Genomic DNA, 288358 nt, shown 5'->3' with positions numbered 1-288358 from the left:
GTGGATAGAGCATCGGCCTGTAGACTCAAGAGTCCCAGGTTCGGTACCGGTCAAGGGTTTGGTTGCATTCACATCCCCAGTAGGTGTGCAGGAGGCAGCTGATTGATGTTTCTCTTTCATCAATGTTTCTAACTCTCTCTCCATCTCCCTTTCTCTATGTGAAAAATCAATAAAATATATATTTTTAAAGAATTTTTTTTAAAAAAAATAATCTGGAAGAGAGGAAAAATAACAAAATTTATCAGTTTTTCAATAAAAATAAATTTCTAGAGAATAAAATGTCATGACCATGGGATCAAGTAAAGAACGGCCAATGGAAATCACCAGGAGTGACAGTACCAACATCATTGGCAAGCAGCATGTGGACTTACATCTGAGAACCAGATGTTTCATTGCCAAACCGGTGCCCAATGTGAATGTATCTTCTGCCTTAGTGATTAGGTAACAATTGAAACACATGATTTTTGCTTTTCAATATAAAATTGTCTTAAAAGTTAGGAGATAAAATATATATGCTACAGAAGCACACTGCCATGTTAAGAAGCAACCTTTGGGCTTTTTCTACAATTTATTTTTTGAATGGACTGCTAAGGACACTATCTTAGTTGGGCAGTATTCCTCATAATCAACCCTAGCATGTTAGAACTTGGCAAACCAAGCACCCTACAGGTGACTAATCTTACATTTGCTGATGTAATAGTTACCAGAAAGTAAAACCTTTGGAAATAGGACCAAACAACTTGGTCAGAGTTTGTGGAACAGAAATTAATATCATGAATAACCAAAATATTTCTCTTCTGCATACAATAGAACATTTCTAGGCTCTTGTCCAATTACCTGAGGATAGCAGGAAACTGATTTTCTAAACAAGAATACAATTTATTCTGCCAACATTATATTATATTTCATCGCCAAAGTGGTGCCCAATTGGGAACATATCTTCTGTATTAACATTTCATAAAATTGATTTGCTCAAGTGTGTTTTGCATTTCCACGTTGGTTGACCTCTCAATTCAAATATTGTGAGGCTGCTAGAGACAGCACTGTGTCTTACCCAGCTTTGAACCATTGTACATTCATAGATATTCAATGAATGTTTTCTGAATAAAGTAATGAATGTTTATAGTGTGCACTGTGAAATGCAGTTAGTATCAATAATGGTTATAAAGATGCAGAAAGATGAAGGTGAATTCAATATAGACAAGTGTTAAGATAAATGCATTAGAAAAAAAAATAAGTCAGATCACGCTAATGAAATATTGGGTTCTGAGCTACAGAAGTACAAGGAAAAAATAATCTAAAATATAAATAACTTATTTTTAAAATTACCTATTCTATATTCTCTTTAAAATAGTACTTTAATGCAAATAATTATAAACGAAGACTATATTTGCCGTAATTTTAGAAATGTAGTATTCATATGTCAAAGACAAGTGGGTATTGAACAGAAAAAGACAAAGAATTTCTTATGTTAAAAAAAAATCAATTAGCAGTGAATAATGGAAAGATAAACATTTACAATTAGGTTTATAAAAAAAATGAAATAAATTTATCTTCAATACATCTATCTCTTTGAAGTTACTCTATCAAAGATAATAGCCAAAACCGGTTTAGCTCAGTGGTAGAGCGTCGGTATGCGGACTGAAAGGTCCCGGGTTCGATTCTGGTCAGGGGCATGTACCTTGGTTGTGGGTACATCCCTGGTAGGGGGTGTGCAAGAGGCAGTTGGTAGGGGGTGTGCAAGAGGCAGCTGGTCGGTAGGGGGTGTGCAAAAGGCAGCTGGTCGATGTTTCTCTCTCATCGACGTTTCTATCTCTCTATCTCTCTCCCTTCCTCTCTGTAAAAAATCAATAAAATGTGTTTGTTTGTTTTAAAAAAAAAAAAAAGATAACAATTACTTTAAACAGTCATTCAAATTCTTGATACTGAGGGAGGAGGAATATTCCATAAACTATAAATTAAAACAAAATTGTTGCAAATCTCTGATGAATGTCTCACTTATTAGCATTTGTCTCCATAGTTTGTTTTCCTTAGAGTGGTTAAATTGTAACTTGAGCAGTATCTACTCAGTGATCCACAACAGGGCATTCTACTTTTTATTGTGCAATCATTTATAAGCCTTGGATTCTGTCCACTTTACACAGCAACACCACTGATGACTCTTAGGAAACCGATGCTATTTGGCTCTTTCCAGCAGTGCTGAGGTTTACAGTCCAACATGTTGGGGTTTGTTTGTTTTTTAAGTCTTTAAAGACAAAGATTGAGTTGCAAAAGGATTAATTCACCACCTGCTCATCAGCCTCAGCTTCAGAAACTGTCGTACATGTCTTTTTTAGAGGGAAATTTGAAGATTGGAGAGCAGATCTGGGAGGAAAATTTGGTTTTTACTGGATAACCTCCTACTGTTTTATTTCCTTTATGTATTTTACCACATGCATGTATTATCTTACGGTAACTACAAGCCAAAATTTAAAAAATAAAATTAGATACATTAAAAACAGCTATAGCCCCAGCTGGTTTGCTCAGTGGATAGAGTGTCAAACTGTGGACCAAAGGGTCCAGTGTTTGATTACAGTCATGGGCACGTACCTCCTTGGTCGGGGTGCTACCAATCAACATTTCTCTATTTCTTTCCCTCTCTATTCCACTTTCTTTTTTAAAAAAAATCAATGGAAAAATACCCTTGGGTGAGGACTTTAAGAAAGAAATAAAATAAAAATCAGGAAAAAAAAATTGTAAAAACCCATGTAAGAAGTTTTTTTTTTTTTATCTTCCTTAAAAATATTAAGTGCTTTCCCCAAAGTTTCTTGAAACTTACTAAGATTCTTACTATAAAATTCTCTTTTATATTATGTAAAAACAAAACTGAATCTCTGAATAGGCAGGAGGAACAAGTTAATTCTCTATTTCTAGAGTCATAGTACCAAAAATAAACTGGACTCTTTAAAATTCAAATCTCTTTTTTAATCAAATGTGTTTGTCCCACCCCACCAACTTTTTGTTAAACCTGCTCAGAAGAAACAAAATTTCTTTTTTTTATTTAAAAAAAAGTTAAATTATTTTTTTATTTCTTAACCTCCAAGCTCCAACAAATGTGTCATGTTGCTCGCTTTTATGTGAATTTAGTTTTCCTGAACTTTAAAAAGGAAGCTAGGAACAGAGAGTGTTTATAACTTCGTTTGTTAAAAATATAACAGCTTATGGTGACAGGAAAAAATTTGACTTTGGGTGGTGATGCAATATACAGATCTTGTAACATAGAAACCAACTCCTGAAACCTATATATTCATATTGACCAAAAAAATAAATAAACATGGCAGCTTGCTTTCAGAGCTTTTCTGACTGTTGACCCTCTACTACCTTAGTCCAGACCCTCTCCTTCCTTCTTCACTGCCCCTGTCCTGAATTTTGATCATGCTCCCAACCATTTATCCTCAGCATGAGAACCCAGCCTCAAAGTAAAACTGATAGGTTAGATTTGAGATTTGAGGGATTAAACTACTCTGGTCCCTGTAGGTCTTCCTTTAAGATCCTCATTTTCCTAGCCATGTAAGCTGTGTGACCTTAGACAAGTTGCTTCACCTCTCTGTGCCTTGTTTCCCCATTCATAACATAGAAAATGTTATACAATGAGTTTTCATTCAAGGTGGTTAAAAGATTATTTGACACTCAGTGATCACTTTTTGAATGTCTATTTCATAAGAAAAATATCCATCTGCACCTTCTTTTTGAACTCCTTTAAACTGTAGAAACTCTCAGATCAACTGATCACAACTACCCAAAATCTTTAGCGCCTCATGAAGCCTATTCAAGTGCTAACCAGAGTTAAAGGTTTAATTTATCCAATCAACGTACTTCACACTATTTTGGTTATGAATAACAGATCCAAGAGAAAGGAAAGCTGTTCACTTTCATCCTACAAAGATCACAAATGCCCTTGTCCCGGGGGTTGAGTCAATTCTCGTTACATCTGTTTCATTTTTCCCCCTCCCTAGGATCTCTAACAACTTGATTTGTATACAATCAAATAGGACTTTCAACACCTAGTACCATTAGTAAAAGCAGCAAGCAATCTTTTTAGAAAGGCACTGGAAAAATTTTTCTTAATATTCCAGGGCACTTTCAAAGGTTTCTGAAATTTTCCTTTTTTATAGCTTATGATTTAACTGCTGCAAATGTATATTAACTATAATAACAGTGTGCCCCTTCCTTAACTTGTTGAATCTCTTTTTTTCCCTTTTTAAGCAACTTTGCTTTAAAACATATGAATCCAAAAAAAAAAAAAAAAAAAAAAACCTAAACAACAAGATATTTGGAAGTTGGGTTGCCAAAAAGTATCTTTTTACATCAACCTAGAATTTATCTAGAAAAAGTATATATTACCAGAAAAATGTATGTGTCAACTAAATGTAATGTGTGGTTCTTGTTTGAATCCTACAACAGAAATTTTTTCTTCTTCTTTTTCTATAAAGGAAATTATTGGGAAAATTGATGAAATTTAAACAATGTCTGTAAGATAATTTTTGTATTAATTTTCCTGATAACGGATGAACTTAAGATATTTAGGGTGAAGAGGCATCAACTTACTTTCAGAGTTCAGAGAAAGATATGTGATAGCAAATGTGGTAAAATGTTAACATTTGGGGACTCTGGGAGAGAGGTATATGGGAATTCTTTCTACTATTTTTTTTTACAACTTTAGTGAAAGTCTATTTGTTTCAAAATAAAAATGGTTTTTAAAAGTTGGGTGTTAAGAGCAGAAAGACAATAAGATTAATGTCTCTGAAGGTCTTTTTGAGCACTTACAGCATTGCAAAAACCTGATTTTAAAAGAAAAATTGGGGTCTACAGTGCCTCAAATATTTGGTTAGGAAGGCACTCCCTAGAAAGTACCTGATAGGTGCACTCACTTTTTATTCACTATACTACCATTCCATATTAGCAGAATCTATAATATCCTAGTGAGCTAATAACTCAGGCTCAGGCCATTTAAAAATAGCAGGCACTCTCAGATTGGCAAAGATGAAGCCGGATTATTATGCGCAATTGGCATGCGGGGCAACCAGGGGATTTGTCATCTGTTGGTGGGATTTTGGTTGGTATAACTTTTTGTGCACGGAGAGGGGAGGGGAGGGATAGTCCCCTCAGCCCAGCCTGCACCATCTCCAATCTGGAACCCCTTGGGGGACGTCTGACTGCTGGTTTAGGGGATTGGCCCTAAACCGGCAGTCAAGACATCCCTCTCATAATTCCGGACCACTGGCTCCTAACTGCTCACCTGCCTGCCTGCCCACCCCTAACTGCCATCCCTCCATGGCCTGATCACCCCCAACTGTCCCTCCCTGCTGGCCTGTTCTCCCCAACCTGCGTTCCCCCCGCCCCCACCGACCTGGTCGCCCCTTACTGTACCCCCTGCCAGCCTGATCGCCCCACGTAGCCTGCTGCTTAGTCGTTTGGTTGGCCCTCACTAACCCCCCTACCATCCTGGTCACCCCATGCAGCCTGTTCGGTCGTCCATTCGGTTGTTTTGGTTGCAACAGTCACTTAGGCTTTTATATATATATATATATATATATATATATATATATATATATATATATATATATATATATATATATCGTAATATTTTTATATGAAGAACTGTAAACCTACTTTTGCCATACCTTGTACATTACAGTGCAAGGTAAATGTTAGGATATAAACCACACTCAATGGTAGTATATGGGTGAGTGGTTGGAAAAATACATGTTGTCAACCTCCCTCCTCCCATACACACACACACCCCTACCTCTTTATTATTTGGGGAATTATAATAAGTGAAATATTTTGTGATAAATGCAATCCAAAGCATGTTTAAGCTATTCCTAAAAGGAGCTAGCATGATGATAATGCTGAGATTGGAGATTTTCCGGTGTACCCTTTGGATCACTTTGCATGCCATGAGAGTGCCTCCAAGAGGACTGACAGAGATTCAATGAGGAGACAGATGTACAGCTCTCAAAAGAGATTTCTGTGGCAAATTTTAATTACTTTTAAAGAAGTTTTACAATAGTGTCTATCAAGACAAATAACTGATGGGTAATTTTTCCCTCTTTTATGTGGTAAGTAGAAGTATAAGAAAAATTAAAAATACAGAAATTTCCTATCTCTAAACATTAAATAGCTCTTCCAGGCCACCTAGGTATCAACAATATTTTTCTACTGCTCTAAATGGTTTATGATACCCTTGAATATCCAAATAGTAATAGTCATACATTGGCTTGATCTGGCTACAAGTTGAATGTTTTCTCTGATGGTTCTATTTATAAGTAGAATTAAAAACCTGGGAAGTCTAATTTGGGATCAGCATGGTAGCTTATGTTCTGCCATGTAGAAGATCAGGGTTTGATTAGGCAGATCTTAGGGCTGTAGCCAAAAGGCAAGAGAACATGACATTCTAATATCTAATAGACTCTAAATAAGATGGTCTAACACTTACTAGGCACTGATTCTTCTACATAGTAATGAGGACAACAACTTTTAACAGGGCCTAATGAGTGGTGGGATATGCACATAGGTGAGAGGACAAGGGTTTCCAAGATCCAACAGAGTGGGGCAGGGCTGAGAGAAACATTAAAAGATTTGTTGTGAAAAAATTTTTTGAAGTCCATCTTAAGATGATCAGTGGTGACAAAGTCTACATGACACAACAGGAATTATAGATCTTTGAGTACATAGGCATCTGGAGAATTTGTTGAAACTATTTGAGAAGTTCTCCAAGAGACTTCAGGGTTTTGTATAACATAGTGTAAGAAATATAAATAGAAACTGATAAATCCTGTGAGGTATACTGTGTATTTCAAGACATTCTGTGCCTTAAATGTGTCCAATATTGTACTGTTTTTAATTCATTTTCCAGGATTATATGAGTCCACATGGTACCATATGTTACATATACTCAATGCTCAGTAATGGGGAAAAACAATTAATAAATATATCAGAGTCCTCCTTGTATGTGAATATCCAAGGCAGACATCTGTCTTAGACCATCAGTTCTGTCTTCATTAACATTATTAAAATCACTCATATTTGTGAGATTTAACTTTCAGCAATCTGACTAGCACTACTATTCTCAAATTTCAAAAAGAACCCAAAATCCAGATATAAAGATATTACTGAAGGTAGGAATCTATTATTTCCACACAAAAAAACAACAGAGCTCTATTGTATTTGCCTTTTGTTACCTCCATAGATACTTAATTGCTCCTACTTTTAACATTATAATGACTTTCTCTTTAAAAAGATATTATATGCACACGTGTTTGACATAACTTTCTAAATTATATCCTCTGAAGAATGAATGGGCTAAGATTCAAGAAATACTGAGTTCCCTGTAATGAATGTGTTGTACTTAATGAGAATGTAGAAGTGATAATTCAAACATTCAACAGATAGTTGAGCTAGATAATATCTGTGCTCTTCTCCAATTCCGAGACATCAGAAAATTGAAACAATTCTTAGAAGTCTAGAACAGGGCAGAAGAGAATGGAGAGGTGGCAAATGAGACACTGTGAAGCTATCCTATTACCTCAATACAATTTGCCATTGACTGAACATGGAACATAGAAGAAAAGGATGAAGAATCCAAAAAATAGCAAACCTAAGGTTCTCAGCTCAAGAAACTGATTAGCACAACTAATAGAAATTAGAAAGAATGAAGAATGTACAGGTTTTCTCCCATTGCTTTTATTGTGAAGTAATTCCCCTGAACAGGGTGACTAAACCAGAGAAGTTAACTCTGCATTTCTGTTTTGTTTGTTGGTATCAGAGATGGTTCCAGGAGATCAGTCCAGATGTGACAAGTGACCCCACTCCTGGGCCTGTGAAGGCATGGTCCTGAGGAGGTAGGGGGGGAACCAGAATGCCTGGCAAATGGGCTGGAATTCAGGAGCTGATCTAGAACCATTAACTGAGACAGGTTCTGTCTCTTTGGGCATTGATTCAAGAACTGGGACAGGCCTGAACTCTCAATGAGATAGAGAAGGCCGTGGCAGAGGATATGAGATTTAAGCAAACAATGAAGAACTCAGAATAGACTTCACAGACTCAATGGAGTCAGTCTTTTAGAAGAATATCATTTAGAAAATGCTATTTGAAAAAGACGAGAAAAAAACTAGAGGCAGAAAGGGCCCTGGAAAATATAGCAAAAATCTATTCAGAAAGTAAAATGGAATTGGATATTACTGGCCTGTAAATTCTGTCCTTAAAACATTGTTTGGAGCATTTTTTTTTTATTTACTTATTTTTTTAGTAAGCACTATATAACCATTATTTTACATTTGCACTACTCTGAAATTTTGCATGAAATATCATCACCTATTACTGGGATGCCTAATTATGCCTAATTTAACTCTGTCCTTACCTGAGGCTGAAAGCACCTTACATGAGATGTTACACCAGATCTAGTGGTTCTCAAAGTGTGTTCCAGGAACCAGTACCATCAATGAGGACTTGTTAGAAATTCAAATCTTCAGGTGATCTCCCAGAGTCACTAATCAGAAACGGGATGGAGTCTACCAATTTGGGTTGTGGTTGGAAAGGGTCTTGCACACCCTAAAGTTGAGAACTGCTGCCTTGGGCATTTCACAACTGCATCTCTTTAGAGCCTGTTAAGGGAAAAACACTCTTTTTTTCTTTGTACCCACAGCACTACTCTCACTCTGATCACCAAATGTGCAGTAGTTTCTTCCCCCACACCAAACAGTCTGCGACACGTTAGGTGTCTTATAATTTAACTCGGTTTTTATGCTACTGGGAGATAGCTTAAAGCCTCCCCACCTCACTTCACACACCAATCACAAGACCAGGTATACACTGGAGGTTCATATAACCCCTCCTGGGGTTTGATTAATTTGCTAGAGCACCTCCTAGAACTTCCAAAAGGCTTACTGATTGGATTACTGGGTTATTATAAAAAGATCTAACTCAGGAACAGCCAGAGGGAAGAGATGCGTAGGGCAGGATATGGGGGAAGGTACAAAACACTTCCTTTCCATATCCTCCTGGGGTTTACCACCCTCTCAGCACCTCCACACATTCAGCAAGTGGAAGAACTCCTGTTCTTTTTGGCTTTTTTAAAGGAGACTTTATTATGGAGACGTGATTGATTAAAGCACTGGTCATTCAACCTCCAGTCCCTCTCCCTTCCCAGAGGTCAGAGGGAGGTAAGACTGCAAGTTCTAACCTTCTAATCACATAGTTACTTCCCCTGACAACCAGCCCCCTAATCTTAGGGACTTTCCAAAGGTCATTGAATTAATGTAAATTCAGATGTCATTGAAAGGGGTTTGCTATGGATAACAAAGGACACCCCAATATTCATTCTGGAGCTATTTCAGAAGCTGAAAAAGAAAGATACTATAAAAAAACACAATTACATTTTAGTAAGAGTTAGCAACATATAAAATTGCTTTTTGTTCCAGCAAATAATTCTAGAGTTCTGCTCAAGAAATCACATATATTCCCCCGAATAGTGACAGAAACTGTAAGATTCATAATCCAGATAAAGAGGGATTTCACAATTCTCAATTTAATGTATATATCATGAGAGTACTTCAAACTGCTTAAGTGAAATAATTATCAATTATAATTTTTGAAGTTAACATTTAACTTAACTAAAATCCAGTGTAAAGCTTCACAAATTTTGCTCTCACAAATCTCTCCTACAGAACACATAAGTTTCTTTATTCAGAAAAGTAACTCTAAGACAATTTCATGACACATTAAAAGCAATTATCTTCATAACTCTTTGGACTTTTCTTATACCGAAGTAGTAACAACTCAGGATATGAATATCTGTTTGAAAGCAGGTCTCATATACAGGCAAGCCTCCTTGTATCTGTGCTTCACTTTATTTCACTTCACAGGTGTTGCATTTTTTACAAATTAAAGGTAAGATCTTCCACCAGAAAAAAAAAATTCACTTACTTTATTTCGATAATTGCTTTACTACAGTGGTCTGTAACCAAGTCCACAATATTAGTGTATAGGTTTTATAGTGTTTGGTTATAATTATGTTTCATATATACAAATAGTCCGTGTTAAAATGGTATTGATGACTGAATACTACTACTACCTTCTTAGTTCAGCAAACTGAATTTTTGAAATCTCCATACTGTAGTTAGAGCTACCTTATATTGCCAATTAGGTTGCCAATCTAAATTTAGAGCTATTACCAACTCCTGGATGAAATTCTTTACTCCTCTGATAAATTGTATATTTTCTATCTAGAACAACTGGAAGTACAACCACCACACATGTAAACTGGTTGGAAAAAAACATGCTAATTTCAAACGAAAAATTTAGGCCAGCAAGCAGACTACCTAAGCATTATAATTAAGGATAATTGTTCATCTTAGCAAAGTGTATCATGACTACTTTTAAACGTGTGGTAGGAAGGGGGGGGGTTGCAACCCTGGAATGAGCATGATACCAAATTCAGAATTCTTAGAAGGAATCCAGTGTAAATAAGAAGCAGTAACAACTCAATCCACATTTTTAATCAAGAAGTATTAGCCTGATTTTAAACTTACAGAATATACAATCGGAGTAGAGTCAGGTCTTGCATTTGACAGTCATAAGGACATACAATGTACCCTGTACTACCACATACTGGATACACATAGAAAACAAATATGGCCCTTGATTTCAGAGAGCTTATTGCCTGGATGGGAAGATAGGCCTTAGACCAGTGGTTCCCAATGTGAGGCACACGCCCCACAGGAGGCAGTTTGATTTTTAGGGGGGGAGAGGGGGAGCAATTTGAGAATGAGTTATTATCAGTGAATTTTTTTTTTGCATTTCTTATGGTTCTAGGGGCCTCATATACAGTATATAAGTATATACTTTGACATATTTATGCATTTCAGTTCTCTATTATATTTTAAAACTTTATTTTTTCATATCATTCATATTTTTTTAACAATTAGTGATTTCTTCCTCAGTACTTCAACTGTCCTGTTGTCCTTTTAATTTTCTCTTTCATGAATGCCATGTTCTTTGGAAGCTTGTTTGGACCAAGTTAATGGCCTTTTAGGCTTCCTCCAAGTGATAGTGCACTTTTTGAATAATAAGAATTATATGTGGAGGGGATGGTTGGGGCATCAGGATTTTAGAGATGCTTAGGTGGGGCATGGCCACAAAAAGTTGAGAACTACTACCTTAGACATTAAACAAATAATAATAATAAAAAGAACTGAAATTACATGTTGTGGTTATTTCCTGTTTGTGCTGCATCTTTCTCAGTAGGTCACTGTGATCACACCCTTCTTTTTTAAGAGTATTCTGCAAAGAAGCTCAATTGTCATTTAATCATCAGAGACAATCAGTTGTAGCTGGGAGACTTGAAGACATATAATGGTAGACAATTAATTTAATACCTTTTATCATGAGAGCTATCGTGGAATTTATTCCAAAAAGTACAAAATGCTTGTCTATACACCTATATTAGCAAGAGAATTTCTAATTATAAGGTAGGATTTCACTAGTCATTTGTTTTCTTGAATTCTGTGCATGACAAAATCCATGTTGGTGGAACACACATATTCCAGCTTTCCCACTGAATTTTCTTTTTTTTTTTTTTAAATATATTTTATTGATTTTGTACAGAGAGGAAGGGAGAGAGATAGAGAATTAGAAACATTGATGAGAGAGACTCATCGATCAGCTGCCTCTTGCACACCCCCTACTGGGGATAAGCCCACAACCAAGGTACATGCCCTTGACTGGAATCGAACCCAGGACCTTTCAGTCCCCAAGCCGACCGGTTTCGGCCCCACTGAATTTTCTTATCCTTAACACATTTTGAAAACATCAGTGCTCCAGGGTGGAATGTTACTTCAATTAAATGACCCTGGGTTATAAAGATTTATAAGAAACATCATTTAAATTTAATATCAGCACTGAATTTACATTCAAGTTAACCTTCAGTGTGAATTACTTCCAGAGAAAGCTTGTTTGCCTAGGTTGCTCAAAGTATAAAAAATATCCAGGACTTTAAAGGTATTATCCTGATTTTATCTCTGCACGTTGTTCTAAAAATATATATATTAGTAAACTGGGAGAGAAAGGGAGGAGTAGTAAAAGTACACAAAGGACTTTAAATGAGAGTCATCCCTACCTCGCAAAATTTAAACCCTAAGCTTCGGAGGAAGCGCGAGCGCGCACGAACAGACACACACACGCGCGCGCACACACACGCACGCACACACGAGCATGCACAGACGTACACACACATACATATATGTGCACACACATACACACGTGCGCACACACACACACACACACACACACCTTCCTTCTGACCTCAGCTGCTGCTGACTACCTCCCGTTTTCCTGCATATTTGAAGTGTTATGAGTTGGTACTTAAATATATTTTTAACCATTTCTTTCTCCCACTTTTTCTGAGATATCTGAGTACGTTCTTTCGCAGTTTGTCTTATTTCTACCTCTGGCAATAACATTCCTGATAAAGACGCATATCCTGGTAATTGACTTGCTTTCTCAGCAGTTGAAAACACTTCCTTACTGTGCCAGGTGCTACAGTCCCAGCCTTACCGAACTTAGTGCTCAGTGGCCAAGTAGGTACTTTTAACTTTCTAGGGCGGAATGCCTAGCAGGTGATCATCAGTGCTTCCCCAAGTTTCTACCTGTTGCGGGGACTTGGTCAGAGGGGTTGATGAATCCGTGTTGCCTAACGCGTCCTTTCCCACCCACCGCCCCTCCGCTTCCCGCAGCACCTCCGGAACGCGTCCCCGTGGCCCGTCCAGGCCCCGGCCCGGCCCTCGGGAGGCAGGCACCCCTTGCCTGGTAACGGAGCTAGGTAATGGAACCGGGACCGGGACCAGGACTAGAACCAGGATTAAAAAGGGTGCCCCGACCCGGCGCGAAGCCGAGGCGCAGCTTCCACTTCCTGTAAAGCTAGCGGAGTGCGCCAGTCATGCCCTGGAAGCGAGGGAGCAACACCGAGAAAAGAGCGTACTTTCACTGGGCTTCTCGCCTGTACCCCAGATGTCTGGGACGGCCCCTAGAACCGGGACCAACAAGTCCCTCCCTCCCCACCTCCCAGGTCCAATTCTCTGGGCTCCGGAGGCACGTGGCCCATCCCCGCCGGCCCCAGCCAGCGCCGCCACCTTCCCGCAAACCCCTTCCTCACAGCGCCTCTCGCTTCCCCTTTCCCTCCGCGCTTCCGCCCCCGCTCTCCATCGTTTTTCCTGATTGGCCGAGCGCGCCGGGGCCCGACCGGCCAATCGGCGAGCCAGGCTGGCGGCGAAGGGCGTGGCCGCGGCGCCGGGGCCCTCCGATCGAGGCCGCCTCCCCCTCTCAGCCGGCAGCACATTCCGCCGCGGTTGCCGCCGCCGCCGCCCGGCCCCGCAGTTGTCTTTGCTGGAGCTGCCGTCGTGCTGTGGGGTGAGGGCGGGGGGGCGGGACGGGTGGGGAGCGGAGAAGGCCGCGGCGGCCGGAGCAGGTGACAGAGGAGGAAGGAAGCGGCGGCGGCGCGGCGAGCGCAGCGGCGGCGGCCCGGTTCCTGGGAGTGTCGGTGCGGCGTGGTGGTTGGGGCGGATCCCGCGGGGCCCGGGCGGGGGAAGGAGTCACCGGCCCCGGCCATGGCGGACAACGAGAAACTGGACAACCAACGGCTCAAGAATTTCAAGAACAAAGGCCGCGACTTGGAGGTAAACTCGGGGGCGCCGGCGGGAGGGGTGGGGGCCGCGGACCTCGGGCCGGTCTCCGCCGGGACTTGGAGTTTGGGGAGTCGGGGCGGGAGCCGGCGCCGGGGCCGCGGGCGGGGTGGGGTGAAGGGGGGGGGGGGAATGGCGCTGGGGGCCGGCCCGTCCGTGACGCCTTTGCTAACGCGCCGGGAAGTTTGTGTGGGGCCTGGGCCGCCTCCGCGGGGAAGCGGGGTGCCGCCGGCCGGCGCGGCCTAGGCCTGCCCGGCGGAGCCGGTCCGGGGCGGGCGTGAGGGGCCGGGCCGGGCCGCGGGGACGCCGGGCGCAGCGGGTGCGGAGGAGGCGGGTGTGCGCCGCTCCGACCCCGGCGCGGCCCGCATCCCGGCGGCGGCCGCGGAGGTCCCGGCTTTTCGCTCTGGCACCGGCATTGGGGGCCGCGGGGAGCAGTGCGGTTTGCGGGGGCGGGGAGGGGATTAGGGGGGGTCGGCTAGCGTGTGGCGAACAGAGTGGGACTCGGAACTTCCTCAGCGAGGCCCGAGGCCTCTCCACCTAAAGGCATTTTTTTTTTTTTTCTGGTCTTGCCCACTCCCATTTTTCCTCTGCGTCCTCCCAATATCTAAACTACAGGAGTCAACTTCTGTTTAAAAAAAAAAAAAAAAAGAAAGAAAGAAAAAGACGCCCCCGGCGTGAGGGGCCATTCTGGTGATGCTAACACTGCCTTCCTGCGGCCTCGGTTTTACGGTGGGTTCAGCTGATTCAAGATGTGGCTCACGGGGCGGCCTCTTTTCCAAGCAGAGGATACTCCTTCCTTCAAGCTTGTTCACAGACCTCTTTACCCCCTCCCGAGAGACCCCCAGCTGCATTCTGACATATAAGGTCCAAAGGGCTGTTACAAAGCTTTCCTCCTCTAGCCCTCCACCTGCTGGTGATGGTAGTGGGGGATGGGGTGGGCTGTGCAATGGCACCATCGCATTTTGTTTGTTTGTTTTTTAAAGGGAGTGGGGGAAATCCACCAACTTTAATTAACACATATAGTTGTTCCAGAGGTCCTAGGCTACATAAAGTGTGTGGGTTCAACACACACACCACAGATTTTTGATAGATTTCTTCCCTTCAATTTAAGAGTTTAGGTATATAGGGTTTCGTGGGGTTTTCTTGTGTGTGTTTTTTAAATCGTTCTGCATCTGAATCGAAAGTTTTCTCAAGAGAAAGTGGTAGTGTTTTTATGTTGTTCCTCTGTACTTTTTTTTAATGCTGAGAGGCTCAAATTCCCATCACCCATCTCTGAACTTTGCCCATTTGCTTGACTGAAATAGTAACTTTTGGGGGGCTTTCCACAGAGCCATTTGATCTCGTAAGGCAGTTTGTGCTGTCTTGCTGGGTTTTTCATAGTTTGAGAAACTGTTCAATAGCTGGGACTAGGCCATTCTCTGTTTTAAAGTTAAAGTGGGGGGAGGGATCTCTAATGGCAAAACTTAAAAACAAATACAGTTACAAAATCCAGAAAAATAGCAATTAGGTGCTTGACAAATCCTTTTCCCTCCATCTTTAGCTACATTTTAAAGATAAGAGAGAATCATTGATCGGCTGCCTCCTGCACACCCCCCAGTGGGAATCAAGCCTGCGACCCTGGCATGTGCCCTTGACCAGAATCAAACTCAGGACCCTTCAGTGCACATGCTGATGTTCTATCCACTGAGCCAAACCAGCTCAGGCTTGGCTACATTTTTTAATTGATACATAATTCTTACAGTTCACCCATTTATAGTGTTTTTTGTTTTCACATTGTTGTGCAATTAACAGTACAATCACTCTTAGAACATTTTTATCACCCCCAAATCAAACCCAAGCTCATTAGCAGTCACTCTGCATTTCCCATTCGCTCTATCTTTTAAGGTTTGCCTATTCCTAACATATCTATACTAATAATCTAAACTAATAAAAGGGTAATATGCAAATTGGTCAGGACATCTTCACAGTAACAACCGAACAGCAGGCTGTGTGGGACGACCAGGCTGGCAGGTGGATTGGTGAGGGACAACCAAATGATTGACCAGCAGGCTGTGTGGGACAACCAGGCCACACGGGGGGCAGTTGGCAGCAACCAGGCTGGTGGGGGTGGGGCACTAAGGGGCGACCAGGCCAGCAGAGTGGGGGGGCAACTAGGCTGGCAGAGAGGGGGAGGTAGTTGGGGGAGACCAGGCCAGTGGGAGGGCAGAGGCAGTTAAGGGTGATCAGGCTGCCAAGGAGGGCAGTTATGGGGTGATCAGGCAGGCAGGCAGATGAGCAGTTAGGAGCCAGTGGTCCTGGATTGTAAGAGGAATGTCCTACTGCCGGTTTCGGCCCGATCCCTGGCCAAAACTGGCAGTAGGGCATCCCCCAAGGAGTCCTGGATTGGAAAGGGTGCAGGCTGAGCTGAGGGGACCCCTCCCCCGTGCACAAATTTCATGCACCAGGCCTCTAGTATATATATAAAAGGCTAATATGCTAAGTGACCAACCAGTTGCGATGACACACACTGACCACCAGGGGACAGACGTTCAACACAGGAGCTGCCGAGCTGAAGTGACTTGGATACTGCAGTTTTCAGGTGACACACCATGAAACCAGAGGAAGAAGCCTGTTTCCTCGCAGGGCTGCACAGTTCTACCTTTGGTGGTGGGCTATGTAGCTGGGGCACTGTTGGCCCTAAATCTGGTTTACTACACACTTGTGTTTGTGTTCCACACCCTGTATGACAGCAACTTTGCAGACTGCTCTCTTGCACTCTGGGACCCCTCGGGATGTCAAAGAGCTAGTTTTGGCCCGATCCCTGCAGACCAGGCCGAGGGACCCAACCTGCTGGAGGGACTCCGCTCGCTCCACAGAAGCCCTTGGCACTGTGGCACTGCCCCAAGTGCAGCTGGCCAGGGAGGGACCATGAGAGGTTGGCTGCAGAGTGTGTCCAGCCCATCTCACCCAGTCCTGCCCCGCCTGCCACCTTCTAATTAATTTCCTTTCATTGTACACGAATCCTTGAACCAGCTCACTAGTCCTATATAATAAAAGGCTGATATGCAAATTGACTGGATGGCAGAATGATCTATTGCTATTATACGCACCACCAGGAGGCAGATGCTCAGTACGAGAGCTGCCCCCTGGTGGTCAGTGAGCTCCCACAGGGAGAGCACCACTCAGCCAGAAGCTGGACTCACAGCTGGCGAATGCTGCAGCGATGGCGGGAGCCTCTAGTTTAATATAAATAGACAAAATATATGATCTTTTATGGCTGGCTTCTTTCAGGTAGCACCATGTTTTTAAGGTTCACACATGTAACAAGAATGTATCAGTGCTTCATTCTTTTTTATAGCTGAACTAAAGGCCGGGTGCATGAATTCATGCATCATTGGAGTCCCTCGGCTTGGCCTGCAGGATCAGGCTGAAACTGGCTCTCCGACATCCCCTAAGAGGTCCCGGATTGCAAGAGGGTGCAGGCCAGGTCTTGGGACCCCACCAGTGCACAATCAGGGCTGAAGAGGGACATGTGAGGTTGGCCAGCCGGGGAAGGACCAAGGAAGGGCTCCAGGCTATGTCTGGCCCGTCTCACTCAGTCCCAATTAGGCAGAACCCAGCAACAAGCTAACTGACTAGTCAGAGCATCTGCCCCCTGGTAGTGAGTGCACATATAGCAACTGGATGACCAATCAACTGTCTGCCCCCTCCTGGTCAATGCACATCTTAGCGAGGTTGAGAGGCCTTAGCATTTCATTAGCATATTACACTTTGGTTGAATGATGACCAAACACTTAGCATATTAGGCTTTTATTATATAGGATAATACTTTACTGAATGGCTGGCTATACCACATTTTGTTTATCTATTCAGTTGATGGACGTTTGCATTGTTTCCACTTTTTTTCTATAATGCAGCTATGAATATACACATTTTTGTGTAGACCTATGTTTTCATTTCTTTTTGGCTGTATACCTAGGAATAGATTTACAGGGTCACGCAGTAACTTTATGTGTAGCACTTTATGGATTGCCAAACTGTTTTCTTAAGTAATCTTATTTTTTTTTTAATTGATGTTCCCCCTTACTGTGTGTGTATCTCTTATTTAGTAAATAAGATTAAGTGCTGATTCTACATTAGAACAATATTATTATTTGACTTCTAAAAATACACCCATTAGAGAGATTTTTATTTATTTTTTTAGATGTTCATAGTGCCTTTTGGGCATCTTATACTAACTTTGATAGTACCTTAGGGATATTTTCATTTTTCCACCTAGGGAATGACAAATTACTATAATGGAAAATCATACTTTCTCCTCACTTGTGACTTACTCAAAGCCTCATATACCTGTATTGAGATAGAAACATTTCTTATTATCCTTAGAGCACACCAGGGTGGCCTATTTTATGTATTTATTAATTACATATATGTCTGTGTCTTGGAACACTTAATTATTCACTTTTCTAAATATGGTACTATGTTGTACTGCAACAAATTCTAAGACAGTACTGTTTTTTTATTTGGTTGTAATGACATCACCTGTTTCATTGAAAAGTGTCGCAAGAAGAATGAACCAGTGCTGTCCAGTGAATTTTATGTAATCCAGTATTACCATTGTAACATATAATCAATGTAAAAAAAAAAAATGAAATGGTTTTTATTTTTTCATACTAAGTCTTCAAAATCTAGTTCATATTTTACACATAGACCTATCTCAGTTTGGACTAGCTACTTATCAGATGCTAAATACCTGCCTGTAGCTGTCTACCTTATTGGACAGCACAGATATAGAATATAGAATATAGAGTGAAATAATTGTAGCATTTTTCAGTTTATAATCTAACATTCTTTCAAAATTACAAAGAATACAAAGTAGTTTAATCTGATCTCTAACTTTGTGACCTTGGGAAAATCAGACTTAGGGTTCTCTCTTTAAAACTAGAGGTACTGTTTCATGAGTGTTGTGTAGTTTAATACATTGTTGGGAAGATGCCTAGCAATTCTCTGAGCATTTTTATCACTTTCAGCTTTTCTCCTTGAGGGGGAGGAAGAGAGTTTAAAAGGATTCTGTGTAACTTTTTCTTTTACTCCTTTATTTGCAATTGCCTCTTTGTTTTTTTCTCTGGGTTCATATATAATTTAAGTTGAGCTTAAAATTAGTGGGGAAAGTTTTTAAAGTAGAAACATCTTATTGCTTATTGAAGTGTATTTTTGGCACAAGGAATCAGTGACTTCTAAAGTCATAATTTTTAAGTCATTAGAGTCAAAACTTATTCATGGCTTCCAATCTCATATTCATTCTTTCATTCAGCTATATTGGCTCCTCCAAATGGGTCATGCTAACTTCTTGAGGAACAAAAGCAGCAAACAAGGCATATGTCAGAATCCATTTAAAATAATTTACAGGAACTGTCAGATTATATCCAGTTTTGCTTGGCTTCTTTAATGTAGAGGGTTATCATTATTAGTTTGAGAACAGTAACTACAGGAATGATATGCACAATGCAACATAGGAAATGGGTAGTGACCAAACTTCAAATAAAAAATTTGTCAGGATAAAGCAAATTAAACTCATCTAGTTGTGTTTGGGGGGTGGGGGAGAGGGAGGATGACGAGGGGAGAGTGTTGGTTTTGTTTTTTATCCTTACCTGGAGATATGTTTTTAATTGATTCAGAGAGAAAAACACAACTGACCCGGAATCAAATCTTCGGTGTGCAGTGCACAGGACAAGCTCTAACTAACAGCCACACAGGCCAGGGCACATCTAGTTTATGTTGTGAAAGTAGAGGGAATTCTCTAGTATCCTGTTATGAAAGTTTAAATAGAACATAAATTAATGTCCAAAGAATAATTAGGTCTTTTTAAAAATATATATTTCATTGATTTTTTACAGAGAAGAAGGGAGAGGGATAGAGAGTTAAGAAACATCAATGAGAGAGAAACATCGATCAGCTGCCTCCAGCACACCTACTGGGGATGTGCCTACAACCACGTTCGTGCCCTTGACCAGAATTAAACCTGGGACCCTTCAGTCTGCAGGCCGACTATCAAATTAGGGCGATAATAATTAGATCTTATAAACACACAGCTTTAAGAAAAAAAAAAACTCATCCTGAATACAAAAGAATATTAAAGTACTAGAAACTTGATTGTCCACACAACATAAAATATGAAGTCAGCTTGAACTTAAAAAAAATATAGTTTCTTGGTTGCCAGGAGTTTAATAAATTAATCAGCTGTTTTGTTTAAAAATGGCCTTGGTGATTTGTTAAGTTGTACAGAGTGAAAAGCATTGTTAAGCTATTAAGTCTTGTTAACTTTTAGAGACTGACCTTTCTCATCACTACTCTTGGAACATATTTACTATACTTAAAATAACTACTGTCTAATTTTTCATATAATAGTCCAAGCATGTGACACTATGAAATATCTGATAGAAATATAGTTCAAAATTAAATTATTGTTTTTATGCTTCCTGCCAGTTTTCCTAGTTTACAAGGCAGCCAATTTCAGAATTGCTTCATTGAAAATTTCTTATGAGTTAACAAGGTGGCTTCCATAGTCACTAGTATGTCAAATGAATATACAAGATTAGAAGAATTATAGGTGTGATTTAGCTTTAAAGAATGAAACTAGAAAAAATGTGTAAGTAGTTTTTAAACATTGATTCCTAATACCTGATAGTGTTTGTGGATCCTTAAAATATTTTAAATGTTTACTTGAGCAGCATTCATCTACTTTAAGCCAATAATAACAATGAGAGCTTGTGAAATCTAACCTTGAATGTTGATTTTGGTACTTGCTGGCTTATTCTTGAAACAGAGAAATGGGATTGAAGGGAACTGAGTACCTCTTGTATATGCTTTTAATTATATTGTCATTTCTCTCAATCTTATAAGCGTCTTATGCATTATAGCCAAAACAAGGAAACAGCCCAAATGTCCATCATCTGATGAATGTGTAAACAAAATGTGACACATCCATACGAAGGAATATTATTCTGCCATAAGAGGAAATACTGCTTTTTGCAACAACATGGATGAATCTTGAAAACATTTTGCCAATCACAAAAGATCACTTATTCTGTAACTAGAGGCCCAGAGCTGTGCACTGGTAGGGTCCCTCGTGGGTGCCGGCCAGGGCTTTTATGCTTTCTGTCCCGCTCCCTGGTGGTCAGCGCACGTCATAGAAAGTGATTGAACTCCCTGTCAGTCAAACTCCTGAGGGATACTTTGCATATTAGGCATATAGAGAAAGTAGATTAGTGGTTGCCAGTACCTGGGACAGGGAGATAGGGAGTGACTGCTAATAGATATGGGGCTTTTTATGGTGAAGATTGATGTGCAAGTTTTTACACATACTAAAAACCACAGAAATGTACACTTTAAATGGGTGAATTGTATAGTGTGTGAATTAAATCTCAATAAAGTTGTATGTTTAAAAAAAGAAAACACCACAAAACGTAATGAAGTGAAATAAGTAGAGGCTGTGACAACTTTCTATCAGAGGTCACAGGGGAACTTTTGGCAACTCTTTTTCCTAACTTCTTCATCCACTCTTTCCTGTATTGAATTCATTGTTCAGCTTCTGTGTCCGAGGTTCTGTTGTAAGTAGTCAGGATGGAACAAGAAATAACATGGGCTAAATCCTGTTTTCATGGAGTTTACTTTCTGGCAGGTCAAGTTTTCTCAGATTACTGCTCTAAATTGATCCTGTAGGGGATATTCAACCACTGTGAGCAAGAGTTGCCTTACTAACCTGAGTGTACCTCAAATTTGAAAGGAAAGGATGTTCAAAGAACTAGGATTGCATCTCATTTGCTATATGATATTAGAAAAGCTTAATAGTAATGTTTATTTTCAGTATCTAGAAAATTAAAATTCCACCATATTGGGTACTTGCTTTGATGAAGTTTTTGAGGATGCAAGGAACACACTCATACTAGGTCAAATAAAGATGGGGCCTTAGGAAAATTAAGGAACCAATTCTCGCATTATTAACAACTAATAGGCCGAAACCGGTTTGGCTCAGTGGATAGAGCATCAGCTATGGACTGAAAGGTCCCGGGTTCGATTCCAGTCAAGGGCATGTACCTTGGTTGCGGGCACATCTCCCATGGGGGTGTGAAAGACACAGCTGATAACGATTCTCCCTTATCAATGTTTCTAACTCTCTATCCCAGGCGTCCTCAAACTTTTTAAAGTGGGGGCCAGATCACAGTCCCTCAGAGAGCTGGAGGGCCGGACTATATGAACTACTAATTCCTACTGTAACACCTCGACTGCGCTCACTGCCCAAAAAACCTGGCAGGCCGGATCAGACTCCTCTGCGGGCCGCATGTGGCCCGCGGGCCGTAGTTTGAAGACCCCTGCTCTATCCCTTTCTCTTACTCTCTGTAAAAAGTCAATAAAATATATTTTTAAAAAAAACTAGTGGCCCAGTGCATGAAATTCCTGCACATTAAAAGGGAATTAGAGGAAATCTTATCTAATAAGAGTAATGTGCAAATTGACCATACCTCTGTGACACCATAACCCACGCCTACCAGCCAATCAGGAGTGAGTATGCAAATTAACCCCAACCAAGATGGCTGCCGCCACTGAGCAAGCAGGAGGCTTGGATTTCCCCGGCAATCGATGAAGCCAAGCTTTCTGCCCGCCCTGGCCTGCCCTAGCCTCCACTCAAGGTTACAAAAGTTTCAATTGAAGATAAATCCCAGATACCAGGGTATCCTCTTGGGTCATCAGGGGACGTGGCTGGCCTGCAAACCACCACAGGCCCCTCGCGCAGGCCACCCTGCACCCCAAGGGAACCATCACCCTGGTCCGGGACACCCTTCAGGGCAAACCAGCTGACCCCACCATGCACCAGGCCTCTATCCTATCTAATAAAAGAGTAATATACAAATTGATTGTCACCGCAACACACAAGATGGCTGCCCCCATGTGGACACAAGATAGCCATCACAAGATGGCCTGCAGGGGAGGAACCAGGCCTGCAAGGGAGGGCAGTTGGGGGTGATCAAGCTGGCAGAGGAGGGGAGTTGGGGGGTACGGGCCTATAAGGAAGGGCAGTTGGGGGGACCCAGGCCTGCAGGGGAGGGCAGTTAGGGGCAATCAGGCTGGCAGGGGAGCAGTTAAGCATCTATCAGGCTGTCAAGGGAGTAATTACAGGGTGATCAGGCTGGCAGGCAGAAGCAGTTAGGGGCAATCAGAAAGGCAGACAGGCAAGCCGTTGGGAGCCAATAGTCCTGGATTGTGAGAGTGATGTCCAACTGCCTGTGTAGGTCTGATCCTACCTGGACGGGCAGTTAGGCATCCCTCAAGGAGTCCCAGATTGGAGAGGGTGCAGGCTGGGCTGAGGGACATCCCCCCCACCCCTCTGCACAAATTTTGTGCACCGGGCCTTTAGTATTTTAATATTGCTATTTTCCCTTTCTCTATAATAGAAGTGTCAGAGATGAAAGAAAATTAGTAAAATGTATATGAAAATCTTCCTCCTGTCAGAGTCTGGGGCATGCCTCAAGATCCAGAGTCAAGTCCCCACCCCATCCACACAAGCCTCAAAATTACGGGAGACCTGGCCAACCCTACCCCTATTGGGTGAGATCCAGACGCAGCCAGCCACACCCTTGTCAAGCCTCACTCGGCAGGGGGCGCAACCTGGGGTCCCCCGGACCAGGGTGGAGGGCGCACCTTGAGGTCCCCTGTCAAGCCCCGCCAGACTTGGTGTAGCTTCAGGTTCCCCATCAAGCCCCACAGCCTCAGGGCGCCCAGCCCGGCACCATGCAGCCTCAGGTCCTTGCTGACCGCCTGTTAAGGCTCCTTATGGGAACCCTGCCTCTGCTGTGTGTTGCCATGAGGGTCAATTTGCATATTACCTCTTTATTATATAAGATATTTCAGGTAGGTGATAGGAAATCATGTATCTTCTCTATACTGTTCTGCCAGATACTAACTCAGCTACTTTTTTTTCTGTTTTGTTTTGTTTGTTTTTAATATATTTTATTGATTTTTTTTTTTACAGAGAGGAAGGGAGAGGGAGAGTTAGTTAGAAACGTCAGTGAGAGAGAAACATCGACCAGCTGCCTCTTGCACACCCCCTACTGGGGATGTGCCCGCAACCAATGTACATGTCCTTGACCAGAATCGAACCTGAGACCTTTCAGTCCACAGACAGACGCTCTACCACTGAGCCAAACCGGTTTCGACTCAGCTACTGTTTTAATTTTTCCAAATTCTGTCTTGGGCTTTATATTTGTACTAGAAGCCCAATGCACAAAGATTTCAGATAAATTTTAAAAGTTGAACCAATAGGATTTGCTTACAGATCTAATGTGTGGAGGAAAAAGAAGAATCCAGGATGGCTCATAGATTTTTGATCTGTGCAACTGGAAGGATAGAATTGCCATATGCTTAAATTTTCTTTGACGTAATTAATAAATCTGTAATGTTGGATAGATCAAACTTTTAAACAGTAGCATAAGGCTTATAAAAATACAAAGGCTTTTAATTTTTTAAAAAAACTTATTCCATATATAAACTATCTGAGATAAGATAGACTACATATGTTTGTTAAAGGTCAAAAGTTCAGTTTTGGACGTAAGTTTGAGATACTTTTTAGACACCTAAGTATGAATTTGTGACTTACTCTTTCCACTTAATATGTTTTGATATATGCAATCTTTAGAAAGAATAAGGCGAACCCATCTATAGAAAGAGCTTGAACTTGTATTGTTCTTGAATATGTAAATGTTTTATAGTGAACATATATCCATGTGTTAGATGACTTTAAAATGAGAAAAGCATGTTAAAAAATATAAGAATTGTTATAGTACCTGATAGAATAATTATTGTGGTCATTGGGAAGAATGAAATTGATCTGTGTATATCACCATGAAAGATCTCTAAAATCTACAAATGAGGTGAAGAATAATATAGATAAGTGTGTCAGAATCATAATAAATCTGTTTATATTTAGAAAGAGAGACTGGATGGACTTATGTTATAGTTTTAAAAATTTGACATATCCATTATTATAGATCTATTAATAATTTCAAAGAGATTGTTAATTGAGAAAATGGATGTGAACTAAAGATAGAAATTTTTCATATAATATGTATATTACAGGTACATACATGACAAAGAAAAGATGAGATGCACATCAGAATGTTAGTGGTGATTTTCTGTGGATGAAATTTGAAATGAATTTTTTAAAATATTTTTTATTTTATTTTTGTAGACTATGAGAAGACAACGAAATGAAGTTGTAGTTGAATTAAGGAAGGTAAGTCTGATTATTATTTGGTACTTGTAAGCATCGTTGTAATAACATTACAGTAGGTATAGAAGATATCAACTGTATGTAAATCTCTTGAGCTGAACATTTCTTTTTCTTTTGAAAACCGAAAGATTTTGACTAAATTTGGCAAGCTTTTGAAGTTGGCAAAATACAACTTGACCACTATCAAAAAACCAGAAACTACTTATCAGATGGTTTTTTCCTTCTGTAATTTTTAGTGGTTTATATAAGTTATAAGTCATGAGTATACTAGTAGTTATACTAAATAATTTATTTAAAATAGCAGTTACACCCTGAAAGGAACTTGTTATTTATAAATTTCATCAACTTTTCAAGTGTTAAAGTAGTTGAAAATGTATTTTTTTAATTTGTCCCAAACATTTTAAGTGAAATTCAAGTGGCCCTTGATTTTTGTAAGGCAATGTTGATTTTTGTCTGATTTTTGAACTGCCCAACTTTTGCTTTGACTTTTTTTTTTTAGGCGGTAAAGAGAAGCTCCCAGATGATGTATAAAATGGTTTAGTACTTTTAAATAAATATGTATGTTTGGTTCTGGCTTAAACTGTACACACTTTTGTAATCAGTTTTTTTGTTCTTTACTTTGTTTTTACATAGTTCACTATTTATTAAAAACGTAATATTTGGGGTTCGGGTCTCAAATTAGAGTTGCTTAAGTGTTTAATTCACAATTTGGTTTTATTTTCTACATTTGCATTTTACTTATAAAAGGCACTTAATATTTCACTTTGTAGACACAGAATACCCTAATCTTTGTATGAAAGTATTTAGCTTTCTTTAAAGTTACTTTTTTTTTTTTTTTTTTTAAGAATAAAAGAGATGAACATCTCTTAAAGAGGAGGAATGTACCACATGAAGATATCTGTGAAGACTCTGATATAGATGGTGATTATAGAGTGGTAAGTTATTGTTATCCTGGTTACTTAAAACTACCAGTGAAATATTTTATATAAATATGGAATTTTAAGGTGATTTTCTAACTTAGTTTTCACTTTAATTTTTTCCAGCAAAATACCTCTCTAGAAGCTATTGTTCAAGTAAGTTGAGTTGTTATTTCCTCTCTTCATTACATTTCTTGGACTTAGCTAATTACTGTTTATGTACATCAAAACTGTTTGTTTGTTTTTATAGAATGCTTCAAGTGATAACCAAGGAATTCAATTAAGTGCAGTTCAAGCTGCTAGGTAAGTTAAATTTTGAGGATATACACTCATTTAACTTTGATGGCAAATAATATAGAATCAGTCATAAACCAACTATTAATTTTCAAATTAGTCTCTGGTTTAGAATATTAAAGTTGGTAGCAATGTTTTAAACTCACAAATACACTGAACTTTAGTGTACTTAATATGTACAGATGATAGGGAAAAGTTGATTTGATGGGTTATTGCTGTAGACCATTGGAAAACATTACTTAAAAGCTTTACCGTGCCGAAACCGGTTTGGCTCAATGGATAGAGCATCGGCTTGGAGACTGAAGGGACCTGGGTTCGATTCTGGTCAAAGGCATGTACCTTGGTTGCGGGCATATCCCCAGTAGGGGGTGTGCAAGAGGCAGCTGTTCAATGACTCTCATCAATGTTTCTAGCTCTATCTCTCTCCCTTCCTCTCTGTACAAAATCAATTAAAAAAAAAAAAAAAAAAAGCTTTACCTTTTACTGATTATAGGTTTAATTTAATAAAAACTTAGATTGTTCAGATCCTGCCCATGTAGGTAATTCTTCTCATAGTCCTCAGACTGATCAAATAACAAATTAAGTTATAAGCTTAATGCAGCAGTATATAGGCAAGAAGACATTAAGATTTAGAACTACAAAGACTCCTAGTCTCTTTCCAGTAAGAATACTAAAATATTTCTGTTGTAAGACCTGTGCTCTCATAGTTAATAATTTGGGGAAGATGTGGTTATATCATAGTGTTTGCTTTGTATATCTATAGACATAAAAGCCTAAGTGACTGTTAAAACTGGACAACCAGCCTGTGGCTGTGATGTGCACTGACCACCCTGGGATCAGTGTGCTCCCACAGCCAACTTCCCATGGTCCCTCCTCAGCTAGCTAAACTCCTGCAGTCCCTCCTCCTCCCCCAACCCCCACCCCTCAATCCGCCCTGATAGGGATTGGATGAGATGACTCCCATTGGCTGGGAGGAACCTCACCCATGCACGAATTCATTAGTAGTAGGTCAGAGTTAAGCAAGAAATTGATCCTACTTTGAGAATTTTAAAGTGGAAAAAGGTTTCATAGATCCATCCAATATCTTACTTTGTGCATAAAACCCTTTGTAGACTTTTTCTACTTTGTAATACTTTATTTTTAATTTTTACTTATTGATATTAAAGAAAGAGAGGAAAAGAACACACACATTGACTTGTTACACTTATTTATGTATTCATTATATGCTTCTTGTATGTGCCTTGACCAGAGATTGAACCCAAAACCTTGGCATTTAGGAACAACATGCTAACCAACTGACCTATCCAGCCAGGATCTTTTATATTCACTTTAAATTACCTAGAACAGATGGCAAAATTATACAAATACAGTGTGTAGCCCACTACAGGTAACAGAACTTCTTAGAGAGGACTTAGTTTTTTAGGAAGAAAATTAGAGATTTTCACACCTCAAAACATAAAATTAATGTTTAAAGGAAGAATGATTAAGAAATTGATACATTATGCTCACCATTGTCTGAATTGATTATTTTATAGTCTCAATATGAGTTCTATAAGATAATGGCAGGGATTCTCAATCTCCCTAAGAGATCCTGAGACAACTTCAAGGGGTATACAAGATCAAGCCTATTTTCACAATAATTCTAAGACTTTGTTTGCCTCTTTTCACTGTGTTAACATTTACATTGATATTGCAAGGGCAACTGAGTAAAACTGCTGGTACCTTAGCACAGATCAAGACTGGCATAAAATTGATTTTATGACTATTTTTCAGATATTATTTGTACTATTATGCAAAGATAAAAGGCAGTTTCTGCTAAAGAATGTCTTCAATGAGCCCAGGCAGTGAGCATCTACTTATGAACCAGTAGGTCACAGTTCAATTCCCAAACAGGGCATATGCCCAGGTTGCAGGCTCAACCTACAGTAGGGCGGCATACAGAAGGCAGCGGATCAGTGACTCACCATTGGTGTTTCTATTTCTCCCACTTTCCCCTTTTCTCTCTGAATCAATCTATCTATCTTTATATTTATTTATTTATTTTTTTAGAGAATGTCTTCAATGAAGTAGAATTTGAACTAAGAATGACTGGGTTATTTTCTACTTTGTGCTATGTGCCATGTGTTATGGAAAATACTGCATGTGGCATAATTTTTGCCCTATAAGAGGTTGGGAGCCTAATTAGGAAGGCGAAACTAAGTGTATGCTACGTAAATATGCTTTTAGTAATTCAGAGAATTTAGAATTCAGAGAGGATATTATGAAAACATAGAACTTAAAATGGACTTTGTTTACATAGGTTTTAAATAGACAGAAAAGGGCATTCCAAGTGCAGAGAAGAGGAAAAAGGCTTGGAAATGCAATAGAAGTGGTGGGACAGAGAACTGAGCTTAGGAGTTTACATTAAGTAGCCATCATTTGGTATATATACAGGGGGATGATCTCAGTAAGCTTTCTTAAAACACTGCATTTATATAGTAGTGCATAGTATTCAAATGGGTAAAGATTTGGGTTAGGACAAATTGAGCACTTAAATCAGCTAAACCTACAGTCTATCTCATGTGTAAATAAACACCAAGTTTTGTTGTTTTACCCTCTAAGCTTCGTAAGAGCAAGGATGTGTCTGTCTTGTTCACCTTAGTATCTCCAGTATCTCTTTGGGTATTTTTTTTTTTAAATAAATTTTTATTGTTCAGATTATTACAAATGTGATCCTCTTTCCCCCCTCAATTGCTCCCCTTCACCAGGTTCCCACCCCACCCTCTGTCCTTTCCCCATCCCCCATTGTCCTCATCCATAGGTGCACAGTTTTTGTTCAGTCTCTTCCCGCACCCCACTCCCCTTTTCCCTGAGAATTGTCAGTCCACTCCCCTTCCATACCTCTGATTCTATTATATTCACCAGTTAATATTATTCATCAGATTTTTAAATTCCCTTGGTTTTTAGATTCACTTGTTGATAGCTACGTATTTGTTGATCATAATTTTTATCTTTATCTTCTTCCTCTTCTGAAAGAACCCCCTTCAGCAATTCATATAATTCTGGTTTGGTGGTGATGAATTCTTTTAGCTTTTTTTTATTTGTGAAGCTCTTTATCTGTCCTTTGATTCTGAGTGATAGCTTTGCTGGGTAGATTATTTTTGGCTGTAGGTTCTTGTTGTTCATCACCTTGAATATTTCTTGCCATTCCTGTCTGGCCTGCATGGTTTCTGTTGAGAAATCAGCTGACAATCTTATGGGTGCTCCTTTATAGGTCACTACCTGCTTTTCTCTTGCTGCTTTTAATATTCTCTCTTTGTCTTTTGCTCTTGGAATTTTAATTATGATATGTCTTGGTGTGGTCCTCCTTGGATTCCTTTTGTTTGGGATTCTGCGGGCTTCCTGGACTTGTAAGTATTTCTTTCCCCAGGTGGGGGAAGTTTTCTGTCACTATTTCTTCTAGTACTCTTTCGGTATCTTGCTCTCTCTCTTCTGGAATCCCCATAATTCTGATGTTGGTTCGCTTGAAATTGTCCCAGAGGTTTCTTACACTATCTTCAACTTTCTGGATTCTCTTATCTTCTCCCTTCTGCAGAGGAGTGTCCTCTGGCTCTTTGTGTTCTAAAACTTTGTCTTGATTCTTGCTATCTTCCAGTCTGTTTTTAGGACTTTGTATAATATTTTTTATTTCAGACAATGTTTTCTTCATTTCTTGTTGATCCCTTATTATTTCTGGTTGCTCCCTTTTCATATCCTCATAAGTCTCATTTATTTTATCGGCCTTTTTTAGGATATTGTTGAATAACCTTATAACTGTAGTTTTGAACTCAATGTCCAATCTTTTCTTTTCCTCCATCTCCTTCCTTTGTGTCCTCCTTCTTGTCTGCATTTTAGTTGTTTCCCTGATTTGATGGAATAGCTTTGTGTGCTAGGTGTTCTGGTAGAGCCCAGTAGCACAGCCTTCCCAGTTACCTGCAGTGGACAGTCTTGGTGTAGCCCTTTGTGGGCTGTGTGTGCAGTCTTGTTGTTAAGCCTTGCTTATTGTTGGTATCACTGGGAAGCGTTGATCTCCAAGCCAATTGGCTGTGAGAATCAGCAGTGTCTCAGCTAGGAGGGTTTCTGTACTCTGCTTGAATAGGGTGGGGTCTCAGGGTGGCGCAGACAATCTTTGGTTCCCTGTCAGTCTCGCCTTAGAAAAGTCCTGTTCGTGGAGAGTTTTGGAAGATTGGTTGTAGGCGCGCGCGCGCGCGCGCACCTCTTTGGTAAAGGTGCAGACAAGCTTTGGATTCCTGCAAGTCCCTCCTTAGAGAAAGCCAGCCTCTGGGAGAGCTTCTGTGCTCAGCCACAGGTAGGGCGGAGTCTCAGGTTGGTGCAGACAAACTTTGTTTTCCCTTCGGCTCCTCCCCAAGTCCCGCAGTAATGGCCTCTGGCTTCACACACCTCCAAGAGATCTCTGCCCACTGCCTGACAGTCTGGCCTCTCCCTGTCTGGGGCCGTTTATCAGAGCAATAGGATGATTCTGTTTTCCTCTCGGACAAGAAAGCCAGCCACGTTAGCTGTTTGCCCTCTCCAAGCCAGGAGTAAGCCAGTAGCGAACCCAGCCCGGCCCGCCCTCTCTGCGTGCAGGGAGTAAGCCAGCAGCAATCTCCGTCCGGCCCTTCCTCTCAGCACCGGGATTAAGCCAGCGCCTTTTCGCGCACACAGTTCTCCGTACCTTCACAGTTCCTGAGGTTCAGCGTGCCTTCTCTCTCCTTCCCAGATGGCAGAGCCTCCTCTCAGCCAGCCGTCTGGCGCTTCAGGGCAATGCCTCCCCTGTTTTTCAGTTCTAAATTCAAATTTGTTGTGGTAGGCTGCATTCGGGTGTCTACCCTATGCCGCCATCTTGGTTTCTCTCTCTTTGGGTATTTTTCTTGTATTGCTATACTTACTTCACTTTAGTTACTTTGATGAGAAGTTAGATCTTACATGACATTTCATTTGGTGTATGCAGTAAGATGAAATATTAGACACTAATATCAGCTATAAACTTGTACCAGCAATCTACATGTTTTTGTTTTTTATCTTCTATTATGTCATGGTTTGAATATTCTGTGGTATTTTGGTGACTTTCCTTGGCAAGGTCAAGGACATGGTGAAGGAGTCTGCCCACTTTTTTTTCTCTGACCTCAAAATTGCAAAGTTAGCCCTGACTAGTTTGGCTCAGTGGCTAGAGAGTTGGCCTGCAGACTGAAGGGTCCCAGGTTCAATTCCAATCAGGGACATGTGCCTTGGTTGTGGGCACATTTCCAGTGGGGGGTGTGCAGGAAGCAGCTGATTGATTTTTCTCTCTCATTGATGTTTTCAACTCTTTATCCCTTCCCTTACTCTCTTTAAAAAAGAAAAGAAAAAAAAAAAACAATAAAAATATATTCTAAAAATAAAAAAAATTGCCAAGGTAATACTTAAAACATCTAGTTGTCATATTTAGGATTTTATTATGGGAATAATATTACTATACTAATAAAAGGTAAAGTGGTTATGACTACCATTTTTCCTAATAATAATTTATATATTTATGAATTAATATTCTAATACAGAAACGGTTGCATTATAAATTTTTAAAGTAACTTTCAGAGCAAGTATTTGTACCAGATAATCACATTTACTGAAATCAATATCAAATATGAACTTTAATTTTGTGTGATTAAATTTCACGAATATGTACATCTCTTATAGGAAGCTTTTGTCCAGTGATCGAAATCCACCAATTGATGACTTAATAAAATCTGGAATATTGCCTATTTTAGTCCATTGTCTTGAAAGAGATGACAAGTAAGTACATTATTTTAACAAATAATTTAGGATGTATTCTTTACAGAAGATAAGATTTCCTAGTAATTAGGAAATTACTAGTTGATCTTTAAAGAAAAGGGTTATGAGATGGAGTTGAAAAGCCAACGTGAAAAACAATGCAAGGTATTTATACCAAGAGATGAAGGTAGAGGCCAAAGAAGAATTTGAAAATGATGCATACAACTTTTAAGCTTTGAAAATTGGCAAGAAATAGTTTGGCCAGATAGGTCCTTGAGAACACTCTTTGTGTTGTAATGTGTTGGTATCTTAGTAAGAAATTCTTACTAAGAAATAAAATCATGTGAGTAGGTTATATGCTTTTTATACTGAAGGGAAATTTTAAATAGAGATTTAAAAGAAGTTCTAGATGCATAGACACCTTTTAAACAAAATATTCAATGCTTTTATAATGCTCTATAAGGGAGGAATGGTTGATTGATATTTGATACATACAATAATTCTTTTTTAATTATTTGGTTTTTTTGTAGTCCTTCTTTACAGTTTGAAGCTGCATGGGCTTTGACAAATATTGCATCTGGAACCTCTGAACAAACTCAAGCAGTAGTTCAATCCAGTAAGTTGATTTTTAACAGACAAAATAAGTAGTGACTCTATTAATAAGAATAGAGCTATGTTACCTAATAATAGACAAATGTGTAAATTGACCATATCTCTGCTAAGCTCACAGCCAAAGAGTGAGTATGCAAATTAACCCACCAAAAATGGCAGTTCATTTGCATACACAGGCGCCAAGCTACTGGGGGCCGCAGGAATTGTCACCATGGCGGTGACACAGGTGTTCTGCCCCACCCCCCTGTCTCCCAAGGCCTCTGTGCAGCATGGGAAGGCAGGGCTAGAGCCAAAAGAGGTGGCTCAATGGCTGGGCCAGAGTGGAAAGGTGGTGCCAGCAGCCAGGGAAAGGAAGGCCCATTCTAGCACGAAGCTTGGTGCATCAGGCTTCTAGTCCTATATAATAAAAGCCCAGTATGCTAATTGTCCTACCATTTGTTTGACTTGTTGCTATGATGAGCACTGACCACCAGGGTGCAGACACCAACCAGTAGGTTAGCTTGCTGCTGGGGTCCAGTATGGTTGATTAGGACTGGGCAGGATGGGCCAGACATACCCTGAAGCCCTCCCATGGTCCCTCCCCAGCCCTGATCCCCACAAGCCAGGTTGAGGGACCCCACCAGTGAATGAATCTGTGCACCAGGCCTCTAAAATATATTATAAAATAACTAGAGGCCCCGTGCACGAAATTGATACATGGGGGACTGGGGTATGTCCCTCAGCCCAGCCTACGCCCTCTCCAATCTGGTACCCCTCAAGGGATTGCCCATTTAGGCCTGATCCCACTGGACCTAAATCCAGGACTGCTAGCTCCCAATCATTTGCCTGCCTGATTGACCCCAACTGCTTCTGCCTGCCAGTCTGATCACCCCCTAGCCACTCCCCTGCCGGCCTGATGGATGCCTAACTGCTCCCCTGCTGGCCAAGTTGCCCCTAACTGCCCTCCCCTGCAGGCCTGGTCACCCCTAACTGCCCTCCCCTGCAGGCCTTCCCCCCCCCCTCCCAACTGCTCTCCCCTGCAGGCCTGATCACCTACAGCTGCTCTCCTTTGCAGACCTGATCCCTCTCAACTGCCCTCCTCTGCTGGCCTGGTCACCCTTAACTGCCCTCCCCTACTGGCCATCTTGTGTTTACATTGGGGCAGCCATCTTTGACCACATGGGGGTGGCCATTTTGTGTATTGAAGTTGTGGTCTATTTGCATAGTACCTCTTTATTATATAGGATTATTATATAGGATAGCTCTTCAGTAATACTTAAGATATTTGAAGTAGACCAACTTAAGTATGTAACTTTGATGTCTTGTACCAGTAAACAATCATTTGTTCAATGCACTATTCTGTTCAGATACAAACCTTTCTATATGTTTCCCACCCTTGTTATTAAGCAACAGAGTCAGTATCTGAATCAAAGTCTCGTGGCACAGGAATTGCTGGTCTGTCTAAAGTAGGGGTGTCGAACTCAATCAGAGAAGGGGCCAAAATCTAAAATCCAGCCTAAATCGCGGGCCGAATGGTTTACTGAACAGTCATAAACTGTCATTGTGATGGAACCGCAGCGGAGTGCAGTGATGACAGCGCGGTGCAGGCCACATTGCAAGGCCTGGCGGGACGGATTTGGCCCGCGGGCCTTGTGTTTGACACATGTGGTCTAAAGACTCGTGATATAATTCATAAGTTACCCTAACAATTGGACTCTTGTTTTTTTAATTTGAAGATAATGTTAATCTATAAGGAATTAACCTTAAAATTGGAATTAAATCCAAGTTTAATTGTGAATGAAATCTTACCAGCTTAATTTTATATTTGTCTGCATGTTAAAACTGCCCTTTTAATGCTAACTAAGCAATCTGCTGGTCAAAATTTTCCGCTGCTGCTATTATAATGAAAATCATGTAATAAAAGTATATTTTAGATAAGTTTCTTTTGAGGTTTTAGGGGGGGGAAAAAGATTGATTTTTGGTTTAAATTATAGTATCTTCAACCGTTTCCCAATTTTATTGGAAATATAATTGACGTATAACTGTTTAGACTTAACTGCTCTTATGATTTCCTTCTTCAGATGCTGTGCCACTTTTCCTAAGGCTTCTTCATTCACCCCATCAAAATGTCTGTGAGCAAGCAGTGTGGGCATTGGGAAATATCATAGGTTTGTCTTAAATATATTATAATCCAGCCATTGTTATCATATACTATGTAATGAAAATAACATTAGTAATTGAAAAGAAAAAATAGTTGGTCTGGATCAGTATTAATTTTTATGAAATAGTTTACAGAAATTAAAGCTATTTAAGTATAAACTGATAGTAAACAAAATGAATATTTTTGCTGCTTATGAAGACATATTTTGGCATGTTAGTCAATATTTAGTTATTTGAAAATTATGAAATATGTATATAATTTAGATCTTTTTCTGCTCCTTTATTATGTTGTGGTCCATTTTCTTAGCTCTCCCTTCTGTCATAGAAAGTATGTAATAAAAAGGAATAAGCAAAACTTAAAATTTTTTCTTCATGATATCAGTTTTAAGAGTTTTCAATTAAAATTTTTATATCTCTTGTACTAGGTGTACCAGTTAATGTGGATTTTTTTTCAATAGATGGAGTTATACATATGTTGAAATATATGCATTTTGATGTGTATGCTATTTTGTTTTATTGACGACAAGCTTCAAAACTTGATATGTCAAATCTGCTGAAAGTGTTAACATCATATATATTTTTACGCTTAAAAATGGCAAATTTCGTGCCAAAAAGAAAGCATTTGTGGAAAGTTTTAACGCATTATTTTGAAGAAAAAAATTATTGTATATTTTGGGAAGCTTATGGTGAACATGCTCCATCTCAAAATACTTATGAATACTGATTTAAATGCTTTAAAATTGATGTTTTCGATGTGAAAGACAAAAGAATGTCCAGGTCAACCGAAAAAGTTTGAAGACCAACAATTGCAAGCATTATTGGATGAAGATGCATGTCAAACTCAAAAACAACTTGCAGAAAAATTAAATGTTGCACAGCAAACAATTTCTGATCGTTTACAAGCAATAGGAAAGATTTTAAAGGAAGGAAAATGGGTGCTACATCAACTGAACGAAAGACAAATGAAAAACCGAAAAGTCATCGGGAAAATGTTCCTTCAATGGCATAAAAGAAAGTCTTTTTTTGCATGGAATTATGACTGGTGATAAAAAGTAGGTTTATTTTGAGAATCCCAAATGCACGAAATTATGGGTTGATCCAGGTCAACCGTCTACATCTACTGCAAAGCCATATCACTTTGGAAAGAAGACAATGCTCTGCATTTGGTGAGATCAGGAAGGTATGGTGTATTATGAGCTTCTAAAACCAGGTGAAACCGTTAATATTGATCATTACCAATAGCAAATAATCAATTTTAACCACGCTTTGATCGTAAAACAACAAGACTGTGCCAGAAGACACGGCAGAGTAATTTTGCTTCATGATGATGCACCACCACACACTTCAAACTCAGTTAAAGACGCATTAAAAGATCTTGCCTGGGAAGTATTAACCCACTCGCTGTATTCACCAGACCTTGCTCCTTCAGATTACCACTTGTTCCTATTGATGGCACATGCACTTTCTGAGCAGCACTTCAAAACGTATGAAGAAGTGAAAAATTGGGTCTCTGAATGGTTTGCCTCCCAACGTTCTATTGGGAGGCTATCCATAAATTACCTGAAGGATGCGGGAAGTATGTAGCTAATAGTGATGGACATTACTTCGGATAAAGCACTTTTGATGTTTCTCTTGAAATTATTGTTTTCTTTGATTATAAAATCCGCCTTTATTAACTGGTACACCTAGTAGATTTTAGTACATTATAATAATGTTATCTACTCTCATAATGAAATCAGTATATAGGAGATAATCTAGAGCTTATAGACCAAGGGCCATTTGGACATTTATAACATCATTCACAGGCTATACAGAATTATCAACTTAAAAATTAACTTGTTATATTTGGTCAAACATTTAATTAACTCACCCCTAATGCCTAGGCAGGGCCAGACCAAATGATGTCATGGTCCAGTGCCAGACATTCTCCACTCCTGTTATGGACGGTCTCATTAAATGTTGGACATGATTATCATACTTTCAGGTTTATTCTAATAAATAATGTAGGAAAAATAATTAGACAATTCTGATGCTCAAAGATTGTTTTTTAACTTGATCCTACACTTCACTCAAATTCAAAAACCTATCATGGAGTATAATTTATAGTTATTACTCTCACTGCTTTGATATTGGATCATCAGTATAAATTGTACAAATATTTCCTCTCCAGTAGTATTGATGTATATCTTTTTATTACATGAAAGTTTGTAAACTGAGATTGCCATTGAAAGAAAAGATAGAAGCAACCATTCTCTGTTCGAAAAGTATTTTATGGTACCCTTAGGCTTCTAACGTTCAGATAGCATAAAAACGTTTTATAGGTGGAACAGCTTATAACCCTGAATATGTAATATTTTTTTCATAAAAAAATTTAGTATCTTATATTGCTTCTCTTGGCTCAAAGACCTAAATATGAGAGTTTGGTTATTATTATCTAGAACTTTTATATAAAACTAAATAGTACAACTAATTAAAATGCAGCATATTGAACTTAGTGCTTTATTTTTTGAATTGTTTATTGTCAACTTATTTTATTGAATTACTAAATCCTTCTTACAGGTGATGGGCCACAGTGTAGAGATTATGTCATAAGTCTTGGAGTTGTGAAACCTTTACTTTCCTTCATAAGTCCATCTATTCCTATAACATTCTTAAGAAATGTTACTTGGGTTATGGTCAACTTATGTCGGCACAAAGACCCACCACCCCCAATGGAAACCATTCAGGAGGTAAACAAGTGCTTTCTGTTTTAATTTTCAAACTGAGGTAAATATTATGTGTATGTTTTTATCTATCTGTATTTTTAAATTTGTGTATTTTTCTCTTCAGATTCTTCCAGCTCTTTGTGTTTTAATTCATCACACAGATGTAAATGTGAGTAAATGCTTCATATATTTTTATGTGTGTGTATGGATACATGTGAGATAGGGAAGAAAATGTTACATTGGACATCATGTCAGTTTATTCTATCAGATTTTTCCATTCAAGAGTTAAAATACATAATTTGCCATTTTTATACTCTGTGTTTACTTACATCACTAAATTTAATTTTAGTAAAAAAAAAATCAAGACTAATTGTTATTTGGTCTCAGAAATCAAGTATATACATATGTATATTAGTGTTATAAAAGTTACATTGGAAGTTCTTCAATTTGTTCATAAGCTTTTTTTTTTTTAATATATTTTATTGATTTTTACAGAGAGGAAGGGAGAGAGATAGAGAGCTATTATAGAAACGTCGATGAGAGAGAAACATCGATCAGCTGCCTCTTGCACACCCCCTGCTGGGGATGTGCCCGCAACTAACGTACATGCCCCTGACCGGAATCGAACCGGGGACCCTTCAGTCCGCAGACCGACGCTCTACCACTGAGCCAAACCGGTTTCGGCATGTTCATGAGCTTTTTATGGAATCTCATTTTGATAGCTTGACCAATAAGAGAATACATATGCCCAATTTTTAAAAATATTTTTATTGATTTCAGAGAGGAAGGGAGAGGGAGAGAGAGATAGAAACATCAGTGATGAGAAAGAATCATTGATTGGCTGCTTCCTGCACACCCCCTACTGGGGATTGAGCCTACTGGGGATACATGCCCTTATCAGAATCGAACCCGGGACCCTTCAGTCCTTAGGCCAATGCTCTAACCACTGAACCAAACTAGCTAGGGCTGTTTTTGTTTTTTGAAAGATAAAAAGAGCCCTAGCCGGTTTGGCTCAGGGGATAGAGCATTGGCCTGCAGCCTGAAGGGTCCCGGATTCTATTCCAGTCAAGGACATGTATCTCAGTTGCAGGCTCAATCCCTGGACTGCATGTCAATGTTTTGTTTTTTTTTCTCTGTCTCCCCCCCTCTTTTCCACTCTCTCTAAAAATCAAGGGAAAAAATATATTCAGGTGAAAATTAACAACAAAAAACAACAGAAACAAAAACTTGAAAGAGGATCTAAATAAGTCGTTAATAAATCATTAAACAAGTTTTTTAAGTTTAAAAGAAAAATGTTTGTGCCTTTTTGCATGACTTTGTTTTCCTCTATACATATGCCAAATCGTGGACATTCTTTGCTCTTCAATTTTATTTTTACTCTTTCTCCACTTACAGTGATCTTGGAAATGGTTTCACTTGGTATAGAGATAACTTGAAATCCAGACAATAAGGAAAAAAATCAGTGCAGACTAGATTTTAAACATAACAGATATATCTTACTCATTCTTATTAATACAGATGTTAAAGGAAAAAGCAACTCAGGAAGTATGAATGAGGTGGAGAACAGTCCTAACTGCTGATAAAGCCAGTGTAGCTTTCATTGTGTTAGAAAAGCTAGCATTGTATGTAATAGATCAAGGAAATCATGTGGATTAAATGCATAGTAACAGTCAGGAAATTGTGTGGTTCTTTAAAAACACAGGTATGCCCTAACCGGTTTGGCTCAGTGGATTGGGCTCAGTGGCATGACGGGTCCCAAGTTCGATTCCGATCAAGGGCATGTACCTTGGTTGTGAACACATCCCTAGTAGGGGCTGTGCAGGAGGCAGCTGATTGATATTTCTCTCTCATCGATGTTTCTAACTCTCCCTCTCCCTTCCTCTCTGTAAAAAATAAAAATAAAAATAAAAAATATATTTTTTTTAATTTTTAAAAAATTGTTTAAAAAATAAATACACAGGTATGATGTATACTGCATCAAGCAGTAACATAATGTACAAAACTCATTAGATGAATATGATCTTTTTATATGTTTTTTTTTTAGCTCCACATAGTTTAGGATTCTTTTTAAGTATATTTTTATTGATTTGAGAGGGAGAGAAAAATAGAAACATCAATGAAAGAGAAACATCAATCCTTCGGCTGCCTTCTGCACACCTCCCACTGGGGATCAAGCTTGAAACCCAGGCATGTGCCTTTCAGGGAGTCGAACCAATGACCCCTTCGTGTATGGGTTGATACTCAACCATTGAGCTACATTGGTTAGACACTATTGGGCCTTTTACAAAAATCAATCTAAATTTTATATACAGTCATGCACAATTAACTTGAAATATTTGCTTATAAAAAAATTTTGGCCAAAACAGGTTTGGCTCAGTGGATAGAGCGTCAGCCTGCGGACTGAAAGGTCCTGTGTTCTATTCGGGTCAAGGGCATGTACCTTGGTTGCGGGCACATCCTCAGTAGCAGGTGTGCAAGAGGCAGCTGATTGATGTTTCTCTCTCATCGATGTTTCTAACTCTCTATCCCTCTCTCTCTTCCTCTCTATAAAATATCAATAAAATATTTAAAAAGGAAAAATTCGGCCCTAGCTTTCTGTCTTTCTCTTCCTCTCCCTACTATCTCTCTAAAATTTTGGCCATTAATGAGAGCATCAGCCCTAGGGATTGAGAGTTTGATTCCAGTCAAGGGCAGGTACCTCAGTTGAGGCTTGATCTCTGGCACTGATTGGAGCACATTTGGGAGGCAACCAATCAATGTGTCTCTTTCATAGCGTGTTTCTCTGTTTCTCTCTCCCCTCCCACTCTCTCTAAAAACCAACGGGGGTATAGGGGAAGAGATATTCTCAGCTGAGGATTAATAAAACAAAAATAAACAAATTTTAGCATATGTTGGTACTCCAGGAAAAAAAAAGTTACATTTGTAAGTTGAAGTTTCATTGTTTCACATATTTTAATACCACTTTATGTGTATGAATTTTCTCATTTGGTATCTTCTTTTTATATTAAAAATATCCATAGAACTTCTTAAATTCCTGAAAGGAGCAATAGCAAAGTGATGTTTCCTCCTCCTAGGAGCTTCTGGATGTTTTAAACAACATTGCTTTAGAATTTAAAAGGTTTCTAACTTCTCTGGCATGTCTTTTGACAGAGTCCATATTTAGAAAGGCTTTGAAAGCAAAGTTAAGTAGTTTTGGTAGCTTGTGTAAATTATGTTTTTTGGGTGTTTTTTTTGTTTTGTTTTGTTTTTTTACCTAGAATGTATGTTTGTTTTTTTTAAAACATTTACTACGGTGTCCTTGTATTTATCCCTCAGTCTGGGCATTTGGAAAGAGAATTTCTTTTTTTCTCCTATTTCATGTGCTATGTAGTGTGTTTTTATCCTAATGAATTAAGGTTAGATACTAAATTGTGATAGATTCTTAATTAACCTAAACATTATGAATATGGCTTAAAGATGTACATGCTTAATACAAATATTCATAAATGCTAATATTTAGTATAATAAATTCCAATGAGTTGAGATGAGAGAAAAAGACATTTATAGAACAATTGTAAATTAGTCTGAATGGTTAAATTATTAAAATGAGAAGATACTTAAAGGCAATTTAAATTTTCATTTTCATTAGATACTGGTAGATACGGTCTGGGCCCTCTCTTACCTTACTGATGCTGGCAATGAACAGATACAGATGGTAATAGACTCTGGAATAGTCCCTCATTTGGTTCCTCTGCTCAGCCACCAGGAAGTGAAAGTTCAGGTGAGTTTGTTGTTGATAAAAGTATAAGTTTTTCTTACCCACTAATTGCTTAAGCATGACTTCAGAAATGGACAATGAAATCTAATCAGGAGTCCAAAAATAAGCCCATACATATATGATCAATTGATTTTTTGACACAAGGGTGTCAAGAAAATCCAATGAGCAAATAAAATTAATTCAATAAATGATGGTGAAACTACTAGATATTCCATGTGAAAGAATTAAGTTGAACCCCTATTTTATACCATATTTTAAAAATAGCTTAAAATCGATCAAATACCTAAGTGTAAGAGCTAAAAGTATAAACTTTTTATTTATTTATTTATTTTTGAGGTATTAAACTTTTATTTTTTCATTTTTTTATTTTTTTAGTAAGTTTTTATTGTTCATATTATTACAAATGTTCCTTCCCCCACCCCCCCACCATTGCTCTCCTTCACCAGGTTCCCACCCCACCCTCTGCCCTTTCCCCTCTCCCCATTGTCCTCATCCATAGGTGCACAGTTTATGTTCAGTCTCTTCCCACGCCCCCCTCTCCCCTTTTCCCCAAGAATCGTCAGTTCACTCCCCTTCCATACCTCTGATTCTATTATATTCAACGGTTAATATTGTTCATCAGATTTTTTTAATTTCCTTGGTTTTTAGATTCACTTGTTGATAGTTATGTATTTGTTGTTCATAATTTTTATCTTTGTTTACTTTCTCTTCTGAAAGAACCCCCTTCAGCAATTCATATAATTCTGGTTTGGTGGTGATGAACTCCTTTAGCTTTTTTTTATTAGTGAAGCTCTTTATCTGACCTTCGATTCTGAGTGATAGCTTTGCTGGGTAGATTATTTTTGGCTGAAGGTTCTTGCTATTCATCACCTTGAATATTTCTTGCCATTCCCTTCTGGCCTGCATGGTTTCTGTTGAGAAGTCAGCTGACAATCGTATAGGTGCTCCTTTATAGGTTACTACCTTCTTTGCTCTTGCTTCTTTTAATATTCTTTCTTTGTCTTTTGCTCTTGGAATTTTAATAATGATTTGTCTCGGTGTGGTCCTCTTTAGATTCCTTTTGTTTGGAGTTCTGTGTGCTTCCTGGACTTGTAAGTCTAATTCTTTCACCAGGTGGGGGAAGTTTTCTGTCACTATTTCTTTCAGTATGTTTTCGATATCTTGCTCTCTCTCATCTTCTGGGACCCCCATAATTCTGATGTTGGTTCGCTTGAAGTTGTCCCAGAGGTTTCTTACATTATCTTCAATTTTCTGGATTCTCTTGCCTTCTAGCTTCTGTGGAGGAGTGTCTTCTGGCTCTTTATGTTCCAACTCTTTTACTTGATTCTTGAGATCTTCCCTTCTGTTTTTAGGACTCTGTAAAATATTTTTTATTTCAGACAATGTATTCTTTATTTCTTGTTGATCCCTTATCATTTCTTGTTGACTCCTTATTAATTCTAGTTGATCTCTTTTCATATCCTCATAGGCCTTATCCATCTTAAATTCTTGAAAAACCTTATAAGTGTAGATTTGAACTCTATATCCAGACGCTTTTTGTCCTCCATTTCTTTCGTTTGTGATCTATTTTGTTGTCGCATTTCGCAGTTACAGATGGGGCGGGGTTTCAGGGTGGAGCCTGCAGCTTTGGCTTCCGTCAGCCCTGCCCTATGCGGGTCCTTCAGTGCTCGCTGCCAGTGCCTCTGAGAGAAAGGTGCCCTCGATTTTCGCCTGCTGCCAAGCAGTCTATGCTCTCCCCCAATGAGCCCGGTATTGGGGTTCAGTTCAGTTGGAAGTGGAGTTGGAGGTGGCGTTCAGAGCATTCTGGAGCCCCAGTCTCCTTCCCGTCAGGGCAATCCCACGGCACAGCCGACCGTCCCTTCTCTGTGTGCAGTGTGCGCGCCGCCGGGACCTCCTTTCGCCTCTCCCCGGGGTTCCACCTTACAGCCCGGCTCCCTATAGCTGAGCCTGAGTCCCCGGGGTCTGGCCTAGAACTGGGGTTCAGAGCAGTCGGGGGCCCAGCACAGTCGGAGTTTTATCTTCTTTGCGCTAGGGAATGCCCGCTAGGCACTCCGCCTCCCACCTCTCCGGCTTCGTCCTCTCCGCGCCACGTGTCTCTGTACCTTGGACTTTTCCAGCTCCTCCGCATCTCCTTCTGGTTTTCTCCTTGCTTCTCGCTGTAGAATTTCCAGTCAGTCAACCTTCCTGTAGTTCTGGGCGATGTCCATTTTATATTTTAGTTGTATTTTATTGAAATTGTTGTGTGCGGCTGCGGCTAGGTGTTCACTGGGCGCAGCCATCTTGGATCTCCCTAAAAGTATAAACTTTTTAGAAGAAAAAACAGACATAAATCGTTATGACTTTGGATTAGTCAGTAGCTTCTTAGCTATGCCACCATAAGCAACCAAGAGGGGAAAATTAAATTGGACTTCACCAGAATTTAAAACTTGCACTTCTTAGGACACCATCAAGAAAGTGAAAAGACATCCTGCAGAATAGAAGAGAATTTTGCAATAATATATTTGAAAAGGGACTTGTATACAAAATATGTAAACAATTCCTTCAACTAAACAATAAAAAGATAAGTAACCCAATTTAAAAATGGACAGAAGATTTAAATATAGTTTTTCCAAGAAGACATGTAGTTAGTCAATGAGCGTATGACATGTTCAGCATCATTAGTCATTAAGGAAATGCAGATCAAAGCTAGAAGGAAATACCACTTCATACCCACCAGGATGGCTATAAACAAAAAGTAACAGGTGTTGGCAAAGGAGAAAGTGGGATACTCATATACTGCTGGTGGAAATGTAAAATGACACAGCTGCTTTGGACATTAGTTTGACAGTACCTCAAAAAGTTAGACATAGAATTATTACAGTACCCAGCAATTTCACTTTCTGGTATATATGCAAGAGAACAGAAAAAACATTTTCACACAAAAACTTGTATAGATATGCAAATTGACCATGCCTCTAAGATGCCCACAGCCAATCAGGAGTGAGGATGCAAATGTACTCAACAAAGATGGTGGGTTAATTTGCATACACAGGTGCAGAGCAAAGACTGAAGACTAAGGAGGCTTGTCTTCTCCACTGTGGCTGAAGCAAGGCCTGGGTCCCGGGTGCCAGAGGAAAACCAGTTGACAGCCAGGGGAAGGAAGGTCTATTGCACAAATCTTCGTACAATGGGCCTCTAGTTTTTCATAATAGCCAAAATGTGAAAACAACCCAAATGTTTACCAACTAATGAATGATTAAATAAAATGAAGTCTTTCCATGCAGTAGAATATTATTTGGCCACAAAAAAGAATGAAATACTCATACATGCCACAACATGAGTGCACCTTAAAAGCATTATGTTAAGTAAAAGAAACCAAATGTGAAAAGCCATCATCTATTTTATTTTAATGAAATGTCCAGAATAGGGAAATCCATAGGAATAAGCATAATGTGATTGGCAATGGGAATTACTGTTAAAGAGTCCAAATGAAAATGTTCTGAAATTATATATTGGTTATGGTTGCACAACTTTGAATATACTAAGAACAACTAATTATTCACTTTGGAAGGGTGAATTATATCTCAATTTTTAAAAGAAACTGGATTGTTTGTAGACAAAAATTAGCCAAAAAAAAATCTTACCAGAAAATAATCTGATACAACTAAAGAAAATAATGGACAATTCGAATTCATATGAATAGGAAAATCCTATATAATAAAAGCCTAATATGCTAAGTGTCCAGTTGACAAGCTGGCTCTTCAACCAATCAAAGCATAATATGCTAATGATATGCTAAGGCCACTAAACTGCTCGCCATGATGTGCACTGACCACCAGGGGGCAGACACTCCAACCAGTAGGTTAGCTTGCTGCTGGGGTCTGGCAGATCGGGACTGAGCAAGGTGGGCCAGACACATCCTGGAGCCCTCCCACATCTGTCCCCTGACCCAGTTGTGCACTGGTGGGTCCCTCAATCCAGGACCCCTCGAGGGATATCGGAGAGCTGATTTCAGCCCGATCCCCTAGGCCAGACCAAGGGACCCCAGTGGGGCACAAATTTGTGCACCAGGCCTCTAGTCTTATTTTTAAGCAGAGTCCTGCTTTCCTTCAGAAAAGGCACTTTGTTTGTGTTAACCTATTGAAACACTAAACATAAAATCTAAAGTACTACCTTATTTTTTTTTATGGCCCAGATTACTGTCTAAAATTATCATTTTTTTATTGACTGATTTCTAAAATAAGCTTCATAAGAGGGGGGGTTGTATCCTATTCACTCTTATGTTCCTAAATCAATGTCTGACACAGCTTTTCCTAAAAACATAAGTTTGAATGAATGAATGGATCTTTCATAATCTGCCAGACATACCTCTCTGGTAAGAAAAAGTATTTCACATAGAACAACATCTCATTAAATCTTTTTATGTGTCAGACTGCTGCACTTCGAGCTGTGGGCAACATTGTTACTGGAACTGATGAGCAAACACAAGTAGTTTTGAACTGTGATGCTCTGTCACATTTCCCAGCACTCCTGACACATCCCAAAGAGAAAATTAATAAAGTAAGTATTTTTAAACACTATTTAATAAGTAATGTAAAATATCAGCAGTTTTCATTTGTAAACTTAGGGACTCAAAACTGTCTATAATATCAATGTCAACTGTCATTTAGACATCAAGAAAAGATAAAATATTTTATTCTTCCTAGCATGAATTAGTATGTAATTTTCCATAAATAAACCAGTTATAAACCGATTGGCTCTCTTGGAAATGATGAAATAAAGATAATTGGGTGTTGAATGTTGTATGACTGGAAGTTTTTAATATGTAAATTAATCTAAGTTTAATATTTTATAGGTAAATTAAGTTTAATATTTTATAGGTACTTAATAGAAAGTGTGTGTGTGCGTGCGTGTGATTGTGGAGGCTATGGAAAGGGGGCACTGACTGGTGATGCTGATATTGGAGTGCATCTGAGGCTGTTGTAGAAACATATGGGTTGTTGGTTACAACATTGCTGATGATTATGACCCAAAAACAGCTCACCTAAGTAGCCTAACACCCTAAAATCTTTAACAGGTTCATTAAATGTGTTCCTGTGATCTGATCCAAAAGAGCCTAATGCACACTAGCTAATACTAATAGTTTTTAGAATAAAACTTGTTTACTAATTTCTTAGAGAAAATGTTTTCTTTAGTAAATTGATAAATCTGTTAAGTTTGCTAAATTATGGTCATATTCTACATGGGATGTTACGTAGATATTTTGCCTTGTTTCATGCTAACTGTAGTTTCAGTGTTCATGTGTTATCTATAAAACTTGTAAAAACGTGTGAACATTTCAACCAAAGTGGCATCATTGTGGTATAAAGGGTAGCTTAAAAAGATCCTTAAGGTAGACCAATAAAGCAATCAAACATCTGGTTCTGCTTTAGCTCTTAAGAGACTTGGGGCAGAGAATTATTACAAATAAGTACATTAAAGCAACCCACTATTTCATTTTTCATGTCTCAATTATGGATAATTGAGATTTATCTACTTGGGCTAGGACTCTTGATGAGAATAGGATAGAAAATAGAGCACTTTATCTGAAAGGGATGCTGAATCTGTTCACAGTAGTTTTAGCATTTGTATTTGTGTTACAGCCTTTTGACTCTTTAGTGTTTGTTCAGCCAATATTCTTTTGGGTTTTAGTGTTTGGGAAATTGCTTTCAAGAATTCTCTAAAAGGGTTATTTAGTTCATTATGACTTTGATTGGGACCATTAGCATTTTATTGAAAGAAAATAGGAAAACGGGATAGAGAAGTTGAGATTCCTAAAATTTTTATTATGGAACTCATTCTACCTAATAAAATAGTAATACGCAAGTTAACCATCAATCTGCTACACCCACAAGCCATGCCCACCAACCAATCAGAGCGACTATGCAAATAAACCCCAACCAAGATGACTGCCACCACAGAAAGTAGGAGGAAGGCTTGGGTCTCCCTGGCAATGGAAGAAGCCATGCTTTCCATACACCCTGGCTGAACTAGGCCTCCACTCCAGACTACAAAGTTCAATTGTAGAAAATAAATATATCCCAGGTATCAGGGTCTCCGCTTGGGTCGCCGGGGGGCATGGCCGGCCTGCAAACCACCACAGGCCCCTTGCACAGTCTGCCCCACACCCCAAGGGAACCCCCACCCTGATCGGAGACCCCCTTCAGAGCAAACCAGCTGGCCTCCACCCATGCACCAGGCCTCTATCCTATCTAATAAAAGAGTAATATGCAGATTGACCACTCCAACACACAAGATCAAGATAGCTGCCCCCATGTGGTCAAAGATCCTGTCCCCATGTGGACACAAGATGGCCACCACAGATGGCCAGCAGGTGAGGGCAGTTGGGAGGGACCAGGCCTAGAAGGGAGGGCAATTGGGGGCAATCAAGCCTGCAGGGGAGGGCAGTTAGGGGTGATCAGGCCAGCAGAGGAGAGAAGTTGGGGCAAATAGGCTGGCAGGGGAGCAGTTAGACATCAATCAGGCTGGCAGAGTAGTGGTTAGGGGGTGATCAGGCTGGCAGGCAGAAATGGTTAGGGGCAATCAGGAAGGCAGGCAGGTGAGCAGTTGGGAGCCAGCAGTCCTGGATTATGAGATGGATAAATGGGCAATGGGACATCCCTTGTGGGGTTCCAGATTGGAGAGGGTGTAGGCTGGGCTGAGGAGGGAAACCCCCCCCCCCCCATGCACAAATTTCATGCACCGGGCCTCTACTTCAATAATAAAATAATTTGGACATTATAGTGAAGATGTTTTTTCTTAGTTCAGATGCAGATTTTATTTTTTTAATGAGAAATACTGAAGGGGTCTTGTTTTACAGGAAGCAGTGTGGTTCCTCTCTAACATCACGGCAGGAAATCAGCAGCAGGTTCAGGCAGTAATTGACGCCAATCTTGTCCCAATGATAATACACCTTTTGGATAAGGTAAGAAAATCATCTCGTTGTATCTGAGTAAAAGTAAAGGGATTAAATTTAACCTATGTGGCTCGATTGGGGTGTCACTGTGCACGAAGGATCATGGGTTCCACCCTGGTAGAAGCACATACCCAGGATGCATGTTTAATACCCAGTTGGGATGCATGTGGGAGGCAGCTGATTGATGCTTCTTTCTCTCTCCCTCTCTCTCTCTCTCTCTTCCTCCCTCCCTCCCTCCCTCCCTCCCTCCCCACGGTCTCTGTGTCTGTCTCTTTTCCTCCTCTCTAAAATCAGTTTTTAAAAAACTAAAAAAAAAAAATTTTTAACTACTAAATTATGTGAATGTATACTTTTCTGTTTAAGTAGAACCTATACAGTTTGCATGAATACTATCACAAAGTGGTATTAATATTAAAACTTTTAAACCCAGCAGTTTTTATATACAAGAAACATTTCTTTTTAGGAACCCTTGCTCTTTCTGTATCATTCTTTTATTAAAATTACTGTTATCCTTGGATTTGTTAAACATTCACATTATTACTACTGATTATACATGCTTAATGTATTGTGCTAAGCACTTTAAATATATTACCTCATTTAATACCATTGCTATATGAGGTTAAGAATTATCCCATTTGACAGGCGAAGAAACTATGGTTTCTTTGTCTATACTATAGATAAATAAATTGCCCAAGATCTAACTTCAAGTGTCTGATTTAATCATATGTTTGTATCATACTTCATGTTTACATTAACATTTGAGAAAGAGACTGTTTAAAATGTCACAATCAGCCCTAAGCAGTTTTGCTCAGTGGTTAGTGCATCGGCCTACAGACTCAAGGTTTGAGCATGTTGCAGGCACATCCCTGGTAGAGGGTGTGCAGGAGGCGGCTGGTTAATGTTTCTCTCTCATCAGTGTTTCTAACTCTCTGTCCCTCTCCCTTCCTCTCTATAAAAAAGTCAAGAAAATATATATTTTAGCCGGGACCGGTTTGGCTCAGCGGATAGAGCATCAGCCTGTGGACTGAAGGGTCCTGGGTTCGATTCTCCCCAGTAGGGGGTGTGCAAGAGGCAGCAGATGGATGATTCTCATTGAGGTTTCTAACTCTCTATCCCTCTCTCTTCCTCTCTCTGAAAAATCAATAAAATATATATATTTTTTTTTAATTAAAATAAAATAATGTCACAATCACAGTATGAAGATTTTTTTCTGAACACTGGTCTATAAAGAGAATATTTCTATCTTATTTTTCTCCATGTTTTCTACAAACTGGTGGTAGAAGCTATATCTTATAAACTGGTAGCTTAAGCTTAGTTTGTAAAACAAGAATCTTTATGCACTGCTCTACTTTCTAATGATTCACATCAGGAGACACATTATGTCCTGCTTCTTAGCCCATGCCAGCTGATTATTATTAAGTTAGACATCAATCTTTCACATAATGGCATTTATTGATGATCATTGCCTGGGTCCTTATTTTACTAAGAAATGCAAAATGCTTCTAATTTTGTCATTCTTTATGTATTTGCTATTCTTCAGTAAAGAACTTTTCCTTATCAACTGTAGTTTTACAGGATAACATTTTACATAGACAAGGCCAGGTAAATGCTTGATTCTTACTTATTATCACTCAACTTTTAGAATAACTTCGTTTCCTAACAACCTCAAAAGTAGACTAGGGTGGAATTTTTAATATTATTAAGAAATTATGGATATTTTTGTCCATTATAGTTCTTGCTGCCACTCAGGTTCCCTGACCAATAGGAACCTCTTAAATTTGGTGTTTGGTTTTTGTTTTATTTTTTTTACATCACCTTATAGTTTTTGAGAGCTTCTTTTTGAGTATGACATGATTCCCAGCCTTATCCTGTATATTTTCTGACCTAGACCTTGAAAGAACTATTTCTGCAGGGTGTACTGGTTCCTTTTTGTAGAGAATTGTATTTCAGGATCATAGTTCAGATACTAAGGATGATCATTGCTACTGTACAAGGTTGTTTTTGTTTCTAGCCTGAGTGAACAAAAGAGGTGATAATGTATTTTTTAGAAAGTGAAAAATATATTGTAATGTTGTGAACATGAAAATTTATAAAAAACAAATCATGAATGAAAGGAAGCTATTGGATATTGATGTCTATTTAAGATAATAGTGTTTTATTTTCACTTCTTTGTTTTTATATTCTCCTCTTCTTATTCTGGAAATCTTTCTGAAAAGATTGAGGATATATGAGGTAAAATCTATCAAAATAAAACCACACTACCATAACAACATGAATATACCATTTTTAAAATATTGGTTTGGGTTATATAAAGCATTTATGTGGTTTCCAAGTAAAAAATACATACCTTGTTTTAGTTGAAAGGGCTAACTTACATTTCTGTCCATTTCTCCTTATTCTCTCCCTTCCTTTACAGATAATAGTATTTGTTAGTTTTTGGTTTATACCTTCATTGTTTCTTCTTTAAATATAAGCAAATCTCTGTGTACATGCTCATTTTCCTACCTGCCTGAATTCCAGCATCTAGAAGCTTTCAGGAATCTGGAGAAGGCACTATGTAGAAATTAATAAGCTTTCAGGAATCTGGAGAAGGCATTTTGGGGAGCCAGAGAAGACTTTTAGTTAAAGGAACCAAGTTCTGTTGTCTCTCTGAACCCCTTGCCTTTTTTTTTTTTTTTTAATATACTTTATTGATTTTTTTACAGTGAGGAAGGGAGAGGGATAGAGAGTTAGAAACATTGATGAGAGAGAATCATCGATCAGCTGCCTTTTGCACACCCCCTACTGGGCCTACTGGGGATGTGCCCGCAACCAAGGTACATGCCCTTGACTGGAATCAAACCCGGGACCTTTCATTCCGCAGGCCACGCTGTATCCACTGAGCCAAATCGGTTTCGACTGGACCCCTTGCTTTTTATTAACACAAATTGTCCTAAGGCATGGTAGATATACACATCAAAGGCCAAAGTTTAGTATACTGAATCCATTGTCAGATTGGCCAGTGGGAGGCAATAACATATAGATTGAAATACTCTCAGCTGTCTAGCAGCAAGCAATCATTTATGCATCCTTTTCAGGTTTGGGGAAATGCCCTCAACCATTCCAGATAATTCAGCCTGCTGACATGATGGAATTAGCTGCAGGCACCTACCATTCCTTTTTTTCTTCTTGCATTGCTTTTTTAAAAAATACTTCTTTTGAAATATTATCCTGGAGATCACTCCCATTACATGAGCTTTCTTATTCTTTTTTCTTATTTTTGTTGAAGTTACATAGTACTCCAGTGTATATATGGATGTGCTATAATGTATTCAACTTATTTTATTTTTGAGATGTTTTGCTATTAAATAGTATTTTAAAAAGGAATTTGTAATTTTTGTGTGTGGGGAGGGTTTTTTTTTTTTTTCCACTCCTACTAACAAATATTTGGAGTTAAACAATCTAATAAATAAGGGTAGATATCCACTGCAGTTTAAATTTTCAATCCTCTTATTCCTCTTATTGATATGTATTTTTCTTAATACATCATAAACATTCTTCCAGGTTGCTAGCCTTCTTAAAATTTAATAACTGGTTATTATTTCATTAAGTAGATTTACTATAATTATTCCCCTGTTGAAAATTTGAGTTGCTTTTACTTTTTCTTTTTTTTTTAATATATTTTTATTGATTTCCCAGAGCAAGGGAGAAGGATAGAGAGATAGCAACATCAGTGATGAGAGAATCATTGATCGGCTGCCTTCTGCATGCCCCCTACTGGGGATCCAGCCCACAATCCAGGCATCTGCCCTTGACTGTAATCAAACCCAAGACCCTTTAATCCACAGGCCAACACTCTAGCCACTGAACCAAACTGGCTAGAGCTACTTTTACTTTTTTTAACTGTTACGTGCTGCTAAAACAATATAGAGATAGATACATAATATCTATTATAATATCTTGTTTTAAATTATTTTCTTGGTAAATTATTAAAAGTGAGATTACTAACTCACATGACAAATAATTTTTAACTATATTTTTCAATTTATATTTGAAAGGAAATATATGATAGTAATGTTTTCACCACAATCTTATAATGGTGGGCATTATAATTTCTAAAACTTACATGTTTAAAAGGATATTTTCTTTTAATTTGACATTTCTTTAATTAAACTGTACATTTTTCTGAGGTGTTTTTTTTTTTTTTACCATTTTATCCTTCACTTTATTTAATCTGATATTATTGAACAATAATACATACATATCAAGTCATAACAAGTCTTCATATGTTTAGGGTAAATTGGGTTCTAAGGCATATTTTAACAAGTAAAAATGATGTGCCTATAGAAAGGCCAGCAGTAAACCTGGGGAAATATTTAGCAGTTGAAAAATCAGATAAATCTGTTAAATTCGCTGAATTATAGTCATATTTTACATAGTCATATTCTACATTGTGTAAGGGTTGAGCAGAAAAGAGAAGGGTTGTGGAAGGGTTGAGCAAAAAAGAGAAAAACACTCATGAACACGAATAACTGTGGTGATGGTGATGTGTATTAGAGGAAGGTATGGGGGGATAAATGGTGATGGACGGAGACTTGACTTGGAGCAGTGAACACAATACAGTGAACACATGATAGTTGTGGCATTGTGCATTTGAAACCTGTATAATTTAGTTAACTAGTATTACCCCAATAAATCCATTAAAAGATGGGGAAAAGAAAGCTCATTTCAGAAAACATTTTTTCCATTTTACTTTGTATTTCATTTTGTATCCTTTGCTTTGCTTTTGCAGGGGGATTTTGGCACTCAGAAAGAAGCTGCTTGGGCCATAAGTAACTTAACAATTAGTGGAAGGAAAGATCAGGTAAGTTCAGCTTTTATTTATTTCTTAGTGGATAGGCTGTCTGCCTGCAGACGGAAGAGTCCCAGGTTCAGTTCTGGTCAAGGGCATGTGCATGAAGCAACTTTGGTTGCAGGCTCCTTCCAGGCCCAGGTCAGGGTTCGTGCATGAGGCAACCTATCAGTGTGTTTCTCACACCGATGTTTTGTCTCGCCCTCTCCCTTCCACTCTAAAAATCAATAGAAAAATATCCTCGGGTGAGGATTAACAAAAAAATCATAATTTAAAATAGTAGAAAGATAACATTCTGTGATAGGGGTGGGTGGGTTTGTGTGTGTATTGGCTTCCTTTAGTTATAATTCTTAGATGAGAAGTGTTCTCTTTCCAACTCCTGGCCTACAATTCTACTTCCTTCTAATTTACAGTAAGATCAGAGCACTTCTAGTCAGGGTTGGGTTGGTGTTTTTTGTTTGTTGTGGAGTTTTTTTGGCTCTTTAACAATATTAAGCCAGATGACTTCAGGTGAATTGGGCAGAATGAAACTGCCTCACAGATTCTAACAAATGAAAAACAAAAATTTACAGCATCTAAATACTCAACCAAAAAAGGTTGGGAGTACAAACTAGAGTTAGGAATGTGAGGTCCTTAGGGCATAAAATTTAGAAAGGCGTGCACTCTGATTGTGCAGGCATCACAGCTAAACATTGTGCCACGTAACAAAAGAAAATGGGTTTTAAAGGTCCCAGATATGTTTCATAGATCATTAAAAAAAAATTTTTTTTTTTAATATATTTTATTGATATTTCATGGAGAGGAGGAAGGGAGAGAGATAGAGAGCTAGAAACGTCAATGTGAGAGAAACATCGACTAGCTGCCTCTTGCACACCCCCTACTGGGGTTGTGTCCGCAACCAATGTACATGCCCTTGACCGGAATCGAACCTGGGACCTTTCATATCCGCAGACGGATGCTCTACCACTGAGCCAAACCAGCTTTGGCTCATAGATCATTTTAAAGGGTGAATTTGGATCTGATAAGCAATAAACTGATAGTTACCACAAATAAGCTATAGACTGATGGTGAGCAGTGAATCCACTTAAATAGGAATGCATAGCAGAAGATAAAAATTCATATAGTCTAGCTGGTGTGGCTCAGTGGTTGAACTTCGACCTATGAATCAGGAGGTCACTGTTCTGTCCCTGGTCAGGGCACATACCTGGGTTGTGGGCTTGTCCCCAGTAGGTGGTGTGCAAGAGGCTAGTTCTCTCTCCTCCCTTCCTCTCTGAAATTAATATAAAAATTTTTAATTTAAAAATGCATGTAAATAATAGCTAACTATATAGAAATGATAGGAAAGTATTTTGAAAATATTACAGAACCAATAGAATAGTGAATAGAAGGTGGCCACGGATATGAGGATGCCAAATATAACAGTAAAGAGCCAAATGGATGCTCTCACGTTGAACAGTTGAAGTTCTTTAAAAAATATTCAGACTCTTAACTAATATTTTAATTTCTTAATCTCAAAGGGGAAAGTATCTTTGAAAAAAGTGTTTCTTATGCCAAAGAAATGTTTCACTTTATTTTTAAGAAAAATAAACTTATTATATAAAAAAGAAAAGGAAATTTGATTAATGTAGTCTAACAATATGTAAGAGATTAGGTCATACTCAAAATTTTACTTCAATGAGATAGTGTACACAAATAAAGTTCAGTTATGCTTAATATATCATGGTGTCTTTATTCTTCAGGTGGCATGCCTAATTCAACAAAATGTTATTCCACCTTTTTGCAACTTGCTGACTGTAAAAGATGCACAAGTTGTGCAAGTAGTGCTCGATGGACTAAGTAATATATTAAAAATGGCTGAAGATGAGGCAGAAACCATAGCCAATCTTATAGAAGAATGTGGAGGTAAGTTTACTATAAGCTATTATTACGCATTTTAATATTCTTTTTGTAACTGTTTATTTTCTGACTAGTAAAGTACTCCTGTATTTTTCTGTCTTAGATAATTAAGTAACAGAATAAAATAAATAACGTTAAATGTGTTCTATATGTACAGTCCTGCTCAGCTTCTTGCATATTCTTAGGTAACTGAATTGCTGCCATATATTGAACAGGCATTGTACTAAGGTACTTGGAAGATAGTGGTAAACAAGACACAGTTTTTGTCCTCAAGGCATGTAGTCTAGTATGGAGATAAATATAAACTGATTTAATGTGCTAATTACCCTAATAGAAATGTACAGCAAAATGAAATACCTAATTCATCCTGGAAGAAGCAGGAAGTCACACCTGAGCTGGATTTTGAGAGATGAATAAGGATTAATAAAGTAAAAAGGGATGAAAGGTGTTCCAGGCAGAAATAACACCATGAGCAAAGTCTGAGGTGAGAAATAGCATTCAGCAAATTATAAGTAATTCAGTGTTGCTGAATCACAAAGTATGGGGTAGAAACTGCCAAAAGATGAAGCTGAGACCTGGCAAATAAGCAGGTTCCTATAATTTCATAAGCTTTTGTAGCACACTAAATAACTTTATTCTAATTTTGTAGGGCAGTAGTTCCCAAATCCGGCTGTGTATCAGCCATCTGGATTGTAAACAGCCCATCTTAGCTTTCAACTCTTAGAATTAACAAGTACACAGAACATGGAAGTTTCAAATGTGGCTGTGGAACAAAGTGTAAATGTTAACCTGGATAGGCATAAAAGTAAAGGTATTTCTGACAGAAGTTGAGAAGTAAATAAAGAACGGTGATAACAGGAGAACTACTTCAACTTAGTAAAGAAATGCAGAGGCTTGAAAATTAACTAAGATTAATATTTTTAAAGTTACTAAAGTGACAAATAGAATAACAAAGAAAATAATGCATAACTATCAAGTTAGGAACAGAAGATGGGAAATAGTGTTAGGGAACTAATTGGAAAGTAAATACCAGAAAAATTAAAAATGGGCATAGTAGGAAAGTATTAGTAATTAGGCCATAACAAATGATGGCCCACTAAGTGAATATAGAAACAAAGGGGAGTCTGCAAAATTTAAGAAATGGAGGCTTTTAAGATTTGATTGTAGAATATTGAGGAAAAGAGAACTTAGGCTTTCTCTTAGATTTCAAACTGTTATCACCAAGTAATACATTAGAACAGTTTATATGAATAAAGGCAAATAACAAGTTATGTTTTGGACAGTTCAAGTTTTAGGTAACTGTGAAATGTCCTGGTGGAATTATATCATGACGGCATTTAAATTTTATGAATGAGGATTTACAGATCCTCAGCCTATATTAGTAGCCAAATTTTTTAATGGGAGGGCCTCCTAAGGAAAATGTAGAATGGAAAATGAGCCCAAAACAGCTATTACCATTTAAGAAAATAGAGGAAGAACAGTCATGAAAGGGCAATTTCATTATTTTTCAGATACCTTGAAATTACTACTCCTAAAAAGCAAAATAAGGCCTAATTTGCATAGCAACAGGTTAAATTTATGTATTTTTAATGTTTCTACCTATGATTTAGCAAACTCACTAATGTTTACAGGGCAAATTTCATTTTTCCCTGAAATACTATGGTTGATCTTGTTATAATTAACAGGTGTCTTAACATTTATTTATTAATCACCAGTATAGTAAATTTTTTTCATATATACTCACTAGAAAAACTTGGCAGATGCTAGAAAGCAATTTGACGAAACAAAAGCAATTTTACATGTTATTGCTCCATATAAACATTGTGATTATATAATATTCTTCTGAATAGGTAGATGTCCCATTGCTTAATCATTTATATGCATTTATACACTCTGCTTGTTGATTTTTTAAGATAAACATGCAATATCTTTGTGCATAAAATCTTTTTATTTTTTAAGATTCACCCTTATGAGGACAGTGGGGGTGGGAGGGTGGGACGGGGGAGGTAAGGGCAAAGGGTAGGGTGGAGACCAGATAGAGAGGTGCTATGGGGGGGGGGGGGAACAATTGTAATAATCTGAACAATAAAGATTTATTAAGATTTAAAAAAAAAAAAAAAAAAGATTCACCCTTAGAATAGGTTCCCAAAAATTGTAGATTTGTATTTCAATAATTGGATATGTGTTCCAAGATTATTATAACTTTTTTTGTCAGTACTTTTTAGGTATTACTCTATTTTACTTTATAAAATCTTTTGCAGGACTGGAGAAAATTGAACAACTGCAAAATCATGAAAATGAAGACATCTACAAGTTGGCCTATGAGATCATTGATCAGTTCTTCTCTACAGATGATGTATTTAATAACTTTATAGTTTTCTTAATATATGTCTATATGAAATAATATATTAAGCTAGGACATGAATATATATATTTAAGGGGAATGGAATTAAAATAGGTATATGGCAGTAATATCACTTGTTTCAAAAACAATTATTTCAATATTTCAAAGTCCCTCGGGGCATTAAAAAATAGTATTAGCTCTGATAGCAGAAAAGATAGGCATAGTTTCTTGACACTGGACAAGTCAAGCTTTATTTTTCACTTGATGTCTTTATAGTTCTCGTATTTTATATTTTAATAGCATAACATGTTTATAAAACAAAACAGTGATAGTAGATGTCCTGTAATAAATTCTTCATGACAATATTTAGTTAATCCACTTTTGACTATATTCTGTTACTTTTAGTTGATGACCCAAAACAAATATGAAGTTAGGTAGATAAGTTGAAAAAATAAATCATCAAAAAAGATGTTTCCATATATTGTGAAGTATAATATACAAAAGTATCTTATGTGGTAATGGAAATTAAATTATGAAATTAATTTTTAGTACTGCCTCTGGAAAAGTAAGCCTAAATTAAAAGCAGTTGTTCCTTAGAAAATTATAATGGTTAGATACCACCACCAGTGAATTTCTTGAATGATTTTCTCAACATTTTAATGAATTAGTCTTATACACAAACTTTTCCACATTATTAAGAGTAGAATATTATTAAACTTTTTTTTAATTCCTCATCCAAGGATATTTTTTATTGACTTAAGAGAGAAACATCAATCAATCAGTTTTCTCCTGTATGCATCCAGACCAGGGATTGAACCCACAATTGAGTATGTGATCTGATTGGGAATCATACTGCAACCTTTTGGTGATGGTGCTCCAACCAACCTAAACATTTTGTTAAGCATGTATTACTCAAACACAATCTGGCAAAAGACAAAACCAGTCATGCACCACATAACATTTTAGTCAAGAATGGATCATGCAAATAATGGTGTTCCATAATATTAGAATGATGGAGCTGAAAACTTCTTATTGCCTAGTGATGTCATGTACATCACAGTGTCAAACCCCAGTGATTACTCATGTGAACCTGGTGTAGCAAAAACCTGCTGCCAGTCATACAGACGTTTAGCATTACAATGACAGTGATGGACAATATGTACAATCTAATTGTGTAAGTACACTCTAACAGTGCATTTCTAAGAATGTATCCCCTTTATCTCAGTGGATAGAGCGTCGGCCTGTGAACTGAAAGGTCCCAGGTTCAATTCCGGTCAAGGGCATGTACCTTGGTTGCGGGCACATCCCCAGTTGGAGGTGTGCAAGGGGCAGCTGATCGATGATTCTCTCTCATCGATGTTTCTAACTCTCTATCCCTCTCTCTTCCATTCTGTAAAAAATCAATAAAATATATTTAAAAAAAAAAAAAAAAAAAAAAAAAAAAAATGTATCCCCATCGTTAATGCAGCTCATGACTACCAGAAAAAAAAGTTGCCGATTCTACTTAATGGAGATTAAACCATTTAGATATAAAGTCCTTTAGATGATCAAGTCCTATTTAGAATATAATACCAGTTTAAATAAATCAGACATAAAATCCAGAAAAAGCATATTCTTTTAAGGGTAGCTTTTATCACATGTCTTTAAAGTTGGATTCTTGGAAGTCCTAATTTGCAAGTAGATATACACAAGGCCTTATGATTTTTAATACCTCAACATGCAGTTTTTGTTATTCTCTTACATTGTGAAAATAATTCAGGGCGTGTGTACATTTATAGGAACTTTCACTGGCTCATAATTTTATAAAAGATGTGGTATTTTATAAAAGAACCTTTAGATATAAAGCATATAGAACATTATTAGTTAATAGCTATTATAATATTTTACTATTTTAAGCCCAAATGTCATTTCTCTCCCAGCTGGAGTGGCTCAGTTGATTGGAGCTTTATCCTGTGCACCAAAAGGTTGACAGTTTGATTCCTGGTCAGGGCACACACCTGGGTTACAGGTTTGATCCCCAGTCAGAGTGCATACAGAAAGCAACATCAATATTTCTCATCTTTTCCTCTCTCTCTTTCCTCTTCTTCTCTCCCTCTCCCTTCCACTCTCTAAGCATGTCTTCAGGTGATGATTAAAAACAAAAGAAACAAAAATTAATCAAAGACTACACTTATTTTAAAATTGGTGGCATTAATTCTTTAATGTCATCTTTTATCTATTTGCCCAGGTACAAGGGAAATTATAGTGAGTATCCTCTCAGTTTAAAATGTATGACCATCTCCAACTTATTACTTATATTTCATTCTTTTAGAAGATATTTATCTTGCATATTCTCAATTTCTTCTCATTTTGGCATCCTTAAGAAAAAGTCTTTACAAAATGTTTCAGTTTTCTAAAAGGGATGATAGGATAATGTTGACACATTATCTCTCTCATACTTTTTAAAGGGAAATGGGAATATTACTATAATGCTATTTATATATACTTTTAAACTAATCATCCTTTTTTCTTTTTTCTCTTAGATTGATGAAGATGCTAGCCTTGTTCCAGAGGCAATACAAGGTGGAACATTTGGTTTCAATTCATCTGCCAATGTACCAACAGAAGGGTTCCAGTTTTAGAAAGATAATATGGAAGTTAGGTACAATGCAGCACTGAGATATATATATATATATATATATACATATATATAAAAAGGTTTGATCCATCAAGCTTGGCTCATGGGATCTACTGCTGCATTAAATCGGGAAAGAAAATGTGAAGATTTCATTTGGAATCACAGAAAATGCCCAAATGAGGTCAAGATGGCGAGTGGGTGCGAGTGAGAATGAGTGGCAAAGTGTAATGAAAACTTTACATGAATGCTTATTTAGGTTGATGAAAGTGAAAAGGGCTACAGGTCACAGATCTTCAGTGCCTGAGAAGAAACATTCAATGTTGACTTACTCTACATCAATTGAGGGAGAGTGCAGTATTGTCATCTTCAAGCCTTGTAAGCATAAAAGAGAATAGGATGCCCATATAAGTCAAAGGAAAATGAGCCCAGGCCTTGCTATGAAGCAGTGTGTGAATGGACAGTGTTGAGTGAATGTCTGGCTCTGAGAGAGCCAGGTTCATCTTTCAAATCTAGGGCTCTTCACTCATGAAGCAGACTCCTAGTCCTGGAGTGACTGTGTATGAGAGTGTGGTTGTGGTGCTGGATGTGAACGCATGCAAGCTTGATTCGCCTTCAGGGGGCTGATAACAAACCTAGTAAATCATCAAAATGAGATCATAAGTGTTATGTACACTGGACATGAAAACAAAAGACCGGTTTAGCAGCAGACATTGGTTTACTCTGCAGCCTGTGTTTTCTATTTCCCCTTTTCCCCCACCCCCTCCTTTTTTTTTTTTCTTTCTTTTTTTTTTTTTCCTTTTTTTTTCTTTATTCTTACTCTTTTTTTTCTTTTTTTCTTTCTTTTTTTTTAGGTTTTTTTTTTTTTCTTTTATTTTGGGGGATTTTTTTTTTTTTTTTTTTTTTGTGGGTTTTTGTTTTGTTTTTTTAATTTACCTAGTATAGCTTTTTAGTTGCTTCTCAAGTCAGAAAACTTTTCAGGAAGGTTTCCCTGTGCATTTGCACCAGATGAATGTTTGATGCTATGAAAAGCTTTCCATATCATCGGAACTAATTTGTGTAGATTTTTGCATGGAAAAAAATCAAATTTCCCTCAAAATAGACTGTGTTGCAGTACACATGTTGCCATAATAGTATAAACAGTAAAATGCGCTTTAAAAAGCCATCCTTTTCATTTTCAGAAATAACATAAAGATCTTTGCATGAGGTAAATCTACAACATAGTTTATTTTTAGATTTTGTTAAGTCCTGTAAAGAAGAAGAAAAAAGTTTCAGTTGTAGTAGAATACCGTGCTGTGTTTAAATGTTATTTGTTTTCAAACTTTGTTTTCTATGAAAATGATATGGAAACTTCTAAAATCGAATTTGGTGCATATGTACTGCTGAATAAAGACTGATGAAGAGGTTTGAATAGATGTACAAATCAAGTAATGGTTTGAACACCTTTAATAATATGCCTAATCTGTTCAATTGTTTTAGAATCTTTTTATCTTAGATGTAGGCAGCCATGAACAATCTATTTTGAGCCACTTTAGGGAGAAAACTTTGTATTTTTAAAACTTGCATAAGAGTTATGCAAGTGGTTTTTATAAATTGGAATAATACCTCAGTTTTGAGGTTATGCACACTAAATTAAATGTGACATAAATTAATTTGTACAAAAAGAACTCTTTATAAGGTGGCTCATTGTAGGAAATCCTGTGCCTTCCCCTTTGAGCACAAGTGTTGCATGAACAACAGTTTGCTATAAGAAACATACCAGATTAGCCACCATTAGCATCTATATCTACTTTGTGTTTAAGAATCAACTGGTAAATCTGAAACACTGTAGAATGGATAAAAATTATTTTGTGATCATAACTCTTTGTTGAACTAGAGTATTTTTGCAGCATTCCTTGTCATCAGAAACATGGTTAAAGTTTAAAACTAGAAGCAGCAGAAAACTAGCTTGTAAAATTTATCCAAGTAGAGTGCAGGCTAGGCTGTGTTGGGGAAATAAACATTAAACTTAAGCAATGTTTTACATGGGGTGTGTTGTTTGCTGTGTGGATTTTTTTATACACAATGTAAAGTTAGAGTATAACTCAATGTATTATTCTAGCTTGTCTTTCTAAATAAGCTTTTGACCTATAACCAACATAACATATCTCTTCAGTTCTATAATTTCAATATAAACATTAATATTTTAATCCACTGAATTTGTTCAGGTGACACCGTCTGTAATTCTGCTTTCTCCCTATCCAAATCAAAGTTTTGACCTTTCTTTATTCTTCCAGCAAAATCGACTGAGAGACATAAGCTATATTTTAACTATTACTATAACTTCAACATATAGTTTTTTGTTTTTTGTTTTTTAATATATTTTGTTGATTTTTTACAGAGAGGAAGAGAGAGGGACAGAGAGCGAGAAACATCGACTAGCTGCCTCCTGCACACACCCCACCAGGGATGTACCCGCAATCAATGTACATGCCCTTGACCGGAATCGAACCTAGGACCCCTCAGTCCGCAGACCGATGCTCTATCCACTGAGCCAAACCAGTTTCGGCTCAACATACAGTTCTTAATGATAGATTGCGTATAAAGCATTGTTTTTATAGAAGGTTCAAGTTATCACAAGGTGAACATAACAATACATGATTCATGTTTCTTAGCAATAAAAAATTTTGTTCAAAGTAAGCTGATGAGGTTATAGTAGGTCAAATGATTTTATAGAATAGTTATCCTTTATACATACACTAGAGGCCTGATGCATGAAATTCATACAAGAGTAGGCCTTCCTTCCCCCAGCTGCCAGCACTGGCTTCCCTTGTAGCCCTGGCTTTGCCTGGAAGGTTGTCCAAGCTAATTAGCATATAGTATAGCTACTAATTGTAGGTGATATTAATGTCTCTTGAGTATAAGGGCTACCTGATGGTCTAAATATTTCCTTTCTACCCAGTGTCCATGGTCTCATACAGGACCTTGATATTCTAATACAAGGGTGGGGAACCGTTTAGATATTTGTAATATTATTTGGGGGCCATACAAAGTTATCCCCTTAAAAATTAGCCTGCTATATTTGGTCAACCTTTTAATTAACTCATCCCTAATGCCTTGGTAGGGCCAGGCCAAATGATTTCAAGGGCCTTCTATGTCCCTGGGGCTGGTTGTTCCCCACCCCTGTTCTAATAGAATTCTAGGAAGGATTTCACCATGTGAGAAATTTGTTTCAGCACAGTTAACTCACCACAGCCAGTGATGTAGGAAACAACATAGAACATTATTTGTGATGAAGGGGGAAATGAAATAAGCCTTTAGTAAGCTAATTGTTCTTGGCTGCTTGTGTTTAAACTGCCTTTTTGGAGTATTGAACACTTTCAAGTGCTATAAAAATATGAATGACAGTAAGAGTAGCTATGGTCTAAATTTAATTTTCAAGTTTTTTCCCCTTTCTATTGTGTCATGATGGATTTAGTACTTTCCACATTACTCTGAACCAGACCCAGAGTATTCCTATAATTGAAGCTCATGACTATTAAAAATATATCTGGATGATTTTTTAATACTTAGTTTCAGCTTACTTTAGTAACTGAAATTTACAGATTTATTTTTTGTAAAGTGATTGGGTTTATTATACTAGAGGCCTGTTGCAGGAACATTCCTGCAATAGGGCTTCCTGCTGCAGTCTCTGCTGCCCTGCCTGTTTCCCTCCCTTCTCCCCTGCCCCAATTGCTTGCTTCTCTGTAGCTTCACTCCCTTCTGCAGCGCTTGGCTTCTTCCTATGCTGTCTCAGTCTTCGTTTTTTTTGGCCTGAGTATGCAAGTTAACCGCCACATTGGTTTGATTAATTTGCATATCATCCTGATTGGCTGGTGGGTATAGTGATGGTACAGTCAATTTGCATGTTTCTCTTTTATTAGGATAATTTAATTTCTAGAACCCTATTTGGGTTCTCCATGGCCTCAGTTTCCTTAGGAAGAGAGAAATTAAGCTAAGCTTTGGCTTTAAGAAATTATATATTTCCTGTTGCTGTATACCAGATTACCATGAACTTAGAATTTAAGACAACATATTATTTAACAGTTTCTGTGGGTCAAGAGTCCAGGTGCAGCTTAGCTCAGGCTCTCACAGGCTACAGTCAAGGTTTCATCTGAAGCTGGTCCGTTTTCATACTTCTGTTGCAGAATCCATTTCCTTGCAGCTCTAGAATTCATGGCTGTTTGCTTCAAGGCCTGCAGGAGAAATCTGATTTCGGAGAAAGTCCTAAGCCTGCTTTTAAAGGATTCGCATGAATCAGGCCCACCTGTTACGTTAGTTCCCGAATTACACTGCAAAGTCACTTCCCTGTGCTGTAGCTTTATCTCAGGGTGATATACATTACATTCACAGATCCTGCCCACACTTGAGGGAAGGGGATTAAAAAGATCATGTACATCAAGAAATCTTGGGAATCATAAGAGTTCTGCCAACCACAAGGTAATAACAATATTTAGATCTGGAGCAATTTTGAGTGATTAGCTAATTATAAGTTTACCTTCAGATCAAGGTCACCTGTGTGAATCTTAAGAAAATTGGATCAGCTCCTACCCCTTTCACCTCCATGCATATATGTATAGTTTTAGAGAATCTGTTGGGGTCCATGAATTTCAGAGCATGAATGAATGATCTGTACTAACCTCCCCTTCAGATGAGAGGTGATTAATTACTAAGGGTCAGATAAGACCCAGGTCTCAACTCCCATACCATTGGAAGCTGTGCCTCCAGTTATTGGTCTAAAATACACTTAAATTTGTGAACCAAGGCAAACTGTTTACACAGCATTTTCAACACATAAGTCTTTAAATCAAATCAAGGTGCATATTGATATTGTAATCTAAATCCCTAAATTAAATGAAGACGAATGGCATTCCTGTGTGATCAGAAGCAACAGGGGACTGTATTGCCAATTAGCACATCAATAATGTACAGGGAGGGTAAATTAAATATTTTCCCCTAGCAGTTCCGTTAATTTTTAATATGCTTTTAAATTCGGGCCCTTTAGGTGACAAATTTGGGTCAGGATGTCCATTTCAAGCTCTGCTGTTTATAAAATGGATTTGACAGTTGCTGCTTTGTTCCCTATCTCCATGAGTGTCCACTCCCCTCACTCTACAGCTCTTCAAATTGGTTCTTGCATCCTTTCACTTATTTCCATTTTTATTAGTCAAACCATCTTTTCTTGAAACATTGCAAAAATGTGAAAATGGTCTCCCTCAGCCACTCTGCCCCGCTTCCAAACTAACTGCATTGAAAACAGAATGAGGTAACTAAAAATCAAATCTTGAGTGTCCATCATTGTTAACTTGGACACTTCATACTTTCTCACTGCTCTTAGAATAAAAACCAACATTTTTTTTTTTTTTAATCCTCACCCAAGGACATTCTTAGGGAGGGAGGGAGAGAGAGAAACCATTTTGCCTTCTGTACATGCCCCTAATGGGGATCGAACCCACAGCCCAGGTATGTGCCTTGATCAGGAATCGAACTGGCAACCTTTTGATTCATGGGATGTTCAACCAACAGAGCCACGCCAGCCAGGCAAAACCACCCATTTTATTCAAGTCATTGGGAATTTTAAGCATGTGCAAAACTAGAATAAAATAATGAATTCTCATGTATTAATCACCATTTTCAACCATCATCAACATATGGTCAATCTTTTTTTTATTTTTTTTTTTTTATTTCTGACCCACCCACCTTTCCTACTTCTCTGGGATATTTAGAAGCAAATCCTAGATATTATGTACGTCTTAAAAATTGATTTTAGCCGAAGCTGGTTTGGCTCAGTGGTAGAGCGTCGGTCTACGGACTGTAAGGTCCCAGGTTTGATTCCGGTCAAGGGCATGTAGATTGGTTGCGGGCACATCCCCGGTAGGGGGTGTGCAAGAGGCAGCTGGTTGATGTTTCTCTATCATTGACATTTCTAGCTCTCTCCCTTCCTCTCTGTAAAAAAAATCAATAAAATATATTTTTTAAAAATTGATTTTATTTTATTCTTTTAGGTTCTATTATCACCTCTTTAAAAAACTGACACTTCTTTAATAGCATGTTATCTAGTTCATGTTCAAATTCCTTTATTTAAGCCAAAATCATTATGGCCATGACCTATTTTCTGGTCCAAAGTTCTTTCAACTGGTGAATGGAATAAACAGGTATAACCATCAACAAAAGGTTTTAGTGATCAATAAAAAGAAACTAATACACATGACAGCATGAATGAACTTCAAATACACTATGCCTGGTGAAAGCTAGAATCATATAAATCAATCAAAAAAATCACCATCTGATTCGTATTATATGACAATCTGGAATAGTCAAAACCATGGAGTTTCAAGTCAAAGGGTGAGCAGGCCTGCCTTTGCAGCATCAGACCAGTGGCTAGAGTGTACTGGAAATGGTATTACAGTGCTGGGGGTTCTATCAACAGGTTCCTGCAAGATGATAAGGATGATTATGATGATGTGAAAGCAGCCATAAGAAGGCTTCCTGAGAACTTGAACAACAATGATGTTTCGCATTAAGAGAGCACTGGTCCTGTCCACGAGACAGCAGATCTTACCTAAAGAGCAAAGGACAAGCCCGAGCCAGTTTGGCTCAGTGGATAGAGCATCAGCCTGCAGACCAACGGACCCGGGTTTGATTCCAGTCAAGGGCATGTACCTTGATTGCAGGCACCTCCCCAGCCCCGGCCCTGGTCAGGGCTCCTGCAAGAGGCAACCAGTAAGTGTGTTTCTCTTCTTTCCCCCTCTCTCTAAAAATGAATGGGAAAATGTCCTCGGGTGAGGATTAATTTTTTTTTTAATTGTCGACAAAATAGGAGGAGGTGGATAATTGTACCTTGAACCATATTCTGGAAAGTAAAAAATGGGAAGAATGGGCAAAGAACCATGTAATTAAAATCTGTGGAGGCATCTGTCCTCGGTATTTTAATGATGCTGTTTAAACCCCAAATATACAATTTAGAACCATCTGGGCTGCAAACATACAAATCAGATTCTCCATGCAGATGATGCCACGTTTACCAAGAGATCAAGCAAACAATGTTGGGAGCAATTCATTTCTATTGATTTTGCCATAACTGCACTTGTAGGTTAACTCATATACTGACTTCAGGTTTAGGGACCCCCATGCAACATAGAGTTCCACAATCTTCAGCATGCTAGTGGAAGCCTTGGTAAGCCTTACAAAGGTACTGTTGAAGCAAAAGGGAAGAAGCTGCAGCAGTTTTCAGATCTTTGGGTTCACACTATCGATACCTCTGACCCTGATGACAAATGCCGATTTGGGCTTTGCAGGCATATAGAAGTCACCATTTTCTTGCCATCCTAGCCATTTGGTCTCAGTTCTGTACATCAGCCTATATTCCTTTTGATTCTACTTAGCTTTTTCATAAACAAGCTTCCTCCTTGTCATTCAAAGTGTCTTTCGGTCAATCTTCTCAGGCACTTGATCTTCAGCTCTGAGAAATTCCTTCACTTTTTCTTAAGGGTTTTTGGCACAGTAAGGACCCCTTTTTCTTTTGCGCCCTCCATGGTCCCAGCCAGATGGTTAAAAATCAGAAAAGTCTTTAATGTCATTGGTGTAGGAAAACAGTACACTCATGTCTTGCTGTTCGGAGTACAAATACAGTGAAGGGGAATTCAATAAAATCTCTCAAAATTATAAATACAGGTAACCTTCCAAAAATATGAGAAATGGCATATATACAAATTTATTCATTGCAGCATCATTTGAGAAATCAAAAGGCTGAATTTACTATCAATAAAGGACTGGTTAAATCAATCGACATTCGTATGATGGAATATTTTACTCCTACTGATAAGGAAGAATCTTTGTTGATATAGAAAAAATTCTAAAAATAGTAGAAGACTGAAAATCAAAATATAAAAAAATCAATAGTATTCTACGGTATTTGTGTTAATACATATTTGCTTGAATATGCTTAAAATATTTTTGGAAGAATATACACAAGAAACTATTAACATTGGATTCTTTATGGATAGGAACTGGATTTATGAAGAACAGGGAGGGAGAGACACTTTTTAATCACGTGTTTGAAATTTTTTAAACTTTGAACCAGGTGAATTATATAAATAAATATATAATTTCTACATAAATAAAGTTGCCTTTTCTGCCACAAGGTGGCGGTGTTACAGGCTCTATGGAAGAATGCTGATTCGGAAATTGGTCTCATTACAGATATTTTAACTTGGCCTGTAATTGATTGTCCAGTTGAGGGTTGAAAATATGTATTTTCATACAAGATAGCATATTTGAAAGCCATATAAATATTTTCCAAGTTTATAATCAGTTTTTTTTTGTTTTTTGGAGGGTTTTTTTGCTTTAATCAAAGCACTACAGGCCCATGGTAAAACAAAACAAACAACAGATATGCTAAAGCACTGATAATGAAACATCTAGTCTTCTCCATCCCTCTTTCATTCCCCAGAGACAGCTACCTTTTATTATAACTAGGGTTACTTCCAAAACTCTAAATAATATATACATACATCTCTAGTTTTTATTTTACCAACTTTAGATAATATATGCCACCTGAAATATGAAAGATAACACTCAGCTCACTAATATTACCTTCCACTTCTATTTTCTCCCATTTTTGACCTATCATTTTTTTAAATTCTTCTATTGGTTACTTGTTATATTATTTATATATATATATATATATATATATATATATATATAGATAGATAGATAGATAGATAGATAGATATATAGATAGATATATATATATAAATCTTTATTGTTCATATTATTACAAATGTTCCTCATTTTTTCCCCTCCTTCATTGCTCCCCTCCACCAGGTTCCCACCCACCCTCTGCCCTTTCCCCAACCCCCATTGTCCTCATCCATAGATGCATAGTTTATGTTCAGTCTCTTCCCACACGCCCCACTCCCCTTTTCCCAGAGAATCGTCAGTTCACTCCCCTTCCATACCTCTGATTCTATTATATTCATCAATTAATATTGTTCATGAAATTTTTTAATTCCCTTGGTTTTTAGATTCACTTGTTGATAGTTATATATTTGTTGTTCATAATTTTTATCTTTATTTTCTTCCTCTTCCTAAAGAACCCCCTTCAGCAATCTATATAATTCTGGTTTGGCAGTGATGAACTCCTTTTGCTTTTTTTTTTATTATTAAAGCTCTTTATCTGGCCTTGGATTCTGAGTGATAGCTTTGCTGGGTAGAGTATTTTTGGCTGTAGGTTCTTACTATTCATCACCTTGAATATTTCTTGCCATTTCCGTCTGGCCTGCATGGTTTCTGTTGAGAAATCAGCTGACAATCGTATGGGTGCTCCTTTATAGGTAACTACCTGCTTTTCTCTTGCTGCTTTTAATATTCTCTTTTTGTCTTTTGCTCTTGGCATTTTAATTATGATGTGTCTTGGTGTTGTCCTCTTTGGATTCCTTTTGTTTGGGGTACTGTGCTCTTTCTGGACTTATAAGTCTAATTCTTTCACGAGGTGGGGGAAGTTTTCTGTCACTATTTCTTTCAGTATGTTTTCGGTTTCTTGCTCTCTCTCTTCTTCTGGGACCCCCCTAATTCTGATGTTGGTTCGCTTGAAGTTGTCCCAGAGGTTTCTTACATTATCTTCAACTTTCTGGATTCTCTTGTCTTCCTGCTGCTGCCGAAGAGTGTCTTCTGGCTCTTTATGTTCCAAATCTTTGACTTGATTCTTGCGATCTTCCATTCTGTTTTTACGACTCTATAATATTTTTTATTTCAGACAATGTATTCTTTATTTCTTGTTGATCCCTTATTATTTCTTGTTGATCCCTTATTATTTCTTGTTGATCCCTTTTCATATCCTCATGGGTCTCGTTTATTTTATCAGTCTTTTCTAGGAAATTCTTGAACAACCTTATAAGCATGGTTTTGAATTTTATATCCAGTCACTTTTTGTCCTCCATTTCTTTCGTTTGTGATCTGTTTCTTTGTCTCAGCATTTTTGCAGCTTCCCTGAGTTGGTAGTCTTAAAATCTCTGTGTTCAGCTTGGATGGGGAGGAGTTTCAGGGTGGAGCTTACAGCCTTAACTTCCATCAGCCCTGCCCTATGAGGCTCCTGAGTCTCAGTGTTCCTCAGTGTCCTTCAGTATTCACTGCAAGCACCTCTTAGAGAAAGGTGCCCTCGAGTTTTGCCTGCTACCAAACAGTCTAGGCTCTCCCCCAATGAGCCCGGAACTGGGGTTCAGTTCACTTGGAAGTGGGGTTGGCAGTGGGGTTCAGAGAAGTCTGGAGCTTTTGTCTCCTTCCCGCTAGGGTAGGGGTGTCCAACTCAATCAGAGAAGGGGCCAAAATCTAAAATCCAGCCTAAATCGCGGGCCAAATGGTTTACTGAACAGTCATAAACTGTCATTGTGATGGAAACGCAGCGGAGTGTAGTGATGACAGCGCGGTGCCGGCCACATTGCAAGGCCTGGCGGGACGGATTTGGCCCGCGGGCCTTGTGTTTGACACATGTGCGCTAGGGCAATCCAGCAGCACAGTCAACCGTCTGTTCTCTGCGCAATGTGCGCGCCTCTGGGACTTCCTTTCACCACTCCCCTGAGCTTCCGCCTTATAGCCCAGGCTCCCTCCGTATGAGCCTGGGTCCCCAGGGTCTGGCCTAGAACTGGGGTTTAGTGCAGTCAGAACTGGGTGGGGCTCAGCACAGGAACTTTTGTCTCCTTCCTGCTAGGGCAATCTAGCAGCAGAGTCAACAGTCCGTCCTCTGTGCGAAATGTGTGCGCCTCCGGGACTGCCTTTACCCTCTCCCCTGAGGTTCTGCCTTACAGCCCAGGCTCCCTCCTTGTTTCTGGGTCCCCAGGGTCTCGCCCAGAACTGGGGTTCAGTGCTGTTGGAACTGGGGTTCAGCACAGTTCGGAGTGTTTATCTCCTTCCCGCTAGGGAACACCAGCCAGGCATTTAGCCTCCCCCTTCTCTCTGGCTCCATCCTCTCCGCACGCGCGCAATGTGTCTTTGTACCTTAGGCTTTTACAGCTCCTCTGATTTTCCTTCTGGTTTTCTCTTTCTCGTTGTAGAATTTCCAGTCAGTCGACTTTCCTGTAGTTCTGGGTAATGTCCATTTTGTATTTTAGTTGTATTTTATTGAAATTGTTGTGTGAGGCTGCAGTTAGGTGTTTACTTATGCCGCCATCTTTTTTTCTCTCCCTACTTGTTATACTTTAAACTGTTCTCCTAAACCTCCATTTTTTATTTTGCCAGTTTTCAACATTGTCTCAACTTCCTAATAAGTAAGATAAGGGTATTACCACTTCAATTCTTTTTCACCTCTGTACCTCTTTCACCTCCCAACTTTATTTTTTTAAAAAGCATGTACTATTCAATAGATTTTATAGAGTTTTACAGCCATCACCATAATATAAATTTAGAACATTTTTATTACCTGTTATCAGTCACTCCTCATTTCCCCAGCCTTACACACCACTAATCTGCTTTCTGTCTTTAAAGGTTTATCTGTTCTAGATACTTCATATGAATGGAACCATACAATATGTGGTTCCATATAGCTTCTTTCAGTTAGCATGTTTTTGAGGCTCATCCAAGTTTTGGTGTGTATCATTATTTCATTCTTTTTTATTGGCTGAATAATATCCCAGTGTATGGCTGTACCACATTTTGTTTCTGCATCTCAGTAGATACACATTTTGGTTGTTTCCACTTTGTTTTTGCTCTTATGAATAATGTTGCTATAAACTGTTAGATTTATTTTTCCTTTTATTCTGTAACTATAATTGTCTGTCTTGGCTGTGATTTGGTTCTAAAAGTTGAAAAATAACTAATGGGATTACATTAGTTTGTATATATTGCTCATTGCAGAGCAAACTAGTGTGCTAGGGTTATACTTACTTCTCTATAAAATTAACCACACAATCTCCTTCCTCCCCCTGAGGTATCTCCTCCACAGCCTTCCATTCTCTGCTCCAATGTGGACTCATTGCAAGAGGTAATCCATGGGTTGACAATTCCTTTGTAGATACCATGTCTTTTTCTGTCTTATTTATTCCCCTTATTCTGTAGAAATTTATCCACAAGTAATTTTCTTGAATGTAGTAAATTTTTGAGTTTGTCTGAAAATATGTTTTTTCTTCACGTTAATTTAACCAGATACGAAACCTATGTTTGAATTTAGAATTCTCGGAGTCTTAAAGACATTTTTTCATTGTCTTCTGGCACCTATCCTCATTCCCTTATTTGTGGTGTGTTTATTACCCTTTTCTGCTGAATCTTTTAAGGACCTCTTTACAACAACTCTCCTGTTGTTGGTCATTTTGCTTGGTCCTGGTTTTTTTTGTTTCTTAATTTGTTATAGAACATATCTATTATTCCTGGCCCCCAGCTTTTCTTGCCTGCTTGTAATACTGGTCTGAATTGCTGCTCAGAAACGTACTGTTTGATTTAAGCTGTGTGGAGTTCATTGAAAGGAAATTAGAGAAGCCACAAGATCATAACAACTCATATGAAACTTAAGATTTGTAAAGTTGAGTGTACACAAATTCAGGGAAGGGCTTCTCATTTCTTACTCGTTGGAAAGAAGAGCCCATCCACCACCGAGCACTGTGTGAGACCACCTGTACCACTTGCACGGGCTCACTGCTAACATCTCATTCCTCATACGTCCTCCCCTTCCACATTCCTTCTGGCCAGCCTTAGCCCAAAAGTGCACATTTGAATCAATATTACATTCAAATATTGAAATATTACAATTTAACCAAAAAACATTTAAAGAAGAGATGTTCTACCGTCTTCCCCTGACCTTCATGATAGCCCAGGAAGGCTGAGTTCTCATTTGTAATTCTTGTTCTGGGCCAGCATGTGGTGCTGCAGGAAGAGTCTGCCCCTAGTCTTCAGCCTTAGGGCCTTGGCCTGCACTGCTTCCTTTCTACTTTCTACTCAACCCATCACCTACCTGGGGATGTCAGCAGAAGCCCTGTGCAGTCCCTAGAAGTGGTTTCAGGGTGTTTGGCCAAAATTCTGGGGTCCCAGTATGCAGAGCAGGAGTGCAAAGAGGGGGGATGCAGGCTCTGGGTGGGCACTTCCTTGCAGACCCCTCACTCCCGTGGTGGGTGTGGGTGTGGCTGAAGAAGGACCAGAGTGGGGCCTCTAAGAAAGGGCCCAGGGTGGAGCCATATCTGGTCCACCTCAGACTCCACTTTTCCTGAAGCCTCCTTTCTCTCTACGAGTTCACAATCACCTCACTGCTCATGCTCCTGGAGCACTCGCCATTGGTATCAGTCCTTTCAGCAGTTGGCTGTATCTTCCTTGTATTGTCACGTAGCTGTTTCCTAAGGGTTTATAGGTTTCCGAGAAAGAGAGAGAGAGAGAGAGAGAGAGAGAGAGAGAGAGAGAGAGAGAGAAAAGAAGAAGAGGAGAATCCAAGATGGCTGCTCGGGTAGGCAACTAGCCGCAGCCGCACACAACAATTTCAACAAAATACAACTAAAATATAAAATGGACATTACCCAGAACTACAGGAAAGTCGACTGACGGGAAATTCTACAACAAGAAGCAAGGAGAAAACCAGAAGGAAACGTGGAGGAGCTGTAAAAGCCCAAGGTACGGAGACATGCGGCGCGCGCGGAGAGGACAGAGCCGGAGAGGAGGGAGGCCGAGTGCCTGGCTGGCGGTCCCAAGCGGGAAGGAGAGAAAAGCTCCGACTGTGCTGGGCCCAGCTCCAACTGCTCTGAACCCCAATTCTAGGCCAGACCCCGGGGACCCAGGCTCATCCATAGGGAGCCGGGCTGTAAGGCGGGACTCCAGGGAAGCAGCGAAAGGAGGTCCCGGAGGTGCGCACACTGCGCGCAGAGAAGGGCCGGCCGACTGTGCCGCGGGATTGCCCTGACGGGAAGGAGACAGGGGCTCCAGACTGCTCTGAATGCCACCTCCAATCCCACTACCAACTGAACTGAACCCCAATACCGGACTCATTGGGGGAGAGCATAGACAGTTTGGCAGCAGGCGAAAATCGAGGGCACCTTTCTCTCAGAGGAGCTTGCAACAAGTACTGAAGGACCCTGAGTCTCAGGAGTCGCATAGGGCGGGGCTGACGGAAGCCAAGGCTGTAGGCTCCACCCTGAAACCCCGCCCCATCAGGAAAGCTGCCTGCGAAAATGCCTAAACCAAACAGATCACAAATGAAAGAAATGGAGGACAAAAAGCGACTGGATATAGAGTTCAAAACCACACTTATAAGGTTGTTCAAGAATCTCCTAGAAAAGGCCGATAAAATAAACAAGACCTATGAGGATATGAAAAGGGATCAATTAGAAATAATAAGGGATCAACAAGAAATAAAGAATACATTGTCTGAAATAAAAAATATTTTACAGAGTCCTAAAAACAGAATGGAAGATCGCAAGAATCAAGTCAAAGATTTGGAACATAAAGAGCCAGAAGACACTCCTCCGCAGACGCAAGAAGGCCAGAGAATCCAGAAAGTTGAAGATAATGTAAGAAACCTCTGGGACAACTTCAAGCGAATCATCATCAGAATTATGGGGGTCCCAGAAGATGAGAGAGAGCAAGATATCGAAAACATACTGAAAGAAATAGTGACAGAAAACTTCCCCCACCTGGTGAAAGAATTAGACTTACAAGTCCAGGAAGCGCACAGAACTCCAAACAAAAGGAATCCAAAGAGGACCACACCAAGACAAATCATAATTAGATTCCAAGAGCAAAAGACAAAGAGAGAATATTAAAAGCAGCAAGAGCAAAGAAGGTAGTTACCTATAAAGGAGCACCTATACGATTGTCAGCTGATTTCTCAACAGAAACCATGCAGGCCAGAAGGGAATGGCAAGAAATATTCAAGGTGATGAATAGCAAGAACCTACAGCCAAAGATAATCTATCCAGGAAAGCTATCACTCAGATTCGAAGGTCAGATAAAGAGCTTCACTAATAAAAAAAAGCTAAAGGAGTTCATCACCACCAAACCAGAATTATATGAATTGCTGAAGGGGGTTCTTTCAGAAGAGAAAGTAAATAAAGATAAAAATTATGAACAACAAATACGTAACTATCAACAAGTGAATCTAAAAACCAAGGAAACTAAAAAAAAAAAAATCTGAGGAACAATATTAACTGTTGAATATAATAGAATCAGAGGTATGGAAGGGGAGTGAACTGTTTATTCTTGGGGAAAAGGGGAGAGGGGGATGTGGGAAGAGACTGAACATAAACCGTGCACCTATGGATGAAGACAATGGGGGGTGGGGAAAGGGCAGAGGGTGGGGTGAGAAGGGGGGGGAAAGGAACATTTGTAATAATATGAACAATAAAAATTTATTTAATAAAATAAAAAAAGTTAAAAGTTAAAACAAAAACAAAGCATCAGTCTCTATGAAAGAAATAAAAAAAAAAGAAGAAGGAGGAGGAGGAGGAGGGGGAGGGGAGAAGGAGGAGGAGGAGGGGGGGGGAGGGAAGGCAGGAGGAAAAGAGAAGGGAAGGAGAGGGGAGGGAAGGGGAGGGAGGGGAGAGGGGAAGAGAGGGGAGGGAAGGGGAGAGAAGGCCTCTAATGAAGCAGATTGCCCACCAAGCCCTGTGCACTTGCTGACACGGGGGTGGTGGAGAGAACCTGGGCATCTGTGCCAAGCAGGCCTGGGTCTGACTCCTAACTCTGCGTCATTTACTAGATGAGAGCAACTACTCCATCAGCCTCAGCCTCAGTTTGTCAGAAAAGTACACAGGTTCTGTCTCCTGATAGGATATATGCAAAGTGCCGAACATCCTGTCTGGAATATAAAAGAGGCAGAAGAAGAAGGAGAAGTAGAGGAGGGGTCAGGAGGAGGGGAGTGGGAAAGAGAAAGAAGGACAAGGAAAAGGAAAAAGAGCGCAGCAAAGGTGGCTGCTAAGAGTAACCATGGTGCCCTGGCCGGCTAGCGCAGTTGGTTAGAATGTCATCCCCACAGGCCAAGGTTGTGGGTTCCATCCCTGGTCAGGACACATACAGGAATCCACCAATGAATGCCTAAGTGGAACAACAATTGACCCTGCTTTTTCTCTCTCTCTAAAAAATCAATTTTAAAAAATGACCATGGTCAGTCATGACACAAAATCCCTCCTAGCAAATTTTATCTTCTTCTTGTTCGAAATACTATTGCTGAATTTTGCTCCTATAAATGCCTTTTTTATTTTCCTTCTAAAAACCTTCCACCTTCACCTGGCCAGTGTGGCTCAAAGATTGATCCATGTACCAAGAGGTCACTGGTTTGATTCCCAGTCAGGGCACATGCCCAGGTTGTGGTTTTGATCCGCACTAGGGGGTGTACAAGAGGCAGCCAATTGATGTTTCTCATCGATGTTTCTATCTCTCTCCCTTCCTCTCTAAAAATCAACAAAAACATATTTTTTTATTTTAAAAAAATTTATCTTATTTTGGACAGCAATATGTTATAAGGTTTTTAGGAAATTAGGCAGTGGAGAATTGTTGGACTTAAAAATTTTCTGTGCATACAGAGTTGCTGAAAAAGTAAACATTCATAGTTAGTTCCACTTTATCTTTTGCAGCTTAAAACAAGATACATTTACTACCTCACAGTGTCTGAGAGTGAAAAGTTCCGGGTTCTCTGCTTCAGGGACTCACCAGGCTGCGAACAGGGTGTTGTCTGGGCTGCGTTCTCTTTTTGAGGTTTGGCCGGGGGAGGATTCCCTTTGAGGCCCACTTGGGCTGTTGGCAGACTTCAATGCTCTGAAGCTGTAGGCCTCCTTCCAGTGACCTGCAGGTCCTAACCCTGTGGGTCCCTTCACAGCCAGTTCCCCATAGAGATGCTTGTTTCTCCAAAACCAACAGGAGAGCAAGAACAAGACCACTAGCAAAATGAAGTCTTATAAACATACTGTAATTTCAGGGTGACATCCCATCACTGTCCCTGTTCCCTCAGGTTGGTCAGTTTCTCTCTTCCAACCCTCGCAACCCAGAGGACTGATCGCTTCCTGGAAAATACAGCACCAGGCCACTCCTCCTGCAGGAAGCCATCCTGGTGTGGCAGGTCTAGTCCAACAACCCCGTCATCTCTTTCTTGAAAGGCAGGAGAAACGTAATTTTATATCCAGGAGCACATATTGTAAATGATGAGCTGCTGGAGCATGCCTCTCCCTCATCACTCATCACATCTAATCATTGCCATGCTTCTATCTCAATGCCTGTCTACTACTCTATTGGGTATATTAGGAAAAAAATTTTTAAAGCAAATGTGAGTGAAGGTCAAATAAGAAATGTATGCCTGGATGTGAGGGCGATCTGGCTGCGACATCTGTCACCCCATTGATCGCCAGGGTTGATTCGGCTGATCTGGCTGGCTAGACGGGTGTCCCCCTCCTCCCTCACCGATCCATGTGTGTCCCTCCCGAAGCTGCGCGCTCGGTCGAAGAGGACGACTTTCCCCCAAGAGGAGAGAACCGGTCTTCGGTCAAGGGTATACGAGTAGCTGCGCTCCCCTGCTAGAACCTCCAAACAAGCTCTCAAGAAATGTATACCTAAAAATTAAAAAAAAAAAAATCTATAGAAATAAAAATAATCATTAAAATGTGGCTTAGATTACATACCAGAATGGCTAGAGGTGTACAGTATTTGTATGTGTATATTTGTGTATGTGGTTATTATAGCTATTGTTTCTCACAAACTAAAGAAGAAATATATAAATGATCAAGAATACCATAGCAGCCCTGGCCAGTTTGACTCAGTGGATGGAGCGTTGGCCTGAGGACTCAAGGGTCCCAGGTTCAATTCCAGTCGGGGGTATGCACCTTGGTTGCAGGCACATCTTCAGTGCAGCTGATTGGTGTTTCTCTCTCATTGATGTTTCTAACTCTCTATCCCGCTCTCCCTTCCTCTCTATAAAAAGTCAATAAAATATATTCATTAAAAAAAAGAAGAAGACCATAGCATAAGCTTCAGTTTGCCCACAATCAATGCAACAATTCAATGGTTTAGTATTTGATGGCCAGCATTATAAGATTTCCATTATTAGCGAGGCCTTTGAACTGTAAATTTACTACTTGGTAGGAACCCTAATAGAAGCAATGACTTTGGTCTGACCCTTGGTTTCAGTCCTAAACAACCCAACAGAATTTCAGGATGAAACCCTCAACAGAGGCTGAGTTCCTTATGTTCTTTTTCTTGGGAGGAGTGACATTCTCTTTCTTCTTGAGCTGGGCCATTTATTGGCTTTGTTTCAGTTAGAGTCGCTGCCCAATATACCGTGTAGCATTAGTATAGTCCATTTTCTTTATGACTAAAGCTTTTTGTTTGGTGACTGGTCTGGGAAGATCAGAATAACCTCGAATGGACTTACTGAAGAGCCTGCTCTGGACCTTGTGCTACCGACCTCTCTACCACCTTCACTTCAACCTTATTTCATAGTCAGCCTTCAAACAACATGTCTTCTCTTTCCTGGAACCTAGAGAGAAGGGAATGAAGGCAGGAAGAGAGGAGGCACAGGGGCTCTGGGACCTTCACCTTCACCTTCACCGGACACCTGCCTCACCTCCTCACACCCAACAATAGGCGTAGAGGAGTAGCAGGGTGTGTGTGTGTGTGTGTGTGTGTGTGTGTGTGTGTGTGTGCAGGTTTGCTGTCTTCACAAATTGGGGATTTTAAAAAGAATTACTAAAAAGGTACTGTTCATATGTAGTTACTTTCTGATTTCCACTAGTACAGAAATTTGTAGTCCTTGTTACAAATGTAAACCTTCATTTATTTGCAAAGGTAAAGAATTGCATTGCTCTGAAGAACTACTGGGATCCAAAGAGCCGGGGAGCATGGGCCTTTGGAGCTGGAAGGGAATTCAGAGGTCAGGTGCCACGGGTGGATGAGAAGGCTGAGGCCCAGACAGGGGTCTCTAGGGTAGTTTAGCAGGTTAGTGGTCTCTAGGGTGGTTTAGCAGGATAATGGTCTCTAGGGTGGCTTAGCAGGTTAGTGATCTCTAGGGTGGTTTAGCAGGTTAGTGGTCTCTAGGATGGTTTAGCAGATTAGTGGTCTCAAGGGTGGTTTAGCAGGTTAGTGGCACAGCCGGGACTCAAGTTTCTCCTCCCTAGTTTAGTGCTCTATCACAAAAGCTGACTCTTTCACAAATCAATAAAATTTATTTTTTTTAAAAGTCCCTGCAAGTCTCCCTCTGGGGTCACAACACAACTGAGGGAAGGTCTGGCAGCAGAGGTTTTGCTGGTGGTGGGGACTGAAGGACAAACACAGACTGTGTTCTTGTCCGTGTCCACAGCTGACAAGATCGGGAGGTTGTGTGGGAAAGAGCCGTGTTCCCGGAGGGAGTTGCAGGGCACATGGGGCCTCGGGGGAAAGCCAGCTTTCCGAGTGCAGGGAACTTTGGGAAGGTGGAATCTGTGGGGGAGTTTGCTTCCCTGGAAACAGAAGTTCCAGAGGCCACAGTGAAAAGAAAAGGTCAGGAGGAAGTGGGAGGGTAGAAAACTAGGTCAGGGAAAGAAAGATCGGAGAAATAATGAGCTGACTGTGCATAAGAGAGATGGCCAGAGATGGGAGTGACCGAAGATAGCCAGGACTTGAGAGATGGAAGAGACATCTCATATAGAATTGGTGTGCTTCTAAGAGGTCCTCAGCCCAGGGAAGTCTCCTTCCATTCCTTGGAAAGAACATCGGCCTCTAGGAAATGGGGTATTCCCTGCTTCTTGGAGAATTTACTAAGACCTGGTCTGTAAACTTCTGGGGCAGTTGGGGTTGGGATTGGGGTTGTGTCACACCTCTTCCCTTCCTGTATCTCCTCTGCTCCTCTGAGTAACTCAGCCAACGCCTTGGAGTTAATGACCTGTTGGTGTAGCGAGAGTACCCCTCATTTATATTAGCCTTTCAACTTGTCTGAGTTTGGTGTTGCTAGTTAACTCCATGCACACCTTATCCTCACAGGCTCTACACTTAAGTGTCCGGAATACACTGTCTATCACACACCCACAGGCTGGACCCACCCGGGTTACTCTGGAGTGGCTCGGCCACTCAGTCAGTCACTCTCGTGTGGCCTGCCTCTGTGTCTCCTAACAAGGAGGGGAACCTGGTTTTCCTGGAAACAGAGGTTCCAGAGGTAACAGTGGAAAGAAAAGTTTAGGAGGAAGTGGAATTGTAGAAAGAAAAGAAAGAGAGAGAGAGAGAGAGAGAGGGAGGGAGGGGAAGGGAAGGGAAGGGAAGGGAAAGGAAGGAAAAAGAAAAGAAGAGAAAAGAAGAGAAGAGAAAAGAAGAGAAGAGAAAAGAAGACAAGAGAAAAGAAGAGAAGAGAAAAGAAGAGAAGAGAAGAGAGAAAAGAAAAGCAAGAAGCAAATGTATTCTAATGAATATGGGATATAGTTTGATAGGGATCTATATGTCTCTCCGTAGCTGGTGTGAGGATGCCTCTTTTGGTGGGAGTGGGTGTGTGGAGTTGCTCCTTTGTTTACAAAATAACTTTGGAGGCAGACGTGGGGTAGAGCTTACACCCCAGATAGGAAGGCAGACGTTCTTAAACTTGAACAGGCATGGAAAGCCCTAGAGGGCTTGTTGAAACACAGATGGCCAATGCCCTGCCCCAGGAGTTTCTGATTCCGTAGATCTGGGGTTGGGCCTGAGAGTTTGCGTTTCTAACACGTTCCTGGATGCTGCTGGTGCCACTGGTTTGGAGAACAAACTTTAGGAGCCATGGGCTTACCAGAACACAGGAGGCTGCCTGAATTACTGGGCAGAAAGAACTTGGAGCCAGAGGAAGAGGGACTCAGGAGAAAAGGACAGAAGAGGGAGGCCAAGAAGGCAGTGGAATGTTGGGTGCTGAGCCATGCAATTCTGTAAACGCTAGTAAAGACTTTTCAAATATAGCATGCGTGGGGCGAAGAGGTTTCTTGTGGAACCTGGAAATGGGGTTGAGCTATGCATTCTGGGATGACAAAGGAGTGAAAAGGAGCATCACCCATAGGGCCAAGGGAGACTTCAAAGGAAATCTATGGAAGCTTTCAAAAATCTTAGGGGAAGGCTTGAGAATTTCCCCAGATGCTGGATATTGAGTGTGGGAGGTGATTGAAAGGAATTGCACTTTCAAACTCAAGGGATAGTCCTGGTTGGTGTGGCTTAGTTGATTGGGAGTCGTCCCATGCACCAGAAGGTGGCAGGTTCGATTCTGGTTTCCGGTAGGAGAGGTGCAGGAGACTGCCAATCAATGTTACTCTCTCACATTGATATTTTACTCTCTTTCTCCCTTCCTCTCTTTCTCTTAAAAAAAAAAAAATCAATAAAAATATTTTTTAGCCCTAGCTGGTTTGGCTCTGTGGGTAGAGTGTTGACCTGAGGACTGAAGGATCCCGGGTTTGATTCTGGCTAAGGGCATGTACCTTGGTTGTGGGTTGGATCCCCAGTAGTGGCTGTGCAGGAAAGGCTGATGGATGTTTCTCTATCCCTCTCCCTTCCTCTCTGAAAAATATAATTTTTAAAAACCTCAAGGAATAAGTTAATTGATTCAGCTGACTTCCTCACTGCTTGTCTTATAGGTAGAAGCACTTGCTGGGGAGAAAGAAAGGTTCTGGGAGGAGAACATTTGCATTCCTTAGGAAAAGATGGTAAAGCCTCAAGTTCACACTCCATCAGATGTTAGCAAGCAATTGGAAAACCTGGAGAATACAGAAGCTGCCCAACATGTGGACATGAAAGGATTCAAGAGACTTTTAATAAGGCCAGGTTTTCATTAAGTTAGCAACATAAAAACTATTGGTCTAGTTCAAGCATCAGCTAGCATACACAAACCCAGTTCAAGCAGACACTAATGCCGAATTTGCTCTTTTGTTCCGAACTCCTTCAAAAGGAAGTTCTCCAAATTGTCTCATAAGTAACAAAATTGGTTTATTTTGTTTCTCATCCGAAGTCGGGATAGCATCTCATAAACAAAAGAGCCTTCATTCAAATATCAGTTATTCTGTTGCATTTGTGAGCTGGCACCATCCTCTCTTCCCTTCCTTTTCGAAACAGCAGGCAGACATTATGCCCATGCTGGGCACCTCCCTGCACCACGAGGGAGCGGGAGCGGCTATGAGAACACAGAGGAGTGGGGACTGATACCACTGAGCTGCTGAAGGGCACAGGCCACCACTGCATACAGATTCCTTGTTAATATGAGAAACCCTTGTCTGTCTTTTATACTTTTAAATCTATTGGGGGGACATAGGTTAATAGGATCATATAAGTTTTAGGTGTGGACTTCTTTTTTTTTTTTTTAATATATTTTATTGATTTTTTTACTGAGAGGAAAAGAGAGGGATAGAGAGTTAGAAACATCTATTAGAGAGAATCATCGATCAGCTGCCTCTTGCACACCTCCTACTGGGGATGTGTCCGCAACCCAGGTACATGCCCTTGACCGGAATCGAACCCAGGACTTTTCAGTCCACAGGCTGACACTCTATCCACTGAGCCAAACCGGTTTCTACTAGGTGTGGATTTCTATGTTATAAGATCTGTATATTGCGCTATTTGAGATGCTACCACCCATTGTCAAAGCGTCTTCCATCATCCTATATAGGCCCCCTTCATCCCTCAGCCCTCCCCCACCTCCTTCCCTCTGGCAGCCACCACACTGTTGTTTGTGTCCATGAGCTTCAGTTTTATATCCCACATGAGTGAAATATGGTGTCTAATCCTTACTTGCGAGCTGCTTTTCTGTTACTTGCAACCAAAATAATTATGAATTTATTGAGAGTCACCTATGGGGTCATCATGGCAGATAGGCAAGTACAGTGAGATTAGGAATGGGCAGTAAATGCAGGTCCAGGCAGGCAGGGAGTTGGTACCAGGATGTTTAGTAGTAGGGTATCAGTCACACGGTATGAGCACCGACCTCTCTGCAGAAGTGAACACTGCTGAGTTATCAAGGCAGGTTTTAGTCACCATTAAAAAGCTTCTCCCTACACAGAGTAGGAAGAGATATTCGCTCATGTGTTTATCTTGTAGTTGTATAGCTTAATTTTTACTTTATTTCAAATCGTAATCCATTTGGAATTTATTCATATGCAGAGTGAGAAATATGGGTCTGATTTTATCTTTTTCCAAATGTCTAATGAATTGTCCTTGGCACCGTTTCTTTAAACATCTTGCCTTGATAATTTGAGATGCTACCTTTATCACATGCTAATTGTCATATGTTCCTGAATCTATTTCAGGACCCTCTAGTCCACGAGTCAGCAAACTGATTTTTAAAGGGCCATAGAGTAAATACGTAGGCTTGCAGGTAATAAAATCTCTGCTGTTGCAGGGGAAAAGCAGCCATAGGCAAAACTTTTCAAACTTTTTCAAAAAGAAGTTCTCAAAGTTGTCGCATAAGTAACAAAATTGGTTTAATTATTTTGTTTCTCATTAGAAGTCGGGATAGCATCTGACTCATAAACAAAAATTGGTTTAATTATTAAATTTGGCATTAGTCTCTGCCTGAACTGGGTTTGTGTATGCTAGCTGATGCTTGAACAGCACTGTGCAAAAATAGCCATATCTGTGACCCAGCTGTGCTTTATCCCATCGGCCTATCTGTTTATTTTAGCACCACTAACTCATTGTTTTAATTACAGAGATTTTTCAGTATGAATGTCTAGTAGGGCTAGTTTTCCTTCTTGTAATCTGTTCAATTTTAAAAAATCATATATATATTAGAGAGGAAAGGAGAGGGAGAGATAGATAGAAACAGAGATAGGCCCAGCCTATAGCCCGGCCATGTGCTCTGCCCGGGAATCGAACCGTGACCTCCTGGTTCATAGGTTAACTCTCAATCACCAAGCCACACCAGCCAGGCTGTTCAATTTTTTTTTAAAGCAAATATGAAATATACCAATGCAATAATATGATGATTTATTATTTTTTTGTTTGCTTTTGGGCTGGTTCATAGACTAACTCTAAACATAATTTCTAGAAAAGAGTTTCAGAAATGCTTTGAGCAATATTAGCATAAGTATCTAATATAGACTCTCAATATGTTAAACTTAAAGGCTTAACACTAATCTAATTATATCTGTTATGAATTGTTATAAAGTTAAATCACAACTTACCTTACAACTTTTGCATGCATATTTCAAAAACTGAAATGAAAAAAAATTTTTGCTGAGAAAATATTTTAAAATGTTATAAATGTTGAGAAAATTTGAACTATTCTGGGATATTACAATCAGAGTTAGGAACAGTTTTAGTAGGTAATTTTTTTCATGTGGTAATTAATTACAAATTAAATGTAATTCTTTATAATCTAGTGTCCTGGTGCATGAATTCATGCACATTAAAAGGAAATTAATTAGAAGGTGGTCAGAAGGGTGGGACTGGGCGAGATGGACCAGACACACCCTGGAGCCAACCCTCCCTGGCCAGCTGCACCTTGGGTAGCTCTGGGGCTCGAAGGGCATCTGCAGAGTGAGTGGGGTCCCTCCAGCAGGTCGGGTCCCTCTGCCTGGCCTGCGGGGATCAGGTCAAAACCAGCTCTCCGACAACCCCCGAGGGGTCCCAGATTGCGAGAGGATGGTTCTTGGATGACACCCTGGAATCAGGCTCCCTTCTCTCTAGTTCCAGGGTGCATCACCCGAGAACCGCCGCTGCCAAGTCACCACAGCTCTGCAGCTCTTGCATTAAGCATCTGCCCCCTGGTGGTCAGTGCGCATCATACCTACTGGCCGTTCTGACAGTCTGATGGTCGCTTAGCCTTTTATATATATATAGATGATCATTAAAGTTGTAAAAAAAAATCATTCTGCCAGTCATCTTTGACTTATTTAGCAGAACATTCTTCCACTGAATAGTTTCAAATAGTGGAAAGCTTCCCAGTTTTATGAAATCCAGACCCCTGTCCTGTTGAAAATGTCACCAATTTATTGTTGGTAACCCAGCCACTAATCTGCCACTCCCCACTTTTGTCATTCCTATAGTCAGGTTGAGTAGACTTGATGAACAGGAATTCAGGAGTCCTAAGGGAACATGAAGCTTATAACGCTCTAATAACCACTAGGACTCAGAAGCACTGAATGGTAGTCAAGCAAAGTCTCATCATTCATGTAAGTTTCATGGTTTTTGACAGCTTTATAATTTTTACCGAACAGGAAAAATTGTCTTTATAATTGCACAATCTGTTTTAGTTGCTATCAAGGGGGTATAGGATGAAAAACATAGTGTCTCTTCAGTTGATACCAGAATTGCTATTAGAGAAGGAATGTTTTATCCTTTGTTTTAGGAAAAATAACTTGGCCCTGTGAGTATGGAAGTCAGAAGCTTATATAATAAGAAACTAGAGGCCTGATACACAAAAATCCAAGCACAATTAGGCCTTCCTTTTTCCAGCTGCTAGCACCAGCTTCCCTCCAGCACCCAGGACCTGGGCATCCCTCTCACTGGCTTCCCTCAGGCCCTGGCTTTGTCAGGAAGGATGTCCAGAATGACCTCTGGAAGATGTCCAGTCTAATTAGCATATTATCCTTTTATTATTATTATTTTTTTAATTAAATTATTATCTGTGTACAGATTTTAACATTGCTCCTCCCTCCCATACATACCCTCCCTCCCCAGAGTTTTGTGTCCATTGGTTGAACTTATATGCATGTATACAAGTCCTTTGGTTGATCTATTATCTCCCCCAGATCTCCCTCCCCTCCCCGCTGTAATTTGACAGTCTGCTTATTGCTTTACTGTCTTTATATCTGTCTTTTAGTTCATCAGTTTATAATGTTCTTTAATATCCATAATTGAGTGAGGTCATGTGGTATTTCTCTTTCATTGACTGGCTTATTTCACTCAGCATGATGTTCTCTTGTTCTATCCAGGTTGCTGCAAATGATGAGAATTCCTTCTTTTTTATGGCAGCATAGTATTCCATTGTGTAGATGTTCCATAGTTTTTGGATCCAACCATCTACATTCTAGCTATTGTAGATTGTGCTGCTATGAACATAGGGGTGCATATATCCTTTTTGATTGGTGTTTTTGGTTTCTTGGGATATATTCCTAGGAGTGGGATTACTGGGTCAAATGGGAGTTCCATTTTCAGTTTTTTGAGGAAACTCCACACTGTTCTCCACAGTGGTTGCACCAGTCTGCATTCCCACCAGCAGTTTCCAAGGGTTCCTTTTTCTCCGCAACCTCACCAACACTTGTCGTTTGTTGATTTGTTGATGTTGGCTATTCTGACAGGTGTGAGATGGTACCGCATTGTTGTTTTGATTTGCATCTCTAGGATAATTAGTGACTTTGAGCATGTTTTCATGTGCCTCTTAGCCTTCCTTCTGTCTTCTTTTGAAAATATTCTATTTAGGTCCATTGCCCATTTTTTAATTGGATCATTCATCTTCCTTTTATTTAGTTGCATAATACCCTTTTATTATTATAGATAGATAGATAAGCTATTTCCTGTGAAGAAGTGAATAGATAACAAAGTATTGCCTCCTGAGAGAAGGCAATCGGAAGACAGGCCCAAGGAGAAGTGGGGGGCAATGGCAGCTTGTGGGGAGCAGCAGCTGCCGGCTGAAGCCATCACAAACTGGGACCCATCTCTGCCAACATTGTCCCACTGTAACAAGCATCCTTTTGTGTAAGGGTGATTAGTCTCCGATTGTTCATCAACAGGTGGTGGAGAGACAGACTTTTGTTTTTCAACACAATGTAACTGGCAATGGGAACAAGCACATATCTACTAGATAGCAACTTCAATTTTGTTCTTGAGGTCCCTTTAAAATGAACATCCAATAACCTTGGGTCCAAAGTCCTGAGGCCCCTTAGAATTGCAAAACACAGTTTCATTGAATAAATTAGTCCCTTTGTCTAAGCTTCTGACTTCATTTGAAACTATAGCTACTCCCTTTCCTGCAGATACGGAGGGTTCCTGCTTCCTGGGGAGGGCACAAGGCTGGCTTCTTTCTGAATTCCCTGCTCTCCACCCTCCCCCGCCTCCAACAACCTGCCCCTCCTCCCGCCTCCTGCACCAGGCAGATGGTGGAGAATAGGAAAAGTTCTCAGCTGACCCAGGCTAGGGAAGCTGAGTTTTCGGTCTCTGGGCCTGGATGATATTCGAAGTGGACTTTTTAACCGTAGGATGTGGGGGTTCTTTTGCAGTTCCTTGGAGACTGGAGTTTTGTGATGCATGCTTCAGCCTGCCCTGGGAATGCTCACCTGCTGCCTGTTTACTCTTCCTGCATCCCCCAGGAGTGCTGGGATCCCTTCAGGCTTAGGCAACCCCACAGGGACACATCTGCTCCTTGGGACACTCATGCTTCCTTAGTGTCCTCCAGCTCTGGGAGTGCGGGCAAGTCCAACACAGAAGCAATCCTCCCTCCTTCTGTGTATCATGTCATGGATTTCCCCAGGACTTAGCACCTGCCAGTCCCTCCCATGCAAAGCAGACATGGCTGAGCCTTTCTCACTAGGCTCCTTGTGGGGGGCAGACGCTGAAAGCACCCCCACAAGCCTTCCCGAATCCTCTCCCCAACCCTGCACACTGAAAGAATCCTTTCAGTGTTCCACATTTAAAGATACAGCTGAAAAGGACCGTGTGAAAATAAATTCTACATAATGTGTTATACTGCTCAAAGTTGTGTAGTTTATATAGTTTTAGGTGCTACTATCAAATTTGGGGTCAAACTCAGTTTAGAGCAATGGCAATATACATAGTTGGGAGGTTTTTCTCCTTTGAAAACAAGGCTTGCCTCTAAGATCTCTCCAAGTTCCAAACCTTTGAGTCTGTGACCTCCACTGAGTTATATAGCTGGGTGCTTTTCTTTCCAGATGAAATGACTTCTATAAACTGCCAGGTAAGTTCCCCACGCTCACTGCTCTTGACTCACTGCCACTGTCATCTGGCTCTAGTTGTGGCCATGTTTTCTTTGAGGTCCTAGAAATGAACCATAGACACCTTCTAACTTTGGAAAATAATATATATATATTATATATATATTAAATAATATAAAATAATATATATATATATTAAAAAGTCTCTTTTTTAAAAAGATTTTTAAAATTGATTTTTAGAGATAGACACATCGATTGGCTGCCTCCTGCATGCCCCCAACCCAGGCTGGAACCATGTGTCTGTCTCTAAAAATTAGGCTGCGACCCCTTGGTACATGGGGATGACAATCAATTGAGCCACACTGGCCAAGGCCACATGCTCTTTTTATTATAATTAATTCTTTTGAGGCCACGGTGTTGGGAGATAATAGAGGAGGATTTAAACTCTTGTAACTATTACAAGTTTGAATAGGTATTTTAGCTTGTCTATAGGGCCCTTCTCTGTCACTGAGGCTTCCTGGTTTGGTACTTGAGAGAGAGAATGGCTAAGCAGGGCATCTGAGCTGAGCACCAGAGTTTGTCATAAAATTTATGTTTTATTGTCTTTTCATATTGTTAACAACTGCAAAGGTTTATAATCTTTGATCCTTTTCCTTTGATCTATTGAAAGAAGATCGGTGCATGTATGCAGGGAAACCCACCGCTTTTGGGAAGCTGGCACCTCAGCACCTCGGATTGTTAAGCGGTGGATTGTAAGCATGTACTTCAGCATCTGAATGTGACTTCTGTCTAACCTCTCCAGGCCATTATCTTCAGCAGAGTGCATGAGTCACAGTTCACAAACCTAAGTATGTCAAGTTGACAATCACGGTGGCGACTGTTTTTGGAGGCTCCTGTAGCTAGCTAGCTCTGCGCTTCTGGGTCATGCTGGGTTATGGAAATCTTTGGTAAAGCCGGGACCCCATGGGCCTCTAAGCTCATGTGTACTAATAGCTCTTCCTTTCAGATGTCATAGCTCCTTCCATTAGGACATGAGGAATGTCTATTTCGGAGCTATCAGGCTTCCTTCAGTCTCATCCTCTAAATGCTATTTTCCTCAATGAGCACAGGCTTTTTTTGGAAAGCAAAAGTCAGTTAAATCTAGTGAAAGCTATTTTTAGGTAAGGAAGTGTAGAGAGGAAAACAGAGGTGGAAAAAGACGCTAAGGTTCAAAGCATTTTTCAGCCATATTAATTCATTCTGAGGCAATTACACTTAAAAATTTAAAAACCCTGAAATTAAGAATTTATTATTTTTTGACTGCAGTTTTAGGTTCACACAAAACTGAGGGGAGGGTTTAGAGATTTCCCATAGATTTCCTGCTCCTTCCAAATGCGTAGCCTTCCCATTACCAATTTTCTCCACTAGAGTGATATATTTTGTTACATGATAAATCTACATTGTCATTGTAATCACCCAAAGTCCACAGTTCACAGTTATTTATTTATTTTTTTAAAGAGAATAATTTTAGAGAGGTATACTACATTTTTTGGTATGGAAAGATACTCACAACATTATTTTGACAAGTTAAAAACTGTCTGTCTGGAAGACTCTAATGTTTAAATAGAAACTATATGTCCATAATAAAGTTGAAACGGGGGGAAAAAGTCCCTGCGTCTTATGGTCCAAATATAGCCTACACATATAACGTATTTTTCGGACCATAAGACGCTCGGGACCATAAGACGCACCAGTTTTTAGAGAAGGGAAATGAAGAAAAAAAGATTCTGAAACAAATAGTGTCCTAAAATATTTTATGTGCATTAAAATCCAACATCACAGTCATAAACACATGTAATCAACCCTGTAAAGTAAACAGCAGCATTTAGAACCATTTTAGAGCCGGGCAAGCACACAGAGACCACACAGAGCTGGGCAAGTAAAAAAACTTTTTTTAAAGTATATGTGTAGGCTATATTTGGACCATAAGATGCAGGGACTTTTTCCCCCCACTTCTGGGGGAAAAAAAGTGCGTCTTATGGTCCGAAAATAGCCTACACATACGGTACTTTAAAAAAAAAGTTTTTTTACTTGCCCGGCTCTGTGTGGTCTCTGTGTGCTTGCCCGGCTCTAAAATGGTTCTAAATGCTGCTGTTTACAGGGTTGATTACATGTGTTTATGACTGTGATGTTGGGTTTTAATGCACATAAAATATTTTAGGACACTATTTGTTTCAGAATCTTTTTTTCTTCATTTCCCTTCTCTAAAAACTGGTGGGTCTTATGGTCCGGAGCGTCTTATGGTCCGAAAAATACGGTGTATATATACCATCATGTAATAGTGGGTATCTCTGGATATCACCAGAATCCACATAACTTTTTTCAATAACAGAATTGGGAAAGATACCTGAGGTTGATTCAGGACTCACAGATAGTGCCTTGTGTTCAAGGTTTCCTTGTCATCCTATCTAATAAAGAGGGAATATGCTAATCCATCACTCCATCACTCCATCACAAAGATGGCTGCACCCACAGCTGAGGCCAAGTTCCAATGAGGAGCCTTAACGAGCAATCAGCAGGGACCTGAGGCTATGCCCTCCCCGGTCCCCCATGGGCTTGCTAGGGGACCTCAGGCCACACATTCTGCCCTGGCATCAGGCTGGGGGACCTCAGTCTGTGCCTCCAGCCCTAGCACCAGGCCAGGCCCTGAAGCCCCCCTCCCCCCACTTGGCAGGGCTTGATGGGGACTTCATGACATGCCCCCTGTCCTGGTGCTGGGCCAGGGGACCTGAGGCTACGCCCCATGCCTGGTGGGACTGGCCAGGTCTGAATCTAGCCCAATGGGTGTGGAGGGTGGTAGTGGCTGGGTCTGGGTCTCATGCGATTTTGAGGCACAAGTGGGTGGGAACTTGACTCTGGGTCCTGTGGTGCGCCCCAGATTCTGACAGGAGGAAGGTTTTCATATACATTTTACTAATTTTCTTTTATCTCTGATATGTCTGTTACAGAGAAAGAGCAAATAGCAATACTAAATTATTTCTTCTAATTAAACCCCTTTTAATAAAATGTGCATGAATTTTGTGCACTCAGCCACTAGTCTTATATAATCATCCTATATAATAAAGAGGTAATATGCAATTTGACCTTCACGCCAACACACAAGATGGCCACCCCATTTGGTCAAAGATGGTCAACCCCAAGATGGCTGACAGAATATGACCAGCAGGCAGGGCAGCTGGGGATGACCAGGCTGACAGGTGATGGCGGTAGGGGGCAATCAGGCTGGCAGGGGAGCAGTTAAGCATCAATCAGGCTGGCAGGGGAGTGGTTAGGGAGTGATCAGGCTGGCAGGCAGAAGCTGTTAAGGGCAATCAGGCAGACAGGCAGGTGAGCAGTTGGGAGCCAGTAGTCCTCAATTGTGAGAGGGATGTCTCAGATTGGAGAGGGTGCAGGCTGGGCTGAGGCACCCCAATGCCCCATCCCCTCTCCCACACAAATTCCCGTGCACCGGCCTTTAGTGTAATATGTAAGAACTTAAGACCCGAATGCACTGCAACCCACCGTCTAGCAACACTCATTTCACTTAGCACAGTGGTAAACGACGTTTAGTTAAGAGGGAAGCTATGATGAGAGTATCTTGAGATACAGTTGGATCAAGTTTCTCAAGAAAAAAGGGAAAAGGACGACTTCTGTGCATGTTTCCCGGTTCTAGGCGGGTTGAAGAAGGTGAAACAGTAACGTGGAGACATGCCATTGGAAGTCAGAATTCTGTGCGGTAATTTCCAGTGAAAAACACGGGGGTGGGAGGAGCGGGGAGAGAAGCAGGAGATGGTCCTCCTGAGCCCCACGGTCCCACCAGCTCTCCCAGGGCGCGTTCTCTGTAAGGACAAGCGATCCTAACTAACCCGGGCCCCGCTTCCCACGCCGGCCCCGCTCAGGCAGGCCCAGGTGTCCGGGTCCCGAAAAAAACATCGGAGTCAGGGCCCGACCTCGCAGGCGTGCGGAGGCGGGCGGAGACTTCTCCGCGCAGGGAACAGGCGAGGTACCAATGGCTCCACGTAAAAAATAGTCTTATGAATCGTTTCTGTATGAATGGTCGGCCGCAGCTGGGCCCCACTTCTCCCGGGGCCAGCGGCGCCATGCGGCTCCGCGGCTCCCGGAAGCATCCCACACCCAAGCGCCGCTAGGAGAGAACCGCCCCGAGCTTCCCCGAGGGCGCCCACACCTACTGCGCAGGCGCGGGAAGCTGGGCCTCCAGCCAATCCCTGGCGGCCACGCCCCCGCCTCCGCAGGCGCCGCAGGCCGTTTACTTTCGAACGGCGGCCCCGCGCGCGTTCCCATTGGCCGGCGTCCCGCAAATTGAATGTTGCCGGGAGACCGCACCTGCGTCGGAGGCTCCGCGAAGCCCCGCCCCGTCTGGGCACCTGGAGGCCCTCGGGGCGTCGGAGGGCGGGGCCGCCCGGCAGTTCTCGGCGTCCCGCGTGGAGGCCGGCGAGCTCCGTCCTGGCTCGTGAGGAGGTTGCCCGTCTGCCCCGCGCCGGGTGAGTGCCGGGGGCTTCCCTTCGGGTTCGAGAAGGCGGCGGCGCTGGGCCCCTCTGCTTTCCCCGCGGCCGAGGCTGCGGTCCCGGGTGTGCGTGCGGGAGAGGCGAGGGGCGTGATGGAGGGCGTGGGCAGGGGTCCCGCATCGGTTCTTCACTCCGGCCGCCTTTTGGGGAGTTCGGGAGCTCGCTCTCCTCCCTCCAGCCCGGAGCTGCCTGCCTCTCCGTGAGGAGGGAGCGTCCTCCGGGGCGGGGACGGGGAGCGGAGCGGGGCGCCCTCCCTCCCCGGAGCGGGGCTGCCCCGCGGGGTCGGGCTCCGGCGCGGAGGGCGCCGGGCCGGGGCGGGCGCCTTGGCGGGGGGGCCCGGGCGGACCTCTCCTCTGCCTTTGGGGAGAGGCATCCTGAGCCCTTTTGTCAGAGGTTCTTCCGGGGGAGGTGTGTCTGTGCCCATTTTACAGATGCGAACCCTCGGCTGCATTCTGTTTGAAGGATACATTCTCCATCCTTTGTGGCCAGCGCTGACCCGTCATCCCTAACAGGCTGGTGAGACGCCGTGGTGACTCCATAGTCTAACTTCAATAGTAAAAGTGACCCCGGGTCTCCCAATCCTGTTTTCATGGCAGAACAGAAAGATAAACCAGGCGTAGTGATGGGAATTGAATCACTAATTGAATCACAGTTTGAAGCGGGTAAAAGCTTTCAGGGCCGCGGATGCCTCCTGTCTTCGAACCACCTCTGTGCAATCCACAGAGACTGGGAACGTCTGCCCCGCCGGCACCGTGGTTGGCTGGTAGTTCTCAGAGCCCAGGAGCTACCTGACGTTTTAAAAAATAAAAAAAAAAAAAAAAAAAAAAATATTTTTTTTTTTTTTTTTTTTTTTTTTTATAGAGAGGAAGGGAGAGAGAGTTTGAGACATCCATGAGAAACATCAATCAGCTGCCTCCTGCACACCTCCCACTGGGAATGTGCCCACAACCAAGGTACATGCCCTTGACCGGAATCGAACCCGGGACCCCTCAGTCCGCAGGCCGGCTCTCTATCCACTGAACCAAGCTGGTCTCTGCGATACCTGACGTTTTAAAGGGGGTCCCGTTTATTGGGGCGCAGAATAATTGGGACTTTGAGGGTGAAAATGATACCTCTCCTATCAACAACTGTTGATACTTTTCGCTACTTAAAAAAACACACAATGTGGCAAGAGGAAGGTAAATATCAAAGACAGTGAAATAGAAACCATTCTTGTGGTTTCCAATGTGTGTATGTTTTTTTTTTTAGAATGTAACTTCTGAAACATTAACATTCTTTTGATTTTTAGAAAAAGAATAAAAGAATCTGGAAAAGTTGGACAAGATAAAATATACTATTCAGTCTTCAAACTAGGAAGATCAACAAAGCAGGTAAGCCCTGGGAGATCAAGTGGATATAAAATTTTCAGAAAAATTTTACTCTCTGGTTAAATTGCATAATTTCTTTTTTAGTTTGGGGGAACAGGTTGATGCCAACATGCAGGAAAACAGTACAAATAGGCAGAGTTAAAATTAGATCTGACGGTGGGATTTTTTAATAAAAAAATCTGAATGAGTTATGGTGATCTTTTACTGTTTTGCACAATTTTTATGTACAAAAACATTTTAAAAACGTAGCCTACGTGTATAGGAGATGCAGTTGTAGCGTTTCTAAAGAAGCCTTTAAGTGCATGACATGTGCTTTTTATCAGTTAGGGCCACGGAGACGGGAGCCCCAATCTGGGTGGTGGCACTTTTTGCAGAGTTATAGCTGACTCACACTGTAAGTCCTAGAGCAAGTCATCTCACTCTCTAATGTGGTAAATATTTAGTGACTGTAAAATGTAATGAATGTTTTATGTCCCCTCATGTGTAGAGATGAAAGGCAACGACACATTAGTGAATTAAAACTCAAAAATGTTGTTTGCACAGGAGAGTGGGCGGTGACACTTTTGGTTCTGTTTCATTCTCCATCATCGGTTGCCAGTGCTGACCCATCCGTAACAGGCTGGTTAGACACTGTGGAGACTCCATAGGAAATCAGTCCTCAGCAGAAAGACTGCATACAAAGTTTAGAAATTCAAACATGTGTTTTTGATATTTCAACACGAGAAATTTGTGAAATAATTTGTTACTAGATGATGTAGCCTCAGGTTTCTTCCTGAAAAGATTTTTTTTTTATATTCCTATTTCTTGATGACTTTTCAAAGAGAAGCAGGAAATCTTGAACTAATTACCGATTTTTACTTGGGATTTTAGTACTCATTGGAGGAATATAGCATTTTATATTGGATTAATGAAAGTATATCAGTTTGCTAATGAAAGTGTATGGCTTCAGCTATATATATTTTTTTTTACACCTGAGAATATTTTTATTGTTGTTTCTCGTCAGTAAATTACACATTGGCTGGGTACAGAATTCTAAGGTCATGTTATTTTCCGGTGGGCATTGCTACATTGTCTTCTAGGATTCCTTATTGCTTTTGAGATGTTTTATTTGCTGAGTTGTAACCAACATCTGAAGACGTGGCTGGCTGCATGTCCAAGATGGCTTTTTCACTTCCATGTTTTGACACCTCATTGCTTCTCCAATTGGCTCTCAGCAGAGTAGCCTGGACTTTTTACTCAGTGGTTGTGATTCTAAGAGGCAGCAACCTATCAGGCTAGTTGAGTACCATATGCAGAACCCTTACAGCATCACTTGTGCTGTGTCCTGCTGGTCAGAGCAGTCACACATGTCCTGTCTAGACTTTTTTGGGGGGTTGGAGGGCGGGAGAATAGATTTTATCGGTTGATGGGGGAGTACCAGCGAAGTTGCATTACAGAAGAGCATATGTGGGTGATAATTGTTGTGGCCATCTTTGGAAATTAGTCTCCCCAAGGAGAATTTGGAGACTATTATGTTTTTGTGCTCTTTTTTTTTTTTTTTTTTTAGGTATTTTACTTTTCTGCCAGGATGTTTGTAGTATTTATTGCCTTTATTTTTTTAAAATTTTATTATATTTTAATTGCATGTTAATAGTTGAAATTAAAACATCAGTATTTTAAGTTTATAATGAAAAAAAAAAGCAGTTCTCTGCCCTCACTCTCTCAACTCCTGATTCCTGCACTCCAGAAGCAAGCACTTTAATTTCTTTTAATGATTTCTTTTCATATTTGCTTAGTATCTATACCAGTGGTCAGCAAACTCATTAGTCAACAGAGCCAAATATCAACAGTACAACGATTGAAATTTCTTTTGAGAGCCAAATTTTTTAACATGTAATGCCACTTGTTCAAAATAGACTCACCTAGGCCGTGGTATTTTTGTGGAAGAGCCACACTCAAGGGGCCAAAGAGCTGCGTGTGGCTCACAAGCTGCGGTTTGTCAATCACTGATCATACTAATAAAAGGGTAATATGCTAATTAGACTGGGAGACCTTCTGGACATCCTTCTGGACAAAGCCGTGGTGGCGGGCCCGAGGCAGCGGTGGTTAGGGGTGATCAGGCCAGGAGGGAAGGGCAATTGGGGGTGATCAGGCCAGCAAGGGGGGGCTGTTGGGGGCAAGCAGGCTGGCAGAGAGGGCCATTTGGGGGTGTGCAGGCTGGTAGAGGGGAGCAATTGAGGGTGAACAGGGGAGAGCTCTCTTTCTGGTTTACTGATGGCCATTTTCTTGCTGGATCTTCATATGGTGGACAGCAGAGAGAGAGGAAAAAGAGAGAGGGAGAGGGAAGATGGGTGCATGTTTATTTTTGAGAACTGTCAAAACTATTTTAATCAACATTGAAGTTACTATATAATAAAAGTGTAGTATGCAAATTGTCCCCTCGGCTGGGAGTAAACTAGGGGTGGGGCCAGTGGGGGAAGGAAGGGAGTACCTGGCCAGCAGTCAGCAGCCACTAGAAACCCTATCAGTGCACGAATTTCATGCACTGGGCCTCTAGTTTTTGTATAGAATTTTAGGTTGAAAGCCATTTTTTCTTTTCTTTTTTTAAATATATATTTTATTGATTTTTGTATGGAGAGGAAGGGAGAGAGATAGCTAGAAACATCGATGAGAGAGAGTCATCGATCAGCTGCCTCTTGCACACCCCCTACTGGGGATATGCCCGCAACCAAGGTACATGCCTTTGACCGGAATCGAACCCGGGACCTTTCAGTTTCGGCTGAAAGCCATTTTTTCTATGAGAATATAGGGTGGAGCAAAGATAGGTTTACAGTTGTGAGTACACGAAACTTATTTTTGTATTATTATTTATTCATTAATTATTGAATTATTTATTATTAACAAACTTTTGCCCATCTCTGTATTTAAGGCATTGCTTCATTGACTTATAGGGTCCAGTGTTGTTACATACATACATACAACATAGCTAAAATCCAACATATTTATCCTAGAAAATATACATAGCTGAAGTTTTTTGCTCCTTTTCTTTCCATTAAGAATTTAGGCTGGTTATGGAAAATTTCTGGTGCATAAAATTTCATACTAGTTCCTGGAAGACCTAGCTTCTAAACAATAAACAGCTATATATCTTTTGTTTCTCAGGCAGCAACCAGAGTCAGAAAGTTCCTGGTTTTATAGTTCTTGTCAACTAGGCCTGCTTCTCAGTATCTGACTTCTCATGAATTTGTTGACTAAAATTAGTTCTTAATAAATCAGCAAGAAGAGGCTAGTCCAAGAGTAGAATTTGATTTCTGTATTTTTAAGTTTTTCACACATTTCTGATGAAATTTTATTTAAAATTTTATGTACAAGGTATTATGGAAGTAACTTTGAGACCATATTTGCTTCCATTTTTATATGAGCTCAGGAGATATTTTCTTTACAGTATTGCTAATATCCTCATTTGAAAGAAAGTTGAGCTTTTGGGGTCCCTAAATGGGGTCTTAGAAAATGTTTTGTAGATTTTGACAAATATAAGGCTTTGGAGGGAAAGGTTGCATTCTATTTCAAGGATAATTTTTGTACTTAAACATTAAATAGCTCTAAAATTAAATCTAAATTGAATATATGTCCACTGTTCAAGTTTTATTTACATACTGTTCTGGCCCTTCATGATGTCACTGAAATACTCTGAGAAACGTGTTTTCCTTGGTGGTTCTGTATGATTTCGGAGCTCTCTGTAGATACAGGGTTGAATCATAAAGTCTCCCCAACATGTACTCACTTGAATTTATGTGCAGTGAGTGTCATCCAGTTACGTTAGTTTCCTGGAATGTTTCACAGGTGAAGCTTAGTTTCTGTGTGACACATCCTGGTTTATTAGGGCTCTGAATATTGGTCTGAATGGAGTGTATTTTCTGATGTACTCAACTGTTACAGCTTTTCCTAAGAGTAGAGATTTTGCTGTTTTAAAGAAACAAACAAACAAACAAACAAAACTAAGACCTGACTTTAACATTAGTCTCTTGAAGAGGCAGTGTTACTTGTGAGTGAATGCCTACTATGTGTCATATTTTGTGCTTGGACGCAATTTCTGTCCTTATTGCAGGTTTCCATCCCAATGAGTAGAAAAATGTTACAAAATAAAATCCAGGTAAGTGCTGTGAAGTGTAAGTGCAGCAGTTTAGCTGAGATTAACAAGGGCATCTAATCAGGAGATAAGAATTTGAGATTTGAAGCATGAATGAGTTTGGTTTTGAAAATGGTGAAAGGAGCATAGAGCTAAAAAGTCTAAAGAGGTTTTTATGTTTACTAAAAGTGTAATTTGTTTTCTTCTAAAAAAATATTTTTATTGATTTTTAGAGAGTGGGCAGGAGGAGAGAAACACCAATGTTAGAAGGAACATTGATTGGCTGCCTCTTGCACACTCCTTAGGTTGAGTGTGCAACCTAGGCATGTGCCTTGACCTGGGCACGTGTCCTGCCTGGGAATAGAACTGGCAATCTTTTGGTGCACAAGACAGTGCCTAACCGAGCCACACCAGCCAGGGTGAAAGTATAATTTGTTTTCTCAGACATTTATTTTTAAAGAAATATGTGTCTATCGTTTCACTTTAAAAAAAAATATATATATTTTATTGATTTTTTAACAGAGAGGAAGAGAGAGCTAGAAATATTGATGAGAGAGAATCATTGATCAGCTGCCTCTTGCACACCCTCTACTGGGGAATGTGCCCGCAACCAAGGTACGTGCCCTTGACCGGAATCGAACCTGGGACCTTTCAGTCCGCAGGCCGATGCTCCATCCACTAAGCCAAACCGGTTCCGGCTGTTTTCTCAAACTTTATTAATCTTTTTTTTTTTTTTTTAAATATATATTTTATTGATTTTTTTTTACAGAGAGGAAAGGAGATAGAGAGCTAGAAACGTCAATGAGAGAGAAACATCGACCAGCTGCCTCTTGCACTCCCCCTACCAGGGATGTGCCCGAAGCCAATGTACATGCCCCTGACCGGAATCGAACCTGGGACCTTTCAGTCCGCAGACCGATGCTCTCCCACTGAGCCAAACCGGTTTCGGTTTTATTAATCTTTTTATAGAGGAGGATTTGATAATTACCTGAATGACATTTGGGTTTTTTGTTTTGCATTTCAAGATTCTTGAAACAGTGGTGTGACTTGGGTTAAGACAGACCTAAGGAGTGTGGTTTGCATTGATAGATACAAAGGAGTATTAATGATAAGGTGCAAAACTGTAGGCTTGTTGGAAATTTAATAGCTTCCTCAGAGGTCAAGTTACTTATCAGAGAGGGTCTCCAAACTACTTTGCTCAGCTTCTTGCATTAGAGAGAGATGACTAATGGTACTCTTTACCATGCATATTCTAGTGGTAATTTTTTTTTTTTTTTTTTTACCACTTTTTGAAACTGATGTCTTATTGCAAGGACCAATTAAAAAATGTTTTTCTTTTCTAAATCCTCGAATTAAATTTACTTTGGCATTTCTAGAGTCAAAGTAGCCCTATTGATTCTTCTATCATAAGCCCGTCCTTGTTTCGCTGTCTCCAGCTTTAATAAACGTGCTCTCAAAATTACAAATAAATAAAACACAAATTTAGAGTATTGCATTATGTAAGCACACCAGTCATCCAGTTTAAGAAGCTAAGAAATTTATAAGAGTTACTAGAGAAATTTAGTAACTTGATTTAGAAATTAGGATTGAGCCAACTGAGATCATGAATTCTTTTGAATTAAAGAATGTAATTTTGCTAAGCCTAACTTATTTTAGCATTTTAGAATGTAATAAGTTTCATAGGACAGTTATAATCATTAAGCAGACTTCAACAGAACACTGAATTTAAATCTTCATTACATAGGAACAAAATTAAATAACTTCAATTTGAAGCATTACAAATTAATTAGAATTGTTTTGTTTAGCATGATTTTTGTCCCAAATAAGCTCTTAATGATATTGCATTACATTTAAAAAACCTTAGTAAATATCTTAATTTTCCTCTTTTAAATGACAAGTACAGTATATTAACAATTTGGAGGGTAACAACTAAGACTTTATATATGTGCAATTATCTTTGTTATATGTAGACATAAAATATTTTTTTCTCTTGACAGAAAATGCACAACTTTGAGGACGAGTTAACATGTCCCATTTGTTATAGTATTTTTGAAGATCCTCGTGTACTACCATGCTCTCATACATTTTGTAGAAACTGCTTGGAAAATGTTCTTCAGGCATCTGGTAACTTTTATTTATGGAGACCATTACGAATTCCACTAAAGTGCCCTAATTGCAGAAGTATTATTGAAATTGCTTCAACTGGTATTGAATCTTTACCTGTTAATTTTGCATTAAGGGCTATTATTGAAAAGTACCAGCAAGAAGATCATCCAGAGATTGTCACTTGCCCTGAACATTACAGGCAACCATTGAATGTTTACTGTCTACTGGATAAAACATTAGTTTGTGGTCATTGCCTTACCATAGGCCAACATCATGGCCACCCTATAGACGACCTTCAAAGTGCCTATCTGAAAGAAAAAGATACGCCTCAGAAACTGCTGGAACAGTTAACCGACACACACTGGACGGACCTTACTTGTCTTATTGAAAAGCTGGAAGAAGAAAAATCTCATTCGGAGAAAATGGTTCAAGGTGATAAAGAAGTTGTTCTCCAGTATTTTAAGGAGCTTAATGATATATTAGAACAGAAAAAAAAGAATTTCCTAACTGCTCTCTCTGATGTTGGCAATCTGATTAATCAAGAATATACTCCACAAATTGAAAGAATAAGAGAAATGAGGAAGCAGCAGCTTGAATTAATGACATTGACAACATCTTTACAAGAAGAGACTCCACTTAAATTTCTTGAAAAAGTTGATGATGTCCGTCAGCGTGTGCAGATCTTGAAACAAAGTCCACTTCCCGAGGTCCAACGTATTGAAATTTATCCCCGAGTAAGCCAAGTATTGAAAGAAGATTGGAGCATAACAGAAATTGGACAAGTTAAGAAACTTCTCATTCCTGAAATGAAAATTTCTTCAACCAGGATGCCTTGTTCCTGGCCTGCTGATGAAAAGGAAGTTGAATTTTTTAAGATTTTAAATATTGCTATAGTTACATTAATTTCAGTGATACTGATGTTGATCCTCTTTTTTAACCAACACATAATAACCTTTCTAAATGAACTCACTTCAATGTGTTTTTTTGAAGTCTTTCTTTCTGTTTACCAAAGTTTATCTAACAATCTGCACAATTTAAAGAAAATGCTATATCACACTTTATATTTACTGAAGGAATTCATATGGAAAATAGTCTTTCGTTGAAAATGCAAATCTAAATTCAAATAGGCTTTTTCTAAACAGGGACTAACAACCATTGCTAAGTGGAAAAATTGGGGTTGCATGGATAAATAAAATAGCAAACTAAACTTTATTGGAATTGCAACAAACATATAGAAATATTTTAAACCTTTTATGTTTCTGTTGGATAGAAATGTGTCAGAAATGAAGCAGTGTCTTTGGTTTTCGATGTAAAACCTAGAATAAAATCTAGTTGATTTGAATTTTATCCTTTTTCATGGATTTGAGAACTTGACTTAATATTGCTGTGGCATTTAAACACTGTTTTGCCAATATTGTCTTTTAGCATTAATATGGCTGTAGTGATTGACTTTGCAGTTCTTCACACATAGCTTTTAGAATAAAAGATGGTAAAATCTGGAAAGTACCTATGCACTTGTTTTTGATGTGGCTTTTGCATGGGCAAATAAGAATGGTGACGTTTTGAAATCAAGCAGCAAAGTCTAAAATAAGGGGTTGCTTAAAGATGTTTTTGATCAGACAAACTGGATCCACACATTGTTTTAGATGGATTTGTCTTAAGATGTTTAAAATCTAAGTGTTGTTAGGAAACAAACAGCAACGTTTCCTAAAAAAGTATTTTGTGGTTTGTGTTACTTTAGGGTTATATTTAACTTTTGTGTGGTGTTGCCAACTAAGTTCTTGGATAAAAACTTTTTGAAATGTTATGAATTCCGTCCTCTTTAGATTTAGATAACATGTTAACTGCATTTGTCTTAAAAACTTAAATTTGACCAAGGCCATGTAATATATGACTTGCAAGTTTTTAGTTGACAAAACTTATGTAGTATATATGACTGTAGTCAAGTACAGGCATACCTCGTTTTATTGCACTTTTGCAGAACATTTTTTTTATTTTCCCAACTGAAGATTTAGTTGCACCCCTGAGTCAAGTATACCTGCACTAGAATTACAACTTGCTGAAAACTCAGATGGTTAGTTTTTTGTTTTTTGTTTTTAGCAATAAGCACTTTTAAATTTAGGTGTATATTTTTAAAAGATATAATGGTGTTGCATACTGAATAGACTGCATTAAGTGTAGCATAAGCATAACCTTTGTATGCACTAGGAAACCAAAAATATTTGTTTTATTGTATTTGGTGGATGGTGCCTGATTCTTAAACATGCTGTTCTTTTTTGTACTTTTACTGGGAAGATGAGATTGTGTAAAATTTAAAGTGCATATTAAAATATTTCACATATAACAGAAGTATGTATTTTAATAAACTATATATTACTTATATTGTCTTAATAAGGCACTCAAACTCGAGTGGTAACTTTGTATTTTTCATATGGGTTGTGGGTGGGTATCATGCACTTTGTTATTAAAGTGTAATAAAATACTTAATTCCATTCACCTATACTCTAATGAAAAAGCTCTTGATTATAATTATAGCCTTTTAAAGTTACTTTTCCCTTCCATGATTGAAAACAAATAACCAGGCTATGACGTGTCACCCTGTTGATCAGCGGGGTTGATTTGGCTGGTCTGGCTAGTTTGTGCTGGTCTCTTTCCTCACCACTCCATGTGACTCTCCCAAAGCTGTGCAGGTTTAACCAGAGTTTTTCTATCAAGGGATACACAAGTAATTGCTCCCCTGTTAGAGCCTCCAAACAAAGCCCTCAAGGTCCATTTGTAGGAAAACGATATCAAGCTTCCAAGAATCCAGACACATCCAAATGAGGCAATGCCTTTTTTTCCACGAGGCAAAATTAAACGGGCCAGCCTGTGGGGCTCAGTGGTTGAGTTTCCACCTATGAACCAGGTCACATACCAGGGCTGTGGGCTAGATCCCCAGTGTGGGGCGTGCAGGTGGCAGATGATTAATGATTCTTATCGTTATTTCTATCCTTCTCCATTCTCTCTGAAATTAAAAAACAAATGACCACACTTGTTTAAGATCTTTATTTAAATGCACACTAACGTAATTTACATTTTGAATGGCTGTTATGATACAGACCTCTGTTGGATTTTTACTACCTAAATAATACTTTACTGAATAATGAGCTAATGAACTGTTAAGTCCTCAGGATCAATATCTAGAAATTGAACAGTAAAGACGAAGACTTCTGATTCAATACCAAAATGCCTTCTGAAAACCAAATGGTTGCCAACTTATTTCCAGTAGCGTAGTTCTTGAGCTAATACAGTGTCAAATAACAAAAATTGCCCTGCAATGGGCAGGCAAAAAAAATCCATCTTAATCGCCATTTACAGAGAAGACAACCCATATATATTTCATTCTTTTTATGAAGCAACTGTAGCAGGTAGTCTTTCCATCACTGCATGCAATATCCTGGTCGTGTTTAGACTTTCTCAGTTTGCTAGCCTTCTTGCGTTTTAAACACCAAGTGTTAGAAAAACATGAACTCTCACCCTAACAAATAAAAATGACTCATAAAAAATATGCTCCCAATATTTGGGTAAAAACAGTGATTGTCTAAATTAGTAAATTAACCGAATGCCTTTGGAATTTATAAATTAGAAGTTGGCAAGTCTTTCCACTGTAGGTCAAAGGTCCATAAGAGTATGTTGTATCTTGGTAACATCAACTAGTTTAGAACTTGAATGTTAACATACTTTTAATTCTGCTGGTAGCAATATGGGGGGAAAAGGGCAGTACCTGAACTCCAGGCATCTTGTTTTCTCCATAGTCTGCTGCTTACAAAATTGTCAGATTCTTAAAATCTCCTAGAAGCAGGCAGGATATTTTTATTAGACTTGTAACAGCATAAAATAGAAGGCAGTTTACATAATCAAGTTTAGGAATATGAATATTATACATTTATAATCCTTTACACATATAAAAATCAGTAATATAATACACCAAGTCTGCTGATTCACGTCGATGAGTCTTCAGTATAAACAAGTTTAACACAGTCCTTTAGATGCAATTTCTTTTGGGTTTACTGCAACACTTTTTGTTATATTGTATGTCTTATAAATTCCAATAAGTCTATCTGAAATCTCAAACATATTATTTCGAAGAGAAATGATTATGAACTGGGCATTTTTTGTTTGTTCCTAAAGAGAAAGAAATAAGAAATATTAAGTATTAAAAGGTACATCATATAATAAAAATCTAAGCTTTACTTCTATTTTAGGCAATAAAATTAACAATATTGACAATAAAAATAAACAGGAATGATGGGATGGATAATTTTTGAAAGAGTATTTGGATTTGAGAGGAATTTGAGGTTTCTAGAAGGATGGTTGTTTAAAAAGTCTTAGTTAAAAAAGAGATCTAGCCTGGTTGGTGCAGCTCAATGGTTGAGTGTAGACCTATGAACCAAGAGGTCATGGTTTGTTTTCTGGTCAGGGCACATGCCTGGGTTTGTGGGCTGGATCCCTAGTCAGGAGCATTCAGGAGGTAGCAAATCGATGATTCTCTCTCATCATTGATGCTTCTCCCTTCCTCTCTGAAAGCAATTAAAAAAAGATCTAGGCAGAGAGAGAATATTCTACTTGTGTTTCTGCTACCAATTTATTATTTTTAAAAATATATTTTATTGATTTTTTTACAGAGAGAGAGAGAGAGAGAGGGATAGAGGGTTAGAAACATCAATGAGAGAGAATCATCGATCAGCTGCTTCCTGCACAACCCCCACTGGGGATGTGCCAGCAACCAAGGTACATGGCCTTGACTGGAATCGAACTTGGGCTCTCAGTCCGCAGGCTGACACTCTATCCTATGAGCCAAACCGGTTTCGGCTCTGCTACTAATTTAAATTATCAAGTTATATTTTACTTTTCCAAAATGGAAATATTTGGTTCAAGTAAAGGACTTTGCCTCCTTTGATATGTCAGGACATAGTTAGAGAATAGTTTGGAAAAAAACCTCAAGTAATAAGTCAACGAATTCCATGTGCAATATCTGAATGAATTCCATGTGTAATATTTGATGAACGCATAAAAAATTTTAGGGTAGCCGAATCCGGTTTGGCTCAGTGGTAGAGTGTCGGTCTGCGGACTGAAAGGTCCCAGGTTCGATTCCGGTCAGGGGCATGTACATTGGTTGTGGGCACATCCCCGGTAGGGGGTGTGCAAGAGGCAGCTGGTCGATGCTTCTCTCTCATCTACGTTTCTAGCTATCTCTCTCCCTTCCTCTCTGTAAAAAATCAATAAAATATTAAAAAAAAATTTAGGGTAAAAACCTCTAAATGATTACTTACATATATGTAAAACGCAACAATGGACACATTTTTAAAATCAAGGGCTGCATCAATCTCATCCATGAAGTACAGGGGCGTGGGTTTGTAGTGATGAAGAGCAAATACTAAAGCCAATGAACTAAGTGTTTTCTCTCCTCCTGAAAGGTTGAAGATCTTCTTCCAACTTTTCTTAGGTGGTCGAACACTGAAATAAGAAAATCTTATTAGTCCTTTTTTGGGAATTTCTAACTTGTTTTTCACCATACCAGACTTTTGGGGTAATTTTATAAAACGGTTATTGGAGGATGAACTCATAGGAACATCTACCAAAAATTTAGGACTTAAAAAAAAAAAAAAAATCAGGCTAATAAGTACTTCTTTGCTATTCTTCCCCCATTTCCAATGTAATTTTTACTCTGCAATTTTAAAATCCTTATGTTAAACTGAAATGACTAAGATTTAAAAAAAGATGTGTAAAATTAAATACTTGTTTGCCCAGAATTTATGCTCTAAAACTGTCAATATATAATTTAGTATTTAGCACTTAACAAAACAAGTTGTGTATTCTTTAATCTTCATATCCCAACCCTAAAAAATACTAAGAATCTGGAGAAAGTATAGAGCTATCTATAATGATAAAATGCTAATTAGACTGGACAGCCAAATGAGCTTCCGGATGAAGCTGGGGATGTGAGGGCTGAGCCCCTTGCATGAATTTCGTGCATTGGGCCCCTAGTGTGATGTAATAGGAAGATACAAAACTCAGCATTTAGTTACAAACCTGAACATGATTCCTTCAGAGAAAGGATCCAAGCTGTCTACAAGCTCCAATTCAGCATCGCCTCCCAAAGTAAGCATTTGGTAATTCTCCTTTAATTTATTTGTTATTATATAAAAACCTGCCATGAATTCATTAAGCCTTTGTTTCCGGAGATCTTCATATGCCTGTCTAAAATTATCTCTTTCATGAGTAATTTTGTCCAATTCTGCTACCCGTTGTAAGTATAATTCTTCCTATGAAAAGAATGTTTTTGTGAGAATAAATAGCTATTCAGTTTTAAATTTGAGATGAGAACTTTTAATTATATAAAATTAAAGGTCACAATTTGGGCTGAGGATAAAAAAAGAATTTTTGGTTATTCAGTAATAATTTATTCATACCTTCTTTTTATATTCAGCAATGGCACCAAGATTTGGTTTCATTTCATGACACTGGGCTTCCAAAAGTGCAATTTGATTTGTTATAGAATCTGGATTCTTGATTGCTTCAAGATCCTCTGGGCTCAGAACTAAAATCTCTTCAACAGGATTATCTTCTATGGGATGCAGAGATATTCTGGAAATCTAAAAGTTCAATGAAATTAAGAGTTAGGGAGGGCACAGTACTGCCATTCATTGTTTAAAAAGAATCAAAACAATATGACAATTTACCTACTAAAACAACATATACCAAAGATTTGTGACTAATTTGTGTATCTACTTTTCAAAGGGTTTCAAGAAAAATATCAATAATTGTAGCATTCCAAATTCTGTTAAATTTCCAAATCAACCCATGGATGAAAATGTTAACTACTTCTAAAAATTACCCAGATTTTTTTTGTATTTAATATTGCTACATATTGTTCCTAATGTAACCTATAAACCTGGGAAGTGATTATATCATGAATTAAGAATCATAACATACCCAAACACACACATTAGCTAAATGATAATCTCACCTCTTTCTGCCAATATCTTATTTTAGAATTATGTTCTGCAATGTGACCATCTATTTGTTCAAGTTTCAATTTAATACTAAGTGCATCTTTTTGAAGAGCGTGTTCATTTTCTTGAATTACTTTTAGTTCCTGTAGTAGATTACGATGTTCTTTCTGGACCTCTGGTAAGGACTCCTAAAAACCAAGAAGAACTGCTATATTTATGATCTTCCCCAATAAAGAACAAGTATTTTCATATTGCAAAGCTGAACAATCTCCCCAGGCTCCTTCCATTTTAAATTAAAACTATTTACTCAAAAGTTACAATACAGTACTTATGTTTTATTGTATAAATACAAGTTAATATAGTTATAAGTTTTAATCTATTGAGCACTTATTATGCAAGGTACTGATGTCATATATACAATTGCTTAAACTTCCTTGAGTCTTACCTCTGCAGCATTTGTATTCTTTATGACCTCTGTCGCTTTGTCCTCAAGATTTTTCAGCTCTGCTGTTAAGTCATCTATTTCTTTCGCAGTATCTTTTATTTCTTTTTCTGTGCGAGAGACAGAGTCTTGCGCTTTTTTAAGATTTCTAAACAAGCAAAATAATGTATTAAAAATGTGGTCAATGTGTGACTTGTTAATCTGCTTCTGAAAACCTACCAAATAGTTTTTCATGACATTAATGCAATTCTTCTTCTATTACAAATTTTGAAATTTACGATTTATAAAACCATCCCTAAACTAGTTTTTAAGTTTATACATACACTTGTGGGATGTTGTATATTTTATTAAACTCTCAGTACAAATTAATGAAACTTTCCTTATATAAGCTTCTAGCATCATCCAATCTTACACTATAAAGCAAAGTTAGAGTATATTCTTTTGTTACTTTCTTGTCAGTTGGAGATACTTAAGTCTCTATACTCATAAAGCTACACAATCAAATAAAAATTACCTTACAGTTTAACCTGGCCGAGTGGCTCAATTGGTTTGAGCATCATCCTGTACACCAAAAGGTTGTGGGTTCAATTCCCAGTCAGGGTACATATCTATTTAAGTTTCAGGTCCAATTACTGGTCAGGGCACATACGGGATGCAACCAATCAATGTTTCTCTATTTCTTTCTCAAATCAATAAACAACGTATTCTCAGGTGAGAATTAAAAAAAAAAAAAATTACCTCCCAGTTCAAATCAGGGCAACAAGTGCTTCTAAAGAGGTGTAGAGGCGGGGGTGGGGGGACACCTGGAGAAACAACTATTTCCCCCTGAATGAAGTTATTTCTATGCTGACAAACGTGTTTAGGCAAACTACCACTCCTAACAAATGGCTCATTCGAGCCTTATCTTTAAGTTAAGGCATTGGGAAAAATGAAATAGCCAGATAGTCAATATGCAGTCTTTTTTCTAATTTTAAGATAAGCAATAGTTGCTTACATTTCAATATATTATATATATATTTATCTTTATTTTAACACTTCAATAAGCAATCTAAAAATTAATTTTAGAAGATCTATGAATGGACAAGCTTTTTGTGATCTGGGACAATGGAATAATTAAGAATGTAAGTTACTAAGGCAATTTTGCCAAGAAATCTCATTTTTATGTCTTACTCTTCTAAGACCTAGATCTAATCACCAACAGAGAAACAATACTAATTTCTATGTCCTCACAACAGCTGGGGAGTTAACAGAATTACACTTAGCCAAGATTATCTATTTATCAGTGTTTTTTTTGTTTTGTTTTGTTAACTGCTCATATGACAAATGTTGAGCATAGCTTTCTCCTCACTAAAGTCCTTTTAGGCAACATGTCTGATAGACTTAATAAGTAACAGTAATAGAAAAATTTAATGCAATTAAATATTAATATTAACTGCATCTGCCCTAGCTGGGTTGGCCTGCAAACTTCAGGGTGCCTTGGTTGCAGGCTCCATCCCGGCCCCGGTCAGGGTGTGTGTGGGAGGCAACCAAATTGATGTGTCCTCACATCAATGTTTTCCTGTCTCTCCCCTTCCCTTCTACTCTCTCTAAATATCAATGGAAAAATATCCTGGAGGATAAACAAAACAAAAACAAAAAGCAAAACAAAACTACAATATTACCTCCTTTCCAGTGTCGAGGTAAAGAGGAGGAGGCAGGTTAGGGTACTATGTATACTCTACCTGTCAGCAGTCTTGATTGCTACTTGGGCTTTAGTAATAGCAGAAGCACATTCATCTAATTGCTTATTTATTTTATCAAGTTTGTCTTGTTGGGCCTTGAGTTTATGGTTATTAATTTCTACGATGATATTGTGTAATCTTTTAACCTCAGCCTCTATTTTACCAGCTCTTTCAGCCACATTGTCATATTCTGAAAAAAAAGAAAAAAAAAAAAGAAAAAAAGAAAACTTAATTCATGTTTCTAGGTTAACAAACACCACTAGTTACATGTAAATTTCTTCAGTCTATATGACTTGACTTAACGCATTTAAAATAAATTAGATATTTGGGGAAAAGTACCTCAAAAAACGAAAACACACCATGTCAAGACAGTGTTATGACCACACATGGTAAGTTCTCTGGCTCAGCTCTTACAAGACCCATTTACTTCTTAATGGCTTCATGCCCTCAAACTCTTTTCAAAGGTATTTTCCAACTTTTTCTTAGGGTACTTCCTTGCCTCTTGTTGGTCTCATAATGCTTTTTATCCTTAGACTATGTGCTAAATAGATTGCCAGTGGTGAAGAAATAGTGGTTATTTTATTTGATAACCTAAGTTCTTCTACATGTATTTTAACAAGAAGGTGGGGCAGGGGAGATAGGATAAAACTTGGCATTCTTTTGTGTGGCATAGAAAGCTAACTTTCATTTCCTAGATTCCTTTGTACCTAGGTATATTCAGTCAAATGAAATTGTATAATTTGGGAGGCAAAAGTGATGCATCAAACACGTTTCTGCAAGCAAGCAATCACAGACAAGTTCTTGATGGAGAGAGTTTCTGGTGTCTAGTCAAAAGCTTTGTGAATAGAGGCAGTGGCATTAACTTTGATGACATATTGCTGGAAACCAAATCAGTTTCACTGAAAAAGAGATAGTGACAGGAAGCCAGGAAGGCTGGTCAAAAACCTTAATTGCTCTAACCTTTAGTTGAGATTTTGTTAGCTGAAGCAGAATCTACCTTGTCCGTGAAAGTTTCTGTTATTTCCTGCCTAAGGGCTACATGTAAATTTCTGTTTATGTTGCTTAAGATGTCTTAATAAAAGGGGATGGCAGGGCCAGAGCAGTAGTAGTACTCCCACTAGAGTTGGACTACCGCCTGGCCCCCCAAATCGCCAAATTGAATTTCTTCAAGACTCTTTTCATTTGTGTGCGGCCCTTCTCCAGAACCTGAACCCTGAATTGGAACTCTTTCTACGCGGGCCGTGAAAGAGAGTCCTATAACATATAGTGGTTATGTGCTGGTAAGTGAAGTGTTATCTTCCCAATAAGAGACAGTATAGTTCCTTTGATGGTTCTGCAGAGTAGCTCTGGAAATTATTTGTGAATGTTCAACCTAGAATTAGTCACCCTAATGATTCTGTAAACAATCTACTACTCTCTTAAGCACACTTGCGGCTCTATACAAATCCTTTCCACACCAGCAAGGACTCTGTTCGCCTATTTGAATCTTAATCACTATATAGTATCAGGAGGAGGAAAGGTGACAAAAAGGTGAGGAGGTCAAGCTATAAAGAATACCTACGTCTAAAAAACTAAGCTAACTTATGGAAAGAGAATCCCATAAAGCTCCAATAGGAGGTGTACAGGCATTTGACACAGAGGGAGGCATTTGCTGAGAAAAGGATTGGATGAGGAGTTAACTACTATCTTTTTTTGTCTCTTCTATTAGGTAGGTTGGAATTTCAACCTTCCCTAAATCTTAACTTACCATTTTTCTCTTAAGTGTTCTAAATTACCAGGAGAATTTTTTAGCCTGACCTTGTAGCCCATATAATGAATTAATTTGAACAACTGTTACATTTCTTAGATCACTGCTTAGCTCAACTGTTTTTATAGCCTTTTGGATCCCCCTTCCCCTGAGGATATTAAATATACACACTTACAAGTTCTATATTGCCAACACTAGCAATTTCCCCCCCAGGTCTAAGAAAGCTGAAATTCCTTTAGGCTGCCTGCGTGCTCGGCTTCCCTGTGGGGCAGAGCACAGCTGCAGTGGGGGCTGGCACTGTGCCTTGCACTGGGGAGTGCCAGGTATGCAGCAGGAAAGGGCTCCAAACCTTTAGAATATTTTCTTCCTTATTTTCAAGTTTTTAAATTTTGAAGTCAATATTCTATACCACCTTACACTCCCCAATCCCTTACTCTATTCTCTGCACATAGCCAGAGAGATATTTTAATAACTAAACTAATATGAAATGAAATATTCAAAGATATGCTTGCAGAAATGGGTCCTCCATATTAGGCATTAACAGTCTACTGATAATAGCCAGTATTTCCATGAGAGGATAGATATTAATGAATATAGAGCTCCTAATAAAATCAAGGCTTCCTTTTCAAACAAAAATAAAATACAGATTTCTGTGGTCTCTCTATAGAAGTGTTGCTATAAATGATAAGATATGAAATGGCCTTTCAACTAACCACTAGGTAGCATCAAAACAGTCACAAACAATATTGTGGGTATGAGGAAACAGGAGTATGGGGAAATATCAACAGGCTTGAAAAAAAACAGAAAATAGACCCAAAATCTAATGCAAGGGGGAAAAACCCTGTCAAGATTACACCACTCCCTGTACATCACTCTCCAATGCTTTTTATTTCACTTGGAGATTTGGCCTATCCAGGCTCTACATTATCTGGACTCTTCCATTTTTTATTCTAGCTACTCTGGCTTCCTTGTATTCCTAGAAAGTTCTGGCACACACCTGCTTCTCAGGGCCTTTGTACTTGTCTATATTTTTCTTGGAATGCTCTCCTCCAGTTAGCACACATACTTCCTTTGGGACTCTGCTCCAATATCTCTAGCATAGGCCTGTCTAACCACTGTGTCTATCTGACCTCCTCCCCCATCCTCACCATGTCCTGTAATCGTTGTTTTACTTATCCCTCAGCACCACCTGAAAAAGTATGCAATTTATTACTTTGCTTCCCCATCTCCAGCGTAAGCTTCTTAAAAAGATGGACTTTAGTAGATGCTACCTGAGTGAATGCCTTAATATTAAAAATGCAGATAAACATGACAATACACAACAAAAGACTATAGTGGACATCTGTCTGTTTAACATCTTTTTACCACTTTTCCTTTCGGGAGAAAACTCATTTTTGGAGCATTTGCATAATTGTTCCAACTTCACCCCAACTACTTCTTTGTGACGGACAATCAATATTTATCTCCCTTGGCTCATGAACCAAATTGTAACGGGTTATCTTGAGAATTCAATGAAAGTACACTAGCTAAGATTCTGTAAGCCAGGAAGGAATCTGTGATCATAACCCACCATTCCCTCTTCCCGCAATCACCTATTCATGTTTGATTGAAGCAAGCATGGAAAGAGAAGCAGGGTTGCTCAAGTGCATGGTCAGGGGATTTCAATATCAAAGCCAACTCTGACAATAAGCCTATGAATTCTCTTTCTTACTTTAATGATACATGTTGTACACAAGAAAAAAAGGTTCTTGGAAGAAAAAGTATTTTTCTAAGTTTTCAAGCATATACTGTTTTTCTTCATGTGGGTACCGTTTATTTCCTGTTGTGTTTTTTTTTTTTTACAATAGTTTCTCCAAATCCTTTCCTTAATCCAGCAATTATCAATTGGTGTGCCATAAGATGTTTAAAAAACATGTAATACCCGACTTTTAGTCAGGGCACTGACTTCTTTTCCCTTAGATTATCTAATAAAAAAAATGACAATAGCCAACACAATAGCTGTCTGCTGTGAATGAATAAAAATTGTTCCATTGTTTCTCTCTCTCTCTCTAAAATGAATTAAAAAATACCTACTTTTTTTGTCAGGTTGACAAAAATATTATTTTTTTGGTGTGCTGTAGAACTTTAATTAATTTGTGTGTGCCATAAGATGAACAAGGTAGAAAATAACTGACAAAAATAACTACTATTTTTAAGGGTTTCCAGGGAACACTGGGCCAAAGTATACAAATATATAAAATTAAGAGCATGGGCTCTAGAATCAGATTGCCTTGAATTCTTATAACATCATATGCTATGTGTCCTTGGGTAAATTATTTAAACCATTCTAAGCTTTGGTTTTCTCACCTGTCAAATATAATTCTCCATTTAATACTACTTATTTAACCTTAATACTACTTTATAACCTTTTGAAAATTAGACAATAGTAACCATAAACAGAGCAGCGACTCACTATTTTTAAACTACAAACTGCTATTTTTAAACATTTCAAAACATTAAAAAACCTAAGAGAGAAAAAAAAAGGGTTTGTATCAGTAAACATACCTGTTTTGAAAGCATTAACATTTTCTTCTAGCAATTTTTGCTTTTTTTTGTCAGGGGCTGTAGCAAGTACATTAGCTTCAAGTTCCTTAACTTGGACATTCAAATATTCTTCTTGCTCTGATAAAGGCTACAGAATGGTTTTAACATTAAAGGTCAATATTTTAACCTAGAATCAACATTTCGTTTAAATATTTTGAACTAACAAAATTTTGATTTTAAATCTTGCTGAAACCGGTTTGGCTCAATGGATAGAGCGTTGGCTTGGGGACTGAAGGGTCCCGAGTTCGATTCCGATCAAGGGCATGTACCTTGGTTGCAGGCATATCCCCGGTGGGGGATGTGCAAGAGGCAGCTGATCGATGACTCTCTCTCATCGATGTTTCTAACTCTCTATCTCTCTCACTTCCTCTCTGTACAAAATCAATAAAATATATTTTAAAAAAATAATAAATAAAAAAATCTTTAAGGACAACATACAAATAGGAAAACAGCAGAAAATATGAACAATTTATCTAAAAAAACGAAAACAGCCAACAAACACATAAAATCATAGGTAAATTCACTACAAAGACAAGTTAAAATGCCATTTCTAATAAATCAGAGTAGCAAATTTACGATGTACTGAAAACCACCTTTTACAATGTACTGCAGACTTAACACTAGTGTGTTAAGACTTGGAAAAATAATTATAACCATCTTTTTTGAGGTCACTTTGACCTTATGCACTTACCCACTGTACACATACTGAGTAATAATTTTAATTTAGGAATCTAACCTAAGGAAATAATCGGATGAGTATATATGAAGGTATACCTAACAAGGGTATTTTAAACATACACAGTATACATAAAAACATTTAAAATTATATAACAAAAGGCTCTAACACAATTGCAAACGAAGTAAATTTTCATTGGTTTAGCAAGAAAACCCTAATTTCTTAAGTAAAGAAGTTAGTGTTACTCATTAAAATTCCATATGTATACTTAATATGCATATCCATACGTATCATATACATAAATATGCATGCAAATTAGGTGTTAATATTAAAAAGTCAAAAAATATACATAAAAATTGAGGGTAATATATTTTGAGTATTTCCTGAAAACTGTGTTTTGTTTTTTTAAAAAGATGGTGAGCATGCACTGCTTTCGTATAATTAAGAGACGTACCACTATGAAAAGAGGATGAAAATAAAGGGTCACACAGTTGTTTAGAAAGCCACGTTTTTGCAGAGTACAAAAGGGAAACCAGGAATAGCTGTGGCTAGAGCAACACTATGACAGGGCATTTATCCATTAGAACTCAGGGAAAGAAATTCAACAGACAGGCCCTCCACTTAGAGATCCATACCTTTCTCCCTTATATTTTACAATTGTAAACCCACAGCAAAATGCTTCTGAGAAATTACTACGGAATTCCACTAGTTTCAGCTAATACTGATTAGAGTACCTGGATGCTTGCAGTAAACTTTTCCAGTGTATTCCTCATTTCTCGTTGACTATGCTTTAATTTAACTACTGCTTCTTCCAGTTGTACTTTCTGTTCCTGAATTTGTACTGCTTTTTGAGAGTCTCTCTGCAACTGCGATTCCATTTTATTTACCTACGAAGATGAGTACCAGGGAAATAAGTTTTCTATAACAGTTGTTCCAGATTAATAGCAAAGGCAACAAAAGACACCCTATGTAAATACTTAAGTGGAAGGATATAAACTATTTGAAAATATGGGGGTGGAGGGTGGGGGCGCGAGGTCAGGAAAGCATAACTTGTTGGAAAAAGTCAGGAATCCAGGACACCTAAGCATATGTTTATAAGGAAGAAAAAAATACATCTAGATTCGGAGGGTGTAAATAGCACATAGCAGTTTTTTCCCAGACATTTTTATAAACTTATGGGCATATAAAATATTTTGAAATAAAATTTGGAAATATGGTCAGAAGTCTCTACTATACTTATACTTTAAAGAATGACTTTGAAATAGAGAAAACCAATTATATGATGCAGTTATGATTATGTGAAAAAACAAGTTAAATGTGAAGTAAATTATGAAATAGCCATATGATTCAAACGTAATAGAAAAAAATACGTTGGGCATATATATTTTCTAATTAATGTTTTATTTTTATAACTTAAAGGGCATTCCATAAAACCCTACATCTAATTACAGAAAATTCAATCTGTCAAAATGTGAACACTACTTTAAATTGAATTTTATAGTATGTATGCTATACATCAATAAAACTATTTTTTTAAAAAAAGGTATGACTAAAATGTGCTGACCTCTTCTTCAGAGACTTCAACAACTGAGGAACCCATTCTTCCTTTCATTACTTTGCTTCCACCACCAGTCATTGTACCTGAGAACAGAGGACAGAAGTCAGACTGAGACGTCTTCCCGCAACAAGATTAAATATAAACACACTCAGTAATAGGAATATAACCGCTGTTACCTGACTGTTCTATGATTTGCCCCTGTAACGTCACCACTCTCCATCTTCTGTCTCTTTGATATGCCACTCTGGTGGCTTGATCTAAGTTGTCAGCTACTAAGGTATCCCGTAAAGCAAAGTAAAAAGCTTGGCGAATTTTCTCATCTCTTACTTTTACTAAATCAAATAATCGAGGAGTATTTTCAGGAGTTTGAATTTTGGTCATTTTTTTTGCCCATACTGCCATCTAAAAGTAAAATATTAAGTATATTTATTAAAATAAAGAATAAATCACTTTAAGATAGTAAAAGTTCTATACATGTATAAAATGTGGGGACTTGTATACAAAGTTCTGAGTATCTGTATTAATTGAGTACAGTAGTTCCCCCTTATTTGCAGGGTATATAGTCTAAGACCTTCCCAGCTGATGCCTGAAACTGTGGATAGTATGAACCCTATTTGTACTATGTTTTTCCCTATACATACATACCTCTGATAAAGTTTAATTTATAATTTAAGCACAGTAACAGATTAACAACAAATAGAACAATTATAATCACACTATAATAAAAGTTATGTAAATGTGATCTCTCTTTGGCAACAGATTTAAGTGACTAACAGACAATTAGCATATACAGTGTGGGCACCCTAGACAAAGGGAAAAATCTATGTCTGAAAAGACAGTCTGAGATTTCATCACACTACTCAGAACGGTGTAAAATTTAAAACGTATGAACTGTTTACTTCTGGAATTTTTCATTTACTATCTTCAGACTATGGCCTACAACTGGTAGCTGAAATCACAGAAAATGAAGCTGCAAATGGGGGGTGGGGGGTGAGCGACCCCTACTATATTCATTGTTATTTTTTAAAAAGGGGTAGTTATAAAACTTTATGCAAAGATGATATGATCTTACATACATAAAATCCTAAAGAATCCTGCCACAAAACTTAAAACTGATGATGAATCCAGCAAAATTGTAGGATACAAGATCAATATACAAAAATTAATTGTACTTCTATATACTAGGACTGAAAGTGAAATATTAAGCCCAAGCTGGTTCATTTCCAGTCAAGGTCACATGTCCAGGTTGTGGTCTCGATCCTACAAGCTGGTGTGCAGGAGGCAGCCAATCAATGATTCTCTCTCATTGATGTTTCTCTCTCTCTCTGCCTCTCTGAAATCAATTAAAGAAATATAAAAAATGAAATTAAGAAAACTCAATTTATATAAAAAGAAAAATCCCCCAAATTTTTAAATTTAACAAAAGAAACACAAGACCTGTTTACTGAAGGCTATAAAAGATTATGGTATGAAATTAGACCGACATAAATGGAAAACATTCTAGGTTCATGGATTGTAAGATTTAGTATTATTAAGATGGTCATACTATCCAAATTGATCTACAGACTCAATATAATCAATATCAAAATTTCAGTTGCTTATCAAAGTTATATAAATCACTCTGTAAGTTATATGTTTAATCATTACTTTGTACACACAGAACTAATGATATAGTATGTCAAATGTAATTAAAAAATAAAATTCCAATTGCCTGTGTACTTTTGGGGGCAGAAAGTGACCAGCTAATCTTAATACTGATATGAAAATTACAGGAACTCAGAATAACCAAAACAATCTTGATATCAAAGAACCAAATGAGAGCCCTGGCCAGGTAGCTCAGTTGGTCAGACCACTCTCCCGATATGCCAAAGTTGTGTGTCTGATCCCCAGTCAGTGCACATATAGGAAGCAACTGGTGGGTGCATGGATGGGTAGAACAACAAATCAGTGTTTCTTTCTCCCTCTCTAATCAATTAAAAATAAACACTAGAGGATTCCTGATTTCAAAACTTATTACAAAACTACAGTATGGTACCAGTACAAAGATAGATAAATGTAGAGTGCAGAAATAAACCTTTATGGTCAGTTGATTTTCAACAAAGGTTTAAAAAAATTCAATGGGAAAATAATCTTTCCTAGAAATGGTGCTTATTTCCCAAAGGATACCCACATGTAAAGGAAGAGAGTTGGACCCCTTCTTTACACTATATTGTAACATTAACTCCACAGAAATTTAAAACCACAATACAGTAAATGTAAAATTATAAAACTCTTAAAAAAAAGAGGAAATAGATTAGAGGTTCCTTGGGGGAGTGGGGAGAATATGGGCAGTGACTACTAATGTGTACACTTTCTTTTGGGGGTGATGAAAATAATCTAGAATTACAGTTAAACAACCTTGTGAATATACTAAAATTCACTGTATATGTTAAAATGGTGAATTTTATGGTTTATGAACTATCCTGTCTAATAAAAAGTAATCTGCAAATTGACCATCACCCCAACACACAAGATGGCTGCCCCCATGTCGACACAAGATGGCCAACAGGGGAGGGCCACTGGGGCGACCAGGCCTGCAGTGGAGGACAGTTAGGGAAAATTGGGCTGTCAGTGGAGCTGTTAGGCGTTTATTAGGCTGGCAGCCAGGTGAGTAGTTGGGAGCCAGCAGTCCTGGATTGTGAAAGTGGGATCAGGCCTAAAAGTGCAGTCGGACATCCCTCAAGGGGTCCCATATTGGAGGGTGCAAACTAGGCTGAGTGAGACACCCCCCTCCCAACGTGCACAAATTTTGTGCACGGGGCTTCTAGTATTTCAATAAAGGTTTTATTTTTTAAAGTAATTATTGATGATGGAAGTTAGAAATGTAAACTACCATTCACTCTAACAATGAAATGTACAATCCGCTGAAACCAGTTTGGCTCAGCGGATAAGAGTGTCGGTCTGGGGACTGAAGGGTCCCAGGTTTGATTCTGGTCAAGGGCATGTACATTGGTTGCGGGCACAACCCCAGTAGGGGGTGTGCAAGAGGCAGCTAGTTGATGTTTCTAGCTCTCTATCCCTCTCCCTTCCTCTCTGTGGAAAATTAATAAAAATAAAATATATTTTAAAAAAAAGAAAAGAAAAAGAAATGTATAATCCTTTGGCGAGGGGGTGGGGGTGGGGGAGGGATTACAAAATCCCCACCCCCCCACAACCATGTAACCACAGAGCCTATAATCCTCAACACCTATCAGCTGTTAACTGAATAACCATGAAGAAAAAGCTAGAATTCAAATATATGAAAACAATACTTGGCACTTAAATTATCTGTAGCTTTTTATGAGCACCTACCTTATCCAGACCTATAAAGGTCGCAACTCCAATATTTTGTCTTTTAAGGAAGTTGACACATTCTTGGGCTGTATCAATAGAGTCAACAACAATATAGTCTAATGCTCGACAACAGGATGAAATAGCAACATCATATTTTTCATCAATTGCTCCTAAGTCCCCCTAATATAATGGGGGGGGGAGGGGAGAAAAATCAATTTATAATCAGCAAGGAATTAGGCACAGGATCATAACTATTCATAAAGATTTTGCAAACTACTCTTAATTGAAAAACTATACTTATACATGAATTTAAAAAGTACAAGAAGGGAACACAATGAAAAATGTGTTCTTATCATTCAATTAGTTTTAAATCTGCCATTTAAAAGGTTATGAATGTGCAGATTTTAAACTTTTATTGAAAGCTTAAAATGAAAGAATTGCTTTCATTGCATAAAAATTAAAACCTGGGAATTTGAAATCTAAAAGTACTATGAGCAAAACAACTCCAATTTCTTATTCAAAGCCATCTATGATGATGAATGGCCTAATGAAACACATTTGCTTACTTATCAATCTATAATAAATTAGCTACCAAGCAACATTCACTGACTAGCTTTATTTTTCCCTGATGCAAATGAATAGGATCAAATTGTGTACCTTTGAGAAAATAAAGTAGAAATCACTTAACATTTAGATAGGAAACTACTATACTGGGTAATTTTCATTTTGTGCTTGTGAATCACTCTCTCCTGCTTTCTTCTCTGGAATGCTGACTCAGGGATTGCACCAACTGGCTCCTTTGGCTCTCTAGCTTTAGCTAATGCGAGGCACCAGCTAGAGAAACGGGCAGGGTAGGAGATGAATCAGGTAGAAATATATATTTTCTCCTGGTCACCCTCTAGTCATGGCCACAGCTTCCCTCTTCAGTCTCAGGAGTGGGAATGGTCCCCACTATTGCTAGCCTTGGGTTTCTAAATATCCCTCATTGATGTTCCTAGACTCTAGACACATTTTTTGATATAATGGTATAAAACCCAGAATATAATTATCAAATTCTTTTATTTTTTAAAAAAAGTATAGAGTAGTTTTGTTCAAGTTTACCATTATGCAAGTTTGTTTTTCCCCTTGGAATTAAAACAATTATCCAAACCCCTATTTTTAATATCCATACCACAAAGAATTTTACCATGCCTGAGTTTACAAAATTTTTAAAATTGAACATCTTTTAAAATAAACAAAATGTGCCCTAGCCCATTTGGGCTCAGAGAATAGAGTGTTGGCCTGTGGACTGAAGGGTCCCGGGTTCAATTCCCAGTAGGGGGTGTATAGGAGGCAGCCCATCAACGATGTTCCTCTCTATTTAGCCTTTCCTCCCTTCATCCCTCCCCCCTTCCTCTTAAAACCAATAAAGCAGTTACATTTAAATTAGTGACTTCATATGGCAGCTGGCTGCCCCTGTGACATTTGTTCATCAATTTATAAAATGAATAAATAAAAATGTATTTCAATACAGTGACATTCAATATACACTACTTTAAGTCTAGGCAGGAAAATTATTTACGTTTTTCTTGAAAGAAAAATGTAGTTATTTCCAAATAAATCTACTTTACCAATCTTCCATATATTCCTGGAATCCTGCCAGATTTTTTTTCTTGTATTATTGCATCAAGGACTTTCCCTCTACTTTGATTCATTGCTAAGGAACTCTTTGCCTCTTCAACTTTTTGGAAAAGATCACGAACCAAACTTTTACATTTTATTTCTTCTTCTGTAAATTTTTGAAGTTCTTTTTCTTTCTAAAAGTGAAAATAAATAAAAAATGTATCCCATGATTCTATGCCTAGTCATAGAATTAATTGTAATGCCTCAAAAAAAGAAAGAGAAGACCAACAATAAACACTTAAACCAAAACTAAGAGACCATACTGCAACTGCTAGTTTGGTTTTGAAAAAATGTGGATGGATTTTCTATGTTAAAATGGGCATAAATTATTTGGATGAATAATAAAGAACATACATGCAGTATGGTTCTAGGAGCAATATACTGATTGATAGAGCAAGTAGTGCTGGGGCTGTGGAAATTCCAGTTTGAAACCACAATTATACATAACGTGTCCTAACTCTTAAATTCTGTATGAATAAGAAAGCAGACTTTGTATAAGACCCAGAATATGGGTGACCTGGCAGAGCTATGGTTATATGTGCTATGCTTTCTAAAGAATAATGAAAATTTATTAAAGAAAAAAAAAAACACATTAAAAAAGCAGAGCTCTAAAATGAAGGGGCACATGATGAGTGAATTATACTGCTACACAAAATGTCAGGCTACCAAAAGAGGAACCACCTACATGCACACAAAAAATTCAAATTCCCAGTTGGTAAATCTTCAATTTAGAGCAGCCATTTTTTCTGACATTCTCCCTCATTTCCTGGCTTTAAATGATCACCTCTATTACCAGTCACACTAGTATAAAGTAAAAGCTCAAGTTACAGTTACAACTTACCCAAAATAAACTGAATTACTAGGGAGGAGATAAGAAGTGGTCACTGGATATCACTTAAGTTTACATTTAAATTCTACATGGTCAAGAAATTCAGCCAAAACCGGTTTGGCTCAGTGGATAGAGCATCGGCCTGCAGACTCAAGGGTCCCGGATTCGATTCCGATCAAGGGAATGTACCTTGGTTGTGGGCACATCCCCAGTGGGGGGTGTGCAGGAGGCAGCTGATCGATGTTTCTCTCTCATCTATGTTTCTAACTCTCTATCCCTCTCCCTTCCTCTCTGTAAAAATCAATATATATCTATAAAAAAGAAAGAAATTCCCAGATGACCAAATAGTGTACATTTACTAAAATGGGGGGAAAATAAAAACAAATTATTTCCAAAATTATAGTTTCTCGCCAAAACCGGTTTAGCTCAATGGATAGAGCATCGGCTTGGGGACTGAAGGGACCCGAGTTCGATTCCGGTTAAGGGCATATACCTTGGTTGTGGGCACATCCCCAGTAGGGGATGTGCAAGAGGCAGCTGATCAAAATTATAGTTTCTCTTCATATAGCATTTCCTATTGCTATCTTGCCTAATGAGGCTTTTGGAGGACTCAAGTTACAAAGTTCCTTAGATAATTCACTCAAGAATAGGAGCACCACCAATGGGCTAAAATAGGTATCTTGATTAAAACAGTTTCTAGTCCCAAAAAAGAAAACTACATCCATAAATTTAAAAAGATTACATTAATATTGTTGACTTGCATAATCATCCACAAAGGTATTTATGGCTTTTCATTTATTCTTGCATAAATTGTCTAGACATAGATTTAGGGAATCACAAACTTCCTTTTATTTAAATTCCATGGGAAGGAATGGTGGTGGTAGCAGTGTTATTTGCTGTTTGATGTTCCCGGGTAGAATACAGCAAGTGTCTTGATAGTCTCAGTTCTTATCAGTTGGAATACTACACTACTAACCCTATTCTTTTGGGGAAGATTAACACTAACTAAAAAAGAAAATCTACACATGTGCTTCTGGACTTAGGATGAGGTTTTATACTAATAACCCGACTGGGAAGTTGAAAATACCATTAACTAAAAAAATGCATTTAATACACCTAACCTACTGAACATCATAGCCCACACTTACTCAGAACATTTTTATTAGCCTACAGTTTGGCAAAATCATCTAACACAAAGTCTACTTTATTATCAAGTGTTAAATATCTCATGTAACTAACGTTTATCACTTTTACACCATCATAAAATTAAAAAATCCTAACTTGGGGACCATCTGTAACCAGTCGCCTCAAATGTTGAAATTAACAAAAAATAAGAAAAACATATATATAAAACTTGGGTTGATAAACGATATTCAGATGAAATACAGAAGCCAAGATTTACCTCCTTTAATTCGCGTTCAGTTTGAGGGAGTTTTCCTTCTATATCTCTGATGGCAGTTTTCCTTTCTTTGAGTGTCTCAGAAGCTGCAACTAGAGCTTCCTTGGCTTTACTTAATTGAGACACTGCAGTATTATGCCGACTGAGATAGATATCAAGCTCTGATTGGGCTACATCCATCTTCGAACGGGCTTCGTTTACCAATTTGCTGAAACCCATAAGTTCTTTCTCTTGACTCTGTTAAAATATGATAGACACCGTTAAATCTGTAATGTTTTCAAACATAAACTAAAATAGAAACCATGTATTTTGAATTCAACTTAAGAGATTCTATTATACAAGCATAATACATACAATTAAATAATTTTTACAAGAGGAATGGACTATTTTGCTACATAGTCTTTCCCAACTGATTTTATGAGTTTAATGAGGTAATATTAATTAGTATGCTCATTTTAGAAGTCCTATATCTATACTAATAAAAGGATAATATGCAAATTGGTCAGGACGCCCTCACAGTAACGACTGTAATAATGTAATAGTTATCTAATATTTCCTAATTTCTTAATTTCAAGGCACTTATGATATACATATATTTTATTTTTATAAAGATTCATAAGATAGGTTATTATTTTTTGCTACTTTGAGGAATATGACTTGGAGACATAACCTATGTAAGATCAAAGATGACTTGAACCAAGAACTAATACAAGGACTGTAGTTTTAAACTATCACATAAGAGCTATAGAAGCAAAACAAGGGATGTAACCTGTGTACTTAGTGTGTCTCAGGTTTCTATAGATGGTTACCAAGAAAATAATTTAAGATGAAAAAGAAAATTTGATGATGAAATAAATAGGGTCAACAAAGAATGGCATATATAACAAAGTATTGGACGTGTTACATTTTCTGTAACCTCTATAAATTCTGATTAATAAAAAAAACACAAAAAAACACAAAAAACAAAACAAAAACAGCAGAAAAGATAAATAGTATAGGCTATTTTTAGGAATGTTAGGTTAGATATTAAAGGTCCAAACTTTTTCTTCTAACAGGTCAGTTTTCACTATTACTACAAAAACAATCGAGTTAAAAAAGCCACTAAAATAAACACCAAATGATGATGAATCTTACTTCTTTTTCTTTCTGAAGCCCTTGTGTTTCCTGTTTAAGGCTATCCATCACTTCCTTTAATTTGTCATCTTCTTTCTCTTTTTCCTTCTCAAGGGTATTCTTTCTAGTTGTTGTCTCAGTTATGATCTTCTCACTCTTGGCAGGTATACTTACAAATTCTTCTACCTAAGATTATAAAACAATTTAAAGGTATAGGAGCATGTGTGTAAGGCTGTCCAATACCAACAACATTTGACTTATTAATAAGCATTTCTCAGGGTCTTCCAGGTCTTTGTGCTTTTCTTTGTATTTATCGGGTCTAGTAATAATTAATGTCGTTTTTAAACATTCGTTTAAAATCTTGCTTGGCGTTGACTTGTATTGACATAACCTTCAAACACGTGGTATCTACAGAACATGTGAAGTGCAATTAACAAGTTTTGCTTGAAAAAGTTTGTGTTTGGTTTGGTTTTTGTTGCAAAACTAGGGCTAAGAAGATGGCGGATGAAGAGCATATTCGGCACTGCATGCTTTATGAGTTCCAATTAGGAAGAAAAGCAAGTGAGGCTGCAAAAAACATCTGTAGTGCTCTTGGTCAAGATGCAGTTAGCGCGAGAAAATGCCAGCGTTGGTTTGAGAAATTTCACGAGGGAAATTTTTCGTTAGATGACAAGAGTGGTCGAGGCCGTGTGTCCAATTTTGATCAAGAAGCTCTTCAAGCTCTTTTGGTGCAAAATCCTCAAATTACCCAACAAGAGCTTGCGACAACTTTAAATTGTTCACAAAAAACAATTTCCAATCAATTGTGTGCACTTGGCAAAGTCCAAATGTTTGGAAAATGGGTTCCTCATGAGTTGACCGACAACAACCATAATCAAAGAGTCACAATTTGCAGTTCGCTCCTCTCTCGTCAAAACCGTTTGCCGTTTTTAGAGCAAATTGTTACCGGAGATGAAGAATGGGTGCTGTATGTTAATTTGAAAAGGCGGCCTCAATGGTTGGACAAAAATGAGGCTCCGCAGCCCACGCCAAAACCTGACTTGCATGCGAAAAAAGTGATGTTGTGTGTTTGGTGGAATTTTAAAGGAATTCTTCATTATGAACTTTTACCATCTAACCAAACCATTACAAGTGCAGTGTATAGTGCCCAATTGGAAAGGTTAGCCCAAGCTTTAAGAGAAAAAGAACCCGCGCTGATTAATCGGAAGGGCATAATTCTTCACCACGATAACGCACGACCGCATACTGCAAGAATCACTGCTGAAAAACTGCGCCAGTTGGAATGGGAAGTTCTCCCTCAACCTGCATATTCTCCTGATATTGCCCCTTCCGATTACCATTTGTTTCGTTCTTTGCAAAACTTTCTTCTTGGAAAAAGATTTAATAATGAAGAATGCCTCAAAAATGCATTGACCGAATTTTTTGCATCAAAATCACAAGAATTTTACAACAGAGGGAGGGATTAAAATGCTTCCTGAGCGTTGGGCACAAGTAGTAGAAAACAACGGCAACTATATTGTTGATTAAATTTTGTTGTATTGTTTAAATAAATTTTAAAAAGTATTAGAAAACGACATTAATTATTACTAGACCTAATAGATTTGAATTAGTTTCAACAAGTACTTCTTTCTCTCTGTAGTAAAAAAGGGTATCTGCAAAGGATATCTGCAAGTATTTTCTTAACCATTTACTGAACTTTCTATAATCTCAGTCTAATGGTAAAGCTACTATTATGAATTCCTGATTCCTTATGAATAAAATTCTTCCTGCCTGGGTCAACTTCAGGCGATAATTATCCTTTCACCTATTAAAAAACTCAAGACTATATGAGACCTCTAAAAACTATCCATCATGGTATATTAAAACTTACCACAAATTATTTTTATACCCCGTAGCTTCCCTCAAATCCTAAGATCTTTCATAACTTGACCCTTCCAGAGTTATCATATAGGACTACTACTTTATTCCATTACTACCAATAACCATTTACCCACATTTGATGCCCAAAGGCCAATTCCTCAATAATAGTTACATTTGGTTATCTGTCCAATTTAGGGGTTACTCCCAAATCCATATAATATTTTGTTTCTTCTGATGATCTAGTAATAGCAAAGTTCAACATTTCCTTAAATGGCATTCAACAAACATTGATTCATGTAATATTTGTTATTATACCAAGAAGAAAGTATTTTATGAAAAAAAAAAACACATTTAGAAAATGCTTATAAGGTAAAACAAAGCATTATAATTACTGTATACCGTAATTACATGAGAGCTTAGGTGTCATATCTATTAGTATCTGATAGAGCAGTAGTCGGCAAACTGCAGCTTGAGAGCCACATATGACTCTTTGGCTCCTTGAGTGTTGCTCTTCCACAAAATATCATGTATCCTCATTAAGTTAATAACAATGTACCTACCTATATAGTTTAAGTTTAAAAAATTTAGCTCTCAAAAGAAATTTCAATTGTTCTACTGTTGATATTTGGCTCTGTTGACTAACAAGTTTGCCGACCACTGTAATAGAGCAATGAGCATAGTTTGAAAAGGTCCCAAATTAATTATTAGAGTCTGGCCCCTAGCAAGGTAGTCATTCCGATCCAAAGTTCTTAATTTTAAAAACACCTTGTTGAAATTACCAACTTTCCCTTCCCTCCTTATTTTATTAATTTCTTTATTGATTAAGGTATCACATATTTGTCTTCAACCTCCCATTCCAATCCTCCATCCCCCCTCCCTTCCCTCCTTTATTAAGGAGGAACTCAATTTAATTTTTGTAAGAGGTAATATTTTTAAGCCTATAATACATAACAACAAAAAAATCTTTTTAAACCACTATCCTAGTAAAAAGAATATTTATCACCAAAGTAGAATTGCTAATTTGGTAAATGTTTCTCCAACAATATACTATATCATAGAAACATATGCTCTAAAACTCAAAATCAATGAATGTTTTGGGGAAAATATCAGGTTTGGAGATCAATCTTAAACACATATTCAGAATCCCCACACATTCTCTTAGATAATAAGGGGCAAGCACATCCATGAAAAATCATAAAATCTAGATCTGATATGCAGACATTAAATTTTAAGGATTTCTTGCCTAAAACCCACCTTTTCTTTTTCTTTTTGAAGTTGTTTCTCAAGTTTTTTAGCCTTACTCGAAGCATGTTTTAATTTTTCTCTAACTTGAACATCTTCCAAATCTAGCTGTGTAAATTTTTCTTTGTTTTCCTCAATATATTTTGTAATTTTATTCAGTTTCCTAGCAAAGCAAGAAAATTATCAAATCATTATTTTTAGATATTCAGATATTTAAAGGCATATTATACCCTGCCTAAACATTTCCTCTATAAATGTATCCAAGCTTTTAAAAGGTAGGGTCCTAAAACAACCTATTTTCAAGTTGATCCTAACACCACACCCCCCCCCCCCCCCGATTTGAGAAAGCCATCAAGTGATTATGAGAGTTATTTTGCCCTTCTACTCTGGATGGGAACTAATTACATTCCCCATGGACTACAATATTTAGGCATAAAATTTTCTTGTCATAAAAGTAAAACTTAAAAAATCCTATCTAAAATAACCCCAATTCTACTTCAATTGCATCTGTGAACTCTTTATTCTTAAAACAATCTGCCAGATTAAATACTTATTTTCGCTGTGAGGTTTTGCTTATGAAATTCTGCCACAAGGGGGTAGCATCCTCCATTATTTTAAGACTTGAGCGTCAAATCTAATGACGACTGTACTGGATACAGGGCAATTAAATGTTTCCTTTTGTCTGTAAAAGGAGACCATTTTATATGCTGGCAAATGTATTATGCTCATGTGCTACCAGCAAGTTTATAATTAGATACATATACATACAGATAATAAAATTAACTGAATTTAAATACTTATAGTACTTTCCAAAAAATTATTACTTCTCTACATCTTTTACAGCTTTATTCTTAGCTTTCATTTCATTTGATAGCATACTGCTCTTCTCATTAATTTCTTTGGTATCTTCATTAATTTTTTCCTTTTGAGTTTCCATTTCAGCAACTCGTTTCTGCAGGTCATGACTAGAGGGAGAAAAAGAAATTGGAGATCCCCAAATTCCATTTTTAAAATTATGTAACGGATTTTAGTAAAACCAGCCATTTCTAAAATATTCTTAACTACAGCCAATTTACAAATACCTGGGACTATTGGGGGAATGAGTGTATGAAGGAAGGAGGGTGGGGGGCGGGGGAAATAGCAAACCGGGTGACTAGAATTAGGAACAAAATAGGATCCATTTATAAACAAAATTATGTCTTGTCATAGGAACTAAAAAGTATATATAAAACTATTAAGTATAGTAATAAATACTTGTGAGCCCACTTGCTAACTTAAAGCATGATACTTTAAAAGTCAACTTCAATACTATGGTAAACAACTTCAATTTAATGAATTATTACATAAAATAATTTTTATATTTTTTTTACTTCACATTGCTCTAATACAGGGAAAAAAAACAACAACCGGATTTGACTTATTGTCAGATACATTAAGGTACTTACATGTAATATTGACAAACATGATTCTTTTTTCTAAATATTTCATTTTCCAAGGTAAGAAATTCAATTGCTATGTTTTTCTCTCCTTCTAAGGCATCTTTTTCCTTTTCCACCATCTTAACTCTGTTTAACTACAAAAATCAAGTGTACAGATTGTTAAAAAAACAAACACAACACTTCAAATGTACAATCTGAATTTAAAGTATGCCAAAATGGGATAAAACATATAAACTGCATTAAAATGTTAATAAAAAATATAAAATTCAATCTAAAATAGCAAACATTTTTAAATAATTATAATAGACAGTAACTTAAATATTTGATTCCTAAAATTTGCTAATAAATGAAACCTTCTGATTTACAACAAAAATGTACAAAAGATTCACCTTCTCTCCTCTGTGTTCATTCAATATTTCAACTCTTCGACACAAGACTTTAATAGGTTCATTTAGCCGTCCACAACCAATTATATCTTCTAAATATTCAAGCATACCCTCATCATGTTCAGTCTGGCCTTTTGGTTTCATCATAGCAATTTGTTCAACTTCACCCTTTAAAACAAGTCATTATTTCACACTCATTGTGAATGTTTAGCTACATCAACTTTAAATTAGGAACAATTAACAAATCCATTAGTAACCAACAATTAAGTGTTGTAAGTCAGTAGTTTGAAAATTTATTTATTTTTAAAAAATATATTTTATTGATTTTTACACAGAGAGGAATTGAGAGAAATAGAGAGTTAGAAACGTCAATGAGAGAGATACATCGACCAGCTGCCTCTTGCACACCCCCCACTGGGGATCTGCCTGCAACCAAGGCTCATGCCCTTGACCGAAATTGAACCCGGGACCTTTCAGTCCGCAGGCCGACGCTCTATCCACTGAGCCAAACCGGTCTCGGCAGTAGTTTGGAAATTTAATAAGATACAAATAAAAAATGTCCCCTCATCAGGCCAGTGTGGCTCAATGGTTGAGTGTCAACCTATGAACCAGGAGACCACAGTTTGATTTCCAGATCAGGGCACATGCCTAGGTTGTGGACTAGATCGCCAGTGGGGGGTGGGGCACATTCAGGAGGCAGTAAATCAATGATTCTCCCTTATTGATGTTTCTATCTCTCTCTCCCTTCTTCTTTGGGGGGGGGGGGGGGGAGGGGGGGAGAAAGAAGAAAAAAAGTTATTTCCACTGATGTTTTTTTTAAAAAATGTATTTTATTGATTTTTTACAGAGAGGAAGGGAGAGGGATAGAGAATTAGAATTAGAAACATCAATGAGAGAGAAACATCAATCAGCTGCCTCCTGCACACTCTCTACTGGGAATATGCCCGCAACCAACATACATGCCCTTGACCAGAATTGAACTTGGGACCTTTCAGTCCTCAGGCCGATGCTCTATCCATTAAACCAAACTGGTTAGGGCTCCACTGATATTCTTAATAGTTAAAATTTCACATAAGGGGATAAGAAATATATATTTATACTTGCATAAACTCTTATTGTATACACCCACATATACACAGAACCAAAGGAAGTTCCCATTAACAATGTTCATTCAATATAAATAAAACTATTAATTTTTCTACTAAGCAAGATTAGCCATATAATCTATAATTTGATTATTGTGGAGACATTACCAATTACCGTGTTTCCCCAAAAATAAGACATCCCCTGAAAATAAGACCTAACGCAACTTTGGGAGAAAAAATTAATATAAGACACTGTCTTATTTTCGGGGAAACGGTACTAATAACACAATTAGAGCTCTTATTTTAAAACCAAGAATTTTTAAAAAAGACCCTTCATTGATCATCCTGACTCAAGGTGAATAGTATTATTAAACTTTCTATATAAATCTGGTGTTTTAAGTTGCTCAAGTGCTGGGCTTCATAAGGATGTCTCAAAGTTCTAACTTTCTAAAAGCAAGACCATTAACTGGAAAAGAAAATGACCTGTTTTTCTCATGGTAATAATAGAAGAAATCCAATTGACTGATACATGACACTGAAAAACTTCTGTTTGCAATCATTAATACTAAATTTTGAATTGTAATTAAAATCTTAGAAGAACATTACATATTAGTATTGATGCAGTTTAATTACAAAGAGAAAAAAAGAAAGAAATCCACAAACAGTAACCTTTAAGGCTGACTACCAGGCAGTCATTTGGTTTGGTAGCAGAGAAAATTTTGTCTGAACATGCTCAGACAAAATGCTGCTATTTACAACATAAGGGGCAGTCTAGTTAAAAAAACAGAAATACTCCTTTATTTCAGAAAAATAGCAAAAACAAAGGTAAAAATTTACACATTTAAAAAGAATATATTACTCTTTCTCAATTTAAATATTTACTTATGAATGAACCCTAAAAATTGAGGGTAAAATTTGCTTATGAAAATGTATCATATTTACCAAAAGCCTCAACATAATTATGAAGTTAAAAAAAAATAAACATTTCATTTTAATATCTACTCATAGGAATAATTTTTAATATTTATACATCACCACATTTTCTACTTTGACAACAAAGCAGCACATGATTATCAAATACAAAGTGAAATGTTATCCAAAGAGCCTGTTTAGATTTAAGTTGTGTCATGTTGCAATGAAAACCATAATACTTTGTATATTTGCTGCATGTTAAAAAAAAAAAAATCAAGCTGTTTAAAATCTGTAGTATGAACTTTAAAACTTCACTTTTTTTTTGTTCTTCAGTATGTATGAATTAGTGTTTTAAATAAATTGGTGTTTAAACTAAAATATGTAGATATTTATTTATATTAAGTATATTTTATTCTTCTTTTAATGACTAACTCTTTCCAAATATTTGCAGCAACAGTTTTAAATTTTAGACAAGATTTAAGTCTGGAAAAATATACAAAGCTTTGCATTACAACAGGGTGGATGAATCCCACTTATTGAAAAAGCCGTTATTCAAAATTTTTATAAGCAAGGTTTAGCAATATTGACACTACAGACATTCTGCACTAGATATTTTTTGTTGTGGGAGCTATGCTGGGCTTCTTAGGATTTTTAATAGGATCTCTGACCCCGAGCCACTAGAAGACAGGAGCATCTCCCCTTCCCTAGCTGTAATAACTTAACTACCCTCAGATGAGAACCATCCATCTACTTGTTTATATCTTTTGGGTTAATATTTATAATCCAAATAATAGCTGACACCGGTATTAAAATTATGCCAAGAGAACTCACATATCTGAGTCAATTGGTCACAAAACTTAAGCACCAGTATACATTTTTCAGATAACCAAAAGTTGGTATTCAATATGCCAGTTTACATTGATAAAAATATTCCTAAACACATAACATTTTTTTTTGTGGCCAAATTACTCATGGAAGAGATGGACTACCACTATTAGGAAACTGCCTAGCTATGGGTATAGTAATTACTTGTTTTTGGTTATTTGTTCCTCCTTCCTCTAACCCCAATTAAAATGAAGGACATACATTTGTAATTCCTTTTCATCTAACAAGATTGCCCAGTTGAAAATAAATATCAACATAAAAGACAAGGGCATTTATGAATCCAAATAGTTCCATCTCAAGCCCCATATAACATTCAGTTTTAGATTGTTTTATTATATGGCAGGCAAATTATTTATTTATTTATTTATTTATTTATTTATTTATTTATTTATACCAGTTATGATCAGATTACATAACACTATTGAACCGACAAGCTGTGAGAACATTTAGGCCTCTACTTGTCACTTGACTATTAGGACTGCTATGGCACTCCAATGGCAACCTTGGATATTTCTTGATGTCCTTTTTTCTCATTTCTTTTTCCATTTTGTGCCATTTCATATATAATCTGTGAGTTGATAGTCTGTGCCCAAAGGACCCTATCTTTATTTTGCAGAAATATTACCTATTCCACAGTAAATTATAAAATATAGTTTTAATTTTAGGGCCATAAACTTAATACATTTCAGAGATAATTTTAAAGCATCAACTTGAGCCGAGGCCGGTTTGGCTCAATGGATAGAGCGTTGGCTCGGGGAGTGGGGGGTCCTGGGTTCGATTCGGTCAAGGGCATGTACTTTGGTTGCGGGCATATCCCCAGTGGGGGGTGTGCAGGAGGCAGCTGATCGATGACTCTCATTGATGTTTCTAACTCTGTATCTTTCTCCCCTCCTCTCTGTACAAAATCAATAAAATATATATATTAAAAAAAAAAAAAGCATCAACTTGACTTTTTTTTTTTTTGCTATTATTTACTACAGACTGTTTAAATTATGTTCAAAATATATCAGAGACATTAAACAACCGTGGAAAATATCAACAATGTTTTTGGGTGTGTTTTTGTTAATCCTCACCTGAGGATTTTTTCTATTCACTTTTTACAGAGCATGGAAGGGAGGGAGAAGGCTGGAGAGAGGGAGAGGGAGAGGGAAACATTAAGGTGAAGCATATTGATTGCCTTCCACACGAGCCCCAACCAGGGCAGAGGATCGAACTGCAGTTGCAATCCAAGTACACGTCCTGGACCGGGAAGCAAACCAGCAACCCTCCAGTGCACGGTCCAATGCTCACTAAGCCATACCGGCCAGGGATCAACTATAGTTTCTAAGAGTATCACAGGAATAGCAATCATACTTCAAGAGAATATTTATACTACAAAGCCTTAAATATTAACTTATTGTGATTCAGCTATACCATTCTTTGATAATTTAATTTACAGGAATACAACATAAAAATCTATGAGGAATATGATTCTTTATTCTTATTCAAAAAATTTAAATTTTAGTAAAAGCACGAACCACATGAACTCAAGAATAAAACTTTCCCCTCTAATAAGGCCTACAAGATTCTAAAGACAGACATGAGTGTTTGCATCACAAATAGCCCATAATTACTGAACTTTGAATTTTTACCTAGTCTTAATTTTTTTATGTTCTCCATTTTCACTGTAAATTAATGTCCTTTATTTTTTAAAAAATATTTTTTAATTGATTTCAGAGAGGGTGGGAGAGGGCAAAAGTCTGCATGTTATGCTAGGTTTAGAGAAACTATCCTGGAAAGAGATGGATATTTAATAATTCAGAGGTAAGTTATTCTGATCTCCAAATTATTAAACAATAAGAAGAAAATCTTGCCAGGACCGTTTGGCTCAGTGGATAGAGAGTCGGCCTGCAGACTGAAGGGTCCTGGGTTCGATTCCGGTCAGGGACATGTACCTTGGTTGCGGGCACATTCCCAGTGGGGGGTGTGCAAGAGGCAGCTGGTCGGTGTTTCTCTCCTCATCGACATTTCTAACTCTCCCTCTCAATTCCTCTCTCTGTGTAAAATCAATAAAATATATTAAAAAAAAAAAAAAAAGTAAAAAGAGTACAGGTTTAAAAAAAAAAATCTTGGTTCTTGTCTTCAATTTTAATTAAGATTTTATAATATAAACACAAAGCACTCCTTGCTAAAGCCTTCTCCAATAAACCTCTTCTTTCAAATTAAAAACAAAAAAGTAAAATAAACACAAAGCATATAAAGTTGAAAAGTTTGACACCTTGAAGGGAGCAAATGCATCCAAATCAACTAAACCTAACTTATAAGTCATAGTCATCAAAAAATGCTTTTCAGAGCTAATAAAACCCTACCTGTTTACACAGATAGCTATTATAATGGAACAAAGACTCCCAAACCAGGTATATATATAAAAGAATAAATATAGAAGTATGGAAAGTACAATGGTCAATTATTTTATCTAACACCTTTTGAAATCATGTATAAGTGCCTATAAGGACAGGAATAGGATTTAACCATCTTTGTATCATTTATAGCATCTTAGCATAGTACTCTTTATTAGGTATCATTTGAGTGGATTTTAAATGGATTCAAATGGTAGAAATGCCTTCTAGAAGAATGTACTAAAATAATATAAAATAATATAAACACTGTAAAAAAATTTACCCAATGGACTTCTGTTGAACATGATCCCTGGCCAGTCTATACATTTTATTCAAAGTAATCACTATGTCTTAGATGGTAATTATTATATCTCTACACATCCAGCCTCTCAAACCACAGATAGTTTTTAAGTAAACATTCTTCAGTGGGAGGGAAAGAAATAAAAACCACGTTCTTACTTACCTTCAAATGCTTTAAATCTTTAGTACAGGAGTCGATTTTGATAAGGAACTAAATAAAAACCCATGGAAACGAGGGTAACTTTCCCTCAAACTTTTAAATGAGGCATTATTAGTTCTACCTAGTCTAATCCCTCTTTCTTTTTCCTACCAGGTGAGTTCCTAAAGTTCTAATCAAATGGAATTTAATCTGTTAACTTGGAAAGTTTAACTTGGTATTAAAAATATTTAAAACAATTTAAATGTTAAGATGACATAAAAAGATTGATATTATCATGAGGACAAATGGCTTAAGTATCTTAGGTACTTGAGAAGTATATAATTAATATAAATTTGACAATTTAAAAATTCTTTTTTTTGGGGGGAAGCTGTTACTTAGCTTCCTTTATTACTGAACTATGGAGAGATCTGCACCAAGGAAAAAATTACCCTTATAAGGATTAAAATGCAGCCCACTTTATTTTAATGTCTTTGCACATGTGTTAAATTTTGATTAACCCAAGAAAACAGTAAATAGCAAATTATAAACAAAAGACAGACACAAATAGATTCTTGCAAAATGGTATAATTATCAAATTTATCATAAAGTGATATAACTTTTCATACATATTAACTAAACCAAGTTTTTAAACATAAGTCCATAAAAAGTTAAATTTTATTGTTAAATCTCCAAAAAGTTTTAATTCCATGTCTGTGCTAACTCAAATTTTAGATCCAGAACTGACTTCCCAACATTAAAAAAAAAAAAAATTAGTTTGGGTTATAGAAGTATTACAAATGTACTGTGTCTGGTAACAAAAGGTATTAATATAACTCATTTTAGAATGATTCTTATTTACCTTGTACATACACTATGCATGTCTAAAAGTAATACTTTCTTTGTTGAGGAACAAAGATAAAATGGAAAAAGGGGTTAAAATTTTATAAGTTTGTTATTGGAACACTCACGTTCTCCTAACAAAACTTTTAGTATCAAATAAAAATTCCCAATTTAGTGTAAAATCAGTAGGACAAGATACTAAAGAATATTAGCAACTCTATATCACAACACAGTTTTTTGCCTTAATTATGATACTCTTGGTGATTCTGGACAGGGCCCAGAAAAAAGATAGCCTCAAAAAATTTTTTAATACATCTGACAAAGCTATGCTTTACACTAAAAACTTTTAAAAAAGGTAACACTTAAAGAAGAAAAGAGAAGGGATTTTTTTTTTTTTTAACCAAGCTATTTTGGTAGAATATACCCTTACTCAAATAAAGAATACAGGTTTTCTAATAAAAATCAACTTAACACCAGGTACTTAATTTTATACCCCTTTAAAAAAACGTTAACAGTCTTGATACTTAAGAATGAAATATCAGTTACTCTCTGATCTTCCAATAGTGGTTTCAAATAGGCCATTCTAACCAAAACAAAAACCAACTTGAGTTAAGCTTTTGTTAACCATTCTAAGTGTTAAAAAAAAAAAAAAATTAAATTAGCTAGATACTCAGGTAAATTCGGAAACACCAAGTGTACAGAGTCTTTTCTTTTTGGCTATATAATATTAGCAGAAATAAGAATAAGAACAAAAGCAAAGGAAAATAAGTATTAGGAGATAATGAATCTCATTTAAAATTTTATCCTAAAGGGAAATACAAACAAAAATGATAAATAGTTGCTATATCCCTGTCACGCTAAAGCAGCACAATAATATTGGTGTTTAATGTTTATTCCACTACGCCAATATTTACGTGCTGCTAGAGCGGAACAAGTATGTCAGTCCACTCAAACATGAGAATCTGATGATGAAAATATAGTTCTGAATGAATTTCCTTAAATTTCTAGAGCAGCAAATAATGATTCGCATCTTGACTATAGTATGTAAACCATGATGTGCTGCTACAGGACTTTAAGGCCTCAGAAATACAGAATTCATCCATCAGGGAAAATCCCCGTAAACTTTATTGGAAACACACACACCACAACAACTACCAAAAACAACACACAAAATAACTAAAAACAAAACCCTCCCACAAAAGTAATAGGAATAAGAGGGCTTCTAAAGTCTTTAATAAATTTACCTGCAAGATTAAAAATCTATTATGGTCCAAGTCAATGCCATGGCTTCGAAGAAGATTTCCAACATCCTTAAATGTCTTTTTCTTCCCACTTATGTGATAGACAGAAGTATTATCTCTGTAGGCCGTCCTGGATACATAGAAGTTACTGTTAGGAATGACTTCATAATCATCCCCTTCCTGTTTTGAGGAAAAACAAAACCAGAAACAATTTTGGTATTAAGTTACTGCTCCACCTTTTATTCAAGTCAATTGAAACTAATTATATGGATTAAAAATTTTAAAGAACATGCATATAAACTCGAAATAGTTACTTTTCACAAATTAACTCACATTGATAGATAAATTACTAGTCCACAAAAAACAAACAAAAAAACAAAAACAAAAACAAAACTTGCAAAGAATGATTCAAGGAAAAAAGAAGGCAGGCAGTAATGAGGTGACACAATTTTTTTTTGAGGGGGAGGGGAAATATACTTTTAATGAAGGTAAGAGAATTGTAAAAAATTGACAACTATACTCTGCACATTAAAAAAAAATTATCAGATTTAAAAAGTGAAGCACAAATCTACTTTAAACCCACGTGCCCTTAAAAGCTATGTCATTTTGAAATTATGACTTAAAATTTACATGAGTAAAATGTAACTTATAGGCAATGGAACAAAATCTGCAATTCAAACTGTACAATAAAAACCTAAGCAACAAGAAAAAAAACCTGAGGGGAAAAAAAATTAAAATAGATGCCACTACATAAATTTAAAGCCCTTTATATTAAGAAAAAATTAAAACAAAACCTATGAGTCAAGTCACATTTCTCCTCCTTGTGTAATTAAATTTCTATATTTTTAGGTTCTGGCCATTTTTGAAGCATAAATTTTCAAAGTTAATTATTAATTATAAGAGAAAAAAAAACCTATACTAACAAAACTGTAATCTAAAGAGTCATTTTACCTACAATTGTCTCCTTTTCTAGAAAACAAACGTGTTAGCTTAACCCATCCCGTTTTAAAAGAGTAGTTTAAAGTGAATCAAAGCTCTTTCTTATCAAATACACAGAACTACAAATAACATTCGATTTAATGTGAACTGAAATAACAGAGATGATTAAACTTAGGCAACTGTTACATTTCCAAGTTTAGGTAATTCATCTGAAAGCAATAAAATATAACTTAAAAAACAAACCAAAAATGTATAGTAAAAGAATGCCTATTTGGCGCTCAGAACATTAAAACTGCTTGATGCTTTATTCCAAAAAGGTAAGCACTAACTACTATGAACTACTTAAAATTAATTTTCCTGGCTAAAATTTTCAACATTTTAAGTTTAACAGCTACCACCAACACTCCTCAAAAAGAAAGTATGGTCACGGAGGTAACTAAATCAATAATGTGTTCTGCTTTAACCAGACACTAACTTTTAAAACACAAATTCAAGCCAAAAATAAAACGTGTAATGTATTTAAATTATTTGTATTAAATTATCTGAGTAAGAACTCAAAGTTGCAAATAACTAGTCAAAGTCTCTTACCTTATCAATTATCTTTTGAAAATGAACTTCCACAGTACAACTCTGAATATCCTTGTGTTCATCAGAATTATGTATTAGTACCGAGAGTTTTTTAGATCTTATTTTTTGTGCTCGATAGCCAAACACGAAAAGCATAGAATCAATAACATTAGATTTGCCACTGCCATTTGGCCCAATAATACAGGAAAAGCGCTGCATAAAAAGAACAGAAAAAAAAAAAAATCAAAGTGAAGTTTAAAAGGTCATACTACTGATTTTAAACGGCTTATTTAACATGCAGCAAATCTACAAGTATTCTGATTTGCATTGCTACATAACACAATTTAAATTTTCTTACTATTTTGCCACAAGCTTGAACACTTTTTTAAAAAGGCCACATTCTAATTCTAACTTTTTACAAAATTCATTCTAATAGTAAATAGAAAATACTCCCTTCAAACAAAAACTTACCAATTCTATTCAGTGAAAACAATTTTATAATAGGTAAAGAGGTACCAAAGATAATCAGATAAAACAAAAGCTAATTTGTTGTTAAAAGCAAACACCAGGTGTGCCTCAATCAGGATAAATAGTTACAAAACTGAAATATCTTGTAATACGACTCATTATCTTTCAATAGTTATTTTAAATGGGCAAATACCTTATGAAAAGGTCCCAGAATTTTTTCCCCAGCATAGGATTTGAAGTTCTGGTTTACAATGTGAGTTATCATAAGTCGAGGCGCTCCGGCTTCATTGGTCATTGCAGGAGGCGGGGGAGGAGGGATGCTATTCAAAATCTCTTCTAAACTTCTATTATCAATGTCCTCACTTGGAGTATCTAAGTCAGTCAAAGGAAAGGAAAGGCAAAGCGGGGAGGGGAGAGGGAGAAGCCTGCATTAGTGCAATTCGTTCTGAGGACTAGAGCCTACTAAATCTCTGGAGATATTGTTTAAGAAACACAGGAATCGCTTTTTTTCCACTTAAACAGTATTACCCTAAGTTCATAGGTGATGAGAATCTTTCATCTTGATTTGATTAAGAAAATTCTTCAAAGGAATGCCACCAGTCACAAAACCTATACAAATATACTTCTTAGGAATCAAAACACTACATCCATCATAAAGCAAATCTGGGAAAACCACAGCAACCTGACTCCCTGCTGCCCGCCTGTTCGGGCGGTTAAGTCCCAAGGCTCTGGATCCAACTTTTCCCGGGTCTTGAAGCACCTGGAAACCCCCTTTCTGAGCCCCCCCACCCACCCCCGAATCTGTCACAAGGGCTTCATAATGCCATCTAAATACTGGACTCGCAAAGGCTACGGTGGCTTCGAGTACATTATCATCTTCTCTTTAGTCTAACTTTAAGATCACAGAAGTGAGGTTAGGGTCAAGCAACTTTCCATTATATTAATACAGTCATGTTGATTATGCCCGAAAGGGGAAGAAAAAAAAAAAAAAGCCCACCGGCTATTGGCTGACCCGGCCGACTTCCGCGGAAATAACAAGGCCACAAGCAGAAACGGAGTAACACAAATGAAGCCGCTTCCTCGCCCCCGTCCCCTCCAGGACCGTTACTCAGAGACGGCTCAGTCCGATCCCCGAGAATCGCCAAATCGCTTTCCTGAGCGGACCTACCGGCCCCCCTCCCCACATCGCCGACGCCAACCACCCCTGCAGCCCCTCTGCTCCCGCCCCATAAATCCAGCCCGTCCCGGGGATGGAGGAGCGGGGACCCAGCAGGGCTGTCCCGCCGAGGCCGGGCTACTCACCTGCGGCGTCGGGGGCCGGGCTCCCCTCGCGGCCGGGCGGCGGCTCGGGCTCCGCGTCGCTGCTGGCGGCGTCCGGGGACGGCGGCGGCCCTTCCTCTCGGCGCCGGGCGGTGGAGGGCTGGGCGCCCTTGCGGGGCATGGTCGCTGCGGCCGGGCGAGAGCGCGAGTGAGGGAGACGGAGCCTCGGTCCCTCCGCGCGGTCCCACGTTCCCCGCCGGACCCCGCGCCCGGGAGCTCAGCCTCCACCCCGCCCCACGCGCCGGGGTCCGGGCGCCTCTTTTAAAAAAAACACCGCGCTCCACGCCGGCGGGAAGGAAGCACAGGACACCCCGGCACTAAGGAGGGAGCGATGCGTGTTCCTAAGCAAACGGGGGGGGGGGGGGGGGCGGAACTTAGACGCGCCCGGGCATCGAGCAGCGACGGAGCAGCCGCTTCGGCTCTTTTCGCGGCTTCAAGCTCCGCCGCCCGCGGAGCGAGCGCACCGGCACCTCGGAGCGCACTTTCTGCACCAAGTTAACCTCCGTGCGCTGGCATCTGCCGGCATCCCCCCTCGCTCCCGGGGCCGGGTAGGCCGGTGCACGGACGCCGAGGAGATCGTGTCCACCTCAGGTCTGCGGGGCGGCGAGCGCTGCCCAAAGCGGAAGGCTAACGGGCGATCGCCGCCCCCGTCCTCCCCCCGCCGACAGCTCCGGGCGGCCCCAAGTCTCCCCCCAGTCCGACGGGGAGGGCGGGCGGAGGCTGGGCTCGGACCAACTCGCGGCTTCCAAATCGGACCCCGGCCGCGCCCGCTCCGGAGCCATCATCCCGGGGCGACAGGGGTCTGTCCTGCGGCGCCCGCAGGGGAATCCCTTTTGGGTAAGAAACTGGAAAGGTCGCCAGGGAAGGGCCAAGAGTCCCGGCGGCCAGTCTCCTTGGGGAGGGGAGAGACGGGCCGGGGGCGACGCCCTTCCCTCCCCTCCCCCCCGACCGACAGCGGGGCTCGTGCGATCCGCGAGGTTCGGAACCCCCAGCCCCCATCCCGCACTCCGCGCGACGCCCAAGCAGCTCCAAGGAGCGGCGCCCCCGGGAGACGCGCGCGGAAGCCCGGCCGCCGGGGAGCGGGAGCGGCAGCGGCCGCGGGGCGGGCGGGGGGGGGGGGGGGGTGACAGCGGGAGCGATTTCCCGGCGACAGCTCGGCGCGGACTTCGGCGGCTCCGGCCCGAGGCCTCGCCTCTCCCGGGGGGCGCGCGGACCGGGCGGGAAGCGGGAGGGTGACAGCCTGGCCGGGAAGAGACGCGCTTTACCTGCGGGACGGCCCACGCAGGCCGAGGCTGGACACGGCGGGACAGACCCCCCGCTCTCCCCGGTGTCTCGGCTCCGGGTCCTCCACTCGAAAATGGCGCCTAAAATACAAACTCGAACGGAAATTCGTTACAAACGTGCGCAATGCTTTCTGGGAACCAACTTATTTGAAAAAAAAAAAAAGTGCGGCGATTATCTCCGCCATCTTCGGGGCGCTACCACGCATGCGCGCACTCCCGGAGGGCGGGGAGGAGGAGGGGGGGGAACCAGACGACGTGGGACGTCTTTACTAAGTGAAAACACTCTTTTCCTTGGGGCCTACGGAAACAGCACTTATTATAAAGATATTGCCAAGAAAACCCGACGGCGCGAGTTTTGAAAGAGGAAAAAAACAAAAAAAGGAGTAAGGTCCCGCCCGCAGCCGGAGGCGGCGCTCAGCCGTCCAATGACACCCCTTACACTGGGAGGGCGGGCGTTCGCAGGGGCGGGGTCTCGGGCCCGCTCTTCTGACGCGCGGCCGGGAAGTATCGCGAGAAGAGGGAGGGCGCGTAGCTCCGTAGAAGTCACTATGGTAACGGGGAGGTCGGGAAGCATCTTGGTAACTGGTCCCTCCTCAGCTCTGTGAAAGCAGTCGACCGCCGTCCCTTTCCTGGAATTTAAGGTAAATTAAACAGGCTTGGAAGTTATGGCAAGCCCTGGACCCCACGTTTCCTGCTTTGAGGGTGTGTGCGACGTGGAGCATCAGTTGTTTTGCGTCTCCCTGTGGGCAGTAGACCTAGCTTTGGGGATGCCACGGAGGGAGCCCTGAATTTGGAGGGAGTCGAGGGACTATAAGGAGAAGGGAAGACCTACATTGGTGAATGAGCGAGTAGTCCGCATGTGAACAGCGGAAGAATGATTTCGAGTTATTGGTGTTAGTCGTTAGTGTCATTTGTGAAGGGCGGCGGTGGTGGGCTTTTGAAAGTCCAGGCAAGGGATAATTGTCGATGTCATTTGGTTGACTTTAAGAGAAAATCGATCAGCAAATATTTCTAAAGTGGCTCTTGTAGGCAGCGCACTGTGCAAGGCATAATCAGGATTATTAAGCAAGTATTCCTGTTCCCAGAGAACTTAGTTATGTTGCTGGTGAATTTTTAACCTGGAGTCTGTGGATCTGGTGATTGGTCTTCAGAGGAGTTCATAGTCGCTCCCCCTTCCCCAAATTGTCTACAAAATTCTATGTTTGTGCATTTTTTCCCCAGAACTTTGACCAGACCAGATGGTCTTAATCCCCCAATAAATATTTATTTGGTAACTTTTATGTCTTTGACTTTGAGAAGTAGGAGCCTCATGTTTTCTTTAAATTTTGTACACTTAGTGCCTGGCATACTAAGCACCAATAAATCTGCTTTCTTAATGAATTTATATTGTCATTCTAAGTAAGTATTACGACTCTTGCCTGAGGAGCATAAAGTCAGGTTTATTAATTCTCAAAGAGGGACACTCACCGCAAGTGCATGAATCTGGTGATCTTGGGAGATCGGTGTGGTTTCAATAAACATTGACTTCATATTATAATATAACTTTATTGATTTTTTAAAAATATGTTTTTATTGATTTTAGAGAGGGAGAGAGAGAAACATCAATGATGAGAGAGAATCTTGATTGGCTGCCTCCTGCTGGGGATCCAGCTGCAACCCAGGCATGTGCCCTTGACAAGAATCAACCTGGGACTCTCCAGTCTCTAGGGCCATGCTCTATCTACTGAGCCAAACCAGCTTGGGCTATTTATTGTTTTTGTAAGACAAACTACAATGAGGCTGAAGGGGAAAATATTGGATGCTAGGCATATTAGAAGGTGTAGATAAAGATTCTCTCTGAGAGCTGCTGAAATCTTTTGGGTTTTCGAAGTTTGTAAAACATCGAGAAACCTGAGTTGGAGGAATATCAACCACGGAAATGCAAAGACAAGCCCGGGCATTGCTGCTCAGTGGTTGAGAATCAACCTTTGAACCAGGATAACAAGGTTCAATTCCTGGTCAGGGCACATGCTGGGGTTATGATGAGGTCCCCAGTGTGTGTGTGTGTGTGTGTGTGTGTGTGTGTGTGTGTTTGTCGGGGGGTGGGGGGTTGTTATTGCCAGAGGCATGGATCAATGATTATCTTCATTGATGCTTCTATCTTTTTCTCCCTCTCCCTTCCTCTCTGAAATCAATAAAAATATATTTTTAAAAAAAGCCAAGACTAGACCAAATTGAGTGGTATAGATGGGGGACAGCACAATACGGTAGAAAGATGTAACAGGTAACAGGTATAGGTAACAGAATTCTGTTATAGGTAACAGAATTCCAATACCTATAATTTTAGCTATATTCTTGGACAGTTTACTCAGTTCATCAATCTCTCTGAGAGTATTTATTTGTAAAACCAATATGTAATACCTATCTCATAGGCTTGTTCATGATTGTTCATCCAGCACACTTACTATAAGCATTTGATATTGTGCTATGAATGTATAATGGGATGTCCAGTTAGAAGGTTAGCTTATAAAGTTTAGCTTGAAAGCCATGTCAAGGATTTTAGATGTGGTTGAAGGAAGCATCTACTAGAAAAATCTGTGCTAAGGAATGACTTGGTAAAAACAACAAAAATAGTAATTATATGGGATATGTTAAAAGCAAGAGAGACTGAGATCAGGAATGCTTTAGTTAGATTATTACTGGATAGTTCTCCATATGGGAGGTGAGTAGTCTATGTAGTAGAATGGAAAAAAACCTGACACATTTTGGAAGAAATAAAATCTGTAGCTTTTATAGATTTTAATTATAAAGCTGAGAGTGTACCAGGGGTCCTCAAACTTTTTAAAGTGGGGGCCAGATCATGGTCCCTCAGAGAGCTGGAGGGCCGGACTATATGAACTAATTCCTACTGTAACACCTCGGCTGCACTCACTGCCCAAAAAACCTGGCGGGCCGGATCAGACTCCTCTGCGGGCCGCATGTGGCCCGCGGGCCGTAGTTTGAAGACGCCTGGCTGTAAGCCATTCAAGTCAGATACTATTCTTTGTTTGAATCTTTAAATTAGTGATGAAGGGATAGAGAGAAAGATAAATCACAAATAACTCCTGGTTTTACCGCTTTTAATAATTACTGTGAATAATAGTCTTAATGACTAATAAGTAGTCCAGCCGGTGTGGTTCAGTGATTGAGTGTCAACCTATGAACCAGGAGGCCAAAGTTTGATTCCCAGTCAGGGCACATGCCCTGGCAGCCAATGGGTGAAGCTCTCTCATCATTGATGTTTCTCTCTCTCTCTCTCTTCCCCTCCATCTCTCTTCCTTTCTCTGAAATCAATAGAAATATTTAAAAAAAACAATAAAATAACTGTGGCTTTAGATTTGGTTGAACCTAACCATGCCCCACTCAAAACAAATGTTTTCAAACCGTACTTAAACCAGGTTATATAATGAAGAAAAAAACATTCATAATGAATAGCTACTTAAATTTAGAGTGAAAAATAGGGCACTCAGAATAAGAGATAATTTGAGATAAGAGTCACAAGAAATAAAGACTGATTGATCCTTGCCAATACTTTGGATGCTTCTCATGAAATTCACACTTTCTAATCGTTTTGGTCCAAAATCATCTAACAACCATTATCTATAATTTTAGACATATGTAGAAAAGAACCCTTACTTTTTATATTTTAAAAGTAAAATTGTATCGCACAGGGAGAAATAACTTCAGAAAAAAAGTTGGAATTAAATTAAAATACACAGTTGCAATTTAAGTGCATGATTTTGTCAATATAATAAAACTAGAGTTCTAGTACACGCATTCATGCATGGGTGGTGTCTGACTGGCCCCACGCTAATGGGGGCCCATCAGACTGAAGGGCTGCCGGGAGGTTGGCCAACTGGCCCCACCCCTGATCTGGGTTCCGGAGCGATGAGGGCCCGGTTCAGGCTGGTTGGCTGCCGCAGTGTGCCTCATAGCCACCGGTCATTCCGGTTGTTCCGCTGATCTGGTCAATGAGGTTTTATATATATAGACTAGTGGCGTGGATCCTCTCCAATCTGGGACTTCTCTCACAAGCTGGGACTGCTCACTTCTAACCAATCATCTGCCTGATTGCCCCTCGTCACTCTGCCTGCTGGCCTGCTCACCCCAACTGCCCCCCCACTCCACCAGCCTGATCACCCACAACTGCTCTCCCCTCTTCGCCCCTAACCGCCTCTACCTCGGCCCAGCCACCATTACTTTGTCCAGAAGAATGTCTGGAAGGTCTCCCAGTCTAATTAGCATATTACTCTTTTATTAGTATAGATAGAGAGGCCTGGTGCATGAGTCGGGTGTCCCTGATCAGGGTGTCCCAGATCCGGGTGGGGGTCTCCACTGGGGATGGTGCTGGCCTGGGTGAGGGGCTGGGGTAGTTTGCAGGCCAGCCACACCCCCATGGGTGAGGGTTGCTGCTGGGGGAGGCGTGGCCAGCCTGGGTGAGGGCTGTTTTCAGGATGGCCACACCCCCTTCAGGGTGGGGGTCCCTGCTGGGGTGCCTGGCCATCCTAGGTGAGGGGCTGATGGCTGTTTGCAGGCTGGCCATGCTCCCCAGTGGGGACCCTCACCCCATAGGGGTGTCGCCAGCCTGGGTAAGGGGCTGGAGGCCTTTTGCAGGCCCCTCCTTCAGGGACCACTCGGGTAGGCAGGAAGCTTGGCTTCCTCTGTTGCCAGGGGCAACCCAAGCCTCCTGCTTGCTTTGGCTGGCTCTGTCATTTTAGGCCTGCTAATTTGCATACTCACTATTGATTGGCTGGTAGGCATAGTGAAGGTACGGTCAATATGCATCTTTCTCTTTTATTAGTGTGGATATGCTGTGTTTGCTTTCTAATGCGGTCACATTTCATAAGGTGAAGTTAATTTGCAGGTAAATGTTTAAAAATATTAAATTTGTAATTGTAAATATTTGAGTTAATTAGATATTAAGTAATAAAATGAATAAATAAACATCAACTTCTGTAAGCTATATATAAGTAGAGAATACTACTCAAGATTAATAAATTGGATATAGACACAGGACAGATAGTAATGAATATCCCTCTTACCAACATATGCCCCCAAATACATTAACCTCGTTGAAACTCTTACCTAACCTTATTGAAACTCTCACCTATTTTGCAGAAGAAATAGGAGAGAGGAAGCAGAACAGTTTTTTTTTTTGGAAAGGACCATTTTTAAACATTTATTTTATTGTTTTTTACAGAGAGGAAGGGAGAGGGATAGAGTTAGAAACATCAATGAGAGAGAAACATTGACCAGCTGCCTCCTGCGCGCTCCCCCTCCCCCTTACTGGGGATGTGCCTGAAACCAAGGTACATGCCCTTGACCGGAATCGAACCCAGGACCCTTCAGTCCGCAGGCTGACGCTCTATCCACTGAGCCAAACCGGTTTCGGCTGGAAAGGACCATTTTTAAACAGGACTTTGTTTTTATTCATGTTTGTTGGGTTTATGGAAAGATGTATTAATGGAAAGTAGCAATAGAGAATATAGCTCAAGAGGGAAAATTGGATGAGATAGTGTTATAAAGATCATTAGAATACTAAAAATAGATTAGTTCTTTAAGATTGTGAATAAAGAGGGAATAGTATCAGAAAATGTTCATTCTTAGAATCTAGGAAAAATAAATATTTCTAATAATGTTTCTGGTAGGACTCTAGACACAATACCCAATGCAATTTGTCTTAAGAAAGAAAAAAAATGGTTCCAATAAACAAAAAGAACTGGTGAGTATAACTGGATTCAGTGTTCAAACAAAGACAGCAGGATTTGGTTTCTTTCTTTGCTCTGCTTTGCATGCCATAATCTTGGCAACAGTGGCTTTTGGCACCTCAAAGCTGCCTCCCTGCTATGGTAAGTTAGCTACAGTAACTTTAGCCTCAAATCTAAAATTAATGACTGGGCATAACAGAGTTTTTCTTCTCTGTCATTTATTTGAATAAAAGTTCTGAGCCACCTGTGAAACAGTGTGCAAAGGAAATGGAATGCTCTAATTGGTTTAAGCCTGAGTCTCATGCTGACCTCATTCAGCCACATGAGCCAAGGGCGAGGAAGTCAGTGTTTCAAGGAGAAAGTCTTTGTAGCTAGAATAAGAGTGAATATATGCATGGTGACAAAAACACCAATTTGCACTACAAATAGGTAACCGTTATCAAGTTTTTACTATGTTTCAGTACTCTACTGGACACTTTATTTTATAAAATATATTTTTTATTGATTTCAGAGAGGAAGGAAGGGAGAGATAGAAACATCAGTGATGAGAGAAACTCATTAATCTACTGCCTACTGGGGATGAAGCCCACAACTTTTGCGTGTGTCCTGACCAGGAATTGGACCCTGACCTCCTGATTCATAGGTTGATGCTCAACCATTGAGCCATGTCTGCTGCAGCTCTAACTGGACATTTTAGGTACTTATCTCATTCATTATAATCAACCTGTGAGGTAGGTATTATTATCCCCATTTTAAATAAGGAAAAATAATGTACAGTATGTGGAAGATCACTAGGAGGGAGGTTCACTATAAGAACGGGTCAAGTGTAGGAGAGACTGCAAAGAGAATGAGAATGGTGAGCTTATGAAAAAATAACATTTATTAAGTTTTTAAAAAAATGCAGAAATGCATGCAGAAGAAAATACAATTGGATCATAATCCTATCACTCAGTTAATTATAATAAATATATGAATGTATTATATATAATAAAGAGGTAATATGCAAATTGACCATCACTCCAAAATACAAGATGGCTGCCACAAGATGGCCAGCAGGGGAGGGCAGTTATCGGCAATTGGGCCAGCAGGGTACCAGTTAGGTGTTGATCAGGCTGGCAGGGGAGTGGTTAGGGGATGATCAGGCTGGCACGCAGGAGCAGTTAGGGGCATTCATGCAGGCAGGTGAGTGGTTGGGAACCAGTAGTCCTGGATTGTGAGAGGGATGTCTGACTGCCCCTTTAGGCCTAATCCCAGGATTGGGCCTAAAGGGCAGTGGGACATCTCTCGAGGGGTTCCAGATTGGAAAGGGTGCAGCTGGGCTCAGGGTCACAGGCCCCCCCTCCCCCCCACATCACCCCATGCACAAATTTCAAGCACTGGGCCTCTAGTAGATTAATAAAATAGTATGAACATGGTAAAAACTTCAAACAGTACAGAAACATAACATGAGAATTAAAAGCTTCCATTCGCATTCTAGTGCCCCTACCTTCTCAAAGATCTCCATGAAATGTATTGTATATATCTTCCCAGAAAATATTTTAGTATCCAATAGCTTATATATGCCTTTTTATTTACACAAAGGGGATTGAATTACATAATATTGCTGTGTATATTTCATCATTTAACATATTATAGACACCATTCTATATTAGTATATACAGATTCATCTCATTTTTTAAATAGTTGCGTAGCACTCTCGTGTATTAGTTGAGTGTGATTCTTTTATGCTAGTTGATGAATTAAAACGATGAATTTAAGATGACTACTTATTTTAAAATTTATAGATCACATGGTTTATTGGCTAGGATAATAATAAACACTGCATTTGTTAGGACATCCTATGAAAGGCTTATAAATATAGCCAATAAAATAATATTAAAGTATGTGGCAAGAGCTAGCTATCAATATAATGATAACTAGAATTGCAAGGAAATGTAAATATCACAGCATCTACCTACACATTAGCAAATGCATATGGGAATTGGAGTGGGGTAGGAGTTAGAGGTTTTTTGTAATTGAACTACACTGCCATTTGAAAACCTGTTTCTTTTACTTGCTGTGTCTTTGAATCTGTCCTTGGAAATGATGAGTCTGTCATACAAGAGAGATCTTGTATAGTTCTATGATAGGACCAATCTGAATAAAAGATCTGGCTCTCTCCCTCCTTTCTTCTCTGGGGAAGAGTTACAGGAGCCTGCTCAGAACTATCCGTTTAGAAGTCTGTTGATGTAAATTGCACTTTTAAACATGGGATCTTGGGTAGTTAAAAGCAAACCATTAATTTCAACTATTAACATCAATAGTTGTTAGCCAAGGATTTGCTAATATGCACATGAACTAAAAAAGAAATTGGTATTAATGTGCTTATGATCTACTTCTTGCATTTCTTATCTATCCTTCACATTCTTGTTCACCATTGAGGCTTTTCTGCTACTTACTGATAGGTACGTTCTTGTTGACAAATCTTGTCTTCCCTCTTTCCTGACTGAAAATTTTCTGCTTTTGTTAGTGCTTCTATCTCTGTCTCTTCTCCTCTCTTCCACTCTTTCTAAGAACCAATGGAAAAATATCCTCAGGTGAGGGTTAACAAAACAAAACAAAAATAGAATCTTAATGCAGACAATACTTCAGACTCTACAAGGACTTCTAGGCCACCTTTTCATGTTGCTGGGTAGACTCATATCATGGCTTTGAAACTGATCTCTGTGATGACAACCCTCAAATTGATATCTCATTGATATTTCCTTGACTCCAGACTTGTATAACCAGCATCTCCTTGAATTTTCCATTTGGATGTCTAATAAGCTCCTTAAATTTAACGTGTATCCAAAAAAGAATTTTTTATATCTCCCAACATGTTCCTCCCTCAATCTTCATGTCAGTAAATTGCAACTCTGTCCTACCTATTGAAGCTTCAGTCATTTTTTATTCCTCCTTTTCTCAAACTCAATTCATCAATAAATCCTATTGAAATTGGATATTATTTGAATGAAGTTGAATATTATTTCACAATATATTCAGAATGTGACCTCTTCATATCAGTCATACCACTACTGTCTTTCTTATCCAAGCCACATCTTTCATCTCTCTTCTAGATTATTGAAAACCTAATTTGCCTCCCTCCTTCCTGTTTTGTTCATCCTTGCTCTGTTTTTGTTTGTTTGTTTGCTTTTAAAATATATTATCCATATTGGCACTTTAAAAAACATAAGTCAGATCATATCTCTTCATTGCTGAAGCAAATCTGAAGCTTTTATTGTGGTTTTTCAAGCCCCTGCGTGATCTGTACCCCCTCTATTCTCCCCTAATTTCCTGCCACTCCCTTCACGCACTCTGTATTAGCCATACTGGCCTTCAGGATCTGACTTAGTCTTAAAGGCATTGCTGGCTGCTGTATTTAGAATTTTAAGGGAGTAAGTGTAGGAGCAAAAAGATCTGTTCTGGGGTTACTGCAATAATCAAGGCAGGGGATGGCGGGGACTTTGGACTATGCTGGACGTGCTGAGAAGTGGCCAGATTTGGAGTATACGATATTTCGGTTGTTGACTGTCAGGGTTTGCTGAGTATGTTTTTGCTTTTTAAGCTCCATGAAATTTGACCCACACTAGAGCAAAGACAAGTTATAAATGATTTTTGGTAGCAAAGGCATAGTTACTCTCATGTGCTCCCTTTACAAAGTTGTGAAATTGATCAAGTTACCTATACTTAAGAAACTTTCTTGTTATTGCCTCCCCCTCTCCATCTCCCCCACCAACCCCTCTTCATTCTACTCCCCACTCCCCACCCCCACCCCAGTACCACTAACTAGTCGGATCCTTGATAACCAATGCCTTTGGGCAGATAAAAACCTCCTCAGTGCAGCCCTCTGGCAGCTCTGCACTTCCCTGAATTAGCTAAGTGCTAATACTGTTTCTTTATCTAATAATATTTAGCTTCATACCAGAATGCACATATCCTTCATGCAAATGATCTCAGCTAAATAGGATGTTTGGGGCCCTGGCTGGGTGGCCAAGTTCATTGGAGCCTCATCCTGAGCACAAAAAGGTTGAGGGTTCAATTCTAGGTCAGGGTACTTACATGGTTTTTGGGTTCCATTGCCATCAGGGCACATATGAGAAGCAACCAATCTATGTTTCTTTCTTTCCCCCCCACCCCCCTCCCCACCACCCCTCCTTCCTTCCTCTCTCTAAAAAACCAAAAACCAAAAACCAATAAAAACATAATCTTGGGTAAAGATTAAAAATAAACAACAACAAAAAAAGTAAATAGAATGTATAGGAAAGATCTTTCTGAGTAAGGGAGAATCTTCCTAAAGTTAGAATGACACCTTCCTCTTTCTGTAATTCCTTGGCACCTTGTTTCTGAATCATTGGAGATTCCTTTCTTATAAAAAAAATTACTGTTTTTACTATTTAGATGAGATTTGATTGCTTTGGTGAGACACTATTCCTAAATATTCTGGATTTCATGTTTGAGGCACTTTGATCTAGGCTGCATCATGTCTTTGTCAAAGATCTTTCAAATTTCTGACTGTAATTGTATATTCGGATTTTATATATATTTTTTTCTTGTCATTTGTGTTATCGTTTTCAGAAGGAACAATTACCTGCTTTTATTCTTTTAAGCTTGGTGAATTTGACTGATTGTGAAAAAGCAGAATTTCATAAGTATGCTTATTCTTCTCCCCTCTCTAATTGGAGAGGGTCTGAAGGGAGGTGGGGAAGGAGTTTTGAGAACAATGTTGAAACTCTTAGGACCAAAAGTGAGCCTATGAAGTATGTGGGTAAGATACTGTATTCTTTTTCTGGCTGCTGTACATAGTTTCATACTTTGGTATTGAACAGAAATCTTGCTGAGTGAACTGGAAGAGACAAGTTTTTTATCCTAGTTGCATGTTGGCTGACCATAAAACTTCAGATTTTTTTCTGTGGTTTTAACAACTTTTTTCCTCCCAGTCTAACAAATTTATGAGTAGAATAAGTGAAAAAGATGCTTTGAAATACAACTGTGTTTAGCACCTTGCTGATCTAAAAACCTTCCTGGATTAGGGGGAATAAGTTATTTAAGGGAGGCCTACTGAATTCTTATCTATTCTCAGCACATCCTTGGATGTAATTAGCAGTAATTTTCTACTCGGTGAAGAGGATTTTGTTCCTTTAATTACACTTTGATTTAATTAATTAATTTTATCTTTAGATTAGTGATATTACTCAGAAAGAATCCCGTAACTATAAAATGAATTCAGACAATTTAGCATTTTCTTGATTTATATATATTTTTTAAAAATATATTTCATTGATTTTTTACAGAGAGGAAGAGAGAGGGATAGAGTGTTAGAAACATCGATGAGAAAGAATCATCGATCAGCTGCCTCTTACATACTCCCTACTGGGGATGTGCCCACAACCAAGGTACGCCCTTAACTGGAATCGAACCCGGGACTCTTTAGTCCATAGGTTGATGTCTATGCACTGAGCCAAACCGGTTATAGCAGATTTGTATCTTTTGATGACCTGGTTATTTGGGGAAGTGTTACTCTTTTTCCCCCTAGATTTTTACTTGTCAATTACACTGATTTTCATGTAATTTTTATAAGGGTTTTATTATCTCTGCCTATATAACTCCTTATTTTTCACATTGCCACTGTGGCAACCATAAATGTTGGGATAGTACATCTACCTCCAATAGAATGAAAACCTCAGATTGGAACACTAGGTTGACGATTTCATAATATTTCCACATTATTAAAGCTCAGAATTAAAGCCCTTAATTTCTTAGCCCTCAATCACATTTTGGGAATTTATTCTTATGTATTCAACATGACCAATAATGATTTGCCATGGAGGGGTTCCCAGTTTACAGAATCTTTTTTATTTTATTTTAATATTTTTATTGATTTCAGAGAAGAAAGGAGAGGAGAGGGAGAGGAAGGGGGAAGGGGAGGGGGAGGGGAAGGGAAAGGGAGGGAGGGAGAGGGAGGAGGGAGAGGGAGGGAGGGAGAAGGAGAGGGAGGGAGGGAGAGGAAGAGGGAGGGAGAAACATCCATGATGAGAGAGATTCATTGTGGAGCATATGCCCTTGACCAGAATCGAACCTGGGACCCATAGGCCAATATTCTATCCACAGAGCCAAACCAGCTAGGGCCCAGTTTACAGAATCTTTTGATTTGACCTCTGGATAGCTTTTGGAGATTATTTACCTGACCAGATTTAGTGCTCTGCACTTGTAGGAATGTTTCAGGCAGGATGTAGGCGGCCTCTGGAGTCCAACCCAAGGCCTCCAATCACCCCTTGGCAGGATTAGCACATTGACTATATCTGTCTTTATACCGGCAGGATTGGAAGTGTGTTTCAGTGTCCTTGGGCCCTAAGATGTTTTGCTTGCTTTTATTGTGTGTGTGTGTGTGTGTGTGTGTGTGTGTGTGTGTGTGTATACATGTGTCTTTAATGCAGATTTTATATTTTCCCCCTAATTTTTATTTTTACAGTGAATGCAATCAAGTAGTATTTAAAAATTTTGCTGGAAAGTGGAAACATGAGACTGAAGATATCACTTTTAAAAGAACCAAAGCATATCCTTTTTAACACTTGCAGACCTTACTGTGATCATCTTACTAGAGTATTGTTAAGTTTTCTTCTATTTTGTATTTTATTTGGATAATGGGTGTGGGTTTTTTTCATTCCTTTAATGGCAGTTTAACTAAATTGTTTTTGAAATATTTGAGATCATGTGTTGCAGGTAATTCTCCAAAGCAAACTATTTGCTCTAAATCTTACTTTCAAATTCTTATTGACATTTTTCTTACTATACTTAAGTACTGTACTTAAGTACATAAAAAATAATTTTTGTTTAGTCTAGTAGGATCTTAAAGAGAAGCTTTTTTTAAACAAATAATTTCTTTGCTAGTGTGATATAGTATGTTTTTAGATGAATTTTGCTTTATTTCTTCACACTTTCTTAATGATAAAATGGAGAACAAGCTAGAGAAATCTGAGCAGTCAGAGCTTTATTATTTCACTAGAGGCCCAGTGCATGAATTTTTGCATGGGTGGGGTTCTTCAGCCTGGCCTGTGATAGGGGCCGATTGGAGCTGTCTCACCTAGTCCCAATTGGGGCCAATTGAGGCCAACTGACGGGGGAAAGGGACTGCAGGAGATTGGCCAGCCACGGGAAGTTGGCTGTAGGAGCGCACTGATCACTATGGGGCAGCTCCTGCATTAAGCATCTGCCCCCAGGTGGTCAGTGTGCATCATAGTGACCAGTAGTAATGGTCGCTTAGCCTTATATATAGACTAGTGACCCGGTGCATAGACTCACGCACATTCAAAGGAAAATAATTACAAGAAATATTTTAATATTACTATTTGCCCTTTCTCCCTCAGTGCCTGCCTGGGAGCTGAGTGGTGACCCTGCGCCCTGCTGCTGCTGGTGGTCATCATCTGTGGGGTGATGATCGTTGGGGCGATCGGGCCTGCTCGCACCCACCTTGGCTTGGCACTGCCTCCTCACCTGCTCCATCATCCCTCTGCGGTCCTGCTCTCATCGGGGCCCATTGGGGCCGGCAGCGCCTCCACTGTTGCCAGCGCTATGTCACCAATACCTGCCAGGTTCTGTGCATCCCCTGGTTGTCAGCTCATGTCATAGCAGGCAAACTCCAGAACTGCCAGAGGGGACAATTTGCATATTAGGCTTTTATTATATAAGATGTAGGAAGATGGAAATTATAACTATTTTCTCAAATGTGACCTTATATTTTGTCAGCAAGAATTTCTGATTATGTTATCAGGAAGATATAATAGGCGACTCCACCTTCATTTTTATATATACCAGTGCTTCTAAAAGTATTATCTGCAGACTTTATTATAGGTCTGTAAAGGGATAAGTACAGAAATTGGTAAACAGTTTTTGTAGCAATTTGACATTGGGAAACCATCCAAATATAAGATCATTTTTCTAGTAATTTATTTTTATTTTATCTAACAAAATGTTGATCTGAAACAAATTTGAAATCAAGAAAAATATGTTCCTTTATCGGATATAGAAAAGCACCAAATTAGAATTTGATTAAACCCATTGAATTTATAATATCTTGTCTGCTTGTTTTACCTTTTGAGTGAAGGTATAATTTCTCTTATTTGTACTTAAATCAATTTTACTCAGATGCTTTGTCATGTTAAGTCTTATTTATGGAATATCTTTTAACACAATTTAATATTTTTCATTTTGTTAATTCTTTTCCTCTCTCTTGGCATCTGGATTTTTTTATTTTTTTTTTATCTTGCTCTTCATTTTTACAACTGTTTTGGTTAGATGTTTATTTTTCTTTAAATAGAAAATATATGAAAGTCATAAAATGAGAACACATTTAGAAGTTTGAAATGTTTGATTTTATACTTATAATCTGCATCTGAAGATTATTTAAAATATAAGACTTTTGTGTGTTGTTCTTTAACATTGTGACACATCAAGAATTAGTAAGCTGTGTGGGCTGGACTAATGCGGAAGAGCTGTATTCATGCAGTGATGATCATCAAATTGTGAGGTGGAACTTGTTAACCAGTGAAACAAGTCAAATAGTGAAGCTTTCTGATGATATTTACCCAATAGATCTTCACTGGTTTCCAAAAAGTTTAGGCACCAGGAAACAAACTCAAGCAGAAAGCTTCGTCCTCACAAGTTCTGATGGTAAGTTTTTAATGCTATATGCTCATCTTGGTATTTAGAAGACATGATATGGTAATGTGACTTATGCTTTGAATGGTTTTACAAAACTGATGTTTTTGGATCTGCATACCTTCATCCACATATTCTGACCATTTTCTATGTAGTCATTTGGTTTATGTTTAAACTATAAAACTATTGTGATGGAAGAATGTGAATTCAACTGGTGTGTAGTGGGATTGAATCTGAATGTTTAGCTTTACTTTTTCTGTGTTCTCGTACTAGTTGTTAAGCTATTACCAATTTTGGTGTATAATTTCTTCAAATTTAACTTTATGACATAACCATAATAAAAATATGGGCACATTCAATAAGCTATCTTTATTTTCTAGTACATGTTAATTTCTACTTATTAAGTTGGAGATGTATTAAATTTGTCATAGCTTTATTACTGGTGAGTAAAAAGCATGATTTTCTACCTTTGTAAGGGAATGTTTTAATTAGAAATAATATGAATTATTTTTGTCTGTATGACACTTTACGTACTCTGTCAATTAACAGTACATTCATCAAAAGTAACAGAAACTTACTTAGCTAACACTTAAGTACAGTTGGAGTTTTTTGGTTCACTTAGCTCTGTGGGTAGATCTGTAAGTACAACTGCATCAGGCCCTGTTCTCACCAGCTCTTGGATAGGCCTTCCCTACAAGGTGAGCATGATGGCAATCCACAGCCCAAGTCTCATCCTCCTAGGAAAGACATATTAGCAGAGAGAGAGTTTCTTCCTCAATATCTCCTCAGGCAAGTAGCAGAGAGGGTTCTGGGAGATCATGGATCACTTGCCCATCACTGTGTGAATCACTTTAGTTAAGGGAATGTGACCCCGAGTGAGCACAGCAGGCCTCAGGCCACTGTGGAAAGGCAAACAATGAAAAGAGGGCTTTTGTAACCACAACAAGGAAGGGGGTTTTATGGCTGAGGAGCACATCAGATGCCACAACTTTTACAGACAGAACTTCTGGTGACTTTTTTTGATTAAATGAGATATTGTGTAAAAGTACTTATAGTGCCAGGTGCTTAGAAAATTGATTCTGAGCCATGGCTAGAATTTAGCTAATTTCAAATGATAAAATGAAGCATTGACTTCAAAAGGAAACACCTTTTAATTTTGACTTAATTTCACATGCACAGAAAAGTTGCAAGAATTGTACAAGTAACTCTTACATATTCTTTATCTAAATTCACTAATTGTTAACATTTTGTTCCATGTTTTTTCTCATTGGTTTTCTCCCCTCTCTCTCTGTCCCCCACCACAAAGAAAAAAAGTGTATGTGGTGGTTATTTACAGACATGCCCTATAACCATAATACTTCAATATATTTCCTAAGAATAAGGATTTTCTGTTACCTAACCACAATACATTGATATAAATCAGGACATTTAACATTAATGCAATACTATTATCTAACCTGCAGTTCATATTAAATTTTTAACAATTGTCCTAATAATGTCTTTTATAGAATTTTTTTAGGTTTTATAAACAATTTTTAAATAAATCTTTATTCAGATTATTACAATTGTTCCTCTTTCCCCCCCCCCCCATAGCTCTCCTCCACCAAGTTCCCACTCCCCCCCACCCCCCAACACTGTCCTCATCCATAGGTGTACGATCTCTTGCACCAGTCTTTGTCCAGTCTCTTTTTGCACCTCCCACATCCCTTTCCCCCTGAGGATTGTCAGTTCACTCCCTTTCTATGCCCCTGATTCTATTATATTCACCAGTCTATTCTGTTAATCACATCATTTTTTATTCACTTGATTTTTAGATTCACTTGTTGATAGGTATGTATTTGTTGTTCATAATTTTTATCTTTACATTTTTCTTCTTCTTCCTCTTCTTAAAGAATACCTTTCAGTATTTCATATAATACCAGTTGGGCAGTAATGAACTCCTTTAGCTTTTTCTTATCTGTGAAGCTCTTTATTTGCCCTTCAATTCTGAATGATAACTTTGCTGGGTAGAGTAATCTTGATTGTAGGTTCTTGCTGTTCATCACTTTGGATATTTCTTGCCATCACTTTGGATATTTCTTGCTACATAGTTTCTGTTGAGAAATCAGCTGACAATTGTATGGGTGCTCTCCTGTATGTAACTAACTGTTTTTCTCTTGATGCTTTTAATATTTTCTCTTTGTCTTTTGCTCTTGGCATTTTAGTTATGATATGTCTTGGTGTAATCCTCTTTGGATTCCTTTTATTTGGGGTTCTGTGCACTTCCTGGACTTGTAAGCCTATTTCTTTCATCCGGTGGGGGAAGTTTTTGGTATTATTTCTTCTAAATAGGTTTTCAGTATCTTGCTGTCTCTCTTCTTCTGGCACCCCATAATTCTAACATTGGTACTCTTGAAGTTGTTCCAGAGGATCCTTACACTGTCTTCATATTTTTTGGATTCTTTTTTCTTTTCCGGTTGGGTGTTTTTTGTATTTCAAATCTTTGATTTGATTGTTGGGATCCTCTCGTCTGCTGTTGGATCTCTGTATGTTATTTTTTTTAAATTTTAAAAATTTTTTAAAAATATATTTTATTGATTTTTAGAGGAAGGGAGAGAGATAGAGAGCTAGAAACGTCGATGAGAGAAAAACATCGACCAGCTGCCTCTTGCACACCCCCTATCAGAGATATGCCCGCAACCAACGTACATGCCCTTGACCGGAATCGAACCCGGGACCTTTCAGTCCGCAGACCGACTCTCTACCGCTGAGCCAAACCGGTTTCGGCTGTATGTTATTTTTTATTTCAGTCAGTGTATGCTTAATTTCTAGTTGGTCCTTTTTCATATCCTCGAGGTCTCGCTAAATTTATCAGCCTTTTCTAGAAAATTCTTGAAAACCATATAACCATGGTTTTGAACTCTAACTCTAAATCCAGTCGTTTTCTTTTCTCCATTTCTTTCATTTGTGACCTATTTCTTTGTCTCCGCATTTTGGCTGCTTCCCTGAGTTGGTAGGGTGTCTTCGTGTGCTAGGTGTCCTATAGGGCCTAGTGGCTCAGCCGCCCTAATTACCTGAGGTGGACACTCTTGGTGCACCCCTTTGTGGGCTGTGTTCACAGTCTTGTTTTATTTAAGCCTTGATTGTTGTTGGTATCACTGGGCGGAATTGACCTCCAGGCCAGTAGGCTGTGAGGATCAGCTGTGTCTACAATGGGAGAACTTCTGTGCTGTTGACATCCTTATGACACAATACTTGCTTTAGTGGGGCTTTGGTGCTGAGTCTTCCCCCTGAGTGTGTCCCTTATAGATCTGAAGAGTTGTAATCTGGATGGTCCTACTCTGTCTTCTGGGTACACTGGCTCTTGGATCTCCAAGGCGGTGCTAATTTAGCCTCTGCCTGAGGCCACCCAGCAGGAGCTATAGAGAGATCTGTAGATTCTTCTTCTTTGTTTGGGTTTTGGAGGTGCCCAGATGAGGCCCACCTGTGAAGCAATGCAAGCTGCTGCAGGGCCTTGGGCCTTCTTTTGGATGTTCTGGGTCTCACTGATTCAGCTGCAGTTTTTTAGGTAATTTTAGAATTCAAAGGACCAGGTCATTCATATGCAAAAGTCTCTGTGCTCAGCTTGGATGGGGTGGAGTCTCAGGGCAGAGCAAACAGCAATGGCTTCATGGGGCAGCATCTCAGGGCAGAGCAAACAACAATGGCTTCCCGTCAGCCCTTCCCTAAGAAGCCCCCTGACCCCTGGTCTCAGTGTCCCACGGTAATTGCTGCAAGCACCTCTGAGAGAAAGCTGCCCTTGAGTTTCACCTGCTGCCAGACAGTCCAGTTTCTCCCCATATTAGTTTGGGTCCCCAGAGTCTCACCTGGAACTGGAGTTTGGAGCAGTCAGGAGCTTTTGTCTTCCTCCTGACTAAGAAAGCCAGCCTTGTACTCAGTTGCCAGCTCTGTTCGTGCACATGCCTCCGTACCTCTGCCTTCTGCAGCTCCTCTGAGTCTCAGTGTGCTCAGTGAGTCTCTTTCCTTCCAGTTGTAAAATTTCCATTCACCCAGCCTTTCTGTGGTTCTGGATGATGTCTGTTTTATCTTTTAGTTGTAGTTTTGAAATTGTTGTACGAGGCAGCAGTTTAGGTGTTTACCTATGTCACCATCTTGGTTTCTCCTGGAAAAATTTTTTTCTGGTATTAAATATCAAATTGCTTTTACATCTCTCTGGTCTCCTTTAATCTGGAGCAACTCTTCAGTCTTTCTTTTTTAATCTTGACAGTTTTTAAAAATTTATGTTTTATTGATTTTTACAGAGAGGAAGAGAGAGGGATAGAGTGTTAGAAACATCAATGAGAGAGAAACATCGATCAGTTGCCTCCTGCACAATCCCTACTGGCGATGTGCCCACAAATAAGGTATATGCCTTTGACCAGAATCAAACCTGGGACCCTTTAATCTGCACACTGACACTGTCCACCGGTTAGGGCTAATCTTGACAGTTTTGAAGAATACAAGCCTGTTATTTTTATAGAAAGTTCCTCAATTTGTGTTTGTTGGCTGTTTCCTCATGGTTAGATTTAGTTAACATGTTTTTAGCATCAATACTTAGGGCATTAGATTGGGAGATTTATGATGCTGGTTTAAGCCATTATTAGTGATGTTAACTTTCATTTTTTCAAAAGATATATTCACTAAATTAATCTACTATAAAGTTACTACTTTTTTCTTTAATAAATAATTTGTGAAAGAATATATTCAGACTATGCAAAAATGTTCTCTTTCTTCTCAAACTTCCTCTCACTATGTTAGCATCTATTGATGATTCTTGGCTGAATCTTTTATTACTAAGACTAGAGGTTCTGGTGCATGAGGGGCCAGAGATATCCCTCAGCCTGGCCTGTGCCCTTTCGCAGTCTAGGACCCCTTGGGGGATGTCTGACTGATGGCTTAGGCCCACTCCCTGGGGGATCAGGCCTAAGCTGGCAGTTAGACATCCCTCTGGCAGCCTGGGAGTCCTCAAGGGATTTCCAACTAATGCTTAGGCCCATTCTGCCATTAGTCAGACATTCTTAGCACTTGCATAGAGGTGGGAGAGGCTCCTGTCACCACCGCTGCTCTGGCCAACCATGAGCCGGCTTCTGCTTGAGCTGTGCTCCCCCTGTGGAAGTACACTGACCACCAGGAAGCAGCTCCTGCATTGAGTGTCTGCCCCCTGGTGGTCAGTGTGTGTCATAGTGACCAGTAGTTTCTGGTTGTTCTGCTGTTAGGATTAATTTGCATGTTACCCTTTTATTATATAGGATGGTTGCCAAATGGTAATTTTTTAAAACTTTCTAATTCCTTCCTTATTGATCAGTTTGTATTCTACTGCAGGGAAGAACCTCCCATATCCTACCAATTATTGAATATTTATTTGTTTGCTATATCAGTTAGATTCATAGATTCTTATTTTATTTCTTGAGTATCCTGCTACCCTTATTTTTACTGATTGACTGATTGATTTTAGAGGTGGGGGGAAGGGAAAAAAAGGAGACAGAAACATTGATGTAAGATGTAAAAAATATCAATTAGTTGTCCACGCACAGACAATGCTCCAACCCATTGAGCAAAAATCAGCCATGGTCTGTTACCGTTATTTTTAAATTTTGATGTTAAAATTGTTTCACATTTGGCCAGCTGGAGCACCATTAAACTAGCTCAAATAATCTTTGTTTTTTCTTTTGGGGGTTGGGGTAATGTGTCTTCATCAGTTTTCCAGCACTACTTTGCTGGCACAAGATATTCTAGGCTCATATTGTACTTTCCCAGTCTCAGCCCCCAAATCATCTGTTTTTCCTATTCTTTATTTGGTGCTTACTGATATTTAAAAACTAAGATACGAGTGCAAGATGTGCTCGTTTCAAAGTGGTATGTGTACTTCAAGGCCCTTTCAGAGGACTGAGCTAAGAATTATAAATATAAATGAATATTAAAAATCACACATATCTACAGCTATTTCTTTCTCCCTTTCTCTCTTTTTTTCTTCTTCCCTATCTCCCTTCCTTTCATTTTTTTATTTCCATACTAAAAACCATGAGTTAATTCTGATACCACCAGCTCCAATTCAACACTATGGGGTTAATTCTAGGGTCTTTTTCTCCACACTTGAAAACAGTGAGAAAGCCTGACTTACATTATTCCTAATATATTTACTCATTTACTCAATTCTGTAATACACAATAGGTTGTTTCAAAGTTACTAACCCATACTTCTGCAAACAAACTTAATTAGAATTCATGTGTTTACTGTTGTTATCTTTACACTGAGACTATAGAGTCAAAGTCTGTGTATAAAAATTACCTGCATTTCCCCCCTGCTTAACTGTTGTTATGTTACTCATTTAAGATATAAATAAGTATATTTATTTCTGTTTGTTTTCCATGTAAAGCCCCCCATTCTTGTTGATTTGATTATCTTTGAATATGTTAAACATTAACATGGATGATTCCATGAAGTGAAAACTGTATTAAAAAATACATTTACTCAGAGCATAGTTACTACCCTGACCCACCCAATCCCATACACCTTGTTCCTATTTTCTCCTTCTAGGCAACCAATCTCTAGTTCTGGTTTATCCTTCCTGTGTTTCTCTTGGCAAAAATAAACAGATACATGTATATTTTCTCATTTCACCTTTTTTTTTTTAAATATTACACAGAAGGTGGCATATCACACGTTTTGTTTGCATTTTCCTTTTTAAACTCAACAGTATATGAGGATTGACTTATCTGGCGACTATGAATACTAAACCTAATTAGTCTTGATGGTTTCTGTTGCCTGAGAGTTTTTCTGAATTATTAAGCTTACTTAATTATACTTAACTAAAAAATAAGTGCTTGGGTCTTTATCTTACATTGGCTTTAGATAAAACACTTTCTAATAGGGAAAAGAAGTTTAAAGTAAAACAAATGTAATTTAAAAGATAAATTTACATGATTAAGGAAAACTACATAATGACTAAAGAAAATAGAATGTATCATTTTATTTTGGGGTTTACTGTATAAAAAACAACAACAAATAAGATAACATGCCACATACTAGATGTGAGAAGAAAGGAAAAACCAAAGCAGAGGAGTTGAGTGTTTTCTCCAAGGTAAGGATGAGGACTACCTGGGATCTTGAGAAAGAGAGGGAAAGTGATGATAGATGAAAGAAAAGAAGTGGAAGGGTAGACAGAAAGCAGCATCCAGAAAAGAAAAAGAAATGTTCAAAAAAAGAAGAAAGTGGATGCCATCAGGAGGTGGTCGAGGAGTTTCCTGCCAGATAAAGATCTGAGGTCATTTTATATATCAGTGCTGTATTCTTTGTTAACCCAGTGCTTTAAAAAAACAAAACAAACCCAGCCTATTCTGTTTAAAAGAAAATACCATATAACGAGATCTGCCTTCTTAACAAATTGTTAATCGTACTGTGCAGTATCGTTAATTGTAAGCACAATGTTGTACAGCAGATCTCTAGGGCCTTTTCATTTTGTGTGATGTCAGCTCATACTTAAATTTTTTTTTTACAAGACTTAATTCATTGTTCAAGAGATTTTCTTTTCTAGTTGCCACCAACTTTCTCCTCTTAATTTTTCTCCCTCAACCCTGGCAGAAAAGATGACAGTTTTTGAGTTTGTTCATCACTCTTCCAGGGTTTCCTTTGTCCAGCCCTCTCTGTTCTGTGGTGATAGTGGTAAAACGTTCAAAACACATCCCTGTGTTTGAGGGGCAGCTCCTGCACAGAAAGCAGACTTTTGCTAAGTATTGTGTCTCACCAGTAATTCTCTCTCCAGTATTTTTATATCTTTTTGAACATTTTGTGTAGTAGTATCCCACTTTTTAGAGGAGATATTAACACTGTGTTAAAAGATTTACGTTATAATAAGAATTGAATTATTTAAAATGCATTGGGGGGACCTACTGTGTAAGGGAATTCTGGTATAAAACCTTTTGTAAAGGCAATAAACACTCTTTAAATTATATATAGTGAAAGTTGATATTTTCATAAATCCTATTAGATACCTTCAAAGAATCATTATATTCTCTTATTAGTTAATATGTCCATTTTAAAATCCCACTTTAAAGAGAATTTGTGTGTTCATTTTTTTTTTTATCAGAAGTTAGCAGTTACTGATCTCTTTGTGGCTTTTTGCAGCCATCTGCCAAACCATTTCTGCTGTTAAGCAGTCTGCAAAAGTGCTCATGTGCCCTTTTATTCTAGCACCCTATTCCAAGCCTTCTCATGTTTCCATGGGCATTTCTTAAGGCATTTCTAACTTTAAAAAATGTGTTCCACATAACTTTAATCTACCACTTCTGTTCTTTTTCTTTCTTTCTTTCTTTTTTTTTTTATAACATTTTCCTCTTTTTAGCTTATCTATAATAATAAACTCATGATATGCTAATTAGACCAGACATCCTCCCGGATGACCTTCCGGACAAAGCCAGGGCTGCAAGGGAAGCCCAGGTCCCAGGTGCCTGCCAGCGGCTGGAGGGAAGCCTGGCCAGAGGGAAGCCGGTGCTGGCAGTTGGAGGAAGGAAGGCCTACTCTTGCATGAATTTCATGCATCGGGCCTCTAGTCTTTAATAACGAGATTAATTTTATACCTCAGGATTTAAACATCCGTGTTTATCCAAAGTGTTCATTCTTTGTTTAATAAATAAAAAAATAGTCATATTGATTTTATTCTCTTCCCAAACTCACCCTTAGCAAATAATTGGAAATAAATTAATTGATTTCTAGTTTGGTCTTGAACTTTTACGAATTTATAGAAAACCTGGAGAGAAAAAAGAACTGAAAATGTTACTAGTAAATGAATAATTATCAGTTTTTAAAGTTAATTTCTGTAATTTTATATTTATGCTTTATTCTGAGTGTGCTATTCAAGCAATTCTATATAACAAAGAGCTAATATGCTAATATGACCGGACAGCAGAACAACTGTCTGGACGACCTTCTGTACGAAGCTGAGGCTGCGATGGCTGAGCCCCTCGCAAGAATTTTGTGCATCCGGCCTCTAGTTTGTAATAGTCAGCCAATATACAAAGGCCAATGATTTATTTATTAATTGCTAAATCTGTGCCAAAAGCTGACCTTAGTTGTCCCAGTGTATGTCTTCTGTGATGTCATAGGCAGCAAGAATAGTTTTAGCTTTTGTTAGAAAGTCAGTATTTGTTATTTTATGACAAGAAGTGTCATTGACTAAAATACATACAATTTCTAAAATGTGGAATAGGTTGAAAGATAATTTCTGGACTCTTCATTTATAGTTCAAGTTATTTGGTTAGTCTCTTTGGTGTTGCATTTATTCATTGGATCTATGTGGATCTCTTGTGCTAGGCAGTATTTTAACATTTTGTGAAACAGGCCTGGATAAAGAAAATAATGGCCACAGGATTAGCTGTCCACTTACTATATGCCATCGTCGTAATTTCCTTTCTTGAGGTTTCCTCTCATATTTTCTCTGTAATTTTAAGTTAGTCTGATAAAGAGAATAACAGCACAGCTGAATTCAAAGTATTTGTTACATTGAAAAGTGACCCAGAGGTAATTATAAAATTAAAAGGAAAATATGGGGAAAAATAGATGGTACTAATGGTGCTAGTAGGTAGGTGGGTGGATAAAGGAAAAGGGTAGATTACTGTCATAAATGAGAAAGATAAGAATGCCAAAATGGCCGAAACCGGTTTGGCTCAGTGGTAGAGCATCGGTCTGCGGACTGAAAGGTCCCGGGTTCGATTCTGGTCAAGGGCATGTACATTGGTTGCGGGCACAACCCTGGTAGGGGGTGTGCAAGAGGCAGCTGGTCGATGTTTCTCTCTCATTGACGTTTCTAGCTCTCTATCTCTCTCCCTTCCGCTCTGTAAAAAACCAATAAAATATATTAAAAAAAAAATGTCAAAATGGCCCATTTATTTATTTACTACTTATTTTTAGTTATTGGCATGGTTACAGAATTGGTTAAATTTAACAAATGCATATTGCAAATAAAAATATGTAAAAGCATATTGCAAATAAAAATATGACTAAGACATGGCCCCCTGCCATGAAATGAATCATAGCCTAGTAAAAAATGCTGCAACAGAGCTACAAGTAATGTACATTGCATGTAAAAAAGACGGAAAGACTTTATTAGAAGAATGAGTAGGTGGTCAGTGAAAGAACCACAGGGTGCTAAGTGTTAAATGTTTTAAGCCATTTGTATTTGAGTTCTCCAGAGAAATGTTTTAAAGCCATCATAAGCATCTGACTTAAATATATATATATATATATATACATATATATGTATTTTTATTGATTTTAGAGAGGAAGAGAGATGGAAACATCAATGGTGAAAGAGAACCATTGATTGCCTGCCTCCTGCATGCCCCCTTGGGGATCAAGTTTGCAACCTGGACATGTGCCCTTGACCAGAATCGAACCTGGGACCCTTCAATCCATAGGCTGATGCTCTATCCACTGAGCCAAACCAGCTAGGGCTTGAAAAAAATAAATAAATAAATAAATAAATAAATAAATATATATATATATATATATATATATATATATATATATATACACACACTGTATATATATTTTAAATAAATTTTATTGATTTTTTACAGAGAGGAAGAGAGGGATAGAAAGTTAGAAACATCGATGAGAGAGAAACATCCATCAGCTGCCTCTTGCACACCCCCCACTGGGGATGTGCCCGCAACCATGGTACATGCCCTTGACTGGAATTGAACCTTCAGTCTGCAGGCCGACGCTCTATCCTCTGAGCCAAACCAGTTTCGGCTGGCTTGAATATATTTTTAATAAATTGTTAATATTAGGCCAGATCTTGAAAGCCATAAGTTAAAAGTGAATTGAAACAAAATAAAATATCTGAGGCAAATTTGGGTAAGCAGGCACATTATTCTTTTACTGCAAAACAAACAAACAAATAAATCATACATGTATACATGCAAATATTTATATTGATTTGAAGAAAGCTTCTAATTTCACTGTACTTAATCTATTGCAATCTATGTATCACTAGATTTCATTATCATTCAAACCTCACTGATCTTTTTTCAGATTCCTGTAGTTCTTACTCTTGGCACAGTTAATTTGTCCCTTTGACATCAGCATCAAGCTAAACTACCAGTCAGAGCATCTGCCCCCTGGTGGTCAGTGTACATCATATAGTGATTGGTCAAGCAGTCAACCAAATAGTTGACTTATATAGGTCAGACACTTAGCATACTAGGCTTTTATATTATTAATTATTGTATTATTTTCCATTTGAATAACTCTAAACCTACTTTGCCCTACCCTGTGTGAACTTTTTGAGGTCAGCAACTAAGTAGACTTTTTTTTTTTTTTTGTCTACCTGGTGCCTGACACAGTGTAAAATCACATAAGGCAAGTATTTTAAAATTTGGGATTAGCAATTGTTTAAATTAATTAAATAAGGAGGCATTAGACTGAGGTGACTAATGCCATTGGCCCATGCACACAAACCAAAATAAGAGCCTGTAAATGCCTCAAGTGTACATAATTAAAACCTAAGAACCACCAATCACAAATAGCCAACTAGGCTTTAAGCCATCATCAATAATTTCCTAACTTGCTTCTGCCTTTTTTCTATAAAAGCCTTTCTCTGAGCTCCTGTCAGTGGCACTGATTTGGCGCTGTCTAATTGGAATAGATTTTTGCTCAAGTAAATGCTTAAAGTTTTAAAATACTCCTTAGTTTACCTTTTAAAACCATTTCATTACCTTGGTTCCTTCTCTACATCTTTTTCAGCTTTCTATAATCTGTTAAAAAGAAAAAGCAAGACTCTAAAACTGCTTAAGTAGAAGGCTTTCTTGACATTTGTTTCTTTTTGGCCATATCCCAGCAGAGTTTTATCATCCCTTTGAATTACCTTAGCATCATATTTGTAATTTTGTTTGTTCCTGTCTTCCATTAAATTTGTGTTCCTTGAGAGTAAGAATAATTACATTATTTGCTCTTTTGTCTCCATTGCTTTGCACTATGCTAACTAGTCTAGTAGTAAATAGTCAGCAGATGTTTGTTAATTGAATAAGTTATTTTAATGAAATAGAATTTTCAAGTATAATTTTTTTTTTTAGGTAAATTTCATCTGATTTCTAAGTTAGGAAGAGTGGAAAAAAGTGTAGAAGCTCACTGTGGAGCAGTACTGGCAGGAAGATGGAATTATGAAGGAACAGCTTTGGTTACAGGTAAGTTGTCTGCAAAAATGGCATTTTAAGTGAATTTTTAAAAGAAAAATTTCCAAAGGAACAGAATATTTTCTTATCAATAGTATTTTATTATGTAATAGTAAATAATTAGCACAGTATTGATCTAGATTGCTATATAATGTTATAATTCAGAATGTCACATTAAGTACTAGTTTTATAATATGACTAATGGAGAATATTCTGTCAAAAATGCTGTTGGAATGTTCACATAGAGAGTAAATAAAAGTTGTAATTCTTTAAAATTTTAAAATTCAAAATATTCTCTTTTAACTGACCTTTATCCTCTTCCATCTCTCTCCCATCTCCTGTCTTATTGCAAGGATTCTCCTCTTCACCTATTAATTATCTATTATTTCATAACAAATTACTCCAAAGCTAGTGACTTAAGATAATAACCATGTATTGTATTATCTGTGGGACAGGGAACAGTTTAATTGGGCGATTCTGTCCCGAAATCAAGAAATTGGATGGGGCTGCAATCATAAGAAAGCTTGATTGGGGCTGAAGGATCAGCTTCGAAGATTGTTTACTCACGTGGCTGTTGGCAAGAGCTCTTAGTTCTTCTCTGACTCATGGCAGAGGCCTTAGTTCCTCACCACCTGGGCCCCTCCATAGGGCTAGTTGGTATTCTGTCAACATAACAGCTGGCTTCTCTCCAAGTGAGTGATCCATGACAGAACAAGATAGAAGCCACAATATGTAAGATGTCCCAAAAAAGGTATACACACACTTGGAATTATTATAAGGGCATTGTTTATTAAAATACATTTCACTTTCAAAATTAAGCTATCAGTTGTTAAAGTGTGTATACATTTTGGGGGACACCCTGTATTTTATGATCCTCTTCAGAAGTTATACTCATCATTTCCACCACATTCGACTAGGAGTAAGTCACTAACTATAGTCCACCCTGAAGGGGAGAGATGAATTAAGCTCCACCTCTTAAAGGAGGAATAACAAGGAATTCGTGTATATGTTTTAAAGTCACCGCACATATCCCCTGGGCCTTCTGTAGGACTCCTCTCAGTGAGTTTCTCCTTTTCCATTGGTTTCTTTTTTAGCGCATAAGAAGGTTAAGATGTCATCCATCTTGAAAATTGAGAAAAAAGAAGTACAAATTCTTCTGTTAACCAATAACTCTCTCTAGCTACAACTTCCTCTTTCTTTTTCACTCTTGCAGGCAAACTGTTAAAAAATAGAGCCTACTACTTTACCCATTCAGTCCCCAACTCATTAGAATCAGGCTGTAACTTTTCTTATTAGTCTGAAAGTACTTTACTTAGAATTTTCGAATTGAGATTTCAGTGAAAATGAAAGCATTATTAGAACAATATACTCATAAGTCTTATAATATTAAAGGAAAAAAATAATTTTTTTTTGTCATAGAAGTTAGTCAACTTTGATAAAGTTGTTTCAAAATAACTTCAATTAAATAATATAGTTATGAAGCACTGTCGTTTAATTAGAGTAAATTTTGTCCAAATTTTATATGTAAATGTAATGTTTAAGTTTATTTCTTTTAAAAATATATTTTTATTAATATCAAAGAAGGAAGAGGGAGAGAGAGATAGAAACATCAATGAGTCTATAGCCATACCACCCTGAATGCTCCTGATCCTGTCTGATCTTGGAAGTAGGGCCTGGTTAGTACTTGAATGGGAAACATCAATGATGAGAGAAAATCACTGATTGGCTGCCTCCTGCATGCCCCCTACTGGGGATCGAGCCTGCAACCTGGACATGCGCCCTGACTGGGAATGGAACCTCAATCTCCTGGTCAATGCTCTACCACTGAGCCACGGTGGCTGGGCTAAACTTATTTCTTATAGCTAAAAATATAAATTATTTTCTCTTTATAGTTGGAGAAGATGGACAAGTAAAAATCTGGTCAAAGACTGGAATGCTAAGATCAACTTTAGCTCAGCAAGGTATGTATTATAATCAATAAAAATGTCAACATTTTCTGTTAGCAACAGTCTAATATAATTTCTTAGACTGATTTTGTTCAGTTTCAAAACCTGAAATCGCTCATTTCTATTTACTCTTTTTCCTCTTACTTTCCATATTGCCTGATGGACCATGGTACCTATATTATTCAAACCAAGAAATATGCAAAATACTCAAGAGCTTTTTCTTTGTCAGTGAATCTAGACAATGTTATAGGCTAATGATTCTTTTTAAATAATTCTGAAGCATTAAGAACATGTTCTATCTGAATAGGATTTGGCATCTAGTTAAGTAAACAATAGAAAACATTGAGTATCTCCTGACTTAAAAAGTCTTAATAACCTCATAATATTAGCACTCTTTCTAAATTATGTTGTACATTTGATTTTCATACTAATGGAGTGGAACAGACACCCAGATAATCCAAAACTTGAAAAGTGACAGGTACTTAGAGCAGAATCTTAGTTTTCCATGTTAATTGGGAAGAAGTATCCATAAAGTCAGTCTATAAAGTGGTCATTCCTTTTGGGATTTAGATTACATATAATTTTTTTTTTCTGTGTAGCAGATTTATTTTCCTGATTACATTTACCTAGGAGCAATAAAGTAGTCTTGATATTGACCTGAGAATTTATCCACTGATCTTCAGAAACAAGTCACCAAAAAGCTCCTTGCAGATTGTTCTTCAGATTATATAATAAAGTCATATTATGAAGCATCTCCAGTAATTGACTTCCAAAAATTCCCAGATTTCATTTTTTAAGTTGTTTATTCTTAGGATAGTGTTAAAATAGTTACATTTCTTCTTCTTCTTCTTCTTCTTCTTCTTCTTCTTCTTCTTCTTCTTCTTCTTCTTCTTCTTCTCCTCTTCCTCCTCCTCCTCCTCCTCCTCCTCCTCCTCCTTTTTTTTGTTTTTTTTGTTGTTGTTACATTTCTTTAGCTACACATTAACCAAGTGTTAGCAAAGGAACCAGAAATACTATTTAGTACTTATTTCCTGAGTTTAAATCTTTTCTACAGATAATCTCCAAGTAGAGTATTTATCCATGAGTAGAAAACTTAGAGTTTATAGAAGCTTTCATGGATGGATTTCAGTTAGAAAAAATAGTCAATTTATTGTTATGTTAGTAAAAAAATGTACTTTTAGAAAATACATTTTATTTTAATCTTCTAGTGGTCCTGAGGATTTATTTTTGGCTTTATAACTTGTTAGGGCTAATTGTTTAGCATTCTCACTCTATGATGTCTGATTTATGAACAACAGACAGAAATCTTCTAGAGGTCACTACACCCTTGGGGCTGGGGCTGCAGTTCTTTTTAGTTTTGCTGCTACTGAGACATATTTTTTCCTTTCTTTTCTCTTTTATTAAATTTGTTGTCTTCAAAAGACACAGATCTTCAGAGGAATTCTGAAGATCTAACAACTGTATCTGAATTCTTGCCTAAGATAGTTCCTTCTGTTTTCTTTAATTCTTCCCAGATATCTCCTTCCCTTTTACTACCCTTGGATCCACCATTATGAACTTTCCAAAGTCTAAAGTTAAAACTTAGAATATGTTGTTTAATATAAATATTGTTCATCATTGAGGGTAGGTGATAATACTATAGTTTACCTGTGTAATGGGTCTGGAAATCAAATTGCTACTTACTTTGCTCTTATTGAAAAATGCATTTAACGTTTCCAAATTTACAAGGGCAGTTGGAAGCACAATATGTTCATAAATTAAAGACTTTATAAATCAGAGGTCACAAACAGGTGGCCTTTGGACTGAATCTTGCCCACGAGCATGGTACAGACCCAATATTAAAAATCACATTTCACATACAAACTTGGTTTTCTGGAGTCTTGAAAAATTGGAAGATCCCACAACATTAGGCCTGCTTTTCAGAATGAATACAATCAGCTGGAGTTCAGTAGTGGCTGATCCATTTTTATTTTTTATTTATTTTAAATATATATTTTTTATTGATTTCAGAGAGGAAGGAAGAGGGAGAGATAGAAACATCTACACTAATAAAAGAGAAACATGCAAATTGACTGTACTTCCACTACAACCACTAGCCATGCCCACCAGCCAATCAGGAGAGAGTATGCAAATAACCCAACTAAGATGGAGGTGGCCATGGAGCTGGAGCGAGCAGGAGGCTTGGGTTATCCCCAGCGATGGAGGAAGCCAAGCTTCCCACCTGCCCTGGCCTGCCTTGGCCTCCGCTCAAGGCTACAAAGTTTCAATTATAGAAAATAAATCCCAGATACCTGCTCAAGGAGACACTTGAAAAAGAAAAGAAAAAAGAAAAAAATAAGGGGCTGAGAGCCTGGATTGCTAAGGGGGGGGGGGGGTGGGTGGGAGCGTGACCAGCCTGCAAACAGCCATCATCCCTCACCCAGGCTGGCCAGGCACCCCAGCAGGGACCTCCACCGTGAAGGGGGTGTGGTCAGCCTGAAAACAGCCCTCAGCCCCTCACCCAGGCCGGCCACATTCCCCTAGTGGGGACCCTCACCCCATGGGGGCATGGCTGGCCTGCAAACAACCACAGGCCCCTTGCCAAGCCGCCCATGGCCCAAGGGAACCCCCACCCTGATCTGGGACACACTTCAGGGCAAACCAGCTGGCCCCCACCCATGCACCAGGCCTCTATCTATACTAATAAAATGCTAATTAGACTGGGAGACCTTCCAGGAGACTTTCTGGACATTCTTCTGGACAAAGCCATAGTTGCAGGGCTGAGGTAGAGGTAGTTAGAGACTAAAAGGGTATGGCAGTTGTGGGTAATCAGGTTGGTGGGGCTGTTGGGTAGAAGCAGACCAGCAGGGGGGCCAGTTGGGGCGAGCAGGCCATTAGTGGGGGTCAGTTGGAGGTGATCAGGACAGCTGGGGGGGGCAGTTTGGAGTGAGCAGGCCAGCAGGGGAGCAGTTGGGGGTGAGCAGGCCAGCAGGCAGAATGAGTAGGGGCAACAGGCAGGCAGGTAGGCAGGTGAGCAGTTAGGAGTCAGCAGTCCTGGATTGTGAGAGGGATGTCTAACTGACAGTTTAGGCCCAATCCCTGTAAACTGGCAGTAGAACATCCTTCAAGGGGTCCCAGTCGGAGAGGGTGCAGGCTGGGCTGAGGGACACCCCTCCCTCCTGTGCACGAATTTCGGCACTGGGCCACTAGTCAATGATAAGAGAGAATCATTGATTGGCTGCCTGCTGCATGCCCCCTACTGGGGATTGAGCCTGCAACCTGGGGATGTGCCCTTGACTAGAAACCCAGGATCCTTCAGTCTCCAGGCGGACACTCTATCCACCAAGCAAAACTGGCTAGGGCAGTGGCTGCTCCATTTTTATCGATAGTTGGGTTTCAAACCTCCCTTATTTTTCTTGTACTGTACTCCGTTCATTTACGTTACATGGGAGAAAACATAAATCTGAAGATATTTGAGTTTGCAACCCCCGCTTTTAATAATAGTGATCATAAAATTTTGATTGTTAGTATGTACCTTGCAGAGAACACTTAAAATCTTTTTATTTTTAAGTATTACCGTATTTTTCGGACCATAAGACGCTCGGGACCATAAGACGCACCAGTTTTTAGAGAAGGGAAATGAAGAAAAAAAGATTCTGAAACAAATAGTGTCCTAAAATATTTTATGTGCATTAAAACCCAACATCACAGTCATAAACACATGTAATCAACCCTGTAAAGTAAACAGCAGCATTTAGAACCATTTTAGAGCCGGGCAAGCACACAGAGACCACACAGAGCCGGGCAAGTAAAAAAACTTTTTTTTTTAATGTATATGTGTAGGCTATATTTGGACCATAAGACGCAGGGACTTTTCCCCCCCACTTCTGGGGGGAAAAAAGTGTGTCTTATGGTCCGAAAAATACGGTAATTTTAAATAGATAGTACATTCACTTGCTTCAGAATTTAAAGCATATAAAAAGGTATAAAGTTACCTTTTAAATACTATTTCTATTTCTCATATTATCCCTATTGTCCAGTCACCCAGCAAACATTCCAGAAGCAACTGGTATAACTTTTTCTCATGAAGCAAATGCGTTTTTATTTATTCCTCTTTCCCCTGACTTATAAGCAAGTGGTGGACACTATATCTACTATAATGTGCTTTTTGCTTATTTTTACTTGAATCATGAACTATCTTGGGATAGTTCTACCTAGTTCAGTGTCAGTAAATACAAATATTCAAGATTTTTCTAGAGTGAAGATTTTTATATTTCTGCTAGAAATACACGAAGGTTCCAATTTCTCCACATTCTCAATGCTTGTTTTTTTGTTTTGTTTGTTTTTTTAAATCATAATCATTCTAGAAAGTGTAAACTGGTATTTCATTGTAGTTTGATAGGCATATCCCTGATAATATTGAGCATCTTTTTATGTGCAAATTGACCATTTGTATATCTTTGTGGAGAAATACCTATTGAAATCTTTTGCACACTTTTTAATTGGGTTGTCTTTTTATTGTTGACTTGTAAGAGTTATTCATATATTCTAGTTACTAGGGTTATTGGATATATGATTTGCAACTATTTTTTAAATATATATTTTTATTTCAGAGAGAAAGGGAGAGGGAGATAGAAACATCAATGATGAGAGAATCATTGATCGGCTGCCTCCTACATGCCCCCTGCTGGGGATCGAGCTCACAACCAAGGTATGTGCCCTAACCAGAATTGAACCCTGACCTCCTGGTTCATATAGGTCTATGCTCAACCACTGAGCCACACTGGCTGAGCTAAAACAATATTTTTATACATTCCATTAATTTCCTTTTCACTTCCTTGATGTCTTTTAAAACAGAAATTTTGATGAAGTTCAATTTATCCACTTTTTTTCTTTAATTGCTTTTGCTTTAGGTGTCATATCTAAGAAACCATTGCCTAATACAAAGTCATGAAGATTTACGCCTATTTTTTCTTCTAAGAGTTTTATAGTTTTAGAACTTGCAATTAGATCTATGATACATTTTGAGTTAGTGTTAATATATGGTGTTTATTTTGGAGAGAGATGAGTGGTTCTTTTTTTCCTTCCTCCCAACTACATGGTTAAATGGGATTTTCTTAAAAGCTAAAATACAGATTATGTCATATATTATAGGTAATTTTATGATATATTCATATCACAATGATACTCTCCATCAACATTTCAAATAAATATATATATATATATATATATATATATATATATATATATGTATATATTAGGCTTTTATTTATTTTTATTTTTTTTCCAGCTGCCTGTCTTGTTTTTATTTTTATTTAAATCTATTGTTCATGTTATTACAGATGTTCCTCTCCCCCCCCCCCTCTGTTGCTCCACTCCACCAGGTTCCCACACCACCCTCTGCCCTTTGCCCACCCATCATTGTCCTCATCCACAGGTGCAGTTTATGTTCAGTCTCTTCCCACATCCCCATCTCCCCTTTTCCCCGAGAATCATCAGTTCACTCCCCTCCATACCTCTGATTCTATTATATTCAACAGTTAATAATGTTCATCAGATTTTTTTTTAATTTCCTTGGTTTTTAGATTCACTTGTTGATAGTTACGTATTTGTTGTTCATAGTTTTTATCTTTATTTACTTTCTCTCCTCCAAAAGAACCCCCTTCGGCAATTCATATAATTCTGGTTTGGTGGTGATGAACTCCTTTAGCTTTTTTTTTATTGGTGAAGCTCTTTATCTGGCCTTCGATTCTGAGTGATAGCTTTGCTGGGTAGATTATTTTTGACTGTAGGTTCTTACTGTTCATCACCTTGAATATTTCTTGCCATTCCCGTCTGGCCTGCATGGTTTCTGTTGAGAAATCAGCTGACAATCGTATAGGTGCTCCTTTATAGGTAACTCCTGCTTTGCTCTTGCTGCTTTTAATAGAGAGATCTTTGTCTTTTGCTCTTAGAATTTTAATTATGATTTGTCTTGGTGTGGTCCTCTTTGGATTCCTTTTGTTTGGAGTTCTGTGCGCTTCCTGGACTTGTAAGTCTAATTCTTTCACCAGGTGGGGGAAGTTTTCTGTCACTATTTCTTTCAGTATATTTTCGATATTTTGCTCTCTCTCATCTTCTGGGACCCCCATAATTCTGATGTTGGTTCGCTTGAAGTTGTCCCAGAGGTTTCTTACATTATCTTCAACTTTCTGGATTCTCTAATCTTCTTGCTTCTGCGGAGGAGTGTCTTCTGGCTCTTTATGTTCCAAATCTTTGACTCGATTCTTGTGATCTTCCATTCGGTTTTTAGGACTTTGTATAATATTTTTTATTTCAGACAATGTATTCTTTATTTCTTGTTGATCCCTTATTATTTCTTATTGATCCCTTATTATTTCTAGTTGATCCATTTTCATATCCTCATAGGTCTCGTTTATTTTATCGGCCTTTTCTAGGAGATTCTTGAACAACCTTATAAATGTGGTTTTGAACTCTATATCCAGTCCCTTTTTGTCCTCTATTTCTTTCGTTTGTGATCTATTTCCTTGTCTCGGCATTTTCGCAGTTTCCCTGATGGGATGGAGTTTCAGGGTAGAGCCTACATGCTTGGCTTCCGTCAGCCACGCCCTATGCGGCTCCTGAGTCTCAGTATTCCTCTGGGTCCTTCAGTACTCGCTGCAAGCACCTCTGACACTGAGGTGCCCTCGAGTTTCGCCTGCTCCCAAACAGTCTAGTCTCTCCCCCAATAGGCCTGGAAATGGGGTTCAGTTCAGTTGGAAGTGGGATTGGAGGTGGCGTTCAGAGCAGTCTGGAGCCCCTGTCTCCTTTCCGCCAGGGCAATCCCGAGGCACAGCCAACTGTCCCTTCTCTGCGAGCAATGTGTGCGCCTCCAGGGGCTCTGCCTTTCGCCACTCCCCCGGGGTTCCACCTTACAGCCCAGCTCCCTCTGGATGAGCCTGTGTCCCCAGGGTCTGGCCCAGAACTGGAGTTCAGCGCTGTCGGGTCTGGGGTTCAGCACAGTCCGGAGCCCCTATCTCCTTCCCGCTAGGGAACACCAGCCAGGCACTCAGCCTCCCCCTCCTCTCCGGCTCCGTCCTCTCCGCGCGTGTCTCCGTACCTTAGGCTTTTACAGCTCCTCCCTTCTTCCTTCTGATTTTCTCCATGCTTCTCGTTGTAGAATTTCCAGTCAGTTAATTTTCCTGTAGTTCTGGGTAATGTCCATTTTATATTTTAGTTGTATTTTATTGAAATTGTTGTGTGCGGCTGCGGTTAGGTGTTTACCTGTGCAGCCATCTTGGATCCTCCACATATTAGCAATTTTCTTAACATCAAATGTCTGTGAAAAGGCTGATCATTTTTATACTATTTGAATCCTATTTATTCTTTTTAACCTCAAGGCTTATGTTAATTATAAGATTAATGTATAAAATTATATTAGACAGATTTCCTATTTTAGTTAACCTACTTGTATTTCAACTGAGTAATCTGAAATCTTTTTCTAGATTAAGGATTACAAATTTACTGTAGAACTACGCATCTAATTTTTGTGTTTTTGATCATTGGTACCACCACCCACACTTTCCTAATAATGCACAGGCGTTTCCTGTTTTATCTCTGGGAAAAATTATTAGAGAACTTAAATTATAATGACATTAACCTCAAAGGAAAAATTCCTGGTTATTTATAAGGTTTCTTTGATTTCTTAGAAACTACAAGTTTTGAGGGTGATTATAAATCTGAACTACTGCAAGCTGGATGCTGAAGGCTAAAGTAAGAAGGTCAAGCTAGGGGAGGGTGGGGGACTCCTGCCTCCTTTGTGGAGAAAATTGTAAATTTTGGCCCAAAAGTGAAATAAAATAAGCCTGAATTATTGTAAAACTTGGAATTCAGTAAACAATGTTGAAAACATAATTGTGAGTTTTACTACATGTTTATGTTAATTATACTTTTTTCTTGATGAATAACAATTAATTCCTGAATTCATTTCTTGATTATTGGAACCAGATATACAAGTGGAAAAAGTCACAGTCATTGCCTTCTCCTCTGATACAAACATGGATTAATCCCAAATTTTAGGGGGGAAATTTGACTGTGTCTTTGAGGTTGTTGGTTTTTATTAGAGAAGAATAGTGTGTAGGCCAGGGATAATTATAATTAAGTCCTATCCTGTGTTATTATAGGTTAAAATTGAAATAGAGTACTGCAAACCTTTTTCACACTATATTTAAATGGAAGAATGAAATGATAAAACATGGACCATGTCCAGAATGCATTTAGTGAAGGAAGTAAACTGGAACTATAAATAACTGAAATACAAGGCAGAATGTGCTCATTGCTATAAGGAGCTCTGAGGACAAGCAAGGCAGAGATTAAGTCTTGGGGGGAGAATGTATCAGAAAAGCTTCCTGGTAAATATTGCAGCATCTTTTGACTGGGCTTTGAAGGATGAAGAAATGGGCTTGTTGACAATGGATTGTTTCTGCGGAGGAAGTTAGATGATCAGAGGCATAGAGGTCATGGAAGTCAGGTGACTGAGAGCATACCCTTTGGGCCATAAGCAGTGTGAGACACTGCCAGAGGGACCAAGCCACTGATGGTCTCAGATGCTAACTGGCGGGGTTTGGCGTTTATTCCATAAGTCTTTTATCCTAAAAACCTTTTAAAATTTGAGCAGGAGAGGAAGAGATGAGGAATGTCTTTTAGGAAAATTACCTTAGTGGTAATATGGAGGATAAATTAGAGGAGATAGAGGTTAAATGGAAGTGACCATAAGGAGGTTACTGAAATGTTCCATGATAGTGTGGATTAAGGTTTGGATAAAGACTGTGGTGGTAATAGTTGGAGAAAAAAAAAGAAAAAAAAAGAAGAAAAAAAAAAGAATAGTTCTCCATGGCTGAGAGGAATGGATATCCTATAAGGTAAAGAATTCAGAGAGCGGCATGGCTGAATGAACCTGTGAACCAGTTCTAGTCAGGGCACATGCCCAGGTTGTGAGCTTGATCCTCAGGAGGCAGCTGATCAATGATTCTCTCTCATCATTAATGTTTCTATTTCTCTTTTCCTTCCTCTCTGAGATACATAAAAATATGTTAAAAAAAAAAAAAAGAATTCAGAGGGAAGAATAATTGAGGGAGTATGTGTGGAGGGATGATATGTAAAATATGTAGAGTTTGAAGTTCTGACATGTCTTTGGGGCATGTGGGAATATTGTTAGAGCTCAGAGGTAAAGGCTGACATATTAATGTGAGAGTCAGTCACTGAAAGGTGAAAGGTGAAGGTACGGGGCAAGTTGAGGTCCTCAAGGGAGAGGTTGAAACTAAAGACACAAATGCCTTCATTTATACTTTTTCTTTGTACTGACCCAGCGACATACATAACCCAGAAGTTCATTTTTTAATGTAATAAATTGCACTTGACTACCTATTGTCAGTACATGTCCCTACAAATACAATAAAGGGAAATAATTCTTGGTTTTTGAATTTTTAATGATGTTGTAACAAAAAAAAAATTGAGTACTACCATGAGCAACACAATAAACAAGTGGCTGCTTATTGCATTAGAAAGTAATTTTTGGTAGTAGTCACTAACAGTGCCTATATAGTACCAGACTCTGTTCTGTGCACTTTCCTAATATTCATTCAATATATACCTATATTGCATTCAAGGCAAAAATAACTAATGCTTTATTATAATAGTGAAGCGTTGGTTTCAAAAGCATTCTTAAAAACTTTCAAAAACAACATTTTTAGGGGATACCTCTTAGTATGAATGTGAAAAACATGGTATATTTGACCATGTACTTCCTTAAAACAATTGAAATACATTTTTGTCTCCTCCTTCTGTGGTTTAAAATGCCTTCAACAGGTTGAAAGAATTTAGATAATTTGTTTTACAGAGAGATAAGGGTCTGACATTTAACACAACCCCAGGTGCATGTGGTTTCTTAAAAAATGTCAAAAAGGTCACATGATCTTATTGTACAAAGTCAGAAAAACAAGATCTTTTTGAGTGTCTTAACTGAAATGGAACATAAATAAAAATTCCCAATATAAAAAGCAATAAATTATAAACTTTTTTTTTTGCTCTATTTTTTTGTTAGTGATAAAATCAAAAACATCTTTTTACATAATTTGCTAAACTTTTTGTTTTAAAGTTATTCATTTTGAAAGGCTAAATTTGTTATTTCCATACTGACTTTGCAAAGTGAAGGGAAGCACTAGGAATAAGTATTTTTTTAATAAGTATGCTTTTCTAAAGCACTTGAAATAGGTTTTAAATGCTAATGGGATGGATTTCATCATATTAGAAATCATTATTTTCTTTCTGAAGGTAATTCGTCCACTTTCAATAATGATCTTTATTAGAACCCCCCTAATTTAGGAAGTTGTACAGCAATGTGTAGTACATCTTTTTTTTTGGGAAAAAACATTCATATATATATATATATATATACACACACACACACACACACACACACACACACATACACACACACACATTAGTTTCACACTTAATATTTTATTATAAATATAAAGGGTAGATATACTAAAGAATTCTCTTTGTTCTTGATGTTTTATCCATTTTGAATATTGTTGGTTAGGAAGATTGAACTAGTGAGATGTAGTTATTGATTTTATTTGAAGTTCTTTATCACAAATAGCTCCTTTTTTGTCTTTTGATTGAAGAAATGTGCTTAAAAATCACATATTATAACAAAGGAATTACTTAACTTTTCTCCAGAAGCTATTTTATTTTAAACCATAGTTATAGCTGTTTCTTTAAAATTATTATTGTTTAACGTATTGATTTATAAACAGGAAATGAATAATCTTCATGTCCCAAAAGGGAAAATAAGTATTCTAAAGATCTATAAGATGTATAAACAAGGAAATGGTGACACAGCTGACTTAATGGGCCACAAATTCAATGTTAAAGAGGATATAAGCGTCCCTAGCTCCTCATCCTATACCCCAACTGTGCCTTTTACCACAACTAAAGAACTAGAGTCACATCCTGTATAACTCAATGGGAGTTGTATTTACTGAATTATTTCCTTGGGGGTAGATGTTTGTCATTGTTTAGTGTATTTTACAGGAAAGTCTAATTTTACTGAGTGTATTCATGAAGATTTGATAATCTAGAATTAAAATATATAAATTTATTTTTTAGCACAATAACTATAACTATACTAATGGAAATAGAGAAGGCACCTATAATTCCATTAACTTAATCAAATACGCTTTCCTCCTCTGTTCGCTTCCAGTCCTCACCTAAGAACCACATTTGAGATATGTGAAATTTTTGTTTATATTTCTTGGGGGGTTTATTAGAGTTGAACTGTTCATCTGGAGATTGACTTTTGAAATCCAGGGCAGCTCTGTCTACTCCCAGAGAATATTCCAAGCAAATGTACTTACCAAGTACAGAAAAAGAATGGGTGTCTCCTGAGATTGGCCATCTATCTCAAGGTTTCTTTGATAACAGAACAATTGTACATGTTATTGACTGAACAGGATATTTAGACCCAATATAATATCTAACCCAAACTGTGGAAGGCATGCTTCCGGATTTTAAAAAATATATATATATTTTAATGATTTTTTCAGAGAGGAAGGGAGAGGGATAGAGAATTAAAACATTGTTCAGCTGCCTCCTGCACACCCCCTATTGGGGATGTGCCCGCAACCAAGGTACACGCCCTTGACCGGATCCGAACCTGGGACCTTTCAGTCCACAGGCTGACACTCTATCTATCCATTGCGCTAAACCAATTGGGGCCCGGATTTTTTTGGACTAGAGTAGACTTCCTAAGTCTTGTATACCACTGAGACTTGCTCACAGTTGTGTTCTCGTTGAGAAGAAAGTGGCACAAAAAAGGTAGGGTGCCACTTGAACACAAGCTTTTATCTTACTGATTATTTTCTGTTGATTAGCATCAGTTGAGTTGCAATTTAAATAATTAAATCATATTGATTGACCATAAAATATCAGATTCATATTTCATTTTTAATGAGAATGTAAAGTCTTGAAAGATTTATTCATTGATTCTCAGAAAGTCAGTTGCTACAATAGTCTGACATAGGTGTCCTAGACAACTTTTAAAAGCTTGATTATATATTTCATAGATTAATATTATTACCTGATTTACTTTCCTAATTAATAGATAACTTGGTCAGAGAGTGGAGTATAGATATTTAATGTTTTCAATACATATGATACTTTTAAAAAAAGCCACACACACAAAAAAAAACAACCAGGCTCACATAAGGTACAGCCTTCCAGAAGATAATATAGAACGTAATTAATAGATAACTTGGTTACATTGTTTATATTTGATTGAACCCTACACGCTATTCTAGGATATTGAAAGCTGTATGAAATTTAGTGTAATTTATATTGTTATCAGTAGAAGGGGAGTTCTTAGGGTGCCGCAGGAAAAGAATTTCCTGAGACCCCACGGGAGGATGGGATTTCATGGAAAGCTTTATTGGAGATGTAAATTAAAGGGTTTCCCCCAGAGGTCCCATCTCCGTTCATCCTGCCTAGAAAAAGTCCAGTCTTTTCTCATCAGGGCCAGGATGAAGGCCACTGCCTGGAGTTTCTGTTCCATATTAAAGTGTAGTCCGGTCCAGCAATGGCTGGCTTAGCTTGTGTTCCCAGTTCAGTTCATTGTGTGTGGGAATGAACTGAACTGGGAACACAAGCTAAGCCAGCCAGGAATGTGTGTGGGGTCCTCATGGCCATGGGCCATGCAGCTGCTATGGCACAGGGCTATGGAGAGAGAATAGGTGAATGCATGGGTGAGTGCAGGTCATGGAATAAGAGAGCAAGAGGAAACAAGGAGAGGGAATTCTTTGTCTGGGGATTTTAACCTTCTAAGATCTTGAGACTCTGCAGTGGCTCCACCTTCCTAGCCAATGACTTTTCCCAGGCAAGTACCTTCCCTAAGTCACCCTGACTTCGCTGGGCATGTGCCCATCTCCCCTTTGTTCAGTCCCTCCCTCCAGTGGTCTGCAGGGAATGGACCATTGGTTTTCCCGGGGAGTGTGAAGCTGTTGCTTCCTGGTGAAGCGGCCCAGATGACCATGCTTATAATGTCTGGCCTCTCCTTTTCTCTCTTCCTTTATTAATATTAATAAACGACTTAATTATGACCATAACAGTATAATAGGTAACTCAAACTTGTATCTTTCCTCTGGAAGTGGAGTCAGCTTAGTTCTGGTTATAGGATATTTGAGTCCTGCTAAGCCTAGCTTTCAGGCTGAAGCCACACTTAATTGATAGTTAAGACTTTCCCTAATCAGATATTTAATTTGCCATTTGTGAATTCATAGATGGAAGAGCTAGGTCATTTTGGAGTTGGCTTATTTCTATTCATTAGACTTCTTCATAAGCAGCAGATAAGGGGAAGTTCTGTCACCTGTAGCAGCATCAAAAATGGGAATTTTCTATAAGATGTATATTTTTGTGTGGGAAGTTTATGCATTAAGTTAGTTTAAACTGATGGCTATTGCTGATGGGAAATGATACCTCTTTATACACCTCTTTATATCTTAACATATGTAGTTTATTTATTTTATGTATTTCAATAGCATAATATCTTGAATTCCTACTAGAAGCTTCATTTTTCCCCCAGCAAGATCAAAAGTAGTTCAAAATATAGCTTGTTAGTTGTCAAAGTATTAGATTTTAAATGGTCAATATTAAACCAGTCCAGTTTGAAAGAGCTTTTGAATTAGGAGGAAATGAAATGACACCCCAGGTTACTTTTTTGATCCTCTTAACAATCTCCCTCTTTATAAGGCATGATAATAAAAATTTATCAGGTATGTTTTTCTTTTTACAGGAATACCAGTGTATTCAGTAGCATGGGACCCTGATTCAGAAAAGGTTCTTTACACAGCAGGCAAGCAGCTGATCATTAAGCCTCTTCAACCAAATGCTAAAGTTTTACAGGTACTTCTCAGGCATTTGTAAGTTGTTATCAGGATTTGCCAGACTGCTAAGTGAGAGGTCATTTTCTTAGGGGAGTCCCTTTCTCCTGGGTGGCCTTTTTACAGTCTGAGGCTTTTGAATGTGTCTTTTTATCAGCCTTTACTATAGAATAGGGAATATCTATCTTATGTTTCCAACAAGGTTCACTTCCTTCTTATTCCAACTCCCATCCTACCAGTAAATCATAAATATGGTTTGCGTTACTAAACTGTCACATGATTTGGCATGATTGTTATCTTTGACTTTAGCAGAGTCAGCCTCAAATGTATAGATTTGAGACAAAACAGAACGAAATCATAAACTTTAAAAGCTTGTTTGGACTTGTGGTTTTTTTTTTTTTTATCATCATTACTATCATTTTCCTCATCTGTTCAATACACTTGAGGGTTCTCTAAAACTCTAGCATTCTTTTAGCATTTTTGGAATGGAGGGGAAATCAATGTAGAACAACTGAGAACAAATCAGGTGTATACATTTTATCCATTATGTAGAAGCCAAACAATGGTTGCAGTTAAAACAGGTCAGCATAGACAAATTAATGGAAAACTGAGCCTATGTCTAGAATTTTGGTGTTTGATTCCAGTGCTAAAAGAATCATTTTCTTCACATGTTGGAAATGATATGGTGAACAAGAATATAGGTTTTGGAGTTAGTCTCCTGGATTCAGGCGCAAGTTAGAATATCTTTGAACCTCAGCTCTCTTATTAGTTGTGATAGTCGTATTTACTTGATAGGATTATTGAGTATTAAATGAGTTAAATTACAAAGTGCATGGGACAGTACATACAGTAAGCATATTGAGTACATGCAATAAGCATTCAGCATAGAGGAATTGTTATTGATATTATTATGCATTATTAAGTTATTTCTACACTTTCCACATGTGTCAAACACAAGGCCCTCGGGCCAAATCCGTCCCGCCAGGCCTTGCAATGTGGCCCGCACCGCGCTGTCATCACTGCACTCCGCTGCGTTTCCATCACAGTGACAGTTTATGACTGTTCAGTAAACCATTCGGCCCGCGATTTAGGCTGGATTTTAGATTTTGGCCCCTTCTCTGATTGAGTTCGACACCCCTACTGAGTCAGTCCCTAATAAATTAGAGCTAAAGAGGTCAGAAAAAAAAAAAGTAGAATGACGAGGTTGGGTTAAGGGATTTGAAGCTGGAGTTTGATTTGCTACAGCAGGTATAAAGGTGTTTTAAGAAGCATCAGATTTGCCGAAACCGGTTTGGCTCAATGGATAGAGCGTCGGCTTGGGGACTGAAGGGTCCCGGGTTCGATTCTGGTCAAGGGCATGTACCTTGGTTGCGGGCATATCCCCAGTAGGGGGTGTGCAAGAAGCAGCTGATTGATGACTCTCTCTCATCGATGTTTCTAACTATCTCTCTCCCTTCCTCTCTGTACAAAATCAATAAATATATTTTAAAAAAGAATATAAACATATGTAAATATTAATTATAAAGAAAAAAAAGAAGCATCAGATTTAATAGTTGGGTAGATACAGATTTGGGGGAGTAATGAGATAGAAATGACTTTGAGGTTTCAGATTAGTAACTGTCACATAGATTGTGCTACATATATCATATAGTCTGCATGCATTTACATTTTTACTGCATGCAAAACAGTCTGCTTAGAACTATGGACAAAGAAGAAATAGAAGACACAAGTGCATGCTCTTAGACAACTAAGGAAAAGAATTCGGGCAAAAGGAAGAAGCTGGAAAAGAAGAGCACTAGTTCTGACTGCCTTTAGTCGAAGTTCTTCCCTAGCACCTACACTCAGAAAAGCTGCTATGAAATTACATAGCAAAAACAGGCAAGATGAACCTTTTAGTTTATAATCATGTGACTTGTTTAGGTACCTGTAATTAGGCTTATTTGAATGAAACTCAGGAAGTGCTTATATCACCATTGATAAATTATAATTTAGTGGTTTGGTAGAACCTTTGAGCCTGGAGGTAGTGAGAGGAGAAGTATCCAGTGCCAAAGTTCAGCTAGAGGAGAGAAAAAGTTAAAGTATGATTAGTAACTTAGTGGAAATTTTTTATTCCTTATGGAAAACTAAGGTTGCGGCATTTCTCCTTGGGCAAAAAAAAAAAAAAAAAAAAAAAAAAAAAAATAGACTCAAATTTGGATTGCCCATAAAAAAGAATACAGTTCAAAAGTAAATATTTCATTTCCCATGAAATGGGCTCTATGGACTCTTCTAGAGATCCAAATCTGGTTTTATAGTGAGGAGACATTTTTTATTTATTCTATTAGTGAAAATGTAGTGCATACCTACTATGTTCCAAACACTATGCTAGCTGTGAGATATTAAAAGTGAAATAACAATTTCTGGCACCAAGGAGCTTGTTCAGAAGAATTTCAAGAAGTGACTTAACATTGAGAAATGAGTGAAAAATGTGTATTATATATAATAGTAAATGTATGCAATATATAAATTGATATACTAAAACATAGTAGAGTTGATCCTTGAACAGCACAGCAGTTAGGAGCACTGACACTCACACTGTTGAAAATTCAACTATAACTTTTGATGCCCCAAGCTTAACTGCTGATAGCCTGCTGTTGATCAGAAGCTTTACCAATAACCTAAACAATTAACACATATTTTATGTTATATGTATTATATACTCTATTCTTACAATTAAAAAAAGCTAGAAGAAATATTTTTAAAAAATCATAGGAAGAGAAAATACAATTACAGTATTTATTGAATAAAATCTGCATATAAGTGGTCCCATGTAGTTCAAACTCATGGGTAAATTGTTTAAGGGAACTTTAAATCATATTTTGTTCCTAAATTTTGAATATACAAAATTTTTGTAGGTTTAAAATGAAACTCAATGATCTCTATGTGTATATCTATCTAGCTATTTATATATCTGTGCCCAGATAATTTATTTTTGTCCTTTTAGTTTATTTTAGAACATTGGGTTAATTTGGCAGTAAATTGTGAGAATTATTGCTTTTTAACATATGTTATCAAAAACATTTGTTTTTGAGAATGTATATTTTTACAAATCTTGAATAAAACAAGCTATGAATTATTCTTATTTGACACTAATTCAATATTTTATTCTGTATACTTAAATATATACTTGGAGGGATCTATAGACAGAGCCCTTTAATTGGTAACTCCAGTTATATTATTCTGCTTAAATATGGTAAAAGAAAGCTTTTAATTACATGTGTGTTAATAGCTAAATGGGCACATGAATTACTAGTATATTTAAGGACAAGAAGACATCCATGTTTACTTTCTGGATTGCCTATTTCTGGGTCACTTATATATCCATATATATGTACAGAACACATAAATATCTGTGGAATTTATCCTTTTGTTATACAGTAAATGCAGCAGAAGATTTTTCTAATTGTTTAGTGACTATGCCAGTAACATGAAGGTAAAGAGAATGAAGCTTAGGAGAATATGCAGAGGGAATGAAGAGAGTACTAAAGAAGGTGTTCAGGTAGTAGAAGTTTTTTTTTAAAAAAAGAAAAGAATTAATTAACAAGAATGAAGGCAGTATCAGTAATGGGGTCAATTGTACAGAGGAGAGCAAGATTTGGATTCAACTTAAGTTTTGGAGTGCATGACATTCATTCCAGTGTTATCACACAAATGTCAAGCTTGGAATAGTTCAGCAGCAAGTGGTTTTTCCATCTGAAGTTCATGCAACTGAAGGAACTTATAAGGATGTAAACTATATAGTGGATGTCATAGGGCTAGGTGTTTTCATTAGTGTAAATTAGAAACGAAATAGGCAAATGAGGTTATGCATAGTGGTAATGAAAGGAAGATGGGAATATCTAGGGAGAGGACAAGAGAATCGTTAGAAAGGGGCAAAATGTCTTCTATTATAAAAACCTTTCTGTGCTCTTGAAGTTGTAATTAATATATTTTTTTCTCTCATAGTGGAAAGCTCATGATGGCATTATTTTAAAAGTAGATTGGAACTCAGTCAATGATTTAATTTTATCTGCTGGTGAAGACTGTAAATATAAGGTATGTATGTTTGAACTTATCACCTGGTTGAAAGAATCAAATTTAGTTGAAGAGTATTCAGCATCTATGGATATTCTTATAGTACTTTACTTTAGCCATGTCATTTAATTCTAGTAATTTAACATATTGTTAATTATTATTTTAAGTGATATTTTAAAGAGCTGACTTTCTCATTGGCCTTCCCTCCCACAACTCCCTAACTTCTATCTGAGCTCATTGACCTGTCGAACTTGACTTAATAAGTAGCAACATAAATACAACTTCTAGTTTTAGTGACTCAAGTGAAATTAAGTCAGGTTTTTAAAAATCAAGCTTATTGATTTATTAAATATATATTAGCTTTAGACCAAAATAGTTTTGGGGGGAAGAATAAGATTTAATGTAACTATAGTAAGAGGAAATTCAATTGAAATAAATGTTTTTGAGAGAAAGTTGATAAACAGTTGTTGAACAAAGAATTTAAGCAAAAAAAAAAAATGCAACATCTCAAAACTTCATTATTTAAAGGACTTAAAATGGTAGGTTGTTTTTTTATTAATGGGTAGCTTCTGAAAATTGTGACAGTGTTATCATAATATGTATTTTTTGAGATACTTAGGTTTCAGTACAGCTTCTCCACCCCCTTGTGTGATAGTAGACATTTAATTGTTAATATTGTAAAGTGATGATTTCTAAATCTTTACTTGATATCTCACTGTAGGACAGACTTGTTTATAATAATGTGGTGGTGACTGTTATGAAAGATTTTTAAAATTTTGCTTTTGTAGGTATGGGATAGTTATGGCCGCCTTCTGTATAATTCACAGCCCCATGAGCATCCTATTACCTCAGTTGCCTGGGCTCCAGATGGGGAATTATTTGCTGTTGGATCGTTTCATACTTTACGTTTGTGTGATAAAACTGGGGTAAGTTAGAGTGGTGAGCAATCACAGATGTGCTGTCATAAATGTGGTAATGCACAGCACACCTGGTTCTCAATATTTAAAAAACATGTTCAATGCTTGCATTTGATTGAATCTTTCTGCTTTGCCTACTTAATATACTGGTTCAATCAATTCCAGATTTATGAGACCAAACTCTTTAAGTTTGAAGAATAGGTATGTACTCTACTATTTGTCTTTCTGGTAATACTTATTTTAAACATGATTGTAAAAGATGGTAAAGTAGTTCAAGTACTAATATTTATGCTCAATAGTTCAGCTTTAAACTTTTTAAAAATTGTCAAATATGTTTCATACAAAAATTTTATTACAATTTTTGATAAGAAATTGATAGTAAATTTAAAAAATGGTCATTTTAAAACCAAAGGACTTTGTTTTTTTGTCAAGAATTCCATTTTTGCCAAAACCAGTTTGGCTCAGTGGATAGAACATCAGCCTGTGGACTGAAAGGTCCCAGGTTCAATTCCAGTCAAGGGCATGTACCTTGGTTGTGGGCACATCCCCAGTATGGGGTGTGCAGGAGGCAGCTGATTGGTGTTTCTCTCTCATCAATGTTTCTAACTCTTTATATCTCTCCCTTTCTCTCTGTAAAAAAATCAATAAAATATATATTAAAAGAAAAAGAATTCCATGTCTGAATATGTGTGAGGTTTTTTCCTCACAGGAGATTATGCCATCCATCACACCAGTTCTGTTTAGAACTTAAACAAAAAGCCAAGCTCCACAGCATTTCCTGATTGTACTTGAAGACTAAGTTGCTCCAGAAGCAGCAGCATTATCTGAGTGGGACTGTTCCATACTATGTCCAACTATGAAGAAATCACTTAATTGTTCTGTGGCTTATTTCCCTCAATTGCAAAATAGGACTGTTAATAAAGTCCTCTGCCTGGCGTTATAAGTTCTCCTAAACCTGGTGCCATAAAATCCAGAGGCCTGGTGCACGAAATTTGTGCACTGGGCGGGGAGGAGGTGGGAGTGGGATGATCCCTCAGCCCAGCCTGTGCCTCTCACAATCTGGAGGCCCACAGGGGATGTCTGACTGCCAGTAGGGAGCAGGCCTAAGCCGGCAGTCGAACATCCTTGGCACTGCCGCAGAGGCAGGAGAGGCTCCTGCCACTGCCACTGCACTCGCCAGCCGTAGGCCGGGCTTCTGGCTGAGTGGCATTCCTCTGTGGAGTGCACTGCCCACCAGGAGGCAGCTCCTGCATTGTGCATCTGCCCCCTGTTGGTCAGTGCATGTCATAGCAATTGGTCATTCCACCATTTGGTCAATTTGCATATTAGCTTATTATATAGGTTAATATTCTTTAACTAGAGGCCAATGCACTAATTCATGTATGGGTGATTGGCTGGGCTGGTGATGGGGTGGGGCCACGGGAGGTTGGCTGGCCGGTTTCACCTTCAATTGGGGTGTTGGGGGCTGATCAGGGGCAGGACAGGCCGGGGGTAAGGGGTGCCCATCAGGGTCTGGATCAGGCCAGTTGGCTGCTGCAGTGCATGTCATAGCCAACGGTCGTTCCAACCATTCTGGTTATTCCACCGTTCCGGTTGCTGGGCTTTTATATACTGGTATATAGATATGAATATGACATGCTTTGCTTATCTATTTATCAGTTGGTAGATATGTGGATTGTTTCTGTTTTTTTATCATGAATAATGCTGCTATGAATGTGCATAAGTTTTTGTATGGACATGTTTTCATTTCTCTTGGATATGTACTTAAGAGTAGAATTACTGGGTTAAATAGTAACTCTGTGTTTAAAATTTTAAGGAACAGCCAAACTATTTTCCAGAGTGGCTGCCTGCTTTTGATTGCTCTCCAGTCCTCAAGTAGTTGTTTTTGTATTTTGTCTTGAGTGTATAAATGTAATCTGTAAGAAGGTTGGTCTGGTAGCAGCTGTTCTGCTATTATCATTCTTTACATGTCAAAATTTTACTTAAAATACTTGATCATGAGTATTTTTTTAAGTCAAACATTTAAAAAAAAATACTTTTATTGATTTTAGAGAGCGAGGAAGGGAGAGGGAGAGAAGCATCGATGAGAGAGAAACATCATCGATTGGCTGCCTCCCACATGACCCCTACTGGGGATCAAGCCTGCAATTAATCTGAAATCAATTGCCCTCACCGGGAATAGAATCAACGACCTCTTGGTGCATGGGACAATGCTCAACCAATTGAGCCACACCAGCGGGGCTAATCATGAGGGTTTTTCTTTTTTCTTTTTTTAAAAATACATTTTATTGATTTTTTACAGAGAGTAAGAGAGAGGGATAGAGAGTTAGAAACATCGATGAGAGAGTCATCGATCAGCTGCCTCTTGCACACCCCCTACTGAGGATGTGCCCTCAACCAAGGTACATGCCCTTGACCGGAATCGAACCTGGGACCCTTCAGTCCGCAGACCAATGCTCTATCCACTGAGCCAAACCGATTTCGGCTAATCATGAGTTTTAAAAAATCAGTTCTGCGCATTTGAGAACTATGCTAACTACTACAATGATTCTCAAGGTGAAACAAAGAGAGAGAGAGAGCGAGCTACCTGTTTGAGATTCACTATTCAAGAAATTGTCCAGGAAAATAGCCAGATGACATGGGTAGACAGTTCATGAAACAAATGCAAATGGCCAATATAAACATGAAACAATATTCACTTTAACAAATATCAATAATAATAAAAGCATAATATGCTAATTAGACCAGACGTCCTTCTGGACAATCTTCCTGATCTTCTGGATAAAGTTGGGGCTGCGAGGAAAGCCTGGTCTGGAGGGAGACCTGGGTTCCGGGTGCCTGCTGGTGGCCAGAGGGAAGCTCTGGTCCTGGTTGCCAAAGGGAAGCTGGTGCCGGCAGCCGGGGGAAGGAAGGTCTATTCTTGCATGAATTTTGTGCATCAGACTTCTAGTATATATGTAAAATAAATAAGTAATGATGTATTTTACCTAATAGATTGAAAAGATTAACAATTACTTAAAAACCGTGGGTTTACTCAAGTAGGAGGAAATGAGCTCTCTCATTTACACACTGTTGGTGGGAATGGGAATTGATTCAATCTTTAAAAAAATATATATTTTATTGATTTTTTACAGAGAAAAAGAGAGAGAGTTAGAGGGCTAGAAACATCGATGAGAGAGAAACATAGATCAGCTGCCTCTTGCACACCCCCTACTGGGGATGTGCCTGCAACCAAGGTACATGCCCTTGACTGGAATCAAACCTGGGACCTATCAGTCTGCAGGCTGACGTTCTATCCACTGAGCCAAACCGATTTTGGCTATTCAATCTTTTTGAGGGGTAGTTTGATAATACATATTCCTTGTGTTAGATGTACATATTCCTTGACCTAGGGATCTCACTTCTAGGAGTTTTCTCTAAAGATATCATTGTAGCCGAGACCGGTTTGGCTCAATGGATAGAGCGTTGGCTTGGGGACTGAAGGGTCCCGGGTTCGATTCCGGTCAAGGGCATGTACCTTGCTTGCGGGCATATCCCCAGGAGGGGGTGTGCAAGAGGCAGCTGATTGATGACTCTCTCTCATCGATGTTTCTAACTCTCAATCTCTCTCCCTTCCTCTCTGTACAAAATCAATAAAATATATTTTAAAGATATCATTGTACAAGTACACAAAGATGTATGCATAATAATTTCATCGTAGTGTGGTTATAATGAAAATTAGAAATAAATTTCCCCATGTAGGAGGCTAATTAGATTATTATTCTATATAGCTAAAATTGATTATTCTCAACTCTTAAAAATGAGGAAGGAAGTTATGCTGAAAAACCTGGGAAGATATTCATGATAAGTTATTTAGTGAAAAGACCAGATTTCTGGAGAACATTTTATTTTATGATCTCATTGAGGTAAAAGAGTATATAGTTATATCTACGTGGTTAACAGTATACTCATAGTTGTTGTATACTATATCTTTTCCTTTATTATGATTTTGTAGTGTAACCCTTTCCTAATGAAAGGTATCAATTGCATTGATGTAATTAAAAAAATCTTTAAAAAGCTCTTCAATAAAAATGAGTAAAAAAAAAAAGAGTGATGTACAGAAAATAGTGGAATATGGAGTTCCAAGATTGGTCTCTCAAACAACCATTAAACTGGCAACAACAAAAAAAATGTCAGATTCAACTTTTTCACACCTTCGGAATCTAACTCAAAACTTATAACAACTAGGGGGGATGCTTAATGAAAAAAGAGACTGCCAAATTTTGGTAAGAAAGCATTGTGGCATTTTTGCTCACCTGCCTACACCATCCCTCATTTCCAGCTTGGGCATGGCCATGGGGATGGTAGCCTGTGTTTGGTGTGGCTTGCCGGTGCCTGAAGGGACTATATGGACTATGTTCTCAAAAAATTGTGGTTGAACTTTTGACATGTCTGGTGGTTCTCAGAGGGACGGGAACAGAGACTTGTCTTCGTTTTGCCTCCTTTGGAAATCTCTCAGAGCTGGAGTGCCTGCCCAGGAGGCATCTGTTGAAAGCATCTAAAGACTTACTACCAAACCTCCTGTGGCAAGGGCCGGTGGGTGGGGCAAGCAGCAGTCAGACCAAAAGCCTAGGAAGGAGGAGGCTGAAGAGGAACATACATGAATCCAGAGTGAAACACACATGCCCAGGACCAGACAAAGGCTCAGAAAAGACTTGGAAGATGCTAGGCTCGTATCCCTGTCAGACCTTTGGGCAGAGCTTTGTATTACAAGCAGGAGGTGAAGGCAAAGGAAGTACTACTATAGGTGGCTAAGGGTTGACAGAGTGCCCAAACTCACAGCCAACTGGCAAAGAGTGGGAGAGCATTTTTTTCTTTTTTCTTTTAGGCTCTATCAGGTCAGAAGCTGACCCCTGAGATAACGGAATGGAGACTTCAGTGACCACACATGAAGGAAATAGTCTTGGCAAAATAGTTTGGAAGAGTCACTAAATAAACAAATGGCTGCAGTCCTCAAAAAGTAGCAAGAGCAAACCTGGGGAGGGGGGGAGAATCTGATTTCCTGAGTTACCTCATTATAATATGCAAGACGTCAATTTTTCAACAAAAATTTACAAGGCATACAAAGAGGAAAGTATGGCCCATTCACATGAAAAAAGAAAAATAAATAGATACTATCCCTGGGGAGGCCCAGCATTGGTCTTACTTATTTAAAATATATTTTTATTGGTTTCAGAGAGGAAGGGAGAGGGAGAGAAACATTAATGATGGGAGAGATTCATTGATCAGTTGCCTCCTGCACACCCCTACTGGGGATCCAGCCCACAACCTGGGAATGTGCCCTAACTATGAATTGTACCATGACCTCCTGGTTCATAGGTGGACCCTCAACCACTGAGCCACACCAGCCAGGCACAGTGATCCTAAATATGCTCAAAGAACTAAAGGACACCAGGAGAACAAGGTCCAAACAAATAAAAAGGATAGAAATTGTAAAAATGAACCAAATAAAAAATCTAGAATTGAAAAAAAAATTATCAAAGGATAAAAGAAATATATTGTAAATATCTCCAGAATCCCAAAATATGTCTAATCTCTTCAATAATGAGTTTCATGCAATTAAAAATCATAGTACAATGCCATTTCCCACTTACCAAAATATGGGAAAATGGACCTCCTCATAATGCATCGAAGTGAGCATTTATTGGTACAACTTTTCTCAAATATAATTTGGCAAATCTATCAATATCCTTGAAACTTTTGACACAAGTATTATACTTTTAAGGAAGTTTTAAAATGCATTGCATGTTCATTTGCTCATTTATTTTTATATTCACTAATTCCTTCACAAATATTTTAGTCTGTTATATGCCAAGCACTTGCCCTAGGTGTTAGACAGCAGTAAACAAAATAAATTCCCTGCTCTGAGTTTTTATTCCTGTAGATGATAGACCGAAAGAAAACTAACAAAATGAATATGTAGTAAGTTAAATGGTAATAAAATACTATAAAAAATAAAATAATATAAAAATGAGGTGGTCAGGGAATATCAGACACAAACTAAATATACATTATTAAGTGGTTAGTAAAGTAAATTATGGTGTAAGTGAATTACTTGTGGATGAAAAATTAAAAGCCATAATACCACAGTTTTTCTCTAGATCCCATAATAATTTTTATTTTTAACCTTTGACTTTTAAGAAAAGCATGCTTCATATATGTAAGGTAAAATCTTTCAAGTTAACATAGTCATAAATAAATATACAGAATATATCATATTAATGACTTGCATTCTAATAAATTAAATGTAACAGAATTCAAGGGAAAAGATTTGAATGTAAGTTACCTTTTAAATGACATTGTTGTTTTTATGTATCAGCAGGTGGTGCTATTGCTTGTGTAAAAGAGAACTAACTGCCATTCTTATTTTCTCTGTCCTTAAATACTCAGTTTGTCATTGTAATGAAAATATTGCCCTGTGTGCATTTATTCTTCCACTCAATTAAAATAACTTATCATCTGCAGTAATTGGTCTTACTGTTATATCTAACTTTTCATAGTTATGTATATCAGCAATTTTTTATCTCATGGCACATATAAACAAATTACTAAAATTCTGCATCATACCAAAAAATATATTTTTTGCCAGTCTGAAAAAAAGGTATAATTTTGATCCATTCACATCAGACGACTATTATTATGTTGCTGTTGTCATTTCTTTTATTTAACAGTCTAAGGGAAAAGAGGTCAGGTATTGCATGTTTTAAAAGTTCTTATGGCACTCTTATTGAAAATGGCTGATATATAACAACACATGATTTAAGACATTGTAATTTGCTAATTTCCAGTATATGAGAGAGAATATTGATCTTAAAAATCAGTTAGTGTAACTGAGGCCAGTATACTGAAAACAAAGATATTACATATAAAAATATATTGCTAAGTCTCAAAAGCGTAACAGCAATTTGTTGTGTTTTTGTTCAGTGGCATAGTGCTACTTCCTAGACAGCTCAACATAATTTGAGTCATATTATCAGTACAGATCATATTTGTGTTCTATAAACTTTTTATAATTACTGATTTTTCTATTTTTGTTTTTGCTTATGCATTTTGTGGTTATAGAAATTAGTTGCACTTAACCACACCCAAACTAATTTTTGTTTGCTTTTTTATAGTCTATATCCAAAGGAAATTGTTACCTATAGTTTATTGTCTGGAATTAGGAAAAAATAGAAAACCTCACTAGTATTGTATAGGCACAAATAGTAACTAACATGAAATAGTTAAATTATATCTCCGGCTTATATATTGAAGTAATCTATGGCAAAAAGAAGTATAAGAAAAATAAAACAAAAATAGAAAAAACAATATCCATAATTATGCCAAAAAATAAAATATTTTCATTTTCTATGTACCTTACAAGTCTTTGAGAAGATTTAACATGGTTGTGATGACTATAAATACATTTTTACATATCCTTTTTCTTTTAGTATTGATGTTGAATACTTACTTTAGCTCAATATTATATTGCACAGCCGAAAGGAACTGTGGGCTGCGAGTCTGCAGTGGGCCATGAGGTTGCGGTGGGCACAGGAATGGGTCTTGGCCTATCCTCTGTTTGTTGACGGCACCAGGCCCACTCGCATCTGCTGAAGGCGTGGAGCGATTTGGGCCGGCGCCAGCAGCAGGAGTGAGTAGGGCCAGTGCCATCAGCAAGCAGGTGCGAGCAGTAGCTGCTGCCCTGATCTCCCCTCAGGGGCAGGGGGAGGTGGAGAAGCCCTCAGGGGCAGTTGGGGCTGGCAGCCATCACTCATACCTGCTGATAGCTCTGGGTGCTGGCAGTGAGTGGGAGCAGCACCAGCAGCGGGTGCAAGCAGGAGGTGCGAGTGCTGGATGGGACCGTGGTGTGCAGGAGCAAAGAATTTTCAGTAACCACCAGAGGCTTGCCCCAATGACAGCAACTGGTGTCCCGCCTTGGTCTGGCACCCCCGCTCACCTGCTCCACCATTCCACCATGGCAGACACCCGCCATATTCCACACGCGCCCCCTGTGGTCAGTGCATGTCATAGCGACCAGTTGTTCGGTTGTTCTGCCATTCAGTCTATTTGCGTATTAGGGTTTTATATATATATATATATATATATATATATATATATATATATATGGTCTAAAAATACAATTAAACTATGGAAACATAGCATCAGTATAATTTTAATAAAGATAGACTGAAGGGGGAAGATAATGGTAGAGGCACATTTTTTTAAATCTCAAAAATGAATTAAATAAATGAGCCTAACTGTATTTAGTTGTTTGTATAACCACCCAGAAAGGAACTATTTCAGGTGACAACTTGACTTGATTGTCAGCTCCTTGTGCTCATAGTAGAGACTCGAGAGAATTACTCTGCCACTTTGAAAAAGCTTTTCAGTTCCTTAAATGGCAAACATAGAGTTACCATAGACCCAGCAATTCCACTCCTAGGGGTGGACCCAGAGAAATGAAAATGTATGTCCACACAAAAGCCTATACACAAATGTTCATAGCAGCATTATTGTTATTATTTAAAAATACATTTTACTGATTTTTTACAGAGAGGAAGGAAGAGGGATAGAGAACTAGAAACATCAATGAGAGAGAAACATCAATCAGCTGCCTCCTGCACACCCTCCACTGGGGATGTGCCCACAACCAAGGTACATGCCCTTGACTAGAATTGAACCTGGGACCTTTCAGTCCACAGGCTGATCCTCTATCCACTGAGCCAAACCGGTTTCGGCATAGCAGCATTATTTATCATGGCCAAAAAGCTAAAAAACCCAAATGCCCCAAAACCCAAACAATATATGTAATATTTATACAATTCAATATTACTTGGCAAGCAAAGGGATGTGTCACATGCTACAACATGGACAAATCTTGAAAACATTAAAGTGAAAGAAGCCAGTCACAAAAGCCACATAATGTATTATTGCATTTATATGAAATGACCAGAATAGAAAATGAAAATAGATTAGTGGTTGCCATGAGCTGGGGGATCCGGGGAATGGACAACTGCTAATGGGTATGGGTTTCTTTTTGTGGTAATAAAAATGTTCTGAAATTCCATAGTGGTGATGGTTGTACAATTCTAACTATAATAAAAACCACTGAATTCTATACTTTAAAAGGGGATTTTATAATATGTGAAATGTATCTTAATGTTGTTATTTAAAAAAAAAAAGAAATAGGCTTAAGGAAAAAGGAGTGAAAAAATAAAATTTAAAACTTGTAATCATTTGTGAAGTTGATATTGTTATTTTGAATACTTGTATTGGTTCTCTAAGGAACTGGGGTTTTTGGCTAGGAGAAAGGAGATACTGAGGTAAGATTTGCAAGGATAAATAAAAATTCTCTAGTTCCTAGGCTTGAATTGGAAGTGTCAGTTTGAGTTAATGAAAAATTTCCCAATACTGTTCATTAAAAGGCCTAGGGCACCCTAGCCAGTTTGGCACAGTGGATAGAGCATGGCCTGCATACCGAAGGGTCCTAGGTTCAATTCTGATGAAGGGCACACACCTCGGTTATAGGCTCCTCTTTGGCTGGCGCATGCAGGAGGCAACCAATCAATTTTTTCCTCTTACATTGATGTTTCTCTCTGTCTTTCCCTCTCTCTCTTCCACTCTCTTAAAAATAATAATAATAATAATAGTAATAATAATAATGGTTTCTTGGGTAAGGATTTTTTTTTTTTTTAAAGGCCTAGGAGTTTTCTCTCAATACCATTTTCCACATTAGGGTGCACTGCAGTAAAGACTGACTCCAGGTGTGGATCAGGAAATATAAAATATGAATCTGGGACATTTTGTCATGCAGAAAACAAGGAAAGTGATGGAAACTACAGATTCCATTAAAAAACAACAACACTAAAGAACCAACTTCAACTGATCCCACTGGCTAAAATTGGGCTAATTGGAGCATTATATTTATTAAAGCACATCAAATATGTTAAAGTTAATAAATTCATGATACTAAACAATAACATTTATTGGTTACATTTGAAAGTTACAATGGTGTGTAATGAATTCCCCTAACATTTATTGGTTACATTTGAAGGTTACAGTGGTGTAATGAATTCCCATTTACCCTATTACTGGGCTTCCAACACTTGTCGACTAATGGCTGATTCCTATCTCATCTGTACCATGGTCCAGATTATTCTGAACAAATCCCTGACATTATTGAATTTAATCGTTAAATATTTCTACTCACCATTACAGAACACAGAGGCTTTTAAAAATCTAACCTCCATGCCACTATTAAACCTAAAAACAATTAACAATAATTCCTTAATATTCTCAATAGTCACTGTTCAGAATTTTCCAATTGTGTTTTGTTTTTCAGTTTGTGGGAGTTAAGATGCAAGTAATGTGTAATAATTGTGATTGGTTGACAAACGTCTTAGATCTCTTTTGATCTCTATAAGGTCCTCTTCCACATATTTTTTATCTTTTAATATTTTTAGAGAGAGGGAGAAAGAGAGAGAGAGAAGCATCGATGTGAGTGTATCATTGATTGGATGCCTCCTGCACGCCCCCTACTGGGGATCGAACTACAACCCTGACCTGAATCAAACCAGCAACCTTCCAGGTCACAGGACAACACTCAACCAACTGAGCCACACCGGCCAGGGCTGTAATACCATCTTTCAAAAAAATGTTTGTTACTGTCTTACACACACACCTCTTCTGTTCCAGCTGATGCTTATTGATATCTCTAGGTAACATTCTCACATAGATAGGTCCTAGAAGAGGTTATACTTATTGTATTCTGAAAATAAGAAATCAATTACCTATACTTTCATGATTTTAGATGTGTATCAAAAATGCTTTAGTTATAGTGTGTGTTTACTTTCAATTTTTAATGACATTCTTATAATCAGAAGTCTTTAGATATGGGAACTGTAGAATTAACAGTAAGATGCCTTCCCCCCCCCTCCCCCACAGAACCTTTGTATGTATCCATTCAGTAATGTATGTATCCTTAAAAGTAATTATGTGATTGGAAATGGTGTGGGTGTTTTGCAGTTTTTGAAAGATTTCATTCATAGTACATCTTCTATACATATTCTACTGTATACTTTAAAAATTATGTCTTGTTTAGTTCCCTCTAGTGGTAAATTAAGAAAAAAATATTTTACTAATTTTAGAATGAAGATACTTTTAAATTTTGGTTAATCCTCGCACAAGGATATTTTTTCCCCCATTGATTTTTAAAGAGTCGAGAGTTGGGAGAGAGGGAAGAAGGGAGGGAAGGAAAGAAGCAGAGAGAGAGAAAAACATCGAGGTGAGAGAGACTCATGGATTGGTTGCCTCTGCAAGGCCAGGGGTTGAATGTCCAACTGAGGTACATGCCCTTGACCAGGAATCGAACCTAACACTGTTCTATGTCTGGACCAACACTGTACCTACTGAGACACATTAGCCAGGGCACGTTTAAAAAGGTGGTCTTAATATGTTAACGTAACCTCAGTTTAAAACTTATTTAAAATTTTTAAAAAATAAATGAATTTTTCTCTTGTTTTTTCTTCCCCAAGTGGTCATATGCTTTGGAAAAGCCCAACACTGGCAGCATATTTAATATTGCATGGTCAGTTGATGGCACCCAGATTGCTGGAGCCTGCGGAAATGGACATGTTGTTTTTGCACATGTGGTGGAGCAACGCTGGGAGTGGAAAAATTTTCAAGTAACATTAACCAAAAGAAGGACTATGCAGGTATGATTATGGTCTATGGTTGATTCAACCTGCTTCTCTTCACATTAGTTTACTTATACAGATTATAGGATTATCTTTGTTAATAATATTTAAATTAAGTTTATAAAAATTTAGTCACATTAGATATATTTTAACTATATTATTAGTGATCCTTTTCATGACATTAAGGTAAGAACCCTTCACTGAAATAGAGCTTGAGTGCCCATAGTTACTGAGGTTCTGGGGTTGAGGCAGGGATAGTGAAACTGGAAGCATTTAGAGGAAGTGTAGATATAGCTGAGGAAGGGAGGAGACAGCTATGACAGGTTAGATTTAATTCCTGGACCTGACCCAAAGGCAGGCCTAACCTTCTCGTCAGAATCCCGATTACATAATTTAATTTATATATAGTTGTATGAGTTTGTTTAACCGCATTAATTTTTTTCCTATTAAGAATTACCTAAGACAAGCCAAATTGGGAAAATAATAGGAAGTCTTTATTGGTTGTTAGGAAGAAAACAGGTAATTCTGGAGTGAAATACTTTGTAAGTTAAGACAGAAAGGTTGAGATGTGGAATGGGAGGCAAAGGGAAATAATTTATAGGTAGAGAATGTCAGAGAAAGGGGTTCTCTATTCAATTGTAAGCCTCTTACCCAGTACCATATTTCACTTGTCTTTATCTCCCCTATGGGGCCTAGCCCAGTGCCTTGCATATAAATAATAAGCATTCCATAAATATCTTTAAAGTTAATTGACAAAAGGGAGGAGGAAGAGGCCAAAGACAATGGGCCAATGGCAAAGCCTCTGCCAAAGAAAGGGTAACTCTACCTTCCTCCTCTTCCTCCTGTCTGTAACTTCCTCCTTCAGTACTCACAGTTCAGATTGTTATAAATACTATAACAATTTGGAAGCATATATCTTATGATTTCTTGAACAGATCTGTTCAAATATACTTTAGCCTCATTACCCAGATTTTAAAATTTGGATAATATGGTCACCAAAGTAATAGTGATTTGGTATATGCTAATTTTTCTTTGTTTTTTATTTTTTTATTTTTAAATTTTAAACTTCATAGTATGGAGAATTTAAAACATACAAAAGTAAACAGAGTAGTATAATGAATCTCTATGTACTTATCACCCAGCCAACATGATCAACCCATGATCAAACCTGCCCCATTCATGTCCATATCTATTTTCTCCCCCTAGAAGTGACTCATCACTTTTGCTATAGTCTGTCTTAGAAGCAAGCTACTACTAGGTCCAGTCCACACACAGTGGAGAGACTTACAGGAGGATGTGAATACTAGGAGATGAGGATCATTAAGAGCCACCTTACAAGTTACCTAACCACACATACATACCCTTATTCACAATTTGGCTTGTCTTAGGTAATTCTTAATAGGAAAAAAATTAATGAGGTTAAACAAATTCATACAACGATATATAAATAAAATAATGCAAAGATAATCCCAAAGATAATATATGTGTAACTCAGAAATGCACTGTTCAACTAATGCAGCTATTCCATATGCCATGGAAAATAAACCCTCCCTCCCTAAAAAGAGATAATGCAGATTCTTCCAGTCATTTCATTCAGCTCCAATCTCTGGTCTAGAAACCTATAAAAGTGAATTTTAATTATTCTTTTCCCCCTCCCCATATTTCCAAATTACAGTGACAAGGGGAAAACAGGAGAGCTTCCGTGAAAACATATGGGAAAAGGGGAGAAGAGAAATCAACTGTGATTGCCAGGTCCATAGCTAAAATGCAGCCAGCCAGTAATATCCTGAGAACCCGAGACCCCTTTTTCTTAGCAATAGAGTTAGTTGCCTAGTTAATTTGGCAATTCTAGTTTATCTTTCTGGGACAGACTCTCACTTGGAAGAATTCTCTTTCTAGGAACTGTTCATTTTAGTAGCCCACTTAATTAATAACTTTCAGCCCCTAATGAAAGAAATTGGGGATTGATTGATTGGTTGTTTGATTTACTTATTTATAATTCCAACAACCTGCACAATAATATTCAGAGAACCCTAATAGAACCCCATTATAATGCAAATTCTTTTTCTTCCTCCACTCCCTCCTCCTCTTCAGTAACCATCAGCTTGTTCTCTATATCTGTGGGCCTGTTTGTTTCATTTTGTTTATTCATTTGTTTTGTTTTAGATTTCACATATAACTAAATCATAAAGCATTTATCTTTCTTTATCTGATGTATTTCACTTAGCATTATTCTCTAGGTCTCTCCATGTTGTTACAAATGGCAATATTCTATGGAGAGTCCTAGTGTGTGTGTGTGTGTGTGATCTCTGAATATATGATCTCTGAATGCATAATAATCTGGTCACTCAGTGTATATCCTATATAATAAAAAGCTAATATGCAAATTGTCCCCTCGACCAGGAGTTTGACCAGCAGGCAGACTGGCCAACGGCCCATGTACTCTCCCCCCTGGCCAGGCTGGCTGGACCCCACCCATGCACAAATTCATGCACCAGGCCTCTAATATATACATATACACACTGAGTGGCCAGATTATTATGCGTTCAGAGATCATAATAATCCGGCCACTCAGTGTATATAGAAAACATCATCTTTATCCATTCATCTACTGATGGACACTAGGTTGTGTTTATATCTTGGCAATTGTAACTAATGCTAAAGTTAACATAAGGATGCATATATCCTTTCAAATGAATGTTTTTGGTTTTTTTGCATAAATACCCAGAGCTAGAAATAGCCCACTTGATTTTATTGTGAGGTGGGATCACGGATTTCCATAAGGACTGATTACTCACAACTTTTTGTTTGCCTAGTTTAGAATTTTACAATTTCTTTATATATATATTTTATTGATTTCAGAGAAGGGAGAGAGATAGAAACATCCCTGATTGGCTGCCCCCTACTGGCGGGGATCAACACAGGCATGTGCCCTGGATCGGAAACGAACCTGAGACCCTTTAGTCTGCAGGCCGATGCTCTATCCATTGAGCCAAACCGGCTAGGGCTAGAATTTTATAATTTCATTAGAAAGTTAGTAGACTGTTGGTTGGTTTGTGTTTTGTTGACTCAGAAACCAGAGATTATGTTGAGTCATTAATTCTTGAATTAAGACCTTCACCTGGCAGCAGGCTACATTGCCCTTCCTGAATTTCTGTTCCTCTGCTTTTGTGTGACCTGGTAACCTTGAGAGAGAAAGTTCCTTAATCTGCTCCTTGCCTCCAGTGGAGACTTCTTTCCAAAAGGGATAATTGATGGCTTTGTTAGGAGGAAGTTTCTGGAAGGCAGAGGTACAAAAAGAGAGATAACTCTCTTCGATGTTTCTAGCTCTTCACCCCTCTCCCTTCCTCTCTGTGGAAAATCAAGAAGAGAGATAAGGCATTTCTCAGGTCTCTGGCTTACCTCTTTCCTGCCACTCTTAATTTAGCATAGGGCACTGCTTTGATTTTTAATAGTTGCAGAAGTTCAACATTATTTGATTCTTAGTTTTATCTTCTGTAAAGGTAAGAGTTAATAATAGAGTGCTATTGAGAATTAAATGTGATAATGTATGTAAAACAAAAATAAATGGTAGCTATTTCTATAATTATAGCTAATTATATGATAATGTGGGTATTTTGTAAACGAAAAAACAGAGTTTTTGGACTTACGTCAATCTGAGGACATAAATGTTGTGGTTAGGTACAAGTATTAGGTAATACAAGTATCAAAAGGATAATCCTGAATCTTTCCAGAATTGAACAGAATAATGGATGCAATTTTAAATTCTCTCAGGATATTTTTGATGTGGGGTTTGCTATAGATTTGAAATTTAAATGGCAGTTATCACTGTATCTTTAGTTTTGGGATATTTTATTCCTGTTTGGTTCTGATGTTTCAGATTCACAAAGAAGAGAATTCCTCCATGTAGAGCTTTAAGGCAAATATGAATTTTAAGAAATCTGTATATAATTTGAATAACAGCAGAGACCTACACAATCAGGTTTTTAAATATTGAATGTTCCAAAACCTATATAAAGAGCCAGTTAGTTTCAATGGGTATTATATTGCTGTAAAGAAACTATCATATAATGTCCTTGAAAAACTTTTCTTTCACTCCATTAGCTTTAAAATGTTTCCAGCAAGGATGCCATTTTGGGCTTTTTAAAATGTCTCTGGGAGCTCAGACTTCTGGTGAAGCTGGTGTCCTAAGTTCTCACTTGGAAAGAATAGATATACCTTTGGCTCCAAAGACATCAATAATATATGAAAAAATATTTTTAAAAAAGATTTATCTTGACTCAAAAACAAGATAAACATCTCTGTGGACCAGAAATGGAACAAAAGGCGGAGTATAAAGTGAAGTCTTAGACCGCTTGACTCGGGCCCAGCAGCAGTGAGGAGAGTGGCTCCTGCTGGCTGGTGGAACCGCAGGTGCTTGCCTGAGCGAGGCCTCTATTTGAAAACAGAGAGAGCGGGGAGAGGTCTGCGGGGCAGCTCTCTTCTCCCCTTTATGAAGGAAGACCTTTAAAACAGAAGATCTGAACAGGGACTCACAGGGTCACCACCTGTAGTTACGACTTGCTCAGTGCTAGGGGCCTATTTATTTAGACCTAGAGTTGTGCAGCACTCATCTGTGGCCTTCAGACAAACATCGGCCTTTTCACCGAAAGCACTCTTCACATTTCTAAGTAAAAACCAGCCGATCCCTGAGGCCAGTGTTTCTCCTACAGTCTTCTCAAAGAAAGGTGTTTTTCTTGTTTATACCAAATATTACTGGGTCCAGAGGTCGAGGTAGGTGTCTTCTTTACCCCTCACTTCTGATTCCAGACCACAGTAACTTGTTCCTCCCTAAGGAACTCCAGCTCCTTTGAAAACTTGCCATCAGATGCCCCTCCCCACCCCCCCTTTTTTTTTTACTTTATCAGTAGTTGAAAAAACACACACAACCCAATAAGTCATAGTTTCACAGTTGAAAAAGTTGCACATTACAATATTTTACAATTCATTGTATATTCACCAGGTTCTCATTTCGTAAAGGGCTTGTAATATAAATTGAATAGAAGGGAAAACCTCAAAGTTGATTACTTTGACACTAAGTTTTACACAGAACACTAAGAACCACAAAAAGCTTAGGTTCTACAGAAAATACAGACCAAATTCCATTCATGATTAAAAAATCCAATTAGAAACATCTTAAAAAACAACATCACCAAATTCCACAACATGATTAACAGATTTCAAATTAACAGCAGTATAAAACTTTTTTTTTTTTTTTTAAATATATTTTATTGATTTTTATACAGAGAGAAAGGGAGAGAAAGAGATAGAGAGTTAGAAACATCGACGAGAGAGAGTCATCGATCAGCTGCCTCTTGCACACCCCCTACTGGGGATATGCCCGCAACCAAGGTACATGCCCTTGACCGGAATCGAACCCGGGACCCTTCAGTCCCCAAGCTGACGCTCTATCCATTGAGCCAAACCGGTCCCGGCATAAAACTTTTTTTAAATAAACAATTTTGTGTAGCTGAGAATATAACAAAAAGTTAAAGCATGATTTTCAAACAGTTGATTGTTTCTTGCTAGAATGTGTTTAAAATTAGGTTTTACTTTCTTTAAACTTGCTCTCTTCCCCACCCCAAGACTGATCCCCTTTTTGTAGTTATTTCCCTACTCATTGAAGAGGGAAGCAAACCTAGTCATTTTCTTTACCAGTAGTCCTGGCTGATGCTCCATCTAATGAGCGAGAACTGCTAGGGCTAGAACTTAAATTTTAAAGTAAAATCTAACCCTAAAAAGATATATTAATACCGTTTGGGGCAGAAATTATACCGGGTAGGGCAAAAGTAGGTTTACAGTTGTAAGTACACAAAACACAGAGTTTATTCTTATATTATTATTTATTATTGTATTATATCCCATATGAACAACTGTAAACCTACTTTTGTCCCAACCTGTGTACTTTCTTTCCAACTACTGTATGCCATACTCCTTTGACTATGTTATAGCATTTTCACCTTATTGCTCCATTGCTACATCATTCAGATTGGCTTGCATGTTAGGAATCTCTATATATCTTTTTCTGTTTATTTCTAAGAAGTTTTTTATATCTATAATTTTGTTGGCTGATTTTATACCCAAATATGTCATCTTATCCCAGTTACTTTTGAAATCTTTTTTATGTGATTGGACAGTTATGAGAGCATTGAATTTTTTTGTTTTTATAAAATCTTGCTAACTTACCTAATAAAAGTTTTATATATTTTAATGTTGTTTGTTGGTATTTCCTTTTTCCTTTTTAGGTGCGAAATGTTCTTAATGATGCAGTGGATTTACTGGAATTCCGTGACAGAGTCATTAAAGCATCTTTGAACTATGCCCACTTAGTTGTTTCAACGTCTCTTCAATGTTATGTGTTCTCGTAAGCATCTTGCATTTCTTAAAAATCCAGTTTTGTCTGTGATGAGGATTTATTTTTAATCTTTCACATCAAGTTCCTTTCCTGAACTTAATCCCAAACAAGAGTGAAAAAAGTGAGCCGAGAGCAGTGAAAGTTGATCTAATAAAGTTTGTGAATCAAAGGTTAATACTCACTTTCAAAATACTTCTCTGAAATCATGTTTGCTCTTACTTTCCTCACAGTACTAAGGAATTTAGTATAATTTGATTTCAAAGCACAGAAAAGAATAGAAGCAGCTGATAAATGATGCAAAAAGGAACATCCTAACCACTGGACAGCTAGCAGCCTGACAACAGACTGAAATATATTCATTTAGTAAGGACATTAGGAGCTATTTAGGCTTAACCTCATAGCCTGTGGTAATCACGTTTATATTGATGATCCAGAGCTGTCCAGAAATAATGAAAGCAAATATTATTTGGTATACTTTGTATTAGAAAGCAGGGAATGATTCCACACTTCCAAGACTTGACCTAAACATACTTGGTATTCAAAATAGTAACTCAGTATGTGCTAATAAATGTTAAACAACTAAATTTTTGCCTTGATTTGCATTGTTCCTGATTTCTATGATGTAAATACTTATACTGTGGCCAATTTCAAGCTATCAATGTAGTGTCTGAAAGCAGAATTGAGAAGAAGTACATTATAACATTATATGGTTAGAGTCTAATAATTGAATACAAAACTGAGGATAGAGATTATATATCTTATTCATCATTTACATGCCCAGTTACCTACTAGCACAGTGTCCAACATGTAGTAGGTACTTAATAAGTAATAAATAAATGAATTGAAAAACATGAAAAATAGTGTTGTCTTGGTATCCTCATGCCTAGTAATACATAATGCAAACTAATACATTTACTTATTTAATTAGCCATTGTTATAACTGTGTATTAATATTTCTCACTCACTATGTATAAATTTGCTATAAGTGAGAATCTACAACTTGGTATAATAGCCAAGTCTGGAGTAATGAAATGAGAGAAGCAAAGGAGAGAGCATTAAGAAACATTTTAAACTGTGAAGCAGCCAATTATTTGGAGACAGGTTTTACAGGCTGTAAATGTTCTGTCCACTCATCTCTATCATTGAATCATATTACACTATAAAAGCCAAAGGAGATATTTGTTCATTTATGTATCCATTTATTTAATAAGTATTTATATAATATTTTACAGTTTACAGAATGCTTCACAAACATCTGTTTAGGCGACCTGCATGAGAAATAAATCATGCTTATCATGTTCTTGTTACATATTATAAATGTTTGTTCAGTATTCGCTATATAATAGGCACTTAGCTAAATACTTGGGTAAGTTGTCATTACCTTCATTTTACAAATAAGGAAACTGATGCTTAGGGGATTAAGCTTATTAAAATCATATGGCTGCTGAAACTGGTTTGGCTCAGTGGATAGAGCATCGGCCTGTGGACTGAAGTGTCCCAGGTTTGATTCCGGTCAAGGGCATGTACCTTGGTTGCAGGCACATCCCCAATAGGGGGTATGCAGGAGGCAGCTGATCGATGTTTCTCTCTCATCGATGTTTCTAACTCTCTATCCCTCTCTCTTCCTCTCTGTAAAAAATCAATAAAATATATTTAAAATCATATGGCTGACAGGTGGTGAAACCTGTCAGATTTCTAATCTTGTTCTGTTTAGGCATAAACCCATCCCCTTTACACTATGCCACGCTGCTACTGTTTTTCAGATGAGAAACATTAAATGAGTTGCCCAAATCACAGAGCTAATAAATGAACTTTACTTGGACATACACTTTGGATTCCTCAATTCATTTATTGTGATTCCTACAATAAACTTTCATTAAATGCTTCTTGGGTGCTATTTATTGTGATTCCTACAATGAACTTTCATTAAATGCTTCCTGGGTGCTAGGTTTAGGGACAGAGTCTCTGTGTTCTGCTGAGGGATACTGAAATTAAGTGAATAATTTTAGAACAGTGTGCCAATCGCTGTAATAGGAATATATACAAAGTTATTGTGAAACTAAAAATACTTAAAATGAATACCAATCTCCATATTAGAAAGTATTCTGTATTGTATATGTTAATAAATTTCTATTTAATTTGTCTTGCAGTACAAAGAACTGGAATACACCACTTATATTTGATCTCAAAGAAGGAACTGTTAGTTTGATTCTGCAAGCAGAAAGGTAATTTGTTTATCATCTTTGACTACTGAATTTTGGGTTAAATTTTTTCAAATCACAGCAAAGCATTCTTTAAAGCATGCCATTTACAGAATGGTACAGTAGTCATTAGGTATCAATCTGTTTCTACTATTTTTTTTTTTAACCATCTTAGATCAATGGTTCTGAAACATTTTGGTCTCTGAACTTGCTTACATACATAAAATATGGAGGGTTATATGAGGGTTATAGGTATTACCATTTACTATAGTATGAGAAATTAAAATTGAGACAAAAGTTAATTTAAAATGATGAGAATAAACTCAGAAGTAAATATCAGAGTAATGACATGAGAAAATGAGAGTGAAACTGGCAAATCACTATGGAATTGTTTTGACCTCAAGGTCCCTCTGTTTTCTATTCTGTTTTGTTTTTTTTAAATATATTTTTTATTAATTTTAGAGGGGAAGGAAGAATGAGAGACAGAGATAAAAACATCAATGATGAGAGATCAATGATTGATTGGCTGCCTCCTGCAAACCCCCTACAGGGGATCAAGCCTACATCCCAGGCATTTGACCTTGACTGGAATCAAACCCAGGACCCTTCAGTCTGCTGGCAGACACTTTATCCACTGAGCCAAACCGGTTAGGGCTCTGTTTTTATTTTTAAATATTGGTTGAAACTCATTAATTTTATAAACCACTACTTGGCTGTGACCTGAAGTTTAAAAAATGATATCCTCTGCAGTGTATATAGAACAAAGAAACTCCAGACCCATTAACTGGAGTAACGATAGAATAGCTATTACTCAGGAATCCACACTTCTCCATGAAAACTATCAGTCTTTCAAATACGGTGATACCTTGCTGAATCACAGGTCAAACTTAGAAAACAACAGCCATTAAAACCTGGAATAAAGTTTGAAAATGGAATAGACAATTACCTAAAACAGCTAGCTATGAAAATATTTTCGCAAAACCATGTATTTTATTCCTTATCCCTTTACTCACCACCTAAGCAGCTCTTAATAGTGTTTATTATCAGGTTTCCCAGCCCACAGCATTTTATAAATAGCAAACCAGAAGAGGAGTGGTGCTGGTGGGCTGTTAGAGGCTGGCACAGGGACAGGAAGAAAAGTGACTGGCTGGCAAGGGAGCATAGAGAGAACTTAAAGCACAGAACTGTGGAGCTGAGTGGCATCGTTATTTTGATGCACCAGCAGATTCACATGAGTCAAAGCTATCAGTTAACTAGTTACTAAAGAGTATGATCATCATATTGATGACTTTGATTGATCAAGGAAATAAATGTGTCAGGTTTGTATCATCTGTTTAATGAAATTGAATACACGATTTGTTTATTTAGTTATAAATTTTAAAAATAAAAAGACATCTTTGCTAACTTAAAAGGCAAGATGTTAGCTGTCCAAAAAACATGTCTGACACTTTTTTACTCAAACAATTCCAAACAAATTTATTTATACATTATTTATAAATATGTAATTTTTTTAAATTTTAATTTTTAAGTTTTTTTATTTTTTTGTTTTTTACAGAGAGGAAAGGAGAGGGATAGAGAGTTAGAAACATCAAAGAGAGAGTCATCGATCAGCTGCCTCTTGCACAACTCCTACTGGGGTTGTGCCCGCAACCCAGGTACATGCCCTTGACCGGAATCGAACCTGGAACCTTTTAGTCTGCAGCTGATGCTCTATCCACTGAGCCAAACCGGTTTCGGCTAAATATGTAATTTTTAAATATGCTCTTAGTAAAGGCATGTATCCATGGAATCAACTGTTAGGTAATATTTTACTTATTGCCTATTGCTGGTCTTATTTGTACATTGAGATATGTTTGCCCCTTGAAACTGTTTACTTACAAGGAGATATAAAGAAGAGAAAATACTTTTATTTATTTGTTTGTTTATTTATTTAAATCTTCACCTGAGGATAATGTGGGGGGTTTTAATTGGTTTTTAGAGAGAGAGGAAAAAAGAGAGAGAGAAACATCGATGTGTCAAACATTGATCGGTTGCCTCTGGTAAGTGCCCAACCAACTGGGGATTCAATCCACAACCTTTTAGTGTAAGGGACGATGCTCCAACCAACTGAGCCACCTGTCCAGGGCAACAAAATGCTTTTAGTTCTGAGACTAAGAAAGAATATACACTAATACATTAGGTCACCTTGCAACATTAGCAAATAAAAGTCAAACCTTTAATTAAGTAAAGTACACTCTAATAATCAAGTATTAATTTAATTAAAATGTATATTTTGGGCTTGTTTATTGTTACTAACTTTTCATTATTTTTGTATTTATTTCCTATTTGTTTCCATAGCAAGAATGAATAATTAGCAATTCCCGAGTCAAGAAATAGTTCTGAAACAAGAATATTAAAACCTTGAACATAAGATTTTTAAAGTAATAATGTGTTCAGTATTGAAGAAATAGACACTCCAATTTAGCATTAGTAGGAGTGTAAATCAATGCAACCTTTCAAAGGGCCCTTTAACAATATTAAAATTTTAACAGTATAAGACCTTTGATCCAATAATTGCATTTTTAGAAGTTGTACTAAGGAAATTAATACAGTAGATGTACAGAGATGTGTATAGACTCTAGACATTCTTTAAAACAGTAAGTAATTTGAAATAAAAGTCCATCAGGAATGAGTTTACTAAGTAAAGTTATGGTATATCCATAATTTATTTGTTATAAGTTATCTTTCTGGAGATATGATTGTAAGAGATCTTTTGATTTCCCCGTATTGTTTGAATTGGGGTGTGTTGGGGTTTTTTTTTTTTTTTTGCAATATTTATAAATTTTCAAAGAAAAAAATAGCAGCCATAAGATGTTTACATTTAAAAAATATATATATATATTTTATTGATTTTGTACGGAGAGGAAGGGAGAGAGACAGAGAGTCAGAAACATCGATGAGAGAGAGTCATCGATCAGCTGCCTCCTGCACACCCCCTACTGGGGATATGCCCGCAACCAAGGCACATGCCCTTGACCGGAATCGAACCTGGGACCCCTCAGTCCCCAAGCCGACGCTCTATCCATTGAGCCAAACCAGTCCCAGCTACATTTTGATTTAATAAAAAATTAGCTACACAGAACCCCTATACCTTGAATATAATTATCAACACAGCAAATGAACCCTAGTCCCTGCTATTTAAAAATATGTTCTGATATGAATAAATTTACCAATGGCCATCATACTATTTTAAAGTCAAAGCATCTAATTTTGATAAATGCTGGCCCTAATGTTAATTTTTTTAAATTATGTTTTTATTTATTTTTAAAAAGAGAGGGCGAGGGATAAAGAGATAGGAACATTGGCGAGAGAGGAACATCATTGATTGACTGCCTGCTGCATGCACCCCTATTGGGGATTAAGCTTACAAGCCAGACATGTGTCCTGACTGGGAATTGAACCAGCAACCTCCTAGTTCCTGGGTCAGTGCTCAACCACTGAGCAACACTGGCCAGGCCCTACTGTTGATTTTGAGTCATTTGCACTGTTTTGGACTTTAACCAATATTTAATCTTTGTCTTTAACATAATCATTAATTGTGAAATCTGTTTGTGTTAATGTTGTTTCATGATTCAACTAGCATTGGGCATTAAAATCACTGAATGTAAATTGTGAGATTTTCTTATTGCCTTTGTATAGAGATGCTTCTTTAGGAAAGGAAAGGAATCGCAAGTATAATGTAAAAGGGGTCAAACTTTTAGTATATAAGGTAGTATTTGTGGGCATTTTCATTTTACTTCTCCCACCTCCATTAAAAAACAAGAATCTAGAAACAAAACAACCAGTGTTGACTTTCCAAGTTGTTTGTATATTTCATTTTGAATATACCTATGTACTTAATTGTAAGGTTTAGGTTTTTCCAAAGGATAAACTATTGTCTAGTATAAAAATACTAGAGCCCGGTGCACGAAATTTGTGCAGGAAGGCAAGGGTATCCCTCAGCCCCGGCCTGCACCCTCTCACAATCCAGGACATTCCCCTCGCAATCTGGGACTGCTGGCTCCTAGCGGCTCACCTGCCTGCCTGCCTGATTTCCCCTAACCACTCTGCCTGCCTGTCTGATCACCCCTAACCACTCGATGCCTGCCTGATCACTCTTAACTGCTTACCTGCCTGCCTGATTACCCCTAACCGCCTCTGCTTCAGCCCCCGTGACTTCGTCCAGAGGGTTGTTCAGTTGTCCGGTTTAATGAGCATATTATACTTTTATTACTTATAAAAATATATTATACTCCTATTTGAGAATATTTTTTTAATTCTCTATTTTTTAGACATTTTCTTCTTGTAGATGGTGGTGGTATCTATTTATATTCTTATGAAGGGCGCTTCATTTCTTCTCCAAAATTTCCTGGAATGAGAACAGATATTCTGAATGCACAGACTGTATCTCTGAGTAACGATACCATAGCAATAAAAGATAAAGCTGATGAAAAAAGTAAGTACATTTTTATAATCTCCTATATCAAATTTCCATGAAATTTGTTAACACTATAAAATTTTCATACATTAACTTTCATTTTCTCATCTATTGATATATAACTTTCTATGAAAGAAATATGAACTTTCTATTTTGTCTTAGATATGAATTAATGAAAAAACTGAACTATATGTAAAATTGTCATACTCTAACAAATAGATATTGTTACAATAACAAAACTTAGTGGTAAGGAATAAATCAATACATATGTCAGGTGTTTTGTAATTGCATAGTGCAGTAAAACATTTGCTAATTTTTTTGTTTTAAGGATTTCCTTTCTATGTAGAAAGGAAGAAAAGAGAAGGAAATGAAATCATTTCTAGATGGCAGACAGATTTAAGATGGCTGTGTAACTGTTAATAATTAAAATTAGGAAGTCAGATTTTTGTCTTCAATAAACAAATTTGAAAATCTCAGTCTTTACTATGAATTGTTTATACTTTTTTTTATTGAACACCACATGTTGTAGGTAGGAGCTTTAATATATAAATGTTTCCAACTGAATATACCTTTTTCTGAATTTTTCTAGTTTACTTATATGTGAAACATATTTCATTATTCTTTAGTCCTTTGATTGCTCATAGAATTTTACATTTAGAAAGAATTGTGAATATTTTTAGAAACAGATTTATATGCCAATAAACTTTGTTTTATTTACATAAATTTTGATTATTAAGATAGTCATGTCGCCGGGACCGGTTTGGCTCAATGGATAGAGCGTCGGCTTGGGGACTGAAGGGTCCCGGGTTCGATTCCGGTCAAGGGCATGTACCTTGGTTGCGGGCATATCCCCAGTAGGGGGTGTGCAAGAGGCAGCTGATCGATGACTCTCTCTCATCGATGTTTCTAACTCTCTATCTCTCTCCCTTCCTCTCTGTACAAAATCAATAAAATATATTAAAAAAAAAAAAAAAAAAAAGATAGTCATGTAATTTCATTTTGTTATAAATAGAAAATCAAAAAGACTAAAATTATTGTAGAACTGATATAAAATTAGAAGGAAAATATTTGTTTATGTTCCCTTTTAAAGAAACTAGTACTCTTTAATGGCAAAATAGGGGTATATGCTAACAATGGAAACCACAATTGAAGTACCTAAATATTTACTCTGGAATTTTAAAAATTTCCTTTCAACGGGGCAATCCACAAATAAAATCAGTGGTTTTTCTAATTTGGGTGCTCTTTTACAGGCATGATTCTTAAACCAAGCACAGTACTCTATATTATGGTAGGTGCTCCATGACTACATGATAATAGATTTGAATATACCCCTTTGGGTGACTGGTTAAGTAATAGAGAGGTACTGCTTTTGACTTCTGTCTTGCACAGATACAGTAGGTTAATAGTGTGGGTGATTATTTGAAATAAATGATCTGGGTATGAGGAGAGTGAAAGTTAGAGAGCAGTTACAGTACTTATGTTTAGAAGCAACTCTTTCAGCTCCCAGTTTCTGTTACATGTTATCACCAAAACACAGGTCCAACCGCCCATATATAGATCAGGGCCACTAGATATGGAAAAGTAGATGAGTTCATCCTTTACCTCCAGCTCTTTCTAATATGTGCAGTCAGCATAGGATGGAAAGCTTTTTAAAAAGTTATTAGTTTCTATAGTTATGAAAATTACTGGGTTTACCAAGCCCAAATCATATTTTAAAAATGGAATCCAACATTTTCCAATTATATTTCTATATTTAATTCAAAATTCTGTTATGTATTTTTCTTTTTCATCTGTCTCAGCATAATTGGCAGTTTCAGAACATTACTCACTGTTATGACATGTGAATATAACCAATGACCTCAAATCTTAATATCTTAAGGTTTACTAAAATCTAAAATCAATATACTAAAAGTGTGCTCCTCTAGGATTTAAATATCACATACATATTTTATCATTTTTGTTATCTTAAATTACCCAATTTTTTTTCTGACTTTGTACCATTTCTGTCTTTTCTGTAATCCTATTGCATGTTCAGTTACATAAAATGAACTCCAGTTGGGATGAATCTTGGGCTGACGTAATTCTGGAATTACTTAAAGAGAATCAGGGAAACATTCCAACAATCTTCTCACCCTCGCCCCAACAAACTTTTAAAAGGGAAAAAAATACCCATCAATATCAGTCATGTTTGAAACCTTTGCTGAAACAGAGAAAGGGACAAAGAGAATCCCTGTTAGCAAACAAGGACACTCCCATCCCTCAGGCGATGGCAGGGGTTCAAGTTCTCTGCCTGGGACCCAGGACAAACACCCGACAAATATACCGCAGTGGTGTGCTGACCACAGGGAACTGGACAGTACATAACACATTGCTGGTATTATAGTAGGCACTTGACACAATTTTCCTTTGTGAAATAAAGATTGTCTGGATGTTATACTGGTTCTAAATCAGTTTTCAAAATTAGAGATTACAATTAGACTTGGACTTGACATTGTTGATCTTATGCAGCATTGAAGCCATGCCATTAATAACCATTCTAATTAGGGAATGTATGTTTTAGGAAGAAGTATCCAGTTCCACTGTTTTCATAAGAAATATGACCCTGTTAATAAGTAGACATTTGATGCTGCTGCTCTTCAGTGCTGATAGATACTCAATGGGCCACCGAGTTAAATAATTTCTCATGAGGACTATATAATTCCATTGAAGTTTACCAACAAAAATTTTAATGTAATATATTAACTAATGTTCTACTTTTTTTTCAAGTTATCTTCCTCTTTGAGGCATCAACTGGAAAACCATTAGGTGATGGAAAGCTTCTCTCTCATACGGTAATGGACATTAGCTATTTCTAATGTAAATTGTCACTTTTTACTTCCTTAATTACTTATTTTAAATTTGAATAACACACATTTGTATGATTCAGAAATAAAAAAGTCATAAAAGACTAAGTAGTGAAAATGTCTGCCTTGTACACCTGTTCCTCATCAATAGTTTTTCTACCAAATAACTACCACTTTATTAATCTCCTGTATATCCTTCCAGAGATTTTCAATGCAAACACAAACAGAACTGATATGTTCTTTCCCCCATCTTTTACAAAACTGTAAAATACAACTCTGCACCTTTTCTCACACAACACTATTTCTGGAGAACTTTCCATATCATCATATGAAGTACTTTCCCAATTCTTCCCCCATCCCACTATACATATAACATTTTATAGGTGTATCAGAATTTCTTTAACTTATATCCAAGTGATAGACATTTGTTTCCAGTCTTTGGCTGTTACAATATTGCCAAGATGACTTACCTTGCAAATACCTTCTTGCCCAAGTGTTAGTGTATTCTGGGAGAAATTCTTGAATTGCTGGTTTTTAAAGATGTTATGATAGTATACATAGATACAGTTACTTGGTGCAAACATGATTTTTGCTGAATTCACAGATCCCAGCAAGCCATCACACATAGTAAACAGTAAACAAAAACCCCTTGATTTGAATTGAAATCAATCCATACAGAACCATTTTCAAATTATGAGAAAATACATTTCACTAGCTAGTATGATAAAAGATTGATGCAATATGTGAGAAATACTTTGCTATTGTACACTGATCATTAATTGTGCATTCTAGATATGCTTCTTACCAGCTTTTTCTGAGCTGGTTGTAAATTCTTTTTTTTTTTAAATAAGTTTTTATTGTTCATATTATTACAAATGTTCCCCCCCCACCACCATTGCTCTCCTCTACCAGGTTCCCACCCCACCCTCTGCCCTGTCCCCACTCCCCATTGTCCTCATCCATAGGTGCACAGTTTATGTTCAGTCTCTTCCCACATCCCCCTCTCCCCTTTTCCCCAAGAATCATCAGTTCACTCCCCTTCCATACCTCTGATTCTATTATATTCAACAGTTAATATTATTCATCAGATTTTTTTTTAATTTCCTTGGTTTTTAGATTCACTTGTTGATAGTTACATATTTGTTGTTCATAATTTTTATCTTTATTTACTTTCTCTTCCGAAAGAACCCCCTTCAGCAATTCATATAATTCTGGTTTGGTATTGATGAACTCCTTTAGCTTTTTTTTATTAGTGAAGCTCTTTATCTGACCTTCGATTCTGAGTGATAGCTTTGCTGGATAGATTATATTTGGCTGTAGGTTCTTACTGTTCATCACCTTGAATATTTCTTGCCATTCCCGTCTGGCCTGCATGGTTTCTGTTGAGAAATCAGCTGACAATCGTATAGGTGCTCCTTTATAGGTAACTACCTTCTTTGCTCTTGCTGCTTTTAATATTTTCTCTTTGTCTTTTGCTCTTGGAATTTTAATTATAATTTGTCTTGGTGTGGTCCTCTTTGGATTCCTTTTGTTTGGAGTTCTGTGCGCTTCCTGGACTTGTAAGTCTAATTCTTTCACCAGGAGGGGGAAATTTTCTGTCACTATTTCTTTCAGTATGTTTTCGATATCTTGTTCTCTCTCATCTTCTGGGACTCCCATAATTCTGATGTTGGTTCGCTTGAAGTTGTCCCAGAGGTTTCTTACATTATCTTCAATTTTCTGGATTCTCATGCCTTCTAGCTTCTGTGGAGGAGTGTCTTCTGGCTCTTTATGTTCCAAATCTTTGACTTGATTCTTGCGATCTTCCATTCTATTTTTAGGACTTTGTATAATATTTTTTATTTCAGAGAATGTATTCTTTATTTCTTGTAGATCCCTTATCATTTCTTGTTGATCCCTTATCATTTCTTGTTGATCCCTTATCATTTCTTGTTGATTCCTTATTAATTCTAGTTGATCTCTTTTCATATCCTCATAGGTCTTATCGATCTTTTCTAGGAAATTCTTGAAAAACTTTATAAGTGTAGATTTGAACTCTATATCCAGTTGCTTTTTGTCCTCCATTTCTTTCGTTTGTGATCTATTTTGTTGTCGCATTTCGCAGCTACAGATGGGGCGGGGTTTCAGGATGGAGCCTACAGCCTTGGCTTCAGTCAGCCCCGCCCTATGAGGTCTTAGTAATCCCCAGGGTCCTTCAGTACTCACTGCAAGCGCCTCTGAGAGAAAGGTGCCCTCGATTTTCGCCTGCTACCAAACAGTCTATGCTCTCCCCCAATGAGCCCGGTATTGTGGTTCAGTTCAGTTGGAAGTGGAGTTGGAGGTGGCGTTCAGAGCAGTCTGGAGCCCCTGTCTCCTTCCCCCCAGGGCAATCCCTCGGCACAGCCGACCATCCCTTCTCTGCACGCAATGTGCGAGCCTCCGGGACCTCCTTTCACTGCTACCCCGGAGTTCCGCCTTACAGCCCAGCTCCCGCTGTGTGAGCCTGGGTCCCGGGGTCTGGCCTAGAACTGGGGTTCAGAGCAGTCACAACTGGGGCTTAATGCAGTTGGAGAGTTTATCTCCTTCCTGCTAGGGAACGCCAGCCAGGCACTCAGCCGCCCTCCTCTCCGGCTCCGTCCTCTCCGCGTGTCTCCGTACCTTGGGCTTTTCCAGCTCCTCCGCGCTTCCTTCTGGTTTTCTCCTTGCTTCTGGTTGTAGAATATCCAGTCAGTCAACTTTCCTGTAGTTCTGGGTAATGTCCATTTTATATTTTAGTTGTATTTTATTGAAATTGTTGTGTGCGCTGCGGCTAGGTGTTTACCTGGGCGCAGCCATCTTGGATTCTCCTGGTTGTAAATTCTAGATATGCTTCTTACCAGCTTTTTCTGAGCAAAATATCTTAATGGCCACGGATCTCAGTCTTCTCATTTGCTATATATATATATATATATGCCTAATATGCAAAGTGTCCCCTCGGGAGTTTGACCAGTTTGATTGCTTGCTATGATGTATGTTGACCACCAGGGGGTGGCGTGGAGTGAAGGAAGGCCCCAGCTGGCAAGTGGCAGCCACTAGGGACCCTACCCATGCACAAATTCTGTACACTGGGCCTCTAATATAAGTATTTCTACTTCAGAAGATTATTTCCTGTTTCACATGAAATGATTGTGAAAGAAATCTATAAAATATAAGGCTTTGAAAACATAAGATATTTCCATAAATCAGTTCTTACAAATCTTTAAAATACAGGCAATCTACTTAGAGTAAATTGTGGTGTGAGAAGCTTAATCAAATCTCTCATGTGATACCCAGACTTGCCTTATTCTTTTACCCTGACTGTTCAGATGGAAGTGTTTTTTAGCTTACTATTTCAAAATATACATTATTTTAGTGTTTTAAGGGGCATCTTTCTATGGCCAAAAACCCCCACAAAAAGCATGTTAGTATAGCTTTTGAATTATTAGCATATTAGCAGTTTAAAATTATTTAACAGGGACAGTTTTTTTTTATCATTAAGTAAATTTAATTGATCATTAAGTAAACAAATGTTCTTCAAGTAATTAAAATGATCTGATGGTTAAACTAATCCAGTATTTGTTTTTTTTTAATTTTAGAATGAAATTTCGGAGATTGCTCTGGATCAAAAAGGACTTACTAATGACAGAAAAATTGCTTTTATTGATAAAAATAGAGATCTCTATATCACCTCAGTGAAACGATTTGGGAAGGAAGAACAAATTATCAAACTTGGTAAATTTATTGTAATAATACATTTAGAATTTTAATTACTTTCCAATTTTCTTAGGTCTACTCTGTCACATATTATACTGAATAGCTTATTTGCTTGAATGAATCTATGAATGCTTTAATATCATAACATTTATTAGCTATTAGTTCCATTTTAATAGCAGGTCGTTAGTAACCACAGCTAATTGGCATTGAAGAGACTTGCAAATTAAAAATACATTGGTTCTGGATAGGATATTTAGAGAATTTTTGTACATGTTTTCACCATATGTGATCAGAAAATATTCAGACCTACCAGAAATTAGATGGGGTCTTGTATGTCAAGATATATTTTAAAGATATATGTTTAATACTTATTATATAGTGGAACTAACCGTACATTAACATTCTTTTTAAAATAAGGAACAATGGTGCATACTTTGGCGTGGAGTGATACATGCAATATCCTTTGTGGACTTCAAGATACTCGATTTACAGTGTGGTATTACCCCAATACAGTTTATGTGGACAAAGACATTTTTCCCAAAACATTATATGAAAGGGATGCCAGGTAATATTTTACTGCACAGTATTATTTATTACGTAAATAAAACTAATAGAGTGTCATGTCTTTGTTTCTAATGCTGCAAATATCTTTCACTTTACTCAGTTAACTGAATACTTTGTTAAGCTAAAGCTAGCTTAGTGAGACTTAATTGATGGAACCAAGTTGAAAATGTTTTATAATACAACTTATTGTTTCTTATGTGACTGTAATTCTCATAGTATGAGTAATATTAAAGCTTAATGTTGTTTAATGGTAACTCAGATAGTTTTTTCAGTGTGGTTTAGTAATTTTAATATAGCCACTCTTAAGATTTTTCAGTGGTACGCAACATTGTGACAACCTTTACTCTCCCCCAGATTGTCACTGACTTTAAGCCTTTCAGGAATGTATGTGTTCTAAAATTGAATTCAATCTACAATTTAATTTGTAAATTAATATTTTAATATTAAAGAAAAACGTAAAATTACTGAAAAGTTTTTTAAATTTTATGTGCTTCAGAAAGTCAAATGCATTTATAATTCTAAATTCTCTAAGAAATAGCAAGAGGAGTCCTAGCTGGTTTGGTTCAGTGGAAGAGTGTTGGCCTGTGGACTAAAGAGTCCCAGGTTTGATTCCGGTCAAGGGCATATACCGCATTTGCAGGTTTGATCTCCAGCCCTGGTCAGGACTCCTGTGGGAGGCACCCAATCGATGTATCTGTCTCATATTGATGTTTCTCTCTCCTTGTCTCTCCCCTCCCTTCCAATCTCCTAAAAATTAATGGGAAGAATATCTTCCATTAATTACAAAAAAGAAAAAGAAAAGAAAAAATAGACGATCTCTCACTCTTGACAAATAGGAATACAAAGGCTTTTAACTCTAAACCTTAACTTGCAAATCTATTTGAAGTTCTCTTTTAATTTTTAAATGTATAACCTTAACAAAACTAAACAGGCATCATTTTAAAAGTTGTTAAACTAATAAAGAGAAGTTATCAATAAAGAAAAATAAATAAAAAAAGAAAAGTTAGTCTCTTAAAGTTGACCTCTTCTGATGGTGAGGGAATATTCTTGAAATCAGCTTAATTTTTAATGGTTTACACTTTAATACTTTAAAAGTTCAAGAAAAGTGATTTAATCATTTGTGTGATTTACCTTAGGACTGAGGGGAAAAGTCATTTGAAGTGTTTTTAGGAATAGCTCTCATGTATATAATAGATTTGCCATGTTAAGTAGCATATTTTGCTCCAAATATAAATAAAAAGTTAGATTCAAATGTGTATTTGAATATATCTATTCTCTATGGAATTAACTTTTTTGGAGGTGCATTTTGGAAGTTGAATACTCTCTATGTATGTCAGGGATTAACTCTCCAAATTTAATATAAATGAAAAATTTGCTCAGAAAATAAATTGCACTTTGCTTTTTTTGTTTTTTTTTTTCCCTACAGTGAATTTAGTAAAAATCCCCATATTGTGAGCTTTGTGGGAAATCAGGTAACTATAAGAAGAGCCGATGGCTCACTGTTTCACATGAGCATATCTCCATATCCTGCTATTCTCCATGAATATGTGAACAGTTCAAAATGGGAAGATGCTATAAGACTCTGTCGCTTTGTTAAGGTACTTATATTTCTAAGATACTTAACATTTCAGATCCATAGTTGTGTATATATTGTGTATTAGTTTATAAATTATCTGTACAAGATGAGAAATGACAATAGTTAAGGGCTGTGAAAATATGTAATCAGGATCATACCTCTTTTTATAAATGAAGATATGAGTGATCCAGGGAGTAGGTGCTTTGTGATTTATTCTCTGAGGAAGCTGTTATTTAAATGGATAGCGTCTTCATATTGATACATATAAAAAGTCTTCTGTGGAGCTTTTCTAAAGTCAGCTTCCCAACTTCTGTCTCCACAGAGTTCCTAATTTCTTAAATCTGGGAAGAGGTCTGGGCATAGTTTTTAAGTTTCTCAGATGTTTCATGCAACTAAATTTAAGAACCAGCATTTCCCAACTTGGTTGAATCCAGGGTTTTCCAAATATGTTTGACCATAAAACTCTTTTGTTGAATATGGGTTAACATTCCTTAGAATCCACTTTAATTGACTTTTTGATGTTTTTTCTTAAAAGAAATTGTTGGTGGCAATCTGCTATAATAGCATTATCCAAGAACTTTCCCATTCCTCAGGTTCCCTGTATGTTGTATTTAACATCTTATCAAAAAGACTAAAGGGTTTAAACCTTAAGTTATTTTAAAAGTATATTGTGAGTTCAAAAGTGAATCTTTGATACTCAGAAATTTTAAAACATTTATTTAAAAGTAGTAATCTGTGTGTTATTAATACATTTTAACAAAATAGCCACAGTGAAATTTCTACATCATGAAGTTATTGAATTATTCATTCTTTCAGTGCCAGTCTCAGTAATTTTTTTAAATTAAAATATAATTTTGTTATGTTTTGAATCACTGTTTATTTAAAAAATTCAACCATGTAATTAAGATAATTATTCTCATATTTCATTTTAGGAACAAACCATGTGGGCTTGCCTAGCTGCTATGGCAGTTGCTAATCGAGATATGACAACTGCAGAAATAGCCTACGCAGCGATTGGTGAGGTAAATAATGTTCACTTAAGTATATATATGTGTGTATGTGTTGCCATAATTTGTTATATTTCTGTTACTATCCAATTCAAATATATTTTCTTTTATTAGATTGATAAGGTTCAATACATCAATTCTATAAAAGATCTTCCATCTAAAGAATCAAAAATGGCCCACATATTAATGTTTAGTGGGAATATACAGGAAGCTGAAATACTACTTCTTCAGGCTGGCCTTGTTTACCAAGCAATCCAGATAAATATTGATCTCTACAAATGGGAAAGGTAATAGAAATAGTTTTTATCAATTCCAAAACCAGATTGATCTTACTCTTTTAACTACCACTTTAGTAAATTACATTTTTCACTGTATTTCATAGTTTTCTAATCGCACAAAAGAATTTATTCATGTTTATATTTGTGAGTAGTTTTGTAATTAAAGATTTATGCCTCCTCTGAACTTGTGATTTATTTATTTATTTATTTATTTTAAATATTTTTTTAAAATTGATTTTTCACAGAGAGGAAGGGAGAGGGCTGGAGATCTAGAAACATCGATGAGAGAGAATCATCGACCAGCTGCCTCCTGTACATCCCCTACCAGGGATGTGCCCACAACCAATTTACATGCCCTTAATTGGAATCAAACCTGGGACTTTTCAGTCCGCAGACCGATACTCTATCCACTGAGCCAAACCAGTTTCGGCTGAACTTGTGATTTATTAAAAGTTGGGTTGTAAAGAAGAAAAGAGTCTAGGATGTATCCCAAATTTCTGATTTCAGTAATTGAATAATACTACAGATTTAGAAGGGAAAATAGTTTCGTTTTTGGAATAATATTGCAGATTTGGAAGGGAAAATAGTTTAGTTTTAGGCTTATTGAATGTGAAATATTTGGGGAGAAATAGGTGATAACAGTTTATTAAATCGACCAGGGGCTTATAGGAAAGATTTGAACCAGAAATGTAGATTTTGGAGTCATCAGGAAATGGATGGTAGTTGAAGCCAAAAGAATGGATGGTATAGACTGGGGAATGTTTGGAGTGAGATGTCGACAACACTTAGGGGATGAGTGAAAAGAGAGAAAGCCACTGGAAGATTGGGATAAAGCAGCCAGACAGGCAGAGAGAAGAGCCAAGAGAGATTTGTGATTCTATGGAGGAAAGATGAAAGGATTTATAGTAAAGAGTGGTTGGTAGTAACGTTAGCCTTAGGGCAGATGGCTTTCTAAGACAGAATGGCATGCTTTTCCTTCCCTATGTGTTAGGTTCCCACACTCATTCTCTAAAATATGTGTCTCTCAGTAAACAGGGTTGTAGTGCTTGTATACATACACCCGAAGTTACTATGTTATAAAATGTTCACTTTTCCAGGTTAGAAATGTCTTTCGTTGTCTTTGTTTCTCTCTGGGTTCAAATATAACCTATAAATCTTTTCAATTACAGGCCTCTTAGAGTAGAATTTTTATAGATATCCTAGCTCTAATTTCCCTTGAATAAAAGTAAGAAGAATGGCAGATAGTTATTTTTGTCATTGACATATTACAGTCTCTTTATTTAATTTATGCACTAATGATCTATACAGGCAGTCCTCGGGTTATGTCAGAGAATCATTCCTACAGCACAACGTAACGATTTTCACTGTAAGTCAGATCCCACCTACATAAGCACCTACGTCACTCACATGGGCACATACACAGCAGTAATGAAGTGAAACAGTAAAAAAATTTAAAAGAAAGGTAACAATTCATGACCTTTACTTGTGGTAAATAAATAATAAAAAACATAAAGCACATACGTGCATATGTAGAAATGACAGAATTTTTTTTATAAATAACTGGGAGATGGCAACGTAATCACAAAATGACATATGTTGAGTCCAACGGAACCTGAGGACTGCCTGTATACTGTTCATACAATTCAGCCATTCTGTTTAGGTTTTTTATTTAGACAAATTGGTTGCCATTGTTTAATTGTACAAAACATCATGAAAAATGTTCTTGGTTCTATAAACATAAATAAGTCATTGTCCTGAATGTATTCTTAATTCATAAATTTTAAAGTAATTAGTTTGGAAAGAGACAGCATGAGAAATATTTTTAAAACTCTATATTAAATAACTAATAAAAATTATGTATACCATTATCAAGCTATGAGTTGCTTGAGAAATAGGAAAGAATAATGTTTAAAGCATTCTTTCAACCAATATTTTTTGAGAAAATATTTATGTTGATAAGTGTTAGACACTACTATTTGTATAGCATTCTAAACACTGTATAGTATTAAAAACAAACTTTTTAAACAACCTATTTAGGAATTTATTTTATTATCATTAATAACCAGTTAATAGTTGATCTGTATTATTCACCAGACTCTGAACCTTCAGATTACCACTAGTTCTGATTGATGGCACACGCACTTTCTGAGCAACACTTCAAAACATACGAAGAAGTGGAAAATTGGGTCTCTGAATGGTCTGCCTCAAAAAAAGAAAAGTTCTATTGGGATGGTATCCACAAATACCTGAAAGATGGGGGAAATGTATACTTTTGATTGTCGTATTTTCTTTGATTACAAAATCCACATTACTAACCAGTTAAAAGTTAATCCATATTTTAAACCAGTAATTCGAATTAATTATTAATCTGTTAAAAATGTGGATCAGCTGTCAACCGATTAAAATTTTGAATTTTGTAATCAAAGAAAACATGATAATTTTAAGAGAAGCATCAAAAGTGCTTTAGTCAAAGTAATATCCATCAGTAGCTACACATGTCCTCTCAAATAGAGTCAGTTATTTCTGACTCCACAATTCTTAGGATCTGGATGTGAATGGGGTTGATGTCCCTTTTGCCTTTCTCATTCTTCCCCCCCCCCCCCGCCCCGCCCATCTTATAAAAATATCTGATCCTTTGAGAGTTATGTCATGTGACCCTGATTTTTTTCTGCTGTAACTTCACATCTTCCCTATTATTTCTATATTCTCTCTGTACCTCCCTTTTCCTCTACCTCCAATTTTCAACAAATAGACCCTACCTTAAGATATTAAATCTCGCCCTAACTGGTTTTGCTCAGTGGATAGATATCGGCCTGCAGGCTGAAGGATCCCAGGTTCAATTCTGGTCAAGAGCATGTGCCTTAACTGGGGACACATCCCCAGTAGGGGCTGTGCAGGAGGCAGCTGATCGATGTTTCTGACTATCTCTCTCCTTTCCTCTCTGTAAAAAAATCAATAAAACATATTATTTTAAAAAGATAGTAGATCTCAGGGAGAGAAAAAAACAAAAGGGCCAGAGGATTTCCTGGGTGCTCTTTATTCCTCCCGTCTACCTGCCACCCCCCTTTCCTGTGTTCCTTGCTTGTTGTCTTAACTATAAACCAGTGGGTTGGTCAAGTGCTGGTAGGCCTTTGTGTCTACCTGATAAAGATCCTGGAGCATTGTTCCAGGATTCTGATTTTACTATTACACACTTGACTCCAAAAATGCATCTCTCATCTAGCCCTCTGACCTGCCATATTTGCTCCCAGCACCTGGCTATCCAACTGCCTTTTCAACATTTCCATTGGATGTCTCATATGTCTGAGTTCAAATTTGTGTTTATTCCCTTCTAAACTTGGTCCTCTTCAAGTAACCTCTATTATCTTGCCAGTCCATGCAAAGCTGGAAATCTAGGACTTACATTTGACATTTTCCTTATGCTCCACCCCCACCTCCCAATTACCAATTATTTTCCCTCCCAAATACCTCTTACTCGTATCCACTTTACTACCAGCATCCCTAAGATGATTCAAGTTTTTCTCAGGATAACATATCACTAATCTCTGCATCCGCTCTTCTTCTCCTCCCCTTCTTCATGCTGTAGTCATAATGACCTTGTCACAATGAATCTAACCATGTCACTCTTGACCTCTGATGCATTGAAATGAAACCTGCAGTTTCCCATCTCTTTCAGCATAATTATCAAGGACTGAGTAAAAAAGGACTTCAGTAGTCAACAGAAGTTACTATAGCTGCTAAGAAACTTTTATGTATTGTCTTCATTTCTAAATTCTACAGATATTTCTGACACCACTGTTGCTATTGCTTATTCATTCATTCAGCAGATATTTATTGAGTGCCTGCCATATTGGGCATATTTAGACATTACATGGAGATCTGCTGAAAAAACAACAGCATGAAGAAACAGTCTCTTGGTGAAGTATCTGGTCATGTAAGAGTACCAGATTGAAAAGGTTGTTGAATAGGAAGAGGGCAAATGTGGTGACTAAGGATGGGGGTTATGGAATTAGGCCTGGGTTTGACTTCTGGTTCTGCATTTATAACTCTGTGATCTTGGCAGGTTACTTAGGCTCTGTAAATCTCAGTTTCCTTATGTTGAAATAAACCTCATATTTATTGTCAGGATTTTAAAATTGTAAAAATTTATTTGCATACTGCCTAACATAGTAAGCCTACAATAAATGGTAGCTATTATTCATTTTAAAAATATTTATTGGGTGCTGTTGTGTGCTAGGTTTTAAGCTCTGAATATAGCAGTGAACAAAATCAAGTTCTGTGATGGTAATTTTTTATTCTATTGTAAATGGTATGGCTAAGATAAAAAGGTCAGAGAGTAGGAGTAAGAGGGATATATATTTGGATCCAATATAAGAATCAGTTTATAACAGCATAGTCCAATAGGGATGATAAATATAGTAGATTGCTTTTAAGATCCCTGAACTTCTATATTTGTCTAAAACCTTTAGAAAGGAACAGGTTTTGATGTGTTATTCCATTTGAGAAGCACAGCTCGCTGGCTTGTGCTTCTGTCATTCCTGCTTGAATCTGAAAATTGCCTGGAACCTAACAAAATGCAATCCTTAAAGACCTGTAGGTAAGCAAGTTATCTACTTGACATTCACTTTGGATATTTGGTGGTGGTCTGTTCTGAAAAACAGGTGAGGGGTAGGTAGAAACCAAAAACTCCAGATACACATATTGATTCTCTATATAAGTATTAATAAAAATAATTTCTCTACTTCTACCAGTTATATGAACTGATTTTGCCTTATTCAAATTATGCCAAGAAATCATATTTTAGAGTTATCTTTTTATGTAACTTCCTTCTATTTAAAGTCAGAGAAGATACATGGATTTATTCCAACCCCATAATCTAATGTCACATTTGTTTGGTTGCCAAATAACCATTTGCTAGAGACATACTGTTCCCATAACCCTTATATAGTTTGGAGTGAATTACCTCCTAAATGTGGTAAGGAAACATTTTATACCCAGCATGTACTTTTAGAGAACATTTAAAATAACACATTTGAGAGTTTATCTTTAGCCATTGCTTTTTAATCAGATAAATTAATACATATTTTATAATAATAATGGCTATAATGATAGATAATGCTTAGTATCTATCTAGCATCTAAATGCAGGATTAGGCATCATATTCTGTCCTTTCTACAAATTAAGTATCTCTTTGGAATTTTTGTAAAGCCCCACCCAGAATAGATGCATATGTATATTCTCCACTTAGAACACTTCTAGTTGTGTGCAGTCAAGAGCTCCTTCCTTCATCATGTACAATCAGAAAGAATGTGAAACCGAACTTCTAAAGTGCCAAAGGGTGGTTCACCAGAGTTACCACTCACACACACATCACTGGAATGAGACCCTTAGGGACATATAAGGGGATAAAATGGGAGAGGTTAGAAAGATTAAGGCAGATAATCTTTACTTCTCATCTTTTGATCCTCTATGAATTGTTTTTTGCCTTCTCTTCCACTTTGTTCCTGTATGTTCCAATACCTCTACATTCTATCTGTGTATCTTTTTTCTCTCTGGAAGACTTCAAGTCACAGAGGAATAAAGGAACTTTGTGAGGAGTTTGTGATGGGCAGCAAATATCTTTGAATTTAGCAGTATAGTTTATGCCAATTAGATTTTTATAAGAATTTTTTGTGGTAAACTTTGGCATTATCATTTGCATTAATGTGACAATTTTTTTTTCTTTTTTTAAAAAAATATATTTTATTGATTTTGTACAGAGAGGAAGGGAGAGAGAGAGTTAGAAACATCAATGAGAGAGAGTCATCGATCAGCTGCCTCTTGCACACCCCCTACTGGGGATATGCCCGCAACCAAGGTACATGCCCTTGACCGGAATCGAACCCGGGCCCTTCAGTCCCCAAGCCGACGCTCTATCCATTGAGCCAAACTGGTCTCGGCAAATGTGACATAATTTTTTCATATTGTATTTAACTTATCAGTTGTCTATCAATTGTCAGTTAATACACACAGCATATCTAAAATCTTAAAGAGATTATTTAGTTTAGATCAAGCCAAAGTATGCTAAGAGTTAAATAGATTTTCCTACTATAGAGTCACATATTGGGGGGGGGGGGGGAAATCTAGTCAGTAGTCAATAATGTCTAAAACAACAGATTTTGATAGTTGGCTCTGATAAATCATGATTGGCCTATTCAGAAATTGCAAGTCATCTTAGAAAGCAAGAAAACTTGAGGAACAATGTACTATGACTCTTGTGATGGCTGTTTCCCATACTTTAACCCAAGATGACAGGGGACAGCATTCGGAGAGCTATATATATTCTACTGGATTGTTCCCCACTCAGCTACTGTGAGTTATGCACAGGATCATGGGCTGAGATGTCCAAAACCTGCCTACAAAACCCAGCCTGGAACTGAAGATTAATCTTTTCAATTCCCACCATACTATCAACATATAGATTTTATGTCTGTGGTATTGTAATACTGATTTCAGCAATTCATTTACTTCTTGTCTCCTATTTAAATATTTCCTTTAAAGTAGCATAGTTAGCCGAACCCGGTTTGGCTCAGTGGATAGAGCGTTGGCCTGCGGATTGAAGGGTCCTGGGTTCGATTCCAGTCAAGGGCATGTACCTTGGTTGCAGACATCCCTGGTGGAAGGTGTGCAGGTGGCGGCTGATTGATGTCTCTTCCTCATCGATGTTTCTAACTGTCTATCCCTCTCCCTTCCTCTCTGTGAAAAATCAATAAAAATATATTTTTAAAAAAATAAAGTAGCATAGTTATATAGATACTAGTTAGAATTTAGTATAGGCCAGTTATGATTTATCAGAGCCAACTATTATAAATCTTATTTTAGACAATATTGACTACTGACTAGATTTTTAAAAATTTTATTTAAAATGTAAATGGCTGTTAACTTTTTCTAAGAATCAAATAGCAAAGGTGTTTTGTCAAACTTATCCTCAAATTTTATTTTCATAATATTTTAAATTTGCTGTATTAACAATTCAGTTGAATATTAAACATAAAAAATCATAGATTTACAGAAATGGTCAAGATAGCTGAACCATTTCCATTGGAAGGAAACTTCATTTATTTGCTGATTACTATTATTTCAGTGAATTTTCAGTGAACACTTGCCATACATATATTCTGTAGTGCTCACCAAAAATAAATGAAAGCCAAATCTTCCTTCAGTAAATGTATAGGTTTTTGAAGGAAACAGATGGATAATAATAATAATTATTATAAACAGTTCTGTAATAACAGTATGCATAAAATGTTATGGCGCACAGCAAAGGTAATGGTCATGGATTTCTACAGGGGGAGCTGATCAGGGAGATGAGCTCATGCATCATCTGGTCCTTGAAGTATAAAGAGAAATTCGTAAGATGGATGATATAGGAAATGACGCTTCATACTGGGGGATAAGTGGAGGGAACAACATAGAACCTTTTTCCCACCCTCTCACCCCATACAGCAATACTGACAATCTGTTTTATTCTCATTATAGGGCACTTGAATTGGCTGTTAAATACAAAACACACGTTGATACAGTTCTTGCCTACCGTCAAAAGTTTTTGGAGACATTTGGTAAACAGGAAACTGATAAACGATACTTGCAGTATGCAGAAGGCGTAAGTATTACATAGTATTTTATAATGTATATGTTTTATGATTATGTATAATATTCATCTTTGTGAGACAGAATTTGAATAATTCAGACCTTAATGTAATGAGAACATACTCGTGTTCTACACATACAGTGGTCTAAAGAGAGAATGAGAGCCAGGAATGGGGAGAACCAGGTTGGTAGCTTGCAGGAAAACAGAATAGAGAGGGAAGGAAGATGAGGAGCAGCCCGTGAAGAGAGGGAAGTTGACTATGTAAATCACATGTGTCAAACACAAGGCCCGCGGGCCAAATCCGTCCCACCAGGCCTTGCAATGTGGCCCACACCGCGCTGTCATCACTGCACTCTGCTGCCTTTCCATCACAATGACAGTTTATGACTGTTCAGTAAACCATTCGGCCCGGGATTTAGGCTGGATTTTAGATTTTGGCCCCTTCTCTGATTGAGTTCGACACCCCTAATGTAAATAATAATTGAAGGCAGATGTCCTAGAAGTATCTAAGAAGACAGGATCAGTCAGGAACTTATGTGAAGAAGTTGGTCAGAGACAGAAGGGAAAGAAATAAGGATGGATATAGATAAGATGGATACAGGTGAGCACAAAGAAGGAAATTAAGTGAATTTATGTCTGATAGCCACTGTATTTTCTGTAAAGTAGGAAGCTGATGAGAATAAGAGAGATGGTGTAGAGAATGGAGAGCCATCTGGTATAATTTTGAAATTACTTCTTCATGAATAAGAATTGAGTAGGAATTAGAATAAGAAGTGTCAAATAGTGTTGACACTCCCTATAATAGAAAAGAATGTGTGTTAGTATAGAAGTCACTTGACAGCTGTCATGAGTACATCCTTATGTAAAATTTCATTATTAAAAATAATCTATTCCAAGGACTGAATGATCAGAACACTGCTCTAAAGCTGGATGGATGCCAAATTGAAATTGATATTGAAACATGGTCAGTAGGGCACCGGTCAACTGAAACCCTCATTTGTGTTCTAACAAGTAGCTAATACAGATGTCATCAGTTTACTTGATGGAATTCTGATGTACCAGGGTACCATCAATATATGGTTTTATGGTGATTGATCTGAGAAACATATGTAAATCAATTTCAGCCCAGAAGAAGGCCAAAAAGTTCATCAAGTTTGTCTTTCTCTTTGCAAATGTTTTGTTAGACATCAAAATGAGTGTTTTGCCATTTTAAAAATATCAAATTCCAGCCTGATTTAAAAATGAGTTTTTCAAATAATCTAACATTTGCTTTGCCTTTCAGTAAGCTGTTTCTTGCGCTTAGCATACACATTCATCTTCTATTAGTAAAAAGGATTCTTTTAATTCATCTATTTTATATATTATAGAAAAAAGTATGTGAAATTTTATCTTTTTAAAAAGATGACCAGCTGAAACCGGTTTGGCTCAGTGGTAGAGCGTCGGTCTGCAGACTGAAGGGTCCCAGGTTCGATTCTGGTCAGGGGCATGTATGTTGGTTGCGGGCACATCCCCGGAAGGGAGTGTGCAAGAGGCAGCTGGTCGGTGTTTCTCTCTCATTGATGTTTCTAGCTCTCTATCCCTCTCCCTTCCTCTCTGTGAAAAATCAATAAAATATATTTTAAAAAAAAAAGATGACCAAAAGTATCCCCAAATTAATTCACAGAAATTTGGATAAAGGATATTGGAATAAAAAAAGAACCAAATATGAAATTCCATCAACGTCCAGCACAAAATAAAGAAGGCAGGAATTCCTGTTAAGGTTAATCTTTCAGGGACTTAAGATAAATCTGCCCAAGCATCAAATAGTACTTTAGTGTGGTATAATATTACTTATTCCACCCAGCTCCCCTACATGAAGGTGAGAACCTTTTCACTTTTGGCTCAGTCTTAAGATCTTGGATTTATTTCACAGTAAGTCAGTTAGGTTAGACGAGGGCCTAGTATTCCTATGTCTTGGCTGAGAGGACACACATTCCTCAATTAGGGATCTCTAAACTTTTTGGAGGAGTGGGCAGGGATTGAAAGTCAGGTGTTAGAGGGGACTTTTATTTTAATACTAGAGGCCCGCACAAAATCTCATAAGACCCAGACCCGCCATGTTGGTGGGTCCCTGAGGCCCACTGTGCTGGAGGGACCCCCAGACCTGCCATGCTGTGAGATCCATCAATGCATCTCCTGGTGACCGGTTGTTTGGTCATTACAGTGTTACGGCATTATGGTCACTAGTCTTTTATTATATAGGCTAGTGGCCTGGTGCACGAAATTCATGCAAGGGGGGGGGGGCTGGGTTCCCTCAGCCCAGCTTGCACTCTCTCCAATCAGGCCCATCCCTAAACTGGCAGTTGGACATCCCTTGCAATTTGGGATCACTGGCTCCTAATTGCTCATCTGCCTGTCTGCCTGATTGCCCCTAACCTCTCTGTCTACCTGCCTGATCTCCCCTAATTGCCCTCCCCTGCTGGCCTGATCTTATCCCCAACTATCCTCTGCAGGCCTGATCTTGCCCCCAACTGCCCTTCCCTGCTGGCCTGATCTCACCCTCTATGGCCCTCCCCTGCTGGCCTGATCTTGCCCCCAATTGCCCTCCCCTGCTGGCCTGGTTGTCCCCAACCACCTTTCCCTGCTGGCCAGATTTCCCTTACCCCCCTAATGGCCTGATCCCACCCCCAACTACCCTCCCCTGCCGGCCTGATCACCTTAACTGCTTCTGCCTGCCTGCTTGCCTGATCATCCCTAACTGCCCTCCCCTGTCTGCCTGATCTTGCCCCTAACTGCTCTCCCCTGCAAGCTTAGCTTGATCACCCTTAACCCCCTGCCTGCCTGATCTTGTCCCCAGCTTCCCGTCCCTGCTGGCCTGATCACTCCTAACTACCTCTGCCTCAGCCCCTACCACCATTTCTTCGTCTGGAAGGAAGTTGGATGTCCAGAAGATGGCCGGTTGACCCAATCTAATTAGCATATTACCCTTTTATTAATATAGATTATATAGGATAGGATTGCTTAAATGGGGGTGGAGAGCCTTTTTCAGCAGGAGGAGATACTCTTGGCAGACAAAAATACATAATCTCTATATCTGGACTGATAACCAGCCATATGCACTATAATGCCAAACCAGTCATTAAAAAATTGAATCACTTTCTTACACCTTTCACCAAACAGCTATTGCCCTTAAAACCCTTCCTCAGCCCCCACCTTAGGTTCTGCCTTCACAGTTCACCCAGATTAGGTTTTGATTGGTCAGTTTCTATGTCAAAATCTCCGCCTCCTAGTCAGCCATTGGCTCCTCTCAGTTCACCCAGATTTGGTTCTGATTGGTCAGTTGCTATGCCAGTCAGCATCTCCAGGCCTGTTTCTGGGCCTGATCAGAGAGGCGGGGCTGATCAGCAGCCACCCCAGGCTGCTGGCCAAGCCTAGAGAGAGAGAGGTGTGGCTGCTGGCAAGGACTGGAGAGAGAGAGAGAGCGAGAGAGAGAGAGAGAGAGAGAGAGAGAGAGAAAGACAGAGAGAGAGAGAGTGAGAGGCAAGAGCTGATCAGCAACTATCACAGAGGCTGTGGATCAGACACCTCTTCTCTCTCCGGGTCTCGCCACCAGCCCAGGGTGGCTGCTGATCAGCCCCACCTCTTTCTCTCTCCAAGAAGTCAACAGTTCAGCCCACTTGCTAGTCCCTGCCCACCCAAGCCTGTACACACAGCATGGCATTCAGTCATTCCTTTGGCTGTTTTGGACATTACGGACTTTGGCTATATATATATATATATATATATATATATATATATATATATAACAAGATGTAGCTATTATTACCTAAGTGATTAAAAATTTAAGCAAAAAAAAAATGACGGTTCTATACATTTATTGGAGTATTTCAATGCAGCGGCATAAGAGATGGATTTAAAAACAGAAGGATGCTTTTTCTTAAAGAAATTGTTCATAGGACTTAGGGCAGAGTCCATGCCTGATATCAAATGTAATGAGAGCAGGGCAGAGGTGCGTCATCAAGGATCAAAGGGAAGGAAGTAGACTCAGATATTATCACTTGTTAGTGATTCTTGTTGTGTGCCCCAGCCTTGCTTTCCCATTACTTCCTCTGATACTTTACATCATTGTTTTAATCACCACTATAACTTTATATTACTTTAAGAAGCCATTTTTGCAAAGTATGCTCAAGGGAAGCAAATGCTGTCCTGTCTTTCCTCAGAGCTAGGCCTCTAATGTAAACTTCAGAAGATAAGCAGAGAAGAGCTGAGCCATTTGCAACAGGCTTGGTGGAGAGCAGTCCGCATTCTCCCCTATGTCCTGAGACACCTGCACAGAATCCTGAGGCTCCAGGGCACTGTTTGGATATGCTTTGTATAAACTTCTACAACAAGATTTTGGTCTTTTTAGTCACAATGAGAGTATTTGCTTTTTATTGTGCTTAATGTTATGGTTGGTCTTATTCTTAAGCTATATATATTTTTAGCATTAGTTTTTCTGAACTTTTCTTTCATGCCCTTTTACTCTAATGTTTTAGAAGTCATGTAATATATTGATATATATATTTTATTCCTGGTTTCTTTAGAATAAACAAAATGTATTTTTTTTCTACTGCAGCTCCAAATAGATTGGGAGAAAATCAAAGTAAAAATTGAAATGGAAATTAGCAAAGAACGAGAGCGATCATCAAACAGTCAGTCCAGCAAGATTTTAGAGCAAAAGTTCTAAATGCCATGCTTATCTTTAAGAAGTTTTACCTGCTGAAACTAATTCTGATTAACCAAGGGAAAGCCTGTGTTCTTCACTAAAGAGAAAGGTAGAATCTTTAAATATAAGCACTTGCTGTGTATTTAATGCTAAAAGTATATTCAGAAAGACTAAACACAATAATTGATCTAATTTCATCTTTTATATTTTTAATCTAATAATTCACAAAATATTCCCATATATTTATGACATGTCTATGTAGTGTTGCTTACATCCCATATTTTTGTCTATTATTTTATCCCTGAATCTTCAACATGAACAAATATTTTAATGCTGATAATAAAATATTACACTTTTTAAAATGTATGCTAGTTTCTGTTCGACTTCTAAATCATAAAGTGCTCTAAAGTTTATTTATACAACAAAAATACAGGAGGATGGATTTATGAAAATGTACAGTAATACATATACGTGTATAACAATGTTCATAGCATTATTCATAGTAGTAAAAAGGTGGACAAAAAGATGAATGGATAAAAAATGTATGTACGTATAATGGAATATTATTCAGCCTTAAGAAGGAGTGACATTCTGGCACATGCTACAAACATGGATGAACCTTAAAAGTATTACCTACCCTAAGTAAAATAAGGATATGACCCCACAAGTGTATGACCCCACTTATTGGAGCTACCTAAAATAGGCAAGTTCATTGAGACAGAAATGAGAATGCTGGTTGCTAGGGGCTAGGGAAGGGGAAGTGGAGGAGTTATTGTTTAATGAGTACACAATTCCTGTTTGGGAAGGTCTAGGAGAAAAGAGAAGTCTGTGAGGGCAGGTGGGGAGACACAAGCTCATTTTTAATTTTGCCTGCTTTGCTCTGAAGCTCCTCTTTCCCTACAACTTGACTTGAGCTGTTAGACATCACTCCTGGCCATTGCTGACCATGCACTGTGCATAACTTTTTAACTGGAGAGATTTCTAAAATAGACCATTTCAAAACAATTCAGAGCAATTCAATTTTTTTAGATGTTTCCAGATGTTCTAGATTAGGGGTGTTGAACTCAATCAGAGAAGGGGCCAAAATCTAAAATCCAGCCTAAATCGCGGGCCGAATGGTTTACTGAACAGTCATAAACTGTCATTGTGATGGAAACGCAGCAGAGTGCAGTGATGACAGCGTGGTGCGGGCCACATTGCAAGGCCTGGCGGGACGGATTTGGCCCGCGGGCCTTGTGTTTGACACATGTGTTCTAGATGATAAAAAATGATCTTGATATTCTTCCACTGTAAAGCAGTGTTCATATTAAAATAATTGGGAAAACACTTTATAAATCTGTGGAAGTAAATCAAGTGGCTATTAGCCTATCTCTGTTATCACCAAAATAGAGAGTTTAAAATGATTCACCTCAGGAGCAATAAAACCTCTACCTAAAATATATTTTCTTTTTGTAAAGTCAACTGGGACTGTACTAGAGAGCTAGTGAAAAATAATGTTCACTTCTACACAAACATAATAAACTAGATTTGCAAGCCAAGACATTCCACATTCCTAGCATTAAATGCTAGAGCAAGCATGTCAAACTCGCGGCCCACAGGCCACATGTGGCCCACAATGAATATTTTTGCAGCCCCACCAATATAATGGTATGTAAGAATTGTTTTTTTTATTATTTTTTAATCAATCTTTATTGTTCATATTGTTACAAAGGTTCCTCATTTCTTCCCCCCTCCACCAGGTTCCCCACCCCACCCTCCGCCCCCTCCCCATCCCCCATTGTCCTCATCCATAGGTGCACAGTTTATGTTCAGTCTCTTCCTCCCTCCCTTTCCCTGATAGTAAATCCCTTTTCAGATAGTAAATCAGTTACTTAGCATTTTCTCATATCAATAATACCTCCACATACCCAATGATACACTTCACACAAAAGACATTTCCAAATAGGTCAACCAGCCTCATCCAGGCCCCACCCAAGGCACTCACAGATCAACACAGATCAACACCCCAGCCCTATACTAACTCAACACATCCAGATCTAAGCCTTCATCACTTGATTCAGCAGACCCTCAAGTTCCCACAAAAGTTTCCAGCCATGTCTGAGAGGCAGCCGTGGGGCAGGGGCAGGCGAAGAGCGAGCTGTTCCGGGCCTGGCTGTTCCGGGCCTGGCCTCTGTTGCTCTGGTTCATTCCACAACCAGCTGCTCCAGGTCTGGTCACTGCCGCTCCCGACCTAGTTGCTCTGGACCTGGCTGCTGCTGCTCCGGGCCTGGCCGCACCAGACCCGGCTGCTCTGGGCCCGGCTTCTCCGGGCCCGGCTGCTCCGGGCCTGGCCGCTCCCAGCCTGGCAGCCGCTGCTCCGGGCCTGGCCACACCAGACCCGGCTGCTCTGGGCCCAGCTGCCCCGGGCCCGGCTGCTCCGAGTCTGGCCGCTCCCAGCCTGGATGCTCCGGGCTTGGCTACTGCTGTTCTGGGCCTGGCTGCTCCCAACCCGGCTGCTCTGGGCCCGGCTTCTCCGGGCCCGGCCACTCCGGGTCTGGGTGTTCCTGGACTGGCCACCCTGGGCTTGGCTGCCTCCGCCTCAGGCCTGGCTGCCACTGCCCCAGGTCTGGCTGCTCCAGTGCTGGCTGTTGTTGCTCTGGCTATGGCTGCTGCTGCTCTGGGGCCTGGCCGTTGCTGCTTTGTGCCTGGGCACTCTAGGCCTGGCCGCCGCTGTTCCAACATTCTGTCCTTTTTTAAAAAAACAAAACAAAACGCATTTATGTTGCAATGTTGGCTGGTGAGTTGAGTTCTGACTTAGTCTTTGATTTTTCAAGATCTTCTTTGTATTCTTTCTTAAGTAATTTTGCTATTTTTTGCTCTCACTTGATTTCTTCACATTGAGAACTTTGGTTTCTTCCTCCTTGTCCTGGTAGCTTAGCAGGTTGGCCTGTGGCACCCCTTTGTTCTCCGTGGGCTCCTGCGCTGCTTCAGCCTGTTGCCGGAGTCGGCGCCACTCAGGAAGCAGGCCCCGACCTTGGCTCCATTGCCCACGCTCAGAGGTCGAAGGCTCAGGGGCACTCCCCCACCCCCTGGAGGCCCCGTCGCCTGGCTCCCTGCCAGCGCCCGGCTGGCTGGTGTCCGGCAGGGGCTTCTGCTCCCTGTCGCATTCCTCCAGTCTGGAGCTTTTTTTTTTTCTCCTTCCCGCTAGGGGAGTCTAGGATCAGAGTCAACAGACTGTCCTCTGCGCGCAGTGCCCGCGACTCTGGGGGCTCCGCTTTTCGCCACTCCTCTGGGATTCCGCCTCACAGCCCCGTCTCCCCCTGCCCGAGCCTGGGTCCCCAGGGTCTGGTCCAGGACTGGGGTTCAGAGCAGTCCGGACTGAGGCTCAGCGTCGCCGGAGGCTTTGTTTCTTCCCGCTAGGGCACATGTGTCAAACACAAGGCCCTCGGGCCAAATCCGTCCCGCCAGGCCTTGCAATGTGGCCCGAACCTCGCTGTCATCACTGTACTCCGCTGCGTTTCCATCACAATGACAGTTTATGACTGTTCAGTAAACCATTCGGCCTGCGATTTAGGCTGGATTTTAGATTTTGGCCCCTTCTCTGATTGAGTTCGACACCCCTACGCTAGGGTAATCCAGCATCAGAGTCAACATTCAGTCCTCTGCGCGCAATGTGCGCGAGACTCCGGGGGCCCTGCTTTTCGCTGCTCGCTTGGGATTCCGCCTCACAGCCCCATCTCCCCCTGCCGGAGCCTGGGTCCCCAGGGTCTGGCTCATATCTGGGGCTCAGCACTGCCGGTTCGGGGGTTCAGCCCAGGCTGGGGGTTCTATTTCCTTCCTGCTAGGGAATGCCAGGCAGCACCCAGCCCTCTCCTCCTCTCCGGCTGCGACCTCTCCACGCGCGCGTGCGTGTGAGCGCGCAGCATGTCTCCGTACCTTAGGCTTTTTTTCAGCTCCTCTGATTTTCCTTCTGGTTTTCTCTTTCCTTCTTGTTGTAGAATTTTCAGTCAGTCGACTACCTGTAGCTCTGGGTGATGTCCACTCTACGTTTTAGTTGTATTCCATTGAAATTGTTGTGTGCTGCTGTGGTTAAGTGTCTACCCGAGCAGCCATCTTGGATCCTCCTTTTTCTAAGAATTGTTTTAATAAAAATTCCGTAACTTAATTTTTACAATATCCTGTTACACATAATTATTAAAAATGAACTGCAACATTCGATAATGACTGATTTCTATAATTGTGTTACATTCATTTCCCTTTTGTGTCTTGAGCACAGATGCACCATTTCTCTCCACTAATACTAGCAGCAAATATTTTAGCAGCCAATTTCCACATCATTAGTCTTGGACTAACTTGTTTGGTGTGTGCAACAAATATTTCACTTTTGAAGAACAATAAAAATAGGTTTATCTGTGTTCCACTTATTAATTTGTGCAGTGTCTGGTAAGTTAATGTTCAAGAAAGAATATTAATTTTTCTTAAAATGTTCTATTATCTTACAATTATTACTCATTTATTTCAACCTTTTCAATTTTGCATGTCTCTATAGAAATAAACTACGTTTCAATGAAAACTGAAGCTTTTGTTTTTTTTGCAGCCCACATCAACTTTAACCTTGTTTATTTGGCCCATGTTGGCCTCTGAGTTGACATGCTTGTGCTAGAGGGTATTTTCATAGAGATTAATATTTACAACATGCTAGAGGATTAAATTCTTTAAATAAAATACAGAGATGGAGAGTCGTTACCAGGGGTTAGGGTCTAGTAAGAGGGAGAGGGTAGATGTGGCTTTGAGTTTGACTATGCAGAGGGGCAGGAGGCAGCTCTGTGGTGATGGGACAGCTCCCTGTCTTCATGGTGGTGGAGGTTACATAAAGTTGCACGTGGTAAGATTGTTCAGAAACAAAAGCATTTGGTCAAACCTGTACTATACATATATGTTTACTGTGGATACATCTATATGCAATAAAAATATAGACTATTCTAGAAGGATACCACACAGTGGTTAACTCTCAAGTTGGAGGAGTGTGCAGGGATTGAGGGTCATGTGTTCAGAGGGGACTTTTATTATATCTTCCTTTTTTAAATAGGAAGATGTATGTGTTGTTACCTAAGTAATTAAAAATTTAAGCAAAAAAAAAAAAATACAGGACAGTTCTGGAGTATTTCAGTGCAGTGGCATAAAAGATGGATTTAAAAACTGAATTTTCTTGTGTGCAAGTGTTTATATTGTAATATGGTTTTATTACTGGCTCTGTCCCTCAATGATATATTAAATCATAACCGTATTTCCAGATTAATAGCTGTTTTTAAAAATCATTTGTTTAAAGTATTACATGTCTCCTTTTCTCCCAATGACCTCTCCCTGGCCACTTCCACCCTCCAATAGATGTTTTGTCATAGTTTAAAGGCTGCAGAATGCCACTTTGTATGGATAGAACATAATTTCCTTAAGAAGCCTGGGTTAATTTATACTAGTGCTTTAACTTGTTTCCTGGTAATCAGATCTTTGTGTAAGACCTGATTATTTCCATGGGATAGATTTCTAGTTGGGATTTAACTGCTGAATCAAGGCTATATACATATAGGGCTTTTGATAACTGTTAAAGGTCTGCTTCTGACACATTCTGGAACGTAGGAGTTCCTCAGAGCTCAATGCAAAAATTTTTTTATGGCCTCAAAGATAGCTTTGACCCCCTCCTCGCTCCCAAATCCATTTGCAGTGACAATGCCAACCACCTTATATGTAACCTTTACTGGGTGCCAGGCTCTAAGAGCTTCACCCTCTGATGTAGTGCTTTTAGTCTCCTTCTCAGAAGAAATTGAGGCCTAAAGATGTCAGGCAGTTCAACTGGAATCAGCCCTAATAAGCAGTCAATGTGAGGTCATGAGCATTGACAACTTGGTCCCAGAATCCAGCTTGGGAGGTGCCTTTATGTATGTATGTATGTATGTATTTATTTTTAATTTATTTGAGAGAGGAAAAGAGAGAGACAGAGAGAGAAACATTGATGATGAGAGAGAATGATTGATCAGCTGCCCTTCCAACGGGGGATCAAGCCCACATCCCAGGCATGTGCCCTGACTGGGAATTGAACAATGACCTCCTAGTTTGTAGATCGATATTCAACCATGAACCACTCAAGTTGGGCAGGTGTTTTTTGTTTTTTTAATTGAGAATATCATTGGCTATAGTAACAATATATTAGTTTTAGGTATAGAACATGATGATTGTATATTTATATATATTATAAAATGATCACCACAATAAGTCCAGTTAATATCTCTCACCACACATAGCATTTTTTGTGTGTGATGAAAACTTTTAAGACCGACCCTTTCTAATGCACAGGTCTTTCATTTCTTTGGTTAAATTTATGCCTACGTATTTTATTTTTTATGCAATTGATTATTGTATATTGATATCATGTCCTGAGTCTTTAGTGGTTCATTTATTCTGTCTGTGGTTTTTTTTGTTTTTGTAGGAATCTTTAGGGTCTGTGTGTGTTTGAATATACGTTTGTAATTTATATAAGTAACAAGATGGCTTTTAAAAGGTCTGAGAGAAATAACATTTTAGGAGAATAATTTACAAGTTATGTAGTTACTCATTCCTCTTGATCTTAGACGACCCTGCCAGCAGTTCTCAACCTGTGAGTCACGACCCACAGGTTGAGAACCGCTGCTGTAGAGCAGCAGTTCTTCCACAAATTCTTAAGACCATCGGAAAACACAGATATTTACGTTATGATTCATTAACAGCAGCAAAATTACAGTTATGAAGTAGCAACGAAAATAATTTTATGGTTGGGGGTCACCACAACATGAGGAACTGTATTAAAGGGTCGTGGCATTAGAAAGGTTGAGAACCACTGCTCTACACTGTAGCTGTTTGGGGATTAGACCAAAGCATCAGGAATTGAGTTCTTGTACTACTTTATTCAGAAAGTTGTAGCGAGCTGCACGTTGATGCCATTGGCCTGTATGGAGGCGCTCCTGTTTCGGAGGTGCTCCTGTTTCGGAGGCGCTCCTGTTTCGGAGCCCCTGGACCATAGTTGGCGGAGAGGTGGTGGAATGTGTTAGACTTGACCTAACAGTGTCCTCTTTACGAGGCCTCACAGGACAGGCGTCTCCCGGCTCTCAGGGCCAGGAAGATTGGCGCTCTGACGCAACTGGTCTAGTTTTTATTTACAAACCAGAATCTTTTAAATGATGTTTCTTTCTTTGTATTTCCTGCCAAGAAGCCCAGAACAAAGGAATAGCCTTATTTTCCAGCTCTTCTTTTCCTATTTGCCTTGGTTTCTTCATTTACTTTTTGGGGTTCTTTTTTTGTGTGCCCTTTTTGTAAATGACTTTAAACCAGTTTCGGTATAAGTTAAAGAATGGCTGGATGTCTGGATGAACAGGTGCATCCATCAGTAGATGGATGGATGGGATAATTGATGTATTTGTGAGGTTTTTTTGTTTGTTTGTTTGTTTGTTTTTTTAATCTTTGTGGGAAGTTTATCATTTGGAGCCCAAAAAATACAATTAATTTCATTTCTGTAAGTTTGCCTTTTAAATATTGAATGACAGTTTTGTGCCCTGGCTGTCTCTTCTTCGGGTTAAAAATCAGAAATGTTCATATGAAAGCCTGCATGTCAGACTTGGTTCCACTACACCTGAGTGGCTTTCAGTGTCCATTGGGCCAATGCATTGTCCCCACTGCTCCACTTGCCTTCCTCTGCCTCCTCAACATGTATTCTCCCAGTGCCTGTACCCTCCTCTGCTCCGACAGCCCTGATGTCCGTTCTCCAGGATCCACTTCCAAGGCCACTACTTTGCCCTGGTCCTCACCCACAGCTTCTCTGTCTATGAAGTCCAAAGATCCAGTTCCCAATCCCCCACCCCAGTGGCCTATCTTTCTAGCAATGCCTACCTTTGTCCCACTAGCATCTCAAGATATCCACACTTTTTTTTTTTTTTTTACACAACTTTTAGAAACTTTGTTTTCCATCAACCTATTTCCATTCTGTTAAGAATTTGTGGAAGAACAGCTTAGGACCACTCAGTGGCTGTTCCTACCCATTCAGTAGCCTGAGCACTGGGGGCTGCAGACCAGTCTCCAGAGGGAGGCTGAGCACTCCAGTCTTCATTAGGAAAATGCTGAATGGGTAAGAGGGCCCTGAACACCTTCAGACCAGTCTGCAACCTCAGGCTGAGCAGCAGTGAACTCGGGAGCAGTCCCTTCACCCTGAAACTCCTCCTTGGTCGCAGCCTTTCCAGCCATGGCTGCTCTGCCTTTTCAGTCTCCTCAGGATCTCTGTAGAAGTAAAGATCAGGCATGCCCTCCCACGGGTGTTCACGGAGGTGGTGCCACGCATGTGTCAGACCCACTGAGTGAGGCCCCTTGTTGCTGCAAGGGATGGCAATGTCCACATAGTGCAGAGGAGAGTCTGTGTTACGCAGAGCAATGGTGGGCGGGTTAACATAAGACGCCTCTGTGAGAGGCCGGTGGTCAGCCCTGGGGTCAGTAACCACCAGAACCTTGGCTCCGGAAGGCTGCCTGGGTCTGGTTGGTGAAGGTTCCAAGAGTGAAGCGGCAATAGGAGCGGCTCCAGTGGCAACAGCAAGCTTCAGCGCAGCTCGCTGGCCAGGATTCCTGGACGACAGGACACTGATGTCAGCTGGGTTTTCGATGGCACAATGGCCCGGCTGCCAGCAGAAGCTCCTCCCAGGTCCTCTCCGATTGATGATGTAGGAGCCATCGCTTTTCTTCTTGTAAATGCGCTATTCCATCTGGAAGTCAAGGTTGGTGCCACCTAAGTGGGTTCCTGCTGCAAGGAATTTGAGGACACCCACCTCCTTCATTTGCAGGACATCAAGGGCACCGGACATTGTGAAAAGTTTCCCTTTCAGTTACGTGGGAGCCGAGAACAACGCCGTATGGAGCCCTCCCTGGGTAGCACGGAAAGCAAGATATCCACACTCCCCACCATTTCCATTCTATTCTGTCTGCCGCCTTTAACCCTTCCTCGCCTGCCCAGACTCAATGTGTCTTTTTCTGCCCAGGTTTTCACCCACAGTGTATCACCGGACCAGATGACAGATTTTTTTAAAGTTAATTTTTGTTTTTCCTAAAAAGTGTTTCTATTCTTAATTCAAATGGGTTAATGCCCATGATTAACTGGAAAGGTTTTTGAATCCCCACAAGGGTATTTGAATTTCACACCAAGAACCCAGAGATGACCATATGTGTATACTCCCACTTGAAATACATGCTCATGCCCTGGACATAGTTGTTGAGTGCTTTCTATACATTACCTTAATACTCACTGAAATCAATACTTCATTGGAGGTAGTACTCTCCCCAGTAGACAGATGAGAAATTAAGCAACTTGCTTATGGTCATGTGACTAGCAAATCTGGAGCCCAGAGATTCACCAGGCCGCCTGAGGGTAAACCAGTCTCTCACACCATCTGAAGTCTTAGCCAGCGGTCATACCCTACCAACAGAATCTCCACTTAGGAAGCCCTTTTTGTTCTTGCCTCAGTGCTGGCTGGCCCGGGGTATTTCATTCTAGAGTCTATGGTTATCATTTTTATCCTGAACATTTAGAAACCATCTGTTTCTTTTCCTTTTAAAAAAATGTTGGACAAGATTCACCAGCTATTTTAAAGAAATGCTTTTTCAATTTTTAAAATTAATGAAGTCAGACCAGGAAGGAGACACATTTGTTGCTTAAGGAATTGGCTGAATAAGATGGAAAAGAACAACAGCTGAGTTATTTTTGTTTGCCATTTCAGGTTTTATCTAGGAAACATTTCTGCATTCCCACAAATGATTTTTTTTTTTTTTTTTTTTTTAGTTATTAAAGATTTCTGGTCCAGATTCTATTTTAATAATATTTCCTTAAAAAAGCAAAGAACAAATAATAGCTACCTTATTTCGCCTGTGAAAAAACAGAAAGCGATGCTAGTGTGATGCTCTGTAGCTACAGCCACAGCCCTGACGGTAAGCTGTTCCACGAGGTGAAACCACGTTGCGAAGGTTAGTGGTTAAGAGGACCGGCTCTGCAGACAGACATTCACCGGAAGCTCCCACTTACCGGCCATGGACACACGACTCAACCTCTGAGCTGCTCTTTTCTCATCTGTAAAATGGGATAAGTGATCCCTAGCTCCTGCTGTGAGTTTTAAATGAGATAATATATGTAAAATGCCTAGCACAGTGCCTGGTATAAGGAAGTATAGTTATTATTGTTACAATCATGATGAAAACAAATGAAAAGTATCACCTCCACAGCAACTACCAAGAATGTACCTAAAGTTGTGCACGTATTTACATTTGTTCTCTGGAAGAAAGACTAAAATGTGAATTGCTACCAAATTTTGAGAGCATGCTAGATATAATGACATTTAACATAAAGTGCTAGAAATAACAATAAAGAATTGCCAGGACTCAAATGTAGTATGATGCATTTCAGAAATTAACTTGTGACATTGCTAATAACAAAGATGACAGATATTTATTAAAACAACATTAGGTGTCCACAAAAAGCTTAAAACTCCAAAGCAGAAACTCGAAGGCTCCTTGGAACACTGCTGAAAACAACAGAAGGAAAGGCAGAACTGTGGGAGGTGTGGCCGGTATCAGAGAGCCCCCACCATACCAAAGAAACAGGAGCAAATAAACGGTGCTGATTTTCCACAGGAAGCTTAGGAGCATGCAGAGCACACACCAGAGCCAACAAAAACTCTTAGGAATCCTCACAGGAGTACTGAGGGCACCTAAAATAAAACCAGAACCCATGGAAGACCAGCAGCTGTCAGGGAGCTCTTGTAAACACTGAAAGAACCAGAGGGACAAGTACATGATGATGATGTCCACAGAGAGCTTAGGAACACTTGAAAGCAGAATCCAGAAGGAGCATAAACTCTAAGGACACTCCGGAGACTGCGGGGAGAACTGAGGACAATGCAGACTCTGTGGAAGGAGACCTGGTTGGCAGCAAAGAGCTTGTAAAAACACCAAAGCAAGCTGTGCAGCTAGAGAGCAAGAGCATCCAGAACCCCTTACCTCCCAGGTGGACATGCAGAAAAGATGAAAACCTCACAGGTATCAACAGATTGTATAGGAACCAAGGAAAAGGCAGAACCAGTGTTAGACCCATCAGCAAAATGGGGACTCAGAAGAGAAGACAACCAACAAGAAACTTAGGACACACGGAAACCGGTTTGGCTCAGTGGATAGAGCGTCGGCCTGCGGACTGAAGGGTCCCAGGTTCAATTCCGGTCAAAGACATGTACCTTGGTTGTGGGCACATCCGCAGTAGGGAGTGTACAAGAGGCAGCTGATTGATGATTCTCTCTCATTGATGTTTCTAACTTTCTATCTCTCTTCCTCTCTGTAAAAAATCAATAAAATATATTAAAAAAAGAAACTTAGGACAGTTCCCAGGGAGAATTGTGAGTCGGTCAAACTGATAGTTAATCATGAAACTTCTGAGAACACATGTGGAAAAGGCTGAATCCATAGGCAGCCGCACAGGCCCTGCAGACAAAACACCTAAGGAAAAGAGAAATGAAGTAGGAGACTTGACAGGTGTCAGGAACCTCATGACAACCCCAAAGCAGAGATGTGAATCAGCAGAAAATCCTACAGGTGCGATAAAACTTAAGAAAAAATTCTAAGGTACATCCAGGCGAAGATCTGAAAGACATTACAATTACTTATGGCTATTCCAAATTTTGAAAATTTATTCACAGGAAAACCTTTTAGTAAGGATTCTGGTATATCAGAGAAATTACAAGACAAACTTAAAATATCTGTAATAAAAGATGTGAAAAATACTATTCAAGAAAACAAAGAGAAAAAAATATGAGAATACAGAGTGTACACAGCCTATATAATAAAAGCCTAATATGCTAAGTGTCTGACTGTTCCTTTGACTGTTTGACCAGTCGCTATGATGCGCACTGACCACCAGGTGGCAGACACTCCAACCGGTCGGTTAGCTTGTGGCTGGGATCTGGCCAATTGGGAGTGGGCGAGACCAGTCAGACATGCGCTGGAGCCTTCCCTCAATCCCTCCCCAACCCTTGTGAGGGACCCCACTAGTGCATGAATCCATGCACTGGGCTTCTAGTTTTTCAATAAAGAAATGTAGAAGGCTGTAAAAAAAAAAAAACCTTTAAAAACACCAGAAGAAAACCTGAAGTGAATAGGTATTGATACTTTATTGAAACCATTAAGAAAAAAAGAAAAATGCAATTAAAGACTTCTTGGAACCAAACACTTATGGCAGAATCCAAACAAGACACACTGTTTGGAGGTTGACTGTAGTGGACTTGAAAATTCCTCTTGTAATACTTGTGGATACTGGTATGAATCCAAAACAAATTCCCCTGAAACTCAAGATGTGTGGCCAAAGAACTTGCAAGATAGAGTTGGTCAAAGAACAAGATCTACCCTAAAAAACAAACAAAAATTTCAAGAATCTAAACATTCACCTAGTCAAATGGATAATGTGCAAAGATAAATGTAAAGAAACTGGAGCTTGCCTTAGCCAATTTGGCTCAGTGGATAGAGAGCCTGCAGACTGAAGGGTTCCAGGATTGATTCCAGTCAAGGTCATATGCTCGGGTTGTGGGTTTGATCCCCAGTATGAGATGTGTAGGAGGCAGCCGATCAATGATTCCCTTTCATCATTGATGTTTCTCTCTCTCCCTCTCCCTTCCTCTTCGAAATCAATAAAAAAAAAAAGATATTTTTAAGAAAGAAGGAAAGGAAAAAAGAAAGAGAGGGAGGGAGGAAGAGAGAGAGAGGGAGGAAGGAAGGAAGGAAGGAAGGAAGGAAGGAAGGAAGGAAGGAAGGAAGGAAGGAAGGAAAATGAAAAGAATCCTGAGAAGAGCTTCTAAGAGAAAAACTTCTGTGAAACAGAAGACAGAAACTATTACCTCAGGGAAGAAGTAAAGCTGGTATAAGTCTACAGGAATCTGGTAGCTTGGCTGGTTAAACAGGAGCTGTGCACATGGAAAAAGCTGACCAACCAATAAAGAGTTTGCAAGAAAAAAAGCTAAATCTACAACTGAAAAGAAGATACTTTTAAGACCCAGGAAAATAAAATTAATTTTGATCTGGTAAAATCTTTGAACAATAGAAGAGGAAATTCACACAGACCAAGATAAAATAGGAGTAAACCCAGAACTTTCTAATATTTTTGTCTGATGAAACAAATATAGCCAACAGAGTCCCAGAAAATAAAACTATTGACAGTTTTTCAGATAAATCGGTTGTGGGCTTGATCCCCAGTGTGGGGTGTTCAGGAGGCAGCCAATCGACGATTCTCTCTCATCATTGATGTTTCTATCTCCTTGTCCCTCTCCTTTTCCCTTCCTCTCTGAAATAAATAAAAATATATTAAAAACAAGTAATGTGAAGCTAGAGGTCTACCCAGTAAAACAGACAGCACACCCAGAGGGAGCCAAAGAGGAACCCACGCAGAGTATCTGTGGGAATGTAAAACCAGAAACCTCCAGAAGTCAGATGCAGATAGAAAACAAAGGAAACACCTTAGAAAAGACTGTTTTATCCAAAGAGCAAGCTTTGTGCAAAAGGCCAAGCAAAAACCAGAGCGGTATATCACAGCAAAGATTAACTTGGAATTCTAAGAGATGTGTTTCGGAGTTGAAGAGGGAAAATGTGATGATCTTTAGTTTCATGGCAAGCATAAATATCCTTCACAGTATAATTTTTTTGTCATAAAATAAGTGATTTCTGCAAGTAAAAAAAATTAAAATAGGTTTTGACATTTGATTATAGGCAAAATTAAAAAAAAAAAGAATTAAGACATACTTTCCAGCCCTATGGAAAATAGCATGTCTTAAAATAAAATAAAAAAATACTTTTGCAATTTTCTAGTTGCTGATTCATTCTTTGGTTGATAAAATATCTTTCCTTTGCCTACTAGTGATTAGCCTTTTTGTCAATGGATGAGAGAATGAAAAAGTAAACTCTAAACCAGTAAGGTCAGGTATAAACTTGCCAATATTCTATTGCTGATTGGTTGTCTGCAACTTACACTTTTTGAGGGATGGTTAGTGCTGGGTTGCTTAAAATAAAACAACTCATTGCTGTTTCTCTTAATCTGGAAATCCAAATTGATTATGATTTGAGATTTTTACAGAAGTCAATGCGGAATATTATATAAATCTGAACACCATACTTTGTTTGTAACGTATCAGTTTTAGCTCTGAATTGTTTCTTTAATTCCATTTGAGAGAAACCATATACATGCATTGGACAACATTAAGGTATTGCATTTTAAACTGTTGAGGCCATTTCCTTAATATTCCCTTTGGCCTTTACAATTGAATCTCGTTTTCCTTATATAGCACACCTCATGCCATTTGGCACAACTGCCAATGAATGCCATTTTCCATGGTTGAAATGCAATTAATGGCTTCTTAAAACTATCATTCTATCTCAAGATGACATTTTCCCCTTGGTTATGATATCGAATGCCAATAACAAATTGCTTTGAAGCAACTGGAGACATATATATATATATATATATATATATATATATATATATATATATATATATATATATATATGATTTAGAAAATCAATCATGTTCTCTCACATTCCAGATGGATTACCATATATCCAGGACCATTATTCCCCTTCTCACGAGAAGTCAGTGGAAGTAAAATATGCTTGAAATGTTTTCATCTGTGAATTACTTTGATAATTGAAAGCCAGGAGCAAAGGCGTAGTTAATACTGGAGAACTGATGCTCTCAGGTGGTTTTGATTAAAATGTGTACATTACTTAAGCAGCCTTGCAAAAATTATCAGTCACACACTATCCTCCACAGTGTAACACACATACAACACACACACACACACACACACACACACACACACACACACGTAAGAGAATAAGTAATTTCTACATTAGTGACTATTTTCTGCATTTCTATTTTCTGCTGATCCTATGTAATAAATAATTTCCAGGTGAGATCTGTAAAACTGAACACCCAGATACTGACCTTAGCACTTTAAAAATGCTTATATCCAGGTATTACAGCATTGTGAACACAAACATTCTGTGTATTAACATGATATATTACATCTGTGTGTATTACCATAAGACAGTTGATAATACACTAATAAAAGTTCTTCTTGAGATCTTTTTCCCCTACAAAATTATGCCTGAAAAATTGTGTCTGGTAAATCAATGAAATGCAAAATCAAACAAACCAGAAAATGCCCACAAAGTAGAGTCAAACTCATTTTTATTCAACTGAGGGATGTGAATAAAAGCTTGTGTGATGTATGGGGGGAGGAGGAAAACTTGTAATTTTAAAAATCAGGAGATCCTCATTACATGATTGGTATTACATTATAGACATTCTGAATTTTTTAGGGAAAGAAACGTTCCATAGTTCACATAGGGAAATACACTTGATCCAGATTGTGTTTTTAATAAGGTTTTGCTGTAAAGTTCAAGATGTTAGTAGCAACAACATATAGGATATACCTTATATGCTAATACTTGGATGTTTACGTTGATGTTTCAGATATAGGTGAATTTTAAGAAGTGTTTAAAATAGTGTAGTCTCAAAGGATAAATCATTTAAAAGAATATGGCAACTTTTCAGTTTGATTGGTGGGTAGTATTGATAGTCACATGTAAGTAAAATTTACACTGAGAAACATAAGTATATGCGATTATTCAGTATAACATGACTTCATTAAATCATGTACCATTATCAACTGATATTGTCTCAGCTCCTGATGCTTTTGCCAATTCCCAGCTTAAAACTGCTTTTGAATGACAAAGATACACATTTCACATTTTAATACAACAGAATACAGTCACATATCTGATAAAATTTGCACAGAGAAATATTTTAATGTTTTTCTGTTTTGATACACTTCAGAGGATTTTAAGGACAGGGTCATTAGCTTTTGAAAGTTTAGAGTAAACCATCCTCTTCTAAAACAATTCAGATTAAGATTTCACAGGATTGTCAGACTTTTTCAATCCTAAGAACAACATTTGTTTCTAGGTACACACAGGTGTGAGGTCCATGTATGTAATCTTTCTTAATGTTAATTAAGAAAAAAAACACCTCTTTTGTTTCCCTTCTTTTCATGATAATCATAAGCACTAGTAATTATATGGCATACCAGCTGTGTGTTGTACATAGACAATATGTGTATGTACATTAACATAATGCATTTTAATATCTTACCACTTGCTTAAAGGACATTTTATAGAATGGTAGAACTGACACAATGACTTTTTCTTTTCCTTAAGGAAGGTTGACTGAATCCTCCTGTAGCACGTTACTGCACAATTATGGCTTTAAACAAAGAGTTACAAGTCACTGTAAGTTCTTATGTTTTGTATCATGTTGTGGGGTGTATTCCAAATGGAAGGTGGAGGGGAAAGTGCATGGCATCGTGCTTCATGGTATGGCATATATGTATCATATAACTATGTAGTAAATGATACAATGAAGACTTAGACTACATGATGTATAGTTATTATAAAAGTTATATATTATGCCACAGTACTAAAAATAAAATTTATTCTTCTCAAATAGTGAAAATAAGGTATCCTTCACATTGTCATATGTTTCCTCATTCCATCATGCCTCCTTTTCCCCTCCCGTTGTAAATGAAGCAATGTCCAACATTTTTATTAAACAATAATCGAGAGGGTGGGCAATTTCTGGGCCGTTAAGGCCTATAAAAGATGATAAAACAATTATCTTGTCATTAACTGCAGAACTACCATCCTGATACGTTCACTACATGGTAAAAATATAAAAAATAAAAGACAAATATAAATATAGCCTCAGGTATTGAAAAAAATCGAAGTCCAACTGTATACTCTCTTACAGATAGTGGTCTTAGGATATACCTAATTCCTGCATCTTAAATCAGATACAGCAACTAACAGGAGATCACGGGTATTCGCCCACCAAATTGTGAGCCACCAGCTGTGACCATGCTTGGCCAGGAAGACGTGCGCAAGGGTTTGGGGGTTCTTCTCAAGGGAGAAGGCATTGGGTCACACCCTTCCTGCTCTTCCCCGGCTGCGGTCTCCAGCCTCAGCTCGCCCCATACCACTCCTCGCCCTCCGCCCATCCTGGGAGCCGGTGGCCTGTCCTGGAGCCGGTGGCCTATCCTGGAGGGAGGGGCAGGAGTGGCCCTCCGCCCCTTCCCCCTCGTCCCTAAGGGATGCTGCCTTTCTCCGGACGCAAAAGGGCTCAGGCGTTCTCCGGTTCGGGAGGGAAGCAGGCACTTACAGGTGAACACAATCTGCAGGCGAAGGCGGGCACCGTCCTTCCAAGTTGCGCTCTGGCCTGGTCCGCCGCCGCCGCCCCGCCGCGCGCGCGCCTAACGTTTCCATGAACCGAACGAAACGCGGGGAAACTTATGGTCGAGGGGGAGAGTGGGGGGACTCCGATCCTGTCGCCTGGCGATCGGGCGATTAGCCCCGGGGTGGCAGGCGAGGTCTGAGGCTGTCCCAGCTGCGCGCCCCCCGCGCAGCCCCCAGCCCAGCTCGGTCCTCGTGGTCCTCGACGGGGCCCCGCGGTCCCGGGCGCTCAGATGAGCGGGAAGCGGCCCTCGCCGCCGCCGCCGCCGCCGCCGCCGCCGCCGTGCTCCCCGGGGCCGCCGCCTCGAGGGCGGCCGAGCACCGACACGGGCAGCACGACCTCCCCGGGGCCGAGCTGCTGCAGCCGCATGGACTCCTCGTAGGTGGGCAGGTACTTGACCTCCTCGTAGCTGGGCAGCTGCAGGAAGGCGGGCGACACTAAGCGCAGCTCGTGCTCCGCGGCGCAGGCGGGGACCGAGAAGCCGCCGCCGCCCCGGCCCCGGCCGCCGCCGCCGCCGCCGCTGTCCAGCAGCGAGTCCTGGGAGCCCGCGGCCGCCTCGTCCCGCAGCAGCGCCGGCGAGTCGTCGTCGTCGTCGTCGTGGAGCGGCCCCGCGGCTCCCGGCGGCCCGGCGCCCCCCGGCGGCCCCGGCCGCGCCTGCCCGGGCCGCGCCTGGCCGCGCGGGTACCGGCGGGGGCTCGGGCAGATGATGCGCTGCAGGAAGTAGCCGATGGCGAAGAGGACGAGCAGGATGAGCAGCCCGGACAGCTTGCGCACGAACCAGCCCACGTTGTCCAGGAAGGCGTGCAGCGGCAGCTTGCAGCAGCGCGCGGCCGTGGCGTTGGCCGCGTCGCAGCAGCGCTCCCGCTCGCCGCACGCCAGCTCCGCGCAGCCGCCGCCGCCCCGCGAGGGCGCCACCAGCGCCAGCGCCAGCAGCAGCAGCGCCGGCGCCGCCGGGAGGCCCTCGGCCGGGACCCCGGGTGCCCACATGGCCGGGCGCGCACCGTCGCTAGTGTCCCAGACGGTGTGGGGGATCCGTCCGTCCGCCCGTCCGTCCGCGTGTCCGCCGGCCCCTCCCCGGGCTCTCGGACCCGGCCCCGCGCGCCGCTCCCTGCGGCCGGGGAGCCCTCACTCGGCCGCGCTCGGGCGGGAGGAGGAGCCCGCGGCGCGCCGGGGCTGCGGGAGGCGGCCGCTCCGCGCCGCCGCCGGGGCCGCGTCCCGAGCTTCTGACCTGAGACCCGCGCGCCCCGCCGCGGGGGCGTCCGGAGCCGCCCGAGCTGGGGCCGCAGCGGGCATATCCCGGCCCGGCCCGCGGCCCTGCCCCGCTCCCTTCCGGCGGCCCTCGGGGCCGGAAGGGTTAACGCCCCGAGCTCAGCCCCGAGCGCCCCGATCAGGATGAATGCAGCCGTCGCGTCCTCCCCTCCCGACGGGCGGACGGGCGGGCGGGCGGGGGCGCGTCCCCGCGTAGGTGTCTCCGTTTTAAGGGATTGGATTTCCCCGGGAATGTTATTTAAATGGACTCGCGACTGGGATTCGCTTACTTATCCTTATTTATTTATTTATTTATTTTTTTAAATCTTTGTGATCTTTCTGATTAAAAATGGATGGTGGCCATTAATGACTAGCGCGGCCCCGCAGCCGTCCCAGAGCCTGGGGGGCTGGGGGAGCAGGGGCCGGGGACCTCCGGGTGGCTCTGCTTTCCGGCAGATCCGAGGGGCAGGGGGGTGGGCGCCCCCAGGAGCCCTCCCGAGCGGATCACAGGATCCCCCGGGGAGGCTCGGGTCGCGGGCACCTCGGAAGGTTCCCCAGAGGGGCAGGGGCGCCCTCTGCCAAGGTGACCCGAGTTGGCCAAGGAGAGGAAAAGGGGGCGCGTATTTCCCCAGTGGCTCTCCCAGCCGCCCCGCCCCGCCCTCCTACCCCCTACTGCACCGGGGGTGGGGGTGGGGGGGGCACGGAGCGGGGATTCGGATCGGGGTAGAAGGAGGCCCCTCTTTCCCGCGTAAATAACACCTCTGTGAAATGTCAAAGGGGAGTTGTAAGTGGTTGGCGACATCCCTGAGCATTGATCTGCGTCTGAAGGGTCTTTTTTCAAGGTTATTCTTATCCGCGAAGCTTGCCTTTAAAAGGAGAGCCTGTGCTCCCGCTGAGCACAGGGGGGCGGAGTACCCTTTCCCTGAGCCTCCACCCCCAGCGACAGCCCCTCGATGCCCGAGGCTGGAAAGACGGCGAGGCGGAGCACCTCTGCGCGGGGGTGGCCCTCCGCAGCCCCTTAGAGCTACCCGGCGGGCAAGCAGGAGCTTGCACTGTTACTGAGGAGGACGGAGACAGACAACCATCCTTGTAGGATGAGCGTTTATCCATTCCTCCAAACCCCTTAAGTACTAGGACCCTTATAGAGAAACCAAACAGGAAATTCCACAGTCCCTGAGAGAGAGAAAAAAAAAAAGCAGAGGAAAAAATATAGACACAAGATTCAACTGTAGGTCAGAAAAAAGTAAAGATTTCCCTTAGAGAAAGTCACACTGTGCCTCCCTCATAACCTTATGGACCAAGGTGAGGGGTGGTGGTTTGCCTCGGCTGAATGGGGACATTTAAGATTTTAAAATATTTCTGCTTTTGGGAACCTTACTGTGCCTCCCAGTCCAAAACAGTCCTTTCTCCTCCGGGAGGAACTCCTCAGTGTCTCAGACAAGATAGCTTCATGTGCAGCTCAGCCAGTGAGCACAGGTCCTTCTTGCTCAGCTGCCCAACTCGGTGCCACGGTCTGTTTCTCTGTAAGGGAGGCTAGACTTGTTGTGCATTGCCTGATTAATAAGCGTTTTCAAACTGGGGTAAGATAACAGGATGGGAATGACTCATTTTACAACAATGAAAATGGTGTTATTCTTCCATTCACCCATCCTTTGGCCAGATTTACACTAAACATTTTCTGTTCCTGAGGTAAAGACAGGTTTGTACTCCCAGCTGCTGCTGAGTGGAGTCAAGGAGATTCCAGAGAGGGAGGCAAAGGGCCCTGGGTTCTGTGATCCTGGCTTGTTCTTACTTTCTTTCCCAGAGGAAAAAGAAAGTTCTTGAGTTTCAAACAATCCCAAGGATGGAGGCAGCTCATAGCCTGAGATGGGCTTTAAGTATAAAGTTGAAAATATATAAAGAACTCTTTTGGGTTTTTATAAACTGACCCTTTAGGGTTTCTGCCAGTAATAGTGGGAACAATGACAAAGGGGGAGTTGCATGGCTGACGATGCGTAGGAAAAAGTGCCCTGCATACTGTTATTTTGAAATTACTAAGCAGCATTTAAACAGTCTCATTTCTGTCTGCCTTTACGGATTAGCATTTGTTTGTAGGCTACTGGGATGCAGAACAACATAGATCTTCTATAAAATAAAACCTTGGCAGAGTTCTATAAAAGCAGAGAAAAGGATGAGGTCTTCAAAATAAGTAGGGAAAGGATTTTTATTTGATTTTTTTTTTCTTTCCAAATTGATAGCCCCAAAGCATCATCCATTAAGGGCCCACTACAGAAACCGGCGCCTCCTTATTTCCTCTCCGATCGCCCAGTCTCACTTAATTCATTTTTATTTGTAATGTAACTTATTGTGTACCATCTTTTTGAAGGAAGGAAAAGAAACCTTATATCTTTAAAAGCCCCAGAAAGACATGAGCTTCATTACTCAGCGTTCTTATCCTTTATATTTTGTTTAATGCATGAGTGGGGGGCACTTAGCTCCCAGAAAGCCATAAATTCAAGCTACTTAGTAAGGAGAACGGAATTTAATCATATGCTCTATAGAATAATTGAATGATAAGAAAGACCACGATGTAAAAATAAAGAGAAACTTTATTTTTTTTTAAATTGGCACCAAATAGTGCTTAAATACGTGTGTGCAAGAGAAAAACAGATGGGAGATGGGGACTGACTTTTATCCAAAAAGCATGGTGTCTTGGAAGTATAGCTGGGTAAAAATTAGAAGCATTCACTGCTTTATCTTGCTATAGTGCTTGACTAATATTTTTTGAAGATTTTATCTCCCTTATTTACACTCATATGAATGAATGCCTACTGAGCCACTTTTCAACTTTTTAGAAGAGAAGTAAATAGAATATAACAAAACGGGCTGCTGTATACCCGTGCTTCTGGGAGCTGCCTGAGAGCGTGGGAAAGCCTGGGAGACCCCATCATGCAACTTCCTGTTCTATCGCATGACACCTGGTCCTGGGGGAATTTCTCTCTGAAGTCCCCTGCCTGTGAACTCGGACCTTCAAGCCTGGGGAGCAACAGCTCTGCCCATTTTCTTCAAAATGTCTAAACACGGGCTCTTGGGTCCTTGTAAACAAGCTAGTCCATGAGAACCCATCGAGTCCACGGGAACCCCTAATTCGGGGTGTACAGCACATCCTGTCACTGCTAATTTGGTGTTAAAGTTGATCTATCATCCTCCTCACCTTAGATTTCCTTTCATTTCCCGTGTGTCTTCCCTGAGCAACAATAAATTAAGGGTATTCTTGTAACTAGCATATGTGTGCATAAATGTGCCTTACCCAGAAATGGTTTGTGATCTGAAATCATCTTTTTAAAGTTCTTTTCAGATCGGATTTCTTTCCTCAGTCATTGAATAAATATTTAACGAAGGCCCACTCGGCGAGCATTCTGCTCTCTTCAGGGGATGCTGTGAAACCGAACTGTTCCCTGTACATGGGGGACACAACTATGATCCATGATTGTAAAGAAGTGCAGGGTCGCTGAAACCGGTTTGGCTCAATGGATAGAGCGTCGGCTTGGGGTTCGATTCCGGTCAAGGGCATGTACCTTGGTTGCGGGCATATCCCCAGTAGGGGGTGTGCAAGAGGCAGCTGATCGATGACTCTCTCATCGATGTTTCTAACTCTCTCTCTCTCTCTCTCTCTCTCTCCCTCTCTCTCTCTCTCTCTCTCTCTCCCTCTCTGTACAAAATCAATAAAATATATTAAAAAAAAAAAAAAAAAAAAGAAGAAGAAGAAGAAGTGCAGGGTCGCCTGGCCTGCGTGGTTCAGTGGTTGAGCGTTGACCTATGAACCAGGAGGTCACAGTTCAATTCCCGGTCAGGGCATAGGCCCAGGTAGTGGGCTCCATCCTCACTGTGGAGTGTACGGGAGGCAGCCAATCAATGGTTCTCTCTCATCACTGATGTTTCTATCTCTCTAGCTCTCTCCCTTCTGCTGGAAACCAAATCAGTTTCACTGAAAAAGAGATGTTGACAGGAAGCCAGGAAGGCTGGTCAACAACCTTAATTGCTCTAACCTTTAGTTGAGATATTATTAGCTGAAGCAGAATCTACCTTGTCCGTGAAAGTTTGTTATTTCCTGCCTAAGGGCTACATGTAAATTTCTGTTTATGTTGCTTAAGATGTTTTCCCCAAAGCATCAATAAAAGGGGATGGCAGGGCCAGAGCAGGAGTAGTTCTCCCACTAGAGTTGGACTACCGCCTGGCCCCCCAAATCGCCAAATTGAATTTCTTCAAGTCTCTTCATTTGTGTGCGGCCCTTCTCCAGAAGCTGAACCCTGAATTGGAACTCTTTCTACGCGGCCGTGAAAGAGAGTCCTATACCCTTCCTCTCTGAAATCAACAAAATATATATATTAAAAAAAAAAGTGCAGGGTCCTCTGAGTTTTTACACTGGGTATGATTTGGACAGCGGAGAGATGGGGTGTCCGCTGGAAAGACCTCCCTGAGAAAGTGCTCCTTAAGAAAGGAGCAGTTGAGGAGGAAGGCTCCAGGCAGAGCAAAGGTCACAGAACAAGTCCCTGGAGTGGGAAGGCCCTCGTGTAGCATCTCTTACATTTGGGGCAAAACCTGTGTCATTTCCACCTCAGCCATTGAGACTCTCTTCTAGGTTAGCTTTAAGTAGAGTCAAGCTGAGAGGGCAGGACAGGGTTAACTTGACAGGGCTAACTCCTGACTCCATTTTGTTCTGTATCCTCCTTTTTGTATAACTATGTCACTGTGTAGCTGGACCCTAGCCCTCACCCAACCAATCGGGGGCAGCCAAAACAGTGTGACCTCACCATCCATCCCCCAGACCCCTATAAATTCTTTGTTCTGTAGGAGCCCACTCTCTCTCTCCACCGCTGCATCAGTGTACATGAGATGGAGCTCGGGCTAGCCTGAATAAAAGGCTCTTTGCTTTTGCATCGGACACAGCTCCCTGGTGGTCTTTGGGGATCACGAAATCTGGGCATAACAAAGCCATCCCTGCTGTTGTTCTATTTTAAACCAAACCTGGTTCTCTCCAAGGCTCTGTCATGGGCTGCACGTCACACAGTTACCGCTGCGCTTGCTGAGTTTCCCCCCTCGGAGACGAGGAACGTGTTCAACACTTCCTGTCTCTCCATCCCCACACCCCCTCTTTGCAGTGGAGTTTGGATTTCCTTTCAAACTCTCTGAACTGGCAGCTTGGTGACCAACGGCCTCTTCCAGCCAAATGCTTGAGCGAGAGGAAAGTCAACATGAGATGGTTTGTGTCTTTTGTTCAACGTCGGCACAAAAGGAAGCACGCGTGAAGTGAGAAACAAAAGGCTGAGTGCGCTCAGGCCCATATTATTTTCGTAGTGTGATAAAATGCAGACACGACTCTACGAAAATAACATAGCCGTTTGTGTTCGGGCTTTCAGCCTTGCACAGTCCTGACACATCCGTGGTCTTGTTCTCTCCTTACTGCGTTCCCGTGAGGTGAGTTGGAAGTTGTTATCATCCCTTTCTCCAGCTGCAGAGGTCAAAGCACCCGAACCACGGTGCACACCGGGGGCAGCACAGACACAGGAATCCGCCCGAGGCTGCGGATCTGCGTCCAGTTCAGACGGGTGGGCACGCACCTCACCCGCTCACCGCCTGGGGCTGGGCCCCAGGGACCCTGGGGAGGAGGCTCTTGTCTCCCCTCTGACAGTGTCTGATGCATTAAGAGGCCAATTAGAAGCAAAACGTCTGAGACTGGAGCTGGGCTCTGTTCTGGATCATGAATACGAGATTTTCCTGAGGAAATAAAGCTCATATTTCTGTCATTCTGTGGCCACTGTCGGTAACCCATTAACAATGGCTTAGGTAATAATGTGCCAGGCCAACTATTTCTGTATGCATTTCTGCAAACAAAAGATAAATGTCCCTCCTTTGTTATATTCCATTCTTTATACATGAACTAAGCCATCTGATGCTTCTCAATATTCTCAAGGTATATGCCTGGAGAAATAAGGATATATTAGGGGCCTGAGAAAAATGAATATACGGTATTATTTACCAGTGGTTTCTATATTTGTGTTGCTTTGTAATAAGTTATCAGTTTATTCCTCCTAGCAGACATTCTCTTTATTTCTGCAGATATGAAAACCAAACCGTATATATTATGAGACACATTTAGTGAGGCCATTTAAAGAAGATCTGAAATGAGAATTCCAGTTATATCAGTTGAATTAAATTTTTTTTCTCACTCATGCTTTTTTAAAGGGTCAGATTGTTTTCCTTAGAATGTATTTATTCATCAGTAGGCTCACGTTGGCAGAAAAATTAGCATGAAATTATTTCATCAGGTGAAATAATTTTATAAGGGGAAACACTTTTACACTACATTGTTTAAACTTGAGACTAGCCATGTACTCCTTTCCTCCCATTCGTTATGAGGGGAAATGGATTGCTCACACCTTGCTCCTGGTGCTCCCTGTGAACGTGGGGGAGTAAGAGGAGCCTGCGCTTGCTCAGCATCTTGCCCACGACTTTCTAGTCAAGGGCAGTCATGACTCAGCCAGCCATTAGTCCCAGAGCAGGGCTGTGGTCCATCTACCCAGCATGCTCCTTTTTTTTTTTTTTTTTTTTTTAAATCCTCTCCCAAGGATATTTTTCCATTGATTTTTAGAGAGAGTGGAGGAGAGAGGGAAAAACAGAGAGAAATCTCGATGTGAGAGAAACACATCGATTGGTTGCCTCCTGCATGAGCCCCAACCAGGGCCCGACCGGTGAGGAACCTGCAACCAGGTAAGTGTCCTTGATCAGAATCAAACCCGGGACCCTTTGGTCCACAGGCCAACGCTCTATCCACTGAGCAACACTGGCTAGGATGCCCCAGCATTCTCCTTTTAACATTGGATGACATGGAATACCTGTCTTCTAAGACACTTGCCTTAAGAGATTGTGAATATATGCATAACCCACAGACACAGACAACAATGTGGGGATGGATGACCTGAGGGAAGGGAGTCTGGGGGCGGGGTGGAAGTGGGCAAAGCCGGGGATGGGGGTGGGGTTTATTGTTATTACATCTGTAATAACAATAAAAATAAAATTAAAAAATAAAGTTATTTCTAAAGGTAAAAAAAGAAGATTGTGAATCTAGCCAAATGTCCAAAATTTCCCTTAACTATTTTCATTGTAGATTTAACGGTGATTGTACCTTTTAGGTACAATCATAACATTCTTTTTCGTCTTTATTCTCCACTCCTTTCTCCTTGCACCCTCACTTCAGTGAAGGACTACCTGATACAGCTACCAACCCCCTGACTTAGAGAACCCTCCCCTCCCCTCCTCTCCCCCCTCCCCTCCCCCTTTTATTGGTCAAAACCACATAAGACACAACTTCAATGTTGCCTCCTTTCCAAAACCTCATGCATCTCCAAGAACACCTTCCCCAGATGGAAGTCATCTCTCCCTCTTCTTGGAATGCCTTTCACACCCGTCTCCCATGTGTGGCGATTCTCATTTTCTACCTCCTTTCAGGTGGTTCTGTTTACGTCTTAATCAGGGTTTCCAGAAATGAGCTCATGGCAGTGGGTTTGCGTCTGTGTTTCTGCCGAGCAGCTGCTCTCCATCCTCCTGTGTACTGGCCCCCTTTGGACCACTGGGGGAGGCCCACCGAAGGGTTCCCCTGGAGGCAGGGTACACCTCCACCCGTTGCTGTGTGGTTGTTGGAATCCAACCCCTCCCTGCCTGCCTGAGCTCTGTAAGAAACTCTGAGGCCAAGCTCTCCCCTGTTCCTGCCCGCGTGCCGGCCTCTGTCGTCTGATTCGCGGTTGGTCAGTCCGCTTGCCTCCTGCAGCCCAGGACCTCCTGAGTCCCAGGACCCACTCTGGTCATGTCCCGGGGAACAGGCCTCACCGCACCCGTGTGGGCTCAGCTGGGACGCAAGGAGCTGCTCAGGGCTGGGAGCGCAGCTTGAAGAGCGTGCAGGACTCCAGGACACCAAGGCCACCGGGTGCAGGGACCTCGCCTCCCTCGGCAGGTACCGTAAGTGCTGTGTGCACTTCATGGAATTATCTTACCCAGTTTTCCGGCTCTGTTTCTGTTTTCAACATGTCTTCTTCTCTTGAGTAAAAAATTTCATGGTTTTGCAGAATGAGGCATTTGATGATCTATATATTCTCCCCCCCCCCCCCCAAGTATAAAGAGGACCTCTTCCTCGTTACAGTGACCAAGAACTTAGAGAACAAGCTAAATAAATAAAGGCTTCCTGAAGCCCATTTGCTCCAGCTACTGGAAGACAGAATTCTCGTATTTAAACTAGAAGTACTTGGGCATTTTATTTTATTATATATATTTCAGAGAGGAAGGGAGAGCTGAGAAAGGGATAAAAACATCAAGGATGAGAGACAATCTTTGGATTGGCTGTCTCCTGCAGGCCCTGGCACATGCCCTTGACCAGAATCAAACCCGGGACTCTTCAGTCCACAGGCTCTATCCACTGAGCCAAACCAGCGAGGGCAGGGTTTTGGTTTTTATTTATTTTTAATTTTTTAAAGATATTTTTATTGATTTTTTTTTTTTTTTTTTTTTTTTTTTTTTTTTTTTTTTTACAGAGGGAGAGGGATAGAGAGTTAGAAACATCGATCAGCTGCCTCCTACACTAGGGATGTGTCCGCAACCAAGGTACATGCCCCTGACTGGAATGGAACCTGGAACCCTTCAGTCCACAGGCCAACCAGTCAGGACAGGATTTTGGTTTTTAGATCATTCTTCAGCCTTTGCAGCTCCGCCCTGTATCACAGGACAGTGGGTCATAGGTGGCATTTCGGTGGCATTTCCCAGTTCTCAGGAGTCTGGATGGTTCAGCAGTGGGGGGGAGTGGGGGGGAGTGGTCTGCAGAGGGTAACCCAGCCACCAGGCTCCCAGGAGAACACTTCCCCTTCCCACTGTTGCTAATCTCCAGGCGGCTTTCCCATCACCTGGGGGTTCTTAGCTCTTCCTGAGTACTCCGTTCCTTGTGTTTAATTTAATTCTCTTTGTTTTAGATACTCAGAGTGTATCTGGTTGTTTTCTGGTTGGTCCTTAACACATTGCCCCTGAAGCACCTTCTGCAGCTCTAGGGGCACAAAGATAACACGTTGTCCGGTTCCTCAACTTCTACAGATTGAATTAAACAGTGCTCTCCTCTCTGTTGCCTAAGACTAGTCCCATTTCTCCCACCCATCCACATGGAAAAGTTGGCTTCAATGGCCAGTGACTGCAAACAGCGTTAGCATTGCCATTATGAGCATGGATACACTCTCTGGGTCTGTATGTCTTCACCTGTAAAATGAAGGGTACAATAACACCCACCTCACAGAACTGTTGTATTGAATACATAGAAAGGACTGAGAGCACTGCTTGGCACAGTGAGAGTTCTGTATGTATTAGCCATTATTCTTCAGCCCCAAAGAGTGCACTATCTTTTCTCGTCTGTAAGTTTGATTCTGAAAATGACAAGGTACAAAGCTAATTTGTTTTGGGGTTCTCATGACTTTATTAGATTTGTAACTTGTCTTTCCTGAATCAGCCAATGACAAATGGAACCCATTAACTTTGTAGAATTTAATATTTGGCCCTGAGCTTTGTCACTGGCAGTGCTATCAAAATTAGTCCCATAAATTTGTTACTGCCTTTTGGAAAATGGTTATTAGCATTTTGGCTCTTATGAAGTTCTCCCTTTTGAATGATTTCTTTTATAATTCAGTAAAAAAGAAAAAAAAGAAAAAGAAAAAGCCTTGTTTTCCTTATGAACCTGCTATAGTTTTTTTGTTTGTTTGTTTTTTATCATAATAACTATGTAAATGACCATAAACCCCCCCCCCCCCTTTTTTTTTTGCTTTGGTTGCTGGGGAACTCACAACTAAAGTTGAAGTTAATTATGTTTGTGCCAGCCCACCTTCCCCCATTTATGTTTCTTCTTTAAGATGACCTTGATTTCTTAATTCAATTTATTTTTGTTTACTTTTCTGTTCATATTTCCCCATTTATAATAGTAAATTATAGCAGAGTCTTTGTGGAATAAGATGTGACATACAAAAGTGGGACTACATTTTTGGGGGATTTTTAGAGTATATTGTAAATTTTCCATCATGTTATTCTGCATCATCAAATGTTTTCAGAAATTAATCTCAAGGTAAAAATTATAGTCTTAGGTAGCTCTATTTCTCAGCATGAACTGTCTTGGGAGGTTGAAGTGGTTTTGGTCACATGCCTCCGTCATCTTTATTTCAGAATCAATTATAGTAATCTTTACCAAAGTCTGATTAAAAAAAAAAAGAATAAAGTGAAAGGGATAAGAATTTTTTAATGACATGCTTAGGAAACTAAAGTAATTACTTTTGAGTGCTTTCCCATATATACATTTCAAACAGGAGGCATAATTTTATTAAGATTGACAAGCCTAATCCATAATTAAAGCAGTTCAGAAAGGTATTTAACAGTGATTTACTTTTTCTTAAATCTGAACAAAATGGATACTGCTAAGGGAAGCATCTAACACTACAGCGTTCTGGCTGCCTGATTTTGTTTGGTCCCAGAGGGTACAGTGTGCCGGCCACAGAATCCCACATTGCACTGTTCGTGTGGACATTTATTCCGCAAAGCTGACATTCCTCTTCCAGCACTCCTATAATAACCAGAACCACAAGCTAGCATTTGCTTTATGCTTAACATTTTCAAAATGCTTACACATATGCTGTCTTGTTTGTTATAACAACAAGATGGACCAGGAAAGTATTAGACAGGACAGTTCTGCTGGGTGCTTAGAAATTCAAGCCATGGAGACAGGGGTTTAGTTCTGTGACCTTGGACAGGTCACACAAGGGCTCCAGACCTGCTTGCTCCTCTAAAAAAATGGAAGTAAAAATAGAATATAATTTATTAGATTATGTGAACATTAAATAAAATCATCCAAAGTGCTTGATGCCTTGCAAATGCTCAGTGGGTACATTATTTTAAAGATTGTAGAAGAAAATGAGACTCAAGAACAGTGACTTGTTCAAGGTTGCAGAAAAAGTTAGGGCGAGCATTTGAGCCTTGATTTTTTTTTCTTTTTTAAAAAAAAAAAATTCTCACTTAAGGATATTTTTTTCCACTGATGTTTTTAGAGAGTGGAAGAGAGAGGGAACGACAGAGAAACATTAATGTGAGAGAAACACATAGATTGGTTGCCTCCTGAATGCACCCAGATCAGGAGCCTACAACCAAGGTAGGTGCCCTTAACAGGAATCGAACCCTGGACTCTTCAGTCCATAGGCTGACACCCTAGCTACTGAGTATATATATAATTTATTTATTTATTTATTTTTACAGCAAAGTTTATTTAGAAAGTCACAGAACTTTGATCTTTTATTTCCAGGAGGGAAACCATAAAGAGCCCTGTGTTTGTGTGTGTGTGTGTTTGGGTGGGGGGGGGGGGGGGGGAAGAAAAGCGCTGCCCGCCTGGTAGTGCCCTGCGTTCCAGTTGAACAAGGCCCTTGCACGTGACCTACCACAGCGTCCGTAGAGAGGGTGTGTGGATGGTCAAAAGTGCACACATTTTTTGTTTTTAAAAATATATATATTTCATTGATTTTTTACAGAGAGGAAGGGAGAGGGATAAAGAGTTAGAAACATCGATGAGAGAGAAACATTAATCAGCTAACTCCTGCACACTCTCCATTGGGTATGTGCCAGAAACCAAGGTACCAGGCCTTGACCAGAATCGAACATGGGACCCTTCAGTTCGCAGGCCAATGCTCTATCCACTGAGCCAAACTGGTCAAGGCACGAGTTTTATTTATTTATTTTTAAATGTTTGCTATCTTCTTTATTTTTTATATTTTATTTATTTTTTAAAGAGAGAAAGAGAGGGGGACAGAGAGTTAGAAACATCGATGGGAGAGAAACATCCATCAGTTGCCTCCTGCACACCCCTGGGTATGTGCCTTCAGCCAGAACTAAACCTGGGACCCTTGAGTCCACAGGCCAACTCTCTATCCACTGAGCCAAACGGGTCAGGGCAAAAAGTGCACAAGTTTTAGAATTATGCAGATATGAGTTCAAATCCAGGGCTGCCACTTATTTGCTCTGCAGAATTGGGATAACATTCCTCTTTTCAGAATCACTGTGAGGAGAGTGAGGCGCTGCATGTAAAGTGGCCCAAACTGGTAACCTCTCAGTAATGCTGTCAATTGTTGAGAAGCCACGTGGGATCAGGGGGCCTCTGCACCAATCTGGACAGCACAGCATTTTGAATGGCCCAATTCGCACCCAATAGGGTGGAGACTTAGGCTCATCATATTTTATTTTTCTACCCAGAAACAAAGCAAGAGATAGGCTTTCTCATCCCATTATTTTTTTTTACAACCTTGTTTATAAAGTTTATCTGCATAATCCAAAATAAAATATTAAAGCTCCTTAATAGGCTCTCAGAAGTAACATTTTGGCAAGCTCTTCTGAGCGTGTTTACTGCATTTTGGGTTTATAGTTACAGTAAGTCAATATGTCATTTTAGATAGTATTTGGAGTTGACGCTTCAATATTAGATGCTCGAAAGAACATCAGAGAGCCCTAGCTGGTTCAGTGGATAGAGTATGGTTGGCCTGTGGACCAAAACGTCTGGGTTCAATTCCGGTCAAGGGCACATACCTTGGTTGCAGGCTCCTCCTGGGCCTGCAGGAGGCAACCAATCAATGTGTTTCTCTTACATGGATGTTTCTCTTGGTCTTTCCCCCTCTCTTCCATTCTCCCAAAAAACCAATGGAAAAATATTCTCCCGTGAGGATTAACAAAACAAAACAATCAAACAAAAGAATATCAGAGAATGGAATGTTCTGATATGTTCAGTAGTTCCCCCCTTTATCTGCAGGGGATACATTCCAAGACCCTTCAGTGCATGCCTGAGACCACAGATATTGCTGAACCCTATACATACTATCATTTTGCCTGTACGTACACACCTTTGATAAAGTTCAATTTGTAATTAGGTACAGTAAGAGATTAACAATAACGACTAATAAAAATAGAACATTTATGCCCTAACCGGTTTGGCTCAGTGGATAGAGCATCGGCCTGCGGACTGAAGGGTCCCAGGTTCAATTCCAGTCAAGGGCATGTACCTTGTTTGTGGGCACATACCCAGTGGGGAGTGTGCAGGAGTCAGCTGATAGATGTTTCTCACTCATCAATATTTCTAACTCTCTGTCCCTCTCCCCTTCCTCTCTGTAAAAAAAAAAAAATCAAAATATATATTTTTAAAATAGAACAATTATAACAAAATTCTATAATAAAAATTATACAAACGTGGTCTCTCTCAGCAAATGAGCATAGATTTCTTTTTTCCTTCTTCATAATTTCACGGATAGATGATTTGACCTTAGCAACAACCTCGGTGTACAATTTTTCCCCCTCTTCTCATTAAGTTGAAAACTTTCACCTCTTTACTTTAAAGGAAGCACTTTCTGGCTCCTCTTTGTCTTATCTGTAATGCCAGCACCACTACTCTGGGGCTTTGAGGTCATTATTAAGTAAAATAAGGGTTACCTGAGCACAGCACTGGCACCGGAGGCCGCAGCTGCGGATCTGATAACGGAGATGGCCACAGAGCAGCTAGCAGCAGGGCCATGGAGACAGAGGGATGACTCACGTCCTGGGCAGTGCCTAGCGTTAGTGCTGGGCCTTGAGATGGGGCGCTGAGGGTGATGCTGATTTAGGGGAAATGGCAGCTTTTCTGAGGGGCTGTGAGTTGTTGGGAAGGCTGAGAACCTTGCCTCACGATTCCACCTTTGACTCTGAGACTCAGTTTTCATTTCTGTGAAACGAGAGAGCTGGGGTTGGTCTGTGGCTCTGCACTTCTCTGGAGCCATGGTCCCCTGGGGACTCGTGGGATACTAGGACTCGTCTCCCAGAAAGATGCACATGAGCATATGCACCCCCAAGTCCACAGGCAAGCCCCGGGGGAGATGGTGTCCCCGACATTCTAGCCTGATGTCTCTGAACATTCTGAGATTCTGTGGAATCAGTGGAAAGGAACAGCCCGGTACTTCAGTTCTGGGAAGGGAATGAAGAAGTTTACCATCTTTGAGGACTCCGTGGCTGCTTGTCACATGCTGCAAAGAACACCTTTAATTTAATGTAATTCATCTGGTTAATTAAATAACCCTGATTTGATCTCGGGGTGGAGAAATGAGCAATTTATTCGCAGCCTGTAGATTCGAAAAAAAGCTGAGAGTTGATACTTGATTTATGAAGAAAAGGAAAAGTCTTATTTATCTTTAAGTTTTCATTCTGTATTTTTTGGCAATGTTAGAACAGGAAGCAGCCAATCAGAACGCTGGAGCTGTTTGGTAGTAATTATCCTTCATCTGCTAATTTCTAAGCAGGGAAAAGAAAAGTGATTAAAATGAGTTTCCGCACAGCTGTTGATTAGGCATAATGGCAAAGTAATCACCATAAAGTTAATAATCAGAGCAGAGCTCACATTTAGAAAGTTATTGTTTAGTAACCAGAAGGCTCTAAATACCAAAAAAACAAAAAACAAAAAAATCCAACTAACTAGAAAATCCCACCCCCAAAATGTTATCTTTTTGTTTGCCATTCCACATCAACTAAACAGAGAAAATGAAAAGCAGTTAATTACATCCATGTTGAGGTCAACTTTCAACAGGTCAAACCTCTGGGATAAACAAACCACAGTATTGAAAGCTTGTTGGAAAAAATTGATAAATAAACAGCTTTCATGTTAGGAAAAGTTGCAACACATCAGGAAATCCTAAACAAGCCTTGCGCTTTGATTAGCTCTGTCGCCTGCCCTCCCTCCCTCCCTCATACGTGTTCCCATTCTGCGGGGCAGTGTGCCCGTGGCTGGTGATGCTGCGTTTGGACACTATCGTAGATCTTGCCGGGGAAGCTTTTGTAATTGTGCAGCTCCCATTGGAAAACAGAGATTAATGAGCTCACAAGCGGGGCAGGGTGTAATTTCAAATCTCGGTGATGATAACAAGGAGCTATTTAGGATGCCTGGTTGCAGAATCACTGTTTTCCTTACATTTCATCATCCAGAAGTCTGAATTTGGTGACATCAATGGAAAATTGGGCTCATGTGGCGGTGCTCCAAACATTGGAGGAGCAAATGGGGTTCTTGGTGCATCTTTCACTGTGATCCTCCTGATTGAAGACCACTGGACAAGGTCGGTTAGGATTCCAACCACAACCTGTTGCAAATCACAAGAAGAAGATGAATGTATACTAGGGAGGCTTGCTGAGATGCCCCGTGGTAGGGAACATTGTGGCTCAAGGACATAGATGTTTGAGTTCTCAACGTCCTCTATTGTTTTCTTTCTACGTTTGCCTTTTCTTAGTTCTTTTTCTTACATTCCTTAGAATTCCCTCCCACCACTCTGGGAGAAAGCCCTGGATTTCCTCTCCCAGACGAGCAGCCTATCTCCCATGATGTCACTCTGGGCAAAATTTCTCAACATAATATTTTTTTTTCCTTTAAAAATAATAAATGTGCACTTTTATAAAGCCACTGAGCCTCATACTCTGGCCAACCACTGCTGTGAGACCATCCAGATGCTCTGACATGCAATTTTATATTTTTAATAGCTGGCGGCTGAATATGGGTTGCAAAATTATCTTTCCCCTTTCCCCTCATAAAAGCATGAAAACGCATCCATCTTAATTTCTCAGTAAATAGCAGCCTTCTCATGTGGGTGAACTTCCCACATATTCAAGCTAGTGCTTTGCAAAGGCATTCCCCTTCAAGGCTCTGCTTCTGGGAAACTCCAAATCTCAGAGCTGTGAATGCTGGTCACTCCCACAGGAGAAGAGGCATGGTCAAATATTTGAGACTTGTGTTGAGAACTAGGAGTTGTCTAGATTGTCCTCCTGGGATCATTTTGAGGAAAAACAGTAAGATGTAGAAGTTCTGACCGGGAGTAGCATAAACAAAGGTGAAAAGTTGATGAAAATGATGGTGGGCTCCGAGTTAGCATGGGATAGGCATGGGGCTCTCTTGATCAACAATATTGATCAGTATTTTTCCTCAGTTCTGCACAAGTGTGAGCTCCTTAGTCTTCTCTGGGTTATAATTGAAGCCAGTCATCATGGTTCCCCAGGCCTTCCCCATTCTGGGTTCCAAAAAGATGGTGCACAACTTCTACTTACCCCCTCTTTGAAGGTGGCTCTGCTTGCCTGCCTGGTGAGACATTCCCAGCAGCGTGCCTCAAGGTATTCCTGGAGAAGTTTATGGGGTCTACCAAAGGAGTAGGTTCACATCCCACTCCCCCAGAGTTTCTTCCAAACCTTCCTCACTCCTACCCCCATATGTTAGGACATTTCCTTAATGTCATTGTGTTGAATGGACTGAGGTTGACTACAATACAGCTACAATAATCTTGGGATGTTAAGATTATTTTTACTACTATAAGTCTTTTTTTTTTTTCTTCTTTTTTTAAGGAAGGCTGTTTTGTGTTTGTTTTTAAAAAATATATATTTTTTTTTATTGATTTCAGAGAGGAAGGGAGAGAGAGAGGGAGATAGACACATCAATGACGAGAGAGAACCATTGATTGGCTGCCTCCTGCCTGCCCCACACTGGGGATCCAGCCCACAACCCGGGCAAATGCTCCAACCAGGAATTGAACCCTGACCTCCTGGTTCAGAGGGTGATGCTCAACCACTGAGCCATGCCAGCTGGGCCCTGCTATCTATAATATAATAATATAAGCATAATATGCTAATTGGGCCAGACTGTCAACAGCAGAATGACCATCCAGAGGAACTTCTGGACGAAGCTGGGGCTGAGAGGGCCGAGCCCCCTGCACAAATTTTGGGCATTTGGCCTCTAGTAAGTCTTATAAAGGCTCTGGAAGCTTTTCCAAAGGATGTCCGGAGACCTCAAAACTACTTACTAAATCGTTGCTTCTCTCAATCACCATATTCCAGGATCTGAATGGCCTCATTTCTATTTCTCTGAATTTTCCAAATTTCACCCACTATAGTTCTGCCTCTTCTTTCCTGATATCACTAGCAAAAGGGTAGGAATGGGTGATGCTGAGGTATAAGGTGGATATTGCAGGAACTTAACTTTCATCTAGTATGAGAAAGTTACTCCATGCCCATTTTCTGTCTGATTTTAGCAATTAAGACTTTATACCCTAAGCGAAGGAGCCCAAGGCCAATCATTATACCAGTCATCAAAAGACTGCCCCAGATCAGGGATACGGCTGGCCCATAGAGGAAAAAAGAAAAAGAGGAGAGAGTCATGGTTGGTTCATACCTGCTTCTCTTTCTCACCCTTCTCTACCCTTACCTCTACTCAGCTGGGCAGACTTTCTACTTTATTAGAAGAGAAGCCTAACTTACAAATCTACTGACAGAGGCCTGTCTTCTCTCCCTGTTCATTGGGGAGGTGCCCCCTATCCTCTCATGCCCTGACTCAGATTCCCTCTCACCTACTCAAGGACCTTGTCCCTTTGTTTCTCATCTCTCCCTCTCTTGAATCTTCAGCCTCTCCCTCTTTACTAGATTACTGCTATCAGCAGATAGATATGTCTTGTGGAGAGTGGATGCAGCATTTGAACAGGTTCAAGCCTCGGACAATGAGAAAGCATGGTCCTCTCATGTAAGGCCACATGCAAGTCCTAACTTAGATGGCAAAGCTATAGTCGTAAGCTTGAACCTATGGTCCCATGTGGCTGAGTGATATAGGCTGCAGGAGGTACAGCAAGTAAACAAAGCTTGACCAGGTGCATGTAATTGAGTAGATTTGAAACCCAGGAGCATGTTGTAAACATCTTGACCATGCCCTTTGCCTCATGGAATCTGGCTATAAAATAAAGACTCGGCTTATAGGCTGTGGCGCTGTTGCTAGCTCTCCATCAGAGAGGACAGCGTCCCACCCAGACCCAGCTTTCTTCTCTTGTCTTTTCTCAATCCTTCACCTTCCCCTCTCAGGTTCATTGAACCTGGCTGAGCTGTCTAGGCACAATGTTACTAAAAACAAATGTCGCCTCTCTCAGCCTACAAGTCTTTCCTGCTACTTTCTATTTCTGTTTCTTAATCCCGGCATCAAGGGTGGGAATGGCAGTAGGGTGACCTGGAGAAGGTAGTAAGAGACCATAATTTAGCAGGAAAAAGATTAAAAGTCTCAGGAAGGGGGAGGGGTGGTGGGTATATGTAGATAAATGTGAGTAGAGTGTGAAGGTGAATGTTATTCATCCAACAAACATGTAGTGAACACCTATTTGCCAGGTACTCTGCTAGGTGCAGGGGACATAGGATAGCTAACTCTTTGCCTCTTTCCGGTGGTGTAGAAGGGTGGATATAGAAAGGAGACTTAGAGGAAAAGCGAGAAAGTCAAGGCAGCAAGAGAAGGTATCTGCCCCTAACCCTTCCTCACCTCAACCCCCATCCTAGCGATATGCTAGTTATAAATGACTGTTAAGGTGATGTCCTCTGAGACATCACATTTCTTTACAGAGCCCCTGAATTTTATTGAGCCCCTGTTCTGCACAGCTCTGCTCTCAGCTTCCTACCTTTTACCCTTGAGCACACTAGTCTTTTTACTTAGCCAGCTTTGGTGAGGCTGGTAGAAGTCAGGATGGTAGTTAAGTAGTAGTACAGTTTTCCAAGAGCCATAACCTTAACCAAGTAGCTAGGTTCCAGGTGGTTCTGTTAAAGTAGGGGCGTCGAACTCAATCAGAGAAGGGGCCAAAATCTAAAATCCAGCCTAAATCGCGGGCCGAATGGTTTACTGAACAGTCATAAACTGTCATTGTGATGGAAATGCAGCGGAGTGCAGTGATGACAGCGCGGTGTGGGCCACATTGCAAGGCCTGGCGGGACGGATTTGGCCCGCGGGCCTTGTGTTTGACACATGTGTGTTAAAGCATAGGCCCTTGGATGGGGGCCTCCTACAGCAATAAAAAACACAGCTTCCCCTGGTTTAAGCATAAAAGTGGTTTAGGTGTAATGGCCATTTTTAAACTAAGAATATGGTCTCTCATTCTGAGTCTCTGCATAAGACTGAAGAGACCTTGAGACGGTGAGAAACGTCTTGTTAATACCTTTCATGTTCTATATCTTGTAAAGATGGTGTTGGGCTGCATAGAAGAGGAAATGTGACTGGCACTGGCTAAAATAATAAGGGGATTATTGGTTTCATGTATCAAAGAATTCTGGTGTATACAGCAGAAAGAAAAATGAAAAAGAAAACAAAGGGCAAAAGGTTGGAGGGCATGCTAGCCTACTAAATCGCCTTTGAAAAGATTTCCTGGGTTCTCCACCTACATCTTATTGATCAGAATTAGAACCCATGGGCCTCTTAGCTGCAAGGGAGTCTGAAAGTGTTTTAGTTCTCTCACCTTTTTATGAGAAGACAAGAGAAAATTGGGCTGTGAATAACTTAGGTAGCTAACAGGGTCTGCCACACTCCCCATGTAACTTTCTCCCTGAAACAGAAGTTCCCATCCTAGATGTGCATTAGTATTTCTAAAGATTACATTGACCTTTTAACATTAAAGCCCAGAATGCTCTCAGACCAATCAAATCGGAATCTCTAGGTGGGTCTCAACATTGTCAAAGTCCCTCAGGTGAATCCAGGATACAGCCAAGGTCCGGAACCACTGCCACATTTACCTTTCCTATTCTAAGGGCTGCCCCCAGAGTCAATTTGGCTCTGATTCTCATTAGAAACAAATAGGTTGTAAAATGTTTGAGGTGGCAGGACCTTAGCAGTCAAGCTTTGCTCAAGATCGAACATGTAGTCAGTGAAGAATTTGGATGATGTACGTAGTGTCTCATGACTGGAGTTTGCTTTGTTTTATAGTATCTGTACTCCTTGTAGTTTTCAAGAGCTATTTTGTAAACAGACGATGTATTTCTCCATTGAAAACACAATAAAAAAAAAATCACACACACACAAAAAAAAAGAATTTGTGGTGGGATCGCCAGATCCCCTCACCCATCCCCCCTGCAGCTAGAAGTAGCCCTCACTCAAGGTTCCCATTGGTATATCCAGTCAAATGGAGTGCGGCTGTTTGGGAGAATTGAATCCTGATCCAATTAGTATACTGAAGGTTGAGGAGAGCAGACAGCCTTGGACTGTGGCTGTCTCTCCTCTACTCCAGTAATGACGCCCAGCCTGAAATCCAATTTGGAATGAGTGTGTCATTTCAATGTTTACTTAACCCAGAGCCACGTCTCAGTGATGAGGGTACTTAGGGGCTTGCATTACTAAGGCTCTTTCTCTCTCCAAGGCTCCCTCACTAGTCTGCTCTCAGCAATATTCCCCGGGTGTCCAACTGCCAGACAGCCCAACAGTACGTGCCCCTCCCTCATTCATCTGGAGGCTTTGATTTGAGAAGCCAAAGAGCTGTTGTGTCTGAACCCCTGGTGGTGGTAGCATGGGGTTTTCCAGACCTTGGGCACTGGAGGCAGCCATCTAGATAGAGCATCCATCCCCACTGGAGTGACCTCTTCAAAGTCACCCCAGCCTATTTGTTGCAGCATTGGGACATTGACATCAGTCTTTCTTTTTTTCTTTTTCTTTTTTTTTTTTTTTTAAATATATTTTATTGTGTTTTTTTTACAGAGAGGAAGAGAGAGGGATAGAGAGTTAGAAACATTGATGAGAGAGAGACATTGATCAGAGAGGAAGAGAGGGATAGAGAGTTAGAAACATTGATGAGAGAGAGAGACATCGATCTGCTGCCTCTTGCACACCCCCTACTGGGGATGCGCCAGAAACCAAGGCACATGCCCTTGACCGGAATCGAACTTGGGACCTTTCAGTCCTCAGGCCTACGCTCTATCCACTGAGCCAAACTGGTTTCTGCTTAATAGCAGTCTTGAGGTTAAGTTGAGTGGATGTTGTCATAACAGCAGAAACATAAGAAATGTGATCAAAGATACACTGGTGCCTCATTATTGCCTTCCAACCGATCATCACACATCTTTAAGTAATTCAGGACCCAAAACAAACCCATCTTTCAGGAATAACTCAGCTAGTGGAGAAAAAACGTGAATGGATATTTCCATACGCATTTCCTGAATTGGCTGCCCATGCTTCTCAATGGCGTTGGCAGCCCCGGCCCATGCCCAGCGCAGGTCTGACCCGTGTGAGTTCACGCTAGATGTCTGTTGAGCTGAACTGATCCCTGCAAACCCTCCACGTTGCTACCCATTATTTGGGGCACCTCTGCAGGACCACATTATTACTAGCTCTCACATGTAGAGCAAAGCAACAGGAAAATCAACTATTCGGGGGATTTATGTGAAAAGACTTGTAGTGGCTAGATGTCCTACATAGACTGATGAGTGTTTTACGGTAATGTGCTCTCCAGTTCAATTTCTTAAGTTCTCTAGGTGACGCAAAGTGATTGATTCTGAGAACGAACGCTGGAGAGATAAATGGATTCCTTTGAAGTAAGCAGACCATTAATTCCTGACCTTAAAAATCTCTAAAATGTTTTAAAAGGAGTTGACTTAGCAGTAGCTGCACTTTATAGAATTAACTCTTTTTTTTCTTCTTTGGTTAATAGATTGTCTTATTGGGGCTTTATAGTTTTACAAAAATAGCATGGAGAGGATTATAGGCCATTATTATTTTTTTTTAATGTCTTACTTTAAACACACACGTAGTCAATGGTTGAAGGAATAGCGAGCAGGAGAAGTTAAATCCATGGAAAAGCTCAAAGCCGCCTCTGGGCCACCTTAGAAAATGGCCAGCTATTGCCTCTACAGTTCTGATTTGGTCTCATTAATGAGGCTGATTCCACCCCCATGACACAAGCTCCCCACTGGGGCAGTGCATGTCCGGACTGCCTGAGGGGGTCAGTTTAACTCCCCGTGGGAACTTCCCCCAGCTGCCCCTTGTGGGGGGGGGGGGGGGGCGCCTGATGTAGTGGGGATCTCCCTTTTCTGAGTCCTGCATGGAAAGAGAGATGAACGAACTGGTTTTAAGTGGAGGCGGCCAGGGTTTGCGAAATATTAGAAATAAAGAGAGAAGACACAGAGATAAATTTTAAGCTGAGAGCTAGGTGGGCTGCCATCCTGTCTGCTGGAGAGGCAGGAAGAAGAGGATGACGACCCCTTCCAGTGCATTTATTTTATACCCCCAATACCAGGAAGTTATCACCAACTTATTTGCCTTAAGTAGGCCCTAGCATGCCTGGTCTCACCCCTGCCTACACCTGGGCTGATATGAAGGCCAAGCTGACAACATGTCCACCATCTTGAGGAAGCATGTTCCCAGGGCATGGCTCTGCCTACGCCTTGAGTTCAGCTGACAATAATTAAGGAAAATTGCCTATGTGCCTTCCCAGGCGGCCCTCTACAGCCACTGGGGAGGCTCTGGGGCATGGCTTAAACTTGACTCATTTATTTGTTCACTCATGTACACCTTTATTTAGCTAGTGGTTAGTGGTTGTCTGCTAGTAGGTCCTTAACATTTGTCAGGCTTTGGGTTCGAGAGTAAATGGAGGCCCACATATTGTATATCTATATTTTAAGTTATAAATCAAATGAACGAATTGTTCAATAATATGCCTTCATAATGACCTGGGAGACCAGGTTCAAATGTATAGTTCTAGTTTTCCTGCATTGAAACTTGGTGGGATGGAGAGCCCCATCCCCAGACCTCTAACCCTCAGTTGGGAACCCCCTGCCCCCGCCCGCCCCCAGGTTCTGAGGAGGCGCAGCTGCATATTCTGTCTCTTGGCCATCCCTGAGGCCTCAGTCTCCCAGCAGTGGAGTGATCTGCCCTTAGGAAGATAAGGCCCATAGAGGCCTTGGACGTGGGTCTAGGGCACATGTGTCAAACACAAGGCCCGCGGGCCAAATCCGTCCCGCCAGGCCTTGCAATGTGGCCCGCACCGCGCTGTCATCACTGCACTCCGCTGCGTTTCCATCACAATGACAGTTTATGACTATTCAGTAAACCATTCGGCCTGCGATTTAGGCTGGATTTTAGATTTTGGCCCCTTCTCTGATTGAGTTCGACACCCCTAGTCTAGGGCCATGCGGCCAAGGAATCCTGAGCTCCTGAGTGTCCACAGTGCTGTCTAGAGAGGCTGTGGGCTCTGGGTGGGCATATCTCCTTGGCCCTATGGGCTGTTCACCCCCTGGAGAGGGCGGGGCCCAATGCAGACTCTCTGGGCCAGTTCAGTGCCCAGTGCAAGGGACTTGGCTGCCCAGGTCTGAGAATGCTGCTGTCTACCAAGTGCAGGTAGGCCGCAGTGGACATGGACCCTTAAGGAGGGAGACAGAGAGATAAAATAAAAGCACCTGGGATAAGGGTTGTGAAGGCCATGAGACACAGTGGCGGCTGAATGCTTCTTCAGAGGAACTAGGAGAGGCCTCGTGGAGGCAGTGACATTTCCTGAGATCCAAACACACAGAAGTGCTTCCCTAGCCCAGGGGACAGAGGGAGGGCCAAGGCCCCGGGGCAGGAAGGGGCTGGTTTGTCTGAGCAGCAGGAAGGTGGCCAGGATGGCAGCAGCAGGAAGTGAGCTGTGTTTGCCGAGGTCAGCAGGGCCTGTGCCAGGCAGGCCCAGAGGAAAGGGAAACGGCCTGAGACTCGGAAAAGTGGCTTGAGGCTCAGGTTCTCTGCTTACCAACTCGCTGTCCCTGAGCAAAGCACGTCCCCTGCCCTCCAAGGTGTCACCTGTAAACTCAAGATGCTTTATAACTCTCCTGGCTCACTCAGAGGGCCGTCAGAGGACCAGCTGGGATGCTGCTGCTGCTTCAGATATTGGCACAAAGTCACTAAGCAGTGATGGACAGCTGCGAGCTCCCTTGAGCTTTTCTGGGGAATGGTGGCTGGGAAATGTTTCATAATCCCTGGGAGTGTCTTGTCCTTTTTTTTCAAGAGGGGAGAGGGGGGTGTTTTCCAGATTCAAGGCCACCCCTGTCTCCATTCCCAGATGGGCTTTGAAGTCATCTCACACCCGTGTGCCCTGGGACAGAACGGAGAGATGAGGGAAGTAGCAAGAGGTGGGAGGCTAGTGGGAGGTGCAAGCAGGCTGTGGTTCTGTTTGAGGATGCTCTGAGATAAGAACTTGGGGAGCAGAAGGCAGCGAGAAAAGGCTGATGTGAGAGCAGGATGAAGGGAGCAGGAGGCAAAGCCTGGAGGTAAGCCAGGGCCATGCAGGCAGGTTAGGGCTTATTCATTTAGGCCCAATAAGGTGAAGGCAGAGTGCAGAGATGTATTCTCTGCAGGACCAGTAACGCAAAGACAAACTAGCTCTTTCCTCCCCTCAGGGTCTGAAATTCCACCATTTCTTAATTTAAATTTTATTTTCAATTACAGTTTACATTCAATATTGTTTTGTATTAGTTTCAGGTGTACAGCATAGTGGTTAGACAATTGTATACTTTTCAAAGGGTTCCCCCAATATTTATAGTACCCACCTGGCACCATGCACATTTATTACAATCCTAGAGGCCCTGTGCATGAAATTCATGCACAAGGGTGGGGGTCCCTCGGCCCAGCCTCCACCCTCTCCAATCTGTGACCCCTTGGGGGATGTCCTACTGCCGATTCCCTCTCAAAATCCAGGACTCTTGGCTCCTAATGGCTCGGATGCCTGCCTGCCTGCCTGACTTCTTGCCTGATTGCCCCTAACTGCTTCTGCCTGCCAGCCTGATTGACGCCTGACTGCCTGCCCTCCTGGTCATCCCCAACTGCCCTCCCCTGCAGGCTTGGTTTCGCCCAACTGCCCTCCCCTGCCAGCCTGATCACCCACAACTACCCCCCCCCCCACCCCTGCTGGCCTATTTGCCCCAAACTGCCCTCCTCTGCCAGCCATCTTGTGATGGTGTCACGCGAGGGTGTGACGCCACCTAGGCTTTCATTATATAGGATCATTGACTGTTTTCTCCAGGCTGTACTTTACAACCCTGTGACTGTTTTGTAACTACCAAGCCGAACGTCTCACTTCCTTCACCTCCTTTACCCAGTCCCCCAGCTTCCCCTCTGGCAACCATCAGTCTGTTCTCTGTGTCTATGAGTCTGTTTCTATCTTGTTTATTCACTTATTTTGTTCTTTAGCGTCCATATGAGGGGGTTACTGGATGCCTAAATGTAGCCTAGCAGGGAAGCTGGAGCAGTGAGGGAGGGGGGGAGGGCTCGGGTGCTGTCGTATTCCCACAGTGGCTCTTGCCTGACAGCCACACTGATTATGAATTACATTGCTGATACATTATCCATATGACTGAATGGATAATGTTTTGGCAGCTAAGTGTTTTATGACTAAAGACTCCCAAGGTGAAGGCAACCAATTAGGAACCAGACAGAAAATCCTGTGGAAGCATACTTTATTGCTCTCTTTGTGGGCACAGCTGTGTGTGGGTCACATGTCTGTCCTTGGCCCCAGCTCTCAGCACTGGCGGGAACCTCCGCCCAGCCCCCATCTCACCCCAGCTCTGACCTGCCTCTCCCTGTGGTTCTTTCATTGGAGTTTCTCTCCATTCCTGACCCCAAAAGCCTCATGCTCTTCCCTAAAACCATGGCCAGGGACAACCAAGGAGCAGCACTCCAGGTTGCTGAGATGAAGGAAGTCTTACCAGGAAGATGACATATGGATAGCAAACAGTAACAGCAATAAGTAACTGTTTTTTTAAGCCTTTAAAAAATCATTTTTTTTTTATTGATTTCAGAGAGGAAGGGAGAAAGAGAGAGAGACTGAAACATCAATGATGAGAGAGAATCGTAGATTGGCTGCCTCTTGCACACCCCCCAGGGATTGAGCCTGTAACCGGGCATGTGCCCTGATCGGGAATTGAACCCTGACCTCCTGGTTCATAGGTCAACGCTCAACCACTGAGCTACGCCGGCCAGGCTTGTCCCTCATTTCTTGGAATTTATGAAGCAAATGTGGCTACTATTGCCCCAAACATAGTGGCACTAAACCCCAACTATTTTAGTACACTCATGATTCTGCAGGCCAAGAATGTGCAACAGGCACTGTGAGGAGTGATTTGTTCTGCTCAAGTCTGGGGCCTCTGCTGGGAGGACTACCAGCTGGGGATGACCTGAAGCTCCTGCTTACGTGTCTGATGCCTGAGCTGGGAGGACGTGCCCATTGGCTTGCATGTCCCCACAGCATGGCAGCCTCAGAGAAGCTGGACTTCTTATGAGGCAGTTTTCAGCTCCAAATATGTGTCACTTGCCCAAGTCACAAGCCTTTCCAGGTTCAAGGAAGGAGGAACATAAGATGAGAGCTAAGGTGGTGGCCAGGAAAACAACCCACCAGTAAAGTCTCCCCCTCTCCTGACACATGTCTGCTCTGTTCTGCCCTTTGCCCTCCGGACATTTGACGTTTAAGCGATCCTACAACTTGGATTTGGGGCCCTCTTTGGGTTCTAGATTTCTGTGCTGGGTTTGTGCTATTCACTTCCCCTCCCAACTCCTTCTCCACTTCTTTTCCTTTCTGATAACCACTCCCCTTTCCTTAGTGCTCAACATTTACCAACCTGAAGTCTTCAGGAGGCACCCTGTCATAGGGCAGGCCCCCGGGACAGTGGAAACAATGGTATTGCTCATATACAGAGGCCGACATGTGCCTGTAAGCGCTCCCTCAACTTCCCCTGATATTCAGTATTAGGAGCTCCGGCCCCCTCCTTGTTCACCCAACAAGTACAGGATGCTAGTCATGTCCTTGTCCCTGCCCAGGCTCTCAGAGGTGGCTAGCCACTGCAATCTGATCTCCTAAGCAGCTGCCTTGTAAATAAGCTGCAGCCAAAAGAAGTCCTTTCTAATCACGCAGACCTTGCCATCTAAGTTCCACTAGACACGTAAATGGTCCCAGCAATCTGACACCATTTCCATGGTAACCTCCTCAGGCTCATGGGAGTCAAGCTCTCAGGCCCCTTGGCTCCACCCTGAGGTATGGGCAGACGGCTATCTTCTGACTTTTGAACTCCTATCTGCTGTCCCTGCCATGTTTCAATGTGCTCCTTAGCTGCTAGCCAGAAGGAGAACTGTGTAGGAAATCACAGAAGCATAACAGTTTATCCTGTTAACAAAATTCATTTAGGAGATCATATCCTACATGGCCGTCACTGGGCCTCAGACTTTGAGTGAGAGATTTCCCATCTCTCTGGAGAATGTGGAGGAGACCCTGCCTTAGAACTGGATTTATAGCACTAGCTGGTTTGGCTCAGTGGATAGAGCGTCGGACTGTGGATAGAGCATCAATTCTGATAAAGGGCACATGCATGGGTTGCAGGCTTAATCCCTGGTTGGGGGCATGCAGGAGGCAGCCAATCAATGATTCTCTCTTATCATTGATGTTTCTGTCTCTCTCCCTCTCCCTTCTTCTTTGAAATCAATAAAAATATATATATTTTTAAATCATTGGATTTGTATGTAGCCCACGATCTGGTCCCATGGGCCTTGGCTGGTACTCCCTGGCTTTCAGACCTTCAGTTCCTGACTTCCCTTTAAACAACAAACGGACCTGATCTCTTGTGTTTCCTGGCCTTTAATAACAGCAAGCTCTTTTATGCCTGTGTACTTTGATCTCTGTTCCACTGCATGGTGTGGCTCTGGTAAGTTCTATTTTCATATTGACTTTTTTTTTTTTTTTTTTTTTTTTTCAGTACTAGCATTTCCCTGAAGTAACCCTGCTCACTATAGCCTATCACCCAGGATAAAAGCCATATACAATTATACATAACTAGAGGCTCGGTGTACAAAATTCATGCACTGGGCGGGGGGGGGGGGGGGGGTTGTCCCAAAGCCCAGCCTGCACCCTCTCCAATCTGGGACCTTTCAGGGAATGTCTGACTGCCAGTTTAGGCCCTAAACTGGCCGTCAAGCATCCCTTTCACAATCCAGGACTGCTGGCTCCTAACCATTCGCCTGCCTGCCTGATTGTCCCTAACCACTCCCCCTGTTGGCCTGATTAACACCTAACTGCTCCCCTGCCAGCCCAATCACCCCCAACTGCCCTCCCTTGCTGGCCTGGTAACCCCCAACTACCCTCTCCTACTGGCCTGATCTTGCCCTCAACTTCCCTCCCCTGCAACCCTGGTCTCCCCCCAACTACCCTTCCCTGTAGGCCTGGTCCCCCGCAACTGCTCTCCCCTGCCAGCCTGATCTCCCCCCCAACAACCCTCCCTTGCTTGCCTGGTCACCCCCAACTGTCCTTTCCTGCTAGTCTGATCACCCCTAACTGCCTCTGCCTGCCTGATCACTTATAACTGCCTTCTCCTGCCAGCTTGATCTCACCCCCAACTGCCCTCTTCTGTCAGTCAATTTGGTTCTGATTGGTTGGTTTCTATACCAGTCAGCATCAAAAGCTCCACCTCCTAGATAACCATTGGCTCCTCACATTTTACCCATATTTGGTTTCTATGCCAGTCAGCATCTCTGGGCCTATCAATGGGGCCTGATCAGAAAGGCAGGGCTGATCAGAAAAGGCAGAGGAGGCCCGGAGTGAAATGGAAGCAAGGCTGCTGACCAGGTCCAGAAAGAAAGAGAGAGGCAAGTGCTGATCAACAGCTGCCACAGAGGGTATGGATCAGACCCTGCTTCTCTCTTCAGGCCTTTCTCTGGGCCTGATTTGCAGCCCCCTCAGCAGTCAGTGCTGGGTCACTGTGCCTGCAGCTGTAGTAGTCAGTGCTGGGTCACCATGGCAACCCAGCGCTGACTGCAGGACTGACTTACCGTTGATCAAGCCTCCCGGTCGTTGTGGATGTGACAGACCCATGATTTTTTATATATTAGGATTATAAGCATATACTATTATACATATATAAAAATATGCAATAATAGGCTAGTAAATGTTCATCTCAGATGTTGGTTATCATTACAGAATACAGTGGAAACTCTCCCACTAACAAAGGGTAAGGAGCTTTCTTATTATCTAGATTAGCCAAATCAGTCTTGAAGAATGGAAAACAAGACCAGAAGTTCACTCACATTTTAATGGATCTGCTTCAGCTGTCTTTTTACCCTCGTCCTGCAGCATTCAGAACATCTGTACGAAGAGGCGGATTATTAGAATAACTCACATGAAATCCTCAAATGGATGCTAAGTCATGTTAAATCCTATGGGAACACAAATTTATTTAGAACATAGTTACTCAGTTGGCCCTTGAGGTTCAGTTCTAAACAGGCACATATTCAAAGACAAGGGGAGTTACTTCCTGGCTTGGAAACCTCCCATCTCTGGCTCTGAAACCATTTGAGAAGCAAGATGACTCTGCAAGTTGGAACCAAATGAAAGGCATGTGAAACGTTCCGCTGTGAGCCAGTATTTCCTTTCAGATGATGAAGAAGGCGGTTTCAGCACTTGACGCAGAATCGTGATGCTGTCCCTGCCCACAGTAGGCGGCTTCCCCTGCTAACACGTTTGAGAATGTCCAAAAAGCAAACTAACTTACTTAGCTTCATTACAACTTCAGAAATACTGTCACAAAAATCACCCAATGCCATGGATAGTGTCAGTGTCCAGACACTGGACTAGAGTAGACTATTTAATGTCTTTATTCATGTGTGTGTATGTGTAACAGTGATGACCATGACAATGTGAACCTAATAATATTTTTGGTCACACAATAACTGGTTAGTGTTTAAAATAACAAACACATCTTTGCACCTTGCTGCAAAGATAAATAAATAATAAATAAATATATAAATATAAATAAATAAATATCAATAAATCACAAAAATCTACCTCAATCCAGGAGTAAGACATCAAATGATAGTCCAAGTTGCTGTTCCTAATACATGGTACTTATTAAAAAGCATACATTTGGAATCACAGAAATGTATAAAATCAATTATGACATTTGTAAGCCTGGAAAAATCCAAGACAATGAACTGATGTTATAACAATACTTAAAAAGGGCTTATTTTGCAATGAGCAGGCTTTCCAAACCAGAGTTTTAAGCAGCCACATTTCTCATCCAGCAATAATGCTATTGCCATGGATTTTCCACAGAACATTTCACTTCAGTTATTTATAGCTTAGCTCAGCTTCTTTCTATTATTTATATTTAAATACAGAAAGAAATCTTTTCCCATCCCTCTTTCATTGGATTTTTTTGTCTTCACCACCCACACAAATCCATGAGTCAGAAATGTGACTATGAAAATGAATGGTCCCCATCACACAAGAACACTCTGGCTACCTAGGTGAAATTAGGTATCATAGTTGTCCAGATAAATTCAAACCATGTCTATGTGAATTCCATTCATAAAAAGACAGGAATTATAAAGTTGAAACACTGTCTTTATGTCCTCGTATAACAAAACAGATTTTGTATTCAAACACACCCTTTTTTGAACTCTCATATACACGCTGTAAAGTATGTAGAACTCGTAGGGAAAACCCAGCTTCTAACCCCACTCCCTGCCTCCTGACGAGGTGCTTTAACTATGACCATCTGTGAAACAGACACAGTGTCTGAATTGCCTCCCTCACAGGGTTGTTCAGAGGGTTGAACGCGATAAAATATGTAGAAGTGTTTTGCGAACTATAACGTGCCACCATAATTTTAAAATACGTTTATTAGTGTTTCTTTAACCAAATTATTTATGTAGGCAGAAGAATGACTAGACAGTGGAATGAATTGACAGGCAGATTATGAATTTGTCTGCTGCTACAAACATATTTAATGCTAACTTAGTCCCCAAGGACCTGATAATGAATTTGGTCCTGCAATACAAAAAGACATAATTGATCACTGTAAGTCAAGTCCAATCCACCCTGAATGATCCAATGATGAGCAAGTAAAAAATGTGCGGTACAGACAGATCTATTGCTTTTGCAGCTGAACTCAGCGTCCTTGTAACCAAGCGTGAACTGCCCCTGCAAAACTCCATCTCGGTGATTCCACATCTTACATCTTACAAATGTTATTCCATAAAATCTCTCTTTTAGTATCTCGGTTTTAGATATGGAGAAATTGAAATCTTTAGATAACTTTATCATTAAACTATATACTAAAATTTAGTCAGAGTTTTTATTACATGTCAATACTATATTTGGACAAAAATTGTTACAGTATTGAAATTGCATTTTAAAAACTTACTAACTTGTTACCAAATGTAAAGGAGTAAGTCAAAAAATTTTCAGAGGATGATCAAAATACATGATAAACTTTTCAATAATTTTAAAGAGTATATACTGAAAAGTTAGTGTTCTTACCAAGGCAAACCTCCAAGTATCCAATAATTCCCTTCCCTATAAGAGCATGCTCTTACTAATCTGGTATATCTATGCTTAGATACTCAGGTGTACACTGAGTGGCCAGATGATTATGATCTCTGAACGCATAATCATCTGGCCACTCAGTGTATATCCTATATAATAAAAGGCTAGTATTCAAATTGTCCCCTCAACCAGGAGTTCGACCAACAGGTAAACCGGCCACCTGATCATGTCCCCTCATCCTGGCCAGGCTGGCTGGACCCCACCCATGCACAAATTCATGCTCCGGGCCTCTAATATATATGTATACACACACACACACACACACACACACACACACACACACACACTGAGTGGCCAGATAATTATACATTCAGAGATCATAATAATCTGGACACTCAGTATATATAGCATTTATATATATACTTTTATTTATTTATTTATTTAGTTATTTAGTTCATCCTCACCGAGGATATTTTTTAGATTGCTTTTCAGAGAGTGGAAGGGAGGGAGAGAGGTGAAGAGAGAGAGAAACATCATGATGTGAGAGAGACACATCAACTGGCTGTCTCCCATACACACCTCTACTAGGGTCAGGGAGTGAACCCACAACCTAGGTACATGTCTTTGACTCAGAATTGAACCCAAGACCCTTTAGTCTGTGGGTGATCTCTCTAACCTCTTGACAAACTGGCCAGGTCTGTATATATCCTTTTAAATACAAAATACAAAGGTAGCATGATAAGCACACACTGTTCCACATGTTTCTTTACTTGTAAAAATGTGTCTTGTAGGTAAATTCTATCAATTCCTATAAATTTTTGTGTTTATAATAGATGCATAGTAATTCCATGTTTGGATGTATAATAATTTATTTAACAATTCCTTGTTTGTGGACAACATTTTGCTGCTACAAACAAGGCTGAAATCCCTGTATGTACCTCAGGCTGCATAACATTGAAAAGAAAAAAATTAACTGATACTTTCAGATTTCAAGAAATACAAATATAGGTAAAATACAAAAAAGGAGAGGATTATCTATATATTTTTGAGACTAGGAAAAAAACACACACAAACAAACACAAAAAAACTCCCTCTGAATTGCCTTTTAGCCAAACGAGAAAAAAAGGATTGAATATCATAGTTGAAGTAAATGTGACTTGATGCTGATTAATATTTGGATATCACATTTTTGCCTTTGTGAAACAAACATTAGCCAGGCCAGAGACATGGTGGCTTTGTGGTGTCCAGGGGAGGAGGATGCAGCCCTCCGAATGTTATTGTCCCCGCGCTCCTCACTGCATATTGGGTCCAGGTGGGTGGTGTCATGGTTGGCATTGAAACGTGAACATGAACTGGAATGTGTGATATTCCTCTGGGCAGGATGATTTCTGGGTCCTTGCCTAGTGCAGTCGAAGAATGAAACCAAAGACAAAAGGTGCTATAGGAAAAGATGGTAATTTATTGAGAAACAAGCACAGACTCCCATGTGGGGAGAGGGAGAGGGTCCCACCAAGTCCCTCTTTCTTAGGTTTATAAAGGCTGCAGGTCTTTGTATCTTGATGTCCCCTCTGATTGGTCACCGTAGCAACTTCAGAGCTCAAACCTCAGTGAGGTTCCTCTTCTCCCTTTTGTTTTTCTACTCCCTTGGGCCTTTCTCTTCTCTCTCGGAACGAGGGGCTTCCTTCCCTTTATTCAGTAAATGCATACCTTCTGCAGTTCTCAGCTCCCTTATCCTATGGAACTGTACCTCCTGGCAGCTCCTCTATTCTGTGACTGTATACCTTCTGCAGCTTTGTAGCCTGTGGTTTTCCCATGGACCTCTTAATCCCTAACATTTCCTAAACCTGCCTATTTTACCCCTAAACAACTCCCATCATAGAGTCAGAATTGGAGATGAGACTGGACTGAGACCCTTCAGAACATTGGTGACACTCTGAACCACTCAGATTCCGGGAAGCCAGGTTGATCAATGGCCCCCTCATCTAGGGCTTCTTTGTGGCCTCAGTTTCCATTGCATTTTCTGCAGTGTTCTCCGGCTATCAGTCTTTTTCTTTGATGGGTAGGTTGTCTGTCTAGCATTTCAGGAAGAGATATATTTGCCTAAAAGTGAATTATATTCGTTATTATTCTCATCAATTCCAGGATGCCCCTGGGCATGAGGCATCCTGTGTTCTGGTCCTGAGATATCAGTAACTACCTCCTTTACACTAAAACCTGCTTCCCGGAGTTTTTGGAAAGGCCAGACATTTTATATCTCTCTACATAAAAGTCTAAGAGATTGGTACGCCAGAATGACCAGAACAACTGAAACGATCTGTCATTATGACATGCACTGACCACCAGGAGGCAGATGCTCAACACAGGTGCTACCCCTTGGTGGTCAGTGTGCTCCCATACCCAACCTCCTGTACCCAGCCAACCTCCTGTGGTCCCTTCCCCCATCTGGTAGGCTATGGCTGGCAGCCAGCAGCTGGCAGGAAGGCCCCCAATGGCAGCTGGATGGCCCCGATCGGCCCTGATCACTGGCCAGGCCTAGGGACCTCACCCATGCACAAATTTCGTGCACCTGGCCTCTAGTGTGTGTGTGTATTGTCCTAATATGCAAATTGTCTCCTTGGGAGTTCAACTGGGAGAGGGGAGTTCAATTGCTTGCTATGACATGTGCTGACCACCGGGGGTGGTGTGGTATGAAGGAAGGCCCAAGCTGGCAGCCAGAAGGAAGACCCCAATTAACCTTGATTGCTGGTCAGGCCTAAGGACCCTACCTCTGCATGAATTTCATGCACTGGGCATCTAGTATGGTATAAAATGAATGGGAATGACTCTGAAATTTGTGGATCACTATAAAAATGTCAGCTATGCTACTGATTATCTTATCCCTGTTGTTTTTACGGCTCTGTAGGTTCTGGGGCCTGATGGAAAGGAATGGAATTCTCTAAAGATGAATTGCACTTAACATCTTTCATTTTTCCCACTGCCAAACCAGTGTGATTTCATAATGATCCTGATTCCATTCCTTGGCTTAATGGCCACATTTCCTCCCAGGAATAGAGACTCGGGGGATGGATGATTTTTATGGATTTCCCCCTTTGGCCATATTTCTCCGATGTAATGCCTCTTACGCTTTTGTTAGAGTTCTCT

At 39.3% G+C, this 288358-nt stretch overlaps 5 protein-coding genes, 1 long non-coding RNA gene, 1 other non-coding gene and 2 pseudogenes across 16 annotated transcripts; 4 read left to right on the top strand and 5 right to left on the bottom strand.

Annotated features, from left to right (window-relative positions):
- Positions 1-13373: 13373 nt before the first annotated feature.
- Positions 13374-61819, top strand: KPNA4 (karyopherin subunit alpha 4). 2 transcript variants are annotated; one of them, XM_036447323.2, is made up of 17 exons: positions 13374-13712; positions 24943-24987; positions 25830-25919; positions 26028-26057; positions 26152-26204; positions 31890-31985; positions 32495-32580; positions 34637-34723; positions 37275-37444; positions 37545-37589; positions 41049-41180; positions 45588-45716; positions 48016-48120; positions 52883-52954; positions 54682-54844; positions 57100-57194; positions 59705-61819. In XM_036447323.2, the coding sequence occupies exons 1-17, from the start codon at positions 13644-13646 to the stop codon at positions 59801-59803; spliced, it is 1566 nt and encodes a 521-aa protein (XP_036303216.1). In that variant the 5' UTR covers positions 13374-13643; the 3' UTR covers positions 59804-61819. The 2 variants fall into 2 exon arrangements, with proteins under 2 accessions (XP_036303216.1, XP_045439602.1); XM_045583646.1 differs by lacking the exon at positions 52883-52954 and having other exon boundaries at positions 13469-13712.
- Positions 45920-46266, top strand: LOC118725195. The gene has a single exon (XR_004989921.1). It is a non-coding gene; the product is annotated as a small Cajal body-specific RNA 7 (non-coding RNA).
- A 4937-nt stretch (positions 61820-66756) lies between the features above and the next one.
- On the bottom strand, positions 66757-67355 carry LOC118722296 (annotated as a pseudogene).
- A 24428-nt stretch (positions 67356-91783) lies between these two features.
- TRIM59 (tripartite motif containing 59) lies at positions 91784-101738 on the top strand. 3 transcript variants are annotated; one of them, XM_045583645.1, is made up of 4 exons: positions 91784-92089; positions 93402-93483; positions 97568-97612; positions 99586-101738. In XM_045583645.1, exons 3-4 carry the CDS (start codon positions 97580-97582, stop codon positions 100795-100797), a joined length of 1245 nt encoding a protein of 414 aa, XP_045439601.1. In that variant the 5' UTR covers positions 91784-92089; positions 93402-93483; positions 97568-97579; the 3' UTR covers positions 100798-101738. The 3 variants fall into 3 exon arrangements, with proteins under 3 accessions (XP_045439601.1, XP_036303217.1, XP_036303218.1); XM_036447324.2 differs by lacking the exon at positions 97568-97612 and having other exon boundaries at positions 91788-92089; XM_036447325.2 differs by lacking the exons at positions 91784-92089; positions 97568-97612 and adding an exon at positions 93265-93291.
- A 989-nt stretch (positions 101739-102727) lies between these two features.
- SMC4 (structural maintenance of chromosomes 4) lies at positions 102728-141156 on the bottom strand. Of its 3 annotated transcripts, none has more exons than XM_036447313.2 (24): positions 140998-141156; positions 139715-139858; positions 138606-138784; positions 137966-138157; positions 136442-136618; positions 128662-128826; positions 128279-128406; positions 127658-127798; positions 126846-126996; positions 123753-123917; positions 122622-122855; positions 120339-120524; positions 118747-118908; positions 115593-115818; positions 115423-115499; positions 114593-114745; positions 113144-113270; positions 108853-109042; positions 107135-107279; positions 106704-106877; positions 106147-106329; positions 105767-105999; positions 105007-105190; positions 102728-103858 (listed from the first exon to the last, which is right to left on the bottom strand). In XM_036447313.2, exons 2-24 carry the CDS (start codon positions 139851-139853, stop codon positions 103706-103708), a joined length of 3864 nt encoding a protein of 1287 aa, XP_036303206.1. In that variant the 5' UTR covers positions 139854-139858; positions 140998-141156; the 3' UTR covers positions 102728-103705. The 3 variants fall into 3 exon arrangements, with proteins under 3 accessions (XP_036303206.1, XP_036303209.1, XP_036303207.1); XM_036447314.2 differs by lacking the exon at positions 102728-103858 and adding an exon at positions 104621-104734 and having other exon boundaries at positions 104976-105190; XM_036447316.2 differs by lacking the exon at positions 106704-106877.
- On the top strand, positions 140456-235837 carry IFT80 (intraflagellar transport 80). 4 transcript variants are annotated; one of them, XM_045583642.1, is made up of 20 exons: positions 140456-140569; positions 153229-153312; positions 155205-155426; positions 167504-167614; positions 169495-169563; positions 183356-183465; positions 187428-187517; positions 188285-188422; positions 199966-200145; positions 206412-206530; positions 208672-208746; positions 213033-213196; positions 215945-216009; positions 219615-219750; positions 220150-220297; positions 221723-221894; positions 222805-222894; positions 222994-223166; positions 230676-230799; positions 235382-235837. In XM_045583642.1, the coding sequence occupies exons 2-20, from the start codon at positions 153276-153278 to the stop codon at positions 235490-235492; spliced, it is 2334 nt and encodes a 777-aa protein (XP_045439598.1). In that variant the 5' UTR covers positions 140456-140569; positions 153229-153275; the 3' UTR covers positions 235493-235837. The 4 variants fall into 4 exon arrangements, with proteins under 4 accessions (XP_045439598.1, XP_036303212.1, XP_045439599.1 ...); XM_036447319.2 differs by lacking the exon at positions 140456-140569 and adding an exon at positions 141533-141656; XM_045583643.1 differs by lacking the exons at positions 140456-140569; positions 222994-223166; positions 235382-235837 and adding an exon at positions 141533-141656 and having other exon boundaries at positions 230676-230760.
- A 7582-nt stretch (positions 235838-243419) lies between these two features.
- Positions 243420-244410, bottom strand: LOC118723287 (annotated as a pseudogene). The gene has a single exon (XR_004989208.2). The product of XR_004989208.2 is annotated as a 40S ribosomal protein SA-like (transcript).
- Positions 244411-250715: 6305 nt separating this feature from the next.
- Positions 250716-254199, bottom strand: CUNH3orf80 (chromosome unknown C3orf80 homolog). The gene has a single exon (XM_045583641.1). It carries the CDS (start codon positions 253812-253814, stop codon positions 253056-253058), a length of 759 nt encoding a protein of 252 aa, XP_045439597.1. The 5' UTR covers positions 253815-254199; the 3' UTR covers positions 250716-253055.
- Positions 250716-265206, bottom strand: LOC123652599. Its single transcript, XR_006742030.1, has 3 exons — positions 265196-265206; positions 258411-258419; positions 250716-251572 (listed from the first exon to the last, which is right to left on the bottom strand). It is a non-coding gene; the product is annotated as an uncharacterized LOC123652599 (long non-coding RNA).
- Between the last annotated feature and the right edge of the window lie 23152 nt (positions 265207-288358).

The sequence above is a fragment of the Pipistrellus kuhlii genome, unplaced genomic scaffold, assembly GCF_014108245.1.
Source record: "Pipistrellus kuhlii isolate mPipKuh1 unplaced genomic scaffold, mPipKuh1.p scaffold_m20_p_2, whole genome shotgun sequence".
In the NCBI taxonomy this organism is placed as follows: Eukaryota; Metazoa; Chordata; class Mammalia; order Chiroptera; family Vespertilionidae; genus Pipistrellus; species Pipistrellus kuhlii.
This window is presented reverse-complemented; position numbering and strand designations above follow the sequence as displayed.

What these genes read in the sequence shown, in the direction of transcription:
- IFT80 (XM_045583642.1), top strand. Translation starts at nt 153,276, where the DNA reads ATGAGACTGAAGATATCACTTTTAAAAGAACCAAAGC. An exon ending in AGATAAAGCTGATGAAAAAA is followed by an intron (nt 213,197 to 215,944) that starts GTAAGTACATTT and finishes TTTTTTTTCAAG; the next exon opens with TTATCTTCCTCTTTGAGGCA. An exon ending in GACTCTGTCGCTTTGTTAAG is followed by an intron (nt 221,895 to 222,804) that starts GTACTTATATTT and finishes ATTTCATTTTAG; the next exon opens with GAACAAACCATGTGGGCTTG.
- CUNH3orf80 (XM_045583641.1), bottom strand. Translation starts at nt 253,814, where the DNA reads ATGTGGGCACCCGGGGTCCCGGCCGAGGGCCTCCCGGCGGCGCCGGCG.
- SMC4 (XM_036447313.2), bottom strand. Translation starts at nt 139,853, where the DNA reads ATGCCCCGCAAGGGCGCCCAGCCCTCCACCGCCCGGCGCCGAGAGGAA. An exon ending in GCTGTAAAAGATGTAGAGAA is followed by an intron (nt 126,997 to 127,657) that starts GTAATAATTTTT and finishes TTGCTTTGCTAG; the next exon opens with GAAACTGAATAAAATTACAA. An exon ending in CCTTTATAGGTCTGGATAAG is followed by an intron (nt 115,819 to 118,746) that starts GTAGGTGCTCAT and finishes TTTTACTTTTAG; the next exon opens with ATGGCAGTATGGGCAAAAAA.
- KPNA4 (XM_036447323.2), top strand. Translation starts at nt 13,644, where the DNA reads ATGGCGGACAACGAGAAACTGGACAACCAACGGCTCAAGAATTTCAAG. An exon ending in TTGTAGTTGAATTAAGGAAG is followed by an intron (nt 24,988 to 25,829) that starts GTAAGTCTGATT and finishes TTTTTTTTTAAG; the next exon opens with AATAAAAGAGATGAACATCT. An exon ending in AGTGCAGTTCAAGCTGCTAG is followed by an intron (nt 26,205 to 31,889) that starts GTAAGTTAAATT and finishes CATCTCTTATAG; the next exon opens with GAAGCTTTTGTCCAGTGATC.
- TRIM59 (XM_045583645.1), top strand. Translation starts at nt 97,580, where the DNA reads ATGAGTAGAAAAATGTTACAAAATAAAATCCAG. An exon ending in TGTTACAAAATAAAATCCAG is followed by an intron (nt 97,613 to 99,585) that starts GTAAGTGCTGTG and finishes TTCTCTTGACAG; the next exon opens with AAAATGCACAACTTTGAGGA.